The sequence below is a fragment of the Bactrocera oleae genome, chromosome 3 (genome assembly GCF_042242935.1).
Source record: "Bactrocera oleae isolate idBacOlea1 chromosome 3, idBacOlea1, whole genome shotgun sequence".
Taxonomy (NCBI): domain Eukaryota; kingdom Metazoa; phylum Arthropoda; class Insecta; order Diptera; family Tephritidae; genus Bactrocera; species Bactrocera oleae.
The window spans coordinates 56,641,983-56,930,340 of record NC_091537.1 but is presented as its reverse complement, the minus strand read 5'-3'; the positions used below and the strand labels follow the sequence as shown (position 1 = coordinate 56,930,340).

The 288,358-nt window shown below is 36.3% G+C and overlaps 2 protein-coding genes, 5 long non-coding RNA genes and 1 pseudogene across 7 annotated transcripts; 2 read left to right on the top strand and 6 right to left on the bottom strand.

Annotated features, from left to right (window-relative positions):
• Nucleotides 1–14,124: 14,124 nt before the first annotated feature.
• On the bottom strand, nt 14,125–15,670 carry Bug22 (cilia- and flagella-associated protein 20). Its single transcript, XM_014243553.3, has 2 exons — nt 14,860–15,670; nt 14,125–14,804 (listed from the first exon to the last, which is right to left on the bottom strand). Exons 1-2 carry the CDS (start codon nt 15,133–15,135, stop codon nt 14,481–14,483), a joined length of 600 nt encoding a protein of 199 aa, XP_014099028.1. The 5' UTR covers nt 15,136–15,670; the 3' UTR covers nt 14,125–14,480.
• Nucleotides 15,671–91,873: 76,203 nt separating this feature from the next.
• LOC138856235 (uncharacterized) lies at nt 91,874–95,278 on the bottom strand. Its single transcript, XR_011395357.1, has 2 exons — nt 95,176–95,278; nt 91,874–92,798 (listed from the first exon to the last, which is right to left on the bottom strand). It is a non-coding gene; the product is annotated as an uncharacterized lncRNA (long non-coding RNA).
• On the top strand, nt 94,133–217,497 carry Acadvl (Acyl-CoA dehydrogenase very long chain). The gene is made up of 5 exons (XM_070106664.1): nt 94,133–94,423; nt 176,207–176,414; nt 206,047–206,538; nt 215,975–216,964; nt 217,294–217,497. The coding sequence occupies exons 1-5, from the start codon at nt 94,368–94,370 to the stop codon at nt 217,429–217,431; spliced, it is 1,884 nt and encodes a 627-aa protein (XP_069962765.1). The 5' UTR covers nt 94,133–94,367; the 3' UTR covers nt 217,432–217,497.
• An 867-nt stretch (nt 217,498–218,364) lies between these two features.
• On the top strand, nt 218,365–224,693 carry LOC138856234 (uncharacterized). Its single transcript, XR_011395356.1, has 2 exons — nt 218,365–224,277; nt 224,389–224,693. It is a non-coding gene; the product is annotated as an uncharacterized lncRNA (long non-coding RNA).
• Nucleotides 224,694–242,184: 17,491 nt separating this feature from the next.
• Nucleotides 242,185–246,302, bottom strand: LOC138856233 (uncharacterized). The gene is made up of 3 exons (XR_011395355.1): nt 245,957–246,302; nt 245,717–245,847; nt 242,185–245,653 (listed from the first exon to the last, which is right to left on the bottom strand). It is a non-coding gene; the product is annotated as an uncharacterized lncRNA (long non-coding RNA).
• A 31,557-nt stretch (nt 246,303–277,859) lies between these two features.
• On the bottom strand, nt 277,860–278,204 carry LOC138855937 (uncharacterized). Its single transcript, XR_011395068.1, has 2 exons — nt 278,014–278,204; nt 277,860–277,951 (listed from the first exon to the last, which is right to left on the bottom strand). It is a non-coding gene; the product is annotated as an uncharacterized lncRNA (long non-coding RNA).
• A 1,063-nt stretch (nt 278,205–279,267) lies between these two features.
• Nucleotides 279,268–281,136, bottom strand: LOC138856093 (insulin receptor substrate 1-like; annotated as a pseudogene).
• A 2,404-nt stretch (nt 281,137–283,540) lies between these two features.
• LOC138855936 (uncharacterized) lies at nt 283,541–284,465 on the bottom strand. The gene is made up of 2 exons (XR_011395067.1): nt 284,178–284,465; nt 283,541–284,112 (listed from the first exon to the last, which is right to left on the bottom strand). It is a non-coding gene; the product is annotated as an uncharacterized lncRNA (long non-coding RNA).
• Nucleotides 284,466–288,358: the final 3,893 nt, after the last annotated feature.

The window sequence follows — 288,358 nt, the reverse complement described above, 5'->3', positions numbered from 1 at the left end:
GAATTATTTATTTATTTGTTGCTATGATTTAACCGCACCGTTTAATTAGTTTTAAAATACTCGATGTTTAAATAATGAAATGAAATAAAAATATGTATTTGTACCCACTGTATATGGGGTATGTGAGCATAGGCAGATCGTATGCCGTATGTACAAGTGTGTATGTGTGTGACTCTGCACGCGTGATATTTTTCGGCGTGAGGGAAGAGTGTGGAGAAAAATAAAAATTGTAATACGCAGGTATTTTACCGACTGCGCATATGTTAATATATTCTGATATAATATATATGTAAAAATATAAAAGAATGTTTAGTTATAAGATTTATTGGTAAATGCAATTTGTATATTGTTTCCCGATTGAATGTATATACAAGTATATGTATGTTTGTATTTTGTCTTTTTGCTGTAGATTCTAGCTGTAATTGTTATTGTGCCTTTAGCCTACTTATCGTTACGCAGTTCTGCTTATTGCTTTATTAAGCCTAAGGGGTACTACTGGAAATTCTTTGCAAATAAATACTAAAATTTTTTTTTTTTTGTTTTTTATTTTGTGGTTGTTTTATACATATACATATATACAAATGTAAGCACATAAGTTTATGCAATCAATAATTTGTTAATATAATATATATATATACAAATATGTGTAAATATAAGTATATATGTATATACGTATATTCACCCGTTTTTTTTGCCTTTTTTTCACGTTATTTTAATATTTTTTATTTAATGTTTTATAACCCATAGTGCCGTCCACTAGGGCTAGAAGGACCATAATTAAATTAAGTAGTAAATTAATTTTAATTTCTCTCACCGTTCGTGCAAGTAAAACGAAGTGAAGAGGCGGGTGCTCGAAATAAAGAGATGTGGTCATAACCGAATCGAAATGCTACAAAGCTAGCGGGATCCTTCTTTTAGTCCCTTATATATTGATGTCTTCATGGTGGTGTGATCGTGGTGATGTTGTGTTTGAGTGCGTGTTGGTGCAGTGATGTGGAATGTATGGTAAGTAGGTGTGGTGATGCTGATGTGAATTGGTGTGGTGTGACAGTGTCTTATGGTGAGGGGGGATTGCGTGGTCATTTAGCCAGTAATGTTTGAAAGTAAATAGTTGTGAGGCTCGCAGAATTTGGCAATTTCTCGTAAAGTTCTCATTGCCAGAGGTCGGCAAAAATCCCCCACTGAACCCTCCCCGAGGGTGCCGACTGGTAATAGATACCACAGATTCACGACACAAGCGGGGACGAGCTGGCAACAGTCCGCCTTTGCCGTAGACGTAAGGAATCTAGCTAAGGTCAGACTTCTTATCCGTGTGTTCGATGTTCCTCAATAGCACAGCATACAGATAAGGAGCCTTACCATGGTCGGGGGTAAAGGGCTGGATCAAGGTGTCATGCGACCCGTGCCGAGGATCAACCTGGCTGGGGGCCCTTAAATTGCCCAGTCTCGAACGGAGCTTACGGATACCTGGCGCCCTCCGAAATAAGATAGCCTTACTTGCGCAACGGGGGCTATGCGCAAGTGGACATACTTTCCGCCACACTCGTGGGACCAACAATGAACCAAAACGCAAATAAACAAAAACAACAAATAACGAAACCAAAAAATCGGAGAGAGCCCGGATCTCCAGGAAAAAAGCCGGAGGGAGCGAGTTGCTCCCATAAAAGAGCAGCATTTGGAGCGAGCTCAACAAACACGAAGAGGACAGGAGCGAAGCTTGGTCCTGATGACAAGGCAAGCACTAGTAAAGGGGCAGAAGCTAAAGCTGGCCCACAGAAAGTGGTAGCGCCGGAGGCAGCCAGACCCAAACCCTGCGGCCAAAACACGGCTGAGAAGCAGGGGGAGGGAGGAGATGCCAAAGGGGCTGTTGCTGGAAGTGCATCTGCCAGGGAGTGGCCTGCATTTAGCATGCAGGACCCGACAAAGGCAAAGTATGCGGAGAGACGACGCGCCGCATACTTACTAAGGTTGGTAGAGCTAAAGCCGCCAACGAAAGAGGAGCTAACGAAGGAGCTCCAAGCATCAATTGACTGCGCGAGAGCAGTCATACCCAACTTCAAGTTGGAGCCGCCGGTAAAGGCAGCCAAGCGACAGAGGTCAGCTGAAGAGGCAAAGCCGTCAGCAAAGAGACCGAAGACCAAGGGTGTAACGCCCGCAAAATTATTTGCAGAAGTGGCCCGGAACCGAATTGTCATTGGCGTTCTGGATGAGGAAGATCCCGAAAATGATTGCTTGCGATGACGAGAGATCGGTCGCTCTATACAAAGCTGCTATAGCCAAGGTGGGAGAGGTATACCCCGGGGCAAAATTGGTAGCAGTGGACAAGAAGGACACACCATCCAGACCAAGGGCAAGGGTATGGGTTCCAGCTACACCATCACAGCCGGACCAAATTATGCATAAGAGCCTGCAACCCGAGCCTACCCACGGAAGGGTGGAAGTATGTCAAGACATTTGATGACAGCGTAGCAGAATCTGGCGTGGAGACCAAAAGGGCCACGATGCAGATTCTGCTGTTATTAACGAAAGAATCCATCGAACCGCTGGCGAAAAGTGGCGGGGAGATAAATTACGGGTTCACGAAAGTAAGGACAACGCCTTACAAGTCGGACGCCGATGCTGCAGACCATCTGGCATCGGGGAAAGAGTTATGCGAAGTAGAGGAAGATCCGATGGAGTCCTCGAGCGACGCGGAAAGTATGGAGCAAGGTGAGTGTTCTTCTTCAGGGTCTGAGCTTGCGGCCAGACTCTCAAGCTTGTATACTGAGAAAGAGCTTTTAAGCGACTCTCAGGAAGACGCAGATATAACAATAGTTAATGCGTCTTCTACAAATTAATCTCCATCATAGCAAACTAGCTTCAGCAGCCCTAATTAACCGCGTGGCAATGGAACAGCCTGAATTTGTCCTCATTCAGGAGCCATGGGCTAATGGAGGGCGTATTTGTGGACTAGAAGTGGCTTGTCCAATAACACGAAGCAGGGGTAGAATAAGGCCCCCCTGGTGGTCTCTAGAACTTAAAAAGCTACAAAAAGAATGCAGAAAGCAGTTCAATTTAGCTAAGCAATCCCAAGGCGAGTCAGACTGGGATTATTATTACAACCTCCTTAGGTCATTCAAAAAGGAAGTTAGGAGAGCAAAAAGAAATTCATGGAAATCGTTTTGCAACGACATCGAGAACACGGCGGAAGCGTCTCGACTTAGGAAAATAATGGCACAATCGGTGCATAGTATCGGATATCTTCAGAAGCCAGACCGAAGTTGGACGGTATCCAGTGAAGAGTCCTTGGGGCTACTAATGGATACCTACTTCCCAGGCAGCTCTGAAAGCCATACTGCAGAAAATAGACAAAGGACTTCAGGCCAATTATCCTCTCCTCTTTCCTTTTAAAAATCCTGGAAAGACTAATAGAATTACATATAAGAAATAAACTGAAACCAGAAAAGTTGGCTGGTTCGCAGCATGCGTATTCTAAAGGAAAATCCACAGAAACAGCACTAAGAACTGTGGTGGCGGAGATTGAAAAATCTCTGGAAGTCAGAGAATACACTCTATTTGCCTTCTTAGACATAGAAGGAGCCTTCAATAATATCCAGCCTAGGGCCATACTGAGCGCGCTTAAGGATCTGGACATCTCTGAACCTCTCAGGAAATTAATTGAACAGATGCTCACGAGCAGGTCAATAATTTCAACGATAGGAGCGTCAACGATGTGCAGATCTGTCCAAAGAGGTACACCTCAAGGAGGCGTGTTATCCCCACTTCTCTGGGTCCTGACAATGAATAAGTTGCTGATGGATCTAGAAAAGAAGGGGGTACATGTTGTGGCCTACGCTGACGATGTGGCAGTATCGGTCAGAGGCAAATTTCCGAATACTCTCGCAGACCTTATGCAAACGATATTGGACGATATAAATCGCTGGGCAGTATCGTGCGGATTAAATTTAAATGCTGGTAAGACAGAGCTCGTATTGTTGACCAGAAAACATAATGCTCCAGAAGTTACGGCGCCAATAATAAATGGTTGCAGACTAACAATTGGAGATAAGGCAAGCTACGTGGGACTAATTTTTGGAAACAAAACTTGGATGCTAGGATGAAGAAGGCAGCCACAGCACTCTACACCTGTAAAAGGATGGTGGGCCCCAAATGGGGACTTACACCTCGGGTAACTTATTGGCTCTATGCAGCAGTTGTCAGACCAATCATGACATACGGTATATTGGTATGGGGGCCAATAATGGAAAGAAATACGCGGTAAAGCGTATGGAAAGCATACAGAGAGCAGCCAGTATATGCATTAGTGGAGCTCTTAGAACAACGCCAAGCCAGGCTCTTAACGTCATTCTACATTTACTGCCAACAGACCTGTTCTGTAAACAAGTGGCGGCAAAGTCAGCTCTTAGACTGAGGGAATCCTCCCAACTAGTCGCATGCAACAAGGGGCATTCAAGGATACTCAGTATATTCCCGTTCCTACCCAAAACCACGGATTTCCACAATCCAATAGAACGGATGCTAAATTCGGTCCACAATATTGCCTTCCCCACAAGAGATGAGTGGAAAAGGGGCGAGGGGGACAGGAATACAGGAATTAGCATCTACACGGATGGATCCAAATTGGATCATCGAGTGGGAGGTGGTGTCTTTTGCGCAACATTAAACACCAATATCGCCTTCCGTTTGCCAGATCACTGCAGTGTCTTCCAGACGGGGATCACAGCAATTAAGGAAAGCCTAGTGGTATTGACAAAAAGTGTGCTCACAACAAGGAGCATATATATATACACGGATAGCCAAGCGGCCTTGAAATCACTCAAGTCTCCAATGGGCTCATCCAAGCTAGTGAAAGATTGTTGATCTATTAGAGGATCTGACATCCTACTTCACAATAAACCTGCAATGGGTTCCAGGACATAGCGATATTCCTGGTAACTGCGAAGCAGATGAACTAGCCAGAATAGGCACCACTTTGCAACTAACCCCTGAAAAAGAGGGTATCTTTATGCCTCTGGCAACTTGCAAACACTTAATCAGCGAACATGCTATAAATATAGCTGAGTCTCGGTGGAGACAATCAATAACCTGCACAACCAGCAGACTAACGTGGCAGGAATGGAGCGTGAGTCGCACAAACCGACTAATAAAATTTAAAAGGAATGATATAAGAACTCTGATAGGAGTACTAACAGGTCACTGCCTAATTGGAAGACATGCAAGTAGGCTAGGTGTACCATACAACGACTATTGTAGAAGCTGTCAAGAAGTAGAGGAAGAGGAGACTGTAAAGCATCTTCTATGCGAATGTAAAGCTCTATATAGGAAAAGAATCGCAACTATCGGTCGTGGATTCCTTGACGACGTATCAGAAGTTGCTAATATAAAATTATTTGTACTGATGAACTTCATCAGGAGCACTGGTTGGTTCAGAGAGGAGACGATAGAGTGAGGGAACATTAGTCCCGGTGGTATCACAATGGGCCTCCTATAGGCCTAGGTGCGTCATTGGACAGCCACTCAACCTACCTACCTACCTCTCATTACCAGGAAAGGAGCTAATGCTGTCCCATACGTAACTGTTTGTAGTTTGTATTGTTCTATCGGCTCTCCTTTTGTTTCCCTCCACAATATACGTTGATAATCTTGATCACTATCTGTTACTTTAATTTGTCGAAACATCTTTTCAATATCACTAGTTAATACATATTGCCAAAGTCTCCATTTGATTATAATGTCAAATATATCTTTTTGAAGTCTCGGTCCTATGAAGAGGATATCATTTAACCTACTTCCATTTGTAGATGCATCCTGTTTTTGCAGATGCATCGAAAACTACTCGTAGTTTAGTTGTTAAACTGTCTTCTCGAATGACTGCTTGATGTGGAAAGTAGTATTTTTCGCATTTATTTTCACTTGCTTTTTCCATGTGACCCATTTCTATTCTCTCATAAATTGCACATATTGTTTTCTTAGCTCTCAATTTTTTTTTTCTTTTTTAAAAGGTAAATTGACGACAAATTATTATTTTCATCTCTTTTTGTAGTTTTTTCAAAAATTGTTAGGCAGTCGTCTTCATTTGCTGTATTTGCTGGAGTTGTGGTGTCTTCTATTTCCCAAAACTTTTCCAATGTTGTCGTAACCGCTGCTAATATTGTATTGTTTTTGCTCGGTTGTTGTAAAATTCCCGACAGTATCCAGCCCAATTTCGTAGCTTGTCCTAGTATTCGATCCTTTTTAAATATGCCCTCTTCTAGTATGTCAGCATATATGTATGTCACTTCCAATGACGACATCGATTCGATCTGATTTATTGAAATTGGGATCAGCTAAAGTGTAGTTTTTTCATTGTTCTACAATGTTTTGTCTGGTTGAGCACTCGCTAATTTCGCCAAAATTAGTGCTTCGACATTGTATGCTTCGTTGCTTAGGAATCTCGGCTTGATTTCAATGTTGATTTTAAATTTGGACACTCCCACTGCGGTATTTCCTCAACCTTGTAGTTCAGTTACTTCTCTCCTTTTTGGTAAATGAAGTACTTGAGCTGCTTCTTCGTAAATAGTAGTCTTTTAAGATTCTTGATCGATTAGAGCTTGCAATGTCACGTACTCTCCATTTGCTCCCTTTACTCTTATCTGTGCTGTTGCTAGAAGTATCGCTGTTTCTGAGTGTTTCGTCATCATTGTAGACGATATTTTTTTTTGCGATATTTTCTTCACTACCTTCTTTTCCTTTTAGGAATTCATTGTAATGTAATAAATTGTGATGATTTCTTCCACATTTATTGCACCTTTTCTTATTATTACAATTGCCTTCATATACATGATCAAAGCAGTTGTAGCATAGCTTGTTGCTTATAATGAATTTCCTACGATTCATCGTAGCCAATGCCTGGAACTTTCTGCATTCAAAAATTTGATTCCCAGGAACTTTGAAGTATACACAATATTTTTGTGCAACTGTATAAAATATAGGTGTTCGCTGTGGCTGTTTTTGATTGTTCCATTTAACTGTTTTTCTGTCTCGTAGTGCTTCTAGAGCTTGATATTGCTGCTCCAGAAAACAGAAAACATCATTTAGGGTTTGTATTTCCCTACTTTTTTACACGTTCTGCTCATATAAACTCAGACTCTCTTTGTCCAGTTTTCGAACCACTATTCGAGCTATGATGGCTTGTTTATCGTTTAAATCTAAATTTAATCATTTTAAAGCATAAATGCATTCTTTGATGGTATCCAACAGTTGCTTCATGCTTGTTGCACTTTCTCCATACGCTGTCGGTTGATCAAGTAGTCTGTCTACTTTTGTCGTAAATTGTAGCCTTCTATTCTCATATATTTCTTGGAGAACATACCTAGCGGCTTCATAGTTTGTTTCTGTTACTGGTAGATGTTGAATTAATCTACCAGCTTCTCCGCCTAATGATGTCTTCAATCTTCAAGGTGCTTTGAATTATGCACCAAATTTTTAAAAAGATCGCGGAATGACGACCATTCTTTCATTTCTCCATAAAACATCGGGCTTTTGATTTCCTGCAGTTTTATATTTGGAGACATTGGTTGTGTTGTATTTTTCCATTTTAGTTTTTCTGTTACTTTTTTTAAGGGTAATTGTATATTTTACCCGAAATTTCTTCATTTGTTCATCGATAGATTCTTCCGTTATTTCCTTTAATTGGATACTACGAGTTTCAAAATAAGCTGCTTCTACATATTCATATTGTACTTTAAGTTTGATTTTGAAGTCACTAATTTGTTCGAGAGAATCCAACTCATTTTTTTAGCTTTTTTGCTCTACGTTGATATCGTTCGTTTTTCAACGTCAGAACTGCTTCAGATGGCTTGAACTGATTAGCTGGTTGCATAGATCCTTGACATTCGCTGCTTTCTGCTGAAAGATTTTCAGCAGCACTTTGAATTTTTAAATTCTTAATGGAGTTTTCCATTATTTTAATTACATGCTCGTAGGAATTTTTTGTAATGTACTCCTTTGCTTCTTGAGGTTTCTTAGCCAGAATTTTGTTATGATTTGCTGTAAATTCTGTCATAACAGTCTGAATATGTTCAATATATTCTAGACATGAAGCTTTTCTGATTCTTCCGCTAAGAATTTTCTGCTCCTCCGACTCAGCCAGATCGCCTTTTTTGTCTTTTAAGCAAATTCTCAATGTTTGTTTCTTTTTTGGTTGATTTTTGTATGATGATTTTTAATAATATAAATTTTTTTTATTTTTAACACTGTACTTGTTGTTATAGCAACAAGGACGGCTTTAACAAAAACTTAAAAAAAAAAATTTTTCTACGGAATCGGTTTTTGCTTATGAGAATTATTTATATAAATGCGGATAATCTTTGTTATTCCGGCTGACTTTTATATTTATTTTCGTCACCTCTTTTTTAGGCTTCGAAGGACCAAAATGTACAGAAAAACTCTAATTTATTTCTGTACGCTGAGAGTTCACTTTTGACTCTGCTCAATTTATTAAAATTTCTTTCTTAAATACACTTTTTAATTCTAATCTTTTAACTAGGTGTATTTGTATATGTGTGTATGCTTAGAAGTACATATGTGTAAATATGTATTTTATTTTTATTGCATACTTCAGATACCAATGCATTAATATTTTAGAACTGTTTAGATTCACTGTGTGACTTAGTGCATCTAACGCACTCATATACATACGTCATGTGTGTATACTCTCTTATCGGTTGCTGCTTGTATGCATTAGTATTTGGAGTACGTATATTTTGTGTATTTATATTAGTTTTATGTATAAACTAACTTATGTGTTTTGTTCGATAAGCAATGATTTTCACATTTTTATAGGCAAGTTTCAAATTACAATCTTGTTGCTTACTATTGTACTTGACATTTAGTGGATTATTCTACTACTAAAACGTCCAAATGACAGAAATCTGCTATAGTGTGTTGCCGTGTTATGTTTTAAAATTTATAACTTTAAGCTTTAACTTATTTTTATATTTATTTTTGTTTTTGCTAAAATTAATACAAGTAGATTGTTTTCACTTATATTTGTTCATGAATTGTACCTGATTTTTATATATTTATTTCCGTTTTTGTTCAAATCAAGCTGAATATTTCAACTTATATATGTTAATGTAATTAATATTCATGAACCTGATTCATGTACCTGATTTTATGTATTCATCTTTTCGAGTTATAATTGTTATGAAAAGTAGATTGTCTTAGAACTGTATATATTATATGGGTGAATAAAGGCCTCTTGGGGAACCGAACACCCAAAAAAGATCGATAACGCGCCTATATTGCAACCCCAGAAGTGGTGAGGAAAAGCAATATATATATAAAAATCTTTTGTTTCGAAAATATTCTTGAAAGTGTTCATTATTATTTCCATTAAAAATACATGTTCATAAACAAATTGTTAAACTACATCCTTTTATTTAAAACTCTGTGTCAAAAAAAGGCATATTCGATCAGACGATCACGGCTGTTTCACACACATAGGAAAACAGCTGATTCTTTGTCTACTTGTAGATTTATACAATGATATGGGCAACAAAGTTGACAATCTGATAGTTGTCGGAATCAGAATTGAAACCGATAACAAAATGTAGTAGGAGTCATGATTTCAAATACTCAGAGGCTTGGATAAAATGATCCGAAACTTCCCTCTTTGCTTTTTGAGAAAGCTCATGAGCTCGTGGTTTCTTTGGCAGCACTGAAAGTTCATGAGCTACTGATCAGATGACAAGCAAAAAAATTAACTGCCATATAAAATCCCGTTAAAAATAACTGACAAAATCAGTTCATTATTTTTAGAAGAAATTTTTATGCTGAAGCAGCAATATTGTTTTTATTAAATTACATGATATATAAATGTTTTTATATAAAATAAAATTGGTAAGGATGTTATTAAAGCCGTAGCAAATATATGTACTAAGATATACTATGTTTTCCTAACGTGTGTGACTGGGTGCGTAGGAGCGCGACGTTTTTTCAATTTCTCTAACAAGCAGAAGGATGGATCCAGGTTCGTAAATTATTTTAATGAAAATTAAGAAAAATATAATTATTTTGTTCAAATTAGAAGTGATTTTTTTTTAAGTGTTTAAGGTGTTAATAATAATTTACATTCAATTTATTGCATAATAATAAATATAGCATAATTGCTATTTGTAATATAACATAGAAAATATAATTTCAATATTTAATAAATTCATTTAAATATATTGTTTTGAGTAGCGTAGATAAATATAGAACTTTAATTATAAAATATAAGTGTAAATAAATGTTATGTGAGTAGAAAGTATCGTTAATACTTATAAATGTTGCAATATTAGTTTTGTTGGTAGCCTATAGTAGATTTTTATTTTAAAATATAGTATTGTAACGGATTTCTCGATAAATCGTCTACCTGTAACTCACTCTTGAGTTCGATCACTGGATTGTTAAATAAAAGTCCCAATTTAATGGCTACACACTTATCTTTATTTCTTATTCCAACAACCTAAAACTTATTGCTCGTTATTCGAGCTTCCAACTTCTTGCTTATAACTTAACTGCTCTTATCACGACAACACTTTAACTAGAACTGTGTTTGCTGCACAATCCGGCAGCCCTTATATAGTAAATCTGTAAGAAAACATTGGTTCTAGAACATTCTGGCAACTAACGCTAACTAGTTGCTTCTGGCAGTTTATCGTTCATTCGATTTTGTTCTATCATCTATGTTCGTCACAGTATTATAAGTTAAGGTTAGAGTACATTTGTTTGTATTTAAGTACACTCTTTGGATGCAACGACTGGGGGTAGGAGATAACCATCAAAAATATTTGTATGCCTGTGACCGTCACTTCTCTGATGATGTGAAATATATGAAGAAACTGTCACCAACTGCACCCAGTTTTCAGGTAGAATTCGTGGAGCCTAATTCGACTATTAAATTAGACATATTAGATTTTGCAACCAAAATAGTCGAGAACCCCTTAGGTTCGGGAGACATATTAGATTTTGCAACCAAAATAGTCGAGAACTCCCTAGGTTCGGAAGACCTATTATTACTAGCGCCTGTAGCCGAAGACGCACAAACACAGGATATAAGAGTTCCTAAATTCGGTAAAATTATAGGAGAACGGCGATAAAAAACGCCCGTCGCGAATAGGTAATAGCGCAATGACTCTTATGGTTCAAGGTATTGGTGGAATGCCTTGGTCACACCCACTTTCCTATTTCATTGTCCATGGATTCTGTAAAAAGGATGTTGCCAAAACAGCTCATACCTTGTCATTTTTTTTCAGACCAGGGATGTAACTTTGTGTATTTATCTAGGATTTTAGAAGTTACAGAAGAGCGCCCATATTTTCAGGTCAATGGCAAGGATATATATATATTGTTTTTTTTTTTTTGATAGCCCCCACCTTTTAAAAAGCACTCTGAATTGTTTAGAAAATTCCAAAATTAAAGCCAGTCTTGAATCGCGTTCGGTAAGTTGGGATGAGATTATTTATTTTTATAATAAAGTTTCCCAAAATAACGTGCGTTGTGTCTTAAGCTGTCTGAAGCACATATGTTTCCGAATAGCTTTCAGAAAATAAATGTGAAGCTATCGTCCCAGGTTATGAGCGATACGTCAGCTTCTGATGATCGCTTCATATAGTTCAGGGCTTTTGTCGTGCCCTAATGCTCGATTTTTAAGTACCGCGGACTTGTTATATTATTAAATAATTGTTTGATATTGTCAATAGTAATTTTGAAGCATTTTTGACAACAAAAAAATATTTTGGCGGTCAGACGACCAGTTAAAATTTTTAGATGAGACAGAAAGAATTTTAAGATAGATAGATTAAATAGAGGTATACACCGCGACCTATGGTCTATAGTGCCCTCCCCTAAGTCACAACGACTCACCTAGCCCCAGCACATTGATGAACTTCAATATACTGCTAGGTGCTAGTGAGGCAATGTGATCCCTATTAGGAAACATGGATCAAAGGGTCTTAATTCAGCCTCTGCAGACTGCTACGCAGTCAGGTGCTCTGGGGTTTCCGGCTCCATGTCGCAGAACTGGTAGTTTGCACAAGAGGTCAAACCCATGTTGTAAAGATGCTTCTTGAGCCTGCAATGGTCAGTCTTGAATGCAGCAAGTAGCCGGAACTTGTTTCTTAGGAGATTGATTACATTTTTAAATCTTCTAAGGACGTAAACCCCCATAAGCAACCTGGCATGGTGCATGCCTTGAAGTTGTTGCCAATGTCTCTCCCTGCCTGCTCTTTTCTCACTTCGTACTAGCTCCTTAATGGTGGGCGGACCAACCACGACAAAAGATTGCAGAGTAGGTCAGCTCGTCAGCCAGTTATGCTTGGAAAACTTCCCATGGGAATGGAGTGTTTGGTGCGTGGTCCACAAGACAATTAGAGTAGAAGAAGAAAATGGATCTGACATAACAAATTCTTTCAATTATATTAAGGGTTGAATTTCGAATTAGTATTTTAATATGTTTGTGCCGGTTTTTGTCACAGTCAGGCTTCTCTAACCTACAAACGAGAAGACTTTGCCGGGACAATTTAGAACACTACTCCGGACACATTAAAAGAGGAGGTTGAAGAAGTGTAAGGACTACACCTTACATTTTTTGTAACCTCTTCAAAAAATCTTAGGGATTAAGATATGCCAATATCGTAGTGAAGGGAAACTTCGAACCCGTTCAACAAAACGAAAATTTTTCAGTTGCAGTCTCACCGGATAATAGTAAGTCTGTGCAATAACAATGTGGTACGGGATCTTTCTTGGCAAGAATTTCAAGGTCTATAACGACCAGGCCATATTTTTAATTGGATAGCAGTAAGAGAAAATTCAGTTAGATTTAGAAGTAGACTTTTTAAAAGAAATCGCATGTGCATATTTCTACAGTTATCTTTATTTAAAAATTTATAAGACACACCTTGCTCCCAACCCTTTTCATATATAGAAGAAAAAGATATTTCAACCGAATTTCATTTCATTTAACGCCGCAGAGTACTTAAAAGACTTAGATGGTAAAAGATCTTCAAATCCCTACGGAAGCATATGTGTAAACTTTGTTTTTTGAATTTTTTTTCCATATATGTAAAAATATAAACCTTAGCTATTCCGTTCTTATAGTTTTAACTAAATAATTAATTATTACTGAAAACTGGGTATAAGGTATTTTATGGATAGGACCGGAACCATTCATAGCGGTTGGTCCACATACCATCAAAGAGCTCCTCCGTAGGGAGGAAAGAGCAGGCAGGGCAACAACTCCAGGGCATGCCCCATGCCAGACTGCTAATGGGGGGTTACGACCTCAAGCGGTTCAAAGCCATAATTAATCTCCCAAGGAGCAAATTTCGGCTACTGGTAGCATTCTACATCGGCCACTGCAGGACAAGAAGCACCTCTTCAACATGGGTATAGCCTCTTCGGCAAACTGCCGGTTCTGCGACATAGAGAAACCCCTGAACATCTGCTGATGAACAGCATAGCAGTCTGCAGTCGCAGAATCAAGGCCCTGGGATCCATGTTTCCACACAGGGATTGTATCGCCTCACTAGCACCCAGCAGAATTTTGGAATTTATCAACATGCTGGGCCTAGATGATACGATATGACTTAGGGGAGGGAACAATAGACCATAGGTGGCGGTGCATACCTCAAAATTAATCTAATCTACGGTATTTTCTATATATATAAATATTAGGCATTAATTATATTTATTTATTTATTACAAATATTTGCTGCCTAACAGCTTATATTATATAAATTGTGATATTTTGTTTATAAAATTTTAATTTTTTTTTATATGATGTAATTTCTATATTTTTACATTGTTATTTTTGAATTTTGGAAATTATTGAGATTTTATTTTGTACCTATATGGGTGATATAGGTTTAGGGGGAACCGAGTGGAAATTACTAACTCCGATAATGAGATTAAAATCAGTAAAATAAGCATTTATAAAAACATAGAAGTAAATGTAAGCCAAATTTCACATGTGATTCTCCTGGTGCATTATACAAACATTTACATTATATAAAATTTTATCAACTTGAAAAACTGAAGCATATAAGCCACAGTAATCTAGTAATTTCACGACGTACGTAATCTACATTCTAAACATAACCATTTCAAATTTCGAAGAACATCATTACTTTCTTTATTTCAGTGAACGATTTTGAACAAGTTGGAGCAATACTGTCAAATGCTGCTATGATAGAAGCTATAATTTAGTCGCCTCACATTAGGAATTATAAAGTTTCTGTCTCATTTGTTAGCAATAGCTCAGACAATATTAAAATTAAAATTATATGGAGGTTTGGATTATACTCCAAAATAATAAAAATTAGTGAATATGAATTATGCCAATGTCAATCTCGCTTGATTTATGCTTTTATGTTCGCCCTAATAGCTTCGCCTATATTTTAATATAGTAAAAAGGTTTCCAATATAAAATACCGTTGCTTTAAATAAATAATAATTTATCAACTACACGCCGTGTGGTTAGCTTTTTGTGGTTTTTGAATGGGTAGAAATAGTTTAAATTCCGGTGGAAGCTCTTCTTCGGAATAAAGTCTATCAGAGAAATACACTCGTCTTATTCTACAGTTCGCATGTATTTGTACCCGTAAAGTTTCCACATAATTCGTTCCATACGCCCTCCTAGTAAAGTCAGACAAGTTAAATTGTATTTGATTCCAACCTTCATCAAGACGCATTGGCATGGTGCAAATAAAAGGTTTGACGCGGGTTGTTGATTGATAATTGCTAGCTCGAAATCTGCGACGTACATTTTTATCATCCAGAACCTAGCAATAGAACGAATTTACAATTATAGTATGTTTAATTAATTAACTTACTTACTTGAACTTCAAAGGTAAAATATTTTTTCAAATTTTTAATTATCATAACCAAATATGGCAGTTTTATGCCTAAAGTTTTTTTCGGATCAGCTGGACACGTTACATATGTGGTGCTTACATTTGTACCGACAATTTCTAACACTAAGCTTTGAATATCATTGTCAGTAATACGTTTAATATGTCCATTTCGCACTTTTTTGTCCCATATTTGCAAAGGTTTACTTCCGATGCTATACAAAATCGAAAGAAACCCTGATTGAAAGGTGTTCTTAAACATACCCTACCACTTTCTAAGGAATACACAAAAATTTACACTTCCAATTAACTAATCATTAAGTAAAGGTGGTTAGACAAAACAATCAAGATGAGCTATAAAATTCGTTAAAATCGATACAATCGATCACTTTCGAGCCCGTTCACGCACAGAAATATTAGTTGCTCGGCTATCGGCTATTTCTCTTTCAGTTTTGCCCATCCCGTAGAACTAGCCATTTGCGACAGATTTGTGCTTTCGATCGATATGAAATCTTTTCACTAAACAAACAGATACATTTGGCGTTCGTCTATGTATAATTCTCGTGTAAATTTATTATACTAATATTTTTACGTATCTGACTGTACAACTGTAGACAATGACTCATCCAAACATCCATATGTTTCTAATAAATTTTACTTTAATTTGCAACACTTTGTTTTGCAAAAGAGTGCACAGGCCATACACGAGTAAGTTTGATTTGTGCACATAGGCGGCTTTAACACACAGACTCTTTTGACCCTCGTTTTCGGCAAATTCTCTTTTGGTGTCGCTCTGTGTATTCACACGGGCAAAAAAAGTCCAGGAACTCGAGTCTAGTTTTTCTGCATTCCTTTTCACAAAATTTTCGTAAATATTTGTGGGGTTAGACTGCGCAACACTGAGAGTGTGTTGCATATTTCATTTGTTTGTTGAGATGATGATCACACATTTGGCTTGCAATGAATTACCATAAATATGGTAGAACAATATGCATAATACCTACCCGCTTAATAGTTTCAAAAAAGTACTTAAGACGGGAATTCCCTAATCCACCAGAATGTATTGAATATCCGCTACTAATATTTTCAAGGCCAAATTTATAACAGGAATTTCCTAATCTTAAAGTTTTAAAAATTCATAATTTCTTCACTCCATAATCTATATCTTAATTTTCTCTTTATTTACAATATTTCAAAATATTTCTATTATTCTATGCATACATATTTGCATATTACATACAAAAAAGTAGATAACGGAATTCAAATTTGTGAACGAATTCATTTGAAACCAAGCGCTCTTGCAACCGTTCAAAGAATTTGAAAGTGAAAAGGAATGCTCATAAGGGTAGCAGCGAGCTGTTACGAACAAGAACACAAAGCGGGCCACCCGAACACGAGTAGTACGGTCCCTTCGTCTTTCCTCGTGGTCCCCTCGCCCACAATACCCCGGTTTGGGTTGCAAGAGAGTCTGTGTGTAAAAGCCGTCATACCGATCACATGTACGTCGTGCCCGGCATGTTTCACATTCTCTCTCAGATCATTTTCTTATTTCAGGAGAATACCGTCCCAAGATTTCGGGGATATAATGGGTATGATCGGATAGAGGATGTTTTCCACATCCGCGGAAAACTTGAAGCTTTTGAGAAATTTCGCTGCGTTTAAAAAAATTACCCGGTTCGGTCCAACACCGGGGTGTCCCTAGTTTTATTCACGGACAACTCTTTTGTGCTTTGACTGCTTTCGGCCGCGTTTCAAATAAACCCTGGTCGGCCCAACATCGGTGTTTAGGATTATTTACATTAGTTTAAGTTTATTTTCTAATAATGTCAAGTTTTGATCTGGCAATACTGTGTTATGTAAGTTTTATATATGTGATCTCTCCATTATCATTTATTCCCTTTATAATTACCTTTGTTTATGCATATTTAAAGTTATGGTATTTTAAATTCCGTTGAACTCCTATAAATGTCAGGGGACATGTGTGTACGATGCTCTTCTCTGATTGTAACTCGGTGCTGATTGTACTCATCTCTGGTTTGATGTCGTACAAATCAAAATAAAGCATTGAGAACGCTACTCGCTGGGAAATTAATTATTTAACATTTTGGTGTACATCAGTAGTGAAAGCAATAAAGCGCATACATGCACATGTCTCGGAAAGTGCCATGGAGGGTTTCTCTTTCAACAAGAACTCAAGGCGCTTGAATCGTATTTTCAGCGCCTCATGGGGAACCATAATCATCTGGTTGGAGGAGCTACGTTCTCCGAGATTGGGCCACATAATGCACTTTTTGAATCAGTATCCTACATTATTGGCTCTTAGTATAGAGCAACGGTTTGAAGCCCTAAAGATACTGAAAATGTGTTACAACTGATTACGTACGGGTCATTCTTATCGACAGTGTGCATCTGGTAGCTGTCGAAATTGTGGTCGTAAACAAAACACAATCCTATGTTGAGACAAGTTCAACAACACGTCAACGCTTTCATCTACAACGACGCCGACCGTATGCAATGCAGCATCCGTGACCCTTCCTGTAAAGGAATTATTGCTCACACTCATCACTTCGCTAGACAGGGAGGACCACCGGTTGGAGGAACTGATGTCCAACTTTTGGCAAATGGAGTGGTTGACGATCTGCCAGAGAATGAATGTCGGCAGATCTTCGAGACCACTCACAGCCGTACCTTAGACGGCAGTTATATTGTACACTTACCCTTGCGACGAGAGGCAGCGGAATTAGGTGACTCTTACGCACTGGCGTTACGGCAATTCCATAGACTAGAGCGTCGCGTGGTTGCGGATGCAGTCCTTAAGGAAAACTACATTTCATTTATGAGGGAGTATGTAGCATCCGGACATATGGAACTAGTACAAACACCTTACGATCATACTAATTGCTACTACATTCCTCGTCACGTGGTCACAACGAAGATCCGCGTAATGTTCAACGCTTCGGCACCTACCATCACTGGAATCTCACTGAACGATGTTCAACTGGTAGGTCCAACACTTCAGGATTCACTGAGTAGTATACTTTTACGTTTTCGTCGCTATCGGGTGGCGATAACTGCGGACATAGAGAAGATGTTCAGGCAAGTGTTGGTAGTCATCGCGACTATCAACGAATAATATGGCGAGAGTCTCCTGAAGATGAGATCCGGGTGTATCGCCTGAAGACCATCACATATGCCAAGGCATGCAGTCCGTACAATGCAGTACGAACCCTACAACAATGTGCTTGTGATAATTCCGGTGTGGTTCCCGACATACAACAAGCGACTCGTGCTCGAACTGCGATATTAACCTCGTTTTATGTTGACAACTTCTTAACAAGTTGTGAAAGCGTTGCTGAAGCCGTGGAGCTGGCTAAGAACGTGGACGCCATCTTATCTGCGGGACAGTTCACCTTAAGGAAATGGAACCCGAACCATAGTTAGGTGATGATGCTTTTATCTAATGAGCCGTCACTTTCTAGTTATATTTTCCATTCTGGTGAAGTTTCCGTTAAGAGGGGACGCACTGAAAGATCAGTTACTCTTTCGCGTCGATCTATGCCAAAGAGTAGAAATTCCAACGAAGTGCCGGGTACTCAGCGAGGTGGCATGACTCTTCGATCCTACTGGATTATTATCGCCTGTTATCCTAACTGGGAAAATATTCATTCAGCGACTGTGGTCTGCGGGTCTATCCTGGGACTCCCCATTGCCTGAAGATCTTCGAACGTCGAACACAAACGGTTCGGCGCGTTTCACCCTTCTGACGGCACGCACCAAACTGGCATAACTCAAAACTGCTACCATTCCACGCTTAGAGCTTGCGGCAGCGCTCCTTCTTCCAGAACGTGCGATATTCTTTGCGATTAGTTGACGTTCCCTACTATCTGTGGTCGGACTCAGCGATCGTATTCTGTTGGTTGAGGAAGGATCCAGTAACACTTAAACCTTTCATATCAAATCAGATTCGTAGAACACAGGAGCTGGCATCCCCCGCCCGATGCCATCACATTCGTTCGGCTCAGAACCCAGCCGATTGTGACAATAGAGGCATCACACTCGCCGAGCTATTAGTACATCCCCTTTGGTGGCATGGACCTAAGGAAGCAGAGATGGGGTTTTTCTTACTCGTCGAAAACCGAAAAACAACCAAATTTATATACTCGTCGTCTAAATGGACATACTATTCCGTTTAATGAACGGTTCAATAGTGTCACTCGATTGTTGGGTACATTGGCCATTATCCTGCGCTGGTTAAGAAGGCGGCGACACTTTCGTGAACAGGTGATCGTTGCTCAGGAATTGGAGGACGCATTATTAACTATATTCTGTTTAGAGCAAGAGGAGCATTTTGCAGATGAAATTTGAAAATTGAAGTCCAGTTCGGGTTTGTCATCTTCCAGTCGGATAATATTTTTAAATTCATTTACAGACAAAAACCAAATCCTCGGTGTCGGGGGACGCATCCACCAGGCCGAACTAGGGCATGATCAACGATTCCCGATTATTCTGCCTAAATCAACGCCACTGGTCAAGCTTTTACTAACTCAGACGCATGAGGTTACACTGCATGGAGGCACGCAACTCATGCTGCATACTCTTCGTCAAGGCTTCTGGAGTCGTAGAGGGGAAGTCCTGAAGCAACAGATGGTTTCCTTACCCGGGCAGAGGATCAGAGCAGCAAGGCCGTTCATATCATCTAGTGTCGATCACTGTGGGCGTTTTACACTACGTATCGGAACGAAACGCTCTCGAACGCTCATCAAGACGTATCTCGCAATATTCGTATGCATGATCACCAAAGCCGTACACATCGAGGTGGTTGAGGACCTATCGGCACAGGCCTTTTTAGATGCTTTCACTCGTTTCGTCAGCCGACGCGGTGCCTGTTGTTATTTATATAGTGATAATGGTACAGCCCTTGTTGGTGCTAACCGACTCTTGAAGGAAGATCTCGCAGTATGGCAGGGTAAAAATAATCAGCGATCGTTAGTAGTTTCGGGCACACATTGGAGGTCTCTAGGAAGCTGCTGTGAAGTCCGCTAAGCATCATTTGAGACGATCCTGAAGAGAAACTTGCATTAACGCCAGGTGATTTCCTGATTGGGTCGCCACTTCTAGCGGTCTCTGAGCCAAATATTAAACATATTCCTAGCAACCGGCTGAAACAAAGGCAATGGATACGTCAAATTCAACAAGGATTATGGGAACGATGGAGTTAGGAGTATCTAACTAGTCTGCAGAGACGGAACAAATGGTTTCAACGCACGAGGAATATAAGGGTGAACGATATCGTTCTAGTCAAACAAGAGAACCTGCCTCCCACTCACTGGTGCCTGGGTCGAGTGATAACACTTCACCGGAGCTGATGGTGTGGTCCGCAATGTCACGTAGAGAACCGCTACAGGATATATGAAATGATGATGATATTGATAGAGAAGAAGGATTTCGAGTCAACCGACTCGACCGGGCAGGATTATTTACATTAGCTTAAGTCTATTTTCTAATAATGTCAAGTTTTGATCTGGCAAAACTGTGTTATCTAAGTTGTATATTTGTCATTTCTACTTTATCATTCATTCCCTTTATAACTAACTTTGTTTATTCATATTTAAAGTTATCGTATTTTGGTTTGGAGTCAAGCAAACCGTTCACAATCGTACAAATCCCAATAAAGCCTTGAAAACTCTACCCGCTGGTAAATTAATTATTTAACAACCGGGTTGTTTTCAGTTCCTTCGTGTAGAACTCCTTTATGCTGAGGGCGGCCTTCGGGAAAACTTTAGAATACTGTCAGATCAAGAATATATATAGATATATGGGTGATATAGGCCTAGGGGAGAACCGAGCTCCCAAAACTAACTTCGGTAACGCGCCTTTGTATACCTCAGCGGTATTGTGGAATTTACAAACTCCCAAAAAATTTACTAAAAACCCCTAACATATTTCTTCCACAGTAGCAACATTGACAACCGACATGAAAAATGTGGCAGCGCTCTCTCGAATCATAGAGTTTCGTATGATGTCTCAATTGCTAAGAGGTGTTGTAGAATTTGATCATTGTCGGAATCAAAGTTGAGACCGAAAAAAAAATATTGCAGGTGTCATGAATTCAGATATTATTGGTTTGACGTTCGAAACAGAAATTGTATCGGATTTGCTGTCAGAAACAAACCAAGAGAATAGTCGTTGTCAGATTTGAAATGTAAGTTAAGAAAAAATTTATATTATTGTTACGATTTAATTTATCGTAATATCTATAGGGGAAAACATAAGACTAAAACAAAAATTCAGATATTTTAAGGCGATTTACAAAACTTGAACACTCAAATGCGATAATGGGATATAAATCTGTAAAATAAGGATTTATACAAACATAGCAGTAAACGCAAGCCAAATTTCACTAGTGATTCCCTTGGTGCATTATATAAACGTGCATTATACTCCATACTCCAAATATATAACCATTAGTGAATATGAATTATGCCAATGTCAATCTCGCTTGATTTTTGCTTTTATGTTCGCCCTAAAAATAGCTTCGCCTGTATTTTAATATATTTAATATAGTAAAAAGGTTTCCAATATAAAATACCGTTGCTTTAAATAAATAATAATTTATCAACTACACGCCGTGTAGCTATTTGTGGTTTTTAAATGGGAAGAAATAGTTTAAATTCCAGTGGACCCTCTTTTTCGGAATAAAGTCTATCAGAGAAATACACTCGTCTTATTCTACAGTTCGCATGTATTTGTACCCGTAAAGTTTCCACATAATTCGTTCAATACACCCTCCTAGTAAAGTCAGACAAGTTAAATTGTATTTTATTTCAACCTACATCAAGACGCATTGGCATGGTGCAAATAAAAGATTTGACGCGGGTTTACATTTACAACCCTTTTGTTATTGTCAAATGAACAAAAGCTTGTTTTGCATAAAGTGCAAATATGTAAAATAAATGTGTACAAACGAATTAGTGAAATATTAGTGGATATAAAAGTGAAAAATATAAATGTATAATTCATTTTAATATTTTTTAAATCGAAAAGATACGTTTAATAGTTTAAATTTTCAACATTATACGTTAATATCTCGAAAACTATATTATATATTCTTGATCTGGAGGACCTCTTCTATCCGTCCATACCCATTTAATCCCCGAAATCCTGGGGCAGTATTCTAAAGCCTTCAGCTGCGCTTTCAAAAAATAATGGTTTTTCCAACAAAGGGAAGGAAATACTGAAAGATTTTTCATTGCCCATGTACAATTATTGTTCCTGTGTTTGGGGTAAAATCTTTCTTTTTATTCTATTTTTGTTCTTCTGAAAAATATATGAATATATCTTTTTTTATTGTTTAAATAAGTGGAATTCATAAAATACTTTAATTATGAATTAATATCTGCACTATTTAATGTTAAATAATGTGTAGAAACAATTGAGTGAAGTGTTAATGGAGAAGTGACAAGTGAAATATATAAGTTTAAAATTCTTTATGAATAGAAAAGATGAGTAGTTCAAATAGTTTGATTTTTTAACATTAAATGCAAATATCTCAAAAACGGTCAATTTCTAAAGCCCACCCCAAATTCTTGTTTACCTCATTTAAGCGGAATATCAAAATATTTTCCATTAACGAATTTTTATCCTTAATAACTCTTATATTTTATATTTATAATATACTTTTTCCTTTACGCGAATACTATACCGCGATGATCATCTTTTTATTGGTGGTGTTACCAGAAAACCATAATTTTGTCTGTTTTAAACTTTTGCTGCATTTTTGTTTTTGAAATTTTTCGACAAACAATCAAAAATTCCAAAATATGTTTTTTTTTCAATTTTAAAATGTTCAAATTTATTTTACACACATATATGATCTGCCAAGGTAATTTTTTTCACAATTCGTAAAAAATATACTTTGTTTTTAATAATAAATATTTTATGTTACATTAATGTAAGTAAACAAGTGGTTTTGTACACATAGGTATATTGTTATTCGCACTTATTTTTAATATATTTGTTTTAGGAACCTTGCTCACGGAGAACCTTTTGAGGGCCTCGATGAGCACAATATATGCAAATTGCTGCTGATTTAAAACTGTGTCCGGGAGTATATAGCTAATTTTCACCAACGGAACTCAGGTTCTTTGTTTTATAACTGTACAAAGTTTTATAGTATATTTTTAGAAGCAACCTGTGATGCTAAGTATTCATTTATGTTTGCAAGCATTGGTTGATATGGCATCACTAACACTTTATGATCTATAAATTTACTATTTACTTTTTTTAATTTAATTTCAAGGTGTTTTCGATCCGTCTATCTTTGGTAAAGCACTCTTGGGAAACAGATTGCCACTTCCACCAAGAACTCCATTACTTCGAAACAAACCAATTTTTAATTACCGGTTGTCGCAACCCCGGCAAATAAGAGAAAATATCTTTGACACGCGCAGGTGTGTTATTTGAAAGAGCATAGACTTTTGCACAGAGAATAGCGAAACCATTGTGTTAACGTGCTTTGTTCTTTACAATTTTGTGATTCTAAATGATCCTAAATGTTGGAAATGTTTAGATAAATTTATAGGCACAGGGAGAATGATATAATGATTTTGAGAGTGTTGGCAATACATTACATTCCCTAAGTACATCCCGATGCAATTGATCTAATAGCGTATTCCGTTTAGGGGGTTTTTGGCAGAGTATTTTTTTAATCGAAGGACCGGTTTTATTTCAAGAAAGTCATGTAAATGCTAATTAGTTATTTTTTTAAATATTCAACCTACGAAGATATTGAAAAGCCTTCACAATGTATAAATGTGTTTTGTTACAAAAATTATTCAACGTTAATAAGCTCTTAATTTCCAATTTAAACCGTGCATTGACTAAAACATTTTACTTGTATATTACATGGAATTTCTTAATCTTTTGTATAAAATTTTTTTATCTACAAAACAAATAAACCTAAGACTTCAAAAAGAAAATATTCTTATACAAAAACTAAAACTTCAAGGGGCGTATGCAAAAAAAAAAAACCAGATCCACTTGGAAAATAACGGACACCGTACAAGGCTTATATCAAAAATGAAGTTCGTTGTTGTTCACAGTTCACAAAAAAAGAAACTTATGTCTCTTATAAGTCGATGAAGCGACTTGAGGCCTATACAAATCTGTTTAGCCGTTTTATTTCAAAGGTCTTTTAAGGTCCTAAGCTTTTACCCTGGTCAGAAGGTATACCGCAAGAGTTTAGTTTAGCGACTTTAGTGACATGATGTTACCTGCCTTTAGAGTGAATGTAACTTTATACAGACGAATATAATCTAGTCTGATGCAGTTGATGGGTGTCAGATAGTTGCATGACACTTGACAGCATGTTACAGGTGCGCTGGTATGACGCTATCCAATGTCGGGAACTTGAAAATTTTGACGAGCAGATCTCCAATTCATATGTTTTTCATCCAGAAGGAGTTCTAAGGCTGTGAATCGTCTTCGCTGCTCAAGGCCCACCTTATAATTGTATTTTTAAGATAACCTGTGGAAATGGGCTTCCATGCAAGGATACGCCTGAACTTAGAGGATTAATAATAACCCTCAACATATTCGCAGAAGACTTTCCATAAAATATTCTTGGCTGTCCTTAGCTTGAACTTGTATATTCCCAGTCCCGCTTTATATAATGTCTAATCGTTGGTTATCTCCTTCAGTAGACCTTGTTGCATAACTGTTATTAGGTGCCCCGATTTCGGAGAGTTCTATGGTTCACCACCGCTGAACCCTCCACGAGGGTGCCGACTGGGAATAGATACCACAGTTTCAAGACGTAGGCAAGGACGAGGTGGCAGCAGGTCGCCTGTTGCAGTAGTGGGGTATCTAGCTAAAGTCAGGCTTCCTATCTGGGTGTTCGGTACTCTTCAATAGTGCAGCATTCATATAGGTGGTCTTACTATGGTAGGAGGTGTTTAAAGGTGTCATGCGACCCGTGCCAAAGATCAACCTGGCTGGGGGCCCTTAAATAACCCAGTCTCGCACGGAGCTTACGGATACCTGGCACTCTCCGTAATAAGATAGCCTTACTTGCGTAGCGGGGGTATGCGCAAGCGGACATACTTTCCCCTACACTCGTGGGTCCAAATACACCAAAAACTTAAACATATAGGAGTCCGGAAGTCCTTTAAAAAGGTCGGAGGGAGCGAGTAGTCCCCAGAGGAGAGCAGCGTTTGGCAAGAGCTCGACAACAGCCAAGGTGAGGACAGGAGCGAAGCTTAGTCCTGGAGCAAAGGCAAACACTAAAGGTGCAGAAGCCAAGACTGGCGCCAGGAAAGCAACAGCAACGGAGGCAGCCTATACCAACCCCGGTAGCCAAGGCTTGGCTGCTAATCAGGGAAGGCGGGAGATGCCAAAAGTGATGCTGCCGGTAGTGGGTTCGCCAGAGAATGGCCTACCTTTAAGATCGACGGCCCATTGAAGGCAAGGTATGCAGAGAAGCGACGCGGCCAGCTAAATAAGGCCGCAATAGCTAGCGGTAGACAAAAAAGATATCCCATCCCGACCGTAGACAAGGGTATGGATCCCGGCTACACCATCGCAGCCGTACCAGATAATGCAGCGCATTAAAGCCTGTAACTCGAATTTGCCAACTGGGGGAGGAAGATTCGTCAGGGCCTTCGATGACTCCGTAGCGGAATCTGGTGTGGAGACGAAACGAGCCACAATGCAGATTCTGCTGATGCTAACAAAGGAATCCGCAGAACCCCTAGCAAAAAGTGGCGAGGAGATCAACTACGGATTCACAAAAGTGAAGGTTATGACCTACAAGTCCGACGCCGATGCAGGAGAAAACTTGGCATCGGAATCGGAATGCGAAGTCGAGGAAGATCCAATGGAGTCCTAAAGTGATGTGGAGAACACTGAACAAGGTGAGTGTACTTCGGGGTCTGAGCTTTTGGACAGACTCTCCAAACTTTACTCTGAGAGTAAGCTTTTAAGCGACTCTCAAGAAGACGCAGAGAAAACACTAACTAATGCGTCTTCTCCAAATTAATTTACAACACAGCAAATTAGCGTCTTTAGCCCATTTTAACCGCATGGCAGAAGAACGGCCTGACTTCGTCCTCATTCAGGAGCCATGGGTTAATAGAGGGCGGATTTACGGTCTGAGGACACCGGGGTATAATTTATACGTGACTGGCTGCGTAGGTAAGGCTAGGAAATGTATATTGGCTACTAAAAAGCTTGATGTCGACACTACAGTAGTAAGCTGGGAGACAGTGGAAAGAAATACCGACTGGCATCATGCTACATGCCGTATGACGAGGTAGCAATACCATCGAAGCTGATCAAAGAGCTGATACGAGACACCGAAGCATCCAAGGGCTTGATTATACTTGGGTGCGACTCCAACGCACACCACGCACTATGAGGAGCATCAATGAAAGGGGTGAGTTGCTTTTTAATTATTTAATAGGAAGTAAGCTTTTGTTATGCAACATTTATAACCAGAAACCGACAGGAAGGATTAGATATAACACTTGTATCGGAAGAACTGGTGAATAAAATAAGACATTGGAGGGTACTGGAGAAACTTTCCTTCTCAGATCACCGCAACATTGAGTGTATAATTGAAGATAATGTAGTTAGGGAAGAGGAATTTAGGAATCATAGGAAAACGAACTGGCAGCTGCACATGCAGGAGCTAAAAAAGCGTATTCCTATGATTCCACCATTTCAACCCAAGAACAAAGAGGACCTAGACATCCTTGTTAAACAGTTCACAGATTCTTGTCGTCAAGCAATAGAAGTGGCTTGTCCATTAACCAACAGTAGGGGAAGAATTAGGCCCCCTTGGTCGTCTCCCATACTTAAGAAGATCCAGAAAGATTGCAGGAAGCAATTAAATTTTCCCAAATTATCCCACAGTGACCAAAGAGACTCTAGGCCTACTAATGGATACTCACTTCCCAGACAGTTCCGAGAACCATATAAGGGAGCATATACTGGGGAGTAAAGTGGGCCAAGAGTCCCCTCCGCTAGACATAGTGTCAGATAGTAATGTTTACTTGCCGATAGGCTGCTTCAAGCCTTATAAACCGCCGAGACCAGATGGATTATTCCCTGCTCAGTTACAGCAGTCCATGAGCTATACAATAAGCTGGTTAACAACCATGCTTAAAGGGGCACTGCAATTATACTATATTCTTGTATATACCAAAGGCTGGCAAAAGCTCACACATTAATCCAAAGGATTTTAGACAATCAGTTTTTCATCATTTCTTTTAAAAACGCTGGAGAGACTAATAGAAATACATATAAGGGGAAAACTAAACCCAGGAAAAATGCCAGTTTCGCAGCATGCGTATTCTAAGGGTAGATCCAAAGAAACGGCATTAAGCTCAGTGGTAGCAGAGATTGAAAAGTCTCTGGAGATAAAAGAATACACCCTCGTAGCTTCTTAGACATAGAAGGTACTTTCAATAACATCCAGCCGAAGACCATATTGAGCGCGCTTCAAGATCTGGACATCTCTGAGCCTCTCCGGAAATTAATTGAACAGATGCTCTTGGGCAGATCAATTATTTCAACGCTGGGAACTTCACCGATGCGTAGATCTGTCCGAAGGGGTACACCCCAAGGAGTTGTGTTATCCCCACTTCTCTGGATCCTGACAATGAATAAATTGCTTATGGATCTAGAAAAGATGGGGGACATGTTGTGGCCTACGCTGATGATGTGGCAGTTTCGGTTAGAGGCAAGTTCCCGAATACCCTCGCTAGCCTTATGCAGACAATATTAAACGATATTAATCGATGGGCCGCATCATGCGGACTAAATTTAAATGCTAGCAGGACAGAACTAGTAGTTCACTAAGTAGTTCACTAAGAAACACAATACTCCAGAAATCACGCCACCATCTTTAAATGGCACCAGGCTAACGATAGGATATTAAGCAAGCTACTTGGGACTAATTTTGGACAGGAAGCTTTCTTGGAAACAAAACTTGGAAGCGAGGGTAAATAACGTAGGTACAGCGCTTTACACGTGTAAAAGAATGGTGGTACATAGTAATTGCAAGACCGATCATGACTGACGGTATATTAGTATGGTGGGCAATTACAGGAAAGAAATATGCGATTAGAAGCATAGAAAGTATACAAAGAGCAGTTAGTATTTGCATCAGTGGAGCTCTCAGAACTACACCAAGCCAGGCACTCAACCTACTTTTACACTTACCGCCAACAGATCTAGAGACTAAGGGAATCCTCCTTACTAGTCGCTAGTAACAAGGGACATTTCTTGATACTTAGGAAGTTCCCGTTTCTTCCCATAACCACGGATTTTCGCAATCCTACACAGCTGAATCTAAATCCGGACCCCAAGATTGCCTCCCCCTCCAGAGAGGAGTGGGAAAGGGGCGTAGTGAACAAGGAAGCTGGGATAAGCTTCTATACGGATGGTTCCAAACTGGATAACCGAGTAGGAGGCGGTGTTTTCTCAGCTTAATTAGATACCAAAATCGCCTTCCGGTTACCAGACCACTGCAGTGTCTTCTAAGCGGAGGTCACCGCAATTAAAGAAAGCCTTCTTGTACTGACAAGGAGTGTGCTCTCAACAAGGAATATATTTATATATACAGACAGCCCGGCGGCTTTGAAATCTCTGATGTCTCATAGGATTTCGTCGAAGAGAGTGAAAGAATGCCATGATCTTCTAGCGGATCTGACATCCTATTTCACGGTAACCCTGCAATGGGTCCCTGGATACAGTGACATCCCCGGGAACTGTGTAGCAGATGAACTAGCCAGAAAGCCCCACCCTACAACTAGATCCTGGTAAGGAAGACATATATATCTCTGGATACTTGTAATTACTTAATCGACAAACATGTCATTAACATAGCCGAGCGTCCGTGGAATCAGTCCCTGACTTGCTCAACTAGCAGGCAAACGTGGCATGAATGAAATATGAGCCACAGATGCCGACTGTTAAAATTCAATCGGAATGACATAAGAACTCTAGTAGGAGAACTAACCGGCCACTGTCTAATGGGCAGACAAGCAAGTAGACTTGGTACGCCATATAACGACATTGTAGAAGCTGTCAGGAAATAGAAGAGGAGGAGACCATTAAACATCTTCTATGCGACTGCGCAGCACTAAATAGGTTTAACGGATAAAACTTGTCTCACTGATGAAGTTCATCAGAAGTACGGGGTGGTTCAGAGAAGAGCCAATAGAGTGAGGGACCACAGTCCCGGTGGTATCGCAATAGGCCTCCTAAAGGCCTAGGTGGGTCGAAAGACAGCCACTTTACCTACCTACCTAGTAACATCAAGTCAGCTGTTTGTTTTGTGTCGTTGCCTAAAAAGTTCATTTGAGTCATTACGCAAAAATACATGTTGTGTTCGCTACAAAATTCCATTTAGACTAATTTTTCAAAGGTAAGTATTTAATAAAATTTAATCAGCTGCTTTGGAACAAAATATACCACACTACTGAGACAGAGCAAAAAGTATCTTCACAACATAGATAAAATGATCCGAAACTCCTCTCTTTGCCTTCTGAGAGAGCTCATGAACTTTCAGTGCTGCCAAGAAAAACCACGAGTTCATGAGCTAGTGAACAGATGACAAGCAAAACAATGAACTACCACTAAGAATCCCGCAGAAATAAATTGCGAAATCAGTGGGTAATTTGTGAGATCAGATTTTTTGTTAACCTTTACGTATATTTGTAATCTTTTTTTAAAGAGATTTAATATAGTTTTGTTTTTAAGAAAGAGCGGTTATTTTGTCGCAGAGTATTGTTTTGTTAAGCAGTACCAATTGTCAACGTATATACATATTTTGGTTAGAATTCCGAGCAAATGTTATGTAAACTTTAACTATCGAATAAATTATCAAAAGATATTTATTTATAGAGTGTATTAAAAAAGAAATAAGGTTCATTTTAAGGTTATTTAAAACTTTTAGCTGTTTTGAAATATTAAAATATTTTGTGAAATTTAGTTTTAAACATTAATTTTGAAAATCTTTTGTGATTAAAAAATACATGTACTTATATTTAGAAGTCATATAGGATATCTAGCTTGTTAAACTAATTTTAATTATGTATATTTTTCTGTAAATTGGAAACCGAAAAATACCCAAGAAATACATTAAAAAAGGTTATGACCTACAAGTCCGACGCCGATGCAGGAGAAAACTTGGCATCGGAATCGGAATGCGAAGTCGAGGAAGATCCAATGGAGTCCTAAAGTGATGTGGAGAACACTGAACAAGGTGAGTGTACTTCGGGGTCTGAGCTTTTGGACAGACTCTCCAAACTTTACTCTGAGAGTAAGCTTTTAAGCGACTCTCAAGAAGACGCAGAGAAAACACTAACTAATGCGTCTTCTCCAAATTAATTTACAACACAGCAAATTAGCGTCTTTAGCCCATTTTAACCGCATGGCAGAAGAACGGCCTGACTTCGTCCTCATTCAGGAGCCATGGGTTAATAGAGGGCGGATTTACGGTCTGAGGACACCGGGGTATAATTTATACGTGACTGGCTGCGTAGGTAAGGCTAGGAAATGTATATTGGCTACTAAAAAGCTTGATGTCGACACTACAGTAGTAAGCTGGGAGACAGTGGAAAGAAATACCGACTGGCATCATGCTACATGCCGTATGACGAGGTAGCAATACCATCGAAGCTGATCAAAGAGCTGATACGAGACACCGAAGCATCCAAGGGCTTGATTATACTTGGGTGCGACTCCAACGCACACCACGCACTATGAGGAGCATCAATGAAAGGGGTGAGTTGCTTTTTAATTATTTAATAGGAAGTAAGCTTTTGTTATGCAACATTTATAACCAGAAACCGACAGGAAGGCAGCTGCACATGCAGGAGCTAAAAAAGCGTATTCCTATGATTCCACCATTTCAACCCAAGAACAAAGAGGACCTAGACATCCTTGTTAAACAGTTCACAGATTCTTGTCGTCAAGCAATAGAAGTGGCTTGTCCATTAACCAACAGTAGGGGAAGAATTAGGCCCCCTTGGTCGTCTCCCATACTTAAGAAGATCCAGAAAGATTGCAGGAAGCAATTAAATTTTCCCAAATTATCCCACAGTGACCAAAGAGACTCTAGGCCTACTAATGGATACTCACTTCCCAGACAGTTCCGAGAACCATATAAGGGAGCATATACTGGGGAGTAAAGTGGGCCAAGAGTCCCCTCCGCTAGACATAGTGTCAGATAGTAATGTTTACTTGCCGATAGGCTGCTTCAAGCCTTATAAACCGCCGAGACCAGATGGATTATTCCCTGCTCAGTTACAGCAGTCCATGAGCTATACAATAAGCTGGTTAACAACCATGCTTAAAGGGGCACTGCAATTATACTATATTCTTGTATATACCAAAGGCTGGCAAAAGCTCACACATTAATCCAAAGGATTTTAGACAATCAGTTTTTCATCATTTCTTTTAAAAACGCTGGAGAGACTAATAGAAATACATATAAGGGGAAAACTAAACCCAGGAAAAATGCCAGTTTCGCAGCATGCGTATTCTAAGGGTAGATCCAAAGAAACGGCATTAAGCTCAGTGGTAGCAGAGATTGAAAAGTCTCTGGAGATAAAAGAATACACCCTCGTAGCTTCTTAGACATAGAAGGTACTTTCAATAACATCCAGCCGAAGACCATATTGAGCGCGCTTCAAGATCTGGACATCTCTGAGCCTCTCCGGAAATTAATTGAACAGATGCTCTTGGGCAGATCAATTATTTCAACGCTGGGAACTTCACCGATGCGTAGATCTGTCCGAAGGGGTACACCCCAAGGAGTTGTGTTATCCCCACTTCTCTGGATCCTGACAATGAATAAATTGCTTATGGATCTAGAAAAGATGGGGGACATGTTGTGGCCTACGCTGATGATGTGGCAGTTTCGGTTAGAGGCAAGTTCCCGAATACCCTCGCTAGCCTTATTCAGACAATATTAAACGATATTAATCGATGGGCCGTATCATGCGGACTAAATTTAAATGCTAGCAGGACAGAACTAGTAGTTCACTAAGTAGTTCACTAAGAAACACAATACTCCAGAAATCACGCCACCATCTTTAAATGGCACCAGGCTAACGATAGGATATTAAGCAAGCTACTTGGGACTAATTTTGGACAGGAAGCTTTCTTGGAAACAAAACTTGGAAGCGAGGGTAAATAACGTAGGTACAGCGCTTTACACGTGTAAAAGAATGGTGGTACATAGTAATTGCAAGACCGATCATGACTGACGGTATATTAGTATGGTGGGCAATTACAGGAAAGAAATATGCGATTAGAAGCATAGAAAGTATACAAAGAGCAGTTAGTATTTGCATCAGTGGAGCTCTCAGAACTACACCAAGCCAGGCACTCAACCTACTTTTACACTTACCGCCAACAGATCTAGAGACTAAGGGAATCCTCCTTACTAGTCGCTAGTAACAAGGGACATTTCTTGATACTTAGGAAGTTCCCGTTTCTTCCCATAACCACGGATTTTCGCAATCCTACACAGCTGAATCTAAATCCGGACCCCAAGATTGCCTCCCCCTCCAGAGAGGAGTGGGAAAGGGGCGTAGTGAACAAGGAAGCTGGGATAAGCTTCTATACGGATGGTTCCAAACTGGATAACCGAGTAGGAGGCGGTGTTTTCTCAGCTTAATTAGATACCAAAATAGCCTTCCGGTTACCAGACCACTGCAGTGTCTTCTAAGCGGAGGTCACCGCAATTAAAGAAAGCCTTCTTGTACTGACAAGGAGTGTGCTCTCAACAAGGAATATATTTATATATACAGACAGCCCGGCGGCTTTGAAATCTCTGATGTCTCATAGGATTTCGTCGAAGAGAGTGAAAGAATGCCATGATCTTCTAGCGGATCTGACATCCTATTTCACGGTAACCCTGCAATGGGTCCCTGGATACAGTGACATCCCCGGGAACTGTGTATCAGATGAACTAGCCAGAAAGCCCCACCCTACAACTAGATCCTGGTAAGGAAGACATATATATGCCTCTGGATACTTGTAGTTACTTAATCGACAAACATGTCATTAACATAGCCGAGCGTCCGTGGAATCAGTCCCTGACTTGCTCAACTAGCAGACAAACGTGGCATGAATGAAATATGAGCCACAGATGCCGACTGTTAAAATTCAATCGGAATGATATAAGAACTCTAGTAGGAGAACTAACCGGCCACTGTCTAATGGGCAGACAAGCAAGTAGACTTGGTACGCCATATAACGACATTGTAGAAGCTGTCAGGAAATAGAAGAGGAGGAGACCATTAAACATCTTCTATGCGACTGCGCAGCACTAAATAGGTTTAACGGATAAAACTTGTCTCACTGATGAAGTTCATCAGAAGTACGGGGTGGTTCAGAGAAGAGCCAATAGAGTGAGGGACCACAGTCCCGGTGGTATCGCAATAGGCCTCCTAAAGGCCTAGGTGGGTCGAAAGACAGCCACTTTACCTACCTACCTAGTAACATCAAGTCAGCTGTTTGTTTTGTGTCGTTGCCTAAAAAGTTCATTTGAGTCATTACGCAAAAATACATGTTGTGTTCGCTACAAAATTCCATTTAGACTAATTTTTCAAAGGTAAGTATTTAATAAAATTTAATCAGCTGCTTTGGAACAAAATATACCACACTACTGAGACAGAGCAAAAAGTATCTTCACAGCATAGATAAAATGATCCGAAACTCCTCTCTTTGCCTTCTGAGAGAGCTCATGAACTTTCTGTGCTGCCAAGAAAAACCACGAGTTCATGAGCTAGTGAACAGATGACAAGCAAAACAATGAACTACCACTAAGAATCCCGCAGAAATAAATTGCGAAATCAGTGGGTAATTTGTGAGATCAGATTTTTTGTTAACCTTTACGTATATTTGTAATCTTTTTTTAAAGAGATTTAATTTTTTTGTTTTTAAGAAAGAGCGGTTATTTTGTCGCAGAGTATTGTTTTGTTAAGCAGTACCAATTGTCAACGTATATACATATTTTGGTTAGAATTCCGAGCAAATGTTATGTAAACTTTAACTATCGAATAAATTATCAAAAGATATTTATTTATAGAGTGTATTAAAAAAGAAATAAGGTTCATTTTAAGGTTATTTAAAACTTTTAGCTGTTTTGAAATATTAAAATATTTTGTGAAATTTAGTTTTAAACATTAATTTTGAAAATCTTTTGTGATTAAAAAATACATGTACTTATATTTAGAAGTCATATAGGATATCTAGCTTGTTAAACTAATTTTAATTATGTATATTTTTCTGTAAATTGGAAACCGAAAAATACCCAAGAAATACATTAAAAAATCTCAAAACTTATTTCTTTCCTTAGTAGCACCACTGTCAAATGTTATAAAAAATGTGGACTTTGACAGCGCTCTCTCGAATCAAAGAGTTTCGGATCATTTTATCCATGCTTCACAGTTAAGTGCTTTGACAAAGTATCAACTAACGAATTATCAGATTAACGTGTTCGGTCTGATTACCACTGCAGAAGCAACTAGTTAGCGAATTCGTAGTTGCCAGAATGTTCTAGAAGCAATGTTTTGTTACAGATTTACTATATAAGGACTGCCGGATTGGGCAGCAAACACAGTTCTAGTTAGAGTGTTGTCGTGATAAGAACAATTGAGACATAAGCAAGAAGTGGTAAGCTCGAATAACGAGCAATAAGTGTTAAGTTGTTGGAATTAGAAATAAAGATAAGTGTGTAGCCATTAAATTGGGACTTTTATTTAACAATCCAGTGATCGAACTCAAGGGTGAGTTACAGGTAGACGATTTATCGAGAAATCCGTTACAATGGTGGTCTTATCGAGCCAAAACAGTTTACTCGTTAGTCCTACCCACATTTTATTTATTATAAAAATTTAAAGTGCAAATCAACATTAAAAAATTTTCAAATTGGTTCCTTAAGCACATTAAGTGAACCTATTCGCCTGTGGTAATTGACAAATTAGGCTTTCCACCACTTAATTACATGCGTACAAATATATATACGTACTCAAGACAAGAAGTGTAATAATAAAACATAATTGTTTTGCCGTCGGCTATTGCACTCTTTTTGTCAAAAAATAATAAATGTAATTAAATATATGCATCCGCACTCGCAAACATATATACGAATAATGAGCCAGTTGATATATTATTTGCTGTTAGCAAACACTAATAGCGGATAGATCATTCTAAAGCAAATATCCAGCAAAAAATTAAAAAATTGCGATTGTTCTACAAAATTTTTGTGTACCGATTTTATTTGTTTATTTCGGGCATACATTACAAAACTATTATTTTTTTCAATAATATTCAACCTGAACTAAGAGGAAAATATACAAAAAAAAAAGTTTCTGTTAACTTTAATTTATCGTTAACCTTACGTGAATTTTATCAACTTTTTCAGCCCTTCTATAAATTCTTACCCAAATCATTTAAATAGAGGAAATTAACAGAGTTGAACTTAATTCGCCTTACGATAGCAAAACAAGGATTCGATGGTTGTCATGGGCTGCCGACCCCGCGTTGATGCCTCCTGTCGCCTTGGTCTGGAGGAAGGTGGAGCTGCCTGTCTTCGGAGGCGATCCGGATGGCTGCTCTGCTGCGATCTGCGGCTTGGGGCGAGTTGTCACCCGACGGCCCGCTTTGGGGTGCGGTGTAGCATGGTGTGGTGCTGCCTACTGCACAGTTGACAAAGCGTAACCGACGTACACGCCGGAGTCGTGTGGACCGTAGCCAAACAGTTGAGGCAGTGCCCGTGAGCTTGGGCAACCTGCTGACGTTGGAGGGGCTGCATACTTCGAAAAATGCTGCAGTGTTGCATCCGGTGTGTGCGTCGACACAGTGTGCATCGGCTGCGTTGAGATATCGTTGCTGGTGCTGATGAAGGTGGTAGTGGTCGCGGGCCATTACGGGGAGCGGTTGCAGGAACGATTGCCGCTGCGGTTCATGGTGTTGGAGTTGCCCCAGGGCGCGGCACATTGATTGCGGACCTCACAGATAGCGTTGGTGTTGCTGTCATATCTACTTCAAAATTGATGTGTATGAAGAAGTTGGAATGATTATACATTTGTGGCATGTAAATTTATGGCGAATGTGCCACGGTATGTGGCAGGAACGGATCGTCAATTTGATCGATCATTCCGGTTAGAATGGTTGGTTTATAACGGTTTTGTCATTTGCGGGTTTATTGGTTAGTTATACGACTAATTCATTTGCGTCGCGGTAATATCGGCGGATGGTTTGTTATTTGCGGTTTTGTCATTAGATACGGTTGGAAGAAAACAAAATTCCACGAGCGGTCTTGTCAGTAATATAGTTTTTCTATGCGGCCAAGCCGCCATTCTGTGGGGAGTAGACAATCATCGTGTATAATGACACAGTCTCCAAGCTTTGGTGCTTTTTCTGGAGTTTTCCATCGGTACCTTATATGAAGGTCCTTGATGTACTCTTCCTTTAATCGGCGGCTGAAATCATGATGGAGAATTTTGATTCTTTTCCATCGACTTAATAGGGATAGCGACCCCACGCCTTGCTCAGGTATGGCCAGAATGGGTGCTCCTTTGAGAAAATGCCCTGGAGTTAGGGCTGTGAAGTCGGAGGGATCTTGCGAAAGTGTTGTGAGTGGCCGTGAATTGAGAACGGCTTCAATTCGGATTAATAAGGTAGTGAATTCTTCATAATTGAATTTATAATTTCCAGCTACTTTTTTGAAGTGGGATTTGAAGCTCTTTACAGCTGATTCCCATAATCCACCCATATGAGGGGCGCTTCGTGGGCGACCTTAGCATGGACGACTTTAATTGAAAAGGCCCAGCAAAATCGACACCTGTGACTGTGAAAGGCAGAGCGAAGTTACAGCGTTCCGGTGGAAGTGCTGCCATAATCTGCGTTGGCAACTTCTGCTTATGCAGAATGCAGATCTTGCACATGAAAATGCATTTTTTTATTTGGGGCTTTAGTCGGGGAATGTAGAACTCTTGCCGGACTATATGTTGCATTAGGCGATGTTCTGCGTGGAGCATAAGTAAGTGGATATAATTGAGGAGTAAAGTGGCAAGTCGAGATTTCTCTGGTATGATTAGAGGGTTTTTTTTTTTTTTTTATGGATACGCCAAAGGTTGGTGTAAATCTTCGAAAGATATTGATGGCCCGTACCATCAATTATGGCCGATTCACTGTACAATATAAAGTGTACAGCGCATACGTGCTAAATCACCACCTTGCTCTCAGACCTGTGTTTACCTGCGGAACTACCGTTAGGCTTTCCTTCGCAGGGCAGATATTATACACAGTAATGCTTCTTTATTTCTATTCCCTTATGGGGTCGTCTTAGTTTTGTAATGCAGTATCTCGGGACTGCACCCTCGGTCTTTCAGCTACTTCGTCTTCGCGGGCCTTTTGCATGATATACGATATTATACCGCTTACTTTATCCCAGCCATTTTGGGAGGATAGCATATGACGCACAACATCAGTGGAACGTATTGGTAGAGATTTCCCTAGTTTCTCAGATAGTATTCGTCTTTCATTTCGGAAACGGACACATTTTACCACGAGGTGATCTGCCGTTTCAGTGTAGTTTTCGCAGTATGTACAGTATGGTGTTTCAACGTGCTTGTATTTATATAGATATGCTCTGAAGCAGCCGTGGCCAGATTAAAACTGTGTGAGGTAATAGTTCACCTCGCCGTGTTCGCGCATAGTCCACTCTTGGATATTGGGTATCAAGGAGTGGGTCCACCTTCCCTTACTTGACGTATTCCACCTTTTCTGCCATTGAGTGAGGCACTTCTCGTCGATTTTTCTAAGTTCTTGAGCATACTGGTTGGATGTTTTAACGTGTCGAATATCACGCACTAATGAGCAACGCAAAGCTGCAATGTCTATGGGTAGTCTACCTGATATAACACTTATTGCATCATCTGATACCGTTCTAAACGCACAGCACGTTCTTAGTGATGCTAGTCTGTGTGTTGAGACCAATCCTCTCATATAGGAACTATATTTGGTTGCTGGTAGCCAAAATGGTGCCGCATACAGAATTATTGAGTTACTGACACATGTCAGTAGCTTTCTCACCTGCTGTCTAGAGCCCCGCGTATTGGGCATTATCCTAGCGATTGCCGATACAGACCGCGCCGCTTTGTTATGGGTGGCGATTAGGTGCTGTTTGAATGAGATCTGTGGTCCAGGATCACTCCCAAATATTTGAGGTAAGGGCTCGATTTTATGGTGTTCCCATCAATGCTGATCTCAATGGTTTCAACTTTCTTTCGACTACTCATTAGCACCACCTCAGTTTTGTGTGTTGCTAGTTCTAGACCGGTGTTCTCTAGCCAGTTTTTAACATGGCTTATGGCTTCACTACAATTATTCTTCGCCTCATTTAGAGTTTTCGCTACGACTACGACCGCAATATCGTCCGCGTATCCTACTATTTTTACTGTGTCCGGCACCGCTACTCTTAGAACTCCGTCATTTATTATATTCCACAGGACAGGACCAAGAACTGATCCCTGTGGGACACCGCCAGTAACTTTGTATGCTTCGGGACCGTGTTCGGCATCGTAAACCAGAACTCTATTTTTGAAATAGCTCGTAACAATTCGACAAAGGTAATCCGGTACCTTTAGCTCTTTCAGGGCCCTTATAATTAGCGTCCATTTGGCCGAGTTGAAGGCGTTCTTTATGTCGAGGGTAATGACAACGCAGTATTGCTTATCACCCCACCGCCATCTACTCCCTTCCAGTGCTTTTTTTTGCTAGTTTTGTGACAGTGTCTATGGCATCCACGGTGCTTCGTCCTTTCCGGAAGCCAAACTGCATTGGGTTCAATTCACAGTCTCCTTCGGTGTATTTTTCAAGCCGTTTACGTATTATGGTTTCCAGAACCTTTCCTGCCGTATTGAGCATGCAGAGAGGGCGATATGATTAGGGTTCTCCCGGAGGTTTGTCACCCTTTCGGAGAAGAACTAGCCGTTGCCGCTTCGTTTTGTCATATTTTTGGGCATCGTACTACTGGGGCTTTGCCTATGTCGTGGATTTATATCGTACTAGGTCGAGATTTGCGAATGATGATAGTAGAGATGTACCCCTCGCATTTGTAAAGGTACTTCCCCATTCGACCGCCCACGCATTAAAATCGCCGGCTACCACTAGCGGTACCTTACCCCTTGCGTGCGTTGTGAGCTTGAAGAGCATGTCCTGAAATTGCGTAAGTGATAGGCTGGGAGCAGCGTAGTAGCTATAAAAATGTATGCCTTTTATCCTTCCATATACAAAGCCATTATCTTGACTTTTGGGTGCTTCTTCAAACGGTATATTGCTTAAAACCCATATCGCGGATTTTGAGCTTTTATCTTCGGTCCAATTACTGTCACTACCTGGGGTTTTGTACTGTTCGCTGAGTAGTAGTACGTCTGTGTTGAGATCTGATGCAGTTTTTGTCAGTAGTGCTTGAGCTGCTGAGCAGTGATTCAGGTTCAGTTGGAGGCACCTAATCATTTGCCTGAGGTTTTCCAACAGCCTTTTTGTATGCTAGGCAGATGTAACAACCAGTCGGGTGCTTATTTCCACCTTGTGGGCATAGCACACACAAAGGGTCTTTAATACAACCTTTTGCGGTGTGACCTTTCTCTCCGCATCGGAAACACGAGCCAGTAAGATCTCTAGTGCTTTTACAGTTGCGTAGTGTATGTCCAAACTCGAGACATTTGAAGCAGCGGACTGGTCTGGCGACTTCTCGGATTCTACAATTGACCCAGCCTATCCTTATTTTGTTTGCGCTAAGGAGTTTATTCGAGACTGTTACAGGAAGACTAATAAGTGCTACTTGTGTTTCGCCTTTGAGACGACGCATGGATTTAATGGCACTGCTTTCTATTTTGTCATCATCGGGCAATTTCTCATTTATTGCATTGCAGACTTCCTCGACTGATGTTGCCTCGTCCAAATCTCTGATCTCTAGTGTAACCGCGTGCCCTAGGACTCTGACTACTGCTATATCTTTTAGGACCTCTAAAGTGCGCTCTCTAAGTTTACTGGATGACTCCTTCCGATTAGCTTTAAGTTTAAGCAACAGTTCACCCTTCACTGTTCTTCGCTGTCGCCGAGGTCTTGTAATCTGGGGTCCGACTTCATTTTTTTTAACATATCTGCATAAGATGCGTCGCTTGTCTTTACAATCACTAAAGCTTCAGAGCGCTTGGCCTTCCGTTTTGGGGCCTTTGGTTCGGTATTCTTAGGTTCAGCCTTACTTTTTTTGGTCTTACTTTTGTTACTGACCAGTACCCACTCAGGCTCTGGAACTTGTGGCGGGGCGATATCTTTACTTTCGCAGGTTGTTCGATTGTTAGGCGTTTGTGCTATTGGCTATTGGTCGTCTCTTGCTGTTCGAGGTTTCCTTATCATTCTCGAGTTTTCTCTTGGCCTGCATCGCAATCATGAACCATGGTGAGGTTTGTGACATGTTTTCCCTCAGTTCACATTCTTTAGGTTTGGCTCGTTCATAGGCAGCTACTTCATATAATGCGGTTATCCGTCCGATGGTGTCTCTCATGGCTTGGTGGATAGATCGTCTTTTCCCATCCTCAAGCATGGCTACGAGGTTTCCGATTTGTTCGCCAAGTTGGTAGAAAGCTGATATATTTCCTCCAATATCCTCTCTTCTTACTACAGGTGTCGTATTTACCAATGTATCCTGCTCGACACTTACAGGTATACTGTTTTCGCCTCTAGTATGTGGTGAAGGCGTCCTCATTATAGTTGACCTTCTCCTAAAAGCCGTGTGTTCGTTTCCGTTTTTAAGTTCGTTTTGTAGTTCCGTTGTGGTATTGATGGGTTTTGGTTCTATTAAGCTGTTCATATTTGTGTGATTGGGTCCCCCCTCAGGGCCGCTATCTCCGCTCGCTTTGTGCAATCGCTGTGTTGATCCCGTGATTATCTTTGCATTGCAGGGAGGTCACGCAAGGGTTGACGTAGGTCCTTATGGGTGCCTACGTTCAGTGCCAGATCGGCGTTAATTGGGAGCATGTTCAACCGAAAATTGCAGCACCAACTCAATGGCGGCAAGCATTGAACGTACTCTGAGGCCTTGCCAGGGTTTCAGTGGGGACGGGAGGCATCCGTAGCATTAACCGACAAGCCATTTCAGCAAGATGTCACTCCGCTTACTGAGGTTGCCGAATACCACGTCTGTCAGCGCCAAATCATGCATTTCCAAATAAATATTTCCAGTAGGGTCTCACCAGGGTCTTACTGGGCTCAGACTCTGGGGTCCGTTTAAACAGGCATTTGCCATTTGTGTCGCGGTTTAGGACTTGATCCTAGCGCGTCGCGTTGCGTGATGTTAACAGCCGCACCTAACATGGTGAACAGACGCAGACCAGGAAGCCGCTCATTGTGAGTCCGTCGCGCCTGGATTTTGGTATTACTCACCATGCCTATGCATGCCTATGCATGGTGAGGGGGACACCTATTTTATAGAGGCGGTGTCGGCTCGCCTCTGTCTGTCTGATTAGAGGGTGACGTTCATTATACGTAAGGCTTGAATTGGCAAGCCCACCATTCGCACGAAGCAGACCTTTCGTGTCTAGGAATGGGTTAAGAACTAAGAGTGAACTCCTTTTATCAATGGGTTTTGGTTCTCTTAATATTGTTATATCGCGGCTGAAGCAGCGCATTTGAGTTGATGCGATTAGAGCGACCTTTGCCTTTTGCAATTCTAGGTGCATCAATGTATGGCATTTGGGATATTCTGAGGGAACTTCCTTAACTTTAATTTTAAGTCGCTCTATGAACTTTAACATATAGGCGATTACTCTGAGGGCTTGGGAGAACGATGAAAATCGCTCAAGCAAGTCAGTATCCTCCACTGCTGTGTGAAAGGAGTAAATTTTTCGACTTTCTGGGGCTATTATATTGCGCATGGGCGATTGTGGCCAAGAATCAAGAGATTCTGTTAACCAGCGAGGTCGCCAAGTGGCTGATCCCACTAGGTCAAGTATTTGAGATGTTCGATTAGCCATGTACGTCTTCCATGCATGCGGTGGTTTTTCCAACCAGGCTAGAGCGATTTCAGAATCGGACCAGAGATACAATCTATGTTTCTTCATGTTTAAATGGGTCTGCACCATGGAAGCTAATTTTGCGAGTAGTAGCGCGCCACAGAGCTCAAGTCGAGGTAGACTTAGCGTTTTTAAAGGAGCCACCTTTGCTTTTGCTACTAATAAGTGGTTTGTGATCGCAGTATCGCTTTGTGTGCGCACATAGATAGTGGCACAGTTTGCCTTCTCCGAGGCATCATAGAAGCTGTGTATTTCGACTTTGTGTTCGGGGAAATAGTTTACCCATCGTGGGATTTGTATCAGGGAAATGTCTTCCAGATTGTTTGCGAACTGGGACCATTTTTCTAAGCGAAGAGGTTTCACTTGTTCGTCCCAGTCGGTTCCGTCTAGCCATAATTCTGGTATCAAGATTTTCGCTTGTATCATAGTTGGCAAAAGCCATCCTGCCGGGTCGAAAAGTTTTGCCACAGAGGATAAAATTTGGCGTTTTGTTATGGCGGATAATGCTGATATTGACTCTGTAGTGTATGAAAACTGGTCAGATATCGCATTCAGATGGATCCCCAGAGTTTTTGTTGTACTTTCCTTTTCGAATTTAAGGAAATTAGTGTCCAACAGATTTTCTTTAGGTATATCCTTTAAGATATTAGGGTGGTTCGCCGTCAACTTTTTTAACGGAAACCCTGCGGTTTTCAGGGCTTTTACCACCTTTGATAGTGATTCGTATGCTTGTGAAAGATTGTGACTTCCAGACAGGATATCGTCTACATACGTTTGTGTTTTTAACACCTGGGTTGCCAGAGGAAATTCTGACTTGGTGTTTTCTGCCAATTCGTGCAGTGTTCGAACGGCTAAATGAAGAGCACAGTTAACGCCAAAGGTAACTGTTTTCAGTCGCGGAGTGAAAATCTTGATCGTCTTTATGTACGACTATTTGTCTATACACTTTTTCGACGTCTCCGTTAAAAACGTATTTAAATATACGCCAATTTAAAACGAGTAGCATTAAATCTGGTTGGAGCGTGGGTCCCGTAAATAGGATATTATTTAGGGAATTCCCCGAGCTAGTGGATCTTGATGCATTAAAGACAACTCCTACTTTAGTTGTTTTTTTGTCTGGCTTTACTACTGCGTGATGAGGCAAGTAAAATGAGTAATATTTGCCATGTATGATTTTTTCGCATGGGCTTACTTCCTCCACGTGGTCTAAATGGAGGTATTCTTCTAACACGCCATCGTATTCTGGCTTAAGCTCACCTTTTTTAAGTAAGTTTTTTTCCATACTTAAAAACTGCTGTATTGCAGAGGTGCGAGAGTGACCTAAGGAGAGTGTGTTAGGAAATTGTTGTTTTAGTGGTAGTCGTACGAAATGCCGAACTTTGCTTTGTAAAAATCTTCACAATACTGATCTTCAGGGGTTGTGATTGATATGGGGGGGAGCTCTTCTAACTCCCAAAATTTCTTTAATTGTGAATTGAGGTATTCGTTTGAGATTTCCTCAACTTCAGTGGTCATGGTTGTAACTGGTTCGGAAACTAGTCCACTTAGGTTCCAACCAAAAATAGTATTTTGTGCCAATAGTGTATTTGAAATTTTCTCAATACCTTCGAGTATTATCTGTGGTTTTGAGGTGTGAAACTTTTGCCAGTGCTTGCTATTTATGTGATAGCTTGGAAGCATATTTGTAAGTAGCGGTAAGACTATAGCTTCTGCTTGTATGTGCTTATCCGCTTGGGGGGAAATTAAGGTAATGGGGCAGATTTTATTTGAGTTTTGGACTGCTCTTCCGCCCATTCCCTTGATTTCAAAATTGGCTAGTTTTATTGGCAGTTGTAGCCTATTTTGAGCTCTAGACGATGAAAGATCGTTGTGGTCCTTGGTCTATTAAGGCCCTAAGTTTAAAAAATTCTCCTCGGTGTTCGAAGGAAACGACTGCTGTTGGTAGTAGTACTCTACTGTGATTTTGGCTGTGTAACGTTTGGGTTTTTATTGCCTTTGAGCAGCATGATGCTTCTTGGCAATTTTCGGGATTTCGCACTTCGGGATTTGCTGTTGCAACTAAACCCGTGGCTCTTTTCATATTTGCGCTGTTTGGGGGTGAACTGGAAAAATTATTTATATGAAATAAAATGATGTCGTTTATGACAATAAACGCAATTAAACTTGCTTTCACACTCTTTCAGAGTATGCGAACGTGACAAGTAGTTTGTGCAAAGTTTTTTTGTTCTCACAAAATTGTTCCTATCGACAATATTCAATTTTTTGAATTTACCGCAAGATTTAAGTTTATGCCCTCCTGTACACAGTTCGCATGACGTTTGTTTATACTGTTCGGATGTGAACGATTGATTTTTAAAAAAACTTCTATTTAAATTGTTATTGCTACTGGCTTGGGGTCTGTGGAAGCTTCTATTTAGGTCATGTTGAACGGGTTTTGTTCTGACCATTTTTTTATCTACCCTTTCTGCGATTTCATATTGGGTAGTTAGGAAATCTTTCATTTGTTGCCACGTGGGGCATTTTCTTCGTGATGAGAACGATTGCTCCCACAAAAGTAACGATTTTTCTGGTAATGCCGCGGTCCATATATTAAATAGAATAGGATCCCAGCTGTCTGTGGCAATATTTTGTGTCGATAAAACGGACAAACAATTTCAAACAGTGGATTGTAGTCTAATAAATTCATCACTTGTATCTTTCTAAATTAGTATCGTTACTTGCTTATCGATCAATATTCTTTCATTTTCGTATCTTGCTTTTAGAGCTTCCCAAGCCAGATTGAAATTATCGTTATTTAGTGCGAACTGTTTGACGCCTGTTTGACCTTTTGTTTTGTATCGGAGGTGATACAATTTTTGTGCATTTGTTAATTTTGGGTGGTTTATGTAAACGGCTGTAAACATGTCCCGGAAAGACGGCCATTGTTCATAACCACCATTAAAGATTTCTGTATCACATGTGGGCACCTTGAGATAGATGCCTGAATTTGACTCTTGACATTGAATTTGTGGCAGCTCTACTCTCGGATGTGGAGTAGGTGCAATTGCTTTAATTAATTTTAATTGAACCGAAATCATTGCTTTTGTTCCTTCACACTGGTCTAAGCAGTTTTTGTACTTGGCGTAAGCCGAGGACTTAAAATTTTCTGGTAGATCTGAGTCGTCAGATTCTACTATGGCGTCATATGAAGCTTGGAGACGAATCCAAAAATTGTCGAGATTTTCCTTTTTGATTTCTAATGCCGATTCAGAATTATCTTGAATCGGAGAAGAAGAAAATCGAGTGCAGTATCTTTTCTAAACTGTCACTCTCAGCAATGAATTTACTGTATGTAATGTCTTTCCCCCTTTTTTTTGCTTTGTAGCACCTTGCTTTGAGCATGCAGTTACTGCAGGTGTATATGGACTTCTTTCGTCAGAAATCCTTTTTGGAACTTTTAGCAACTGAGTTGTTTTAGAATCTTTCGAGTCTGAGCTCATTGAGGAGATGTGCCGAAATAAAATAAAATATTTTCAATGTAAGAAATATATGTATATTTGAAACCACTTTTAAGAAAATAAAATTAATATTATTTAATTGATTAATATTAAACGCAAATGCTTTTATACTCTCGCAACCTGTTGCTACAGAGTATAATAGTTTTGTTCACCTAACGGTTGTTTGTATCACCTAAAACTAATCGAGTTAGATATAGGGTGATACATATATAAATGATCAAGATGAAGAGACGAGTTGAAATCCGGGTGACTGTCTGTCCGTCCGTCCGTCCGTCCGTGCAAGCTCTAACTTGAGTAAAAATTGAGGTATCTTTATGAAACTTGGTAGACATGTTTCTTAGTACCGTGAGACGATTGGTATTGCAGATGGGCGTAATCGGACCACTGCCACGCCCACAAAACGCCATTAATCAAAAACAAATAAATTGCCATAACTAAGCTCCGCAGTAAGATACAAGACTGTTATTTGGTACACAGGATCACATTAGGGAGGGGCATCTGCAGTTAAATTTTTTTTTTAAGTGGGCATGCTCCCGCCTCTAATAGGTTTAATGTGCATATCTCCTAAACCGCTAATGCTATAATAACAAAATTCACTGGAAGCAAATGTTTTTAGCACTTCTATTGACGGTGTGATAATAGTTGAAATCGGGTTGCAACTCCGCCCACTCCCCATATAACGGTACTGTTAAAAACTACAAAAAGCGCGATAAATCAAGCACTAAACACGCCAGAGACAATTTTATCTCTGGAATGGTATGAGATGACTTTAAAGGAACCGCGTTCAAAATTAGACAGTTTGCGTGGCACAGCCCATCTTTAGGTGAAAACCCATATCTTGAGATCTGCTAAACCGATTTCAACCAAATTAGGTGCATAACGTTCTTTTCGAGTCTCTATATCATAGTGCGAAAATGGGCGAAATCGGACTACAACCACGCCTACTTCCTATATAACAGCATTTTAAATTTTATCTGATTCTTTCACTTTCCACTACGCAAATCAGGTAACAATGATTATATCGGGGTAAAACTTTGCGTGAATAATGCAATTAAAGTATGCCACCTTGTGGACAAAAATTGTCTTAATCGAACCAAAACTGTTTAAGCCCCTAAGTACTAAATATGTGGACCCCAGTGCCTATAGTTGACCTTCTACCGAAAATATCAGTCAATCCACAAAGAAATCTCAAACGAGTATATTATTTGACTTAGCGAGAGTTTAAAATGTTCGGTTACATCCGAACTTAGCCCTTCCTTACTTGTTTATTAATTCTTTTATTTGTATGTATTATGTGTCCGTAATTCCTATAGGGTATACCTATAAGCGGATCAGCTGATACATATGTACTTGACGTTATGCGCAATTGAGAGCTCGTCTTAGAGATCAATGCACTTTGTACATATGTAAATATGTATCTATGTAATATACTATGTTTAAATATTTTTGCGCAATCCTGCTTGTTTTTGTTGGTCAAAGAACAAGGGGTATTGCGAGTATATGCCAATGTGGACTTTGAAACTACTGATGTATGTTTGTATACCTGAGCGCGTATATATGTGCGCAGTGCGAAAAGACCGCAAAAAGGAAAAAATATACCGCAGGTATTCTTGTAAACTGTGTGTATATATGTATGCATATCACGTAATATATTTGTCGGAATGTATGTACGCAGTGCGAAAAGACCGCGAAAAGTAGAAGAATTTACTGCAGGTATTCGAGTAAAATTTATGTATATATGTATGTATATCAATTTTTTGTAATATTAATGCTTTAAACGGAGGTTTTCTCCTAATATAGTATGTATATATTTAAATATGTTAAATATAATATGTATATGTATGTATCATAAATTGTATTGGCCTTTATGTATGTATGTTTAAATTTATTTTCTAAGTTTTCGCTTTTGTTTTATTTTCTTTTGATTTGCCTTTGCTTATTTTACGCAATCCGGCTTATACTTGATAAAGTATAAGGGGTAATGCTGGAAATAGGTGCAAGTAAATACTTGAATTATTTAGTTGTAGAGATATTTTTGTGTATTTGAACACAACGGTAAGCATTTAGGCAATCTAGAGTTCGATGGATATATATTTTTTACCAAACTGTTTTATCTGTTAGCGGTATTCCGGTTTTTACCGGAAAATAAACCGAAATATAGAAACAGTTTGGTAACCGCTCTTTTTTGTTATTGCCTTTATTAAGACGGATTTATGTAATAAATAAACCGCAAAGGCATAAATTTTAACATACATATAATAATATGATATATTATATACAGATACTAAATGGAATCGATACGACTCACTTTGGGGTTTCCGCCAAGGGGTTTTGGGGACAATGTTATAATGCTTAGCTGCGGTGGGTGACTTTGGTGAGCTGGTGTGGTTGTTGTTGTTTGCTGTTAAGGTTTTTGATTTAAATTCGCGCCCGTTCTGTATTTTTATGTTATGTTGTTTTTTGTTCAAATTCGCGCCCGTATGTAGTTTCTCAATATTTCCCGCACGTTGTTGGTTTTTCTTCTTTTTTTTTTTTGTTATGTATATATGTCTGTGTCACTTCACTTCACACACTTCTATCGTTTGTATATATATATATATGTTTATATATAAATATATTTTTTTTTGTATATGCATATGCACTATATGTGTTTGTTTTTCTTTCACTGACCTTTTTTTCACTTGTTTGCACTTTTCCGTCACCAAAAAACCAAACGGACACTGTCGGTACGGCTTATATAAAAAGAATACGGGCGGAAAAGTTTGACGTCTCGATCGCTCGAATTGCTAACGAAAAAGAGAAGCCATCTGGTCCTCTGTTAGTCCCTTTTGATTGTTGGGTTGTGTAGAGTTGTGTTGTGATGTGATGTGTATGTGTGGGTGGTCTGAGTGGTGTGATGTCTGTGTGGTGTGATGTCTTGTTGTGGATCGTGTTTATGTGGTGTGTTGGCGCGCAGTGGCGTGTATGGAGGGGGGAGGCGTAACTCATCTAGCCAAAAAGATATATATCACAAGTAAGGAAGGGCTAAGTTCGGATGTAACCGAACATTTTATACTCTCGCAAAGTCAAATGGTATACTCGTTTTAGATTTCCTTGTGGATCTTGCCGCCTTGTTCTATGTTGACAAATATTTTCGGTAAAAAGTCAGCTATAGGCACTGGGGTCCACATATTCAGTACCTAGGGGCTTGAACAGTTTTGATTCGATTTAGACAATTTTTGGTTACAAAATGGCATACTTTAAACATATTATTCACGCAAAGTTTTACGCCGATATAATCATTGTTGCTTGATTTGCATAGTGGAAAGTGAAAACATCAGGTGAAATTTAAAATGCTGTTATATGGGAAATAGGCGTGGTTGTAATCCGATTTCGCCCATTTTCGTACTATGATATAGAAATATGAGAAGAATATTATGTGTCGAATTTGGTTGAAATCGGTTAAGCAGATCCCAAGATATGGGTTTTCACCTAAAAGTGGGCGGTGCCACGCCCACTGTCAAATTTTGAACGTGGTTTCTATAAATTTTTCTCATACCATCCCAGAGATAAAAATTTAATATCTCTGGCTTGTTTAGTGCTTGATTTATCGCGCTTTTAGTAGTTTTTAACAGTAGTGGTATATGGGGAGTGGGCGGTGTTGTCACCCGATTTCACCCATTTTTACACCGTCGATAGAGATGCTAAAAACATTTGTTCCCAGAGGATTTTTTTATTATGGCTTCAGTGGTATAGGAGATATGCACGCCCACTTTAAAAAAAAAATTTTAACTGCAGATGCCCCTCCCTAATGTGATCCTGTATACCAAATAGGAGACTTGTATCTTTTTGTGGAGCTTAGTTATGGCAATTTATTTGTTTTTGAATAATGGCGTTTTGTGGACGTGGCAGTGGTCCGATTACGCCCATCTGCAATACCAACCGTCTCACGGTACCAAGAAACATGTCTACCAAGCTTCATAAAGATATCTCAATTTTCACTTAAGTTACAGCTTGCACAGACGGATAGACGGACGGACAGACAGTCACCCGGATTTCAACTAGTCTCTTCATCCTGATTATTTATATATATATAACCCTATATCTAACTCAATTGGTTTTAGGTGATACAAAGAACCGTTAGGTGAACAAAACTATTATACTCCGTCGCAACATGTTGCGAGTGTATACAAATATACATTGAATTTATTAGGAGGTGGGGCTACGACCCATCACAATACAATCTTTTTTATCAAATTACAGATGTATATATTTTTTAAATTTAATGCTTAGTTATGGCGGTTTATAAGTTTTCGATTAATGGGGGTTTTTGGGCGTGGTAGTGGTCCGATTACGCCCATTTACAATACCAAACGTCTTATGGAGCCAAGGAACATGTGTACCAAGCTTCAGCAAGATATCTTAACTTTTCCTCAAGTTACAGCTTTCACAGACGGACGGGACAGACAGACATCAATTTCAACTCGTCTCGTTATCATCATTTATACGAGTATATATATTTAATGGTTTGCCACATGTATAACCCTATATCTAACTCGATTAGTTTTAGGTGATACAAACAACCGTTAGATGAACAAAACTATTATACTCTGTAGCAACAGGTTGCGAGAGTATAAAAAGTAAGGAAGGGCTGAGTTCGTATGCAACCGAACATTTTATACTCTCGCATAGTCAAATGGTATACTCGTTTGAAATTTCTTTATATATTTTAATAATTAGAGCAATCGTGTGTTTTGTTGTATACGCTTATAATTTATTTTATGTAGAATGAATTACAACTGTATTGAGTATGAAAATAAATCGTTTTTTGCCAATGAATAACATTTTTTATTTATTTTATCGATATTATTATGCATGTTTAGCTTAAAAATAATAAATATTAACAACTTTAAAAATTATATTATTATATTAATTTGTATATAATATTTACAATATTAAACATAAATTTTTATATAGATTCTTATACATATATCCAAATTATATTTTTTTTCTCCGTATACTATTTAGTTTCTATCATATATTTATACAATAATGTCTAATATAATAACATATTATACATATAATTTAAATTTTCTTAATTAGATTGTTTACATATTTTTCTTAAAATTGTCTTAAAAACTACTGTCAAAATTTCTATACCATTTCTTAATATATATTTGAAAAAAAATGAAGGACTATTGCAATAAGTCTGAAAACTTTAGTTGGAAATAGAGACACAAATACTGTCATGATAGCTGTGTACTGTCTCAAAAGTAATTGCATTTGGGATGTAGAGCAGGTTCGCCTCCACGCGGTGCATCCTGGGTAACGCTAAATGACCTGCGGCCTTTACGGCCTTTTCTAGAACTCCTACGGATTTGACCTTAGATGGATCGGTTTGAACCCTGGGCTGGTAATACCCTGCAGAAATGGCTGATGGGCTAATGCCAAGGCCGCCTCCGTCCCGTTAAAACCATGGCAGGCCTCAGAGTACGTTCCCCTCCTGTCATCATTAAGTTGGTGTGGTAGGTGTTTGTTGACATGACTTATTCTTTGCGCTGGTCGGCTCTGAACGCACTGCCTCATAAGGGCGTGCGTTAACCCTCGCCGTGGCCTCGTAACCGAGACAACCTTGGGATCATTTATAGGCGAGCTCTCCGTCAGTCTTAGCTTTAGGCGACCGGATCAATGTAGTGTTTTTCAGACGGAAGTGGCTGCTATCAAGGTGGCGGTAGAAGTACTGCTGCATAGTGCAGCCTCGTTTGTAAAAGCGGCAATACTAACTTCGCGCGAACCGTGCAATCAAAGCTAATCAAGAAGTGGTTGTCCTCTCTAGAGATAGCGTCTGGCTATTACAACATCAGGCTCGTTTGGGTGCCTGGTCATAGCGGAATCGCTGGAAACTGCGAAGCCGATGAGCTAGCCAGGGGGGCACCTTTGCCCCGCTCACATCGGAATGGGATCCGGTAGGATCTCCGTTAGCGTCTTGCGCTCTAGCTTTGGATGGACCTCGCGTGCACTCAGCAGACGCTGGTCGACGACCAAGTCCTGTGCGACCGTGAGATCCTTCTGGCCAAGAGTGGATCGCAGGAGGTCGGGGGGACTTCTCGCCCTGAGCAAAGTGCATCTCGCCGCTATGGTAGGAGTTCTCACTGCACACTGTCCAATGGGCACTCATGCGGTACGGCTTGGAGTACTACCCGATGATAGTTGCCAAAGTTGCATGGAGGTGGGCGGGGTGGAATCATTCCGGCACTTTCTCCTCCAATGTCCAGCTTTCGCTAGGCTACGATTGAAATATCTCGGCAATCACACTTTTGGCGGACCTGAATACTTAGCCGAAATGGATCTTGGCCGTCTTAACAAGTTTGTAGTAAGCACAAAGTGTTTCGTCGACTTGTAAAGGTCTTTTGATCCAGATTATAGGAGTTTTGTAGGTATCAATCAATGGAATAGTTATTCCCTCAGCCGGAACAACTGGAAACTGATTTCTTTCAATTGAAATTTGTTCGTTTCTTTTATATTGAAAAGATTTTTAAACTTTTTCAATTGGTGTCTAAGAACTTTCTAGAGGATGAGGCTTTTTTGATTGCTATCAAACCAACAAAAGGTTTCAAAAATTTAATCCACAGAATTGTTGGAAAGGAACATTGGAAATCAATCTGTATAAGTTGTCCAGCTGCCCCATTAACCAATTCACGTGCTTATATTCACTGTAATCATATATTTGGCGAAGGTTTTTAGTGTCAATTCATAGGGCAGTCCCTGCGTTTCAGAAGTTTTGAAAAGTTTAACTCTTTCCAAAATATTCTCATTTTCACTTATACCAATTCCTTTAACTGAGTCTGTTGCAGTTGAAATGAGAGCTTCAGTTGGGATTCGACTGAGCTTAAGGGCATTTAAATTATTTGTCTTTTCATTGGACCAAAATAAATGTATGACCTCATCGGGAACTTTTTCGAAATTAACTACTCGAGTTTCATTGAGTGATATGTTCTCATTTGTCATAGTACCAGATGCCATATGATTTAATGCAATTGCAGAGGGCTGATCCTCCCGTTGTCTCATTATTTCTGTTAATTCCAAGTATTTAAATAACTCCCACAAAGGGGAACCAACTAAAGTGCTGTATGCATCATTGGGATTAGGAGAGAATATCCACCTATCTCCAACAGGTGAGAGTTGCTTCAAATCACCAAACACTTTGATCGGAATACCACCGAAGGGGCTGTCTGTTTTGAAAATTTGTTTTAATCTCGCATCAACAGAGCTAAATATACGAGCACCTAATATCGATATTTTATCAATTATGATTAATTTTAAATCGATAAGTCTGGAATACAATGAATTAACTGTGTCATTGCTAACTGGCCTCAACTCTCTATTCAACTGATTAACAGGTAAAGAGAATATTGAATGAAGGGTCATTCCACCGATTCCGAATGCTACTTTACCCGTAGGTGCGCAAAGAAGAACTTTTAAGGAACTTGTGAATTCAACTAAAGAAAATAATTCCTCAACTGGAATAAAGGGAGTAGTTTAATAAGTCTAATATTGCAATCAGATTCAGTGCCATTATCTGTTAAATTTTCACCATGCAAGTCTAGCAAAATAATATTTGGGTTTATTTCTGGAAGTGCCAACACTCTGAACTCATTTTCCACTATAGGTAGTTCATTTTGAGCACCTTCCTCTAAGTCGATTTCATTATAAAGACTTTCTAGAACGTTTTCAAGTTCTCTTTGCTTTAAAACATCGTATTTTCTTTGATTTCCCTCAATTAGAATACGATGTGTTATGCAAGTCTGCTCATTATCGTTTTCAATGGGATCTTGCTGTTCATTCCGCCAAGGAAAGTAAATCATTACCATTTCGCGAAAATACACAACTCTGGCCAAATCTGGGTTAAACCTTCTATACCGAATTATACAAGGTTTGGTACGTTTTTTAACAAAACAAAAAGATGGAACCCAATGCAGCAATATACTGCTTCTTGTGCAGATATTTCTGTGCCTGATATAAATTTGTGACCTATATGTTTAAGTTTTTGTTTAACAGTATACTTTTCAGCATTTACCTCTGATATAGCTTCATTTAAGAGCGAACCTCCCCTGTTAGACTTGTTAATATAATTAATTCTATAAAAACAGCAAGCATATGCATCCAGTATATATTGGATATCCATATTTGCGCTATGGAGTTGCAAAATCAGAGGATTATAAGCGTTGAGCAATATAATTGTCAATAAAACTAATGACATCAGGAAATGTCTGAGGATCTTGAAGGTTGATCCGCGGAGAATTATTAAGCCAATACATGCCGTGTACATGCGGCGAACCTTTCTGTTGAAACTCCACTCTCCAGTAGAAATTTTTGACAAAATCCTCTCCAAAAATGCCGGAGTTATCTTTAAAAAAGTAAAAAAATATCTAGCACAAGTAACCGCTTCTGACCGAATTAAGCGATATCAATCTTGGGTTGTTAAACTGTTGGCGTCCGCTTCCAAAATATATCTTTGGAATCAGCAGTTTTAGAGAGGGTGACCAAAAGCTCAACCCATTGAGATTCTGCAGCCGATAAGGTGATAAAGAAGGTTGGAAGCCCAAATTGGCAAATCATGGCGATTTCTCAGCTTCCCAATGCGCAGGAGAGGATAAAATGCCTTTCAAAACCTGGTTACATGGTGTTGAATCAAGTTTTGAACAAAGTTTTGGTTTAATAGATTTTGGGCCGTAACTTGGTTGCGGCCTGAAAACTTTCTAAAGCAAATGGATGTACTATTCTTAATTTGTAGCAGTTCTAATTTTTTGTAATCATATAACAACTTTGCAATGGTCCACGCTCTGCTGCAAAACGGCGAATTTCAGAACGTATTATTTTGCTATATGTTTCAGAGCATGTACATTTCTGCCCAGCGTATATTGTTCCAAATGACAACTCTTCTGAATTTTTGTCTTGAATTACGTCAATTGGTCTTTGTCCTTCACCTGGCGCTATGACTAAACGGTTATAATCCAAGTTTTCTACAGGAATATTGTCCAAAAGAGTTTCTTGACCGAATGGGTTTAGCTCGGAAGGCAAAAGACACATGGGAATATTAATACCTGAGGGATTGTCATGAGAAGTTTGTGCTGCACGAAAAGATTGAACCAATCGGGCAGATGCAACAAACGGAAGTTCTTCTTAGTTATTAAATTCTGAAGTTCTAATTAATATGTATATTGTGCTCACGATAGAGAAGGGTATTCACTAAGAATTGCAAAGCTTCCATAATATTTGCGGGGCGTATGGTATCGATCATGTAATCATGATTGTACTCCAAACGCCTTCTTAAGTGAATTTGTATCACATGAGCCTCATCAAAGTGCCTTGGTAGCAATGTCACAATATTGTTAACAGAAATTGGTATATTAACAACAGCACCTTTGAGAGAACTCTGACCTTGATACCCTAACGGAGGGATTGTCATAAAAGGCAATCTAGGCAATATGAGACGTTCTTCAATTGGGGTTAAATCTTTCAAACAATCCGGTATTTCAGGAAAGTCTAGACCGTTAGCTAAACATTTTTTGGAACGTTCTTTTTAACAATCGTGTTTTTGCAAGTAGCAAATAATTGTAATTTCCATCTTCCGAAGGAAATTTTTGCATTAAATAGAAGGCGGATGCAGCATTCGGGTGACCTTGCGCAATAGTTTCGAAATTTAATTTGCGAACTTGGTGTGAAAACCATAAGCCGCCGCAGTAAATACATATTTCAGTAGGGCCCTTATTTATATTTTGGAAATAAATATTTTTGAAATCTGTTAAATTGCCACTATTATCAGTTTCTATAACATTATTTTCTCTCGTTAATCGGATTCGTTGGGACTTCCTTTGGTTTTCAATTTGTCTATTGAGTGGGTTATCTCTACGAAGGCGAACTTGACCTTGTCTAAGACGTCTCTGATTCAAAATTTCTTTCCTTTAACCCCTCCTACTAAGCTGTCGACGTTGTGTTCCTATATCACGCTCCTCTCTCTTTATTTCAGGATTTCTTCTTGCATGTTCCCTTTGCATTTGATCACGAATGCGCTCTAAATTCCTATACTCAGGATTTCTTGCGCGAAGTTCTCTATGATCCCTTGTGTTCCTACTTTGTTCATCATAACGTACCTCAGGATTTTCTCGACGAGACCTATGACCTCGAGTATCTCTTATTTGCTCTTCAAAGCGAATTTGGGGATCTTGCCGCCTTGTTCTATGGTGAACCGTATTTGCAACTTGCTCAACAGATCGAACCTCGGGGTCTTCACGCCGAGACCTATGACCTCGAGTATTTCTTATTTGTTCTTTAGAGCGAATTTGGGGATTTTGCCGCCTTGTTCTATGTTGAACAGTATTTGCAACTTGCTTAACAGATCGAACCTCGGGGTCTTCACGCCGAGACCTATGACCTCGACTATTTCTTATTTGTTCTTCAGAGCGAATTTGTGGATCTTGCCGCCTTGTTCTATGTTGAACAGTATTTGAATTTTGTTCAAAATACCGTACCTCGAGATTTTCCCGCCTGGTTCTATGTTGATTTGTATTGATAATTTGTTCGGACAGACGTACATCGGAATCTAATCTACGATTAGCGTGACTTACAGTATTTTGTGACTGCTCACTATCTCTATATAAAGAGTTTGCACGAAGAACAATCATACGTCTTCTATTCTGAATCATACGTCTTCTATTCTGAAGACGACTTAGTAATATAGATTTTCTACTTAATCTAGCCATAATTAATTAATAATAAATGGATTAATATATAAAATACTTATAGATAATACTTATATAATTCAGTCCGTCCGGGTGTTAAAAGTTGGATCCTAGGTGCTGCTCTCTTTCACTGTAATTCCTTGCTATGACTCCTTTCCTGTTCCGTGTATAGGTACTTTGGTATACTGGTGCACATATGTATATGTGTTTGCTCGCCACTGTATATAATACGGTTTTGCTCGTCACTGTATATAATAATACTTTAAACACTATATAACTAATACACTAAAATTAGTTTGAATAAAGCACTTTGCTGGTCAAGAAATCTAGTGTAACTGAAACTACAAACACAGTGTACTGATATTTATTATACTCTTGCAACATGTTGGTGCAGCTTACGTACTTTTGTATACCTATATATTACTTAGCTATTCACTAACATAATAATACATAATATTTAGTTATATTTATATTTTAGAAATTAGTAGTTTATTTCATTGTATTGAAATTAAGTTCTCGGAAAACCCCTCCGTAAATTACTTTTGTTAAACGCTTTCTAAAACAGGGGGATCTATGGTACCAATTTTGAAGGGTCTACCCATGAAGGCTAAATTAACAATAACTTACATATAATTAAGTATGGTATACACATATGTAGAGCAGGTATGTAGATTTTCTTCTTTCTGTCTTAATATCTAAACCTTTCATAAGCTGCCAACGGCGCTAGGTAAAAATGTAATTTTCTTAAGTTTACAGTTCACCTCATGACCTTCATATTAAAATGTGTCGCAAAACTGAAATAATAGACAGTAGCATGTGAACAGACGGGGTCGCCGTTTATATATAACCACATAAAAAGAGTCTTTAGCCCTTTTGATACTACATTACTAATATTTATTTCATGCAATTTTTTCTAGAAAGATTTTTTTGCTCTATACAAAGTCCAGAACTCTAAGAAACTTTTTTACATTGTTGTCTGGTATATTTTGTTATAAGTTCAACATGATGGCTGCGAAAATATACTTATCCACTGATTATCACCAAATATTAGAAGAAATATTTGTATATAAAAATCTATATATATCTCGACCGTTTGGTGAACAAAACTATACTTTGTTGCACCATGTTGCGAAAGTATAAAAATGTTGCGAAAGAATTCAACATTTATCACTCGATTATTATTTGGTATCTTATTAACTTATGTTATTGATCATAGATTTATTTTGTGTCAATACTATTTTTTTTCTCCGAAATGTTAACTTTTATAAAAAAAAGCTATTTATATTTAACTCAAACATGGTATATCTGATATATAATCACATCAGAAATACGGAAATCAGTATATTAGGGTTATAAGGTTTAAACAAAGTCTAGACCAATTTCATTCATATGCAGCGATATACATTATTTTTAAGAAAAACTGTCCATTTAATTTCATTAAATTATCAAATTGACGAAAAAAATTATACCATAAGTAGTACATGTGAGCTGGGATAATCAAAGACCAGAAAATTCCTCCAAACCGTATATTAAAAAATGTTGAATTAAACATCCATTATTAAATGATATCGTAATTAAATTACAATCAAATTTGGTATCTTCTTGACTTATATTAAAGGCCATAAACTTAGTCTCAGTTTTATTGCTTGAAGTGAGATATACATAAGTATGAATGTGATATTAACTCCACCAAAGTGGCAAAATTTTATATTATAAGCTTAGGTGGCAAACGTCAACCAGAGAATCGGAAATCATTATATGAAGGTGTGAGGTTTAGACTTAGTATGTACTAATTTCATTCTAATTCAGCGTCAAACCACATAATTTTTAAGAAATCTTTTCCACTTAATTTCGTTAAAATATCACGTTGATCAACCGGAACGGTGTAAAGTCAGGTGGAAAGACGGAAATCATATATATATTGGGGATAGAGAAATATATTAATTTTGACATTGCTCTGCTATACTCGAGAACATATAATATTTTGAAGCAATTTTATATATAAAAAAATATTAATACTCACTGACCGACATGTGCGGCTTAAAACTGGTTAGAATAACGAAAAGCATTATAAGTAGTATATGGAATTTAAGGGTAGTATTAACCCGATTTTATTAATTTTTTCCAGTACCACATACTTTTAACATGCCACAGACTAATAAAATGCTCCCATTGTTTCATTAAGGTACCTCACATACCATCACCAATCAAATGGAGTAAAGTCAGAATGTTCGAAAATCCTGATATTAGTTACATGGGGGCCAGGTAACATTTTCACTCGCTAACATCCATTTTAGGCACAAAGATACCTTGTTATGAGTAAAACACGCTCTCTCATTTTCATTGAGATAACTCACATATTGGCCGATATATGCGGGATAGTGTCACCCGGAAGTTCAAAAATCTTTATATTAGGTATATGAGGGTTATAGGAAGTATTTATTCGATTGAACCCATTTTTTGACACAAACATACTATTATCGAGAGTTTTATTTATTTATTTTATTATATGAATTTCAATTAAATATCTTACACATTGACCGATATTTTCGGTAAAAAGGCAACTGGGCACTGGGGTCAACAAATTCAGTACCTAGGGACTTGAATAGTTTTGGTTCGATTTAGACAATTTTCGGTTACACGGTGGCATCCTTCAAACGCATTATTCACGCAAAGTTTTACCCCGATACAGTCATTGTTGTTTGATTTGCATAGTGAAAAGTGACAAAATCAGATGGAATTTAAAATGGTGTTATATGGGAAATAGGCGTGGTTGTAATCCGATTTCTCTCATTTTCGCACTATAGCATAGAAATATTAAAAGAATATTATGTACCGAAATTGGTTGAAATCGGTTAAGCAGATCCTAAGATATGGGTTTTCACCTAAATGTGGTCGGTGCCACGCCCATTGCCTAATTTCGAACGTGGCTCCTATAAAGTCAGCTCATACGATCCCTGTATTAAAATTCAATGACTCTGGTGTGTTTAGTGCTTGATTTATCGCGCTTTTAGTAGTTTTTAACAGTATCGTTATATGGGGAGTGGGCGAGGTTGTCGCTCGATTTCACCCACAGACGGACAGACAGTCACCCGGATTTCAACTCATCTCTTCATCCTGATAATTTATATATATATAACCTTATATCTAACTCGATTAGTTTTAGGTGATGCAAGCAACCGTTTGGTGAACAAACTATACTATACTATGTTGCACTATGCTGCGAAAGTATAAAAATGTTGCGAAAGAATTCAACATTTATTATTCGATTATTATTTGGTATGTTATTAACTTATGTTATTGATCATAGATTAACTATTTTAGATAGATACTATTTTTTCTCCCAAATGTTAACTTTAACAAAAAGAAGCTATTTAACTCAAACATGGTATATGTGATATAAACTGAACCAAAGGGGTTAGATTTAATATGTGGGGTATATGAGGTTGTTGTTGTACGAAAGGAGCGGAAATCAGTATATTAGACTTATAAGGTTTAAACAAAGGTCTAGACCAATTTCATTCGAATGCAACGATAAACCACATTATTTTTAAGAAAAACTGTCCATTTAATTTCATTAAATTATCAAATTGACGAAAAAAATTATACCATAAGTAGTACATGTGAGCTGGGATAATCAAAGACCAGAAAATTCCTCCAAACCGTATATTAAAAAATGTTGAATTAAACATCCATTATTAAATGATATCGTAATTAAATTACAATCAAATTTGGTATCTTCTTGACTTATATTAAAGGCTATAAACTTAGTCTCAGTTTTATTGCTTGAAGTGAGATATACATAAGTATGAATGTGATATTAACTCCACCAAAGTGGCAAAATTTTATATTATAAGCTTAGATGGCAAACGTCAACCAGAGAATCGGAAATCATTATATGAAGGTGTGAGGTTTAGACTTAGTATGTACTAATTTCATTCTAATTCAGCGTCAAACCACATAATTTTTAAGAAATCTTTTCCACTTAATTTCGTTAAAATATCACGTTGATCAACCGGAACGGTGTAAAGTCAGGTGGAAAGACGGAAATCATATATATATTGGGGATAGAGAAATATATTAATTTTGACATTGCTCTGCTATACTCGAGAACATATAATATTTTGAAGCAATTTTATATATAAAAAAATATTAATACTCACTGACCGACATGTGCGGCTTAAAACTGGTTAGAATAACGAAAAGCATTATAAGTAGTATATGGAATTTGAGGGTAGTATTAACCCGATTTTATTAATTTTTTCCAGTACCACATACTTTTAACATGCCACAGACTAATAAAATGCTCCCATTGTTTCATTAAGGTACCTCACATACCATCACCAATCAAATGGAGTAAAGTCAGACGAATTTTCAAAAATCCTGATATTAGTTACATGGGGGCGAAGGAAAATTTTCACCCGATTTGATCCATTTTAGGCACCTACCTTGTTATGAGTAAAACACGCTCTCTCATTTTCATTGAGATAACTCACATATTGGCCGATATATGCGGGATAGTGTCACCCGGAAGTTCAAAAATCTTTATATTAGGTATATGAGGGTTATAGGAAGTATTTATTCGATTGAACCCATTTTTTGACACAAACATACTATTATCGAGAGTTTTATTTATTTATTTTATTATATGAATTTCAATTAAATATCTTACACATTGACCGATATTTTCGGTAAAAAGGCAACTGGGCACTGGGGTCAACAAATTCAGTACCTAGGGACTTGAATAGTTTTGGTTCGATTTAGACAATTTTCGGTTACACGGTGGCATCCTTCAAACGCATTATTCACGCAAAGTTTTACCCCGATACAGTCATTGTTGTTTGATTTGCATAGTGAAAAGTGACAAAATCAGATGGAATTTAAAATGGTGTTATATGGGAAATAGGCGTGGTTGTAATCCGATTTCTCTCATTTTCGCACTATAGCATAGAAATATTAAAAGAATATTATGTACCGAAATTGGTTGAAATCGGTTAAGCAGATCCTAAGATATGGGTTTTCACCTAAATGTGGTCGGTGCCACGCCCATTGCCTAATTTCGAACGTGGCTCCTATAAAGTCAGCTCATACGATCCCTGTATTAAAATTCAATGACTCTGGTGTGTTTAGTGCTTGATTTATCGCGCTTTTAGTAGTTTTTAACAGTATCGTTATATGGGGAGTGGGCGAGGTTGTCGCTCGATTTCACCCACAGACGGACAGACAGTCACCCGGATTTCAACTCATCTCTTCATCCTGATAATTTATATATATATAACCTTATATCTAACTCGATTAGTTTTAGGTGATGCAAGCAACCGTTTGGTGAACAAACTATACTATACTATGTTGCACTATGCTGCGAAAGTATAAAAATGTTGCGAAAGAATTCAACATTTATTATTCGATTATTATTTGGTATGTTATTAACTTATGTTATTGATCATAGATTAACTATTTTAGATAGATACTATTTTTTCTCCCAAATGTTAACTTTAACAAAAAGAAGCTATTTAACTCAAACATGGTATATGTGATATAAACTGAACCAGAGGGGTTAGATTTAATATGTGGGGTATATGAGGTTGTTGTTGTACGAAAGGAGCGGAAATCAGTATATTAGACTTATAAGGTTTAAACAAAGGTCTAGACCAATTTCATTCGAATGCAACGATAAACCACATTATTTTTAAGAAATACTGTCCATTTGATTTCATTAAATTATAAAATTAACGAAATAAATTATACCATAAGATTATACCATAAGTAGTACATGTATGCTGGGGAAATTCGTGGATCGAATTCACACATTTTCGGCATTAAACTGTTGTATATCTAATATTTTACGTTTATATAAAGCAAACGGAAGTTTGAATTTTTTACATAAAGTATGTTGGATCTAGGGTCAATATATACCCGATAATGGGTACTAGGGCGGAACCAAGAATTTTATACTCTTATAATTCGGAAGAATCAAAAGCCAGGAAATTCCTTCAGGTGTGGCAAAGTTGAGAAAGAATTAAACATCGTGATTAAATTACAATCAAATTTGGTATCTTCTTGACTTATATTAAAGGCCATAAACTTAGTCTCAGTTTTATTGCTTGAAGTGAGATATACATAAGTATGAATGTGATATTAACTCCACCAAAGTGGCAAAATTTTATATTATAAGCTTAGGTGGCAAACGTCAACCAGAGAATCGGAAATCATTATATGAAGGTGTGAGGTTTAGACTTAGTATGTACTAATTTCATTCTAATTCAGCGTCAAACCACATAATTTTTAAGAAATCTTTTCCACTTAATTTCGTTAAAATATCACGTTGATCAACCGGAACGGTGTAAAGTCAGGTGGAAAGACGGAAATCATATATATATTGGGGATAGAGAAATATATTAATTTTGACATTGCTCTGCTATACTCGAGAACATATAATATTTTGAAGCAATTTTATATATAAAAAAATATTAATACTCACTGACCGACATGTGCGGCTTAAAACTGGTTAGAATAACGAAAAGCATTATAAGTAGTATATGGAATTTGAGGGTAGTATTAACCCGATTTTATTAATTTTTTCCAGTACCACATACTTTTAACATGCCACAGACTAATAAAATGCTCCCATTGTTTCATTAAGGTACCTCACATACCATCACCAATCAAATGGAGTAAAGTCAGACGAATTTTCAAAAATCCTGATATTAGTTACATGGGGGCGAAGGAAAATTTTCACCCGATTTGATCCATTTTAGGCACCTACCTTGTTATGAGTAAAACACGCTCTCTCATTTTCATTGAGATAACTCACATATGCGGTATAAAGTCACGCGGAAGTTCAAAAATATTTATATTAGATATATGAGGGCTATTAGAACTATTGATTCGATTGAACCCATTTTTTGACACAAACATACTATTATCGAGAGTTTTATTTATTTATTTTATTATATGAATTTCAATTAAATATCTTACACATTGACCGATATTTTCGGTAAAAAGGCAACTATAGGCACTGGGGTCAACAAATTCAGTACCTAGGGACTTGAATAGTTTTGGTTCGATTTAGACAATTTTCGGTTACACGGTGGCATCCTTCAAACGCATTATTCACGCAAAGTTTTACCCCGATACAGTCATTGTTGTTTGATTTGCATAGTGAAAAGTGACAAAATCAGATGGAATTTAAAATGGTGTTATATGGGAAATAGGCGTGGTTGTAATCCGATTTCTCTCATTTTCGCACTATAGCATAGAAATATTAAAAGAATATTATGTACCGAAATTGGTTGAAATCGGTTAAGCAGATCCTAAGATATGGGTTTTCACCTAAATGTGGTCGGTGCCACGCCCATTGCCTAATTTCGAACGTGGCTCCTATAAAGTCAGCTCATACGATCCCTGTATTAAAATTCAATGACTCTGGTGTGTTTAGTGCTTGATTTATCGCGCTTTTAGTAGTTTTTAACAGTATCGTTATATGGGGAGTGGGCGAGGTTGTCGCTCGATTTCACCCACAGACGGACAGACAGTCACCCGGATTTCAACTCATCTCTTCATCCTGATAATTTATATATATATAACCTTATATCTAACTCGATTAGTTTTAGGTGATGCAAGCAACCGTTTGGTGAACAAACTATACTATACTATGTTGCACTATGCTGCGAAAGTATAAAAATGTTGCGAAAGAATTCAACATTTATTATTCGATTATTATTTGGTATGTTATTAACTTATGTTATTGATCATAGATTAACTATTTTAGATAGATACTATTTTTTCTCCCAAATGTTAACTTTAACAAAAAGAAGCTATTTAACTCAAACATGGTATATGTGATATAAACTGAACCAAAGGGGTTAGATTTAATATGTGGGGTATATGAGGTTGTTGTTGTACGAAAGGCGCGGAAATCAGTATATTAGACTTATAAGGTTTAAACAAAGGTCTAGACCAATTTCATTCAAATGCAACGATAAACCACATTATTTTTAAGAAATACTGTCCATTTGATTTCATTAAATTATAAAATTAACGAAATAAATTATACCATAAGATTATACCATAAGTAGTACATGTATGCTGGGGAAATTCGTGGATCGAATTCACACATTTTCGGCATTAAACTGTTGTATATCTAATATTTTACGTTTATATAAAGCAAACGGTAGTTTGAATTTTTACATAAAGTATGTTGGAGCTAGGGTCAATATATTCCCGATAATGGGTACTAGGGCGAATTTTATACTCTTTTAATTCGCAAGAATCAAAAGCAAGGAAATTCCTTCAGGTGTGGTTGAGAAAGTTAAGAAAGAATTAAACATCCATTATTAAATGAAATCGTGATTAAATTACTATCAAATTTGGTATCTTCTTGACTTATATTAAAGGCCATAAACTTAGTCTCAGTTTTATTGCTATATTTTAGTTTGCGTCAGCGAAAATTATATTAAACAAGGAAGGAAGGGCTAAGTTCGGATGTAACCGAACATTTTATACTCTCGCAAAGTTAAATGGTATATTCGTTTAAAACATCTGTATATATTTTAATAATTAGAAGTAGGAACTGTTGCCTTAGTTATTTACTTTTCACTCACAGTGAAAAAAATTAGAGCAATTTGTGAACTAAATTTACTCAAATTATGAGAAATCGTTCTTGTGCTTTTTGTATACGCTTATAACTGCTTTTATATAGAATGCATTACAACTGTATTGAGAAGTATGAAAAGAAATCGTTTTTGGACAATGAATAACATTTTTTATTTATTATATCGATATTATTATACATGTTTAGCTTAAAATTAATAAATATTAACAACTTTAAAAATTATATTAATTTATTAATTTGTATATAATACTTACAATATTAAACATAAATTTTTGTAGACATTCTTATACATATATCCAAATTATATTTCTTTTTTCCTTATACTATTTAATTTCTATCATATATTTATACAATAATGTCATATATAATAACAAATTATATATATAATTTAAATTTTCTTAATTAGATTATTTACATATTTTTCTTAAAATTGTCTTAAAAACTACTGTCAAAATTCCTATACCCCTTTAATTCGATTATATTTGAAAAAAAATGAAGAACTATTGCACTAAGTCTGAAAACTTTAGTTCGAAATAGAGACACAAATACTGTCATGATAGCTGTGTACTGTCTCAAAAGTAATTGTATTTACACGGGAAGGATCCATGTTTGAAAATGCCCAATCAATTTGTGTATCGGCAGGTGTAGTTGAATATTCTGCACCAAGCAGGGAATTAAAGTTTTTGTCTTGGAGCAGATTTCTTATTGCAGTCCCTGTAGACATTAAACAAATGTTGAAATCTCCAACATTTTGATTGCCTAACTCAGAAGTAAGGACTTCCTGCAGTTCTACAATTATTTGTCTGACAGAGAAAGCTGAATTTCTATATAGAACCAGAATATTAATATTGAAACATTTAAACAAAACCGCTTCTAAAACTTTGCGGCCTGAATAAATTTTGTTTACAGCCTTTGATTCTATAGAGCAAGCAATACTATGCTTTGCATATATTATAATGCCCCGTTTATTTCTGTTGGTTGTTTCCGTGCTATCTATCCTCAGCTCGTTAATTGGAGTAAATCCTGGTATATCAAAACTTTCGCAAGGATAACTCCAAGTTTCTACAAAACATAATTATCTGAAGATAGCATCAAACAGTCGCTTTTTATATCATTAATGTGAGCGTGAAGACTCTGAACATTATAGAATAAAATTTGATGTCCCGATGTTCGGGAAATCATAAAATTGAATCTTGTTGTCAAAGCTTTATTTGTGTTCAATTCCCTCAGTTCCCTAAATACGGGATCCGATTCAGAAAATTTGTTAGGTGGAATAAAATTTCCTATGATGAATAGACCTTCTGCAGAAATAGCTCGACTACAAGCGACATATATTGAAGCTCTAGGCATTCTGGGTCGAGTATGAACTACAACTTTATTATATGTGGCACCCAGACTTTTATGAATAGTTAGTCCCTCAGCCGGAACAACTGGAAACTGATTTTTTTCCATTGAAATTTGTTCATTTCTTTTATATTGAAAAGATTTTAGTACTTTTTCAATTGGTGTCCAAGAACTTTCTAGAGGATGAGGCTTTTTTGATCGTGCTATCAAACCAACAGAAGGTTTCAAAAATTTAATCCACAGAATTGTTGGAAAAGAACAATGGAAATCAATTTGCCCAGCTGCCCCATTAACCAAGCCATCACACGTGTTTATGTTCACTGTAATCATATATTTGGCGAAGGTTTTTAGTGTCAATTCATAGGGCAGTCCCTGCGTTTCAGAAGTTTTGAAAAGTTTAACTCTTTCCAAAATATTATCATTTTCATTTATACCAATTCCTTTAACTGAGTCTGTTGCAGTTGAAAGGAAAGCTTCTGTTGGGATTCGACTGAGCTTAAGGGCATTGAAATTATTTGGATCTTCATTGGACCAAAATTAATGTATGGCATCATCGGAAACTTTTTCGAAATTAACTACTCGAGTTTCATTGAGTGATATGTTCTCATTTGTCATAGTACCAGATGCCATATGATTTAATGCAATTGCAAAGGGCTGATCCTCCCGTTTTCTCATTATTTCTGTTAATTCCAAGTATTTAAATAACTCCCACAAAGGGGAACCAACTAAAGTGCTGTATGCATCATTGGGATTAGGAGAGAATATCCACCTATCTTCAACAGGTGAGAGTTGCTTCAAATCATCAAACACTATGATCGGTATACCACCGAAGGGGCTGTCTGTTTTGAAAATTTGTTTTAATCTCGCATCAACAGAGCTAAACATACGAGCACCTACCATCGATATTTCATCAATTATGATTAATTTTAAATCGATAAGTCTGGAATACAATGAATTAACTGTGTCACTGCTGACTGGCCTCAACTCTATATTCAACTGATTAACAGGTAAAGAGAATATTGAATGAAGGGTCATTTCAAATGCTACTTTTAAGGAACTTGGATTGGATCCAGGTGTAGAATTGTAACGATGGTTAAGAGCTTGATATATTGCAGATATCAAATGACTCTTTCCTACACCTGCACCGCAGCCAATGAACTCATAAAATGGGAGATTTGTTTTTAGGTGGTGCATCAAATGTGTCAAATAGGTTTTTTGCTTAGTATTTAGACTTTGAACTGAAGAAAATAATTCCTCAACTAGAATTAAAGGGGGTAGTTTAATAAGTCCATATTTGGGTTTATTTCTGGAAGTGCCAACACTCTGAACTCATTTTCCACGATAGGTAATTCATTTTGAGCACCTTCGTCCAAGTCTATTTCATTATAAAGACTTTCTAGAACATTTTCAACTTCTCTTTGCTCAAAAACATCATATTTTCTTTGATTTTCCTCAATTATAATACGATGTGTTATGCAAGTCTGCTCATTATCGTTTTCAATGGGATCTCTCTGTTCATTCCACCAAGGATAGTAAAGCATAAACTTTCTATACCGAGTAATACAAGGTTTGGTACGTTTTTTCACAAAATCGCTACCGTCTTTAAGAGGCATGACAACCCCGCTTTCTGGTAAATTATCGTCTTCCCTCTCTTCTTCTTCATGATCAATATCTTGTGCTCTTCTACTAGATTTAAAATATTTATACCTAGATGCAAAATCAGCTAAACAAAGAGTTTCTAACTGATCGGATCTTTGAGCATAACGGTCTAAAATTCCGGCTACGAATATTTCAGTCGAACCTGAAGGAAGGTTCTGAAGTTCCGCTCTAGGTTATATCATTCGAATACGTTCCTCAGGTCGAGAGGTATTTATAAATATTTCTGCATTACTTGCTTTCGAAAGATGGAGCCCAATGCAGCAATATACTACTTCTTGTGCAGATATTTCTGTGCCTGATATAAATTTGTGACCTATATGTTTAAGTTTTTGCATAATAGTATAATTTCCAGCATTTACCCCTGATATAGCTTCATTTAAGAGCCTAGAAATTCCCCTGTTAGACTTGTTAATATAATTAATTATATATGAACAGCAATCATATGCATCCAGTATATATTGGATATCCATATTTGCTCTATGGAGTTCCAAAATCAGAGGATTATAAGCGTTTATAAAACGATCCTGTAATTTTCTTTTTAGAAAAATTTTAGGTTTTGTTAAACTTGACCTAAGGGCTAACAAATAGTCATCAAAAGACATATTTATTCTACTATCAGACAGGAAGTGTTCAAAATCGTTTAAATTAGAAATGTCTTCTTTAGTCATATTTGAATTTAAAAAGTTTTGAATTTTGAAATAGTTTTCCTTGTGTCTTTCTAAATTTTGACTTGTTTCTGTAAGAGGTAACAGTATTTGCGTTGAAGGCATTGGTGGATATGGTATACCAAAACGACAAAACTGTTGTCCTCTTATTTCCCTAGTACAAGATCGACTGTGGTTATGCTTTTGATAACCCAAATAATTTTCTAAGTGGCTGATCGAACCATCGGTAGAAATATAATTGTCAATAAAACTAATGACATCAGGGAATGTCTGAGTATCTTGAAGGTTGATCCTGGGAGCATTATTAAGCCAATACATGCCGTGTACATGCGGGGAACCTCTCTGTTGAAACTCTACTCTCCAGTTGAAATTTGTGACAAAATGCTCTCCAATAATGCTGGCGTTATCTTTAAAAAGCTTCAGAATTTGTCGATAGCGGTAGTCAAAATATCTAGCACAAGTAACCGCATCTGACCGAATTAAGCGATATCTATGGTTGTTAAACTGTTGGCTTCCTCTTCCGAAATATCTTTAGAATCAACAGTTTTAGAGAGGATGACCAAAAGCTCAACCCACTGAGATTCTGCAGCCGATAAAGTGATAAAGAAGGTTGGAAGCCCAAATTGGCGAATCATAGCGATTGCCTTTTTCTTCTCAGCTTCCCAGTGCGCAGGTGAGGATCTAACGCCTTTCAAAACCTTGTAACCATCATCGTGTTGAATCAAGTTTTGAACAAGGCTTTCGTTTAATAGATTTTGGGCCGTAACTTGGTTGCGACCTGAAAACTTTCTAAGGCAGATGGATGTGCTGTTCTTAATTTGTAGCAGTTCTAATTTTTTGTAATGAGAGAATAACTTGGGAATGGTACACGCTCTTCTGTTAAAACGGCGATTTCAGAACGTATTATCTTGCTATACGTTTCAGAGCATGTACGCTTTTGCCCAACGTATATTGTTCCAAATGACAACTCTTCTGAATTATTATCTTGAATTATGTCAATTGGTCTTTGTCCTTCACCTGGCGCTATAACTAAACGGTTATATTCTAAGTTTTCTACAGGAATATTGTCCAAAAGAGTTTCTTGACCGCCTGGATTTAGCTCTGAAGGTAAAAGACCCGTGGGAATATTATTACCTGAGGGATTGTCATGAGAAGTTTGTGCCGCATGAAAAGATTGAACCAATCGGGAATCCTCTGCAGATGCAACAAACGGAACTTCTTCTTGGTTATTAAATTCTGAAATCCAGTTTTCATTATTATGTATATTGTGCTCACGATACAGAGGGGTATTCACTAATCTTTGCGGGGCTTATGGTATCGATCATGTAATCATGATTGTATTCCAAACGCCTTCTAGCTAAACATGTTTTTGGAATGTTCTCTTTAATAATCTTTGCAGGGCTTATGGTATCGATCATGTAATCATGATTGTATTCCAAACGCCTTCTAGCTAAACATGTTTTTGGAACGTTCTCTTTAGCATTTTTGCAAGTAGCACAAAAATTGTAATTTCCATCTTCTGAAGGAAATTTTTGCATTTAAAAAAGGCGGATGCAGCATTTGGGTGACCTTGCGCAATAGTTTCGAAATTTAATTTGCGAACTTGGTGTGAAAACCATAAGCCGCCGCAGTAAATATATATTTCAGTAGGGCCCTTATTTATATTTTGGAAATAAATATTTTTTAAATCTGTTAAATTGCCACTATTATCAGTTTCTATAACATTATTTTCTCTCGTTAATCGGATTCGTTGGGACTTGCTTTGGTTTTCAATTTGTCTATTGAGTGGGTTATCTCTACGAAGGCGAACTTGACCTTGTCTAAGACGTCTCTGATTCAAAATTTCTTTCCTCTTACCCCTCCTACTAAGCTGTCTCTCTCTTTATTTCAGGATTTCTTCTTGCATGTTCCCTTTGCATTTGATCACGAATGCGCTCTAAATTTCTTTACTCAGGATTTCTTGCGCGAAGTTCTCTATGATCCCTTGTGTTCCTACTTTGTTCATCATAACGTACCTCAGGATTTTCTCGACGAGACCTATGACCTCGAGTATCTCTTATTTGCTTTTCAAAGCGAATTTGGGGATCTTGCCGCCTTGTTCTATGGTGAACCGTATTTGCAACTTGCTCAACAGATCGAACCTCGGGGTCTTCACGCTGAGACCTATGACCTCGAGTATTTCTTATTTACTCTTCAGAGCAAATTTGCGGATCTTGCCGCCTTGTTCTATGTTGAACAGTATTTGCAACTTGCTCAACAGATCGAACCTCGGGGTCTTCACGCCGAGACCTATGACCTCGAGTATTTCTTATTTGTTCTTTAGAGCGAATTTGTGGATTTTGCCCCCTTGTTCTATGTTGAACAGTATTTGCAACTTGCTTAACAGATCGAACCTCGGGGTCTTCACGCCGAGACCTATGACCTCGAGTATCTCTTATTTGCTCTTCAGAGCGAATTTGTGGATCTTGCCGCCTTGTTCTATGTTGAACAGTATTTGAATTTTGTTCAAAATACCGTACCTCGAGATTTTCCCGCCTGGTTCTATGTTGATTTGTATTGATAATTTGTTCGGACAGACGTACATCGGAATCTAATCTACGATTAGCGTGACTTACAGTATTTTGTGACTACTCACTATCTCTATATAAAGAGTTTGCACGAAGAACAATCATACGTCTATTCTGAAGACGACTTAGTAATATAGATTTTCTACTTAATCTAGCCATAATTAATTAATAATAAATGGATTAATATATAAAATACTTATAGATAATACTTATATAATTCAGTCCGTCCGGGTGTTAAAAGTTGGATCCTAGGTGCTGCTCTCTTTCACTGTAATTCCTTGTAAGTCCTTGCTATGACTCCTTTCCTGTTCCGTGTATAGGTACTTTGGTATACTGGTGCACATATGTATATGTGTTTGCTCGCCACTATATATAATACGGTTTTGCTCGTCACTGTATATAATAATACTTTAAACACTATATAACTAATACACTAAAATTAGTTTGAATAAAGCACTTTGCTGGTCAAGAAATCTAGTGTAACTGAAACTACAAACACAGTGTACTGATATTTATTATACTCTTGCAACATGTTGGTACAGCTTACGTACTTTTGTATACCTATATATTGCTTAGCTATTCACTAACATAATAATACATAATATCTAGTTATATTTATATTTCAGAAATTAGTAGTTTATTTCATTGTATTGAAATTAAGTTCTCGGAAAACCCCTCCGTAAATTACTTTTGTTAAACGCTTTCTAAAACAGGGGGATCTATGGTACCAATTTTGAAGGGTCTACCCATGAAGGCTAAATTAACAATAACTTACATATAATTAAGTATGGTATACACATATGTAGAGCAGGTATGTAGATTTTCTTCTTTCTGTCTTAATATCTAAACCTTTCATAAGCTGCCAACGGCGCTAGGTAAAAATGTAATTTTCTTAAGTTTACAGTTCACCTCATGACCTTCATATTAAAATGTGTCGCAAAACTGAAATAATAGACAGTAGCATGTGAACCGATGAGGTCGCAGTTTATATATAGCCACATAAAAAGGGTCTTTAGCCCTTTTGATACTACATTACTAATATTTATTTCATGCAATTTTTTCTAGAAAGATTTTTTTGCTCTATACAAAGTCCAGAACTCTAAGAAACTCTTTTACATTGTTGTCTGGTATATTTTGTTATAAGTTCAACATGATGGCTGCGAAAATATACTTATCCACTGATTATCACCAAATATTAGAAGAAATATTTGTATATAGAAATCTATATATATCTCGATTAGTTTTAGGTGATGCAAACAACCGTTTGGTGAACAAAACTATACTTTGTTGCACCATGTTGCGAAAGTATAAAAATGTTGCGAAAGAATTCAACATTTATCACTCGATTATTATTTGGTATCTTATTAACTTATGTTATTGATCATAGATTTATTTTGTGTCAAAACTATTTTTTTTCTCCGAAATGTTAACTTTTATAAAAAAAAGCTATTTATATTTAACTCAAACATGGTATATCTGATATATAATCACATCAGAAATACGGAAATCAGTATATTAGGGTTATAAGGTTTAAACAAAGTCTAGACCAATTTCATTCATATGCAGCGATATACATTATTTTTAAGAAAAACTGTCCATTTAATTTCATTAAATTATCAAATTGACGAAAAAAATTATACCATAAGTAGTACATGTGAGCTGGGATAATCAAAGACCAGAAAATTCCTCCAAACCGTATATTAAAAAATGTTGAATTAAACATCCATTATTAAATGATATCGTAATTAAATTACAATCAAATTTGGTATCTTCTTGACTTATATTAAAGGCTATAAACTTAGTCTCAGTTTTATTGCTTGAAGTGAGATATACATAAGTATGAATGTGATATTAACTCCACCAAAGTGGCAAAATTTTATATTATAAGCTTAGATGGCAAACGTCAACCAGAGAATCGGAAATCATTATATGAAGGTGTGAGGTTTAGACTTAGTATGTACTAATTTCATTCTAATTCAGCGTCAAACCACATAATTTTTAAGAAATCTTTTCCACTTAATTTCGTTAAAATATCACGTTGATCAACCGGAACGGTGTAAAGTCAGGTGGAAAGACGGAAATCATATATATATTGGGGATAGAGAAATATATTAATTTTGACATTGCTCTGCTATACTCGAGAACATATAATATTTTGAAGCAATTTTATATATAAAAAAATATTAATACTCACTGACCGACATGTGCGGCATAAAACTGGTTAGAATAACGAAAAGCATTATAAGTTGTATATGGAATTTGAGGGTAGTATTAACCCGATTTTATTAATTTTTTCCAGTACCACATACTTTTAACATGCCACAGACTAATAAAATGCTCCCATTGTTTCATTAAGGTACCTCACATACCATCACCAATCAAATGGAGTAAAGTCAGACGAATTTTCAAAAATCCTGATATTAGTTACATGGGGGCGAAGGAAAATTTTCACCCGATTTGATCCATTTTAGGCACCTACCTTGTTATGAGTAAAACACGCTCTCTCATTTTCATTGAGATAACTCACATATGCGGTATAAAGTCACGCGGAAGTTCAAAAATATTTATATTAGATATATGAGGGCTATTAGAACTATTGATTCGATTGAACCCATTTTTTGACACAAACATACTATTATCGAGAGTTTTATTTATTTATTTTATTATATGAATTTCAATTAAATATCTTACACATTGACCGATATTTTCGGTAAAAAGGCAACTATAGGCACTGGGGTCAACAAATTCAGTACCTAGGGACTTGAATAGTTTTGGTTCGATTTAGACAATTTTCGGTTACACGGTGGCATCCTTCAAACGCATTATTCACGCAAAGTTTTACCCCGATACAGTCATTGTTGTTTGATTTGCATAGTGAAAAGTGACAAAATCAGATGGAATTTAAAATGGTGTTATATGGGAAATAGGCGTGGTTGTAATCCGATTTCTCTCATTTTCGCACTATAGCATAGAAATATTAAAAGAATATTATGTACCGAAATTGGTTGAAATCGGTTAAGCAGATCCTAAGATATGGGTTTTCACCTAAATGTGGTCGGTGCCACGCCCATTGCCTAATTTCGAACGTGGCTCCTATAAAGTCAGCTCATACGATCCCTGTATTAAAATTCAATGACTCTGGTGTGTTTAGTGCTTGATTTATCGCGCTTTTAGTAGTTTTTAACAGTATCGTTATATGGGGAGTGGGCGAGGTTGTCGCTCGATTTCACCCACAGACGGACAGACAGTCACCCGGATTTCAACTCATCTCTTCATCCTGATAATTTATATATATATAACCTTATATCTAACTCGATTAGTTTTAGGTGATGCAAGCAACCGTTTGGTGAACAAACTATACTATACTATGTTGCACTATGCTGCGAAAGTATAAAAATGTTGCGAAAGAATTCAACATTTATTATTCGATTATTATTTGGTATGTTATTAACTTATGTTATTGATCATAGATTTACTATTTTAGATAGATACTATTTTTTCTCCCAAATGTTAACTTTAACAAAAAGAAGCTATTTAACTCAAACATGGTATATGTGATATAAACTGAACCAAAGGGGTTAGATTTAATATGTGGGGTATATGAGGTTGTTGTTGTACGAAAGGAGCGGAAATCAGTATATTAGACTTATAAGGTTTAAACAAAGGTCTAGACCAATTTCATTCAAATGCAACGATAAACCACATTATTTTTAAGAAATACTGCCCATTTGATTTCATTAAATTATAAAATTAACGAAATAAATTATACCATAAGATTATACCATAAGTAGTACATGTATGCTGGGGAAATTCGTGGATCGAATTCACACATTTTCGGCATTAAACTGTTGTATATCTAATATTTTACGTTTATATAAAGCAAACGGAAGTTTGAATTTTTTACATAAAGTTTGTTGGAGCTAGGGTCAATATATTCCCGATAATGGGTACTAGGGCGAATTTTATACTCTTGTAATTCGCAAGAATCAAAAGCAAGGAAATTCCTTCAGGTGTGGTTGAGAAAGTTAAGAAAGAATTAAACATCCATTATTAAATGAAATCGTGATTAAATTACTATCAAATTTGGTATCTTCTTGACTTATATTAAAGGCCATAAACTTAGTCTCAGTTTTATTGCTATATTTTAGTTTGCGTCAGCGAAAATTATATTAAACAAGGAAGGAAGGGCTAAGTTCGGATGTAACCGAACATTTTATACTCTCGCAAAGTTAAATGGTATATTCATTTAAAACATCTTTATATATTTTAATAATTAGAAGTAGGAACTGTTGCCTTAGTTATTTACTTTTCACTCACAGTGAAAAAAATTAGAGCAATTTGTGAACTAAATTTACTCAAATTATGAGAAATCGTTCTTGTGCTTATTGTATACGCTTATAACTGCTTTTATATAGAATGCATTACAACTGTATTGAGAAGTATGAAAAGAAATCGTTTTTGGACAATGAATAACATTTTTTATTTATTATATCGATATTATTATACATGTTTAGCTTAAAATTAATAAATATTAACAACTTTAAAAATTATATTATTATATTAATTTGTATATAATACTTACAATATTAAACATAAATTTTTGTAGACATTCTTATACATGTATCCAAATTATATTTCTTTTTTCCTTATACTATTTAATTTCTATCATATATTTATACAATAATGTCATATATAATAACAAATTATATATATAATTTAAATTTTCTTAATTAGATTATTTACATATTTTTCTTAAAATTGTCTTAAAAACTACTGTCAAAATTCCTATACCCTTCTAATTCGATTATATTTGAAAAAAAAATGAAGAACTATTGCACTAAGTCTGAAAACTTTAGTTCGAAATAGAGACACAAATACTGTCATGATAGCTGTGTACTGTCTCAAAAGTAATTGTATTTACACGGGAAGGATCCATATTTGAAAATGCCCAATCAATTTGTGTATCGGCAGGTGTAGTTGAATATTCTGCACCAAGCAGGGAATTAAAGTTTTTTTCTTGGAGCAGATTTCTTATTGCAGTCCCTGTAGACATTAAACAAATGTTAAAATCTCCAACATTTTGATTGCCTAACTCAGAAGTAAGGACTTTCTGAAGTTCTACAATTATTTGTCTGACAGAGAAAGCTGGATTTCTATATAGAACCAGAATATTAATATTGAAACATTTAAACAAAACCGCTTCTAAAACTTTGCGGCCTGAATAAATTTTGTTTACAGCCTTTGATTCTATAGAGCAAGCAATACTATGCTTTGCACATATTATAATGCCCCGTTTATTTCTGTTGGTTGTTTCCGTGCTATCTATCCTCAGCTCGTTAATTGGAGTAAATCCTGGTATATCAAAACTTTCGCAAGGATAACTCTAAGTTTCTACAAAACATAATTATCTGAAGATAGCATCAAACAGTCGCTTTTTATATCATTAATGTGAGCGTGAAGACTCTGAACATTATAGAATAAAATTTGATGTCCTGATGTTCGGGAAATCATAAAATTGAAACTTGTTGTCAAAGCTTTATTTGTGTTCAATTCCCTCAGTTCCCTAAATACGGGATCCGATTCAGAAAATTTGTTAGGTGGAATAAAATTTCCTATGATGAATAGACCTTCTGCAGAAATAGCTCGACTACAAGCGACATATATTGAAGCTCTAGGCATTCTGGGTCGAGTATGAACTACAACTTTATTATATGTGGCACCCAGACTTTTATGAATAGTTAGTCCCTCAGCCGGAACAACTGGAAACTGATTTCTTTCAATTGGAATTTGTTCGTTTCTTTTATATTGAAAAGATTTTAGAACTTTTTCAATTGGTGTCCAAGAACTTTCTAGAGGATGAGGCTTTTTTGATCGTGCTATCAAGCCAACAGAAGGTTCCAAAAATTTAGTCCACAGAATTGTTGGAAAAGAACAATGGAAATCAATTTGCCCAGCTGCCCCATTAACCAAGCCATCACACGTGTTTATGTTCACTGTAATCATATATTTGGCGAAGGTTTTTAGTGTCAATTCATAGGGCAGTCCCTGCGTTTCAGAAGTTTTGAAAAGTTTAACTCTTTCCAAAATATTATCATTTTCATTTATACCAATTCCTTTAACTGAGTCTGTTGCAGTTGAAAGGAAAGCTTCTGTTGGGATTCGACTGAGCTTAAGGGCATTGAAATTATTTGGATCTTCATTGGACCAAAATTAATGTATGGCATCATCGGGAACTTTTTCGAAATTAACTACTCGAGTTTCATTGAGTGATATGTTCTCATTTGTCATAGTACCAGATGCCATATGGTTTAATGCAATTGCAAAGGCCTGATCCTCCCGTTGTCACATTATTTCTGTTAATTCCCCAACTAAAGTGCTGTATGCATCATTGGGATTAGGAGAGAATATCCACCTATCTCCAACAGATGAGAGTTGCTTCAAAGCAGCAACACTATGATCGGTATACCACCGAAGGGGCTGTCTGTTTTGAAAATTTGTTTTAATCTCGCATCAACAGAGCTGAACATACGAGCACCTACCATCGATATTTCATCAATTATGATTAATTTTAAATCGATAAGTCTGGAATACAATGAATTAACTGTGTCATCGCTAACTGGCCTCAACTCTCTATTCAACTGATTAACAGGTAAAGAGAATATTGAATGAAGGGTCATTTCAAATGCTACTTTTAAGGAACTTGGATTGGATCCAGGTGTAGAATTGTAACGATGGTTAAGAGCTTGATATATTGCAGATATCAAACGACTCTTTCCTACACCTGCACCGCAGCCAATGAACTCATAAAATGGGAGATTTGTTTTTAGGTGGTGCATCAAATGTGTCAAATAGGTTTTTTGCTTAGTATTTAGACTTTGAACTGAAGAAAATAATTCCTCAACTAGAATTAAAGGGGGTAGTTTAATAAGTCTATATTTGGGTTTATTTCTGGAAGTGCCAACACTCTGAACTCATTTTCCACGATAGGTAGTTCATTTTGAGCACCTTCGTCCAAGTCTATTTCATTATAAAGACTTTCTACAACATTTTCAACTTCTCTTTGCTCAAAAACATCATATTTTCTTTGATTTTCCTCAATTATAATACGATGTGTTATGCAAGTCTGCTCATTATCGTTTTCAATGGAATCTCTCTGTTCATTCCACCAAGGATAGTAAAGCATTAACATTTCGCGGAAATACTCAACTCTGCCCAAATCTGGGTTAAACTTTCTATACCGAGTAATACAAAGTTTGGTACGTTTTTTCACAAAACCGCTACCGTCTTTAAGAGGCATGACAACCCCGCTTTCTGGTAAATTATCGTCTTCCCTCTCTTCTTCTTCATGATCACTATCTTGTGCTCTTCTACTAGATTTAAAATATTTATACCTAGATGCAAAATCAGCTAAACAAAGAGTTTCTAACTGATCGGATCTTTGAGCATAACGGTCTAAAATTCCGGCTACGAATATTTCAGTCGAACCTGAAGGAAGGTTCTGAAGTTCTGCACTAGGTTATATCATTCGAATACGTTCCTCAGGTCGAGAGGTATTTATAAATATTTCTGCATTACTTGCTTTCGAAAGATGGAGCCCAATGCAGCCATATACTACTTCTTGTGCAGATATTTCTGTGCCTGATATAAATTTGTGACCTATATGTTTAAGTTTTTGCTTAATAGTATAATTTCCAGCATTTACCCTTGATATAGCTTCATTTAAGAGCCTAGAAATTCCCCTGTTAGACTTGTTAATATAATTAATTATATATGAACAGCAAGCATATGCATCCAGTATATATTGGATATCCATATTTGCTCTATGGAGTTCCAAAATCAGAGGATTATAAGCGTTTATAAAACGATCCTGTAATTTTCTTTTTAGAAAAATTTTGGGTTTTGTTAAACTTGACCTAAGGGCTAACAAATAGTCATCAAAAGACATATTTATTCTACTATCAGACAGGAAGTGTTCAAAATCGTTTAAATTAGAAATGTCTTCTGTAGTCATATTTGAATTTAAAAAGTTTTGAATTTTGAAATAGTTTTCCTTGTGTCTTTCTGAATTTTGACTTGTTTCTGTAAGAGGTAACAGTATTTGCGTTGAAGGCATTGGTGGATATGGTATACCAAAACGACAAAACTGTTGTCCTCTTATTTCCCTAGTACAAGATCGACTGTGGTTATGCTTTTGATACCCCAAATAATTTTCTAAGTGGCTGATCGAATCATCGGTAGAAATATAATTGTCAATAAAACTAATGACATCAGGGAATGTCTGAGTATCTTGAAGGTTGATCCTGGGAGCATTATTAAGCCAATACATGCCGTGTACATGCGGGGAACCTCTCTGTTGAAACTCCACTCTCCAGTAGAAATTTGTGACAAAATGCTCTCCAATAATGCTGGCGTTATCTTTAAAAAGCTTCAGAATTTGTCGATAACGGTAGTCAAAATATCTAGCACAAGTAACCGCATCTGACCGAATTAAGCGATATCTATCTTGGGTTGTTAAACTGTTGGCTTCCTCTTCCGAAATATCTTTAGAATCAACAGTTTTAGAGAGGATGACCAAAAGCTCAACCCACTGAGATTCTGCAGCCGATAAAGTGATAAAGAAGGTTGGAAGCCCAAATTGGCGAATCATAGCGATTGCCTTTTTCTTCTCAGCTTCCCAGTGCGCAGGTGAGGATATAACGCCTTTCAAAACCTTGTAACCATCATCGTGTTGAATCAAGTTTTGAACAATGCTTTCGTTTAATAGATTTTGGGCCGTAACTTGGTTGCGACCTGAAAACTTTCTAAGGATGTGCTGTTCTTAATTTGTAGCAGTTCTAATTTTTTGTAATGATAGAACAACTTGGGAATGGTACACGCTCTTCTGTCAAAACGGCGATTTCAGAACGTATTATCTTGCTATACGTTTCAGAGCATGTACGCTTCTGCCCAACGTATATTGTTCCAAATAACAACTCTTCTGAATTATTATCTTGAATTATGTCAATTGGTCTTTGTCCTTCACCTTGCGCTATAACTAAACGGTTATATTCTAAGTTTTCTACAGGAATATTGTTCAAAAGAGTTTCTTGACCGCCTGGATTTAGCTCTGAAGGAAAAAGACCCGTGGGAATATTATTACCTATACCATGAAAAGATTGAACCAATCGGGAATCCTCTGCAGATGCAACAAACGGAACTTCTTCTTGGTTATTAAATTCTGAAATCCAGTTTTCATTATTATGTATATTGTGCTCACGATACAGAGGGGTATTCACTAAGAACTGCAAAGCTTCCATAATCTTTGCAGGGCTTATGGTATCGATCATGTAATCATGATTGTATTCCAAACGCCTTCTAGCTAAACATGTTTTTGGAAAGTTCTCTTTAACAATAGCATTTTTGCAAGTAGCACAAAAATTGTAATTTCCATCATCTGAAGGAAATTTTTGCATTAAAAAGAAGGCGGATGCAGCATTCGAGTGACCTTGCGCAATAGTTTCGAAATTTAATTTGCGAACTTGGTGTGAAAACCATAAGCCGCCGCAGTAAATACATATTTCAGTAGGGCCCATATTTATATTTTGGAAATAAATATTTTTGAAATCTGTTAAATTGCCACTATTATCAGTTTCTATAACATTATTTTCTCTCGTTAATCGGATTCGTTGGGACTTCCTTTGGTTTTCAATTTGTCTATTGAGTGGGTTATCTCTACGAAGGCGAACTTGACCTTGTCTAAGACGTCTCTGATTCAAAATTTCTTTCCTCTAACCCCTCCTATTAAGCTGTCGACGTTGTGTTCCTATATCACGCTCCTCTCTCTTTATTTCAGGATTTCATCTTGCATGTTCCCTTTGCATTTGATCACGAATGCGCTCTAAATTCCTATACTCAGGATTTCTTGCGCGAAGTTCTCTATGATCCCTTGTGTTCCTACTTTGTTCATCATAACGTACCTCAGGATTTTCTCAACGAGACCTATGACCTCGAGTATCTCTTATTTGCTCTTCAAAGCGAATTTGGGGATCTTGTCGCCTTGTTCTATGGTGAACCGTATTTGCAACTTGCTCAACAGATCGAACCTCGGGGTCTTCACGCCGAGACCTATGACCTGGAGTATTTCTTATTTGTTCTTTAGAGCGAATTTGGGGATTTTGCCGCCTTGTTCTATGTTGAACAGTATTTGCAACTTGCTTAACAGATCGAACCTCGGGGTCTTCACGCCGAGACCTATGACCTCGATTATTTCTTATTTGTTCTCCAGAGCGAATTTGTGGATCTTGCCGCCTTGTTCTATGTTGAACAGTATTTGAATTTTGTTCAAAATACCGTACCTCGAGATTTTCCCGCCTGGTTCTATGTTGATTTGTATTGATAATTTGTTCGGACAGACGTACATCGGAATATAATCTACGATTAGCGTGACTTACAGTATTTTGTGACTGCTCACTATCTCTATATAAAGAGTTTGCACGAAGAACAATCATACGTCTTCTATTCTGAAGACGACTTAGTAATATAGATTTTCTACTTAATCTAGCCATAATTAATTAATAATAAATGGATTAATATATAAAATACTTATAGATAATACTTATATAATTCAGTCCGTCCGGGTGTTAAAAGTTGGATCCTAGGTGCTGCTCTCTTTCACTGTAATTCCTTGTAAGTCCTTGCTATGACTCCTTTCCTGTTCCGTGTATAGGTACTTTGGTATACTGGTGCACATATGTATATGTGTTTGCTCGCCACTATATATAATACGGTTTTGCTCGTCACTGTATATAATAATACTTTAAACACTATATAACTAATACACTAAAATTAGTTTGAATAAAGCACTTTGCTGGTCAAGAAATCTAGTGTAACTGAAACTACAAACACAGTGTACTGATATTTATTATACTCTTGCAACATGTTGGTACAGCTTACGTACTTTTGTATACCTATATATTACTTAGCTATTCACTAACATAATAATACATAATATCTAGTTATATTTATATTTCAGAAATTAGTAGTTTATTTCATTGTATTGAAATTAAGTTCTCGGAAAACCCCTCCGTAAATTACTTTTGTTAAACGCTTTCTAAAACAGGGGGATCTATGGTACCAATTTTGAAGGGTCTACCCATGAAGGCTAAATTAACAATAACTTACATATAATTAAGTATGGTATACACATATGTAGAGCAGGTATGTAGATTTTCTTCTTTCTGTCTTAATATCTAAACCTTTCATAAGCTGCCAACGGCGCTAGGTAAAAATGTAATTTTCTTAAGTTTACAGTTCACCTCATGACCTTCATATTAAAATGTGTCGCAAAACTGAAATAATAGACAGTAGCATGTGAACCGATGAGGTCGCAGTTTATATATAGCCACATAAAAAGGGTCTTTAGCCCTTTTGATACTACATTACTAATATTTATTTCATGCAATTTTTTCTAGAAAGATTTTTTTGCTCTATACAAAGTCCAGAACTCTAAGAAACTCTTTTACATTGTTGTCTGGTATATTTTGTTATAAGTTCAACATGATGGCTGCGAAAATATACTTATCCACTGATTATCACCAAATATTAGAAGAAATATTTGTATATAGAAATCTATATATATCTCGATTAGTTTTAGGTGATGCAAACAACCGTTTGGTGAACAAAACTATACTTTGTTGCACCATGTTGCGAAAGTATAAAAATGTTGCGAAAGAATTCAACATTTATCACTCGATTATTATTTGGTATCTTATTAACTTATGTTATTGTTCAGATTTATTTTGTGTCAATACTATTTTTTTTTCTCCGAAATGTTAACTTTTATAAAAAAAGCTATTTATATTTAACTCAAACATGGTATATCTGATATATAATATAATCACATCAGAAATACGGAAATCAGTATATTAGGGTTATAAGGTTTAAACAAAGTCTAGACCAATTTCATTCATATGCAGCGATATACATTATTTTTAAGAAAAACTGTCCATTTAATTTCATTAAATTATCAAATTGACGAAAAAAATTATACCATAAGTAGTACATGTGAGCTGGGAAAATCAAAGACCAGAAAATTCCTCCAAACCGTATATTAAAAAATGTTGAATTAAACATCCATTATTAAATGATTTCGTAATTAAATTACAATCAAATTTGGTATCTTCTTGACTTATATTAAAGGCCATAAACTTAGTCTCAGTTTTATTGCTTGAAGTCAGATATACATAAGTATGAATGTGATATTAACTCCACCAAAGTGGCTAAATTTTATATTATAAGCTTAGGTGGCAAACGTCAACCAGAGAATCGGAATTCATTATATGAAGGTCTGAGGTTTAGACATAGTATGTACTAATTTCGTTCTAATTCAGCGTCAAACCACATAATTTTTAAAAAATCTTTTCCACTTAATTTCGTTAAAATATCACGTTGATCAACCGGAACGGTGTAAAGTTAGGTGGAAAGACGGAAATCATATATATATTGGGGATAGAGAAATATATTAATTTTGACATTGCTCTGCTATACTCGAGAACATATAATATTTTGAAGCAATTTTATATATAAAAAAATATTAATACTCACTGACCGACATGTGCGGCATAAAATTGGTTAGAATAACGAAAAGCATTATAAGTAGTATATGGAATTTGAGGGTAGTATTAACCCGATTTTATTAATGTGTTGCAGTACCACATACTTTTAACATGCCACAGACTAATAAAATGCTCCCATTGTTTCATTAAGGTACCTCACATACCATCACCAATCAAATGGAGTAAAGTCAGAATGTTCGAAAATCCTGATATTAGTTACATGGGGGCCAGGTAACATTTTCACTCGCTTCCATCCATTTTAGGCACAAAGATACCTTGTTATGAGTAAAACACGCTCTCTCATTTTCATTGAGATAACTCACATATTGGCCGATATATGCGGGATAGTGTCACCCGGAAGTTCAAAAATCTTTATATTAGGTATATGAGGGTTATAGGAAGTATTTATTCGATTGAACGCATATTTTGACACAAACATACTATTATCGAGAGTTTTATTTATTTATTTTATTATATGAATTTCAATTAAATATCTTACACATTGACCGATATTTTCGATAAAAGGCAACTATAGGCACTGGGGTCAACAAATTCAGTACCTAGGGACTTGAATAGTTTTGGTTCGATTTAGACAATTTTCGGTTACACGGTGGCATCCTTCAAACGCATTATTCACGCAAAGTTTTACCCCGATACAGTCATTGTTGTTTGATTTGCATAGTGGAAAGTGATAAAATCAGATGGAATTTAAAATGGTGTTACATGGGAAATAGGCGTGGTTGTAATCCGATTTCTCTCATTTTCGCACTATAGCATAGAAATATTAAAAGAATATTATGTACCGAAATTGGTTGAAATCGGTTAAGCAGATCCTAAGATATGGGTTTTCACCTAAATGTGGTCGGTGCCACGCCCATTGCCTAATTTCGAACGTGGCTCCTATGAAGTCAGCTCATACGATCCCTGTATTAAAATTCAATGACTCTGGTGTGTTTAGTGCTTGATTTATAGCGCTTTTAGTAGTTTTTAACAGTATCATTATATGGGGAGTGGGCGAAGTTGTCGCCCGATTTCACCCACAGACGGACAGACAGTCACCCGAATTTCAACTCATCTCTTCATCCTGATCATTTATATATATATAACCTTATATCTAACTCGAATAGTTTTAGCTGATACAAACAACCGTTAGGTGAACAAAACTATTATACTTTGTAGCAACAGGTTGCGAGAGTATAAAAGGTAAGGAAGGGCTAAGCTCGGATGCAACCGAACATTTTACACTCTCGCATAGTCAAATGATATACTCGTTTGAGATTTCTTTATATATTTTAATAATTAGAGCAATCGTTCTTGTGTTTCGTTGTGGACAAAGTTTTGGACAAGTATCAAAAAGATTGGGATAGCTATATATCCTTATTCCTGATGGCTTATCGGTCTGCTGTACATGAAACAACGGGGCAGACTCCAGCAAGGGTAATTTTTGGTAATGACCTTCGACTACCGATTGATTTAAAATTTGGAATTAACGCCAACGGAGGAAGGAATACTAAGGAATTCAATAGCATCCTAGAAGACGGGATGAGGGATATACATGCTATGTTAAGACAGCGCACCAAAATTATGAGCGATAAGATGAAAGCAAAATACGACAAGGCAATAAACTCTGAGGGTTTTATTGAAGGCGATTGGGTATTGTTATATAACCCACAACGAAAGAAAGGGCTGTATCCCAAATTACAGTGTAATTGGAAAGGACCATACCAGGTTATTCAACGACTCAATGATGTAGTGTATTGCAAGACCAAGGAATAAAATGAAGGTGGTTCATCTGGAACGGCTTGCAGCGTTTGGTACCGCAAATATGTCTAAGCGGGACGATCAGACTTAGGTAGAGGGCAGTGTGGCGAACACAAATACCAGAACAAATCAGAATCGACGATAAACTGCTAAAAGCAACTAGACAGCGAATTCGTAGTTGCCAGAATGTTCTAGTAGCGAACTTTTGTTAAAAATTTACTATATAAGGGCTGCCGGATTGTGCAGCAGACACAGTTCTAATTAGAGTGTTGCCGTGTAAAGAGCAATTAAGCTATAAGCTATATTGGGACTTTAATTTAACAATCCAGTGATCCAGAGTAGGTTATAGTTAGACGATTTATCGAGAAATCCGTTACACTATATTTCATCGATTTATTTAAAAAATTGAGTTTGGATTTTTCTATCGACCATTCCAATTGAAGCTTCTCATTAAAGTGTCCGCAACAATTAGGCGAAGAATTGAGTAAAAGAACATATTAATGAAATAAGTTTACAGTTAAGTGGAGATTTTTATAATAAAAATAATATACAATAACATACCACTGTCTCATAATATCGCTTCATATATAATTTTAAAATTGTAGTATAATAATTGTACATTCAAGAAAGTAAATAGATTTTAGACCCATTTTTTACCTTTCGTGTTGTTAGCAGTTTGAAAATTTTATGTTCCAAAATAACTTAAAGTTTTACACGAAAACAATTTTCTTATATCTTTCACTCATTACGTGTTTTTATAGAGAGATAAAGAGATGTACAAACTGATGTTATAACATAACGCTTAAACGAAAACAATTTTCTTATTTCTTTCACTTATCTAGTGTTTATAACGAAGAAAGATCAAGGACCGAGATAAAGAGATGTACTTATCTCATGTCATTGGAAGTGAGCATCCCTTTATACTTGCCAAGGATATACCATATGTTTGACTACAATTCATCATTGCATATGAATGTATCTATTCGTTTTCATAAAAATTCTAAGAGTGTTTTGGTGTTTCTGTAGTCGTGAATTTTTGAAGATGGGTATAGAACCTTTTCGCCATTCACCTTGATGATCAGGGATCTCCGATGATGACTAACTTGTTCCAATCTGACAGCGACTCAAAATGAGAGCTTTTTATAACATTTTTCATTGTTGGATTGAGGAGGTTTTGACGTCCAAAAATTATTATTTTGACTGATCTTGCTCGACTAAAAATTGCCAATATTAAACAGAATGCGAAATACGTAGTTGCCACCAAACAAAAAGGAGCTATAGCAACGTGGTGAGAAAACAAATGGAGTAAAGTCCGATTTACAGTCACGATAACGAGAGGCCATGGAAGCCGAAAATATTTATGTTAACGAATATGTGTTTCAATTGGAATTAGAGGAAGAAGGCTACGAAGATAGAAGAGGCGCAATGCTCGTCAAAGGTTATGCACATGAACATGATTTTTGCTGCAATATTGACGCAGATATCATCATAAATTATGGCGCAGTTGGATGCACGATTGTCAGCAATGTTCGAAGCGCATGGGAAGCGTTTGTAGCACGGTTTCCAACGATTAGGGCGTGTATGTTAGCACAGTTAGTGGCGCACGAGGCGCATATACCAACACAGGAAGAACCGTCGGGTGAGCAGGAAGCTTATATACCAGCCTAGACATCCTCACAGTCAAAAGAGAAAGAAGATTGTATACCAGAACAAGTGTTCTCACAGTTGGAAGAACAGGAAGCGTGTATACCAGTACAAGAGTTCTCACATTCGAAAGATCATAATAAAACTAAGGCCGAAGTGCATGAAGATCCAGATTTGAAAAGTGGTCTGCATTAAGTAGAGCTGCACAACGATTCAAGTGGAGGACACTTAAGAATCACGACGACCTTGGGGAAGTTAAAGAAGCATCGTCGATTCGATTTTGCTCTATCCGGATTAGATATATTTGCGGTATCATACACATAGCATTTATGTCTCTAATATCGTCTTAGCCTTACTTTCTGTACTTCCGTTTTCCAAATACCCAGTTTGTGGTACATATCTTGACCTAGAACTGACTCAAGATTCCCTTCTTGATCAGAACGTAGTTTCATTGGAATACCGAGTCTCGTTAATCACTTGTTGATGAATACGTCCGCTACTAGTTCAGCCTCTTGATTAGTAATTGTATATATTTCTGGCCATTCGGTGAAATAGTCCTTGACGACTAAAACACATTTGTTTCCAAACTTAATTGTGGCAAAAGGATCATCCATATTCATGACAATTCGCTCAAATAGTGCACCCGGATATATACTGTTTTATCTGGTCGATCCTTTAGGAGCAGTACACTCATCATAATTGACCGAAACTGATTGACAACAACCAACCCAATAAAATCTTTGCTTCTCCAAGTGTCCTCCATGATTCTCAACTGTCCTCTGATTGGATCGTTATTCAGCTCGTTGAGAGCTTAAGGAACTCTACTCTTCGGAACCACCATGAATACTCGGAAACTTTGCCCATCGTCGCTTTTCCATACTCGATGCACGCAGCCACACACCACCTTAAACCGATCTGCCCAATATGCATTTGCGTGCTGGTATACACGCATCCTGCTTTCCCGACTGTGAGGACAAGCTTCTTGCTCTTCTGGCTGTAAGAAGCCTTCTACTAGTACACACGCTTCCTGCTCTTCCTACGGTGATAATACCTGCGCTGACATACGCATGTCTACCTATTTCGCTGCTGACAACGGTGCTGGCAAACGCTCCCAGAACGCTTCCATCGCAGCATAAATAACCTCTACTGAACATTGAATCACTTCTGGTCTGTTACTCTAAATCCAATTGAAAGATATATTCCTCAACATTAATGTTTTTGTTTAAATGGCTCTTCGTAACTGTGACTGTAATTTAAACTTTACTGCATTTGTTGCCAAACCACAGTGCTAAACGATCCGAAGATTCCACAAATTAGCACCTTTTTAAGTTGTGGAATCTTCGGATCGTTTAACTTTGCTATTTTAAAATAATTTACTCTTTTGAAGTTTATTTGACAATCCCACTTTTGAGACCAATTGCAACGGATCCCTTGATAAATCGTCTACCGTGAAAGTCAATTTGAGTTCAATCATTGGATTGTTAAATAAAGGTCCCAATTTTATAGCTATACACTTATATTTGTTTCTAATTTCAACTACTTAAGGCTTGATTACTTACGAGTTTACAATTCTTACTTACATCTCAATTGCGCTTTACGCGACAACACTCTTACTAGAACTGTGGCGTCTGCACAATCCGGTAGCCCTTGTGTAGCAGATCTTTAACAAAACTTCGCCACTAGAACATTCTGGCAACTACGGCTAGTTGATTCTGGCAATTTATCGTCGATTTCATTTACATATGATTTTGTTCTATCATCCGTTCATGACGAACCTTAGAAAGAAGGGTGTTAGATGGGTGGTTTTTGTTGGGCATACAAAGAGGTGGTTAGTGTCATATATATTTGGCACGTCGAGGTCGACTCTGGAAAAATAGGAATTTAAACTGCTACAGTACACAGAACGAAGTTGCGCAAGGGTTACTCTAGATTCTCGTGGCAACTCGAGCTCTTTGTTTGACTTCATGTACGCCATTCACTGAGTTGTTTGATAAGGCTTAAATTGGTTACCACTTGGGAGAACAATGGTCCTAATGTCCTCTCAGGCGCCTCCCCTTTCAACCAACCATATATATATTACATATAAAAAAGGTGTAATAACATATAAATATTGGAACATAAGAAAAAATATTCCTTTGAAACCTAGCATAGCAGCGAGCTGTTCGTCTTTCTTCATTGTCTCCTCGCATACGAACATACACATACAAAACTTATGACGTTTACACAGTTTTTGTATATTCACAATGCAAGTTTTGTGAACTGTTTTCCCCACGCATTCACATAATTAAACTATCTGTAGATAAGCTCACCGCTGGTGAAAATGATTGTGTCAGTTAAACCTATCATCCTGTTAAGCAACCAGAGGTTAAAGATATTATAAACTGGGTAATGAGAAAACGGCCTTTTGAGTTTTTACAAATCACCCTTTCATAAGACGAGCACCATAGTCATTCAATATCTTGGTCAACCACCAGAGTTGCCCGAAGACACTCAATTATTCCTTTTCTGTACTCAAAAACCTGTTGATTTGCTAACACCGGTTATTTCTACAATTTCTTTGCTTGTTCTTTTTAGATTCTGATAATAGTTTTTCAAATTCTGTGAAATTTGCTTAATGTTTTAAAAATTCTGTAATGATTGATTTTGGCATTTTTTGTTATTTTTTTATTTTGTTTTATATTAATGTGACAATGTACGAACTACACGATACTTAAAAAACTAAACTAAACTAAAAGCTCGTTGTCTTTTTCCAAAGACTAACAGTAAATCAAATATGGAAATGTTGTGATGTTGGCGTGCCTTATAAGTTTTGTTTCGTTTGGTTTTCTAATTAAATTATTGGTTTATGTTGTCTTTTCCAATATAATAAAAAAAACATTTAAAACTAAAAATTTCAAACAAATTAAACTATTATTGACTTTTTTATTGTATCTTATGTTGAATTTTGACATGCATCCGACCGGTATTTCTCACCACGAAATATTCCCACAACAGCCATCCCGTTTGGATAGGATGAATTTAAGTTTAAGATTTTCTTCACTGGAGCAATTCCTAAAAGTATGTTTGCCCCGCATCGTCTTGACTCCAGATGGCATTGTGTTGTTTGTTTCAAGAGGCTCCATCCAAACTCCGCCTCGGTTAGATGCAATACATGCAATGATGAGCCATCTTAAGACCCACAGGGAGTATACCACGAGTTATGTGGCCAATGGTACTAAAGCACTATTGCGACACCAGCCTCAACGGCCGTGCAAATTGCCAGTGTCGAGTGGGCAACACAGGACCTCTACAGTCGTTAGGAGCTTAAGCTGGCAGCATGACTCCCAATCTGACTAGTCCCCCAGCAACCTTCATCACGCTTCAAATCTCGTGCCAAAACCACTCAGCAACTCCTGGTTCCTTACACAGTCTGTCCCGTATGCCAGACCGCCATACGTCGAAACGTCACATCAGTTAAGGGTTATTCTTGGACTCCAGAGTAAGATCGAGGAAATAGTTGCATTTATGAGCCCGTAACGCATATCGATAGCTGCGGTCCAAGAAACCTAGTTCAACAGCCGCTCAGATCTTCTGAGTTGTGCAGGTTTCAACGTTTTATACGAACGGATCGCTAGCGATATATTGGTGGAGGCCTAGCCTTTATCCTGTACAACACTGTGCAATATCGTCTTATCGACGGCGATATCGACCGAAGGGACATTACCCTTGAAATTCTGAGAATAACCATAGAGTCAGGCGATGTCGAGCTCATATATATACATCCCACCAGTTACATGTTGCCCAATAGGATATCACCCGAACATAGTGCGATGCTTCGTGGTGAGAACCGATTGGTATTTGATTTGGCACATTGTAAACCAGCTTAAGCGGACAAAATGGGTAGATCATTTGAAGTCTTCTTACCTCTCCTCCGGTCTGAGTGAGCTTTTACTATTGTCAAGGCTTTGTCAAAACCGAAGAGGCATGACGACCAGGTTGAAATCCAATTCACTGGACGTGCCATGCGGATTTGGAGGAGTGCGTGACCTATTTCGGCCGGCAATTCACATTGGACTCTTCAAAAGACAACACCAAACGATGTTGCCAAAAGGTTGCGCAAAATGCCAAAAGACTTACACTTACTTTCATCGATGAGGTGGTTCAGAGATCAACAAGGTTAAATCATGCAATCTATTTGCCCAGACGTAAAAAACATGCTGATGCTAAAACATCTAGGCTCATAGGGAGTAAGCTACCTAACCATGGTGTTCAACCAGTCGGTGACCACTCCTCAAATATCTGATGTGTTGAAAGTCGGAAGAGTGGTCCCACTACTGAAACCTGGGAAACCCTCAAAAAAAAAGGGAAGTCTTATCGTCCGATAACTCTCTTTTCCCCAGCAGTGAAGGCACTTAAGGCCTTGCTACTCCCGACATTCACTCACCACTGGCAGGGTTGAATTGATGGACTATTAACTATCTGAGCTGTCGACAATCATCCCTTCTGTTTCGTGGTCAAATCTCTAAAGTTAAATAGGGGTTCCCGCAGGGAGATCAGATTTTTGGTGACTTTTACGTTTATTTCTAATATTTATTTAAAGAGATTTAAAATAGTTTTGTTTTTAAGAAAGAGTGGGTATTTTGTCGCAGAGTATTGTTTTGCTTCGCAGTACCAATTGTCAACGTATATACATATTTTGGTTATAATACCCAGCAAATATTATGTAAACTTTGACTTCCGAATAAATTATCAAAAGATATTGTTTTATAGAGTGTATTGTAACGGATTTCTTGATAAATCGTCTAACTGTAACTAACTGTTGAGCTCGATCACTGGATTGTTAAAGTCCCAATTTAATGCTATACACTTATCTTTATTTCCAATTCCATCAATTAACACTTATTGCTTGCTATTCGAACTTATAATTTATTGCTTATAGCTTAATTGCTGTTTACACGGCAACACTCTAATTAGAACTGTGTCTGCTGCACAGTCCGGCAGCCCTTATATAGTAAATTTTTAACAAAAGTTCATCCTGGCAACTACGAATTCGCTGTCTAGTTGCTTCTGGCAGTTTATCGTCAATTCTGATTTGTTCTGGGTCTCGTGTTCGCCACAGTATATAAGAAATAAGGTTCATTAGGTTATTTAAAACTTGTAAGTGTTTTGAAATATTATATTAAAATAATTTGTTAAATTTAGTTTTAAAAGTTAATTTAAACAATTTTTTTGATTAAAATATACATGTACATATATTTAGACGTCATATAAGATCTAGCTTGTTAAACTAATTTTAATTATGTATATTTTTCTGTTAAATGGAAACCGAAAAATACCTGAGAAATACATTAAAAAATCTCAAAACACATTTCTTTCCTCAGTGGCGCCACTGTCAAATGTTATAAAAAATGCGGACTTTGACAGCGCCCTCTCGAATCAAAGTGTTTCGGATCATTTTATCCATGGCATCCACCGAAAATCCTTCAATTCTTAAAATGGATCACATTTCTAATATCATATTGTAACGGATTTCTCGATAATCGTCTAGCCCTCCGTCAATCCGGTAGCCCTTGTGTAGCAGATCTTTAACAAAACTTCGCCACTAGAATATTCTGGCAACTACGGCTAGTTGCTTCTGGCAATTTATCGTCGATTTCATTTACATATGATTTTGTTGTATCATCAGTGTTCGTCACAATATTTTAATATTGAACGTGAGACAGGTGTTTAAGCATCATCTTACTATAAAAATAACATTTATTGCTTGCACAGGCAGGCTATAATAGCTTTCAAACAATTAAAAACGAATTTTTTGGTGGTGGAACTAATCCTAAGATTTTCACTAATACACACGCAAAAATATCCCACTTGGTACGGGTTGCCTCGAAAATTCTACTACTAAAATCACACTTGGTACGGGTTGCCAACCAATATTCTCCTACTAAAGTCACACTTTGTACGGGTTGCAAACCAATATTCTACTACTAAAACGTCCAAATGACATAAATCTGTTTTAGTGTGTTGCCGTGTTATGTTTTAAAACTTATAACTTTAAGAATGTTTTTATTCCATATTCAAACATTTTTGGGTTGTTTTAATTCCTAAAGATTAAATTTACATAGCATTATTTAAATTATCATTTATTGTATTGAAATATTATTAAATAGTTCCAATTTTATCAAATATATAATTGTGTAACGGTGATTTAGAATATTTTGTGAATATTATTTAGTACTTAGTAGATTGTTTTGATTATTATTATTGTTCCTGATTTGTACCTCATTTTTTATATTTATTTCTTTTTTGAAATAATTAATATTCATGAACCTGATTCATGTACCTGATTTTATGTATATATCTTTTCGAGTTACAATTGTTATGAAAAGTAGATTGTTTTAGAACTGTATATATTATATGGGTGAATATAGAGTTCCTGGGGAACCGAACACCCAAAAATGATCGGTAACGCACCTATATTGCAAGCTCAGAGGTTGTGAGGAAAAGCAATATATATATAATAATCTTTTGTTTCGAAAATATTCTTGAAAGTTTTCATTAATATTCTCCATTACAAATACATGTTCACAAACAAGCCTTTCATTTACATCTCTGTGTCAAAAAAAAGGCAGATTCGATCAGGTGATCACGGCTGTTTCACACACATAGGAAAACAGCTGATTCTTTGGCCACTTGTAGGCTTATACAATGATCTAGAATAAGACGTGCAATCTACGAGCCGCGACTGAAATTTCAATATATATCATTGTATAAGATTTCAAGAAACCAAAGAACCAGCCAGAACAATAATATATTTGATAAAATTGGAAACATTTAATAATATTTCAATACAATAAATAATAATTTAAATAATCTATGTAAATTGAATCTTTAGGAACTATTACAACCGAAAATTATTTGAATATGTAATAAAAACATTTATAAAGTTATAAACTTTAAAACTTAACACGGCAACACACTATAGCAGACTTGTGTCATTTGGACGTTTTAGTAGTAGAATATTGGTTGGCAGCCCGTACCAAGTGTGACTTTAGTAGTAGAATATAAGTAGTAGTAGAATTTTCGAGGCAGCCCGTACCAAGTGAGACATTTTTGCGTGTGCATTAGTGAAAATCTTAGGATTGGTTACTAGAAAATTTTAACAATGATAAATATCGATAGTGGTATATGGAACGCAATCCAACAACGTTTAATAAATATCACAATGCTGGGTCGCTTTCAATTTATATTGAACGTGTAGAACACCCCTATATGTGTTTTTTCATACCTATATGTTACTTGCTTTTGTTTAGATTTGTGAAATATATAATTAAATCAACATTTTTACAATGACGTTGTTTCGATTTACTTCTAAATTTTTACGTTTGCCTACAATTAGAGTGCAGTAAGTATTTTTATAATATAAAGTGTCGTTGGTAGGAAAAACATTTATTAATTGTTTGTAACAGAAAAGGTATGCCGTTATTGCCGCAAAGTATCCACAAAGCTTATGAAAACTTAAAAAAACAAACAAAAATAGCAATGTTTAAAAGATACTAGGAGTTCTCTATAGCTAAATTTGTGACAAGACAAAGTTCTATCACACATATATACTAAATATAAAGAGATTTTGCGGTTTTTTCTACTCTTTCAATCAGCATGATATGAACACGTAGTTTAAAGTCCAAATCAGTGATTAAATTATATAATACACGGAGTAAAATTGAGGGGGAAACTTTAGTATACCGTCCCCGGCTTTCGGGGATAAACTTGGTGTGGGCGGATAGAGGAGGCCCTTCAGATCAAGAATATATACAGCTAAAGACTCGGGAAACTTATAGTTTTCGGGATATTTACGTTTAAATTTGAAAATTTCAACTATTTAAAGTACGCATCTATTCGATTTCAAATATATTTTTCACTTTTGTATCCAATCATTTCACTAATTCGGGGAAAACTTTAGATTAGCATCCCACGATTTCAGAGTTAAGAGGGCTATGGTTGTATAGACGAGATTCTCCAGATCACGAATATATAGTTTTCGAGATATTTGCATTTTAAGTTGAAAATTAAACAAATTTTATTTTAAAATTTCTTGATTTATGGTTAACTTTTATGCACTTATTATACACTAACACTTCAATACAATGTTTCTACCTATTTATTTTATATAATTTATTTAAATATTTGCTTTAAATAAGCATTTTATTTTTACACAATTTTCGTTATTTGCACAATAACCAATGGGTTGCATGTTGACTGATAATAAGTATTGCCATATCCAAACGAATGAAAGCAATCAAGATAAAAAAAAAAACCCAATTATATGCACAATATTTACCAATTCAATTTGAATATGAATTAAGAGAAGAAAAATAAAATAAAACAAAAAGATGATACCACAAATACAGGAACCATAATCGTTGATGGACAAAATGGATTGTTAAATAAAAGTCCCAATTTAATGGCTACACACTTATCTTTATTTCTTATTCCAACAACTTAACACTTATTGCTCGTTATTCGAGCTTACAACTTCTTGCTTATAGCTTAATTGCTCTTATCACGACAACACTCTAACTAGAACTGTGTTTGCTGCACAATCCGGCAGCCCTTATATAGTAAATCTGTAACAAAACATTGCTTCTAGAACATTCTGGCAACTACGAATTCGCTATCTAGTCGCTTCTGGCAGTTTATCGTTCATTCGATTTTGTTCTATCATCTATGTTCGTCACAATATTTACAGTATCGGACAACACCTTTGCAACTGAAATATGATAATGAAAATACTGTCGATTACACAGGCCGTAATTGCCGGAGACTTACTATTGTAGTCTAAATATTAGATGTCTCAATAAATGCTTTGCATCGCCGTGGCATTGAAGATACTTATAACGTTATTTACTATAGTCTAGGGTGTAATTTTTCCTTGCCTCCAGGACCCTTTGGAAAAACTGTTTTCTATGGGGTTAAGGTCTGGAGATTTTCCTTTACATCCACTTTATTCCTCTGGAACCATGATTTTAAGACATTTGACGTATACTTCGGATCGTTGTCCTGAAGGTAGGTAGGTAGAGTGCTGTCTGACGAGGCATCTAGGCGGCCCATTGTGATACCACCGGGACTTATGTTTCCTCACTCTCACCTCTTTTCTTGTATAGAGCCTTTATTCGCATAGAAGATGTTTTACAGTCTCCTCTTCTTCTGCCTCCTGACAGCTTCTACAATAGTCATTGTATAGTGCACTTAGTCTGCTGGCATGTGTACCAATTAGACAGTGATCTGTTAGCCTTGCTTTTAGAATTTTTATGTCATTCCTTTTGAATTGAAATAGTCGGCAAGTGCGCCCATGCTCCATTCATGTCATGTTTGCCTGCTTGTTGAGCAAGTCAGGGATTGACTCCACCGAGACTCAGCTCCATTTACAACATGTTCGTCCATTAAATGTTTACTTCGCAGTTTCCAGGGGTATCACTACGCCTTAAAACCCATTGCAGATTTATCGTGAAATAGGATGTTAAAACCACTAAGAGATCAAGACATTCTTTCACTCTCCCTTGGAGACTTCAGTGATTTCAAAGCCGGTTGGTCATCCGTATATATAAATATACTCCTTGTTGTAAGCACACTTCTTGTCAGACCAATAAGGCTTTCTTTGATTGCTGTGATCTTCGCTTAGAAAACACTGCAGTGGTTCGGTAAACCGTAGGCGATTTGGTATTTAATTTTGCTGAAAATACGCCACCTCCCACTCGATTATCTAGTTTGGACCCATCCGTATAGATGCTTATCCCTGCACTGTCCTCTGGAAGGGAAGGCAAAATTGGGGACCGAATTTAGTTTCAATTCTATAGGATTTCGTGGTAGAGGGTAGAATCGTAAACTTACTAAGTATCTAAGAATGCTTCATATTACAATCGACTGATTGGGATGGTTTCCTTAGAGCTGACTTCGCAGCCAGTTGCTTACAAAACAAGTCTGTTGGCAGTAAATGTTAAATGACATTTAGTCGGTCCAACAACTACTTTGTAGAGCCAATGGGCTACCCGAGGCGTTAGTCCCCATTTCGAGCCCACCAAGGTAACTTGCCTTATCTCCAATTGTTAGTCTGGTACCATTTAATACTGGCGCTGTGTTTCCTAGTGACTTACTAGGTCTTACTAGTATTGAAGTTTAGACCTCTTTGGACAGATCTGCACATCGTTGAAATTATGGGCCTACTAACACTAACACTTACCGATCCAAACGGTTGGATCGCCGAAAATAACAGCTCTTGGACGGATAAAATTCGGGTCAATTCTGGTAACGTAGAACCGGCTGTTGTGGGAATTGATTGACCTACTCGTGAGCATCTGTTCAATTAATTTTCTAAAAGGTTTAGAGGTGTTCAGATCCTTAAGCGCGGTCAGTATGGCTGGATATTATTGAAAGCATCTTCTTTATCAAAGAAGGCAATTAAAGTGTATTCTTTAATTTCCAGAGATTTTTCAATCTCCGCCACCAGTAAGCTTAGTGCTCTTTCTGTGGATTTTCCTTTAGAATATGCCTTCTTGACGGGCTGCGAAACAGCCAGCTTTTCTGGTTTTAGTTAGTTTCTTATGTGTATTTATATTGGCCTTTCCAACGTTTTTAGGTGTCAGACTAGTTGGCCTGAAATCCTTTGAACTTGCATTTGAGCTTTTTCCCGCCTTAGGTATGTATATTACTTTGACTTTCTTTCATAATAAAGAAATATAGTTTAATTGTTGTGTCCCTTTAAGAATGGTTACTTGCCAACCTATTATGTAGTTCTGTGACTGCTGCAATTGAGCCGGGAATAAAACGTCTGGTCCCGGCGATTTGAAGGGATTGGAACTTTTTATCGCCCAATAAACATTGCTTTCTAACACTCTATCTATAGGAGTGGAATTTATCCCTACTCCACTGTCTTGTGTATACTCCACTGTATGGCTTTCAGAGCTACCTGGGAAGTTGGTAACCATTAGTAGGCCTAAAGACTTTTTACTGGATACCGTTTTCGTGATTCGCTGTCCCGTACCAACTCTCTTACCAGCTGAGATGGTACTTGCTCCTCATTGTACGGCATATAGCCTGACATCAGCCGGTAACTACTTGTACCTTTCCCAGCTTACTGCTGCTGTCATGGTTGCTATAACGGTGTAACATAAAAACATTAAGGGTTTCCTTTGCTACTATACATGCCCTGACCTTACCTTCGCAATAAGCCATATATAGCTTGTACTTCGATGTCCTTAATCCGCAAATACACCCTCCATTAACCCATGGCTCCTGAGGACAAACTCAGGCTGTTCTATTGCCACGTGGTTAATTACGGCTACTTAGGCTAGTTTGCTATGATGGCGATTAATTTGTAGAAGACTCATTAACTATTGCCTTATCTGCGTTTTCTTCAGAGTCGCTCAGAGCTTACTCTCTGTGTATAGTTTAGAGAGTCTGTCTGCAAGCTCAAACACCGAAGAACACTCACCTTGCTCTAAACTTTCTATATCACTCGAAGCTATGTGGTCCACGGCATCAGCGTCGGACCTGTATGTCGTGATTCTCACCTTTTTGAATCCGTAATTGATCTCCCCGCCACTTTTCGCCAGCGGTTCGATGAATTCCTTTGTTAGTAACTGCAGAATCTGCATCGTGGTCCTTTTGGGCTCTACGTCAGATTCTGCTACTGGGTACTCGAAGGCCTGAACGATTTTTTCCCCTCCGTAGGTAGAGTCGGATTGCAGGCTCTTTTGAGCTGCATTATCGGGTCCGGTGTAGCTGAGATCCAGGATAGTGATTAGTTTAAAATATTTTTTAGTGTGTTATAATAAACCATAGAGACAGCAAGTGCGTTTATATAAAAATGGGTCGTCGTACAACAATTGAGCAGCGTGAACTGGTTATAAACCATTTTAAAAATTGTAAATCGGTTCGAAAAATTTATGAAATTGTGAACCTTAGTGCCTCCACTGTACAGCACATCATTGAGCGATATTTACATGAAAATCGAGTTTAAAATAAAGGCAGAAGCGCCCCAAACAAAACTTTTAGTGCTTCCAACGAGCGCTATATTGTTCGATAAATCAAGGTAAACCCCAAACTATCGGCTCCAAAATTGGTTGGAGATGTTCAGCATGAATTAGGAAAACATACAGCGCTGAAACTATCCACCGCGTACTCCGCGAACATGATTTTAATGGCCGAGTTGCTGGTGAGAAACCATTTATTAGTAAAACACCAAATATGTCGATTAAAGTTCGCTCAGGACCGTGTTTGTAAGACCCATGATTCTTGGAACACGGTTATATATTCAGACGAGTCAAAATTCAATATTTTTGGGTCCGACGGCATGTCTGAGAGCTACAGTAAAACATGGCGGTGGAAGAGTGATGGTTTGGGTGATGTATGTCCTCAGCCGGTGTGGGAAATTTGGAGTTTATTGAAGGGAGAATGGACAAAAATATGTACCTTAATATCCTGAGAAATAATTTGCGGCAAAGTGTCGAGAATCTTTGTATAAAAAAAAATTCCGCTTTTATCAAGTCGTTCAATCCTGGCTCATATCGAACTGTCCCCATTTGATGACACTCCCGGCACAGTCACCTCATATGAATGTTATTGAAAACTTGTGGGCTTATTAGACAAAAACATTCGAAGCCACAAAATTTCGAATAAAGAGGGATTGAAAAAGGCGCTATTAGAGGCATGACAGAAAATTACCCCAGAAACCACACAAAAGTTGGTCCAATCAAGCTGTGACCTGAAATTTAGCAGTAATTTTAATTTTATGTACATATGTTTGAAAATAAAATCTTTTTTAAATAAATAAGGTACATCATATATATGAAATTCTTTACTCTATAATATAGCGTTTAAATTTTTTCAATATTCCTTTCAGTTTAGAAAATATTGGGTTTCGAAATTTATATCGGCTGCTGTATAAAATAAGCTGTGACTCACTGTAGTTCGAAATTATTCGTGGGTTTGAATATTTGTCAATTTTATAAAAATTTCGTTTTGAAAAGTTCCATCATTATAATCATCATTAACACGTGCTCGCAGCGCTGAACCGAATTTATTTGGAGCCATTACGTTTTTTGTCACAAATTTAACATTAAAACGTGTTTTCCCAAAAATTATGCTCAGTTATTGTTTCAATCAATACAAACTCAATTCAGTTAGAAAAAGAAATGAGGTTTGAGTACTTTTTACAGTAATATAGTTGAGAGAGCAGAGTGCAATTGTTTTATCGCGAAAAAGTCGCAATTAACATTTCCAAATATGTAAATATGTAAAATATGCTGTAAATTTAATATCAAGAAGCAATTCGAAAGAAAAATGGTATTGTAAGAGAAAGAAATTGAAGACTTCGCGCTAGTTGCAAATGTTTTGTCCGATAACGTAAATGTTTAAATTAGTGAATACATAAATTAAAAAATATGTTTTTGGCGAAAAAAATGTTTAAAAATACTGAAAAAAGGGATATCTGCTAACCTGATTACCTAATTTAAATTGTTAATTTTTCTGTGGATTTCGGAAAAAAAATTATTAAGAAATATAAAAAAAAGATGAGTTATTAATTGCTGTTTTATTTAAATTGCGTTAATAATAGCTAATAATTTTAAAATTGTAGCTTCTTTAGTTTTGATAAAAATTAACCGAAATTGTTTAAACCCTTGATATGCTAACCTGCAAAAACTTAAAAATACCGGAATTCCTGGTTTAAATGGGAATGGGAGAAGTTCCATGTTAAATATACATATGTATATATATATAACACATATATATCTCTCTATTATATATAAAAGTTTTCTGCTGCTGTCGAGAATCAACTAACATAAGAGCGAGCTAGCTCGCGCTCGGCGGGCGGCGGACGTAGGCGAGCGAGCGAAGCGAGTGTCCCGGAGCAAAAAATTTTTTTTTGCTTAGCCTGAGGATAAAATTTGTAGATTATAAAAAAAGATTTATTTTTTAACATCTAGAGGCGTCTCACTTTTAAACTAAATTTCGAGTTAACATTTTTTTTTGGACAAACATTTTTTTTGTTTAAACTTTTCACATTTATGTAAAAGTTGCCGTATTTGACGGTTTCTGACTCAAAATTTTAACGCTTAAGGGAAGCATATTGTCGTTTCAGACTTAAAAAAATATTTTTTCGTTCCACCCTAATATATATATAAATATATATATATATACAGTGATGTGCGATGAAATAGAGCCAGCACTATAGATATCTTTTAAATCAATCTATTGTGTAATATTTCAAGAAATTTGGATTTTTTCAGGTTTTTTTGTTATTGGTAGAAAAAAAACGACGCATGGAGTATATATTGTATTAAGATACCAGTTAAAAGTCTAAAATTAAAATAAAAAACTTATTAGCATATCGCGTTTTGGCTGTGCACATAACAGCTGGAAGTTTATGCCATGCGGCCTTCACTAGCCTCCAAAGATCCTCTTTATGTAATGGATCTTGGCCTCTCAGAAGCACTTTAACCTCTCGCCCTAAATTTCTCGCAACCTGTTGCTACAAAGTATAATAGTTTTGTTCACCTAACGGTTGTTTGTATCACCTAAAACTAATCGAGTTAGATATAGGGTTATGTATATATAAATGATCAGGATGCAGAGACGAGTTGAAATCCGGGTGACTGTCTGTCCGTCCGTCCGTCCGACCGTCCGTGCAAGCTCTAACTTAAGTAAAAATTGAGATATCTTTATGAAACTTGGTAGACATGTTTCTTGGTACCGTAAGACGGTTAATTTTGCAGATGGGCGTAATCGGACCACTGCCACGCCCACAAAACGCCATTAATCAAAAACAAATAAATTGCATTAACTAAGCTCCGCAATAAGATACAGGACTGTTATTTGGTACACAGGATCACATTAGGGAGGGGCATCTGCACCGCTAATGCTATAATAACAAAATTCACTGGAAGCAAATGTTTTTAATACTTCTACCTACAGTGTGAAAATAGTTGAAATTGGGTGGCAGCTCCGCCCACTCCCCATATAACAGTACTGTTAAAAACTACTAAAAGCGCGATAAATCAAGCACTAAACACGCCAGAGACATTAAATTTTATCTAAAGGATGGTATGAGATTACTTTATAGAAACCGCGTTCGAAATTAGACAGTGGGCGTGGCACCCCCCACTTTTAGGTGAAAACCCATATCTTGGGATCTGCTTAACCGATTTCAACCAAATTCGGTGCATAACGCTCTTATCATTTCTATGCTATAGTGCGAAAATGAGAAAAATCGGATTACAACCATGCCTATTTCCCATATAACACCATTTTAAATGCCATCTGATTTTGTCACTTTCCACTATGCAAATCAAACAACAATGATTGTATCGGGATAAAACTTTGCGTGAATAATGCGTTTGAAGTATGCCACTTTGTGACCAAAAATTGTCTAAATCGAACCAAAACTGTTCAAGCCCCTAAGTACTAAATATGTGGACCCCAGTGCCTATAGTTGACCCTCTACCGAAAATATCAGTCAATCCACAAAGAAATCTCAAACGAGTATACCATTTGACTTTGCGAGAGTATAAAATGTTCGGTTACATCCCAACTTAGCCCTTCCTTACTTGTTTTATATTGACTTTGGTCAGAAACGGTACCTTCCGAGCAACTTAAGCTTTCAAATTGTTTTTGATTAATAACATTCGAATAGTTAAAGCATTCACATCCAAAGAATATTGCTTCTTAAGGGCTGAAGAGGTCACAAACGGATTTTCTCTCACCTGACTCAGAATTCACCTTTGCAAAACCGCAGTGATTTTGTACCTCTATATTTTGGTTTTACTTTATAATTTATTGCATTCTCAACTATTTCTTTCGCAGTAATTTATATGAAACAACAACAATTTACATTAAATGTATAAAATTAAAACCCTTTACTCACGTTTTGTTGAAAATTTTATCAAATAAAGTTTTTTCGCTTCGCAAAATGTTTAATTTTGTCGTTTGGCTATATTTTAACGCACGCGTCATTGCACAGTCAATAGCAAACTTTCACTGATTTGCAAAAAATGAACTCGCAATTGACTTCAGAAATACTTGTATAATATTCCAAGACGATATTATTATTGATCTACCGTTAGTTCATAGAATATTATATTCACAAAAAACTTTTAAATGATGTGACATCGTCAGCGATAGAATAGAATAAAAAATGTTATTTACAACTATGTGCAAAAAAATGTTACCACAGGTCTTAGGAGGAAACAATTATTTTTTATAGTTTATACTTTAAATTTAAATAAAAAGTTAAATTTATTTTAATCATTGCAAAAACAAAAATAACTTAATACCAATTTATGTATTATCAGCAGACAACTTTTAAAGGAACTGTCAGCAACTTTAATTGACAATAAAATAATTCCTGGAACCAAATCATGTAAATATTAGACTACTATATAATATAATATAATAGTATATAACTAAAAATGCATATTAGTTAACATATTGTTGCACAACCTTTATTTGCGAGTACGGCATTGCACATTTTCATCATAGACTCTCCTTGAGCTTTACAGACTGAATTCGGTATTTAGTACCACGCCTCTTAGACTATTCTCCATAGTTTCTCAGTATTTCGTGGTTTAATGAGTCCCACATTTTCCTTTTAAATCTTCCACAGGTTTTCTATAGGATTTAAATCTGGAGATTGCGCCGGTCAAGTCATAACATCGATTCCTTGATACTGTAGAGAAGTCTTAACCACACTCGAGGTATGCTTCTGGTCATTGTCAGGCTGGAACTGCCAAATTAAAGGCATGTTCCATTCCACATAAGGAAGCATTACATCTTCTAAAATTCTAAGGTAGTGGTCCATGTTTTCCCGAATCCAAAACAGCGATCAAAATCCGTACCACGAAAATCATCCCCATATCATGATATTACCACCTCCGTGTTTGAAAGTTTATGTCGTGTATCGGGGATTCATTTCGCATTCTTCGGACATCGAACCCAAAATTTTCCATCCCTACGTACCATATTTATTTTAGATTCATCAGACCAAAAGATCCACTCTTTCGCACCACTTTTCCATTTCACTACTCTTTCGCATTTTCTGGACCGGTTCAATTGTTATGCGCCGAAGGAAAATTAATCCGATTGTTCCGTTGTTTTGTTTGTCAACATTGAAACCTTCCGAGAGATTCCAAAGAGATTATTTTCGACAAGGCGACGCGCAACAGTTCTCGAAAAAATTTCTACACCCAATTCTCTTTGGATAGCTACAGAGGACGTCAAAGGATCGCTTTTTGAATAAATCTCAATGTAATTTTCTACTTGTGACGTCGTTTTTCGTGTCCGTCCTCTCAATTCACATTCTCTTAGAGGTTTCAAAACAGTATACCGAAACTTTTGGGTTAGTTTTATAATGCTTGCAATTTCCCTTTGATATCTTCACGATAGATTATTGACCAAGGGAACTCTATAGTCTCCGCAGAAATTGTTCAGATCGGGCCACCATATATGCCATTTGTCATACAAACTGACGAATCAAAATCAAGTTCTTGTATGGAATTTTTTGTAATTGTGAAGGGTGCAACCGTAGTGATATGAAAGAAAATCGAACTATGATTAAAAGCTATTTGTGCATTAATAAATGTGAAATAAATGCATAGAAACAAAGTAGGTAATTGTTAGTAGATGTAAAAGGGAACAATATAGGCATAACATTCATTGTTATTCGAAAAATTACACACTTTATATCGTTGAATTTTTTAAATTTAAATGCAAAGATCTTAAAAACCATAAGGGCCAAAAATATGTAACTATTGTATATATTATATAATGTATTCTTAATTTTCATAACCGCGCCTACGAAACTCTCTTGAACGTGTGAGTGTATTAATTAATATTTAAAATATACTTATATACAAAAAATTTGCCTACTATTTGCTGTAGTACTTTTCTTCAGAAACGCACATTAAATCCATATTTTGGATGTATTTCTATGTGTACTAGTGAAATAGCATGCAATAGTTTTACAATTTTTGGGCTTTAAATACAAAATTTCCAAAATTATAAGTATAAGGCGGGTATAAGTCCGATTTTTTTGAGCCCGCGATCCCATTGTATGGACGGATAGAGAAGGTTGTCCAAATTAAAAAATTTTTAATTTCTGATTATTTGTTCGCGTTCACAAAATGTGGCAACACTTGTATTTGTGATAAATGTAATCAAACAAATCTCTTGTACCTGTGAAGGCCCATTAATATTCAACTTTCTTCGCTTTGCGTGACACCTATACTGAAACAACGAAGCGAAGAAAACAGAGGTTATGCCATAGTAACTGCTTTGCATTCAGTGTTTCCCTCTAATAAAAATGACGGCTGTTGCTTGGCAAAGCGTAAAAAGATCAGAGTTACCCAACATTGCGAATTTTCATAATAAAGTTGAACGATTTTTAACCGTTGTTCAGGCGTAAGTCTTTCCATGATGAAATGCAAAAATGAAAAGTATTGAACAAAAATAACGACAGTTTGACACGACTCATGCGTGATCTGTCAAAAAAGGCTATTGGAAAAAGGACTTCTACTTGGATCACCCTTAATAATATAAGAAATGCCGTTAAGCGAAAACATATTACGGGCTATAACAAAGCTGCAAATTGATATACGCATGGATTTCCCGAATGAATATGTTTCAAAGCCTCCAGAATTTTGGAATAGCGTAAGTTTTACGGACGAGAGCAAGTTTTGCATCTTCGGGATAAAAGGGAAGAAACTTATACTAATACCCCAAACATACTGCGCAAAATGTTAAGCTCTGGCTTTTGTATGATTTATAAAAGCAGTTGCGAACGCCTTTTACGGATCTAAATCTCATTGAGCATTTATGGGACTTGCTCGAGCGTGGAATCCGAAAACACATCATAACATCAAGAAGTATGCTCAAGGATATAATAATGAAGGAATGGGTGAATATTTCGGCAGAGTATGCAGCAAAACTTGTGGAAGTACAGAAGAGAAACGGATATCCTAATCCACATATATAAGGTTGGCCGTTATTTCCCTTCCGCTTTTTTGCTCTTCATTCAATGCTTTATAAAAAGTGTTACAGTGATCGGATTTAGTTAAAATATGCGCCTTTTTGTTCGTTAACTTGTTGCCAACGAGATACATCTTCATTATACCCCTCTCGTAGAAGGCTGCGTCCCTATTGGCAAAAAACTCGGAGAGCCAATTTTCACAGGCCTCTCTTGCGGTCAACTTCTCACCATTAAGCGCGTTCGCCATGGACAGGAAAAGATGGTAATCACTTGGTGCCAGGTCCCGGCTATATGGTAGATGCGATAAAACCTCCCATCCGAGCTCCCGTAGCTTCTGACGAGTCATCAACGAAGTGTGTGGTCTGGCGTTGTCCTGGTGGAACACTACACCCTTCCTGTTGGCCAATTCTGAACGCTTCTGGTCGATCGCCTGCTTCAAGCGGTCCAGTTGTTCGCAGTAGATGGTAGAATTAAGCGTCTGGCCATATGGGAGCAGCTCATAGTGGATGATTCCCTTCCAATTCCACCAAACACACAGCAAAACCTCCCTATCCAAACCAAATAAATTGCCATAACTAAGCTCCGCAATAAGATACAGGACTGTTATTTGGTACACAGGATCACATTAGGGAGGGGCATCCGCAGTTAAAATTTTTTTTAAAGTGGGCGTGGACCCGCCCCTTATAGGTTTAATGTGCATATCTCCTAAACTGCTAATGCTATAATAACAAAATTCACTGGAAGCAAATGTTTTTAGTACCTATACCTACAGAGTGAAAATAGTTTAAATCGGGTGGCAACTCCGCCCACTCCCCATATAACAGTACTGTTAAAAACTACTAAAAGCGCGATAAATCAAGCACTAAACACGCCAGAGACATTAAATTTTATCTAAAGGATGGTATGAGATTACTTTATAGAAACCGCGTTCAAAATTAGACAGTGGGCGTGGCACCCCCCACTTTTAGGTGAAAACCCATATCTTGGGATCTGCTTAACCGATTTCAACCAAATTCGGTGCATAACGCTCTTATCATATTTCTATGCTATAGTGCGAAAATAAGAGAAATCGGATTACAACCACGCCTATTTCCCATATAACACCATTTTAAATTCCATCTGATTTTGTCACTTTCCACTATGCAAATCAAACAACAATGATTGTATCGGGATAAAACTTTGCGTGAATAATGCGTTTGAAGTATGCCACTTTGTGACCAAAAATTGTCTAAATCGAACCAAAACTGTTCAAGCCCCTAAGTACTAAATATGTGGTCCCCAGTGCCTATAGTTGACCCTCTACCGAAAATATCAGTCAATCCACAAAGAAATCTCAAACGAGTATACCATTTGACTTTGCGAGAGTATAAAATGTTCGGTTACATCCCAACTTAGCCCTTCCTTACTTGTTTTATATTGACTTTGGTCAGAAACGGTACCTTCCGAGCAACTTAAGCTTTCAAATTGTTTTTGATTAATAACATTCGAATAGTTAAAGCATTCACATCCAAAGAATATTGCTTCTTAAGGGCTGAAGAGGTCACAAACGGATTTTCTCTCACCTGACTCAGAATTCACCTTTGCAAAACCGCAGTGATTTTGTACCTCTATATTTTGGTTTTACTTTATAATTCATTGCATTCTCAACTATTTCTTTAGCAGTAATTTATATGAAACAACAACAATTTACATTAAATGTATAAAATTAAAACCCTTTACTCACGTTTTGTTGAAAATTTTATCAAATAAAGTTTTTTCGCTTCGCAAAATGTTTAATTTTGTCGTTTGGCTATATTTTACCGCACGCGTCATTGCACAGTCAATAGCACACTTTCACTGATTTGCAAAAAATGAACTCGCAATTGACTTCAGAAATACTTGTATAATATTCCAAGACGATATTATTATTGATCTACCGTTAGTTCATAGAATATTATATTCACAAAAAACTTTTAAATGATGTGACATCGTCAGCGATAGAATAGAATAAAAAATGTTATTTACAACTAAGTGCAAAAAAATGTTACCACAGGTCTTAGGAGGAAACAATTATTTTTTATAGTTTATACTTTAAATTTAAATAAAAAGTTAAATTTATTTTAATCATTGCAAAAACAAAAATAACTTAATACCAATTTATGTATTATCAGCAGACAACTTTTAAAGGAACTGTCAGCAACTTTAATTGACAATAAAATAATTCCTGGAACCAAATCATGTAAATATTAGACTACTATATAATATAATATAATAGTATATAACTAAAAATGCATATTAGTTAACATATTGTTGCACAACCTTTATTTGCGAGTACGGCATTGCACATTTTCATCATAGACTCTCCTTGAGCTTTACAGACTGAATTCGGTATTTAGTACCACGCCTCTTAGACTATTCTCCATAGTTTCTCAGTATTTCGTGGTTTAATGAGTCCCACATTTTCCTTTTAAATCTTCCACAGGTTTTCTATAGGATTTAAATCTGGAGATTGCGCCGGTCAAGTCATAACATCGATTCCTTGATACTGTAGAGAAGTCTTAACCACACTCGAGGTATGCTTCTGGTCATTGTCAGGCTGGAACTGCCAAATTAAAGGCATGTTCCATTCCACATAAGGAAGCATTACATCTTCTAAAATTCTAAGGTAGTGGTCCATGTTTTCCCGAATCCAAAACAGCGATCAAAATCCGTACCACGAAAATCATCCCCATATCATGATATTACCACCTCCGTGTTTGAAAGTTTATGTCGTGTATCGGGGATTCATTTCGCATTCTTCGGACATCGAACCCAAAATTTTCCATCCCTACGTACCATATTTATTTTAGATTCATCAGACCAAAAGATCCACTCTTTCGCACCACTTTTCCATTTCACTACTCTTTCGCATTTTCTGGACCGGTTCAATTGTTATGCGCCGAAGGAAAATTAATCCGATTGTTCCGTTGTTTTGTTTGTCAACATTGAAACCTTCCGAGAGATTCCAAAGAGATTATTTTCGACAAGGCGACGCGCAACAGTTCTCGAAAAAATTTCTACACCCAATTCTCTTTGGATAGCTACAGAGGACGTCAAAGGATCGCTTTTTGAATAAATCTCAATGTAATTTTCTACTTGTGACGTCGTTTTTCGTGTCCGTCCTCTCAATTCACATTCTCTTAGAGGTTTCAAAACAGTATACCGAAACTTTTGGTTTAGTTTTATAATGCTTGCAATTTCCCTTTGATATCTTCACGATAGATTATTGACCAAGGGAACTCTATAGTCTCCGCAGAAATTGTTCAGATCGGGCCACCATATATGCCATTTGTCATACAAACTGACGAATCAAAATCAAGTTCTTGTATGGAATTTTTTGTAATTGTGAAGGGTGCAACCGTAGTGATATGAAAGAAAATCGAACTATGATTAAAAGCTATTTGTGCATTAATAAATGTGAAATAAATGCATAGAAACAAAGTAGGTAATTGTTAGTAGTTGTAAAAGGGAACAATATAGGCATAACATTCATTGTTATTCGAAAAATTACACACTTTATATCGTTGAATTTTTTAAATTTAAATGCAAAGATCTTAAAAACCATAAGGGCCAAAAATATGTAACTATTGTATATATTATATAATGTATTCTTAATTTTCATAACCGCGCCTACGAAACTCTCTTGAACGTGTGAGTGTATTAATTAATATTTAAAATATACTTATATACAAAAAATTTGCCTACTATTTGCTGTAGTACTTTTCTTCAGAAACGCACATTAAATCCATATTTTGGATGTATTTCTATGTGTACTAGTGAAATAGCATGCAATAGTTTTACAATTTTTGGGCTTTAAATACAAAATTTCCAAAATTATAAGTATAAGGCGGGTATAAGTCCGATTTTTTTGAGCCCGCGATCCCATTGTATGGACGGATAGAGAAGGTTGTCCAAATTAAAAAATTTTGAATTTCTGATTATTTTTTCGCGTCACAAAATGTGGCAACACTTGTATTTGTGATAAATGTAATCAAACAAATCTCTTGTACCTGTGAAGGCCCATTAATATTCAACTTTTTTCGCTTTGCGTGACACCTATACTGAAACAACGAAGCGAAGAAAACAGAGGTTATGCCATAGTAACTGCTTTGCATTCAGTGTTTCCCTCTAATAAAAATGACGGCTGTTGCTTGGCAAAGCGTAAAAAGATCAGAGTTACCCAACATTGCGAATTTTCATAATAAAGTTGAACGATTTTTAACCGTTGTTCAGGCGTAAGTCTTTCCATGATGAAATGCAAAAATGAAAAGTATTGAACAAAAATAACGACAGTTTGACACGACTCATGCGTGATCTGTCAAAAAAGGCTATTGGAAAAAGGACTTCTACTTGGATCACCCTTAATAATATAAGAAATGCCGTTAAGCGAAAACATATTACGGGCTATAACAAAGCTGCAAATTGATATATACGCATGGATTTCCCGAATGAATATGTTTCAAAGCCTCCAGAATTTTGGAATAGCGTAAGTTTTACGGACGAGAGCAAGTTTTGCATCTTCGGGATAAAAGGGAAGAAACTTATACTAATACCCCACACATACTGCGCAAAATGTTAAGCTCTGGCTTTTGTATGATTTATAAAAGCAGTTGCGAACGCCTTTTACGGATCTAAATCTCATTGAGCATTTATGGGACTTGCTCGAGCGTGGAATCCGAAAACACATCATAACATCAAGAAGTATGCTCAAGGATATTATAATGGAGGAATGGGTGAATATTTCGGCAGAGGATGCAGCAAAACTTGTGGAAGTACCGAAGAGAAACGGATATCCTAATCCACATATATAAGGTTGGCCGTTATTTCCCTTCCGCTTTTTTGCTCTTCATTCAATGCTTTATAAAAAGTGTTACAGTGATCGGATTTAGTTAAAATATGCGCCGTTTTGTTCGTTAACTTGTTGCCAACGAGATACATCTTCATTATACCCGTCTCGTAGAAGGCTGCGTCCCTATTGGCAAAAAACTCGGAGAGCCAATTTTCACAGGCCTCTCTTGCGGTCAACTTCTCACCATTAAGCGCGTTCGCCATGGACAGGAAAAGATGGTTATCACTTGGTGCCAGGTCCCGGCTATATGGTAGATGCGATAAAACCTCCCATCCGAGCTCCCGTAGCTTCTGACGAGTCATCAACGAAGTGTGTGGTCTGGCGTTGTCCTGGTGGAACACTACACCCTTCCTGTTGGCCAATTCTGAACGCTTCTGGTCGATCGCCTGCTTCAAGCCGTCCAGTTGTTCCTCCCTCCCTTATAGGTTTAATGTGCATATCTCCTAAACTGCTAATGCTATAATAACAAAATTCACTGGAAGCAAATGTTTTTAGTACCTATACCTACAGTGTGAAAATAGTTTAAATCGGGTGGCAACTCCGCCCACTCCCCATATAACAGTACTGTTAAAAACTACTAAAAGCGCGATAAATCAAGCACTAAACACGCCAGAGACATTAAATTTTATCTAAAGGATGGTATGAGATTACTTTATAGAAACCGCGTTCAAAATTAGACAGTGGGCGTGGCACCCCCCACTTTTAGGTGAAAACCCATATCTTGGGATCTGCTTAACCGATTTCAACCAAATTCGCTGCATAACGCTCTTATCATATTTCTATGCTATAGTGCGAAAATAAGAGAAATCGGATTACAACCACGCCTATTTCCCATATAACACCATTTTAAATTCCATCTGATTTTGTCACTTTCCACTATGCAAATCAAACAACAATGATTGTATCGGGATAAAACTTTGCGTGAATAATGCGTTTGAAGTATGCCACTTTGTGACCAAAAATTGTCTAAATCGAACCAAAACTGTTCAAGCCCCTAAGTACTAAATATGTGGTCCCCAGTGCCTATAGTTGACCCTCTACCGAAAATATCAGTCAATCCACAAAGAAATCTCAAACGAGTATACCATTTGACTTTGCGAGAGTATAAAATGTTCAGTTACATCCCAACTTAGCCCTTCCTTACTTGTTTTATATTGACTTTGGTCAGAAACGGTACCTTCCGAGCAACTTAAGCTTTCAAATTGTTTTTGATTAATAACATTCGAATAGTTAAAGCATTCACATCCAAAGAATATTGCTTCTTAAGGGCTGAAGAGGTCACAAACGGATTTTCTCTCACCTGACTCAGAATTCACCTTTGCAAAACCGCAGTGATTTTGTACCTCTATATTTTGGTTTTACTTTATAATTTATTGCATTCTCAACTATTTCTTTAGCAGTAATTTATATGAAACAACAACAATTTACATTAAATGTATAAAATTAAAACCCTTTACTCACGTTTTGTTGAAAATTTTATCAAATAAAGTTTTTTCGCTTCGCAAAGTGTTTAATTTTGTCGTTTGGCTATATTTTAACGCACGCGTCATTGCACAGTCAATAGCAAACTTTCACTGATTTGCAAAAAATGAACTCGCAATTGACTTCAGAAATACTTGTATAATATTCCAAGACGATATTATTATTGATCTACCGTTAGTTCATAGAATATTATATTCACAAAAAACTTTTAAATGATGTGACATCGTCAGCGATAGAATAGAATAAAAAATGTTATTTACAACTATGTGCAAAAAAATGTTACCACAGGTCTTAGGAGGAAACAATTATTTTTTATAGTTTATACTTTAAATTTAAATAAAAAGTTAAATTTATTTTAATCATTGCAAAAACAAAAATAACTTAATACCAATTTATGTATTATCAGCAGACAACTTTTAAAGGAACTGTCAGCAACTTTAATTGACAATAAAATAATTCCTGGAACCAAATCATGTAAATATTAGACTACTATATAATATAATATAATAGTATATAACTAAAAATGCATATTAGTTAACATATTGTTGCACAACCTTTATTTGCGAGTACGGCATTGCACCTTTTCATCATAGACTCTCCTTGAGCTTTACAGACTGAATTCGGTATTTAGTACCACGCCTCTTAGACTTTTCTCCATAGTTTCTCAGTATTTCGTGGTTTAATGAGTCCCACATTTTCCTTTTAAATCTTCCACAGGTTTTCTATAGGATTTAAATCTGGAGATTGCGCCGGTCAAGTCATAACATCGATTCCTTGATACTGTAGGGAAGTCTTAACCACACTCGAGGTATGCTTCTGGTCATTGTCAGGCTGGAACTGCCAAATTAAAGGCATGTTCCATTCCACATAAGGAAGCATTACATCTTCTAAAATTCTAAGGTAGTGGTCCATGTTTTCCCGAATCCAAAACAGCGATCAAAATCCGTACCACGAAAATCATCCCCATATCATGATATTACCACCTCCGTGTTTGAAAGTTTATGTCGTGTATCGGGGATTCATTTCGCATTCTTCGGACATCGAACCCAAAATTTTCCATCCCTACGTACCATATTTATTTTAGATTCATCAGACCAAAAGATCCACTCTTTCGCACCACTTTTCCATTTCACTACTCTTTCGCATTTTCTGGACCGGTTCAATTGTTATGCGCCGAAGGAAAATTAATCCGATTGTTCCGTTGTTTTGTTTGTCAACATTGAAACCTTCCGAGAGATTCCAAAGAGATTATTTTCGACAAGGCGACGCGCAACAGTTCTCGAAAAAATTTCTACACCCAATTCTCTTTGGATAGCTACAGAGGACGTCAAAGGATCGCTTTTTGAATAAATCTCAATGTAATTTTCTACTTGTGACGTCGTTTTTCGTGTCCGTCCTCTCAATTCACATTCTCTTAGAGGTTTCAAAACAGTATACCGAAACTTTTGGGTTAGTTTTATAATGCTTGCAATTTCCCTTTGATATCTTCACGATATATTATTGACCAAGGGAACTCTATAGTCTCCGCAGAAATTGTTCAGATCGGGCCACCATATATGCCATTTGTCATACAAACTGACGAATCAAAATCAAGTTCTTGTATGGAATTTTTTGTAATTGTGAAGGGTGCAACCGTAGTGATATGAAAGAAAATCGAACTATGATTAAAAGCTATTTGTGCATTAATAAATGTGAAATAAATGCATAGAAACAAAGTAGGTAATTGTTAGTAGATGTAAAAGGGAACAATATAGGCATAACATTCATTGTTATTCTAAAAAGTACACACTTTATATCGTTGAATTTTTTAAATTTAAATGCAAAGATCTTAAAAACCATAAGGGCCAAAAATATGTAATTATTGTATATATTATATAATGTATTCTTAATTTTCATAACCGCGCCTACGAAACTCTCTTGAACGTGTGAGTCTATTAATTAATATTTAAAATATACTTATATACAAAAAATTTGCCTACTATTTGCTGTAGTACTTTTCTTCAGAAACGCACATTAAATCTATATTTTGGATGTATTTCTATGTGTACTAGTGAAATAGCATGCAATAGTTTTACAATTTTTGGGCTTTAAATACAAAATTTCCAAAATTATAAGTATAAGGCGGGTATAAGTCCGATTTTTTTGAGCCCGCGATCCCATTGTATGGACGGATAGAAAAGGTTGTCCAAATTAAAAAATTTTTAATTTCTGATTATTTTTTCGCGTCACAAAATGTGGCAACACTTGTATTTGTGATAAATGTAATCAAACAAATCTCTTGTACCTGTGAAGGCCCATTAATATTCAACTTTCTTCGCTTTGCGTGACACCTATACTGAAACAACGAAGCGAAGAAAACAGAGGTTATGCCATAGTAACTGCTTTGCATTCAGTGTTTCCCTCTAATAAAAATGACGGCTGTTGCTTGGCAAAGCGTAAAAAGATCAGAGTTACCCAACATTGCGAATTTTCATAATAAAGTTGAACGATTTTTAACCGTTGTTCAGGCGTAAGTCTTTCCATGATGAAATGCAAAAATGAAAAGTATTGAACAAAAATATCGACAGTTTGACACGACTCATGCGTGATCTGTCAAAAAAGGCTATTGGAAAAAGGACTTCTACTTGGATCACCCTTAATAATATAAGAAATGCCGTTAAGCGAAAACATATTACGGGCTATAACAAAGCTGCAAATTGATATACGCATGGATTTCCCGAATGAATATGTTTCAAAGCCTCCAGAATTTTGGAATAGCGTAAGTTTTACGGACGAGAGCAAGTTTTGCATCTTCGGGATAAAAGGGAAGAAACTTATACTAATACCCCAAACATACTGCGCAAAATGTTAAGCTCTGGCTTTTGTATGATTTATAAAAGCAGTTGCGAACGCCTTTTACGGATCTAAATCTCATTGAGCATTTATGGGACTTGCTCGAGCGTGGAATCCGAAAACACATCATAACATCAAGAAGTATGCTCAAGGATATAATAATGGAGGAATGGGTGAATATTTCGGCAGAGTATGCAGCAAAACTTGTGGAAGTACAGAAGAGAAACGGATATCCTAATCCACATATATAAGGTTGGCCGTTATTTCCCTTCCGCTTTTTTGCTCTTCATTCAATGCTTTATAAAAAGTGTTACAGTGATCGGATTTAGTTAAAATATGCGCCTTTTTGTTCGTTAACTTGTTGCCAACGAGATACATCTTCACTATACCCCTCTCGTAGAAGGCTGCGTCCCTATTGGCAAAAAACTCGGAGAGCCAATTTTCACAGGCCTCTCTTGCGGTCAACTTCTCACCATTAAGCGCGTTCGCCATGGACAGGAAAAGATGGTAATCACTTGGTGCCAGGTCCCGGCTATATGGTAGATGCGATAAAACCTCCCATCCGAGCTCCCGTAGCTTCTGACGAGTCATCAACGAAGTGTGTGGTCTGGCGTTGTCCTGGTGGAACACTACACCCTTCCTGTTGGCCAATTCTGAACGCTTCTGGTCGATCGCCTGCTTCAAGCGGTCCAGTTGTTCGCAGTAGATGGTAGAATTAAGCGTCTGGCCATATGGGAGCAGCTCATAGTGGATGATTCTCTTCCAATTCCACCAAACACACAGCAAAACCTCCCTATCCAAACCAAATAAATTGCCATAACTAAGCTCCGCAATAAGATACAGGACTGTTATTTGGTACACAGGATCACATTAGGGAGGGGCATCCGCAGTTAAAATTTTGTTTAAAGTGGGCGTGGACCCGCCCCTTATAGGTTTAATGTGCATATCTCCTAAACTGCTAATGCTATAATAACAAAATTCACTGGAAGCAAATGTTTTTAGTACCTATACCTACAGTGTGAAAATAGTTTAAATCGGGTGGCAACTCCGCCCACTCCCCATATAACAGTACTGTTAAAAACTACTAAAAGCGCGATAAATCAAGCACTAAACACGCCAGAGACATTAAATTTTATCTAAAGGATGGTATGAGATTACTTTATAGAAACCGCGTTCAAAATTAGACAGTGGGCGTGGCACCCCCCACTTTTAGGTGAAAACCCATATCTTGGGATCTGCTTAACCGATTTCAACCAAATTCGGTGCATAACGCTCTTATCATATTTCTATGCTATAGTGCGAAAATAAGAGAAATCGGATTACAACCACGCCTATTTCCCATATAACACCATTTTAAATTCCATCTGATTTTGTCACTTTCCACTATGCAAATCAAACAACAATGATTGTATCGGGATAAAACTTTGCGTGAATAATGCGTTTGAAGTATGCCACTTTGTGACCAAAAATTGTCTAAATCGAACCAAAACTGTTCAAGCCCCTAAGTACTAAATATGTGGTCCCCAGTGCCTATAGTTGACCCTCTACCGAAAATATCAGTCAATCCACAAAGAAATCTCAAACGAGTATACCATTTGACTTTGCGAGAGTATAAAATGTTCGGTTACATCCCAACTTAGCCCTTCCTTACTTGTTTTATATTGACTTTGGTCAGAAACGGTACCTTCCGAGCAACTTAAGCTTTCAAATTGTTTTTGATTAATAACATTCGAATAGTTAAAGCATTCACATCCAAAGAATATTGCTTCTTAAGGGCTGAAGAGGTCACAAACGGATTTTCTCTCACCTGACTCAGAATTCACCTTTGCAAAACCGCAGTGATTTTGTACCTCTATATTTTGGTTTTACTTTATAATTCATTGCATTCTCAACTATTTCTTTAGCAGTAATTTATATGAAACAACAACAATTTACATTAAATGTATAAAATTAAAACCCTTTACTCACGTTTTGTTGAAAATTTTATCAAATAAAGTTTTTTCGCTTCGCAAAATGTTTAATTTTGTCGTTTGGCTATATTTTACCGCACGCGTCATTGCACAGTCAATAGCACACTTTCACTGATTTGCAAAAAATGAACTCGCAATTGACTTCAGAAATACTTGTATAATATTCCAAGACGATATTATTATTGATCTACCGTTAGTTCATAGAATATTATATTCACAAAAAACTTTTAAATGATGTGACATCGTCAGCGATAGAATAGAATAAAAAATGTTATTTACAACTAAGTGCAAAAAAATGTTACCACAGGTCTTAGGAGGAAACAATTATATTTTATAGTTTATACTTTAAATTTAAATAAAAAGTTAAATTTATTTTAATCATTGCAAAAACAAAAATAACTTAATACCAATTTATGTATTATCAGCAGACAACTTTTAAAGGAACTGTCAGCAACTTTAATTGACAATAAAATAATTCCTGGAACCAAATCATGTAAATATTAGACTACTATATAATATAATATAATAGTATATAACTAAAAATGCATATTAGTTAACATATTGTTGCACAACCTTTATTTGCGAGTACGGCATTGCACCTTTTCATCATAGACTCTCCTTGAGCTTTACAGACTGAATTCGGTATTTAGTACCACGCCTCTTAGACTATTCTCCATAGTTTCTCAGTATTTCGTGGTTTAATGAGTCCCACATTTTCCTTTTAAATCTTCCACAGGTTTTCTATAGGATTTAAATCTGGAGATTGCGCCGGTCAAGTCATAACATCGATTCCTTGATACTGTAGGGAAGTCTTAACCACACTCGAGGTATGCTTCTGGTCATTGTCAGGCTGGAACTGCCAAATTAAAGGCATGTTCCATTCCACATAAGGAAGCATTACATCTTCTAAAATTCTAAGGTAATGGTCCATGTTTTCCCGAATCCAAAACAGCGATCAAAATCCGTACCACGAAAATCATCCCCATATCATGATATTACCACCTCCGTGTTTGAAAGTTTATGTCGTGTATCGGGGATTCATTTCGCATTCTTCGGACATCGAACCCAAAATTTTCCATCCCTACGTACCATATTTATTTTAGATTCATCAGACCAAAATATCCACTCTTTCGCACCACTTTTCCATTTCACTACTCTTTCGCATTTTCTGGACCGGTTCAATTGTTATGCCCCGAAGGAAAATTAATCCGATTGTTCCGTTGTTTTGTTTGTCAACATTGAAACCTTCCGAGAGATTCCAAAGAGATTATTTTCGACAAGGCGACGCGCAACAGTTCTCGAAAAAATTTCTACACAAATTCTCTTTGGATAGCTACAGAGGACGTCAAAGGATCGCTTTTTGAATAAATCTCAATGTAATTTTCTACTTGTGACGTCGTTTTTCGTGTCCGTCCTCTCAATTCACATTCTCTTAGAGGTTTCAAAACAGTATACCGAAACTTTTGGGTTAGTTTTATAATGCTTGCAATTTCCCTTTGATATCTTCACGATAGATTATTGACCAAGGGAACTCTATAGTCTCCGCAGAAATTGTTCAGATCGGGCCACCATATATGCCATTTGTCATACAAACTGACGAATCAAAATCAAGTTCTTGTATGGAATTTTTTGTAATTGTGAAGGGTGCAACCGTAGTGATATGAAAGAAAATCGAACTATGATTAAAAGCTATTTGTGCATTAATAAATGTGAAATAAATGCATAGAAACAAAGTAGGTAATTGTTAGTAGATGTAAAAGGGAACAATATAGGCATAACATTCATTGTTATTCGAAAAATTACACACTTTATATCGTTGAATTTTTTAAATTTAAATGCAAAGATCTTAAAAACCATAAGGGCCAAAAATATGTAACTATTGTATATATTATATAATGTATTCTTAATTTTCATAACCGCGCCTACGAAACTCTCTTGAACGTGTGAGTGTATTAATTAATATTTAAAATATACTTATATACAAAAAATTTGCCTACTATTTGCTGTAGTACTTTTCTTCAGAAACGCACATTAAATCCATATTTTGGATGTATTTCTATGTGTACTAGTGAAATAGCATGCAATAGTTTTACAATTTTTGGGCTTTAAATACAAAATTTCCAAAATTATAAGTATAAGGCGGGTATAAGTCCGATTTTTTTGAGCCCGCGATCCCATTGTATGGACGGATAGAGAAGGTTGTCCAAATTAAAAAATTTTGAATTTCTGATTATTTTTTCGCGTCACAAAATGTGGCAACACTTGTATTTGTGATAAATGTAATCAAACAAATCTCTTGTACCTGTGAAGGCCCATTAATATTCAACTTTCTTCGCTTTGCGTGACACCTATACTGAAACAACGAAGCGAAGAAAACAGAGGTTATGCCATAGTAACTGCTTTGCATTCAGTGTTTCCCTCTAATAAAAATGACGGCTGTTGCTTGGCAAAGCGTAAAAAGATCAGAGTTACCCAACATTGCGAATTTTCATAATAAAGTTGAACGATTTTTAACCGTTGTTCAGGCGTAAGTCTTTCCATGATGAAATGCAAAAATGAAAAGTATTGAACAAAAATAACGACAGTTTGACACGACTCATGCGTGATCTGTCAAAAAAGGCTATTGGAAAAAGGACTTCTACTTGGATCACCCTTAATAATATAAGAAATGCCGTTAAGCGAAAACATATTACGGGCTATAACAAAGCTGCAAATTGATATATACGCATGGATTTCCCGAATGAATATGTTTCAAAGCCTCCAGAATTTTGGAATAGCGTAAGTTTTACGGACGAGAGCAAGTTTTGCATCTTCGGGATAAAAGGGAAGAAACTTATACTAATACCCCACACATACTGCGCAAAATGTTAAGCTCTGGCTTTTGTATGATTTATAAAAGCAGTTGCGAACGCCTTTTACGGATCTAAATCTCATTGAGCATTTATGGGACTTGCTCGAGCGTGGAATCCGAAAACACATCATAACATCAAGAAGTATGCTCAAGGATATTATAATGGAGGAATGGGTGAATATTTCGGCAGAGGATGCAGCAAAACTTGTGGAAGTACCGAAGAGAAACGGATATCCTAATCCACATATATAAGGTTGGCCGTTATTTCCCTTCCGCTTTTTTGCTCTTCATTCAATGCTTTATAAAAAGTGTTACAGTGATCGGATTTAGTTAAAATATGCGCCGTTTTGTTCGTTAACTTGTTGCCAACGAGATACATCTTCATTATACCCGTCTCGTAGAAGGCTGCGTCCCTATTGGCAAAAAACTCGGAGAGCCAATTTTCACAGGCCTCTCTTGCGGTCAACTTCTCACCATTAAGCGCGTTCGCCATGGACAGGAAAAGATGGTTATCACTTGGTGCCAGGTCCCTATATGGTAGATGCGATAAAACCTCCCATCCGAGCTCCCGTAGCTTCTGACGAGTCATCAACGAAGTGTGTGGTCTGGCGTTGTCCTGGTGGAACACTACACCCTTCCTGTTGGCCAATTCTGAACGCTTCTGGTCGATCGCCTGCTTCAAGCCGTCCAGTTGTTCCTCCCTCCCTTATAGGTTTAATGTGCATATCTCCTAAACTGCTAATGCTATAATAACAAAATTCACTGGAAGCAAATGTTTTTAGTACCTATACCTACAGTGTGAAAATAGTTTAAATCGGGTGGCAACTCCGCCCACTCCCCATATAACAGTACTGTTAAAAACTACTAAAAGCGCGATAAATCAAGCACTAAACACGCCAGAGACATTAAATTTTATCTAAAGGATGGTATGAGATTACTTTATAGAAACCGCGTTCAAAATTAGACAGTGGGCGTGGCACCCCCCACTTTTAGGTGAAAACCCATATCTTGGGATCTGCTTAACCGATTTCAACCAAATTCGGTGCATAACGCTCTTATCATATTTCTATGCTATAGTGCGAATATAAGAGAAATCGGATTACAACCACGCCTATTTCCCATATAACACCATTTTAAATTCCATCTGATTTTGTCACTTTCCACTATGCAAATCAAACAACAATGATTGTATCGGGATAAAACTTTGCGTGAATAATGCGTTTGAAGTATGCCACTTTGTGACCAAAAATTGTCTAAATCGAACCAAAACTGTTCAAGCCCCTAAGTACTAAATATGTGGTCCCCAGTGCCTATAGTTGACCCTCTACCGAAAATATCAGTCAATCCACAAAGAAATCTCAAACGAGTATACCATTTGACTTTGCGAGAGTATAAAATGTTCAGTTACATCCCAACTTAGCCCTTCCTTACTTGTTTTATATTGACTTTGGTCAGAAACGGTACCTTCCGAGCAACTTAAGCTTTCAAATTGTTTTTGATTAATAACATTCGAATAGTTAAAGCATTCACATCCAAAGAATATTGCTTCTTAAGGGCTGAAGAGGTCACAAACGGATTTTCTCTCACCTGACTCAGAATTCACCTTTGCAAAACCGCAGTGATTTTGTACCTCTATATTTTGGTTTTACTTTATAATTTATTGCATTCTCAACTATTTCTTTAGCAGTAATTTATATGAAACAACAACAATTTACATTAAATGTATAAAATTAAAACCCTTTACTCACGTTTTGTTGAAAATTTTATCAAATAAAGTTTTTTCGCTTCGCAAAGTGTTTAATTTTGTCGTTTGGCTATATTTTAACGCACGCGTCATTGCACAGTCAATAGCAAACTTTCACTGATTTGCAAAAAATGAACTCGCAATTGACTTCAGAAATACTTGTATAATATTCCAAGACGATATTATTATTGATCTACCGTTAGTTCATAGAATATTATATTCACAAAAAACTTTTAAATGATGTGACATCGTCAGCGATAGAATAGAATAAAAAATGTTATTTACAACTATGTGCAAAAAAATGTTACCTCAGGTCTTAGGAGGAAACAATTATTTTTTATAGTTTATACTTTAAATTTAAATAAAAAGTTAAATTTATTTTAATCATTGCAAAAACAAAAATAACTTAATACCAATTTATGTATTATCAGCAGACAACTTTTAAAGGAACTGTCAGCAACTTTAATTGACAATAAAATAATTCCTGGAACCAAATCATGTAAATATTAGACTACTATATAATATAATATAATAGTATATAACTAAAAATGCATATTAGTTAACATATTGTTGCACAACCTTTATTTGCGAGTACGGCATTGCACCTTTTCATCATAGACTCTCCTTGAGCTTTACAGACTGAATTCGGTATTTAGTACCACGCCTCTTAGACTTTTCTCCATAGTTTCTCAGTATTTCGTGGTTTAATGAGTCCCACATTTTCCTTTTAAATCTTCCACAGGTTTTCTATAGGATTTAAATCTGGAGATTGCGCCGGTCAAGTCATAACATCGATTCCTTGATACTGTAGGGAAGTCTTAACCACACTCGAGGTATGCTTCTGGTCATTGTCAGGCTGGAACTGCCAAATTAAAGGCATGTTCCATTCCACATAAGGAAGCATTACATCTTCTAAAATTCTAAGGTAGTGGTCCATGTTTTCCCGAATCCAAAACAGCGATCAAAATCCGTACCACGAAAATCATCCCCATATCATGATATTACCACCTCCGTGTTTGAAAGTTTATGTCGTGTATCGGGGATTCATTTCGCATTCTTCGGACATCGAACCCAAAATTTTCCATCCCTACGTACCATATTTATTTTAGATTCATCAGACCAAAAGATCCACTCTTTCGCACCACTTTTCCATTTCACTACTCTTTCGCATTTTCTGGACCGGTTCAATTGTTATGCGCCGAAGGAAAATTAATCCGATTGTTCCGTTGTTTTGTTTGTCAACATTGAAACCTTCCGAGAGATTCCAAAGAGATTATTTTCGACAAGGCGACGCGCAACAGTTCTCGAAAAAATTTCTACACCCAATTCTCTTTGGATAGCTACAGAGGACGTCAAAGGATCGCTTTTTGAATAAATCTCAATGTAATTTTCTACTTGTGACGTCGTTTTTCGTGTCCGTCCTCTCAATTCACATTCTCTTAGAGGTTTCAAAACAGTATACCGAAACTTTTGGGTTAGTTTTATAATGCTTGCAATTTCCCTTTGATATCTTCACGATATATTATTGACCAAGGGAACTCTATAGTCTCCGCAGAAATTGTTCAGATCGGGCCACCATATATGCCATTTGTCATACAAACTGACGAATCAAAATCAAGTTCTTGTATGGAATTTTTTGTAATTGTGAAGGGTGCAACCGTAGTGATATGAAAGAAAATCGAACTATGATTAAAAGCTATTTGTGCATTAATAAATGTGAAATAAATGCATAGAAACAAAGTAGGTAATTGTTAGTAGATGTAAAAGGGAACAATATAGGCATAACATTCATTGTTATTCTAAAAAGTACACACTTTATATCGTTGAATTTTTTAAATTTAAATGCAAAGATCTTAAAAACCATAAGGGCCAAAAATATGTAACTATTGTATATATTATATAATGTATTCTTAATTTTCATAACCGCGCCTACGAAACTCTCTTGAACGTGTGAGTCTATTAATTAATATTTAAAATATACTTATATACAAAAAATTTGCCTACTATTTGCTGTAGTACTTTTCTTCAGAAACGCACATTAAATCTATATTTTGGATGTATTTCTATGTGTACTAGTGAAATAGCATGCAATAGTTTTACAATTTTTGGGCTTTAAATACAAAATTTCCAAAATTATAAGTATAAGGCGGGTATAAGTCCGATTTTTTTGAGCCCGCGATCCCATTGTATGGACGGATAGAAAAGGTTGTCCAAATTAAAAAATTTTTAATTTCTGATTATTTTTTCGCGTCACAAAATGTGGCAACACTTGTATTTGTGATAAATGTAATCAAACAAATCTCTTGTACCTGTGAAGGCCCATTAATATTCAACTTTCTTCGCTTTGCGTGACACCTATACTGAAACAACGAAGCGAAGAAAACAGAGGTTATGCCATAGTAACTGCTTTGCATTCAGTGTTTCCCTCTAATAAAAATGACGGCTGTTGCTTGGCAAAGCGTAAAAAGATCAGAGTTACCCAACATTGCGAATTTTCATAATAAAGTTGAACGATTTTTAACCGTTGTTCAGGCGTAAGTCTTTCCATGATGAAATGCAAAAATGAAAAGTATTGAACAAAAATATCGACAGTTTGACACGACTCATGCGTGATCTGTCAAAAAAGGCTATTGGAAAAAGGACTTCTACTTGGATCACCCTTAATAATATAAGAAATGCCGTTAAGCGAAAACATATTACGGGCTATAACAAAGCTGCAAATTGATATACGCATGGATTTCCCGAATGAATATGTTTCAAAGCCTCCAGAATTTTGGAATAGCGTAAGTTTTACGGACGAGAGCAAGTTTTGCATCTTCGGGATAAAAGGGAAGAAACTTATACTAATACCCCAAACATACTGCGCAAAATGTTAAGCTCTGGCTTTTGTATGATTTATAAAAGCAGTTGCGAACGCCTTTTACGGATCTAAATCTCATTGAGCATTTATGGGACTTGCTCGAGCGTGGAATCCGAAAACACATCATAACATCAAGAAGTATGCTCAAGGATATAATAATGGAGGAATGGGTGAATATTTCGGCAGAGTATGCAGCAAAACTTGTGGAAGTACAGAAGAGAAACGGATATCCTAATCCACATATATAAGGTTGGCCGTTATTTCCCTTCCGCTTTTTTGCTCTTCATTCAATGCTTTATAAAAAGTGTTACAGTGATCGGATTTAGTTAAAATATGCGCCTTTTTGTTCGTTAACTTGTTGCCAACGAGATACATCTTCATTATACCCCTCTCGTAGAAGGCTGCGTCCCTATTGGCAAAAAACTCGGAGAGCCAATTTTCACAGGCCTCTCTTGCGGTCAACTTCTCACCATTAAGCGCGTTCGCCATGGACAGGAAAAGATGGTAATCACTTGGTGCCAGGTCCCGGCTATATGGTAGATGCGATAAAACCTCCCATCCGAGCTCCCGTAGCTTCTGACGAGTCATCAACGAAGTGTGTGGTCTGGCGTTGTCCTGGTGGAACACTACACCCTTCCTGTTGGCCAATTCTGAACGCTTCTGGTCGATCGCCTGCTTCAAGCGGTCCAGTTGTTCGCAGTAGATGGTAGAATTAAGCGTCTGGCCATATGGGAGCAGCTCATAGTGGATGATTCTCTTCCAATTCCACCAAACACACAGCAAAACCTTCCTATCCAAACCAAATAAATTGCCATAACTAAGCTCCGCAATAAGATACAGGACTGTTATTTGGTACACAGGATCACATTAGGGAGGGGCATCCGCAGTTAAAATTTTGTTTAAAGTGGGCGTGGACCCGCCCCTTATAGGTTTAATGTGCATATCTCCTAAACTGCTAATGCTATAATAACAAAATTCACTGGAAGCAAATGTTTTTAGTACCTATACCTACAGTGTGAAAATAGTTTAAATCGGGTGGCAACTCCGCCCACTCCCCATATAACAGTACTGTTAAAAACTACTAAAAGCGCGATAAATCAAGCACTAAACACGCCAGAGACATTAAATTTTATCTAAAGGATGGTATGAGATTACTTTATAGAAACCGCGTTCAAAATTAGACAGTGGGCGTGGCACCCCCCACTTTTAGGTGAAAACCCATATCTTGGGATCTGCTTAACCGATTTCAACCAAATTCGGTGCATAACGCTCTTATCATATTTCTATGCTATAGTGCGAAAATAAGAGAAATCGGATTACAACCACGCCTATTTCCCATATAACACCATTTTAAATTCCATCTGATTTTGTCACTTTCCACTATGCAAATCAAACAACAATGATTGTATCGGGATAAAACTTTGCGTGAATAATGCGTTTGAAGTATGCCACTTTGTGACCAAAAATTGTCTAAATCGAACCAAAACTGTTCAAGCCCCTAAGTACTAAATATGTGGTCCCCAGTGCCTATAGTTGACCCTCTACCGAAAATATCAGTCAATCCACAAAGAAATCTCAAACGAGTATACCATTTGACTTTGCGAGAGTATAAAATGTTCGGTTACATCCCAACTTAGCCCTTCCTTACTTGTTTTATATTGACTTTGGTCAGAAACGGTACCTTCCGAGCAACTTAAGCTTTCAAATTGTTTTTGATTAATAACATTCGAATAGTTAAAGCATTCACATCCAAAGAATATTGCTTCTTAAGGGCTGAAGAGGTCACAAACGGATTTTCTCTCACCTGACTCAGAATTCACCTTTGCAAAACCGCAGTGATTTTGTACCTCTATATTTTGGTTTTACTTTATAATTCATTGCATTCTCAACTATTTCTTTAGCAGTAATTTATATGAAACAACAACAATTTACATTAAATGTATAAAATTAAAACCCTTTACTCACGTTTTGTTGAAAATTTTATCAAATAAAGTTTTTTCGCTTCGCAAAATGTTTAATTTTGTCGTTTGGCTATATTTTACCGCACGCGTCATTGCACAGTCAATAGCACACTTTCACTGATTTGCAAAAAATGAACTCGCAATTGACTTCAGAAATACTTGTATAATATTCCAAGACGATATTATTATTGATCTACCGTTAGTTCATAGAATATTATATTCACAAAAAACTTTTAAATGATGTGACATCGTCAGCGATAGAATAGAATAAAAAATGTTATTTACAACTAAGTGCAAAAAAATGTTACCACAGGTCTTAGGAGGAAACAATTATTTTTTATAGTTTATACTTTAAATTTAAATAAAAAGTTAAATTTATTTTAATCATTGCAAAAACAAAAATAACTTAATACCAATTTATGTATTATCAGCAGACAACTTTTAAAGGAACTGTCAGCAACTTTAATTGACAATAAAATAATTCCTGGAACCAAATCATGTAAATATTAGACTACTATATAATATAATATAATAGTATATAACTAAAAATGCATATTAGTTAACATATTGTTGCACAACCTTTATTTGCGAGTACGGCATTGCACCTTTTCATCATAGACTCTCCTTGAGCTTTACAGACTGAATTCGGTATTTAGTACCACGCCTCTTAGACTATTCTCCATAGTTTCTCAGTATTTCGTGGTTTAATGAGTCCCACATTTTCCTTTTAAATCTTCCACAGGTTTTCTATAGGATTTAAATCTGGAGATTGCGCCGGTCAAGTCATAACATCGATTCCTTGATACTGTAGGGAAGTCTTAACCACACTCGAGGTATGCTTCTGGTCATTGTCAGGCTGGAACTGCCAAATTAAAGGCATGTTCCATTCCACATAAGGAAGCATTACATCTTCTAAAATTCTAAGGTAGTGGTCCATGTTTTCCCGAATCCAAAACAGCGATCAAAATCCGTACCACGAAAATCATCCCCATATCATGATATTACCACCTCCGTGTTTGAAAGTTTATGTCGTGTATCGGGGATTCATTTCGCATTCTTCGGACATCGAACCCAAAATTTTCCATCCCTACGTACCATATTTATTTTAGATTCATCAGACCAAAAGATCCACTCTTTCGCACCACTTTTCCATTTCACTACTCTTTCGCATTTTCTGGACCGGTTCAATTGTTATGCGCCGAAGGAAAATTAATCCGATTGTTCCGTTGTTTTGTTTGTCAACATTGAAACCTTCCGAGAGATTCCAAAGAGATTATTTTCGACAAGGCGACGCGCAACAGTTCTCGAAAAAATTTCTACACCCAATTCTCTTTGGATAGCTACAGAGGACGTCAAAGGATCGCTTTTTGAATAAATCTCAATGTAATTTTCTACTTGTGACGTCGTTTTTCGTGTCCGTCCTCTCAATTCACATTCTCTTAGAGGTTTCAAAACAGTATACCGAAACTTTTGGGTTAGTTTTATAATGCTTGCAATTTCCCTTTGATATCTTCACGATAGATTATTGACCAAGGGAACTCTATAGTCTCCGCAGAAATTGTTCAGATCGGGCCACCATATATGCCATTTGTCATACAAACTGACGAATCAAAATCAAGTTCTTGTATGGAATTTTTTGTAATTGTGAAGGGTGCAACCGTAGTGATATGAAAGAAAATCGAACTATGATTAAAAGCTATTTGTGCATTAATAAATGTGAAATAAATGCATAGAAACAAAGTAGGTAATTGTTAGTAGATGTAAAAGGGAACAATATAGGCATAACATTCATTGTTATTCGAAAAATTACACACTTTATATCGTTGAATTTTTTAAATTTAAATGCAAAGATCTTAAAAACCATAAGGGCCAAAAATATGTAACTATTGTATATATTATATAATGTATTCTTAATTTTCATAACCGCGCCTACGAAACTCTCTTGAACGTGTGAGTGTATTAATTAATATTTAAAATATACTTATATACAAAAAATTTGCCTACTATTTGCTGTAGTACTTTTCTTCAGAAACGCACATTAAATCCATATTTTGGATGTATTTCTATGTGTACTAGTGATAGCATGCAATAGTTTTACAATTTTTGGGCTTTAAATACAAAATTTCCAAAATTATAAGTATAAGGCGGGTATAAGTCCGATTTTTTTGAGCCCGCGATCCCATTGTATGGACGGATAGAGAAGGTTGTCCAAATTAAAAAATTTTGAATTTCTGATTATTTTTTCGCGTCACAAAATGTGGCAACACTTGTATTTGTGATAAATGTAATCAAACAAATCTCTTGTACCTGTGAAGGCCCATTAATATTCAACTTTCTTCGCTTTGCGTGACACCTATACTGAAACAACGAAGCGAAGAAAACAGAGGTTATGCCATAGTAACTGCTTTGCATTCAGTGTTTCCCTCTAATAAAAATGACGGCTGTTGCTTGGCAAAGCGTAAAAAGATCAGAGTTACCCAACATTGCGAATTTTCATAATAAAGTTGAAAGATTTTTAACCGTTGTTCAGGCGTAAGTCTTTCCATGATGAAATGCAAAAATGAAAAGTATTGAACAAAAATAACGACAGTTTGACACGACTCATGCGTGATCTGTCAAAAAAGGCTATTGGAAAAAGGACTTCTACTTGGATCACCCTTAATAATATAAGAAATGCCGTTAAGCGAAAACATATTACGGGCTATAACAAAGCTGCAAATTGATATATACGCATGGATTTCCCGAATGAATATGTTTCAAAGCCTCCAGAATTTTGGAATAGCGTAAGTTTTACGGACGAGAGCAAGTTTTGCATCTTCGGGATAAAAGGGAAGAAACTTATACTAATACCCCACACATACTGCGCAAAATGTTAAGCTCTGGCTTTTGTATGATTTATAAAAGCAGTTGCGAACGCCTTTTACGGATCTAAATCTCATTGAGCATTTATGGGACTTGCTCGAGCGTGGAATCCGAAAACACATCATAACATCAAGAAGTATGCTCAAGGATATTATAATGGAGGAATGGGTGAATATTTCGGCAGAGGATGCAGCAAAACTTGTGGAAGTACCGAAGAGAAACGGATATCCTAATCCACATATATAAGGTTGGCCGTTATTTCCCTTCCGCTTTTTTGCTCTTCATTCAATTCAATGCTTTATAAAAAGTGTTACAGTGATCGGATTTAGTTAAAATATGCGCCGTTTTGTTCGTTAACTTGTTGCCAACGAGATACATCTTCATTATACCCGTCTCGTAGAAGGCTGCGTCCCTATTGGCAAAAAACTCGGAGAGCCAATTTTCACAGGCCTCTCTTGCGGTCAACTTCTCACCATTAAGCGCGTTCGCCATGGACAGGAAAAGATGGTAATCACTTGGTGCCAGGTCCCGGCTATATGGTAGATGCGATAAAACCTCCCATCCGAGCTCCCGTAGCTTCTGACGAGTCATCAACGAAGTGTGTGGTCTGGCGTTGTCCTGGTGGAACACTACACCCTTCCTGTTGGCCAATTCTGAACGCTTCTGGTCGATCGCCTGCTTCAAGTCGTCCAGTTGTTCCTCCCTCCCTTATAGGTTTAATGTGCATATCTCCTAAACTGCTAATGCTATAATAACAAAATTCACTGGAAGCAAATGTTTTTAGTACCTATACCTACAGTGTGAAAATAGTTTAAATCGGGTGGCAACTCCGCCCACTCCCCATATAACAGTACTGTTAAAAACTACTAAAAGCGCGATAAATCAAGCACTAAACACGCCAGAGACATTAAATTTTATCTAAAGGATGGTATGAGATTACTTTATAGAAACCGCGTTCAAAATTAGACAGTGGGCGTGGCACCCCCCACTTTTAGGTGAAAACCCATATCTTGGGATCTGCTTAACCGATTTCAACCAAATTCGGTGCATAACGCTCTTATCATATTTCTATGCTATAGTGCGAAAATAAGAGAAATCGGATTACAACCACGCCTATTTCCCATATAACACCATTTTAAATTCCATCTGATTTTGTCACTTTCCACTATGCAAATCAAACAACAATGATTGTATCGGGATAAAACTTTGCGTGAATAATGCGTTTGAAGTATGCCACTTTGTGACCAAAAATTGTCTAAATCGAACCAAAACTGTTCAAGCCCCTAAGTACTAAATATGTGGTCCCCAGTGCCTATAGTTGACCCTCTACCGAAAATATCAGTCAATCCACAAAGAAATCTCAAACGAGTATACCATTTGACTTTGCGAGAGTATAAAATGTTCAGTTACATCCCAACTTAGCCCTTCCTTACTTGTTTTATATTGACTTTGGTCAGAAACGGTACCTTCCGAGCAACTTAAGCTTTCAAATTGTTTTTGATTAATAACATTCGAATAGTTAAAGCATTCACATCCAAAGAATATTGCTTCTTAAGGGCTGAAGAGGTCACAAACGGATTTTCTCTCACCTGACTCAGAATTCACCTTTGCAAAACCGCAGTGATTTTGTACCTCTATATTTTGGTTTTACTTTATAATTTATTGCATTCTCAACTATTTCTTTAGCAGTAATTTATATGAAACAACAACAATTTACATTAAATGTATAAAATTAAAACCCTTTACTCACGTTTTGTTGAAAATTTTATCAAATAAAGTTTTTTCGCTTCGCAAAGTAAAGTGTTTAATTTTGTCGTTTGGCTATATTTTAACGCACGCGTCATTGCACAGTCAATAGCAAACTTTCACTGATTTGCAAAAAATGAACTCGCAATTGACTTCAGAAATACTTGTATAATATTCCAAGACGATATTATTATTGATCTACCGTTAGTTCATAGAATATTATATTCACAAAAAACTTTTAAATGATGTGACATCGTCAGCGATAGAATAGAATAAAAAATGTTATTTACAACTATGTGCAAAAAAATGTTACCACAGGTCTTAGGAGGAAACAATTATTTTTTATAGTTTATACTTTAAATTTAAATAAAAAGTTAAATTTATTTTAATCATTGCAAAAACAAAAATAACTTAATAACAATTTATGTATTATCAGCAGACAACTTTTAAAGGAACTGTCAGCAACTTTAATTGACAATAAAATAATTCCTGGAACCAAATCATGTAAATATTAGACTACTATATAATATAATATAATAGTATATAACTAAAAATGCATATTAGTTAACATATTGTTGCACAACCTTTATTTGCGAGTACGGCATTGCACCTTTTCATCATAGACTCTCCTTGAGCTTTACAGACTGAATTCGGTATTTAGTACCACGCCTCTTAGACTTTTCTCCATAGTTTCTCAGTATTTCGTGGTTTAATGAGTCCCACATTTTCCTTTTAAATCTTCCACAGGTTTTCTATAGGATTTAAATCTGGAGATTGCGCCGGTCAAGTCATAACATCGATTCCTTGATACTGTAGGGAAGTCTTAACCACACTCGAGGTATGCTTCTGGTCATTGTCAGGCTGGAACTGCCAAATTAAAGGCATGTTCCATTCCACATAAGGAAGCATTACATCTTCTAAAATTCTAAGGTAGTGGTCCATGTTTTCCCGAATCCAAAACAGCGATCAAAATCCGTACCACGAAAATCATCCCCATATCATGATATTACCACCTCCGTGTTTGAAAGTTTATGTCGTGTATCGGGGATTCATTTCGCATTCTTCGGACATCGAACCCAAAATTTTCCATCCCTACGTACCATATTTATTTTAGATTCATCAGACCAAAAGATCCACTCTTTCGCACCACTTTTCCATTTCACTACTCTTTCGCATTTTCTGGACCGGTTCAATTGTTATGTGCCGAAGGAAAATTAATCCGATTGTTCCGTTGTTTTGTTTGTCAACATTGAAACCTTCCGAGAGATTCCAAAGAGATTATTTTCGACAAGGCGACGCGCAACAGTTCTCGAAAAAATTTCTACACCCAATTCTCTTTGGATAGCTACAGAGGACGTCAAAGGATCGCTTTTTGAATAAATCTCAATGTAATTTTCTACTTGTGACGTCGTTTTTCGTGTCCGTCCTCTCAATTCACATTCTCTTAGAGGTTTCAAAACAGTATACCGAAACTTTTGGGTTAGTTTTATAATGCTTGCAATTTCCCTTTGATATCTTCACGATATATTATTGACCAAGGGAACTCTATAGTCTCCGCAGAAATTGTTCAGATCGGGCCACCATATATGCCATTTGTCATACAAACTGACGAATCAAAATCAAGTTCTTGTATGGAATTTTTTGTAATTGTGAAGGGTGCAACCGTAGTGATATGAAAGAAAATCGAACTATGATTAAAAGCTATTTGTGCATTAATAAATGTGAAATAAATGCATAGAAACAAAGTAGGTAATTGTTAGTAGATGTAAAAGGGAACAATATAGGCATAACATTCATTGTTATTCTAAAAAGTACACACTTTATATCGTTGAATTTTTTAAATTTAAATGCAAAGATCTTAAAAACCATAAGGGCCAAAAATATGTAACTATTGTATATATTATATAATGTATTCTTAATTTTCATAACCGCGCCTACGAAACTCTCTTGAACGTGTGAGTCTATTAATTAATATTTAAAATATACTTATATACAAAAAATTTGCCTACTATTTGCTGTAGTACTTTTCTTCAGAAACGCACATTAAATCTATATTTTGGATGTATTTCTATGTGTACTAGTGAAATAGCATGCAATAGTTTTACAATTTTTGGGCTTTAAATACAAAATTTCCAAAATTATAAGTATACGGCGGGTATAAGTCCGATTTTTTTGAGCCCGCGATCCCATTGTATGGACGGATAGAAAAGGTTGTCCAAATTAAAAAATTTTTAATTTCTGATTATTTTTTCGCGTCACAAAATGTGGCAACACTTGTATTTGTGATAAATGTAATCAAACAAATCTCTTGTACCTGTGAAGGCCCATTAATATTCAACTTTCTTCGCTTTGCGTGACACCTATACTGAAACAACGAAGCGAAGAAAACAGAGGTTATGCCATAGTAACTGCTTTGCATTCAGTGTTTCCCTCTAATAAAAATGACGGCTGTTGCTTGGCAAAGCGTAAAAAGATCAGAGTTACCCAACATTGCGAATTTTCATAATAAAGTTGAACGATTTTTAACCGTTGTTCAGGCGTAAGTCTTTCCATGATGAAATGCAAAAATGAAAAGTATTGAACAAAAATATCGACAGTTTGACACGACTCATGCGTGATCTGTCAAAAAAGGCTATTGGAAAAAGGACTTCTACTTGGATCACCCTTAATAATATAAGAAATGCCGTTAAGCGAAAACATATTACGGGCTATAACAAAGCTGCAAATTGATATACGTATGGATTTCCCGAATGAATATGTTTCAAAGCCTCCAGAATTTTGGAATAGCGTAAGTTTTACGGACGAGAGCAAGTTTTGCATCTTCGGGATAAAAGGGAAGAAACTTATACTAATACCCCAAACATACTGCGCAAAATGTTAAGCTCTGGCTTTTGTATGATTTATAAAAGCAGTTGCGAACGCCTTTTACGGATCTAAATCTCATTGAGCATTTATGGGACTTGCTCGAGCGTGGAATCCGAAAACACATCATAACATCAAGAAGTATGCTCAAGGATATAATAATGGAGGAATGGGTGAATATTTCGGCAGAGTATGCAGCAAAACTTGTGGAAGTACAGAAGAGAAACGGATATCCTAATCCACATATATAAGGTTGGCCGTTATTTCCCTTCCGCTTTTTTGCTCTTCATTCAATGCTTTATAAAAGGTGTTACAGTGATCGGATTTAGTTAAAATATGCGCCTTTCTGTTCGTTAACTTGTTGCCAACGAGATACATCTTCATTATACCCCTCTCGTAGAAGGCTGCGTCCCTATTGGCAAAAAACTCGGAGAGCCAATTTTCACAGGCCTCTCTTGCGGTCAACTTCTCACCATTAAGCGCGTTCGCCATGGACAGGAAAAGATGGTAATCACTTGGTGCCAGGTCCCGGCTATATTGTAGATGCGATAAAACCTCCCATCCGAGCTCCCGTAGCTTCTGACGAGTCATCAACGAAGTGTGTGGTCTGGCGTTGTCCTGGTGGAACACTACACCCTTCCTGTTGGCCAATTCTGAACGCTTCTGGTCGATCGCCTGCTTCAAGCGGTCCAGTTGTTCGCAGTAGATGGTAGAATTAAGCGTCTGGCCATATGGGAGCAGCTCATAGTGGATGATTCTCTTCCAATTCCACCAAACACACAGCAAAACCTCCCTATCCAAACCAAATAAATTGCCATAACTAAGCTCCGCAATAAGATACAGGACTGTTATTTGGTACACAGGATCACATTAGGGAGGGGCATCCGCAGTTAAAATTTTGTTTAAAGTGGGCGTGGACCCGCCCCTTATAGGTTTAATGTGCATATCTCCTAAACTGCTAATGCTATAATAACAAAATTCACTGGAAGCAAATGTTTTTAGTACCTATACCTACAGTGTGAAAATAGTTTAAATCGGGTGGCAACTCCGCCCACTCCCCATATAACAGTACTGTTAAAAACTACTAAAAGCGCGATAAATCAAGCACTAAACACGCCAGAGACATTAAATTTTATCTAAAGGATGGTATGAGATTACTTTATAGAAACCGCGTTCAAAATTAGACAGTGGGCGTGGCACCCCCCACTTTTAGGTGAAAACCCATATCTTGGGATCTGCTTAACCGATTTCAACCAAATTCGGTGCATACCGCTCTTATCATATTTCTATGCTATAGTGCGAAAATAAGAGAAATCGGATTACAACCACGCCTATTTCCCATATAACACCATTTTAAATTCCATCTGATTTTGTCACTTTCCACTATGCAAATCAAACAACAATGATTGTATCGGGATAAAACTTTGCGTGAATAATGCGTTTGAAGTATGCCACTTTGTGACCAAAAATTGTCTAAATCGAACCAAAACTGTTCAAGCCCCTAAGTACTAAATATGTGGTCCCCAGTGCCTATAGTTGACCCTCTACCGAAAATATCAGTCAATCCACAAAGAAATCTCAAACGAGTATACCATTTGACTTTGCGAGAGTATAAAATGTTCGGTTACATCCCAACTTAGCCCTTCCTTACTTGTTTTATATTGACTTTGGTCAGAAACGGTACCTTCCGAGCAACTTAAGCTTTCAAATTGTTTTTGATTAATAACATTCGAATAGTTAAAGCATTCACATCCAAAGAATATTGCTTCTTAAGGGCTGAAGAGGTCACAAACGGATTTTCTCTCACCTGACTCAGAATTCACCTTTGCAAAACTGCAGTGATTTTGTACCTCTATATTTTGGTTTTACTTTATAATTTATTGCATTCTCAACTATTTCTTTAGCAGTAATTTATATGAAACAACAACAATTTACATTAAATGTATAAAATTAAAACCCTTTACTCACGTTTTGTTGAAAATTTTATCAAATAAAGTTTTTTCGCTTCGCAAAATGTTTAATTTTGTCGTTTGGCTATATTTTACCGCACGCGTCATTGCACAGTCAATAGCACACTTTCACTGATTTGCAAAAAATGAACTCGCAATTGACTTCAGAAATACTTGTATAATATTCCAAGACGATATTATTATTGATCTACCGTTAGTTCATAGAATATTATATTCACAAAAAACTTTTAAATGATGTGACATCGTCAGCGATAGAATAGAATAAAAAATGTTATTTACAACTATGTGCAAAAAAATGTTACCACAGGTCTTAGGAGGAAACAATTATTTTTTATAGTTTATACTTTAAATTTAAATAAAAAGTTAAATTTATTTTAATCATTGCAAAAACAAAAATAACTTAATACCAATTTATGTATTATCAGCAGACAACTTTTAAAGGAACTGTCAGCAACTTCAATTGACAATAAAATAATTCCTGGAACCAAATCATGTAAATATTTGACTACTAATAACTATAATATAATATAATAGTATATAACTAAAAATGCATATTAGTTAACATATTGTTGCACAACCTTTATTTGCGAGTACGGCATTGCACCTTTTCATCATAGACTCTCCTTGAGCTTTACAGACTGAATTCGGTATTTAGTACCACGCCTCTTAGACTATTCTCCATAGTTCCTCAGTATTTCGTGGTTTAATGGGTCCCACATTTTCCTTTTAAATCTTCCACAGATTTTCTATAGGATTTACATCTGGAGATTGCGCCGGTCAAGTCATAACATCGATTCCTTGATACTGTAGGGAAGTCTTAACCACACTCGAGGTATGCTTCTGGTCATTGTCAGGCTGGAACTGCCAAATTAAAGGCATGTTCCATTCCACATAAGGAAGCATTACATCTTCTAAAATTCTAAGGTAGTGGTCCATGTTTTCCCGAATCCAAAACAGCGATCAAAATCCGTACCACGAAAATCATCTCCATATCATGATATTACCACCTCCGTGTTTAAAAGTTTATGTCGTGTATCGGGGATTCATTTCGCATTCTTCGGACATCGAAAAGGGAAGAAACTTATACTAATACCCCAAACATACTGCGCAAAATGTTAAGCTCTGGCTTTTGTATGATTTATAAAAGCAGTTGCGAACGCCTTTTACGGATCTAAACCTCATTGAGCATTTATGGGACTTGCTCGAGCGTGGAATCCGAAAACACATCATAACATCAAGAAGTATGCTCAAGGATATTATAATGGAGGAATGGGTGAATATTTCGGCAGAGGATGCAGCGAAACTTGTGGATTCAATGCCCAAACGTCTTATAGAAGTACCGAAGAGAAACGGATATCCTAATCCTATAAATGAAGAAAAGTATTTAGTTAATTCCAACCTTTTGGAATTATTGACCCACCACTCACTCTTCAATAACGTGTCGCAACCATGAAATAAAAAATGAAATTATAGTATATTTTGCACCCACTTAACCGAACAAAAGGTGTATAAAAAACATGTATATATACAAATGTATAATAATAAAATGTGTATAAAAAATAGGCGGGAATCTTCACGTTGACGAGGTGTCTGCTTCGAATTTGATACGCGGCGGGAATCTTCCCGATGACGAGGTGTCTGCTTCGAACTTGATACGCAAAAAGAGGTCAGCCGCTTCCAGTGTTTTGGTTTTGTTGATGGTTGGTGGGGTGATCGGCCGATGTGTTGGATATCCTGGGTGGTAGTGTCGTTGGGTGAGGTGGTGAATGTTTCGAGAGGTGTTGTGGTGAATGTAGCTGATGTGTGATGTGGGAGGTGTGTTGGTGTGTACGTTTTCGGGACAACGTAGGCTCATTTAGCCATCCCGGCCCCCCTAGGCGAATATTAGCCTAGCAGACGCTGAAGTTGTTGTAGCGTGTATACGACGCTGCTCAGCCCAGTGGCACGGCGGGGCTGTGACCGAAGCTGGCTAAGGCGCGTAATTGCTTCGTTGCGTAGGCGCCAGGAACGCGGCTCCGGAGAGGGTGCCGATCGGCGAGGTCGTACTGATGCGTGTCTTGGTAGTCGCCTGACTACGCCGCGGCGGTGGGAGGCAGTTAGTCGACCACTGTCGCGCCTCGCGGTACGGTGAAGGAGTGTGTGATGTTGCTCACCGCACATCTGACAAAGGCCCCTTGACTCACATGCGGTTGTTGCATGGGTGTGCGCCAGACAATTCAGGCAGTGTCCATGTGCCTGGGCGATCTGCTGTCGTTGGACTGGTGGCATACCTTTAAATATGCCGCAATGTTGCAACCGGTGTGGGCGATGACATAGCGGACAGCGATGTTGACGAGGTTAGTGGCCGCGTGCCACTACGAGGAGCGATTGGAGGGGCTGTGGTAGCCGTAGTTCGGGGTGCAGGATTTGCGTTGGTGTTGGTGCATTTCCGTCCATAATGATCTATATGGGAAAAAGTTATTTAGATTATAAGTTTGTCGCATGATTGAGTTGGAAATTTGGGCCACGTTAAGATAATTATTTACGTTTGTTCGGTATTATCGGCTGTGGGTAAAAAGCATAGCTTTACGAGCGATCTAGTTAGTGTTCCGGTTTGCGTACGGAGATTGACTACTCGGATGTGACCGTCGGAACCATGTTGAAGGTTTTCTATGCGGCCAAACCGCCATTCAGTAGGGGGGAGACAATCATCGTGTACTAGCACGCAATCTCCAAGCTTCGGCGCCTTTTCTGGAGCTTTCCAGCGGTACCTCTTGTGGAGGTCCTTTAGATAATCTTCTTTCCATCGGCGGCTAAAATTGTGATGGAGAATTTTGATTCTTTCCCATCGGTTTAATAAGGATAGCAACTCCACGTCTGGCTCAGGTATGGCCACAATGGGTGCTCCTTTGAGAAAATGCCCAGGAGTTAGGGCGGTGAAATCGGAGGGATCTTGCGAGAGGATTGTGATTGGCCGTGAATTGAGTACGGCTTCAATTCGAATTAATAAGGTCGAGAATTCTTCATAATTAAACTTGTAGTTTCCAGCTACTTTTTTGAAGTGGGATTTGAAGCTTTTTACAGCTGATTCCCATAAACCACCCATATGAGGAGCGCTTGGGGGGATAAACTGCCAATTAATGCCTTGGGGTGCGTACTTCTGTACAATCTCAGGTGAGACTTGTTTGATAAAGTCCACAAACTGTTTCTCAGTGGCTCTTTTGGCTCCAATAAACGTTTTGCCGTTGTCACTCATTATTTTTGAGGGAAAACCACGCCGTCCGATGAAGCGAGCGAATGCCGCGAGAAAAGCCTCTGTCGTCAGATTTGTACATAGCTCAAGGTGAACAGCTTTTGTCGTAAAACAAACCAAAACTGCCACATAGCCTTTCATTAAAGTGGGAGGCCTTAACATTGAAGCCTTTATCTGGAAAGGCCCAGCAAAATCGACACCTGTTGTTGTGAAGGGCAGAGCAAAGTTGCAGCGTTCAGGTGGAAGTGCTGCCATTATCTGCGTTCGTATTTTTTGCTTGTACGTTGTGCAAACTTTGCACTGGTAAATGCACTTCTTTATTTGAGGCTTAAGACCTGGAATATAAAACTCTTGGCGGACTATTTGTTGCATGAGGCGGTGCTCGGCGTGTAGCATCAGTATGTGGACATAATGCAGATATAATGTGGCAAGCCGTGCTTTTTCTGGTATGATTATGGAATGTCGTTCGTTGTATGTCAGGCTGGAGTTGACAAGCCGACCATTCGCACGAAGCAAACCCTTTGTGTCCAGAAATGGATTTAGTACTAAAAGTGAGCTCTTTTTATCGATTGGCTTCGAATCTTTTAGCAATGATATTTCTCGGCTGAAGTAGCGCGTTTGAGTAGAGGCGATAAGAGCGCCTTTTGCTTTTTGTAAGTGTAGGTGCGTTAATGTATCGCATTGGGGGTATATTGGAAGTGTTCCGTTAACTTTAGTTTTGAGCTGCTCTATAAATTTGATCATGTAGGCAACTACTCTGAGGGCTCTGGGGAACGATGAGAATCGCTCAAGGATGTCAGTATCATCCGATGTTGCATGAAAAGAGTCGATTTTTCGACTTTCTGGGGAAATTATATTGCGCATAGGCGCTTGTGGCCAAGAATCGGGAGATTCTGTTAACCAGCGGGGGCCATTCCACCAGAGGGTGGTGGTGGCAAGATGCAGGGGTTTGCACCCTCTTGTACCTAGATCAGCAGGATTATCAGCACTGGCCACATGTCGCCAAGTGGCTGATCCTAATAGGTCAAGAATTTGAGACGTTCGGTTGGAAATATACGTTTTCCATGCATGTGGTGGTTTTTCTAATCGAATCGGACCATAGATATAATTTATATTGTGCCATGTTTAAATGCGTTTGTACGATGGACACGAGTTTGGCTAGTAGTAGCGCCCCACATAATTCAAGTCGTGGTAGACTTATTGTTTTTAAAGGAGCCACTTTTGCTTTTGCTGCTAGTAAGTGGCATGTGGTCGCAGTGTCGTTTTGTGTGCGAACATATATAGTTGCGCAATATGCCTTTTCAGAAGCGTCACAGAAGCCGTGTAGTTCGACTTTGTGCTCTGGGGCATAATTTACCCATCGTGGGATTTGTATCTGTGAGATATCGTTTAGATTGTTCGCAAACTGGGACCACTTTTCTAAACGAAGTGGTTTTACTTGTTCGTCCCAGTCGGTTCCATCTAGCCATAATTCTTGTATTAGGATTTAACTGGCGAAAGCCATCCTGCGGGGTCGAAAAGTTATGGCGGATAATGCAGATATTGACTCTGTAGTGTATGAAAACTGGTCAGATATTGCATTCCATTGTATCTCCAGATTTTTTGTTGTACTTTCCTTTTCGAAATTAGGGAAATTAGTATCTAACAAATTTTCTTGTGGTATATTTTTTAAAATATTAGGGTGGTTCGCCGTTATCTTTTTCAACGGAAACCCTGCGGTTTTGAGGGCTTTTACCACCTGTGATAGTGACTCGTATGCTTGTGGAAGACTGTGACTTCCAGACAGGATATCGTCTACATACGTTTGTGTTTTTAACACCTGGGTTGCCAGAGGAAATTCTGACTTGGTGTTTTCTGCCAATTCGTGCAGTGTTCGAATGGCTAAATATGGAGCACAGTTGACGCCAAAGGTAACTGTTTTCAATTTATAGTCGCGGAGTGGACTACTGGGAGATTTTCGGTAAAATGAGTGATATTTGCCATTTATGATTTTTTCGCATGGGCTTACTTCCTCCATGTGGTCTAAATGGAGGTATTCTTCTAACATGCCATCGTATTCTGGCTTAAGCTCACCTTTTTTAAGTTAGTTTTTTTCCATACTTAAAAACTGCTGTATTGCAGAGGTGCGAGAGTGACCTAAGGCGATTGTGTTGGGAAATTGTTGTTTTAGTGGTAGTCGTACGACATACCGACCATTATCTGATCTAGTAGTTGTGGCTTTGTAAAAGTCTTCACAATACTGATCTTCAGGGGTTGTGATTGATATGTGGGGAGCTCTTCTAACTCCCAAAATTTCTTTAATTGTGAATTGAGGTATTCGTTTGAGATTTCCTCAACTTCAGTGGTCATGGTGGTAACTGGTTCCGAAACCAGTCCACTTAGGATCCAACCGAAAATAGTATTTTGTGCCAATAGTGCATTTTAAATTTTCTCAATACCTTAGAGTATTATCTGTGGTATAAGATCGCTGCCTAATAGAAGGTCTATTTGAGCGGGAGTGTTGCAGTTGGGATCTGCTAGCTTTAGGTGTGAAACCTTTTGCCAATGCTTGCTATTTATGTGATAGCTTGGAAGCATATTTGTAAGTTGCGGTAAGACTATAGCTTCTGCTTGTATATGCTTATCCGCTTGGGGGGAAATTAGGGTAATGGGGCAGATTTTATTTGAGTTTTGTACTACTCTTCCGCCCATTCCCGTGATTTCAAAATTGGCTAGTTTTGTTGGCAGTTGTAGCCTATTTTGATCCCTAGACGCTATGAAAGATTGTTGTGATCCTTGGTCTATTAAGGCCCTAAGTTTAAACAGTTCTCCTCGGTGTTCGATGGAGACAACTGCTGTGAGTAGTAGTACTCTACTTTGGTTTTCGCTGTGTAGCGTTTGGGTTTTTAATGCCTTTGAGCAGCATGATGCTTCTTGGCAATTTTCTGGATTTCGCACTTCGGGATTTGCTATTGCAACTAAACCCGTGGCTCTTTTCATATTTGCGCTGTTTGGAGATGAGCTGGAAAATGTGCTGTAATGCAGCATTGAATGATGTCGTTTATGACAATAAACGCAATTAAATTTGCTTTCGCACTCTTTAAGTGTATGTGCATGTGATAGGCAATTTGTACAAAGTCTTTTTGTTTTTACAAAATTGTTTCGGTCGATAATATTCAATGTTTTGAATCTCTCGCAAGATTTGAGCTTATGCCCTCCTGTACATAGTGGGTCATTTTCTTCGTGATGAGAGCGATTGCTCCCATAGAAGTAATGATTTTTCTGGTAATGCGGCAGTGCATATGTTTACCAGTATTGGATCCCAGCTGTCTGTGGGAATATTTTGTGTCGATAAAACCGACAAACAATTTGAAACAGTTGATTGAAGTTTGATAAATTCTTCACTTGTTTCCTTTTGAATTTTAGGCAAGTTCATTAATATCGATATTTGTTTATCGACCAATATTCTTTCGTTTTCGAATCTTGATTTAAGAGCTTTAGAAGCCAAATTGAAATTATCGTCATTTAGTGCGAACTGTTTTACTATAACGCCTACTTGACCTTTTGTTTTGTATCGGAGGTGATACAATTTTTCTGCGTTTGATAATTTTGGGTGGTTCATGTAAACGGCTGTAAACATGTCCGGGAAGGACGGCCATTGTTCATAACCACCATTAAATATTTCTGTGCCACATGTGGGCACCTTGAGACGGATGCCTGAACTTGCCTCTTGACTTTGTACTTGTGACAGCTCTATTCGCTGATGTGGAGTAGGTGCAATTGCTTTTATTAGCTTAAGTTGATCGGAAATCATTGCTTTAGTTTCTTCGAACTGGTCTAAGCAGTTTTCGTATTTGGCGTAAGCCGAAGATTTGAAATTTTCTGGTAGATCTGAGTCGTCAGATTCAGCTTGGAGACGTGACCAAAAACTGTCAATATTGTCTTTTTTGATTTCTAATACCGATTCAGAATTGTCCTGAATCGGCGAAGATGAGAATCTAGTGCAGTATCTTATTAAACTGTCACTTTCCGAAATGAATTTTGTGTAAGAAATGTCTTTACCACTTTTTTGTTTTGTCGCACCTTGTTTGGAGCGTGTAGCTTCTGCTGGTGTGCATGGACTTTTTTCGTCCGAAATCATTTTTGGTACTTTTAGAGACTGTGTTGTTTTTAAATCTTTTGAGTCTGAGCTCATTTAGAAATTGTATGAAATAAATAAAAAATTCCTCAGTGTCGACTTATGGATAATTCAGAAATTATATCTTCGTATATATAAATGTGTGAACGAAAGCTATTGTTAGTGAATAGAGTTTTTCGTTTCGAACCAAATTAATATTAATTTCCGTATATACTTGTATGTATAAGCGCAAAAATTTTTTTTTTGTTGATTAGCGTTCTAAATTTCAAATAAATAACTGAAATACCCGGATTTAGCTGTTATAGATAGCGGTTCGTATTTATTTTTAATTTAATTTTATTTAACAATTTATTGAAATTTTTTTATTTATTTTATATATATATATTTTTTTGATGTCCTTATTTAGGGGTATGTAGGTACACCCTAATGCGTGGACTTGTAGGTATGTATATATGTACTTGTACAATTGAGAGCTCGTTGAAGAGATCAATGCACTTTGTACCTATGTACGAGTAGGCACGAATTATTTGTGCTAAAAAGTTTTGTACGCAATCCTGCTTGCTTGCTGCAAGGGGTATTGCGGGATATATGCCAAAGTGGACTTTGAATATAAATATAAATTTAGTTTGAACCAATATGTATGTATATTGTTCAAAATTTTGTATTATTTATATAATATAGTATGATTTTTATTAAATAATCCGCGTTTTATTTACCGAACCGTATTTACCCTATGTACATAGGTATATCGGGTATATAAGTATAAGCGTAGTGTATATACTATAATCGTAAAAGAGCGCGAGAGAGAAATTGGCAATAGCAGGCAATGGCGCAATTTTCCGTAAGCACTGTATGTACGTATGTAAGGTTTTAATTGTATGTATAAATGATGTATAAGATATATATGTACATATGTATGTAAAATACGATATGTTATATACGATATTAATGTTTGTTATTTATATATGTACATATGTATGTAAAATACGATATCTTATATACGATATTAATGTTTAATATTTAATATTTAGAATGCATATGTATGTATACGTAATTATGCACTGTATACAATTTTATATATGCAATTGTTATATATACGTTAGAAGTAAATGTAAGTACTCCTTTTTGTACGTATATATATATATTTTTTTTGTTTTCTTATTTTTTTTTTTCGTTTAACTTCGTTTATTGTATATATGTATGTATATTTATTTTGCCTGTTATGCTTTAAGTTTGACTTTTCCTTTGCTCACATATATTTCGCAATCCTGCGATCAAAATTTGTAAGTATTGAAATACTTTAATTTGGGTTTTTTTTTGTATATTGTGTTTAAATACACGAAGGTAAGCAGGTAGTCAATTATTATATATTATATACATATATATATCTGTCGTATATATGTATGTGTATGAATGTACATATATATTACAATAAACGGTTTTCGTTATTTGAACCCGCAATTTAAACCGGTAAGTTAGACCAAATTGGCACCCGTTACCAAGATATTGAACGGTTTTTTGATGTTTTATTACAGTTTTTTTGTACAAAATATAATCTGTAATTCGCAATGAATATACATATGTATGTGCATAAATATTATAAGAAAAGGAATCGAATGGACTCACTTTGATTTCCTCCAAGGGCTTTTGGGGAATATATGTATTTGCGAGTGTATAATTAGTTACTTGTATGTACGTCTATGTGTTCTTCTGGGTTTCTTTCCGATTCCTTTGTCCTCTGTTGTTTCTGATTTTGTGTGCTAGGTATTGCCTTTGTGTATTTCTTTTTGTGAATTCGGGCCCGTATGTGTTGTTTGTATAAACTTGTAAGATTAAATTTGGTTTTAGGATCGCGCCCGCTATGACTTTGGGATTATTTTCGCGCCCGCTTTGTGTTTATTGTTGTTATTTGTATGTAAATTAATATGTATTTCAAACTTTTATCTCTCTGTTTTTTTTTTGGTTTTGTCACACCACTTTTTAGCCACTCTTTATTTTATGTTGTTAATATGCACATAAGGGAGTTTTTTTTTGTTTTGATTTATATGTATAATATAATATACGTTAATTATTATATATATATATTTATTTTTAATTTTTTTTAAATTTTTTTTTTTCGAAAACACTGTGCATATATGTATAAATAACTTGTTATATATGTGGTTAATACACTTCACCGCAGTTTTTATTTTTTTTTTACTTTATGTACATACAATATATATATATATATTTTTTTTTTTTTAAACACCCATAGTGCCGTCCACTAGGGCTCGAAGGACCATAGTTAATTCCAACCTTTTGGAATTATTGGCTCACCACTCACTCTTCAATAACGTGTCGCAACAATAAAAAATGAAATTATAGTATATTTTGCACCCACTTAACCGAACAATCAAAAGGTGTATAAAAAACATGTATATATACAAGTGTAGATTAATAAAATGTGTATAAAAAATAGGCGGGAATCTTCACGTTGACGAGGTGTCTGCTTCGAATCTGATACGCAAAAAGAGGTCAGCCGCTTCCAGTGTTTTGGTTTTGTTGATGGTTGGTGGGGTGATCGGCCGGTGTGTTGGATATCCTGGGTGGTAGTGTCGTTGGGTGAGGTGTATGGTGCGTGAGGTGAGGTGGTGAATGTTTCGAGAGGTGATGTGGTGAATGTAGCTGATGTGTGATGTAGATTGTGTTAGTTGATGTGGGAGGTGTGTTGGTGTGTACGTTTTCGGGACAACGTAGGCTCATTTAGCCAGTATTAAAAAAATAATATACGATTAATTAATATCTGCAGGATACAGCGAAACTTGCGGATTTAATGCACATACGTCTTAGGAGGATTGGGATATCTTTTTTGTCGATTCCTGTAAATATAATATGATTTTTTTAATACTTTTCTTTATTTATAGCTTACTGTACGCAAACTTATGCGGTTGCTATTTTATATTGTTTTGAATGTTAACTAATGTATGTATATATATCATAAAATTTACAATATTATTTACTAACTCAAATTTATCAATAATGAATTGATATCAAGCTTGGTTGAATACATATAAAATTGTCTAAGAAATTTGCATTTAAAGTTAGTTTTACGAATTTTTAGTGCTGTACGCAGTCTTATGCGGGCAAGTGTATATGGCAAAACAACGTTGAATTATTTCGTAAAATTTTTAAATATACAGTTTTGTCAACACTTGAAAGTAGTTGCCCGGCTTTGATCTTTGCAAATCGCGGGAGCATAAAATGTTACTTACACCCATTCACTTAGACCTTAAAATAAAAATGTATATCTGGAAAAGCATCTTATATCTTGTTACCTTACTAAGGAATTCAGGTTCCGATTCGGAAAGGGCACCCTGCCGACTTCTTTAGTGTCGCGGTCTGAGTATATGAGCGGATAGAGGAGGTTACGCGATCTTTTGCCATGTCAATGATGTTGCTAACTCACCCAATACAATGTTTCCTAATGTTTTTCTGCAGTTACTTTGTCAAAATTTTAAAATGAGTCACATGCAAGCATATTGTAAAAGTTTGGCTGATATTGACAGCGTATCTCTACTAACGGGTGATCCAAATAAAGGTACTCTTTTTTATAGTCTTTGTTTTGACAGATCACGCGTGAGTCGTCTTAAACTATCATGTTATTTTTGCTCAGTATTGTTTGGCATTTCGTCATGAAAAGACTTGCGCCTGAACAACGTTTATAAATTGTTCAACTTTATTACGAAAATTTGCACTTCGCTCTACTTATAGTCAATATAATCGACCTACTAAGCGTACTATTCGCAACACCATCACCCATATTGAGACCCAACATTCATTACTGGGTCATATTCGACCGGATAGACCACTTTTAGCACGCAGTGGTAAAAATATTGCGGCCGTAGTTAAGAGTGTACAAGAAGACCATGGAGAGTCCGTTCGAAGTAACTCGGACTGACATATGGAACGACTTGGCGCATTTAACGTCGACATCTTGTAATGAATACAACAGCGTACAACATACAGCTTGTGATAGAACTGAAGCCGCTCGACCTCCCCAAACCACATCGCTTCGCTCTATGGGCTCTTGAAAAGTTCCAAGAAGATTAGACGTTTTCGAGCCAAACTTTGTTCAGCGATGAGGCCCATTTCTGGCTCAATGGGTGTGTAAACAAGCAAAGTTGACGCACTTGAGACGGAGAGCAACCTGAAGAGAAAAACAACGGTTTGGTGTGGTGGGCCGGTGGAATCATCGGTCCATATTTCTGCAGAAATGATGCCGGTGAGAACGTAACCGTCAATGGCGACCGTTATTGCACCCGTTCTCACGACAGTTGGGTCTACGTAACCGGAACGGACCCGGATTTATTCCGGCCAAGGACTGTCAACTCGGCAGAATTCTGCCGGTACAACAATAACAACAACAACCGTTATTGCATCATGATAACCGACTTTTGAAGCTCGTTATTTCGACGACATTTGTGATCAGTAAGCACTCGTACGATTACGGCAAGATGAACCTTACTGAGAGCGAGTAGTTATATGGATCTTCTGCGTTCCGCACTAGCACCAAAAGGATATTGAGGTCGCACAGGATCAAGGAGATCCTGAACTCGTTCTCAATCCGATGTAACAATGGACAAGGAGATGAGGACACCAGCTTTGTAGTTACCACCGATTCCGCTATGACCGGGCACCTAAACGAGACTGATGATGAAATAGTTTGATGCTATTTGTAGTGAGAACAGGCAGTCCGCTAATTTTGAGTGCACAGTAAGCGAGCTCAACGCTAGTATTGCCGCTCTGTTGGCGAAGTGAATGCTCACCTCCCAGAAAGTGTGGGCATTTCGTAGGAGTTCGTGTAGCAGCCACTGCTACCTGAAAAACACTACAGTGGTCCGGTAGTCTAAAGCTAAGCTTGACGGAAAGCTCTTTACAGAAAAGTTCCCTTCCAAGCTTCGGCCCATCCGTGAAAAATCTCACTACGCCTTTTCTAAGGCTGCTGGGTCCCATCTACATATCCCTTGTCGGAATATCAGCAGAGATAAAGCTATCAGGAGTTGGCTATGCGACACAGTGATGTTAGTTTTCTGGGATGCAGTAAAATTACGAAAGAGAATGTCAGAATGTCCCCGTATAGACTCTTTCCTGTACCCAGCTTACCTCAATCTTACAGCAAGCTTCACAGTAATGCACCCACCGGCTATATCGACGTGTGCTATGTGAAGAATGAGTTTGAGTGCCGCTTTTTAGACACCATCAGCTTCTTAGCGAGCCCCACTTTTCCGAGCGTCTTCCACCAAACAAATACACTATATAATATTATTGGGTTCTACGGTTTTGTAGAACCAAAATCCCATCCTTGGAGGTATCCTTTCTGTCAAAGATAAGGACCAGGTACTTCCCATTGTCAGCAGGATGAAGTCGCGAGCCTCTGAGTGAGGGGAGAGGAAGTGGTAAATAAAACCATTTAAGTTTTACTTGGATTGACAGTTAAGGTTAAGAGAGGTAACCTTGGGTTAGCTCGTAAACGGTAGTTTGAAAATTTTTTTTTACCATAAGAGCAACGTTGATAGCGTAGGTTATCGCCCGAAAGCCGCGTTCTTCGAGATCTTTCAATAGGCCATTTACCACTAAAAACCAGAGCAGCGGGGTGTCCCTGTTGACCTTTCTTAATGCTTGTGCACTACCCCACTCCGCAATGATTGTTTTGTCGCAAAGAAGTCAAAATGAGGTGGGTGAGGTGCTTAAGGTTCGCTTCCACTTCAAACTTTTCAAGAGCTTTCCCACATATAGAGCTGAAAAATTCGACGTACTCGTCAACCCCGCCCTTAGATATGGACGAGTCTTTGCCATGTGCACGAAGAGCAGATCGAAGCTTCCTGCAATAGAGAGTTTTTTTCTAAAATTTTTATAAGGCTTACTAGCAGGGCGAGAACTCATGGGGTGCCACGTTATACGAAATCGTGCGACAGGGGTTGTTCGAGATTCAATTTTGTCCTGATTTTTTGGGGAACGTGACATGAATTTGATAATGTTGATTATGTTTTCTGGGTACGCTGATATCTGCACAAAAGTGTTGGTCTAATTTCAAAGGTACTATTACGATTTTTGAAGGTTTTATGATAAATAACTATGAGGACAATGGATGTAACAAAAAACGTGCTTGGCACTATTTGAAAGATTTCGTCAAAACCGCTTGGCACCCAATGTTTTGATACATCTATGATCGGAGAAGGATTGATCATCGGAATTCAAAAGTACCCTTTCCATTGAAACTAGCGCGAAGTCCAGAGCAGACGCGCGGAGGAAGATCCGCTTTGGCTACCGGCTAACAGCACACCTAAACAGGAGGTAGTGCCAGATTTCCCCTGACCATTTTCAGAAAAACCGGGGCCGCCATTATCCGCTTCGACTCTTTCCGGAGGTGGTTCAATCTTCTCTTGGCAGCCTTGGCATTAGCACTGCAACCATTTTGCAGAGTGTCGTCCCTGCATACTAAGGTTACAGAATGCGTCCCAATTACTTAGTTACAGCAAGTTATATACTTTTTGATGCACTGCATTTTTTGGCTTGGCAATGGTCCAATTGTAGCCAACAACAATACCACCTTCGTCAGTTCCAAGAAATACGTGTACTTAAATATAAATTTATAAAAAATATAAATTTATTGGGACGTACCTTGTATGTACTGTTTATGTCACGTTTAATTAATCAGAAAGAAAGACAGCTATGTAATGCAATTATTACTAAGCATAATAACCTTGGCATGATATCTACTGGTAAGTGGAAATATTGGAATAGTGAACGTAACAAAAACCCAGGTTCAATAGATTTTGTTACAATCAAAAATATAGATAGATCAGTTATAACTGCTGATACATGTACTAATTTATCTACTGATTATTGAAGCTATGTAAACTACACTTGCGCTTGTATTACCAAAACTGGGTCTAATATTAAGTCACCATATTTTTTGCGATAAAAGCCGGGACGGTTTTTTTTAATCATCGATTTTTTCCATATTATAATTTACTGAAAATCGCGACATATAATAGGTGAGAGAGCAACAATATTTCATTCAAAAAGAATGGAAATGATAAAAGAGAAAGCAAAGTAATATTAAAAATTATTAAAAGATTTTATCACTGTCTGGTTCGATAGTTTGTATATTAGTTGATGAAGTGGACGGTGTTTCCGGAATTGTTGAAGACGTCTTCGGTCTGACGTATTTCTCTTGTTGACTGATTTTTCGAAGAAAATCGGGGGGGAGGGGCGATTTTAAGTGGGTGAAAAATTCCAAACAAAAAAACTGTTAAATTCTTCATAATAAAATTGATTTTACTGATTTGATGTTCCTGGTAGTGTCAGAGCATATTCAACGAATTCTGAAAGCTCAACAAATGAAATATTTTGCTTCAACAGATAAGTAAAATATTGAAACCAACGTTTGTCTGCTCTTTGCTGGATTCATCAATTCGTTTGTCACCTATATACTGAGAAATATAACTGAATTGTTCGAACAGCTTAAGTGCAGTAGTGTATGCATCTCTTTCAAGATATTATTTTCTGTGAGGAAAATAAACGTTTTCTCAATTTTTTCCCAGTCGAGTTTATTATTGAGTAGCACCCAACCAAATAATTTTACATGAGCAAACTGTTCCATGCCTCAAGATATTCGTAGCAATCACCTGATTGACATATTGAAGACAATTAAAAATGAGAAAACGAAAATTGAGGTGTAAAATGAAATATTTACTTCAAAATTTTTTCGCCTCTACTTCAAGTCAAAGTTTTCTTTCTTCAGGTTCTCCATTTCCATTTTTACAGGCAACGGAAAGTAATTGTGTTGGTTGGATGTTTGCAAATTTTTCATTAAATCTTGCAAGTGTTTGTAAATTGCAACTTTAATTTCTTCAATTTTGCAAAAACAACTTTTCCGCTCAACGCGACCGAAATTAATTGCCGCATTGTCACCACAGTAAACGATCAATTTATCAGTCAAATCAAAATTTACCACAACTCTTTTAATCAATGAAAAAATAATATCCGACGTTTTACCTTTTTCTTATGAAGTTTAATCATTTTAACATTCTGTCCATATAATGGAAGAAAATAACGAATGACGACAGGAAACATCTTGATTGCTTTGCAATTGAAAGCGTCAGTCGACAAACAAATGAATTGGGCTTTCTGCAAATCAGATTGGAGGCATTCCAATGCATAGGTGCAAAAACATTGGTTATTATCGCTTCACTTTTTGTTCTTGAACACGAAAATATTTTCAGGTTCGAAATATATTGGTTGCGAAGCCGTTTGATCTACAATAAACAGTTTAAAAAAATTTTAATCGGACGATAACTGCTGTTTTTAAATGATTTTTCTAATAACAAACCTGAAACTGTGATACTCATCAATTGTGTGGTACGCCCATACGCCTTCCATCGTCGCCTTCCACATTTAACGTCGACATCTTGTAATGAATACAACAGCGTACAACATACAGCTTGTGATAGAACTGAAGCCGCTCGACCTCCCCAAACCACATCGCTTCGCTCTATGGGCTCTTGAAAAGTTCCAAGAAGATTAGACGTTTTCGAGCCAAACTTTGTTCAGCGATGAGGCCCATTTCTGGCTCAATGGGTGTGTAAACAAGCAAAGTTGACGCACTTGAGACGGAGAGCAACCTGAAGAGAAAAACAACGGTTTGGTGTGGTGGGCCGGTGGAATCATCGGTCCATATTTCTGCAGAAATGATGCCGGTGAGAACGTAACCGTCAATGGCGACCGTTATTGCACCCGTTCTCACGACAGTTGGGTCTACGTAACCGGAACGGACCCGGATTTATTCCGGCCAAGGACTGTCAACTCGGCAGAATTCTGCCGGTACAACAATAACAACAACAACCGTTATTGCATCATGATAACCGACTTTTGAAGCTCGTTATTTCGACGACATTTGTGATCAGTAAGCACTCGTACGATTACGGCAAGATGAACCTTACTGAGAGCGAGTAGTTATATGGATCTTCTGCGTTCCGCACTAGCACCAAAAGGATATTGAGGTCGCACAGGATCAAGGAGATCCTGAACTCGTTCTCAATCCGATGTAACAATGGACAAGGAGATGAGGACACCAGCTTTGTAGTTACCACCGATTCCGCTATGACCGGGCACCTAAACGAGACTGATGATGAAATAGTTTGATGCTATTTGTAGTGAGAACAGGCAGTCCGCTAATTTTGAGTGCACAGTAAGCGAGCTCAACGCTAGTATTGCCGCTCTGTTGGCGAAGTGAATGCTCACCTCCCAGAAAGTGTGGGCATTTCGTAGGAGTTCGTGTAGCAGCCACTGCTACCTGAAAAACACTACAGTGGTCCGGTAGTCTAAAGCTAAGCTTGACGGAAAGCTCTTTACAGAAAAGTTCCCTTCCAAGCTTCGGCCCATCCGTGAAAAATCTCACTACGCCTTTTCTAAGGCTGCTGGGTCCCATCTACATATCCCTTGTCGGAATATCAGCAGAGATAAAGCTATCAGGAGTTGGCTATGCGACACAGTGATGTTAGTTTTCTGGGATGCAGTAAAATTACGAAAGAGAATGTCAGAATGTCCCCGTATAGACTCTTTCCTGTACCCAGCTTACCTCAATCTTACAGCAAGCTTCACAGTAATGCACCCACCGGCTATATCGACGTGTGCTATGTGAAGAATGAGTTTGAGTGCCGCTTTTTAGACACCATCAGCTTCTTAGCGAGCCCCACTTTTCCGAGCGTCTTCCACCAAACAAATACACTATATAATATTATTGGGTTCTACGGTTTTGTAGAACCAAAATCCCATCCTTGGAGGTATCCTTTCTGTCAAAGATAAGGACCAGGTACTTCCCATTGTCAGCAGGATGAAGTCGCGAGCCTCTGAGTGAGGGGAGAGGAAGTGGTAAATAAAACCATTTAAGTTTTACTTGGATTGACAGTTAAGGTTAAGAGAGGTAACCTTGGGTTAGCTCGTAAACGGTAGTTTGAAAATTTTTTTTTACCATAAGAGCAACGTTGATAGCGTAGGTTATCGCCCGAAAGCCGCGTTCTTCGAGATCTTTCAATAGGCCATTTACCACTAAAAACCAGAGCAGCGGGGTGTCCCTGTTGACCTTTCTTAATGCTTGTGCACTACCCCACTCCGCAATGATTGTTTTGTCGCAAAGAAGTCAAAATGAGGTGGGTGAGGTGCTTAAGGTTCGCTTCCACTTCAAACTTTTCAAGAGCTTTCCCACATATAGAGCTGAAAAATTCGACGTACTCGTCAACCCCGCCCTTAGATATGGACGAGTCTTTGCCATGTGCACGAAGAGCAGATCGAAGCTTCCTGCAATAGAGAGTTTTTTTCTAAAATTTTTATAAGGCTTACTAGCAGGGCGAGAACTCATGGGGTGCCACGTTATACGAAATCGTGCGACAGGGGTTGTTCGAGATTCAACTTTGTCCTGATTTTTTGGGGAACGTGACATGAATTTGATAATGTTGATTATGTTTTCTGGGTACGCTGATATCTGCACAAAAGTGTTGGTCTAATTTCAAAGGTACTATTACGATTTTTGAAGGTTTTATGATAAATAACTATGAGGACAATGGATGTAACAAAAAACGTGCTTGGCACTATTTGAAAGATTTCGTCAAAACCGCTTGGCACCCAATGTTTTGATACATCTATGATCGGAGAAGGAATGATCATCGGAATTCAAAAGTACCCTTTCCATTGAAACTAGCGCGAAGTCCAGAGCAGACGCGCGGAGGAAGATCCGCTTTGGCTACCGGCTAACAGCACACCTAAACAGGAGGTAGTGCCAGATTTCCCCTGACCATTTTCAGAAAAACCGGGGCCGCCATTATCCGCTTCGACTCTTTCCGGAGGTGGTTCAATCTTCTCTTGGCAGCCTTGGCATTAGCACTGCAACCATTTTGCAGAGTGTCGTCCCTGCATACTAAGGTTACAGAATGCGTCCCAATTACTTAGTTACAGCAAGTTATATACTTTTTGATGCACTGCATTTTTTGGCTTGGCAATGGTCCAATTGTAGCCAACAACAATACCACCTTCGTCAGTTCCAAGAAATACGTGTACTTAAATATAAATTTATAAAAAATATAAATTTATTGGGACGTACCTTGTATGTACTGTTTATGTCACGTTTAATTAATCAGAAAGAAAGACAGCTATGTAATGCAATTATTACTAAGCATAATAACCTTGGCATGATATCTACTGGTAAGTGGAAATATTGGAATAGTGAACGTAACAAAAACCCAGGTTCAATAGATTTTGTTACAATCAAAAATATAGATAGATCAGTTATAACTGCTGATACATGTACTAATTTATCTACTGATTATTGAAGCTATGTAAACTACACTTGCGCTTGTATTACCAAAACTGGGTCTAATATTAAGTCACCATATTTTTTGCGATAAAAGCCGGGACGGTTTTTTTTAATCATCGATTTTTTCCATATTATAATTTACTGAAAATCGCGACATATAATAGGTGAGAGAGCAACAATATTTCATTCAAAAAGAATGGAAATGATAAAAGAGAAAGCAAAGTAATATTAAAAATTATTAAAAGATTTTATCACTGTCTGGTTCGATAGTTTGTATATTAGTTGATGAAGTGGACGGTGTTTCCGGAATTGTTGAAGACGTCTTCGGTCTGACGTATTTCTCTTGTTGACTGATTTTTCGAAGAAAATCGGGGGGGAGGGGCGATTTTAAGTGGGTGAAAAATTCCAAACAAAAAAACTGTTAAATTCTTCATAATAAAATTGATTTTACTGATTTGATGTTCCTGGTAGTGTCAGAGCATATTCAACGAATTCTGAAAGCTCAACAAATGAAATATTTTGCTTCAACAGATAAGTAAAATATTGAAACCAACGTTTGTCTGCTCTTTGCTGGATTCATCAATTCGTTTGTCACCTATATACTGAGAAATATAACTGAATTGTTCGAACAGCTTAAGTGCAGTAGTGTATGCATCTCTTTCAAGATATTATTTTCTGTGAGGAAAATAAACGTTTTCTCAATTTTTTCCCAGTCGAGTTTATTATTGAGTAGCACCCAACCAAATAATTTTACATGAGCAAACTGTTCCATGCCTCAAGATATTCGTAGCAATCACCTGATTGACATATTGAAGACAATTAAAAATGAGAAAACGAAAATTGAGGTGTAAAATGAAATATTTACTTCAAAATTTTTTCGCCTCTACTTCAAGTCAAAGTTTTCTTTCTTCAGGTTCTCCATTTCCATTTTTACAGGCAACGGAAAGTAATTGTGTTGGTTGGATGTTTGCAAATTTTTCATTAAATCTTGCAAGTGTTTGTAAATTGCAACTTTAATTTCTTCAATTTTGCAAAAACAACTTTTCCGCTCAACGCGACCGAAATTAATTGCCGCATTGTCACCACAGTAAACGATCAATTTATCAGTCAAATCAAAATTTACCACAACTCTTTTAATCAATGAAAAAATAATATCCGACGTTTTACCTTTTTCTTATGAAGTTTAATCATTTTAACATTCTGTCCATATAATGGAAGAAAATAACGAATGACGACAGGAAACATCTTGATTGCTTTGCAATTGAAAGCGTCAGTCGACAAACAAATGAATTGGGCTTTCTGCAAATCAGATTGGAGGCATTCCAATGCATAGGTGCAAAAACATTGGTTATTATCGCTTCACTTTTTGTTCTTGAACACGAAAATATTTTCAGGTTCGAAATATATTGGTTGCGAAGCCGTTTGATCTACAATAAACAGTTTAAAAAAATTTTAATCGGACGATAACTGCTGTTTTTAAATGATTTTTCTAATAACAAACCTGAAACTGTGATACTCATCAATTGTGTGGTACGCCCATACGCCTTCCATCGTCGCCTTCCACATTTAACGTCGACATCTTGTAATGAATACAACAGCGTACAACATACAGCTTGTGATAGAACTGAAGCCGCTCGACCTCCCCAAACAACATCGCTTCGCTCTATGGGCTCTTGAAAAGTTCCAAGAAGTTTAGACGTTTTCGAGCCAAACTTTGTTCAGCGATGAGGCCCATTTCTGGCTCAATGGGTGTGTAAACAAGCAAAGTTGACGCACTTGAGACGGAGAGCAACCTGAAGAGAAAAACAACGGTTTGGTGTGGTGGGCCGGTGGAATCATCGGTCCATATTTCTGCAGAAATGATGCCGGTGAGAACGTAACCGTCAATGGCGACCGTTATTGCACCCGTTCTCACGACAGTTGGGTCTACGTAACCGGAACGGACCCGGATTTATTCCGGCCAAGGACTGTCAACTCGGCAGAATTCTGCCGGTACAACAATAACAACAACAACCGTTATTGCATCATGATAACCGACTTTTGAAGCTCGTTATTTCGACGACATTTGTGATCAGTAAGCACTCGTACGATTACGGCAAGATGAACCTTACTGAGAGCGAGTAGTTATATGGATCTTCTGCGTTCCGCACTAGCACCAAAAGGATATTGAGGTCGCACAGGATCAAGGAGATCCTGAACTCGTTCTCAATCCGATGTAACAATGGACAAGGAGATGAGGACACCAGCTTTGTAGTTACCACCGATTCCGCTATGACCGGGCACCTAAACGAGACTGATGATGAAATAGTTTGATGCTATTTGTAGTGAGAACAGGCAGTCCGCTAATTTTGAGTGCACAGTAAGCGAGCTCAACGCTAGTATTGCCGCTCTGTTGGCGAAGTGAATGCTCACCTCCCAGAAAGTGTGGGCATTTCGTAGGAGTTCGTGTAGCAGCCACTGCTACCTGAAAAACACTACAGTGGTCCGGTAGTCTAAAGCTAAGCTTGACGGAAAGCTCTTTACAGAAAAGTTCCCTTCCAAGCTTCGGCCCATCCGTGAAAAATCTCACTACGCCTTTTCTAAGGCTGCTGGGTCCCATCTACATATCCCTTGTCGGAATATCAGCAGAGATAAAGCTATCAGGAGTTGGCTATGCGACACAGTGATGTTAGTTTTCTGGGATGCAGTAAAATTACGAAAGAGAATGTCAGAATGTCCCCGTATAGACTCTTTCCTGTACCCAGCTTACCTCAATCTTACAGCAAGCTTCACAGTAATGCACCCACCGGCTATATCGACGTGTGCTATGTGAAGAATGAGTTTGAGTGCCGCTTTTTAGACACCATCAAGCTTCTTAGCGAGCCCCACTTTTCCGAGCGTCTTCCACCAAACAAATACACTATATAATATTATTGGGTTCTACGGTTTTGTAGAACCAAAATCCCATCCTTGGAGGTATCCTTTCTGTCAAAGATAAGGACCAGGTACTTCCCATTGTCAGCAGGATGAAGTCGCGAGCCTCTGAGTGAGGGGAGAGGAAGTGGTAAATAAAACCATTTAAGTTTTACTTGGATTGACAGTTAAGGTTAAGAGAGGTAACCTTGGGTTAGCTCGTAAACGGTAGTTTGAAAATTTTTTTTTACCATAAGAGCAACGTTGATAGCGTAGGTTATCGCCCGAAAGCCGCGTTCTTCGAGATCTTTCAATAGGCCATTTACCACTAAAAACCAGAGCAGCGGGGTGTCCCTGTTGACCTTTCTTAATGCTTGTGCACTACCCCACTCCGCAATGATTGTTTTGTCGCAAAGAAGTCAAAATGAGGTGGGTGAGGTGCTTAAGGTTCGCTTCCACTTCAAACTTTTCAAGAGCTTTCCCACATATAGAGCTGAAAAATTCGACGTACTCGTCAACCCCGCCCTTAGATATGGACGAGTCTTTGCCATGTGCACGAAGAGCAGATCGAAGCTTCCTGCAATAGAGAGTTTTTTTCTAAAATTTTTATAAGGCTTACTAGCAGGGCGAGAACTCATGGGGTGCCACGTTATACGAAATCGTGCGACAGGGGTTGTTCGAGATTCAACTTTGTCCTGATTTTTTGGGGAACGTGACATGAATTTGATAATGTTGATTATGTTTTCTGGGTACGCTGATATCTGCACAAAAGTGTTGGTCTAATTTCAAAGGTACTATTACGATTTTTGAAGGTTTTATGATAAATAACTATGAGGACAATGGATGTAACAAAAAACGTGCTTGGCACTATTTGAAAGATTTCGTCAAAACCGCTTGGCACCCAATGTTTTGATACATCTATGATCGGAGAAGGAATGATCATCGGAATTCAAAAGTACCCTTTCCATTGAAACTAGCGCGAAGTCCAGAGCAGACGCGCGGAGGAAGATCCGCTTTGGCTACCGGCTAACAGCACACCTAAACAGGAGGTAGTGCCAGATTTCCCCTGACCATTTTCAGAAAAACCGGGGCCGCCATTATCCGCTTCGACTCTTTCCGGAGGTGGTTCAATCTTCTCTTGGCAGCCTTGGCATTAGCACTGCAACCATTTTGCAGAGTGTCGTCCCTGCATACTAAGGTTACAGAATGCGTCCCAATTACTTAGTTACAGCAAGTTATATACTTTTTGATGCACTGCATTTTTTGGCTTGGCAATGGTCCAATTGTAGCCAACAACAATACCACCTTCGTCAGTTCCAAGAAATACGTGTACTTAAATATAAATTTATAAAAAATATAAATTTATTGGGACGTACCTTGTATGTACTGTTTATGTCACGTTTAATTAATCAGAAAGAAAGACAGCTATGTAATGCAATTATTACTAAGCATAATAACCTTGGCATGATATCTACTGGTAAGTGGAAATATTGGAATAGTGAACGTAACAAAAACCCAGGTTCAATAGATTTTGTTACAATCAAAAATATAGATAGATCAGTTATAACTGCTGATACATGTACTAATTTATCTACTGATTATTGAAGCTATGTAAACTACACTTGCGCTTGTATTACCAAAACTGGGTCTAATATTAAGTCACCATATTTTTTGCGATAAAAGCCGGGACGGTTTTTTTTAATCATCGATTTTTTCCATATTATAATTTACTGAAAATCGCGACATATAATAGGTGAGAGAGCAACAATATTTCATTCAAAAAGAATGGAAATGATAAAAGAGAAAGCAAAGTAATATTAAAAATTATTAAAAGATTTTATCACTGTCTGGTTCGATAGTTTGTATATTAGTTGATGAAGTGGACGGTGTTTCCGGAATTGTTGAAGACGTCTTCGGTCTGACGTATTTCTCTTGTTGACTGATTTTTCGAAGAAAATCGGGGGGGAGGGGCGATTTTAAGTGGGTGAAAAATTCCAAACAAAAAAACTGTTAAATTCTTCATAATAAAATTGATTTTACTGATTTGATGTTCCTGGTAGTGTCAGAGCATATTCAACGAATTCTGAAAGCTCAACAAATGAAATATTTTGCTTCAACAGATAAGTAAAATATTGAAACCAACGTTTGTCTGCTCTTTGCTGGATTCATCAATTCGTTTGTCACCTATATACTGAGAAATATAACTGAATTGTTCGAACAGCTTAAGTGCAGTAGTGTATGCATCTCTTTCAAGATATTATTTTCTGTGAGGAAAATAAACGTTTTCTCAATTTTTTCCCAGTCGAGTTTATTATTGAGTAGCACCCAACCAAATAATTTTACATGAGCAAACTGTTCCATGCCTCAAGATATTCGTAGCAATCACCTGATTGACATATTGAAGACAATTAAAAATGAGAAAACGAAAATTGAGGTGTAAAATGAAATATTTACTTCAAAATTTTTTCGCCTCTACTTCAAGTCAAAGTTTTCTTTCTTCAGGTTCTCCATTTCCATTTTTACAGGCAACGGAAAGTAATTGTGTTGGTTGGATGTTTGCAAATTTTTCATTAAATCTTGCAAGTGTTTGTAAATTGCAACTTTAATTTCTTCAATTTTGCAAAAACAACTTTTCCGCTCAACGCGACCGAAATTAATTGCCGCATTGTCACCACAGTAAACGATTAATTTATCAGTCAAATCAAAATTTACCACAACTCTTTTAATCAATGAAAAAATAATATCCGACGTTTTACCTTTTTCTTATGAAGTTTAATCATTTTAACATTCTGTCCATATAATGGAAGAAAATAACGAATGACGACAGGAAACATCTTGATTGCTTTGCAATTGAAAGCGTCAGTCGACAAACAAATGAATTGGGCTTTCTGCAAATCAGATTGGAGGCATTCCAATGCATAGGTGCAAAAACATTGGTTATTATCGCTTCACTTTTTGTTCTTGAACACGAAAATATTTTCAGGTTCGAAATATATTGGTTGCGAAGCCGTTTGATCTACAATAAACAGTTTAAAAAAATTTTAATCGGACGATAACTGCTGTTTTTAAATGATTTTTCTAATAACAAACCTGAAACTGTGATACTCATCAATTGTGTGGTACGCCCATACGCCTTCCATCGTCGATAATTTCAAATCTGGTTTCTCTCCGATGAAAAAATCTGATATGATTGAAGTTTAAAGAGAAGCATTTGCTGGCACTTTGTTCTTCTTTGCCGTTTTCAATATTATTGCCCCACCAGCAGCAACCGAAAAAGTTGCATTACGTTTGTCGCAATGAACGTTGGAATTGTCATAAGTGATACCCAAAAAAGAAGTTTTTTTTTTCAAATTATCATTGAAAACACAATTTCGTTTCGACATTTCACAAAGTAATATTTCATAATATTTTCATTTTCAAATATTCACAAAATTATCTTATGCTTCACTTTGAATGTTGAATAAAAGTAATGAGCTGTCAGTGAACAACGCTGACGTTCGCGCCAAAATCAATTACAGAATTCAATACATTCAAACCGAATGTAGAATGACAAAATAGGTGGGTCATCTACATTGTTGCATTTTTGTTCCGTTTATTGACCTTTTTTTTATAATTTCTAAGCGGCCTGGGACGCTTAACTCGGAGTCCGGGACTGTCCACCACATTAATATTGATTACAAAATAATCTCAGGAGATATTGATAAAAGCGTAAGCGAATTTAATAATATAATATAATAACTGATGCAGCTGTCGTAGCAATACCAAACAAAAACAATACCAAACAACAATAGTTGTAATAAAGGGCTTGCTGATATAGTGGAAGAACTTATTCCCGCAGTTGTAAATATTTCAAGTGAGCAAATAGTTAAGCAAGAAAATAACAGTAGAACTAAAATTCCCTTTACGCCAAGAAATAATTTCTTTGATGACTTTAGAGAATTTTTCGAGCATTTTGATCAATTTTTCGGTAGAGCTCCTAGCATTAATAGAGAAGTGACGTTACTTGGGTCTGGATTTATTATAGATAAAAGTGGAACCATAGTAACCAACTATCACGTTATTAAAAATGCCCAAGATATTACAGTTACGAATATAACGATAATACTTATTTCAAAGCAGAAGTTTTAGGCTATGATGCATAAAAAAGGCAAGTTTTAGGCTATGATCAGAAAAATTACAAATGATATTGTTACCGAGCAGGTATACAAAGTATACAACACTGAAAATTATAGAACCGTTAAAGTAGCTTATTTTCATATCTGATGAATGACCGATTTAGAGCTGGTGTACCTCGGTAGTGTGCTAGGCCCAATCGCAAGGGCACAATAGACCCTGGGTCGCAGTGCAAACCTCATATTCATTCTATTCTAGGCCCAATCGCACCGAACATACCTCTTTGTAATGTCAATTAACCTGGCACTGGTTAAACATGGCAAACATATTTTTTTAATCGTACTGCACAGACCGCTTGATCAATCACCCGCACTGATCAGACATAGCATAACAGTCGGGTCTTCGTAACTGGAACGGACCCGAATTTTTTCGGGCCAAGGATTGTCAACTCGACAGAACTCTGCCGCTACAACAACAACAAAATCAATCATAGCAAAATTTTTTACATAACATTTTGTCAACTTGAAGGAAAGTAAGTTTTGTTTTTTTATCTATTTGGAATTTACCTTCTGTCTCTAATGACAATAATTTATTCGATAAGAATAAGAAATGCTATACAAACTTTTGCTTCTTTTGGAAAATTCGAAATACATTAACTTTAGTACGATCAAATTGACTTTATATAATATATTAATTATATTTCTAAGTAACTTGGACCATTTTTGTTCGTTCAAAACAGAAATTTCCGATATATGTACGTTGGTATTAATCGATTATTCAATTATATAATGTTGTGTCGATAGCCCAAAATCAACAATTTGTTAAAAATAATTAAATAATAATGTCGAAATCAGCCGTTTTGCTTTATATTGTTTTTATTTTATGATTCAAAAATAAATTTTTCAAAGATTTCAACCAATGAAAATGTATTTTTTGAGTGAAAATAGGTAAAATGGGGTTATAATCCCGCCCACTCCCCAGTGTCAATACCGAAGATGTGAAGCCCAGTGAGTGTAAGATATATCAGGTTTTCCAATAGGGATGTTTCGTGTTCGGCAATTTTTAATATATTTTTAATAATATATAATGATCTGTGATTTTCAATGTATTCAGTAATGTTTACAATTTCATCGTGGAAAGATACACGCAAGAACAACGTTTACAAATTATTCAATTTTATTATCAAAATAATCGTTTTCCAATTGCAACTTTTCGTGCGCTTTTGCCATTTTATGGTCGTTATAATCGTCCGCTTGTGCTCGCTATTCGTCGAATTGTTAAAAATTTTGAGCGTACTTTTTCTTTACATAACGTTCAAGTGCCAATAAGACAAAGAACCGCTCGAAGTAATAAAAATAATGCTGCAAATTGTCGATTCTAAGACGTTCTCAAGAATTGGGACTGTCTCAAACACAACCTGGCGGATGTTGAGAAAGGATTTGGGCTTGCATCTATATAAAATTGTTCTCACTTATGAACTAAAGACATTGGATCAGCGTAAATGACGTGAATTTGCTGATTTTGTCTTTCAACAACTTCAAAATGACAATGAGTTTTTTAAGAAAATTATCTTCTCCGATCAGGCTCACTTTCATCGGAGTGGTGCGGTAAATAAACAAAACTGTCGATTCTGGTGCGAAAGAAAACTAAAAATTATTCATGAACAACCATTACTTTCACCTAAATTGACAGTTTGGTGTGGTTTTTGATCTGACGGAATCATCGATCCGTACTTCTTTCGAAATGAAGCTGGTGACACCGTTACTTTCAATGGAGAGCGGTATATATCGATGATATCCAACATTTTGTGGCCGCAATCGGAAGAAGTTGGTCTTGACAACATCTGGTTTCAACAAGGGGGGCTACGTTCCACGCAGCTCGTGCAACAACCGAATTATTGCGAGAAAAGTTTGGAGCTTCTATAATTTCAAGAAATTGTGACGTTGAATGGCTTCCAAAAAGTTGTGATTTAACACCATTGGACTATTTTTTTAAAAAATTATTTGAATTTACATGTCTTTAGCAATAAACCTCTTCAAGCTTAAGAAGTCAATATTGAACGAGCTATTAATGACATACGACATGATTTAGAGGAAAAAGTACTTGAAAATTGAGTTTATCGAATTCGTTACTGCAAAAGAAGGCTATTTAAATGATGTTATATATTTAGAACTTAATTGTATCGATTGTGCTACACATTAAATAAAAATCATTTGAATTTTCTTAACAAGTAGTGTGGTTTTTTTTTGAGAAAAAAATAATAATATCACTCTTATTTCAAAACCATTTACATATATTAAAATGCGGGGAGAACATTTTTCTGATATAAGCGTACCTTTTTGGCCAAAATGGAAAAAATCAGGTCAATAGTCTAGTCCCCGTATACATACATTATATAATAATTTAAATTCATAGACCTTTGTTTTTCTGGTAATAATAAATTGAAATGTCAAAAATGGTAAAATCGGGACAATATTACCCTTAGCCCCATGTAACCAATATAAGTTTTTCAAATTTCCGATTGCCTTTATTCCATATACATCGGCCAATATATCTAGCTACTTCGGTCAGTTTGTGTGCTATCTTCATAAAATTGTATGAAAATATATTCCAAAATATATTTGAGTAATGCCACAATTTGATGATCGACCTTCTCCTAGCGCAAATACACCCGACATTATGGTTTCTGTTTCAGCTATCAATGTTTCGATAAACATAATGTGGTTTAGCGCTGAATATGAGTGAAAGTGCTTTTTCTCTTTCTGCTTTCGTTTGTTTTGTTAGTGTATACTCCCAAAGCATGTATTCAAAGGCATTACAATAAATAAAGTTTTTGTAAATTAAAAAAAATGTACTTGTTATAAAATAGTTTGAATTTAAACTTTTCCACCTTTATTTACATAAAGTTTAAGGATTTATTTAACATAATCTCAACATAATCATACTTGCATTTGCTGGTCAAATTGTGATAAATGCACATGTAATGATGGTAGATACATTGAAAACGTATTAATAAAAATGTTCATCAAAACGATGATCAATGTAGTTTCTTTAAAATCTTACTACTGCACAGTGGTTTCACTTGTATAGAAGCCGCGGCAATAAATAATATAATAAAAAAAAAAAATTTTTTTTTTTAAATACACATCGGACGACTATATCCTATAGCTCTCATAGTAACAGTCAGTATTTCTCCCAGAGGGGTCAAAATGGCTTGTTTCCTAAATTATTGAGAGACATATAAGAAAAGAACAATTTTTACGTTTATATATATTTTGTAATTTTATGAACAAAACTTGAATATAATCTGTATAATAATTGCAATATAATAGCAGTAATTTTTTAAATAATTATGCATTAAAGTCAAAAACATTTTTTGCAAGTTACAGATATTTTAGCAGAACATTTACTACAGACTCGTTTATGGCATATACCAGAAATGATGTTCTTTTATTATTAGTACACAGTGCTATTTGACACCGCTTACGTTTCATCGAAATATGTGTCTGGTTTTGTGACGATATAGATGATGATATTCCTTCTACTTGATCTGTAGATTGACCAGTTAGTTCTTTGTAGTCAATTGCAAGTTCTTCGGATAACTGGAATAAAAAGTATTTTCTTGAAATATTTTCTTCTGTTGTTTCTTTATATAATACCCTGGCATTTATTCCGGCAAAATCTAAAATATTGTAAAACACTTGTAATGGCCATCTTCGGGATCCAGCTTTCACAGTATATTTTCGAGCCATTTGATCCGTAACATCTTCGCCAAATTTGGTATTGTTATAAAATGTAATCGTTTCATGTAAACATTTGTCATCTTTTTCAATTTTCACTGACTTATGTTTTGAACTGAGCACTAATACTTTTTTATTGGGTTTACTCTTATATATGATCAGAGTACATTTTTCTGTTTTATAAAGTACTGTCGAAAAACGATAAATGTTATCCTTTTTTGATTTTGCAAGTTTAGGTAGTTCTCTCTTATTTTGTCTAATAGTGCCAACTAAAGAAGTTCTTTTAGTTATTATTTTGTTGCTAATGGTAAACTTGTGAAGACATTTTTTGTTGTAACTGTTCTTTCGCAACCAATATATGGATCTATAAGTTTTAGGACGACAAATTCACATAAAGGTGCGGATATCTCGTTTCGTCTTTTCCTAAGTAGAGAGATGCATTTACAACATGTTTACTTTTTACATCCGACGCCAACCAGAATCTTATACCAATCTTATTCGGCTTGTTCAGCATATACTGCGTAAATCTACATCTGGTTTTGGTTGGGAATAACTGCTTAATTGTAATGGCAGCACCTGGTTTATAACACCAGTTGTGTGTCAAAATGACTCATCTCGGTATATGTAGGTATACTGCATACAATTTTACAACAAAATAAAAAGAAAACCGTTTTACAGAATTAATTATTGGTATGTTTTAGAAAAAGTCATACAAAATTTTCAGAAACAAATTGTACCTGAAATGAGTTATAATTATAAGAAATGTCAAACAAGTCATTTTGACCCCGCTGGTAGTTCTAGTGTTAAAAGCAATCTGTTCAATAAATTTGTACTTAAAGCGATGCATGAAAATTTCCATGTATGTTGTAATCGGAACCTATAATATAATATTAAAAATTCTTTGGTCTGTGTTGCCATCATTCGATGTTCTGTGACTTCATCCAGTTTTAGCAAAAAAAATAATTAAAACAAGTAAGGAAGGGCTAAGTTCGGATGTAACCGAACATTTTATACTCTCGCAAAGTCAAATGGTATACTCGTTTGAGATTTCTTTGTGGATTGACTGATATTTTCGGTAGAAGGTCAACTATAGGCACTGGGGTCCACATATTTAGTACTTAGGGGTTTGAACAGTTTTGGTTCGATTTAGACAATTTTTGGCCGCAAGGTGGCATACTTTAATTGCATTATTCACGCAAAGTTTTACGCCGATATAATCATGGTTACCTGATTTGCATAGTGGAAAGTGAAAGAATCAGATGGAATTGAAAATGGTGTTACATGGGAAGTAAGCGTGGTTGTAGTCCGATTTCGCCCATTTTGACACACTATGACATAGAAACGTGAAAAGAACGTTATGCACCGAATTTGGTTGAAATCGGTTGAGCAGATCTCAAAATATGGGTTTTCACCTAAAAGTGGGCTGTGCCACGCCCACTGACTAATTTTGAACGCGGTTCCTATAAAGCCAATTTATACCATCTCAGAGATAAAATTTAATGTCTCTGGCGTGCTTAGTGCTTGATTTATCGCGCTTTTAGTAGTTTTTAACAGTACCGTTATATGGGGAGTCTGCGGAGTTGCCACCCGATTTCAACTATTTTCACACCGTCAATAGAAGTGCTAAAAACATTTGCTTCTAGTGAATTTTGTTATTATAGCATTAGTGGTTTAGGAGATATGCACATTAAACCTATTAGAGGCGGGACCACGCCCACTTTTTAAAAAAAGTTTTAACTGCAGATGCCCCTCCCTAATGTGATCCTGTGTACCAAATAATAGTCTTGTATCTTATTGCGGAGCTTAGTTATGGCAAGTTATTTGTTTTTGATTAATGGCGTTTTGTGGGCGTGGCAGTGGTCCGATTACGCCCATCTGCAATACCAACCGTCTCACGGTACTTAGAAACATGTCTACCAAGTTTCATAAAGATATCTCAATTTTTCCTCAAGTTAGAGCTTGCACGGACGGACGGACGGACAGACAGTCACCCGGATTTCAACTCGTCTCTTCATCCTGATCATTTATATATATATAACCCTATATCTAACTCGATTAGTTTTAGGTGATACAAACAACCGTTAGGTGAACAAAGCAACAGGTTGCGAGAGTATAAAAAAAGATGACATTAGTATATTGCAGATTATACGCATATAAGCAAATTTGGTCAGCTACATCTGACTTTTTTATTACATTAAGACACACACACAAACACTGAAAAAGAAATAAATGACTGAATCGCGCATTATGTGCGAACATTTTAAAAAAACAATTTGAAACAAAGTGCAGAGAATCTTGGATTATCTTCGCCGTTTTGGTTCCAACAAGATAAAGCTCCGAAGCATACTGTGGAAATAGTTAGACTTTGGCCGTCCAGATCGCGGTTTTGACGTTAAAATTCCGGTTTTTTTTTAAATTGTTTACAACGCGCTGGACAGATTAATACGTTCTTCCAATAGTTTGCCCAATTTTTCTGAAACTTTCGCCATCTTTTCACAACTTATTGATAATTTTTCTTTCTGACAGACTAATTTCTTTTCCTTTGGTTTCCATATTTTTAAATATTATTAAAATGCGTCACGAGCTCTTTAAACGACTTATTATATTAAAACACAATAGAATCTACGCAAAAAGAAGGAACAAATTCATGAGAAGTAACGGTATTTACAATTCAAGCTAACTGAACGCAGACTTTTTGGTGCCTATATTTACTTGTTATTACACTAAATCCCGTTATCTCAAAAATTAAAATAGGAATATACATTTTTGTTTTTGCATTTTGAACTTAAGAATATAAAGAAGAAATACATGCCAAAAATTTAAACTGATTTACCTATTTACATTGTGTTTTTACTTCACTTAAAAAAATGTGTCGGGTGAACGCAGACATTATTGGTTATGTGTATGTGTTTTAGTTAAGACCATAAACTCGTGCTTAAACGAAGGAAAAAAAGTTTAAATTGGAATTTTGGCAGACAACAAAAATTTCGCCAAAAAAAAAACAAAATTCGGTAAAATTTGCTTGACATTTTTTTTTAAATAGTTGTAATTGAAAAAAATCCTTCGTCCAAGCACGAGTAAATTGTATCTCGATCAATCGGTTGAGTAGTTTTCGAGAACTTTTGACAACCGACTTTGAAAACACAGTTCCGAGAAAAACGCGTTTAACGTTTTAAGTGACCATATAGCTGACTTTTAGTGCGAAACTTCAAAGCTGTATCTCTAAAACTATTACTGGTATCAACTTGAGAATTTAGGACAATATTCTAGAGGGGTTATAGAATTAAATAAGACAATAAAAAAAACCCATGTAACCCCTTACATCGTAAAGGGGGAGTAAAGAAACTAAAATCAGCTGATCAGATGTAAAAAAAAGCTACAGCTGAGAAGTATCAATGGAGTAACGTCAAGTCCGATTGTGGGTTGAGTTTCTATTGACAGTGCATATTGCTATTTTCTTTTAATATATAAAAAAGTGGTCAAAGAAATATAGGTCATATGTAAAACGTTTGTTTATTTTCAAAATGAAAGTAGTTTATTTTAATACAGTATATATACTTAAAAGAATGACTATTATTGACAAATACCAGAATAATTAAGACATATATTTATGCCTATTTTTACCTGTGGTAAATTAATAAATAGTCACCACAGAAAAATTAAAGATGCAATTAAGAAACCATGTCAAATAACGAGATCCACAAAATGCTTATTCAACGAACCTTTAAACAAGTTTTGTAAATTTATAAAAACGATAGTTATATTACAACTAAATCCCAAAAACAACTCACCTTTGTAAAAATAAGTCCGTCCATCTCAAAAATATTCAAATGTGTTGCCAGTACTGGTATTGAGCATTACATAGCAGTGTTAAACTACTTTTTAGGAAAGAAAAATATCTACCGTATTTTATACTTTAAAGATATTGGAACTTCTACAAATAGTTTATTTAAGAAGTCTATATATTCAAAAACTAAACGTAGAACTATATAATAGTATTTTAATTGTTTATGTAAAGAGTTAAAATAAAATATTGTACATATTTTCATCGGTACATGCTACACCTGGTATGCCTACTGTATTTTATACTATAAAGATATTACAACTTCAACAAATAATTGATATTAGAAGTCTATATATTTAAAAACCAAACTAATAATAATAATAATAATATGGTAATATTTTATGTAAAGAGTTGTAATAAAATATGGTACATATTTTTATCGCCAGATTCTGATATATAAAACTAAAATAAAATTTGTGATTAAATAAATCTATATTTAAATAAGAGAAAACATCGGCTTAGTAACTATTTATTGATATATCTACAATGATAAGTTTTGCTTTATTGATTATATGAATTATTATGACTTATAATATCAAATCCCGTCCACTCATAGTTAAATACAATTTTCAGTTTGTCCATTAATAAGTTAATTAAAATGCTCATATTTACCTATCTCAACATGGTATAATATCATTTTTGTTAACAGCAATAAACATCATTCTATAACCAAAATTGAAAATATTATAATTATAAATGATAAATGAAAATGATTAAAAGCATTTAATAATTGAGAGCTAGCAAGCTTAAATCACTTTATTAAGTATTTAAAATTCAAAGTTGTTTTAATGTACCATAAGTTCATAAAAAATATATTTAAATAGTTTCTCCACATATTAAACTTTCAATATATAATAATTTTTAATCGAAAACAATGTTGGGTGTTTTAATTTAAATCCCCAAAAATTATTATTTTGTCCGATCTGGTACAATTGAAAATGTTATAATACTAATTGCTGATTTTGAGGCGCTCTCACAATGGAATAAGTTGGGCATCCCTTTATTCCTACTACACACGTACGCTTACGCTCTATCTTTAAGTTCAGGGATGCAATGTATTATTCTATATGCGGTCTAAATTAATGTACATGTATATTTTAATCACAAATGATTTTTAAAATTAACTCTTAAAGCTCAATTTAACAAAATATTTTAATATTTCACACTTCACACTTACAAGTTTTAAATAACCTAAATATGAATCTTACATATTTTTTATATACTCAATAAACAAATATCTTTTGATAATTTATTCGGAAGTCAAAGTTTACATAACATTTGCGGAGAATTTTTTAATAAAATATGTAAAGGGTGTTTTTTTTCGAGGTATAGAACTTTAAATTGCAATAAAACAACGATGGATTATTCGATTGATATGAATTTTATTTATTCGAAAGATAATCTTGTTGCATTACATTTTAAATATGATTCCTAGCATATGACCGCCACGGCTGGCTCGGATGTAGTCCAATCTGGACGTCCAATTTTCGATAACTTGTTCCAACATTTGTGGCCGTATATCGGCAATAACACGACAAATGTTGTCTTTCAAATGGTTAAGCGTTTGTGGCTTATGCGCATAGACCAATGACTTTCCATAACCCCACAGAAAGTAGTCTAGCGGTGTTAAATCACAAGATTTTTTAGGCCAATTCACAGGTCCAAAACGTGAAATAAGGCGGTCACCAAACGTTTCTTTCAATAAATCGATTGTGGCACGAGCTGTGTGACATGTTGCGCCGTCTTGTTGGAAACACAGCTCCTGGATATCATGGTTGTTCAATTCAGGAATGAAAAAGTTAATAATCATGGCCTTATACCGATTACCATTGACTGTAACGTTGTAGCCATCATCGTTTTCGAAGAAGTACCGACCAATGATTCCACCAGACCATAAAGCGCACCAAACAGTCAGTTTTTCTGGATGTAACGGTGTTTCGACATACACTTGAGGATTAGCTTAACTCCAAATGCGGCAGTTTTATTTGTTGACGTAGCCATTCAACCAGAAGTGCGCTTCATCATAAAATGAACGTAGTGCGCGATATGCATTCCGCACAGAACCATTATTTTCGAAATAAAATTGCACAATTTGCAAGCGTTGTTCAGGCGTAAGTCTATTCTTGATGAATTGCCAAACCAAACTGAGAATAATCGGTCGCCATCTTGAACAGTAATGCCAACTTAAAGTTCTATACTTAAAAAAAAAACACCCGTTATATACGTTGACAATTGGTACTTCTAAGCAAAACAATACTCTGCGAAAAAATATCCGCTCTTAAAAACCAAACGATATTTAATCTTTTTCAATAAATATTAGAAACACACGTAAAAGTCACTAAAGAATCTGATCTCACAAATAACCCACTGATTTTGCAATTTATTTCTGTGGGATTCTTAGTGGTAGTTCGTTGTTTTGCTTGTTATCTGTTCAGTAGTTCATGAAATTGCGGTGCTGCTAAAGAAAAGAGAAAAGAGACAATGAAGATTTTTTTGATTATAATATATTTATTTTACTCGTACAATATACAAAGTAAATCAGGAAGCATGAAAGTACTTGTCTAAACAAAGAATAAAAAAGGTTCGATAAATTTAGGGTAACAGGGTTTTCACTGGGTGTCTTTAATTTTGTGCTAACCTACGCAGTCGCCGTTCCTCTCATGCCAGACACTGGTTTGTATATATATTGTCACGTGCGTGTGTTATGTGATATGAATTTATTTTTGTGTGTCCAATAAACGCCCATTCACATGCAACTTTCTTCGCTTTACCTGACAGTTCATACTGAAGCAATGATGCTCAGAGAACAAAGGTTATGCCACAATGAACGCTTTGCTTCTTATAGAAAGGGCGACGGTTGCTTAGAAAAGCGTGAAAATATGAGAGTTGCCCAACATTTTGCTTGGCTTCGCGTTGAAAACTTTTAATGTGAACGTACTCATACATAAGCGTACACCAATTTCCCAAAATGTGGGCCTGCAGGGGAGTAAAATTACAAGTTAATTGCTCATTAGCTACTTTATCTATCTTTTCGGAATTACCCAAATTCTTTTGCTTGTTTAAAATCTCAGCTTCAATATTTTTAACTTTAGCTGCATAGGTAGTGTTCTATTTAAATGTTTTTTGTTTCTCCAAAATACGAGGCGATTCTTGTTCTTGTGATTAATTTTTTTCTTTACATAAATTCAGTTATTGTACTTCTCGTTGCTCGGTTTTAATTTACGTATCTTCTAAAGCTTTCTGGGATATCATCGACAAATCGGCTGATTGTTTTGTTTCGTTTGAACCTTGGTGCCCATTTCACACGTGTTTGTGTACGATCACCTTCTGACACTGTATCGGACGTCTCGATAATTTCCTCACTTAGTGTTACAAATCGATAAATTCGCGCACTATAAGCAATTCGTGAGCTGTTTTCTAGATTTTTTGTCTTTTTATTGTTTTTTTTTTTTTAATTTTGGAAGTTCTTGGCTATATTGTACGCATTCCTCTGGTATATTTCATCAATATTTTTTGAAACACTTTGACATTGCTATTGTATACAGATTGCCAAAGAATAGCCATTTCACTTAGATTGCCCATTTCTTTTATGAACCTTTCGATTCTTCCTTTGAAAATGGAGACTTTACGATCCCATAGATTTATACAGTTGATCGTACCCATCTTTTTAAATATTGCTCGACAGACTTTTTAGGACTTTTTTTATATATTGCTCGACAGACTTTTTAGGACTTTTTTTATATTGCCTGTATATTTATTAGAGGTCTTATTATATTACCTGAGCTTTAAATAGGCTCGTTTTATTTATTTATTCAACAGGTCTGTAAAGGACTTTTTTATATTGCCTATGTTTATAAATACAGGAATTTTCAATGCCTTTTTTTTGTATAGTTTGGCTGGTCTTTTTCTTTAAGCTCGAAAGACGAAAACTTACAGGTCTTTTTATACTCTCGCAACCTGTTGCTACAGAGTATAATAGTTTTGTTCACCTTACGGTTGTTTGTATCACCTAAAACTAATCGAGTTAGATATAGGGTTATGTATATATAAATGATCAGGATGAAGAGACGAGTTGAAATCCGGCTGACTGTCTGTCCGTCCGTCCGTCCGTGCAAGCTCTAACTTGAGTAAAAATTGAGATATCTTTATGAAACTTGGTAGACATGTTTCTTGGTACCGTGAGACGGTTGGTATTGCAGATGGGCGTAATCGGACCACTTCCAAGCCCACAAAACGCCATTAATCGAAACCAAATAAATTGCCATAGCTAAGCTCCGCAATATGATACAAGACTGTTATTTGGTACACAGGATCACATTAGGGAGGGGCATCTGCAGTTAAATTTTTTTCTTAAAGTGGGCGTGGTCCCGCCCATAATAGGTTTAATGTGCATATCTCTTAAACCGCTAATGCAATAATAACAAAATTCACTGGAAGCAAATGTTTTTAGAACCTCTACCTACAGTGTGAAAATAGTTGAAATCGGATGGCAACTCCGCCCACACCCCATATAACGGTAATGTTAAAAACTAGTGTTAAAAACCCACTAGGTGGAAACCCATATCTTGGGATCTGCTTAACCGATTTCAACTAAATTCGGTGCATAACGCTCTTTTCATATTTCTATGTCATAGTGCGAAAATGGGCGAAATCGAACTACAACCACGCCTATTTCCCACATAACACCGATTTCAATTCCATCTGATTCTTTCGCTTTCCACTATGCATATCAAGCAACAATGATTATATCGGGGTAAAACTTTGCGTGAATAATACGTTTAAAGTACGCACCTTGTGACCAAAAACTGTCTAAATCGAACCAAAACTGTTCAAGCCCCTAAGTACTAAATATGTGGACCCCAGTGCCTATACTTGACCTTCTACCGAAAATATCAGTCAATCCACAAAGAAGTTTCAAACGAGTATACCATTTGACTTTGCGGGAGTATAAAATGTTCGGTTATATCCGAACTTAGCCCTTCCTTACTTGTTTTATATTGAATTTATTTTATTAATAAAGGACTTTTTACTGTCTGTATTTTTAGTTATTCATAGCTGCTTAGTATATTGTCTGAATATATAACTGGATTTTTTATATTGCCTCTATTTAATTCTTTTTTTTTTAAGCTAAGTTTGTATATGTGTGTATGTTTTGTATTGCCTCGGCATTGTCTAAGATAAGTATGTTCAAAGATATGTGAACAGCAGTCTAATATTGGTTACAGTTTATTCAAAAAAAGTTAAAATTTACAAATTAATTTATGTGTGAAAAACGTCTATCGGGTCCCCTACTATAACATCTAATCAAATTGCAATAACCCTTCTATCATGAAGGATACACGCTAACGCCGCATTTTCTTTAGCTTTTTTGTGTTGCTTATTATGGCGGTGTGCGTATATTAAAAATATCCCCATTTCCAATCTATCTACGAACATATTCTAACGTCGAATCTGGGAAATATTGTAAAAGCATTGATGATAAGCGCACACAGTAGTAGGAACAAGCAAACATGTGTTCCTGACATCTCTGACAGCAACAGATCCAACAGCAATGAAGGATCAAAAACGAATACGAACGTTTTTAGGGTCTAGCTATGAGGTTGTCACCAATAATTCTCAGTGCTTTTACAATGTTTTACTAAAAAAAGTCAACGCGATTAGGGTAAATAATCACAAGTTTTAGAGACCTGTTGGTTTTTTTCTCACTTTAACTCTTAATTGTCCTACACACAATTTATGAAGGAAATTATTATTTGTGAATAAGAGACTTTCCGATCCTAAATCTCGAAATACAATGTGCTATTAACAAATTTGTTACATCAAAGGCATATAACAACACCTAGAACTAAATAAGTATTTAGAACCGCTATGTGTAATATTAAAGAAATTCCTTACAAAACGAGAATAAGAGACCTTTCGATCCTAAATCTTGAAATACAATGTGCTATTAACAAACTTGTTACATCAAAGGCGAATAACAACACCTGAACCTAAATAAGTATTTAGAACCGCTATGTATAATACTAAAGAGATCCCTTACTAATAGAGAAAGTTATTGTCTGCTGTGGGATGCATACCGAAGGGTTGGTTCATACTTTTCCGAAATTGAATATAAGTCAACGTTTGCATCAATGAAGAGTGGTACGGGGACATGGTGCTCAAAATTTTAGTTGTACCTGTTAAATGAGTTTACTTCTCTTAGACCTTATTGCATACTGTGTATATATTAGGGTGGAGCGAAAAAAAATCTTTTATCTTACTTCTCTTAGTCCTTAGTAGCATACTGTGTATATATTAGGGTGGAGCGAAAAAAAAACCTTTATTTTTTGCTTAGCCTAAGGGTGAAATTTGTAGATTATAAAAAAAAAAAATATAAAAAAAATCTGTTTTTAACACCTGGGGTCGGTCCACTCACTTTAAAAGTAAATTTCGAGTTAAAATTTTGTATAGTGTTCTAGAAGCTGTGGAGAGTCCTATTTTTCGTCAATTAAAAGTTATTAACTTAAAAAATTTTATGTAGTCATTGGAGTTTTAAAAAAAAGTTTAACATACTTTATTTAAGCGTTCAAATAAAATTTGAGTCAAACCCGTCAAATTCGGTAATTTTTATATAAATGTGAAGAGTTTAAACCGAAAAAAAATTTTATTGTCCAAAAAATATTTAACTCGAAATTTACTTTAAAAGTGAAAGGACCACTTCTAGATGTAAAAAAAAAAATTTTTTGTCCAAAAATTTTCTTTTTTTTTAATCTAAAAATTAGTATATATATCTTATTTCATAAGCAATTTATTTAAAAAATAATAATAATTGAGATTTTATAAATATAATATACCAAACATAACAGAAACTTTTGAAATTATACCTGCAGATATTTTTCGGCTCAAACTAATGTGGATTCGAAGGATATTAAAAGTGATACGAAAATTTCACAGTTAAAAAATAGTTCGTCATTTATGATGAATATTTTTCGTGGAAAAATGGTTTCAGCGGAAGTTTTCCCATACCCTGACGTATTGGTGGCAGATGAAAAAGAACTAATTTTGAGTTTAGTTGATCCATTTGAAAAATTTTTTTCAGTAAGTACAAGTATTAATCTTAGCTGCATGATAAGATATTTTCGTTAATGTAAATATGAATTTATTACTTTAAAGGATATATAGGGTAAATTTGGATGGTATAGATTGATTTCATTACTTAAGCATACTCGAGAACATGATTCAATGCAATTTCGGTTTATAACTCACACATTCGCCCATATATGAGTATTCGTTAAAAAGCCTGCTAGAATACGGAAAATCATTATATACATATATGTAATTTATGGGAAATGGGGTAATTTGTCAACAGATTTCACACATTTTCGGTATTAAACTATAGTATTTTTAATATTATACGTTCTCTTAATTTTCCTAATTGACCGATATATATACCTATATAAGGTATAAAGCCAACAAAAAGTGTGTAATGTTTATATTAGTTATTAGACTCGATTTTACTCATTTGTGACAAAAGGGCATATATCACTAATATACCTTATCTATTTTATCTGTACAAAGTCAGCCGTAGGTACCGTACGGTGAAGTTTACGTATTCGACATTTGGGGTTTGAAAATATGTGGCCCGATTTCCTTCGTTTTTGGAAAAGAGATGGCATATTTTGAAGGCCATATATTTTTTTTATATACTCTACGGTGAAATAATCAGATGGATTTTAAAATTTTATGGGAAGTAGGCTTTATAGTAGACCGATTTCGCCCGTTACCACAATGTAACATAAGAATTTCAGGGTAGAAGGCACCTGTGTACCAAGTTTTATCACGATATCAAAGCTATGGGTGGTGGTTTGACTCCTGGTACGCCATTCACTGAGAGTCGATGAAGGTGTTAATGGCTTCACTGTGAATGGCTTGTCTATAGTTCGTTGCGTCCGAAGTCCGTTCGGCGTACTATCTAAGGTCGTCGACGTAATTACCTCTTGATGTTTCTAGGAGGCGGTTCCGCTTAAAGCAGACTACTGCAGAAACTGCTTCGAGAGGAGCTCGTTATGTTCCTCAACTGGAAGGAAAAGGGCCTCACTGTGCAGATGTTCGATTGGGGACATCAAGAGGCATCCCGTGATAGTCCGGAGTGCTGTGTTCTGACAGGTTTGGAGCTTCTTCGTCTGCGTAGCAATACATCCAGGCGACCATATTGGGTCTGCATAATTTAGGACCGGCCGCCCGATTGCCTTGTATGTTGCCAACAACGTTTCTTTGTCTTTTCCCCAAGAGTTGCCGGCAAGCGTTCTGAGGATTTTGTTGCGGCTCTGTACTTTGGCAGTTATCGCGGTCGTATGAGGAGTGAAGGAGCACAGACGTAAGAATGTAACGCCTAAAATATTAGTATTATTGACTTCGGAATTTTTGTGCAGTCGACTGGAATATTCAGATCTAGTCTGTACTCCTTCCTCCAGTTTGTGAAAATGGTCTCTGTGGATTTAGTGGGGGAGAGTGTCAGACTCCATGCAGAGAAGAAGCGAGAAAGTTTGGAGAGGTAGCTGTTTACTTTTGAGCACATGCCATCGATTCCATTGCCCGACGTCACGGAAATTCCTTCTGGTGGTTGGGGGAGTTGATTGATTGATTGATTAATTTTGAGGTATGCACCGCGACCTACGGTCTATTGTGCCCTCCCCTAAGTCATATCGTGTCATCTAGGCCCAGCATATTGATAAATTCCAAAATTCTGCTGGGTGCTAGTGAGGCGATACAATCCCTGTGTGGAAACATGGATCCCAGGGCCTTGATTCTGCGTCTGCAGACTGCTGTGCAGTTCATCAGCAGATGTTCGGGGGTTTCCGGCTCTATGTCGCAGAACCGGCAGTTTGCAGAAGAGGCTATGCCCATGTTAAAGAGATGCTTCTTGAGCCTGCAGTGGCCGGTGTAGAACGCTACCAGTAGCCGGAATTTGTTTCTTGGGAGATTAATTATGGCATTGAACCGCTTGAGGTCGTAACCCCCCATTAGCAGTCTGGCATGGTGCATGCCCTGGAGTTGTTGCCAGTGTATCTCCCTGTCTGATCTTTCCTCCCTGCGGAGGAACTCTTTGATGGTATGTGGACCAACCGCTAAGTATGGTTCCGGCCCTACCATTCTTGTAGAGGCTGCAGAGCGAGCTAACTCGTCGGCTAGTTCGTTCCCAGCTATACCCCTATGGCCAGGCACCCAAATAAGGTGCACTCGGTTGTGCTCAGATAGGCTGTTCAGCCGTTCTATGCACTCCATCACTAGGAGAGATCTGACCTCATAGGCATTGATCGCTCTTAGTGCCGACTGACTATCGCTGAGTATAGCGATACTTTTATTGCGATAGTTGCGCTGGAGATTTATTCCTACACACCGACTTATAGCATAGACCTCGGCTTGGAATATGCTAGGGAAACTTCCCATGGGAATGGAGAGTTTGGTGCTTGGCCCAGCGACCCCTGCACCAATCCCCTCCTCCGTTTTCGACCCGTCGGTGTACCACTTGATGGTGCAACCCTTTAGCAGCAGGTCTAGTGCAGAGTCCTTCCACTCAGATTTGCTGCCAAGGGTTACTTGGAACTTCCTGCTGAAGTTTACTACTTTGGTAATGCTATCCCTTGGGAGAAGGGCTAGTGGTATTTCCTCACTTAGCTCTTTCATCTGCTGGGATGAGATTACCTTCCCTTTGCCAGCTCCCTCTGCTGTCATTTGGAGCAGAGTTCATTTGGCTGTCTGTTTGATTACCAGGTGTAGCGGTGAAAGTTCTAGCATGACATCTAGTGCTGCGGTCGGACACGTTCGCATTGCTCCCGACGCGCAGATGCAGGCAAGTCTTTGCAGCTTCGACAGTTTAAGTCCTACCGAAGTCTGCGATGCTTTCGAACCCCACGATACCGCTCCATACGTGATAATCGGTCTCACAATCATGGTGTACATCCACCTGATAGTCCTTGGGGAGCACCCCCAGGATTTTCCAGCAAGTCGGTTGCACACCATGAGTGCTTTTGTAGCTTTGGTTAGGGTCTGGTCCACGTGCTGATTCCATCGCAGTGTGGAATCCAGCGTGAGTCCCAGATACTTGACCGTGCTGGACATCTCAACCACTCTGCCGTCCAGGGATATATTCCTGAGGCCCGGCAGTGACCTCCGTCTGGTGAAGGGAATGATTGTAGTTTTAGCGGGGTTGATATTTAAGCCAACCCCCCTCACCACCCCTTTGCCAGTCCCAATCCCCTCTGAACGATATCGCAGAGTGTGTCTTCAAATTTTCCCCTAGCTAAGATAACAATGTCATCCGCATATCCCTGACAGCGGATTCCATTGCTAGTCAGCCGCTCAAGGAGGTCGTCTACAACTAGGCTCCAAAGTAGGGGGGATAGCACTCCGCCCTGTGGGCAACCTCTTGTTGTACCCAGACGAATTTTAGTTTCGCCTACTGCGGCTTCCGCCACCCTAGTGCGCAGTACGGCTTCAATCCATCTGCGCACTGGTGCTGCCACACTCCTTTTTTCCAGTGCTCTTGACACGCTCTCGTGAGACGTGTTGTCGAAAGCACCTTCTACGTCGAGGAAGGCGCATAGCGTCACCTCGCCCCCATCTAACGAATTCTGGATCTCTGAGGTTAGCTGGTACAGAGCAGTGTTAGTTGATCTACCTGCTCTGTAAGCATGTTGCTTCTCATGAAGCGGTGAAGCTTTCAGCACCTTCGATCGTAATTCGTGGTCTATGATCTTTTCCATACTTTTGAGTAGGAAGGAAGTAATACTTATTGGCCTGAACGATTTCGCCAATGAGTAGTCTTTCCTCCCTACTTTGGGTATGAAGATCACCTTTGCGGTGCGCCATGGTTCTGGGATAGATGCCAGCGCTAGGCTATCCCTCATCAGCCGAACAAGGTGGGGCAGTAGCACCTGCCCCCCCTGTTGCAGAAAAGCTGGAAGGATTCCATCCGCACCCGGTGACATGTATTTTTCAAAAGAGGCCAGAGCCCACTTGATGGAGTCTGCAGTGAAGAGCTGTTTTGCGACTGTCCAGTCCAAGCGTGACGGCCTTCGTTCGACCATAGGTCGAATCTGGTCTTCATGAATCGTCTCCGGGAAAGGCGCTAGTAGAAGCGCCGTAGCTCTTTCTTCTGCGCTGGACGTATAGGTCCCATCAGATCGTTTGATCGCTAGTACTGTGTCCGTCTTGCCTCTAGCCAGAGCCTTATGCAGTCTAGCTGCCTCTGGGGTAGAGGAGACGCTCTCACAGAACTTCCTAAAGCTCTTCTGTTTCGCCGTCCTAATCTCCTTATTGTAGGTAGTTAGGCTGCATCTGTATTCCTCCCAGTTTCCGGTGCGCTTAGCCTTATTGAATTGGGGGAGTTTCAAAATGTAGAAATTAAAAAGTAGTTGGAAGAGGACACTGTCCTGCGGAACCCCCTGTTTATTTCTTCTAAGTTTGGAGTTTTGACCTCGAAACAGTACGGATGAATGTCGACCGCTCAGGTAGTTCATAGTCCACCGCTTCAGGCCTGGAGGGAGCGTTGATTGTTATAGGTCCTCAAGTAGCGTTGTGTGATTGACTGTGTCAAAAGCTTTTAACGTGTCCAACACTACGAGGATCGTCCTTTCGCAGGGTGGCTTCTGGCTTAGGCCATGAACTATCTGGGCGTTTATGACGTTAAGTGCAGTGGTGGGGCTGTGCACTTTTCGGAAGCCATGCTGATGTTCTGCTAGACACAGGTGGTGAGTGAATGTCGGGAGTAGCAAGGCCTCAAGTGTCTTCACTACTGGGGAAAGGAGAGTTATCGGGCGATAGGACTTCCCTTTGTTGGCGAGTTTCCCAGGTTTCAGTAGCGGGACCACTTTTCCAACTTTGTACACATCGGGTATTTGAAGCTTACTCCCGTCGATCCTAGATGTTTTAGCATCAGCATGCTTATTCCGTCTGGGGCAATGGACTTAGACAATTTGGCCTTTTTGATGACACTCTGAACCTCCCCATCGGTGACACATCGTTTGGCCTAGTAGGTTGTTGTTGTTGTAGCGGCAGAATTTAGTCGAGTTGACAGTCCTTGGCCGGAAAAAATCCGGGTTCGTTCCGCTTACGTAGATCCGACTATTATGGGAACGGTGGTCTTGTCGGTCGAAGGGTGCAGTGTAAACTGCAAGCTAAAATAGCTCGCGCACTTCTTCGGGTCCGAGGAGGCATGGCCATCGAATTGAATTTCAACCCGGTCGTCATGTTTTCTCGGATTAGCCAAGGCCTTAACAGTAGTCCAAAGCTTACTTACACCGGTGGAGAGATTGCAGGACTTCAGGTGCTCTATCCATTTTGTCCGCTCATGTTGATTTACCATTTACCGAATCCCCAAATTGAGAACCCTTATTCGGGGAACACATAACGTCCGTAGGAGTGGGTTGTGCGTTGAAGTGCTCTTGGTAAATTTTGTGAAGCCGACCCAGTTAGCTTTGTTAAAGTTGTAAAAGTAAAGTCGGGAGGTTTCTCGATCGAGATAATTATGGACAGATGGTCTGATGCGAAAGTTAGCATAGGTCGCCAGGTTATGCTATTTATCAGACCACCGCTAGCGATGGTAATATCAGGCGAGCTATTACAGGTGTCCATAATTCTGGTGGGGGCTTCGTCATTCCTTGTGCAGAATATCGAATCGTCAATCTGTGCCGCCAGCTCCATCCCCCTACGATCGTTTGACAGGCAGGAGTGCCAAAGATCGTGGTGCGCGTTAAAGTCACCTAGCACCAAATGGTTTTCACCATGAAGTAGCGCACCTATGTTCGGGTGATATCCTGTTGGGCAACATGTAACTGGGGTGGATGTATATATTGAATATTTCCAGCTCGACATCTGGGGGGTTGGTCCGACTGGGAGTCATGTTGCCTAGAGCTCCTTAGGGCCGTAGAGGTCCTTTCTTGGCCACTCGACTGGAGTGGCGGCACAGTGCGCGAACATGGTGCAGATTGCACAGCCGTTAAGGCTGGTGTCTCAGTATTGCATTGGCAGCATGGTTCCAACTGGAATTCGTGTCATCGCTCTGTCTTTATAGATTAGTTTTAGTTGTTACAAACAATTTTTAGATTAACAAAACTATTATTCTATGTAGCTACATGTTGCGAGAGTATAAACACATTTGGTTTTCTTCGTTTCTACTGCGTATATCGGAGATTACAATATGTTTTGTGTTTTATATATGTAGTTCGAATTAAAGAAGTATTGTTTAGAAATAATAATAAGCAAAAAAAATTTAATAGAAAAAGATAAATAAATATGATTAAAAAAAATAAAAGTTATTAAAGTACTGCTGGAATGGCAAAAAATATGTTGGTATGTATTTTCGTTTAACACTAACCTGAAAATGTCTTAACAAATTTGTATTAAAAAAGTAGCTGCTCTTGAAACAATACAACAAAAAAAGTATGCAGACAGGTTCTGTAATTCACTTCCGAATGAATTTCAAGCAAATCAACTTTCAATCCGACATATCGTGTTCTATATTTCACTTTCATTATTTAATTTCCACATTTTTTTTCAAAATAACTTTCGAGTGGAAATGAGTGATCTGAAAAACGTATTCACAAGAAAATATTCGGTTGTTATTTACTTAAAATCAATTGTGAAAATTTGGTGAGCGCAAACATGTAAGTAAATTTAAGTGGTAAAAATATTTAAAATAGTAAATTGATGAGAACGCAGATCACAGTCTGAAATCAATATTCGATTCATGGAAGTTCATAAGGACAAAGCCCGAAACTTTGTGAAGGGTGACAAAAATAAAGTCGATGCGCTTTGGAAGGAATCGGTTACATAGCTTAATAGAAAGGTTGTTTTTTTGAGACATGTGTATGTGATGGTCGTTCGGCTTCAATTCTTCCACGAGTTAGATTTTGTAAGCCAATATCCTTCTACAAAAACTTCCCTAAAGTGGATGGGCACAGCTCCAATTGTTGCGCGCGATGGCGGATGAATTCATTCGAGTCTTCTTCTGCTCCACAGTAGCAATAGCGTCTTTGGTATACACTGTACGGCGTCTCGTATTCTTAACTAGAGGAAACGTGGTGCGAAATCGATCCATGGTTGCTCGAATCTCGAAATTATTACTTTCAATTCTGTAAAAAGTATTGCCTAATTGAAAACCACATATCTAAAAAAACATCTGTTACATTTTCCATTAGAAATATCTATTTCTGGCGGGAAAAAGATTTTGCAATTCTAAAGAAGTTTTCTTAAGATAATCAGGTTTGGACGGATTGGAAGTTTTTCATTAGGACAAAAGTTGTTTACAACATTCCTCAAGCTACAGAGACTGGAAGCAAAGACGAGAACGAAAATAAAAAAATTTCTCGTTTTTCAGAACACCAAAACCAAATTCACTCGTTATACTTTCGCAACTTGTTGCTACAGAGTATAATAGTTTTGTTCACCTAACGGTTGTTTGTATCACCTAAAACTAATCGAGTAAGATATAGGGTTATATATGCATATATAAATGATCAGGATGAAGAGACGAGTTGAAATCCGGGTGACTGTCTGTCCGTTTGTCCGTCCATCCGTCCGTCCGTCCGTGCAAGCTCTAACTTGAGTAAAAATTGAGATATCTTTATGAAACTTGGTAGACATGTTTCTTGGTACCGTGAGACGGTTGGTATTGCAGATGGGCGTAATCGGACCACTGCCACGCCCACAAAACGCCATTGAGGCTCCGCAATAAGATACAAGACTGTTATTTGGTACACAGGATCACATTAGGGAGGGGCATCTGCAGTTAAATTTTTTTTAAGTGGGCGTGGTCCCGCCTTTAATAGGTTTAATGTGCATATCTCCTAAACCGCTAATGCTATAATAACAAAATTCACTGGAAGTTTTTAGAACCTCTACCTACAGTGTGAAAATAGTTGAAATCGGGTGGCAACTCCGCCCACTCCCCATATAACGGTACTGTTAAAAACTACTAAAAGCGCGATAAATCAAGCACTAAACATGCCAGAGACATTAAATTTTATCTCTGGGATGGTATGAGATGACTTTATAGGAACCGCGTTCAAAATTAGACAGTGGGCGTGGCACAGCCCACTTTTAGGTGATTACCCATATCTTGAGATCTGCTTAACCGATTTCAACCAACTTCGGTGCATAAAGTTCTTTTCATGTGTCTATATCATAGTGCGAAAATGGGCGAAATCGGACTACAACCACGCCTACTTCCCATATAACACCATTTTAAATTCCATCTGATTCTTTCACTTTCCACTATACAAATCAGGCAACAATGACTGTATTGGGATAAAACTTTGCGTGAATAATGCGATTAAAGTATGCCAACTTGTGGCCAAAAATTGTCTAAATCGAACCAAAACTGTTTAAGCCCCTAAGTACTAAATATGTGGACCCCAGTGCCTATAGTTGACCTTCTACCGAAAATATCAGTCAATCCACAAAGAAAACTCAAACGAGTATACTATTTGACTTTGCAAGAGTATAAAATGTTCGGTTACATCCGAACTTAGCCCTTTCTTACTTGTTTTAGTATTCATTTTAATTTCCCCTTTCACTCGGATTCCATAACCTACCTGATGATCAATAAAGCGAAAACGCAATGCTCAGCGATAACTTGTCTTTAACTTGAGACAAATTATCAATTTGTTAATAGAACTAGCCATATCTTTACATCAAAGAATAAAATAATTTCACGTTTTTGAAGAAGGACAACATAAAAATATCCTGAAAAATTTGAACGATAATCAACAAGGATAGGTATTGAAAAAAAGATAATACATCGAATAAAAGAAATCGCTTAACGCTGGAATCTTGAAAGCGAAGACTAGCGAAGTTTTAAAGCACAATTTGCTTCTGTAATCAAAACTCTAACGAAAACCTCGAGAGAAATGTGTTATTGAATGTCACAATGACAGATAAACACTAGGGCCGTACAAAGAACATCACGAGTGAATCGCAAATAAACCTGTTTTTTTTAGTCGATACCAGACTTTAACGCACAACAGAAGGTACAACGTGTGAATTTTTTGTGGTCTTGTTATTAAATTAATTAAAGCAGGGGTGATTACGCCATAGTTCACTTGACAATATTTTTTACAACAAGTTGCATGTTTAAGAACAGCACTAACAAAACCACAGTTATAAGGGGCACCGACTTTGAAAACGTCAGTTGTGTGGAAAACCTTTTCAGGTTAGGTTAGATCAGGTGTAGAAATATTCGTAACTTGGGGCATATCATGCATTCAATAAAAAAAGGGAAAAATATTAAATAATAAATTGAAAAACCTTACTCAACATAGACCCCTTTACCCAGTGAACCAGTGTACGCACAATAGTGCATTTGTCCACCCTTTCAATTCTAGTCGGCACTACGCACAATCGACCCGTAGTAAAAAGCAATTAATAACGAATAAGGAGCTATATATACATATCCAGAGGTAAAAGAATTTTAATAAACTTGAATTGAATGAATATTTATTTGCAAATGTTTTACGTATCGCATACGATTTGCTGTCACTGCCTCATTCTTCGGCTTGTGTTGAGCGGATACTTAAATTTAAATATAAATTTAATCAAAACAAAATGTAGAAATAAGTTAGCTATCAAGGCGGCACATGTCCTTGATTCAGACTTAAGACTTTATTCGATGTTTGTGCTAATGAATTGTTTAAAATAAAATTTATTTTTTTAAAGAAAGTTTATTCGAACTTGATTATTTTCGGCATTCAACTACATTTTCAGCACTCAACTACATTTTCAGCACTAAATTCGGCACAATTGAAAATTATCAAATACCATCCCTGCTACGTACCATAATAAAATATAGGGTCTACCAACAAGAACGACGTGATGTTAAAATGAAATGAAGCACTCAAATTTGGTCAAAATGGGTTCTGTTTTTCTTGTTATGCAGATAATTTTATGCCATTTATGATTTGATTAAATGTCGGCCAAATGGTCACCACGGCTTCTTTCCGGCTAAAATGCTCTGGTGTTTTTCGGCTCCTCGAGCGTTGCTGGTTGATTACTGAAAAACTTTGTATTAACTACTCCCAGCGAAAATAATCTAGAAGCGTTAAATCGCATTTTTTTGGCGGCTATTTGACTGGGTCATTTTTCGAAATTAACGAGTCGCTAAACTTTGAAGCAATGTGTTCATGTTTCGACGTGAAACCTGAGGTGACGCACCGTCTTTTTAGAATTAGAGATCGGACGTATCGATTTTATCAAATTCCGAGAAAAAAGTCCGTCAAAATCATGTCATAACGCTTGCTATTGATGGTAACGGCAAGAAATAAGGCCCGTTGAGGCTGCAATTCCACAATCCGCACCAAAAGATCAGTTTTTGGGGATGCAATTGCTTTTTCTGAACACGAGGGTTTGGCTCACCCCAATAGTGACAATTTTGTTTGTTGACGAAGCCATTAAGCCCGAAATGGCCCTCTTCTGAGAAGACGATTTTTCGATAAACGTGAATTTGTGAATTTTTCGGAGAAAGTGAATTGGTGTAATAATCTTGAACAATTTCCAAGCGTCATTCCAAAGTGAAACGTGACATGATGAAACGGCAAACCTTACTGTACACACTGACAACATTTGACACAAATCCGTAAGCATGGCCGCGACGAGCTGTCAAAATCAAGTCATCCATATTGGTAGATGCTATAGATATACATGTATAAAATATACGTATTAGTATTAGTAAAGTGCAAAATGATTCTTTTTATTTCATAAAATAGAAAAACGAAATTTTAAAGAAATAAATACCAAAATTATAAAACGGATAAAATTATAGTTTAAAAGTATATTAATGAATGAATATAAACAAATTTAAACATATACATATGTATACACAAAATTACAAAACTAATTTTTATTAATGCTACGTCTAATTTGCATACATCAATTCAGTTCACAGTCAAGTCACATGGTGATGGAGTAATGTTATATCCAAATTGACCTGTGTGTATAAAACGACTTTGGTTTTAAAAACATATTTTGTAAGCATTTTGATGTGCATGTAATTGCTTTAAGGTAAGCAACTTTATTTTGCGGGTGTTGAGGTTGTATTTGCTGTTCGTACTTATTGTATTTGAGGTTGTTTCTTTAATAATTTTATTATTTGTATTGTTTGCTTAACATTTTTTTACCATCGACTTATTACGGTTAACGACTCCACGCCATGCTCAGGTATAGCTATAATGGGTGCTCCTTTGAAACCTTTGAAGAGGGATCTTGCGTGAGTGAGATTTGTGGTTTTCGCTCACATTTTTTAAGTGAAATTTGCAACTTTTACAAGTGTTTGCCATAAACTACCCATATTATGAGCGCTTAGATAGATGCGATAAGTGCGGCCTTTGCTTTTTGTAAGGCTGGGTGCGTCACTGTATCACATTGGAAGTATGGTGATCCCTTAACTTTAATTTTGAATTATGAGGTGTCGATTTTTCGAATTTCTAGGACAATTATGTTGCGGACGATATTATGTATGGACGTAGACGATTGTGACCAAGAATAGGGAGATTCGACTATGGTTTAGATTGTTTGACCATTTTTCTTGGCGAAAGCGGGGTCGAAATTATTATTGCGGATAATGCGGATATTGACACAGTAGGATATGAAAACTGGTCAGGTATCGCATTCCATTGGATCCTCTGTGTTTTTATGTTGTACTGCCCTTTTCTAATTTAAAGAAATTAGTGTACAACAAATTTTCTTTGGAATATTTAGTTATATATTTGGATGATTTGGTTGAATTATATATATTTGTGTTTTTAACACGGGTTGTCAGAAGAAGCTTTGACTTGGTTTTTTGTGACAATTTGTGAAGTGTTGGAAAATTGTGGCTTTGGTGATAGTCGTACGACGTACCGGCCATTATTTGATCGAGTAGTTGTGGCTTTGTAGAAGTCTTCATAATACTGATCTTCTGGGGTTGTACTTGATATGAGGGGGCTTCTCGCAAGATTGTAGTTTATGCCCTCTTGTGCATAGTTCGCATGAGGATGTCAACGATTTCGTTTTGTAAAAGCTTATGTTTAATTTGTTTTTGCTACTAGCTTGGGGTCTATTGAACCTTATTTTATGTCGTGTTGAACAATTTTTGTTTTAATTAGTTTTTTTTTGTCTACCCTTTCAGCGATTTCGTACTGGGTAGTTAGAAAGTCTTTCATTTGTGGCCACGTGGGGCATTTCTTTCGTGATGAGAGGGATTGCTCCCATGTCGATAGAACCGACAAACAATTTGAAACAGTGGATAGTAGTTTAACAAATTCTTCACTGGTTTCTTTTTGAACTTTCGTTTTGATTTTGATTTAAGAGCTTCCCAAGCCAAATTAAAATTATCGTCATTTAGTGCGAACTGTTTTACTGTTACGCCTAATTATACTCTCGCAACCTGTTGCTACAGAGTATAATAGTTTTGTTCACCTAACGGTTGTTTGTATCACCTAAATTTAATCGAGTTAGATATAGGGTTATGTATATATAAATGATCAGGATGAAGAGACGAGTTGAAATCCGGCCGTCCGTCCGTGCAAGCTTTAACTTAAAAATTGAGATATCTTTATGAAACTTGGTAAACACGTTTCTTGATACCGTGAGACGGTTGGTATTGCAGATGGGTGTAATCGGACCACTGCCACGCCCACAAAACGCCATTATTCAAAAACAAGTAAATTGTCATAACTCAGCTCCACAACAAGATACAAGACTCTTATTTGGTATACAGGATCACAATAGGGAGGGGCATCTGCAGTTAAATTTTTTTCTCAAAGTAGGCGTGGTCCCGCCCCTAATAGGTTTAATGTGCATATCTCCTAAACCGCTAATGCAATAATAACAAAATTCACTGGAAGCAAATGTTTTTAGAACCTCTACCTACAATGTGAAAATGGGTGAAATCGGGTGGCAACTCCGCCCACTCCCCATATAACGGTACTGTTAAAAACTACTAAAAGCGAGATAAATCAAGCACTAAGCACGCCAGACACATTAAATTTTATCTCTGGGATGGTATGAGATGACTTTATAGGAACCGAATGTATTGCTTTATTTAATTTAATTATTAAAAACCGCTCTTTTTCTTTAATTATAATTTTTATGTCCTTATGTTGGGGTATATAGGTACACCCTAATATAATATATGGACTTGTTTATACGCAGTTATGTTCTTTTGCAATTGAGAACTCGTTGAACAGATCAATGTGCTTTGTACATAAGTATGCACGAATTGTTTGTGCGTATGTATGTTTGTGCTTATTTTGAGAGCTCGTTAAAGAGATCAATGCCTTTTTTCATACTCTCGCAACTTGTTGCTACAGAGTATAATAGTTTTGTTCATGTAACGGTTGTTTGTATCACCTAAAACTAATCGAGTTAGCTATAGAGTTATGTATATATAAATGATCAGGATGAAGATACGAGTTGAAATCCGGGTGACTGTCTGTCCGTTCGTCCGTCCGTGCCAGCTGTAGGTAGGTAGGTAGGTAGGTAAAGTGGCTGTCATTCGACACACTTAGGCCTTTAGGAGGCCCATTGTGATACCACTGGGACTGTGATCCCCTCACTCTATTGGCTCCTCTCTGAACCACCCCGTACTTCTGATGAACTTCATCAGTGAGACAAGTTTTATCTGTGCAACCTCCGAGACGTCGTCAAGAAACCCACGACCGGTGGTTGCGATTCTTTTCCTATATAGTGCTGCGCAATCGCATAGAAGATGTTTAATGGTCTCCTCCCCTTCTACTTCCTGACAGCTTCTACAATAGTCGTTATATGGCGCGCCAAGTCTACTTGCATGTCTGCCTATTAGACAGTGGCCTGTTAGTACTCCTACGAGAGTTCTTATATCATTCCTCATTCTTGCCACGTTTGCCTGCTGGTTGAGCAGGTCAGGAATTGATTCCACTGACACTCGGCTATATTAATGACATGTTTGTCGACTAGGTACCTACACGTAGGCAGAGGCATATTTATGTCCACCTTACCAGGATCTAGTTGTAGGGTGGTGCTGGTTAGTTCATCTGCTACGCAGTTCCCAGGGATGTCACTGTGTCCTGGAACCCATTGCAGATTTACCGTGAAATAGGATGACAGATCCGCTAGAAGATCATGGCAATCCTTCACTGTCTTCGACGAAATCCTATGAGACATCAGAGATTTCAAAGCCGCCTGGCTGTCTGTATATATAAATACACTTCTTGTTGTGATTACGCTTTTTGTTAGTACAAGAAGGCTTTCTTTAATTGCAGTGACTTCTGCTTGGAATCTGGTCCCGGCGTTTTATAAGGCTTGAAGCTACCTATTGCTCAATAAACATTGTCATCTGACACTATGTCTAGCGGAGGGGACTCTGAGCCTACTTCACTCTCCATTATATGCTCCCCTATGAGGTTCTCGGAACTGTCTGGGAAGTGAGTATCCATTAGTAGGCCCAGAGTCTCTTTACTGGATTCCGTCCAGCTGTGATCTGGCTTCTGAAGGTATCCGATGCTATGCTTCGACTGTGTCATTATCTTTCTCAGTCGGGACACTTCTGCCGTATTTTCGATGTCATTACAAAAAGATTTCCACGAATTTCTTTTTGCTTTTCTTACCTTCTTTTTGTATGCCCGAAGGTGGTTATGATAGTTATCCCACTCTATATCTTCTTGGGATAGTTTGGCAAAATTGAATTGCTTCCTGCAATTTTTCTGCATGTTCTTAAGTATTGGGGACCACCAAAGAGGTCTAATTCTTCCCCTACTGTACGTTAACGGACAAGCTACCTCTAGTGCTTGACGACAAGAATCTGTGAATCGTTTAACGAGGATGTCTAGGTCCTCTTTCTTTTCCGGTTGGAATGGTGGAATCATAGGAATACGCTTTTTTAGCTCCTGCATGTGCATCTGCCAGTTCGTTTTGCTATGATTCCTAAATTTCTCTTCCCTAACTACATTTTCTTCAATTATACACTCAATGTAGCGGTGGTCTTAGAAGGAGTGTTCTTCCAATAACCTCCAATGTGTTATTTTATCCACCAGTTCTTCCGATACCAGTGTTATATCTAATACTTCCTGTCGGTTTCTGGTTATAAATGTTGGCGTACTACCTGTGTTACATAACAAAAGCTTACTTCCTATTAAATAATTAAAGAGCAACTCACCCCTTTCATTAATATGCTTGCTTCCCCATAGAGTATGGTGCGCATTGGAGTCGCACCCAAGTATAATCGAACACTTGGATGCTTCGGCTTCTCGTACCAGCTCTTTGAACAGCTGCGATGGTACTGCTACCTCGTCGTACGGCATATAGCATGATGCCAGCCGGTATTTATTCTTGCCCGTCTCCCAGCTTACCACCGTAGTGTCGTTACTACTGTAACTGTGTAATAAAAGCTTTTTAAGCTTTTTGCTAGCCAACATACATGTCCTAGGCTTACCTACACAACCATTCGCGTATAGATTATATCCTGGTGTCCTCAGACCGCAAATACGCCCTCCGTTAACCCATGGCTCCTGAATGAGGACAAAGTCAGGCCGTTCTTCTGCCATGAGGTTAACTAGGGCTAGAGACGCTAGTTTGCTGTGGTGTAGATTAATTTGGAGAAGACGCATTAGTTATTGTCTTCTCTGCATCATTATGAGAGTCGCTTAAAAGCTCACTCTCAGTGTAAAGTTTAGAGGGTCTGTCCGCAAGCTCAGACCCCGAAGTACACTCACCTTGATCTGTGATCTCTGCGTCGCTCGAGGACTCCACTGGATCTTCCTCGACTTCGCACTCCGATTCCGATGCCAAGTTTTCTCCTGCATCGGCGTCTGATTTGTAGGTCATAACCTTTACTTTTGTGAATCCTTAGTTGATCTCTCCGCCACTTTTCGCTAGCGGTTCCACGGATTCTTTTGTTAGAAGCAGCAGAATCTGCATTGTGGCTCGTTTCGTCTCCACACCAGATTCCGCTGCGGGGTCGTCAAAGGCCTTGACGAATCTCCATCCCCCAGTTGGCAGATTTGGGTTGCAGGCTCTTATGAGCTGCATTATTTGGTCCGGCTGCGATGGTGTAGCCGGGATCCATACCCTTGCCCTCGGTCGGGATGGGATATCTTTCCTGTCTCCCGCCACTAATTTGGCTCCGGGGTAGACCTCCCCTACCTTAGATATTGCTGCTTTATATAGCTGGACCGATCTCTCGTCGTCACACGCTATCATCTTTATCTGCCCTTGATACCATCCGGCATCCGCACATGACGGGGGTGGACCTGGATTGCTTAGTAGCACTTCCAAAGCCACATTCGTCAGTGCGGCTTGCACCCATTTCCATTGGGCTCTGGGAATTTTTCCTTCGGGGTCACCCTCATCCAGTACCCCAATGACAATGCGGTTCCGGGCCACATCAGCAAAAGATCTTAAGGGCGTCACGCCCTTAGTTTTCGGTCTCTTAGCTGACGGCTTAGCCTCTTCAGCGGACCTTTGTCTTTTTGTTGCCACTACTGGCGCTTCTAGCTTGAAGTTAGGTAGAACAGCTCTCGCGCAATCAATGGATTTCTGGAGCTCCTTTGTGAGTTCCTCATTGGTTGGCGCCACCTTTTTCAACAGGTATGCAGCGCGTCACCTCTCTGCATACTTTGCCTTTGCTGGGTCATCAATCCTAAAGGAAGGCCACTCTCTGGCTGACCCACTGCTGGCAGTATCGCTTTTGGCATCTCCCTCCTTCTCCTGCTTAGCTGCCAAGCCGTGGCTACAGGGGTTGGTATGGGCTGCCACCAGCGTTGCTGTTTTCGTGGCGCCAGACTTGGCTACTGCAACCTTAGCATTTGCCTTTGCTCCAGGACCAAGCTTCGCTCCTGTCCTCGCTTTGGCTGTTGTCGAGCTCGTGCCAAACGCTGCTCTGGAAACAACTCGCTCCCTCCGGTCTTTTTAAAGGAGGTCCGGACTCCATTTTGTTTTTGTTACTATTGTTGTTATTATTTTGGCTCATATTATGGCTCATATTTTGGACTTACGAATGTAGGGGAAAGTATGTCCGCTTGCGCATAGCCCCCGCTACGCAAGTAAGGCTATCTTATTACGGAGGGCGCCAGGTATCCGTAAGCTCCGTGCGAGACTGGGCTATTTAAGGACCCTCAGCCAGGTTGATCTTCGACACGGGTCACATGACACCTTGATCCAGCCCTTTATATACCTCCTACCATGGTAAGACCTCCTATCTGGATGCTGCACTATTGAAGAGTACCGAAAACCCAGATAGGAAGCCTGACCTTAGCTAGATACCTCACTACTAACGTCGTGAACCTGTGGTATCTATTTCCAGTCGGCACCCTCGTGGAGGGTTCAGCGGAGGATTTTTGCCAACCCTCCCAGCTGTAACTTGAGTAAAAATTGAGATGTCTTTATGAAACTTGGTACACATGTTTCTTGGTACCGTGGGACGGTTGGTATTGCAGATGGGCGTAATCGGACCACTGCCACGCCCACAAAACGCCATTAATCAAAAACAAATAAATTGCCATAACTAAGCTCCGCAATAAAATACAAGACTGTGATTTGGTACACAGGATCACATTAAGGAGGGGCATCTGTAGTTAAAATTTTTTTTTAAGTGGGCGTGGTCCCGCCCCTATTAGGTTTAATGTGCATCTTAACTGCTAAAGCTATAATAACAAAATTCACTGGAAGCAAATGTTTTTAGCACCTCTACCTACAGTGTGAAAATGGGTGAAATCGGGAGAAGTATGTAACTATATTGAATATATTTTGTTGTGTAGATTATATTTATTTTGTATCGCTTTATTACCGTTTAATTATTTGTGAATTTTATGATGGTGGTGTTCCAGGTGTGGTGTGTATTAGTAGGGTGCGCTAGTTTTTGCCGAGTAGAGTGGTGTGTGTGGTTACTGAGGCTTAGCTCATTTAAACACTAACAAAACATCCTAAAGGTCCCAAAGGTACTATTAAAAAACTGCAAAATATTTAAATACAAGTTCTATATTTGTGAAGAGGTCGTCTGACTATTATGGAAAAACTGAAAACGTAGATAACAAGATAAGAAGCGGGAGGAATCACGTGACATCTAAAAGTGAGGACAAAGCTATTGTTATCTTTATGAGAAGAAACCACTGCTCAGTAGGAGAAGCTATAAAAATTTTGTTTAAAAAGGGATAAGAGATTTATCTAAATGCAATACAAAACAGACTTCACAGATCTGGCATCAAACGCCATACTGGAATCAAATTCCTACTTTTAAAAACACACATTTTAAAATGGTTGCAATGCAGGAAAATAACAACCGTGATTAGAGCTATGTAATAATTACTAGATGAGCCTATTTTAATATTATTCAACCCCTTGAGACGTGTTTTGTTAAGAAAAGGACAAATATTTTTTCAAAGGAGTGTTAAGCACCCCCAAATAGTGCATATTTATGGATGTTTCTGTGCTCGTGGATTAGGCGTTTTTGGGTGCTTCACGGAAAATCTGAACACTGTTAGAAGAATAAAGATTGGAGCAAGTATTGAATAAACGTCAACTAAAACTAAAAAGTGAAAAATAATTCTTGATATAAACTGATAGTAATATTGCCCGAAAAATACTTGGGAGAAAAGTATGGTATGCTCGATTTACGAAAATGCACAAACTATCTCATATATGTATATATAATATATACAATTTTACATATATTCAAAGTCCTCATAGGCAATTATCCGGCAATACCCCTTGTTCTTTGGCAAACAAAAACAAGCAGGATTGTATACAAAAAAAAGCGCATTGATCTTTCAATTGAATAAAAAAAAACAAGCTGTACAAAGCGCATTAATCTCTTTAACGAACTCTCAATTACAAAAGAACCTAACTGCGTACAAACAAGTCCATATTAGGGTGTACCTACATTCTTCAACATAAGGACATAAAAAGTATTAATAATTAAAAGTGCGGTTTCATGAAAAAAAAAATATATATATATCTAATAATAACAAAATCATATCGCAAGTAAATTCAGTTTACTTGGAAAAAACAATTAAAAGGTTATATATTAATAATTCATTGAAACATTATATAAATAACATAACAAAAATGGTTAATGGCTACAAAAGTCAAACTACACCTGTAGGAGCTACACGCTCAAAACAGGTTGCCAAATTCATTTCTGAGAGTGACAGATTAACACGATACAAGGTACGAAGGTGGTAATCACTTGGCGCTACGTCCGGGCTATATGGTGGATGGATACCTTCCAACCTTATATATAAGGTTGTCAAATATCTCCCGCTTTTTTGCTCTTCATTCAATGCTTTATAAAAAGTGTTACAGTGATCGGATTTAGTTAAAATATGCGCCGTTTTGTTCGATGATCTGTTTCCATCTAGACGGCAACTTCATAATACCTTCCTCGTAGAAGCCCCCCTCCTCATTTGCGAAGAATTCGGACAGCCACTTTTCACAAGCCTCTTTTGAGTTCAACTTCACACCACCAAGGGCATTCGCCATGGACAGGAACAGGTGGTAATCACTTGGCGGTACGTCCGGGCTATATGGTGGATGGATACCTTCCAACCTTATATATAATATAATATAATATTTATATTTATTTTTCACTTTTTAGTTTCATGTGCTTTAAAAGCATGTTTTTATGGGTTTTTAAACTGTATTTATTATTTAGCCACACGTAGTGTTTTCATTTTCTTTAAGGAGTAAATTGTTATTCAGATGACAGTATGGAAGTTGATGCAGTTGCATAGTTCCATGTACAGTTTTTTGCAGGATGGATAGTTGAAGATTTTATCTGTACAAGTCTATACTTGTTTTTAGGCAAATTTTTTTTTGTTGATTCTTTTGTCAGTACCATTCAGTTTCAGTGCGAAATACATACAGGTGAAGCTAATAAAAGCTACAATATATAAACATAAAGCATAATATTATATAAGCTGACAATGAAATAAATTATTCGTTACGAACAAAACCGAGTGATTCCAAAACTATAAAGGACACATGTAAAACATGTGAAAACCTGAAAATAAACAAACCGAATTCACACTTAGTAAAGAAAAGAGGAATTGCAACCAGAAACACAGGGTTCTATGATGGCTATTCAGGATCAGGTGATAGCGACGAGAAACTTTTGTAAACACATTATAAAAACCCAACCATCGTATTAGACAAATGCCGTTGAATAATGTACTCGTTTGCACTCACCGTTTATATGCGTTTATTGAAAGAAAAAAAAATGAAAATAGATTTTCCGGTGGTATCCGCGTTGTTTATTAGGAAAAAAAGTATATAAAAGTTAAAAATTCCACTTAAGGCACTCGGGCGAAAAGTTACTGCGATCGGCTCGAATGCGTACGAAAAAGAAGGGGCTCTGGTCCTGTGTTCGTCCCGTTTGAGTGTTGGGTTGTGTAGAGTTGTAATGTGATGTGATGTGTATGTGTGGGTGGTCTGCGTGGTATGATGTCTGCAGGGGAGGTGTGTGTTAGTGAGTAGAGTCTTCTTGTGGATTGTCTTGATGTGGTGTGTTGGCGCTCAGTAGCGTGTATGGAGGGGAGGGACGTAACTCATCTAGCCAGCCGTAAATGCAACATACACATGGAAACTTTACACCAAATAGTATCATAATTTCCAATACTTGCGGGAACACAATAGGCACAAAGATACGATATTATATTAATATATTAATTAATATATGGTCAACATAATCGGCCTACTGAGCGTACTATTCGCAACGCCATCACTCATCTTAAGACTCAGCATTCATTATTGGATAATATTCGACCGAATACACCACGTCCAACAAACAGTGAAGAAAATATAGCGGTCGTAGCTCAGAGTGTACAAGAAGACCGTGGACCGTTGCATCAACTCGGACTAGAACAACTTGGCGCATTTTACGTCGACATCTTATAATGAAAGCGTACAAAAAACAGCTTGTGCAAGAACTGAAGCCGCTCGACCTTCCCAAGCGTAATCGCTTCGCTCGATGAGCTCCAAGAAGATCCGACGTTTTCGAGTCAAATTTTGTTTAGTTTTCTGGCTCAATCGGTATGTAAACAACCTGAAGAGATTCAAGAGCTGCAATTTCATTCAGAAAAAGCAACGGTTTATTGTGGTTGATGCCGGTGAGAACGTAATCGTCAATGGGGACCGTTATTGCACCATGATAACCGACTATTTGATGCCCATTCGGGTCGGGTCTACGTAACCGGAACGGACCCGGAGTTTTTGGCCAAGGACTGTCAACTTGACAAATTTCTGCCGCTACAACAACAACAGCAATTTGATGCCTTGAATTAAAGCTCGTGGTATCGGCGTCATTTGGTTTCAACAAGACGGCGCCACTTCCCACACATCGTTAGACTTTTCCCTGTGAGTATATTAAGTAATATTATTAAAGTCTTAAGTCAATGCGGACAATCCTGCTTCCATTCAGGCCTTGGAGCAAAACATCACGCGTGTCATTCGCCAGTTACCAGTGGAAATGCTCGTACGAGTCATCGAAAATTGGACTCAACGGATGGACCATCTGAGACGTAGACGCGACTAGCATTAAAAAGAGATCATCTTCAAAAATAAATGCCAAAGAATGCTCTGTCGAATGATAATAAACAGTGACCATTAATTTTGAATTTTCTGTGTTTTTTTCTTAAAAAAGTAGGGAACCTAGGGGAAGAGTGATCCTCTTTAGTATCTGCAACAGAAATTACATAAAACGTTTGTTGAATACTTTAAAATAATTGAAATAGAAGGAAAACCACATACACAAATACAAAATGCGGTTATACTAAAAACATGTCACATGGTTACATCCGTTTTGAACAACTAAAAGATTTCAACAACTAGCTATAAAATCATTGCTGGATATATTTGTGTGTATTTGTCACAATTCATGACACTGTCAATAATTTTATAAGATTTGCTTTCGTTATTTCTATTAAATTTTTATTTTCATTTTACTTTACAAAAATCAGAAAACATTAAACAATTTATAATATCAGTTTTGTTTTGAAAAATAAGGATACATCGTAGCCTTTTATGAGCTTTTGCTTTATAATTTTCCAGTGCACAATATCTTTTTAAGGATAAGCAATAATCTGTCATAATGGTGTTATCCCATCAACCTTGTTACCTTTTTCATCTTTGATATATCCTAGTTGAACCGCTCTTTCTGTTTCTTACTATAATTTTCTAAATTTTCCGAAAATTCAATTGATTGCGGATATTGCCTAACTTGATACTCATATTTAATTCTAGGATCTTAAAGTTTATCAACATATTTTGTACAAGTTCTTCATAATTTGGTGTTTTATGATTACTTAGGAAAATTTCGACTATCAGCACTATAATTTTTTGGAAAAGTTGTAACTTTAATAAAATCTATATCTTTCATGCATAGTATTTGAGGACCAACAAATGCCTATGGCTGACTTTTGACCGATAATAGCGGTCAATGTCTAAGGTATAACAATGAAACTTAGAAACAGCCAAAAATATTTAAAATAGGGTCATTGGTTACCTTAGTTCCCGTATACTTAACATAAAGATTTTCAAAATTCTGTTTCACTTAATACCATACATATTGGTCGGCTTTTAATGAAACTCAGGGAGCATCTTTCCCTGGTAACAATTTTTGGAAATTTTAGAGAAGAATAATTAAAACTTCTGGGAAATTATCTTAATGTGTAAAAAAAAGCATGGTATAGCTGAAAATTTAAGAAATGTAAAATGTAAAATATTCGTATTCAACTCACACCCGTTGATTGGACGAATTGTGATAAATGCACATGCAATTTAAAAATAAAAAATTGTCATCAAATCAGTCTAAACTTGCTGAAATATATGTATGTACAAATTAAAGCCGTACGTACAGGCAACGCCTACTAGTATACCATTTGATCAAATTTAGCCCGGACTGACAGAAAATACTTTTTCACGCATTTTAATACAAATCTTTATTATACAAATGCAACTGAATCAATACAAGCATACCAACGCTTAATCCAATTCGACATGTACTGTTATCTCTTTGACGCCAACACTTCGATTTTCAAGCACTGTCTCTTTAACTTTTTCGATGTTATCATCATTAACAGAGGTGGATGGGCGGCTCGTCAGTTTTCGATGACTTCAATCTTCATTGATTGCTTTGTGCCATTCAAATACTTGTGTTCGTAATAAAGTAGCCTCCCCAAGTAGCCTCTGCAACATTTTCAACCATTCCGTAGCCGTGATACCACTGTAAACACAAAATTTCAAGCGAACTCCTTGTTTAACTTGTAATGTTAAAAGTCCGAGATAAAGAAATGTACATATCATATTCCCATATCATTGGAAGTGGGAGCGTAAATCAGCTCCTCCACTTTGACAGTTGACAGACAAAAATATACGAGTATGTGAAGGAGTGATTTGTTGCCGCCGTTCAAGATCACTAATAAAAAATGTAAAACAATAAAAATTAAAGAAAACGCGAAATTTAAATGTTCTCGATAATCTGTTTTGTGATGTGATGCATCACAGTAATATTTTCAAGTGAAAATGACTTAAAACAATTATTAATTGAGTCTTAACAAGTTTAAATCATTTTATTAAGCATTGAAAGGTCAAAAATCAGTTGTTTCAATATACCATAAAATCATAAAAAAAGAAATCTTTAAATAGTTTCTCCATATATTAAATGGCCAAACTATAATAATTTTTAAATGTAATTAATGTTAGGAGTTTTAATTTAAATACCCAAAAACAAATCTGGCAACAATGCAAAATGTTATAAAAACGCTAATTTTGAAGCGCTTTCACCTTCATAGCTGGTAAAAATCGCCAAATCGTGGACCAAACTCCGTTGTATTTATAATTGTAAAAACATAAAAATAAAATTGTTTTCAATTATTTGCTATTTTTAGAATTTATGATCCTGCGACAACCAAAAATAGTAATTCTTGGTCAAATAAAAACCTTAAAGCGGAAACAAATTTTTATATACATAGCATCTTAAAAATAATTAATTTCGAAATTCATTAAAATCCGCCATTCCACATTGTTGCAAACTATTAAAAACCTTCTCCTTTAAAATTTATTTTAAGCGCGTGCACATTCAATGATAATTTATTTTCAATTCACATTTAAAACTATTTCTTAGTTTCATGGTAAATTAAGGACATTTTTCTTCCACTCCATTGTAATGTAAATTTTTAGGTAAAGCGTGTTGCTTATGAGATATTTTCTAATATATTGATATCTACTACTATATGGGGACAGTGCCATCTCGGGCTGATTTAAATTCACAATTTTTTTTAGTAATTTGTATTAAAATGGTTCTTCAGTATACACCCCCAAATCATGGCCTTGACAATATTCACGCACATGCTTCGGTTCCAACTCCGACAAAAGGCTTACTAATGGATTCAAACTTATTAAATTTGCGTTCATCGAGGGGCGCTACTAACCTTGTGCACACTGACCGTGCCTCCAAGCTGGTTAAGAAATACCTAACTGCGTTATCCATGTACTCTCCTCGTTCGTTCTACTGGATAGCCTAAGGTCGATCGCAAGATATCAGTAAGGCTAGCTTCTCCCTAGTTGTGAGGTTTATCATGGGCCATATTGGATGCTAGCTGCAGAAGCTGTATGGAAGAAGACGAGGTAGAAATACCTCAACACTTCCTTTTTGATTGACTCGCGTTTGCGAGATTAAGGCTTAAACACTTTTGACCTCACACTTTCAGATATCCCACTGAGCTGGTGGGAACAGAAATTAAATGCTTATAGGCCACAAGGCACTGTGTCGGCTTATAAGATCGGATACAGGAGTTCTATTTTTATGGCTTCATAAAGGATATTATATAGTAGTCCAAGTGCGATCGTCATCTTGAGTCAGCCATCGAACCTAATCTAACCTACAAGATCAGCTTGACGTAAAATGCTCCTTAATGTCTCAGGATTGTCAACTTTTTCAACTTCGTTTTTTCCTTATTATAAACTTTCTATGAAAAGTGCTTCTTAATAGACTCATCTACGCGACCGATCACCATCGATATGTAAAATACATTTAAAAATATTCTAGTTTAAGTACAAATTTAATTGTTAATATTGTACTTAAGAAGAAATATTTTGGAATGTTTTTGTTTGTTTTTAGAATTGGAAACTACTGTTCTTGAGCTTGTTTTAACATTTTTATAAAATAAAAATATATAAATATAAATATAATATAGAATTACTTTTTAATAAATGTGTACCTGAAATAAGTTGTGAACCCCTTCGCAAGGTGTTACAAAAGAGTTTAGTTCACTTAACGGATATTTAGTGCATCTAAACCTTTTTGAAATAAATATAGGGTTAGGTTTGGTAAATAAGCTGATTACTCGTAAGGTCACGAATAATCCTACTTGGCTAGTAGAGACGCTTGTCTGTTGTAATGCCCAGAATTCCTAGGTATGGGTCAAAAAAACTGTCGCATACAAATTTATTGAGGCGGATAATATCAATTCCAGCCAATTCGCCGAGTTCGTAAAAAGTTTGGCAACCGAGATGCTTCATCTTTAGTTTGGAGAAAGCTGGTCAGTGGAGAAGAAAGTATCTAGATGTTTTCATCTCATCTTCCTCATTGCGAGAGTGACACGTATGCGATGTGAGCTTTGCTAAGAGTTAGTAGTTCAGTGGACTTTTATGTTCCACTCTGGAGCAGAAGGCTTTCGCATCTCCACAAGCGCTGTTTGCTGAGTTTACGCGAAGCCCATAGATCCAGAGTGTAAATGCACGAAGACGAGAGAACCCCCGTTCGTTCCCAACCTGACATAATTGGGGGGCCTTTTCTTGCAAGGTCATATGCTTTACTATTTCCGACGATTCCGTTGACAAGTTTAATATAGAAGTTGATGGTTGATGCTACTACTAGTGAGGTCGTGCACACCTTAATTAGATTTGAGTGAACTGTCAGCGAACTGAAGGCCTGTATAGCAGCTCTGCTATCAGAGTGGATGCATACTTCCCTAAAATAAGCTGCACTTCGGAGAAGTACATCTTCTGCTACCTTGATGGCTGTCACTTCTGCTTGAAAGACACTACAGAGGTCTGGCACTCTGAAAAAAATATTTGATTGAGAGCTTCCGAGATAAGAGTACCATTGAGCTTCGATTCATCCGTTAAAAAGCTCTCGCAGATATGTGCCCGGAGAAGATGAGCTAGGAGTAGGTTCCGCCGATGCAGTCAAAGTTAGAGAGTATTTCAGAATGTGCCTCTTTGGAACCCTTAATGTGTCCAGTTTCCCGGAGTCGGAAAGCAACCTTCGGAGTAATGCATCTGCCGGCTATTCCACGGGTGCTATACCTTCTGCTCAAATATAAACGAGACTGGCTCAAACAACAAAAACGGTTAATTATTCTTCAATATTTATTTTATCCTCTTCAAAATAGTCACCATTAGAGGCGATACACATATGCCACCTTTTTTTCCAATCTTCCTAACACTTCTGGTAGGCCGCTTTAGGTATGGCTTTCAGTTCCTTCTTCGAATTCTCTTTTATGACTTCAATCGACTGAAAATGCTTTCCACGAAGCGGCAATTTGAGTTTAGGGAAAAGAAAAAAGTCACACGGTGCCATGTCGGGTGAATACGGTGCTTGCGGAACAATATTTACGTTGTTTTTGGTCAAATAATCGCGTACAAGACGAGACGTATGAGCTGGATTTTGGAACAAGTCGAGCAGACACACGTCTCATGCCCAAAACATCGTGAATAATGCTATGAGCGGATCCATTTGATATGTTGAGCTCACTAGCTATCTCTCTTTCAGTCACACGACGATTTTCCAACACAATTTTCTTTACTTTTTCGACGTTTTCTTCGTTTATTGACGTTGCTGGACGACGATCATAGGGCAAGTTCTCCAGCGATGTACGGCCGTCCTTGAACGACTTATACCAATCAAAAATACGTGCACGTGATAGGCAAGACTCCCCATATGCCTTCTGCAACATTTTCATTGCGTCCGTCGCACTTATTCCATTGGAATAACAAAATTTCAAACAAACTTTTTGCTCAACGTTAATTTCCATAGTAAAATTCGAAAAACACACTCGAGGTTGACTTGTTTATAGTGCCTTAAAAGAAAAACTATGTGACAGATCGCGCTCAAATTTGACATGTAAACATATAACAGTCCTGCCAACCTAAGCAAAAAAAAGTATGGCCATATGTCATGTTCTTTTCGAGTTATGGATAAAGTCTCGTTTTGCGTTGAGCAGAAGGTATGTATAATGGCATTAATTCCCATCGTTGGTATTGTACGCAGTGCAACACTGATCCCAATGAGAGCAACAACCACCACCTACACGTACCTCCCTCACCCCCAGGATCACCACCGGACACCCGAAATAAACGCGACTTTAAAATATAATTGCAATGGACTCCAGAGTAAGATCGAGGAGATAGTTGCACTTATGAGCCGGGAACGCATACTGATAGTTGCAGTTCAAAAAACCAAGTTAAACGGTCGCTCAGAACTTCTGAGCTTTGCAGGTTTCATCGTTTTACGTAAGGATCGCGAGCGAGATAATGGTAGAGGCCTAGCCTTCATACTGCACAACACCGTTCAATATCGTCTAATCAATGTTGACATCGACCACAGGGACACTACTCTTGAATGTCAGGGTACAGCTGTCCGGTCAGGCGATGTCGAGCTCGAAATATTTAATATATACATCCACCCAGTATCATGTTGCCCAACAGGATATCACCCGAACAAAGGTGCGCTACTTCGTGGTGAAAACCGTTTAGTGCTAGGCGACTTTAACGCGCACCACGAACTTTGGCACTACTGCCTGTCAAACGATCGTAGGGGGATGGAGCTGGCGAAACAGATTGACGATTCGACATTCTGCACATTGAATGACAAAGCCCCCACCAGAATTTGGACACCTGTAATTGTTCGTCTGATATTACCATCGCTAGCGGTGGTCTAATAAATAGTATAACCTGGCGACCTATGCTAACTCTCGCATCAGACCATCTGACAAGTTCTGGTTCACCTGTATTGTTGCCCGCTAGCAGCCTATGGCTTTGTCTTGAACCCAGAGATGTCTTTGTTACACAGCCACCTCTCCTGAATAAAGACAGCGTGGGCTCCGTCTCTTCCCAAATGAAGCAAGATATTGCCAGAACCCACTCTTGGGTGATGGAGATTAATTTGCAGGATCTTCATCCTCCATTGCTTTATACAGAAGAGCGCGTTCCGTACCACCATCAATACCTCCGCCAACCACCTCGAACAGCTGTCGGTCGACGATCTGCATTCAGCACTTACCACTTCCGAAAAAATGGGGTCGATTTCAAAGTCCATTTGGACATCTCATCCTTTCTCCCTCGTCATTTGTGGAACATGTAGGTCATCCGCTCTGGCGTCTTTTGAGAGAATCCGCAGAACCTCTCTCTAAAAGCCATAGCTTATGACTCTTGGTGTTGCTAAGGAGACTGTGGGACTCCTAATTTGGGTGAGTCTGCTCAATTTCCTCATGGGTGGAGGGTTCAGCTGGGAGCCAGAGCTGAGCTCGGGGGCGTACTAGTAGATCCTGTTTAGCCACCGTCTCTAGTCTGGGTCCTTTCCGTATTTCCCCCACTCTTGAGACAGCTTCCTTATAAAGGGATGCCTACCGTTCCTCAGCACACTATATCGGCTTGTAGAAGCCATGGTGTTATTCGGCACTTTCGCATCTTGGAAAACCTGCAAGTTTAGCGATTTCCCTAAACGTTGCATCTAATAGGTTATGGGCCCAGGCGAAGAGACAAGTGAAATAAATAAAATAAAATAATAATAATAAGTCGAATTGACTCAAAGTGAAATTTCTTGTAGAAAGTAAATGTGATTATTCTGGACTTTCTTGGGCAAGTAATTTGCATTACTTTGTTTTTTTAAGTAAAATACATTCCGTTATGCATTCTATTGAAAAGCTGGATGACCACAATTACGTACTCATACATGCAGAGTTATGGGGCGTGGTTTGTGGTCGTGTTGTTAAGAACGAAGAAGACACTGCAGAGGTAAAAGCTGCGTTTGATGCAAAAAACGAAAAAGCATTAGCCAGCATTATGCTATGCATTAAGTCTTCACATATAAATAATGTGAAAAATTTACAAACGTCAGCTAGTACGTGGGAAAGACTAAAAGCAATTCATATGGCTAAGGGACCGGCACGTCGCGTTACATTGTTAAAACAGTTATTGCGTATATCGTCAGAATCGGAAAGTATAGCTAAGCATTTGGGAAAGTTCACATACCTGATAGAAAAATTGTGCAAAATTGGTTTCACACTGCCCGAAGATTGTTTGTGCATATTGTTGTTGTCAAGCTTGACAGACGCTTTTGACAGAGCGTCGTGGTCTGATGTAGTACTGAAGCGGAGTACGTAGCTTTGTCAACGGCTGCTAAAGAAGTAGCGTATATCCGTAAACTCATGAGCGAATTGGGTTTGAGCGATGGTCATGCAACAGAGGTGTTTAGCGATATATATATAGGACCAAGTTATATCAAAATTAAGCTACAAAACTAGAATTTTGTGCTTGGAATCATAGTAAGGGGACATAAGGTTAAAAAAAAATACATGTTATATAAACACTCGTATATATATATAGATATGCCCAAACTATTATACATTGCGAAAATAGGTGAAAAAGAATTATAACCATCAAACTCTGCTTTAAATCATATATTTAAAACTACTAAATGTTATTTTATTTAAATTACTATCAGGAGACAAACAGCGCAACACGAAATGACGAAAACTCATCGATAGATGGTACAGTACTAGATCAATTGTGGGAGCTTGGAGCTTTTGGCATTCAGGTTCCAGAGAAATATGGCGGTTTGGGACTTGGCAATACACAATATGGTCGTTTGTGTGAAATTTTGGGTGCTAACGACCTTAGTGTTGGAATTACTCTGGGTGCACACCAAAGTATTGGTTTCAAAGGGATCTTGTTATTTGGTACACAACAACATAAAGAAAAATATTTATCAAAGTTAACGACAGAGAAAGTATACGCAGCATTCGCTCTTACCGAACCAAGTTCTGGATCTGATGCTGGTTCGATACGAACGCGGGCTGTTAAAAGTGACGATGGAAAATATTTTATTTTAAACGGTTCTAAAATCTGGATATCCAATGGTGGCATTGCAGACGTAATGACAGTGTTTGCACAAACAGATCATGTCGACCTGGAAACTGGCGAAAAAAAAGATAAGGTATTTGATATTCACATATAATAATGTATTATGTGTTCACAATTCACAAAGATATTTTGCGATCATTAATATGTGTATTCAATATTTTAGATACTAAATAAAATACATGAGCTCTTTTTTTGCTCTTTTTGTGTTAGAGGTAATTCGTATGTGATGATTTATACAAGCACAGTTTCTGTCATGTCCATTATTCAGCAAATCCTTACCGGTGTTGGTAAAAAAAGTTTCAAATTCAGTAGCATTCGATTCTATCTGATTTTATACAGTTTTTTATTACTAAATAAAAATATTTTAAATAATTTATTTACCCCAGTTCCATTTTCTATTATTCTATAATCCCGAAATAGACTGTGGTTCAATGTATTGTAGTTTATTGATATTGTCTGCCTCTATCACAAACCGGCTAACACCTCCGCCAACCGATATTATTAAATTTGTCGAATTAGACAACGAACTGCTCTTTGATATTTCAGTAAAATAGCCACTGGGAGAAATTGTTTTATATATTTCAGGTCTCTTTTTTAGTGTATAATGATACCCGCCACTTATTGTACCTATTCTTTAATTTTTTATAAAACCTAAAACTAATGGAGATAGGTATAGAGTTATAGGTGTACATCAAAATGTGCAGAACGTCGAGAGCAATTCATCCAATCATCATAAATCATTTAAGTTTTTAAGTGTGAGAGACCTCAGTAAATATTATAGCAAATTTGATATACCTATATGTAACATTTCCTTGGCTTCCGTATGTTTTTTGAAATGAACTAAACTACAGTTTGAAATGACACATGACACATTCCATCAGATAATTTAGCACTTTTCTATAGGTCATCAAACATCAATCAAGATATCGAAATAGATTATGGAATAGTACTTTCACTATGTGCTCATATAAAAATAATAGAAATGGTTTTCAAGCCTTCAGTTACTGAAACATGAATAAAATATTATATACATACACTAGGTAGAAAAAGTCTCCGCTCACCAATTCGGGGAATGTGTTTCAATAAAATTATTAATAAAATGTATGGGTTTTTGAAGTTCTTTCCAGAATATCAGATGAGCATGCTAATAGCATTACAGTACTAATACAAAATAAGCAGAAAAAGTATCCGCTCACTGCTTGTTACATTAGTTTATTGTAGTTTCAACGCGTTTAAGACCTGCTAATTTTTTGTACGTCAATAATATAGATTAAGATAATCAAAGGAAAATCTGCAATTTGTGTGTACATTTTTCGAATTATTCAGCGTTAATCGAAATGAGTGCAAAAGGCAAAGAAATAAGTGTTGATGAGCGGAAAATAATTTTAAAATTAAGGGAGGACGGTAAAAGCTTTTGTGAAATTGGACGAGTAGTTAACGGAACGGAGTCATCAGTGTGATACGTCATCCAGACTTTCCAAAAAACGGGAATTATTACTTCAAAGCCTCCGATCTGGACGTCCGAGAATATTGACTGACCGGGAAACACGCAAAGTATCTCTTGTATAGGTTAATCCGCGTTTGACCGCTTCCCAAATAGCAGAAGATGTAAAACAACAATTTAAAAAATCAGTATGCAGCGACACAGCAAGAAAAATATTAAAAAGCGCTGGTTGTCATGGGCGAGTGGCACGCAAAAAGCCATTAATTTCCTTAAAAAATCGTATGAAGCACATTGTATTCGTAAACGAACATATAACCAAGCCTATATCTTTCTGGCAATGGGTTTTAATGTAGGATGAGACCAAATATTGTATATTTGGAATAAAAGGAAGACAGATGGTGTGGCGAAAAACTGGTACGGCCTTTGAAGCACGAAATCTTACTTCAACCGTAAAGCATGGTGGGGATGGAGTTCTATTGTGGGTGTGTATGGCAGCAAGTGGGGTTGGTGGCATTGAGTTTATCGAAAATATAATGAATAATTTTGATTATTTAAATATTTTTAAACGACAAATGAAGCAAAGTGGTGACAAATTAGGATTGCCAAACGTGTTTTGTTTCCAACAGGACAATGACCCTAAGCATACAGCGGAACTTGTTCGCCTTTGGTTTCTTTACAATGCTCTAAAACAGCTACATTCACCTCCACAATCACCTGACCTCAATCCAATTGAGCAATTATGGGCTCTATTGGAACACAGAATTCGTACACATACGATTACCAGCAAAGAAATGCTCAAGACCGTTATATTGGATGAATGGATTAAAATGTCGACTGAAGATATACTATGTTCGCACCGACACAAAATTCGTGTTTTCATAGATAAAAGAGGTTTTCACGCGAAAACTTGTGTTTTCATCCATACAAAATCTGTCAAACGAAAACACAGTTTTCGCTGAAAACCCCTTGAAAACTTACATTCCACTCATTATGATCGGTGCCTGCTCTAGCTTAATCGATATTATTAGAATACATATTTTGCCAGCCCTAAATGTCAGTGGACAATTTGTTTACATTCCATAATTGGCATAAAAGTACCCTACAAGAAACTGCTGATGGGTTCACCAATACACTCGCATTTGACATGTCAGTACTGTTAATTTACATTTGCATTTTTAAATTCAGAACTATTCACTGATTGGAGAAAGACGTACGCAGAGCTATTGAGAGGAGATGGCATCAAGTGAAAATTTATTTTTATATTTTCATATTTTATTATATTTTTTGTTGCATTCCTTTTTATATTTAAGTATATTATATTATAACTAATTTTGATTAAAAGTTTGAAATTTATTAAAGAAATAAAAATTATATTATCTACTGCGCAAAAGAATTTTTCACTTCTGATAGCGTTTCAGTCAGAACTGACAATTTTCAGCTATGACGGATTTATGGTCAGCTTTGACTGTTATATTACCCATCAGATGACCGTCACTGTTCTTGTAGGGTACATAACAAATGTAAACAACTAGATGTGTGAACTGTCAATGAAAACTCATCGAAAACACACAATGTCGGTCAGAACGACTTTGGTTCCACAATCCACAAATTATGTTTTCAAGAGGATTTCAATTCGGTGCGAACATAGTAATACGAGGAAATTAGTATATTCCATGCCTAAAAGTCTAGCAGAAGTTCTAAAATTTCGAGGCTACCCCACGAGCTATTAAACTTTTTTTATTTACTTGATATTATTGTGTTTTGTTTGATGAGCGGATACTTTTCCCGTTTAAGTTAATTGTTTTTAAAATTACAATGAACTCTGTGGCTTTTGTTTCTTGAATTGTTTGAAAAAAATTTTTTTTTTTAAACGAAAATATATGATTTAATAACAAAAAAAAAATATTTTTTTAATCTCTTAATTAGTCAAACTTTTATTTTGGTTCAAAAGATTTTGTACCCAGTGAGGGGAGACTTTTTCTACCTAGCGTATATTAAATATAGTTCGATTTGCCCTTCTTAAACACAAATCTTCAGATAGTTCCAAAGCTTATATTTATATCATTTTATCTAGATATTTTAATTTTTATTAAAGGTGTCGGTCAGACAAACATTCTGAAATCAATTCGTCCCATCATCCTGACTGCTTATTTAGCTCTCTCTTTATCGTTCGTAGAGGGCACGGTATTGTCTCCACCTCAGATTCGCCTAGAGAGGCTCCTGACTTGGCCAACTCATCTCCGTTACCCTTTGGACAAGTTCAGTGTTGCCAGCAGTGATTGTACTTGATCCTATATTTGTTATGTTTTACATATTTACGTAAACGTGAACGTATATTTATTTTGTTTGAAAAATATATTTAATTTTTTTTCTCACACTTCACACGGAACAACATCCGCCACACCATTTTCCAGTTCAGTTTGGTATAAATCTCGACCCCTAGACCGCTCGCCTATGCCGCCATGTTGTAGAGACTCAATGTTCATGCTTAGTTCTATATTGTTTGAAGTTCCCTCTACATCAAGAAAGGCAGTGATTGTATACGGTTTGAGATGTAATGACTTTTCTGTTACATTTATCACCTCATGTAGGGCAGTTTCTGTTGAACGACCCTTTATGTATGCATGATGTGCAGTCAATAAGTTGTCCGCTACTATGGATCTATTATGTATGTCCATTAGCCTTTCTAGGCTTATAGGTCTAAAATCTTTAGCATTTCCGTGTGTTCTTCTGCCTGGTTTTGGTAGGAACACCAACTTGACTCTTTTCCAGCTTCTTGGGATATAAAATAACCTGATACTTGTCTTATAGATTCTTTCAAGCCTTGGAACCATTGGTTTCTTTAGTTTCTGCAGTATTAAGGGTATGATCCCATTGAGACCCGCCGCTTTATATAGTAAGAAGTTGTTAATGGCGTATGTGAGTTTTCCTTTGCTTACTATGTGACTGGATTGGTCTGCTGTACTTGCGACATGTTCTGGTTGAACACCCATTTCCATGTATTCTTGACCTCCTGGGAAATGGGTGTTCATAAGAACCTCAAACGACTTTAGCAGAGGAGGTCCATGTACCTCCCTCCGCCTTAAATATGCAAAATTGGTGTGTTCTTTTGACAGTATTTTGCTCTTGCAGATTCATTGCAGCTTTCTATTGATGTTCAGAAGGTCTGCCATGAGTCTGCCTTAGCTTTCCTGACGGCTTTTTTGTGTTGCTTCATGGTATCTTTATAGGGTTGCCAAATTTTGGTCCTATAACTTTTATTGAAGGTTTTCCGCAGTAACGTTCTTATCTTCTTTAGATCACTGTTCCACCTCAGTAAAGTTCTCAGAACAGTTAAAGGTGTATATTGGTCGAAAGAGGCATTTAAAATTTCTCGACCTTCTCCACCTCTGTATCTTATTCTTGAGTATTCCTTATTATATTAATGATCCTTCTTGTTTCTAAGCCTGTTGTAGCTATCACAGTAAATTTATCCCATGCTGTTCTTCTAGACTTTCGGTATTAGAGAGGAGTACTGAATTTCTCGAGAATGCTGAAAAGTGGTCCGACATAGGTGGTTCCTCGGAGACGCTCCAGTCATCTACGACAAAACTTTCTGTCTCTGTAGATAGTGGGAGATCCAACACTTCCTTCTACCTCATAAAAATTTCCAAACTTGGGAATATGAAGGCTATCTTATCGCCTCTATTACATATGCTTAAATTGCTATTTAGAATGTAATGTAAGAGTGCCTCACCTCTGATATTTGTGTGGGAGCTGCCCCATAGAGGGTGTCTGACGTTCATGTCACACCCTTATGACTGCGGTATCTGCTGTGCTGTAATTTGAACAAAGAAATGCATTTGTGCCTTTATTGATGATAGAGCATGCCCTTGATCTACCTTCATTCCGTTTGTAAAAAATATTGCAGTTGGTGTCCTTCAGCTCTTTGACTGCGTCATCTCTGACCCAGGGCTCCTGTATTAGGCAAATGCCGCTGCCTCTCTTATTTATGAGGATAGTCAGACTGTCTGTAACATTCCACTCATCTTAATTTCATTGCTGTCTTACTTGATGACAACAATCGAAGCAGATCTTGTCAGCTTTCGATAGAGCCTCTATGGATTACTGGCAAATTGTCAAGAACCGAGCTTAACACTAGCCTTGACAATTTAACGTCGTTATCCACCCATTTCTCCTGAATGGTGTTAGGTGTGGTAGAGTCCGTCTATTATAAACACATGCAGGCAGTCCCTGGCCACGCACAAAAGTTTCTAGCTGTTGTTGTGCTGCTTGTATCGCCTCCCCCGTGCTCAAGTTTTTTCAGTTTCCAACGATTCGTTGTTGGAGCAATTTCTTTTTTGGGTCTTTGCATTTTTGGTGATCTCCGTGGGAGGTTCCGATTGCTTCCTTTTGTCGGAACTCTCATACTCCTTTACCGCCTGTGTCTGGCGCTTTATCTCGTCTTCATCAAATGAGGCGCAAGCAGCCTGATCTTTGGCTATCTTTCCGTGCTCGGAAACTGCCCTTTGGTACCGGCTCTTCTTCAGTTGATTTTGAGATTGTGTACTCTGGTTGGTACTCTTAGCTGCCTGAGAGCTTGACGGTTCTTTAGATGGTACGCCCGGTAGTGCTTTTTATCGTCCCCTGACTGGAGGGGAGCAAAGATAAACTACGCTATATTTTACAGTTTTTCTTCGATAAGGGCGAAAACGCAAGCCAGGCAGCTGAAAATGTGAATAGCGTTTATGGTCTTGATACTGTAACACTTAATAACGCGCAATTTTGGTTTCGTCGATTCTGTTCCGGTAATTTCGATGTCAAAGATGCACCACGCACTGGAAGGCCATTGTCGAAAATGTCGATAAAATTATGGACATTGTCGAGTCCGACCGTCATATAAACCGTTTGGAACCATTTGAATAAGGCTGGATACGAAAAGAAGTTCGATATTTGGGTGCCACACGAGATAACGTAAAGAAACCTCATGGACGGACATGCGGTTGGTGACTGGCGATGAAAAGTGGATCACTTACGACAACGTCAAGCGAAAATGGTCGTAGTCGAAACGCGGTGAGCCGGCGGAAACGGTGGCCAAGCCAAAATTGATGGCAAGGAACTGTTTGCTGTGTGTTTGGTGGGATTGACAGGGAATTATCTACCATGTGCTGCGCCCATACGGCAAACTCTTAACTCGGAACTGTACTGTCAACAATTGGACCGTCTGAAGGAAACAATCGCCCAAAAGTGGTCAGCTTTGGTCAATAGGAGAAGAATTGTGTTCCATCAGGACAACGCCAGGCCACACACAAAGTCAATTGTCACAATGGGGCTATAACTATTCAATTCCCCAGATACCGGAAATATGAACCCCAGAGTCTGTGGCTGCTTTTATCCGAAATTATCGGTCAATCCTTTTCTGATAATATTATGCATGTATGTCAAAAATGGGTTGACTCGGGTCAATATACTTAACAGAAAGATTTTCGAACTTCCGGCGGACTTTATACTCCATATATCGGCAAATATGTGAGTTATCTTAATTGAATTGAGTGAGCGTATTTTTCTCCGAACGGTGCATCTCTGTGACTTAAATGGATAAATCCGGTGTAACTTGCCCTAGCCTTATATAACTAATATAAGGTTTGACAAACATGCGGTTGAATTAGTTACTTATGCATGGGTGGCGCACGAAACGTGCTACAAAAACCAACCGTAATAACTTTATTTAATCAATGCATTACATATATATATTTTTTTTGTTTTATTGCACAGTATAGCAAATTTTATTTTATTTTATATAATTAATTATTTTTAAAACTTATGGACTGTAAATGACCTCCATGCCACGCATATGCGATACCTAAATAAAATATTATTCATTGCGGCCTGAAAGGTTGAAGTCGGGATTGTCTCAATTATCGATTTAATGGACTGCTTCAATTCAGTCAGATTACTGGTTAAAAAAATAAAACATTCAACATTTTTAAATAACGGTGCCTATTGACAGTTACTGTTACACCGTTTTCTTTAAAGAAGTATGGCTCGACAATACACCTTGATGAAACTGCGCACCACACAGTGACTCGTTCTGAGTGAAGTTCCCTCTCGTGGATTATTTCTGGATTTGATTCACTCCATATGCGGCAGTTTTGCTTGTTTACATTTTTGTTTAGATCAAATTTTCCTCATCAGACATAAACAGGCAATTTATCAAGGTATTGTCTTCTTCTGTCATTTCAATAATTTTTTGGTGAACTTCCAGGCGAATAGGCAAATCTAGAGTGTTTAACCGGCTTGTTATTTGAACTTTGTAGGGAAACAGGTTTAGGTCATCACGAATTATCTATTGTACTGTCTGCTAATTCCAAGTTGCGCCGATAAGTTGTGAGTCGAAACCCTTTGGATTTGACTGAATTGACGATAATGGTCCATGTATTTGGGGGAGACCCGCGAAAATCTCGTCTGAATTTCCTTTGGACTAAAATGAGGGACTGCAAAGCATTGTACTGCTGCACTATCTAAACAATCTTTTCGGTAACCCAAGCATTCATTTTTTAAAAATTTAAATAATAACCTGCCTAATAAAAAAAAGTAAGTCGATTACTTACACAGAATAAAAGTTATTACGGTTTGGTTTTGTAGCACGATTCGTGCGCCACCCTGTACATATATTGTTGGCGGTATGTGAGGTACCTTAATGAAACTCAGAGAGCATCTGTTTCTGGTAATGATATATCGTTATAGATAAAATCGGGTCAATACTACACTTCTACCCTATAAAAGGTTTTCACACTTTTAGTTGGCCTTATACCGTATATATCGGTCAATATATAAGATATTTTAGCAAAATTAATGTTGGATATACTTTAGTTTAATGCCGTTTAATATGTGAAATTATATTATACTACATATATTAATTTCCGTTGTTCTAACAAACCTTATTATATTAATGGTTTACCGCGGAACATGAATGGAGTTGGTCTAGACCTTGGTCTTAATCTTATATCCCTAATATCATCTATTCCTATCATCTGGTTGACGTTTTGCACATCAACTCAATATATTAAATATAGTCCCTTTGGTTAAGTTTATCTCATTTGAGGATTATTTTAATATCTTCGATGATGGAAAGTAAAAAATAGTTATAAAACTAATTGAATCTATGACATATATTATAACTTAATAAATTACAAAATTTGATTGTAATTCATTTACGATTTTGTCGAATAACATAATGAATGTTGAATTTTTTCGCAACTTTTTTTAAAATGAAGTTTTGCCAACACCTGAAGGTATTTCCCCGGCTTTGATCCTTGCAAGTTGCAAAAGTATTAAATGTTCGGTTATACCTCTCGCGGATGTAAAATTTTATGCTTCTGACACATTTATTTATTGATTAATCGCGCTTTTAGTAATTTTTAACAGAACCGTTATGTGAGGAGTGGGCGATATAATCATCAGATTTCATTAATTCTTACAGCAGGGTTGCTTAAGGAATTTGTCCTGAGCGAATTTGGTTATAATAGCTTAAATGGCTTAGGAGATATGTACATTAAACCTTTTAGATTCTCCTTGCTACTGTCATACCCTGTGTCAAATTACAGTTTTATATCTTTGTTTAGTGCTTAGTTATGGCACTTAGAACACGTGCACCAAGTTTAATTCTGATATCTCAATTTTTACTCAAGTTACAGCTTGGACAGGCAGTCACATGGATTATAACTCGTCTCTTCAGTCTGATCATTTATATATATATAAACGTACATATATCCATCTCGATTAGTTTTAGGTGATACAAGCAAAAATTAGGTGAACAAAACTATTATACTCTGTAGTAACATGTTGCAAGGGTATGATAATCTCATAACATACATATAACTTATTTCTATTCCAACATATCTTTAAATATATTCATATCTTTATTTCCGACCATTTTCGATCATCATGTTTTGTAGATAAAACAGAATACATTTATATTATAAAATTATAATTGTTTTATTATTAGCCCCAATGTTTTGAAGAGATGCATGTATGCACGTACATTATGAAAATTTACAATGATAATCTAAATTTTTTTTAACAGGTAACAGCCTTCATCGTAGAGAGGTCTTTTGGAGGTGTAACAAATGGCCCTCCAGAGAAGAAAATGGGGATTAAAGCGTCAAATACAACTGAGGTATATTTTGATAACGTTAAAGTCCCAATCGATAATGTTTTAGGAGGGGAAGGTAATGGGTTTAAAGTTGCCATGGCTATATTGAATAATGGCCGATTTGGAATGGGAGCAACGTTAGCCGGCACAATGAAATTTTGTATACAAAAAGCTGTAGAACATGCAAATAATAGGATGCAATTTGGAAAAAAAATCAAGGAATATGGTTGTATACAAGAAAAAATATCTCAAATGAATATACTTCAATATGCAACTGAGTCAATGGCTTATACCATATCGCAAAATATGGACAAAGGAAGTAAAGAATATCACTTAGAAGCTGCGATATCAAAAATTTTTGCATCTAAATCTGCGTGGTACGTTTGCGATGAAGCTATTCAAATACTTGGAGGAATGGGTTATATGAAAGAAGCTGAACTAGAACGTGTCCTGAGAGATCTCAGAATATTCCGCATTTTCGAAGGCACTAATGATATTTTGCGACTTTTTGTCGCACTAACAGGCATTCAGTATGCTGCCTCAAACCTAAAATTTTTACAGAAAGCTTTTAAAAACCCTGCCGCTAACTTTGGAGTAGTCTCAACTGAGATATCAAGAAGAGTTTCAACGTCCATTGGATTGGGAACAATAGATTTTAATCCACACATAGCACCAGAACTTAAAAATTACGCTCAAAAAACGGCTGACTGTATTGAATTATTTGGGAAAAGTGTGGAACGCCTTCTGGTTAAGTATGGGAAAAACATTATCAATGAGCAATATATATTGAAACGTTTATCAAATGCTGCAATCGATATATACGCAATGGTAGTTACATTGTCTCGTGCATCGCGCGCTATTAAATTAAACTTACCTACTGCACAACACGAGTTGAATATGACTAAAATTTTGTGCATTCAGGTACTTTACAATGTTTTTTCAAGTAATTTTAATTAGGAAATTTTTGCTTAGAAATTTAATTTAAGTATGACGTAAGATTATTACTATTAGTTAAAACACTTTTGGTACACCAATTGAGGGGCAACTACGCTTGAACTCAGTTCAAGGTATTTAATGAATTATGCACTATAAAGTAATTAATTACTTTAAATTTTAATTATTTTCAAGTATTTTGAACATGGTTCTAATGTAGTTAAGCCTTAAAATCAATTGTACTACAACCAAAATTTTAATGAAATATAAATGTTACACATTTACATTTTTAAAACTGGAATAAACTCACTTTTCAGGCATCAAACCGGTGTAAGGATATTCTTCAAAATACAACTGCAGAATCTGAACTGGAACTGATTAACGTAATCCAAGAAATAGCTAAGGAAGTCTGTAATAAAGGAGGAGTTAACACGACTCATGTCATTACTAAATAACGATTTTTTGCAACTTTTATTTTCTAAAATTTTTTTTCATTAAAAATATATTTTCATTAAAAGTTATTTTTTCGCGAAAGCTGTGTATTTCATTAGAAGCAGGGAAATCTATTTGTTTATGAGCTTATTAATGAATACGTTAATGGACATTAGCGTTTTGGGTGAAGTTCATTGAGTGGCATGACAGTAAGAGCCAAGGGCCGTTCAACACGAAACAGGTATGGTTTAAACGCTTCGGATCACCTTGTAGATACCAAGGTTTGTTGTAGTTTTTGTAGGAGACGGTGGTAACACATATCACAAATCAATCATACTTTTCCAGCTGACTGTATATTCATTGTCATTTTTAATTGAATAAGGAATCCTAAAGTTAAAAGGAATAATGTAGTCAAGCCTTTAAAAAAATTATACCCTTATTACGGTTTTCAACTCCACTCGGTTGAATTGAAGTTGACGCTCGGAAGAAATCAAATATGATAGTTTGAGTAATCCTGATGGATAACTGATCTCTTTATTTCAATTTACTCTTATTTATACAGTTTTCTTATTTGCTTAATCCTTACAATAAGTGTTAGTTACAATATTCGATTATTCAGTAATTGGGTTTATTGTTTACATTTTGTGGGTGGGCTTAATGAAAAAGAATATTGGTTACATAAATAAGCAAATATGCTTATTAAGATTTATAATTAGCGTAAAGTTACTGTGTGGTGGCTGCCGTTAACTCCCCCCTCTCTAAGATGAATCGTCCCCGTTCAATAATAATATAATATTTTTTGCCATACTAAATTTCTATTTATTTTAGAAGTTTTATAAGATTTTTTAAATTTTACAATCCTATAGATTATGTACATTATTAACAAAATTACAAGTATGTACCATAAAAATGAATGATGTTTAAAAACTTTCATTCGTTCAGCTAAAATATTTATGTTTTCAAGTTTCATTTCTTTATTTTTTGTTTCCATATATTCTATAATTTCAAAATTATTAATATGATTGTTCTTTAAATATTTCCAAATTTTACAATCGACATTTTCATATATAACATTGTTAATATTTGTATAATTCTCAAAAGTAACAATATAGCCATCAACTGTGTTATTTCCAGAGACTAATATTGCTCCATCTTTAATTACATCTATTTCTTTATTTTTTTCTTTGATTTTTTTACCTTTACTTTTTTTTCTGGACAAAGTATCTGATAGGCAAGTATTTGTATTACTAATGTTACAATAGGTGTTTATCAATTTTATTTTACAATTTATTTTATTAATATATTCTTTTTTGCATTTAGCAATTTCTTTGCTAATTACTAATTTACCGTCTTCTTGTGTGATTGCTCTTACTTCATAGTATTTGCAATCATTTATAATTTTTGGATACTTAATATTATATATATAAAAATTTCATCTATATTTTGTAATATCTTAAAGTTAGAAATGTCCATTAAATCAGTTATAGTCAATCGTACGTGTTCATTTTGAATTATATATATTCAAGATTTAATATTATCTTTATGTACTATTCTATTTCTGTAGTTAATTGTAGCCTTATTCCCTAAATCTTCTTTTATTACTTGTTTCTTGTATCTAGGCTTTAGCTTATTTCTCTCCCCTATTACTTTTTCACATATAACATCTCCACATAAATACGTTTTGTTAAATCTATTTTTATTTTGCGTACCTAGTATCCTAGTTTGTGCTAATAAAAGTTTGTCTGGTGAATTATCATGAGAGACCTTATTATAAAGGGCTTCGAATGGTTTCTTATCAGTTACCGAATGTATAGCTTTATTGTATTGGTGAGCGGCTCTATATATTGATTCAAATTAATATTTCAATTATTGTTGAATGTACCCTCTCTATCTGACCATTTGTGGTGCTATGATTTGGGTTGCAGAAATAAATTTCAATCTGAAGTCTCTAACACTTTATCTTCTAATTTAATCTTATCTTCAATTTGTTTAATAACACTTGGAATATCTATCGATACATGTAATGAATTTTAATGATTGTACATAAAATATATCTATGTGTATTTGTATTCCCTTCTCTTTAGGTATAGGGACCTCTCCAATAGGTATTTTTATGGGATGTCTATCATATTTATTTTTATTACAAATTTCACAATTTCTTATGTATTCTTTAAATTGTTTATGCGTTTCTGGCCAATAGTAAAAAGTTGAGATTCGTTTAATATTTTCGTCAAAGCCCCTGTGCGCTCTGTTATGCGTTTACTCTATTATTGTTCCATGGTCTTCTTTGTTTGGTATGTCCATGGGAAAATTTTTTGTGAATAAAAACTTGTTGGTAAATGTTTCTTTTAATTTTACCTTAATTTCATATGTCTTCAGTGTACAATATATTGCAGTTACAAGATTTGGTTGTAAAAATTATTTGTTGCTTAAATTGATTCAATGGTTTTTAGTTTCTTGAATTTGTGTATTTTCAGAGCTCTCTGCTGAATGCTGTGTGTCCATTTCTGATGAATCATCAGTTATATTATTTAAGTTTTGTCGGGATAAGGCATGATCGACCATATTAATTTTTCCCGGTTTATAAAAAATTTTCGAAGCATATTCCTCAATAATGGTATGCCATCTTTTCATTTTTACATTAGGATTTCTCGAAGAAGAGAGTCAAAGGTTGGTGATCTGTATGTATTTCTAAATCTGATACTCCATAAGGTAGTTTCTTAGAGTTTTTAATGCCCAAACTATGGCATAAAGTTCTTTCTCATTCGTTGCACAATTCTTTTCTGTGGAATTCAATGCTTGAGAGATAAATATAATAGGTTTTCCATATTGGCTTAATACACCATCTAATGCATCATTTGAGGCATCGGTTGCTAATTTAAATTTTTCTTCAAAGTCTGGTTGAGTTAATTCTAGTTGATTGGTTAGTAATTGTGTTAATTTTTCAAATGCTAAAATTGCGTCCTGTTCTAATTGAACTTCAATTTTCTTTGACATATGCTGAGATACATGTCCATTTTCTCCTGATAAATGTTTGTTTAATGATTTAGCTCTTGCTGCGAAATCCTTGATAAATTTCCTATAGTATCCAATCATTCCAATAAAACTTCGAAGTTGTCGTACTGTTTTTGGTAATGGAAAATTACAAATTACATTAAAAAGATTACATCTTTTGCAACTATATATCCCAAAAATTCAACTTCATTTTCAAAAAATTTTGACTTTTCTAATGATAATTTCATATTCGATTTTTTAAGTAAAATAAAAAAATACTTGGTGCATTCTTTAAACCGAATGGCATTCTTAAAAAGTCGTATTTTCCATTATTTACTGAAAATGCAGTTTTCTCGATGTCCTCAGGCTTCATTTAATTTTGGTGAAATCCTGATTCTAAATCGATTGTGGAGAAATACTCTGATCCTCCTAGATTTGAAAGTATAACATTTGTATCTGGTATCGGATATGTATCCGAAATAGTAATTTCATTTATTTTTGAAATCCACTACCTTTCTTAATTTTGCCCAGATTGGAGAATTATAAGGACTTCTACTGGGTCGTAGAACTTCGTTTTTTAAAAGATTATCCATTTCTTTACGATTTCGAAACGGTAAATTCATGTTTATTGAAAAATGCATATCATTTATTTTATTTTTCTTATTTTTTTCCTCAAATATTCAATTCTTTCTTTATTTATGCCGGTATTTTCTTCGGCTGGTGCTTCAGAGAATTCTTCCTCCAAAGTAATTTTGTTTAGATAATTTTCTTTACTGTCGATAAGTACATCGACTGGCGTTGTAGAACTTTTTTGTTCAACAGTAAATTTTATTCTTTTGTTGCCGGTATTACCATCGCTGGCGCTGTAGAACTTTTTTGTTCCACAGTATATTTTATATTTTTGGTTGCCGGTATTACCATCGGCTGGAGTTGTAGAACTTTTTTGTTCCACATTATATTTTTTATAATTGAATTTTTCATTTTTGTTGCCGGTATTACCATCGGCTGGCGTTGTAGAACTTTTTTGTTCCACATTATATTTTTTATTTTTAATATATTCATTGTGCTGGTATATATTTTAAGGTGGCACTTTAGGAGTGTCTGCTCCCAAAGTAATTATATTTCCTTTCATGTTTTCATATTTTAAATTTCCTTTAGTCTCATTTTGCTTAGGTTCATCTGCTAAGCTAAATATGTCTTCTTCCTTTTCATTATTTATTATCAACTTTATTTCTTTCAAGATGATCACTGTACTAATTTCTTTCAGAAATTTGAATCCAATTAAAAAGTCTGCTTCTAAATTTTCGATTTCGTAAAATATTTGTCTTTTATCAAATAGAGTAATAAAATTATAATAACGTATTATCGAAAATCCATTAAGTGTTTTTACTCTTTTATATATATTTAATTCGTTTTTATTCTCATAAATTCCTGATTTTATATAACAACTTGTTGCTCCCGTATCTACTAGTATTTTAAAGATTTGGCCATTAACCCTGTCATTTAAGAAAATATATGGCAATTTTACAAAATATCTACGGCTGCCCGTTACATCCAAACTCATTGCGTTATTGGCTGATTCCCTTCAGCTAACGTATTTAGTTTGTTTTCCATTAAATTCTGGTAGTGACTTGACTACCTCAAGTGACTCATTACAATTGATATGTGGATCGATCACTTCTATTTTATAATCAACGACTGTGTTAAATCCTGTAGTTGCCTTCGCAACTCCTCTACCTCCAATATAAGAGAAGCATTTGTTGCAGTTATTAGTCTAGCAACAAGATTCTCGTTCTCACTACTTTGAGCCATTTTTTTATTATTTTAGTTTTTGTATGTTTTAAATATGGGAAAGTTTCAGTTCTATCGTTGCCCTTGCAATGATTACAATAGTACAGTCTTTCGTATTTTAGTGTACTTGAATTATTTCCCATTAAAAAAAAATATTTTCTTCCAGCAAAGGGTGATTTTTATTTTTAATCCTGTTTTAACGTCTTTCTTTCTTTTTCGCATACCCTTATCATAGCTATTGTTTCAGATACTATTGCATCCCTACTGTAATAGTCCTCAACTGTTGATATTTTGTTTTTTTCTATCTATTCAAAAACTGCCCTCATACATTTTATTTTATATTTTTTAGATGGGTCATCCTTTAGTAAATAATTTGTCGGAGGATTTTCGGTTTTCCATAAGTTTCGAACTATTTAATAATGCCCCTGACATATTTCTAATAAGTATATAATAACTAAGGCGTGTGTCATTAGTGAAAGTTTTGGACATACAGTTTTTTAATATATAAATATTTTTAGTTTTTTTTTATATTAAGTTTTTGATCCTTTCTAGGAAAGGAAACTCTTTTATTCTGGAGGGTCTGTAGTTCAGAATCGCAGAATTGAGTTTATGTTACAAACCAGAGAGTCCTTCTTGCGGTGAAGAATCGCTGTTTTAAAATATTTGGTATATGGCTGGTCGAGCCTTCAATTTTAACATGCTTTTTTTTTATAAATTTGAGTCATTGTAAGTTTCATTTTTGTTTGCTCACAGTACTTAGGCTTAAAATATTTTATATTACTGGGATTATTTCCAAAATTTTTATACAATATTATTGTTTTAAATTAATTATATTATAAATATATTAAAGTATTAACTTACTACTTTTCGTCCTTTTCTAAAGGGGTTTGTTGATTGCTGTTTTTATTCCTTTGCCAGTGTTGATTGCTGTTTAGCTTCCCTGGTCGTTTTGTTTTTAATTAACTGTGTCCCTCGTTGGCAACGCTTCGGCTTAGCGTGCAATACCTTAGTTCTTCTTTTTTTGTGTTATTCTGTTTGTTCTAGTTTTTTTGTTATTGTAAATCATTAATTCACTTGTGGAATTCAGTAATTTTAATATTGTTGTAAAACATTTATTCACTTGTGAAATTTAGTAATTTTAATGTCGTAGAAAAATATTTATTCACTTGTGGAATTTAGTAATTTTAATGTTGTTGTAAAACATTTTTTCACTTGTGGAATTTAGTAATTTTTACGTTTTTGTAAAACATTTATTCACTTGTGGAATTTAGTAACTTTAAAGTTTTATAAAACATTTATTCACTTGTCGAATTTAGTAATTTTAATGTTTTTAGAGAATTCGTCCTTGTTTGTTTTGTTTTTACTTTTCTCCTCCCGAGAGGATACTTGATTGTTAGATTTGCGGTTCCGACACGCGTCACTGTGATTGTCCTTTCGGCTTGGGATACTTGTTATTTTCTCCCTCTTTTTTTTACCTTGGATATCACTTAACAGATGTAACACATGCCCCACGTTGTTGGGCGCCAGTTAACTACTTTCGGTTAGGAAATATGAAAAAAATATATAAGTTCCGCGGACGCGGAAGAAATCAAATATGATAGTTTTAGTGATCCTGATGGATAACTGATCTCTTTATTTCAATTTACTCTTATTTATAGAATTTTATTGTATGCATAATTCTTACAATAAGTGTCAGTTACAATATTCCCTTATTCAGTAATTGGTTTTATTATTTACATTTTGCGGGTGGTCTTAGCTTAACGGAAAAGAATATTGGTTACTTAAATAAGCAAATATGCTTATTAAGAAGCTGCATTGTTGCTAAGTGCAAAGATACAGTTTTGTTTATAAGTAGCCGTTAACTTGCGTGCACATTTAATTTTGTTATTATCCGTTATTATTAATTAAAAATATTTTTATAACGAAAAATGCAATAGATAGATAGTTTTTGGCTTGTGTAGTTATTCTTATAGTTTTATTATGTTCATTTTATTTTGCTCTCGAGATGTTTGGTGCTGTTGTAACAACAAATACTACATACATATGCTGCTAAAGTCCACATCGAGGCATCAAATCGATGAAAGGTACAGATAACTTATTAAAGTTATAAAGATAAATTTTGTTCATATTTATATATATCTGTCACTGTCTATTTACATTTCAACCTCACTTTGTCCTCACTTTTTTTATTTCAGGCGTCCCCGCAATGGTTTTTTGGGTTTGCTGAACAACCAGAAGTCGAACGGAGCGAATGTGGTGGTTGCGGCAAGATACGAGTAGAGTTTTTGCCAAAAAAAAGCTGAGAACAACTAATGAAGTATGCTGCATTATCGTACTGAAGGAACCAAATCTTATTGTGCATACAGATTTATAATTATTATATAAGTAATTGTTTTTAAAATTATATTGTTAATATTTTTATAATAAACATAATTAATTTTAATAATTAGATTAAGTAAATACGTTTTTTAAATCAAATAAAGCGAAATAATACAAACAAGTATGGAAGAATCCAATGCTTTCAGGTGCTGGCAGAACTTTATATTAAAAAAAATTTTGCGAAAGAATTAACATTAATTATTCGAAGAAATCGTGAATAAACTATATATAAATTTGGTATCTTCTTGACTTATATTAAAGATCATTAACTTAGACTTAAATTTATTGCTATACTCGAATTCAACGAAAAAATTAAGAAATCACCGTAATCCCCTTGATGCAACAGGAGAATCGCATGTGAAATTTAGCTTGCAGTTACTTGTATGCTTGTATATGTACATGCTTACTTTATAGATTTATATCACAGTATCGACTGAATAAAGACGCAGTTGTGTGTTAAATTACGTTTTGAAAATCCTTTTAAAATATCTGAATTTTTTCCATAAACTCAATATTTATGACATTTTGTGTTTTATTCTTATGTTTTCCCCTTATGAAAATAAAGAAATTAAATCGTAACAATAATATAAATTAATTTCTTAACTAACATTTCAAACCTGCCAGCGACTATTCTCTTGCTTTGTTTGTGATAACAAAACCAATAATATCTGAATTCACGAGACCTACTACATTTTTTTTTATCGGTTTCAATTCTGATTCCGACAACTATCAGATTCTACAACATCCCTAAATATTATCATGGGAAGGATTTCCTCCAAATTTCAATGATATATCTCACACATTGACGATATTTTCGGTAAAAAGTCAACTATATGTACTGGGTTGTTGTTGTTGTAACGGTTATCTAGTCCTCGCTTGGATGATGATAGTTTGGTTGTCGGGTGGAGGCCCAAGAAACAGGCTGTTTCGACGGGGTCGGACCATAGGGAAAAGGGTGTTAGATGAGTTGGGTTTATTGGCCATGCAAAGAGGTGGTTAGTATCATGCGGAGCCTCATTGCACATAGGACATATGTTACCTGTTATATGTTTAACCTGCTACCTAACGCTACGAGGATCGTCCTCTCGCAGGGTGGCTTCTGGTTTAGGCTATGAATTATCTGGTCGTTTATGACGCCAAGTGCTGTTCACATTTCGGAAGCCATGCTGATGGTCTGCTAGACTCAGGTGGTGAGTAAACGTCGGGAGTAGCAGGGTCTCAAGTGTCTTCACTACTGGGGAAAGGAGAGTTATTGGGCTATAGGACTCCCCTTTGTTGGCGGGTTTCCCAGGTTTCAGTAGTGGGACCACTCCTCCGACTTTCCACACATCGGGTATTTGAAGAGTGGACATCGACAAGTTGAGGACCTTGGTGAGGTAGCTTACTTCCGTCGAGCCTAGATGTTTTAGCATCAGCATGCTTATTCCGTCAGGGCCAATTTGGCATTTTTGATGACACTCTGAACCTCCCCATCGGTGAAAGTAAGTTGTGCGCAGTCGCTTGGCAGTTTGCGCAGCCGTCGGGTAACACATCGTTTGGCTTTGTCGGTCGAAGGGTGAAGTGTAAACTGCCAGCTAAAATAGCTCAGGCACTTCTTCGGGTCCGAGGAGTCATGGCAAATGTAATTGAATTTCAACTCGGTCATCATGTCTCCTCGGATTAGACAAGGCCTTGACAGTCTGATGCGAGAGTTAACATAGGTCGCCAGGTTATGCTATTTATCAGACCACCGCTAGCGATGGTAACATCGGGCGGGCTATTACAGGTGCCCATAATTCTGGTGGGGGCTTTGTCATTCATTGTGCAGAATGTCGAATCGTCAATCTGTTCCGCCAGTTCCATCCCCCTACTATCGTTTGACAGGCAGGAGTGCCAAAGATCGTGGTGCGCGTTAAAGTCACCCAACACCAAACGGTTTTCACCACGAAGCAGCGCACCTATGTTAGGGTAATATCCTGTTGGGCAAGATGTAACTGGGGGGATGTATATATTAAATATCTCGAGCTCGACATCGCCTGATCGGACAGCTATACCCTGACATTCCCTGCGGTCGATGTCTCATCGATTAAACGATATTGCACGGTGTTGTGCAGTATGAAGGTTAGGCATCCACCATTATCTCGCTCGCGATCCTTACGCAAAACGTTGAAACCTGCAGAACTCAGAAGATCTGAGCGGCTGTTTATCTTGGTTTTTTAGACCGCAGCTATCGATACGCGTTCCCGGCTCATATATACAACTATCTCCTCGATCTTACTCTGCAGTCCGTTGCAGTTGAATTGTAGAATTCGCGTTTATCGCGGATGTCCCGTTGAGGGAGGTACGCAGGAGGCAGGAATTGCACTTGACTGATGTGACGTTTCGGCGTTGTTGTTGTTGTAGCGGCAGAATTCTGCCGAGTTGACAGTCCTTGGCCGGAATAAACCCGGGTCCGTTCCGATTACGTAGACCCGACTGTCGTGGGAATGGGCGTATTACGGACTGACACACGGAACAGATTGTGCGAGGAACCAGGAGCTGCTGAGTGGTTCTCACACGGGGATTGGAGCGGGGTGAAGGTAGAGTGGGCGTTGGTCAGACTGGAAGTAATGCTGCCTAGAGCTTCTTAGGGCCGTAGAGGTCCTTTATTGGCCACTCGACTTGCATTGCATGTATTGCACCTAACCGAGGTGGAGTTTGGATGGAGCCTTTTAGCGCATATGCAGCAAAAGAATTTCTCGGGGTCCGGTTGGACACGATGCCAGCACGAGTCAAGAGGACACGGAACAACCCTGCTGCTAGGTGTTGCTTTAATGACGACAAACTTAAACTAACACTTATCGATCCAAACAGGGTAAGATCGCCGTAATAACAGCCCTTGGCCGGATAAAATCCGGGTCAATTCCGGTAACGAAGAAATGACTAGTGTGGGAATTGGTAGGTACTGGGGTCCACATATTTGGTATCTAGGGGCTTTAACAGGGTTGGTTCGAATTGAATAATTTTTGGTCATAAGGTGGCTCGTACAATGTTGTATGCCGTTATATTAATTGCTTCTTGATTTGTATACAGGAAAGAGAAATTTGGTTGAAATCGGTCGAGCAGGTCCCGAGATATGTGATTTCACCTAAAGTAGGCAGTTCCAAGCCCATTGCCCAATTTTGACACCAGCTTCTACGTATAAAGCTCTCTTGTGCCACCCTGGATGTAAAATTTAATGTCTCTGACCCATTTAGTTATTGATTTATCACACTTTTAGTAGTTTTTAACAACACCGTTATATGGGGAGTAGGCGGGTTTATCATCCGATTTCACCTATTTTTTCACGGACGTAAGAAGAGTTGAAAAATTTATAAATATGAAGTATATAAGTATATAAATTATCAGCGTGACGAGCTGAATCGATTTGGCCATGTCCTTCACTTCGTCTGTTTGTTTAGACTCGACCTCGAGCGAAGTACTGCATATATCTGCCATAAAAACTGACCGATCAAAATCAAGTTCTTGTATGGAAAACTTTTTTATTTGATAATATATCTTCACGAAATTCAGCACGGAATATTGTCTAAAGCACTTCAATTCCAAATGCTTCAATTTCCAAAGATATTATTCAGAATTTTTTTTTGTAGAAATGTTGATGCACAAGCATTTATATATTTATACTCTCGCAACCTGTTGCTACAGAGTATAATAGTTTTGTTCACCTAACGGTTGTTTGTATCACCTAAAACTAATTGAGTTAGACATATATATAAATGATCACGATGAAGAGACGAGTTGAAATTCGGGTGACTGTCTGTCCGTCCGTCCGTCTGTGCAAGCTGTAACTTGAGTAAAAATTAAGATATCTTTATGAAACTTGGTACACACACAACAAATAAATTGTCATAACTAAGCTCCACAATAAGATACAAGGCTGGTATTTGGCACACAGGATCGCATTAGGGAGGGGCATCTGTGGTTTTTTTAAAGTGGGCGTGGTTCCACCCCTAATAGGTTTAATGTGTATATCTCCTAAACTGCTAAAGCTATAATAACAAAATTCACTGAGAACAAATGTTTTTAGCACCTCTATCTACGGTGTGAAAATGGGTGACAACCCCGCCCACTCCCGATATAACATTACTGTTAAAAATTACTAAAAGCGCGATAAATCAAGCACTAAACACGCCAGAGTCATTAAATTTTAACACAAGGATCGTATGAGCAGACTTTATAGGAGCCGCGTTCGAAATTAGACAATGGGCGTGGCACCGCCCACATTTAGGTGAAAACCCATATCTTAGGATCTGCTTAACCGAGTTCCACCAAATTCGGTACATAATATTCTTCTCATATATCTATGCTATAGTGCGAAAATGAGCGAAATCGTATTACAACCACGCCTATTTCCCATATAACACCATTTTAAATTCCAGCTGATTTTTTCACTTTCTACTATGCAAATCAAACAACAATGATTGTATCGGGGTAAAACTTTGCGTGAATAATGCGTTTGAAGTATGCCACCTTATGACCAAAAGTTGTCTAAATCTAACCAAAACTATTCGAGTCCCTAGGTACTGAATTTGTTGACCCCACTGCCTATAGTTGCCTTTTTACCGAAAATATCGGTCAATGTGTAAGACATTAAATTGAAATTCTTATAATAAAATAAATAAATAAAACTCTCGGAAATAGTATGTTTGTATCAAAAAATGGGTTCAACCGAATCAATACTTCCTGTAGCCCTCATATACCTAATATAAAGATTTTTGAACTCCGGGTGACTTTATACCACATATATCGGCCAATATGTGAGTTATCTCAATGAAAATGAGAGAGCGTGTTTTACTCATAACAAGGTATTTTTGTGCCTAAAATGGATGAAAACGAGTGAAAATTTTACCTGGCCCTCATGTAACTAATATCAGGATATTCGAACATTCGTCTGACTTTACTCCATATGATTGGTGATGCATTTTATTAGTTTGTAGCATGTTAGTAGTATGTAGTAGGGCAAAAATTGATAAAATCGGGTTAATGCTACCCTCTACTTCCATATACTACTTATAATACTTCTCGTATGTCGGTCAGTGAGTATTAACAATTTTTTTTTATATAAAATTGCTTCAAAATATGTTCTCTATGCTCGAGTATAGCTGGGCAATTAAAAAATTAATATCTTTCTCTATCCCCAATATATATATGATTTCCGTCTTTCCTCTTGACTTTAAACCGTTCCGGTTGATCAAAATATGATATTTTAATGTAATTAAGAGAATAAGTTTTCTTAAAAATTATGTGGTTTGACGCTGAATTAGAATAAAAATAGTATATACCTTGATCTAAACCTCACACGTTCATATAATGAATTCCGATTCACTGGTTGACGTTTTCCACACAAGCTTATAATATTGTAACGGATTTCTCGATAAATCGTCTACCTGTAACTCACTCCTGAGTTCGATCACTGGATTGTTAAATAAAAGTCCCAATTTAATGGCTACACACTTATCTTAATTTCTAATTCCAACAACTTAACACTTATTGCTCGTTATTCGAGCTTACAACTTCTTGCTTATAGCTTAATTGCTCTTATCATGACAATACTCTAACTAGAACTGTGTTTGCTGCACAATCCGGCAGCCCTTATATAGTAAATCTGTAACAAAACATTGCTTCTAGAACATTCTGGCAACTACGAATTCGCTAACTAGTTGCTTCTGGCAGTTTATCGTTCATTCGATTTTGTTCTATCATCTAGGTTCGTCACAATATAAAATTTTGCCACTTTGGTCGAGTTAATATCACATTCATACTTATGTATATCTCACTTCAAGATGTTTTTTTTTTGTATTATATAATTTTCGCTGACGCAAACTAAAATATAGCAATACAACTGAGACTAAGTTTATGGCTTTTAATATAAGTCAAGAAGATACCAAATTTGATTGTAATTTAATCACGATTTCTTTTAATAATGGATGTTTAATTCTTTCTCAACTTTGCCACACCTGAAGGAATTTCCTGGCCTTTGATTCTTGCGAATTTCAAGAGTATAAAATTCTTGGTTCCGCCCTAGTACCCATTATCGGGTATATATTGACCCTAGCTCCAACATACTTTTTGTAAAAAAATCAAACTTCCGTTTGGCTTTATAATACGTAAAATATTAGATATACAACAGTTTAATGCTGAAAATGTGTGAAATCGATCCACGAATTTCCCCAGCATACATGTACCAGAGAACGTAAAATACAGAGAAGGTCCAACTACGGACCAGCGTGTGAATTGTCAAAACCTAACAAAATGCGATGAGCGTGTTTCACCACAGTCGGCTCGGAAGGAGAAATTTTAACAGTGGCGAGTGAACAGAGCTGAGCATTGTATGAAAATTATGCTCAGAAGTTTGCATTGATATTACAGCCGCATGTTAGCTTATATTTTTATACGTTTATATGCAATCATATTCATAGATATGAAATTCCTTTTCTGAGTATCTATGATATCATGAAAAATGTATTACATTTTAGTTAAAATATATTACTTCAAAGGAATATTTGCAGTTGCTTTTTAAATATAGCTTATGTTCGATAATATGAAATGCTTTCATATAAGTACATATGTATGCATATGTATATATCTGCTATGTTGTACTATATACAAACATACATAAGTATATAACACACTAACATAATATCTTAAAAATCTTAATATATTTAAATAGTAATATATGCCAATCACACCTTTCATGATTTAAAGCTTACATACATACATATGTATGTACTTATGTAAGTACAATTCAAATTCAAATCAAGTTATTATCATTTATCAATAATAACATTTGCGCGCACTGCTCTATATGTACATACATACATATGTGCTTATGACATTGCTACACAAATAATGGATACACAAACCTACATTCATATATTCGTAAATATGTCACTCGCAAAAACTACAAACTTGTTCTACAAAAACAACAATCGTCACAAGTCAATATGTCAACCAAATATGCGAAGCCCAAATTTATAGTAAATCACACAACAACAACATTTTCATTCATGAACGCAGGCGTACTTTTAACAAGCAACCTCGCTTCATTCATAAAAACAGACAACCTCTCATCTCCGCGAGCATGCGTTTGCCAACAAGCTTCTTTTCGCGACGATGGCAAAAGCTAAAAATCATAAATTGAACAAATTTCTGATATTCCCTCTGAAAGGAAAAACTTGCAACCACGCAAGCCCACAAAACACAGAAAAAAATGACAAAACTGGCAACAAAGCTTTTGTCGATTTAAAATATTTTACAATTTAAATTTACAATTTTAAAATACTTTTCCGTGTCTCACAAAAATCTGCGTCAATATGTATGCATGCTCATATATAAACATACATATTTACGATGATTTGTGGGCAAAGCTGTTAGAGCGGCAAGGGAAGCGGTGACAATCGGCGGCCGTTCGTTAATATTTTTTCGGCACAGCTCGGATTTTCTACCAACAACACAATGTTGTGACGCTTTGTCGTCGCGTCAGTCCTTCGACACAGTGACTCTTTGACAAGAAAACAAAAAACGTGAGCTTCGGCCATTGGTTGTCCAGGGCAACGGAGATTTCGTATTCATATATAAAGTATAAGAATATTTGCGACGGCTTGGTATTTTCTTATGGGGTTATGTCAAGCAAGAGGTGTACAAAATCAAACCCAGAAATCTGACTGAACTGAAGCGGTCCATTAAATAGATAATTGAGGCAATCCCGAATTAGGTGTCGCATATGCGTGGTTGAGTATGGAAAAATAATTAATTGTTTAAATAAAATAAAATTTTCTATACAATAACAAAATTGAATGTAATGCATTGACTAAAAAGAAATTTATTGCGGTTTAATTTTGTAGCACGATTCGCTAGCCACCCTGTATAGGCAGAATATCTTCAAATTATATGAAAAGTCGTTTGCGCATTGTAAATATACGAATCTGTAAGCGTACATTTCTTAACATTGAAATTAGCATTATTTTTCTCAATTAACATTGAAAATGCTCAATTCTGCTATTTTTCAGTCCCCTGATGTTAATTGTAGCCATTTGGTGAAACACGCTCATCGTTTTCAGTACCCCTTCCAAATGTGGTGAAACACGCTCATCTTTTTCAGTTCCCCTGCGAAACGTGAAATATTTTGATAATGGCCGCACCGTGAACCTTCTCTATGATATACGTTCTCTGGTAGTACATGCACTGTGAACCTTCTCTATGATATACGTTCTCTGGTAGTACATGCAGAGAACGTATATCATAGAGAAGGTCCACAGTGCGGCCATTAGCAAAATATTTCATGCTTCGCAGGGGAACTGAAAAAGATGAGCGTGTTTCACCACATTTGGAAGGGGTACTAAAAACGATGAGCGTGTTTCACCAAATGTCCACAATTAACATCAGGGGACTGAAAAATAGCAGAATTGAGCATTTTCAATATTAATTGAGAAAAATAATGCTAATTTCAATGTTAAGAAATTTACGCTTACAGATTCGTATATTTACAATGCGCAAACGATTGAAGATATTCTGCCTATACAGGGTGGCTAACGAATCGTGCTACAAAATTAAACCGCCATAGATTTTTTTTTTTGTCAATGCATTACATATATTTTTTTTTATTGTATAGAAAATTTTATTTTATTTAAACAATTAATTATTCTTCCATACTCAACCACGCATATGCGACACCTAATTCGGGATTGCCTCAATTATCTATTTAAGGGACTGCTTCAGTTCAGTCAGATTTCTGGGTTTGATTTCGTACACCTCTTGCTTGACATAACCCGATAAGAAAAGACGAAGCGGTCCCAAATATTCTTATTCACATATATATGTATAATTATGTTTGCATGTAAACAAATATGAAAGTACCCATTATAATTGTTAATTTGTTTATATGCAACGTATGTGTGTAAATATGTACATTCATTGTTTCATGGGAAATCTCCGTTGCCACGGACAACCAATGGCCGAAGCTCACGTTTTTTGTTTTCTTGTCAAAGAGTCACTGTGTCGAAGGACTGACGCGACGACAAAGCGTCACAACATTGTGTTGTTGGTAGAAAATCCGAGCTGTGCCGAAAAAATATTAACGAACGGCCGCCGATTGTCACCGCTTCCCTTGCCGCCCTAACAGCTTTGCCCACAAATCATCGTAAATATGTATGTTTATATATGAGCATGCATATATATTGACGCAGATTTTTGTGAGACACGGAAAAATATTTTAAAATTGTAAATTTAAATTGTAAAATATTTTAAATCGACAAAAGCTTTGTTGCCAGTTTTGTCAATTTTTTCTGTGTTTTGTGGGCTTGCGTGGTTGCAACTTTTTCCTGCTAGAGGGAATATCAGAAATTTGTTCAATTTATGATTTTTAGCTTTTGCCATCGTCACGAAAAGATGCTTGTTGGCAAACGCATGCTCGGCGGTGTGATTTACTATATTTGGCTGACATATTGACTTGTGACGATTGTTGTTTTTGTAGAACAATGTTTGTAGTTTTTGCGAGTGACATATTTACGAATATATGAATGTAGGTTTGTGTATCCATTATTTGTGTAGCAATGTCATAAGCACATATGTATGTATGTACATATAGAGCAGTGCGCGAGTTATTATCGTTTTTTACGATATGAGAAAAAAGAAATATGTTTTCACTACGCCGAAGTGCGTGTTCTTTATTCATAATCTTTAGACTAACTAGTTTACATAAATCTTAGTGCTACTTATACTATTGAGCTGTATCGATAGTTATCTGTTTACTAACAGATAGAACTATTCGTTTCTATTGTTATATTTGGGTTGTTATTGATATTGCATTTCTATTGTTATATGTTCTTATCTCTGATATTTATATTTTACAATGTGTGTTGTACATTTCAAGTGTGTTAACTGATAAATATGTTTACATATGCTTATTTTGGTTGTATATGTGTATGTTTGTATGTATGTACATATGCATGTGGTGTGCGGCTATGTCGTTAACTCTCCCCGTGTTAAAATGAAATGTCCTCATTTCGAGACATCTATGACTGAAGTCGGCGTAATTCTGTTTCGAATATTTCTTCGAAATTTCTTTTACGTTGGTTATTTGTTTGTACTTGTCGATAAATATATATTTTTACACATGAATACACGAGTAAAACTAATATTATACTAATTAAAATAAGGTATAAAATAAATTTAAAGGGGTGTTCTTCTATAGGTATTAAGAACTTGTACATTTTATGTATATTACTAAATTTATAATTACTTTGAGAAGATAATATATTCAATATTTCTATTTTTTCATTTTCATGAGCATGGATTATATCTTTTATTTCTTGTTCATGGTTTATATATGTTTTATTATCAATGGTGGTGCTATGGTCATATTGGATTAAATGTGGACCATTTATTTTCTGCCCATTCCATATATAAACATTATCAACTATAATATTACCATGATCTAATATTTGTAAAGAATTATTATTTTCTTGTATCACATTACATTGAGCTTTTTGGTTCAATAATAATGGGATTGTACATTTATCTTTTAATTCTATTTTGCAGATATTAGTTCCTATATAATTTTTACAATTTGATAGATTTGTGAAATTATTATTACATTTAGCAATTTTATTTTTTAGCTCATATTTTCCGTGTTTAAATGCTAATGGAATTAAATTATACATTTTACATTTATTGGTTATTATTGGATATTTATAAATTGTCACAATGGCACTATTAAAAATACACACCTGGATATTGGAGTATTCTAAGATATTTATTATTGGAATGTCATATGATTCTGTTTTAATGATTTCTTTAATATCTTTGAGGTTAAGAGTGCCTGAATAAAAAATACCTGTTTTCGCAAAATTAATTGTGTTTGTTATTGATTCTAATTCTTTATATACTTCCCTAATTATCAATGTTTCTGTTATAGATTCTGGATCTAAAGTTTCTAGGATTTTCTCAAACTGTGAATTAATTTGTCTTTGTAGGTTATTATTTTCTATTAACTGGTTAAGACCTGATTTTATTTCTATTAGGTCGTCGTGGTCTGGCGTACCTGTTATAGATTTCAAAATTGAGCCTAAAAAATTAAGGGCACGTGAGTACGATGCTCGGATGGTTGTGTTTTCAGTGTTTCTATTTTATTAATGAGAATACTTTCTTCCTGGGATTGTATGTTACTGTATCTTGTTCTCATTATATTTTCATAAGGCGCTAATATTGTCGAAAGGTTGGCTATATGATACAGGTAGGCTGAACTATTATATGTATAAACGTCGTCCGTTTCGGTTAAAATATATCTTCTACCTGAAAGGTTTGTTATCTTTTCAGCAAATGCAAATGAAGCCAATAAAATAAATAGGCAAAAGTTTATGACTCTTATTCTTTGCATTGTGTACTTTGCTTCCTAATGTTATCTTTATGTATAACCTTTCCCCTCACTGTTAAAATCGTGTCTCCGCGATCTTCTTTCACTTTCTGTTTATTATATTTTGTTGCAAGCTTATTACGTCGATCTGTCTTGCTATATATAATATCACCTGTTTTATATGTTATATTTTTTCTGCTTTTGTTATGATATTTTAGTAGTTTATCCTGTTTTTGCTCCAAGATATCCTTGATATTGGTATATTTTTCCCTATTGAAAAATATGTCTTCAGGTTTGTGTCCTGTGGAAGAGTGAATAGTCCTATTGTATTCTCGAACAGCGTTGAAAATTCCTTCACCAGGCGCGGTTTTGTTTTCAGCTGCTAAACTTTGACAAAGTTCTATAATTGTGCTATGTAACCGTTCTACTTGAGCGTTGGAAGTTGAATGGTGTACTGGAGTAACTGAATGTATAAATCTAATTATTTGTATAAAGATTTTACTATAGCGGCCTATACACGGTCATTCATGTTTGCAAGCATGTGCGGCGTGATGAGAAGAATGAGCGTGTAAACATAATAAATTCGTGTTATCATACATGTGCGATGGTTTTTAAAAATTTTTCAAAACATGATGTTGTTATGAACATGTTTTATGGTGTAAACGCTTGCATCATGCACGCAGTATATTTTTTCAGTCGTAAGAGCCGTTTCACATTGGGACGCAAAAGAATCTCAAACCAGTTTATTGTGGGCGAGGGGACGACGAGGAAAGACGAAGGGACCGTGCCACTCGTATTCGGGTGGCACGCTTTGTGTTCTTGTTCGTAACAGCTCGCTGATACGCAACTCAGCATTCCTTTTCACTTTCAAATTCTTTGAATGGTTGCAAGAGCGCTCGGTTTCAAATGAATTCGATCGCAAATTTGAGTTCTGTTATCTATTTTTGTATGTAATATGCAAATACGTATGCATAGAATAATACAAATATTATGACAAATTGTAAATAAGGAGAAAATTAAGATATAGATTATGGAGTAAAGAAATTATGAATTTTTAATACGGAGTAAAGAAAATATGAGTTTTTAATACTTAAAGATTAGGAAATTCCTATTATAAATTTGGCCTTGAAAATATTAGTAGCGGATATTCAATACATTCTTGTGGATTAGGGAATTCCCGTCTTTAGTATTTTTTGAAACTATTTAGCGGGTAGGTACTTGTATTATGCATATTGTTCTACCATATTCATGGTAATTCATTGCAAGCAAAATGTGTGACCATCATCTCAACATACAAATGAAATACGCAGCACGCAGTGTTGCGCGGTGTTGCGCAGTCGAACCGCACAAATATTTACGAACATTTTGTGAAAAGGAATGCAGGAAAACTAGACTCGAGTTGCTGGACTCTTTTTGACCGTGTGAATGCCCAGAGCGACACCAAAAGAAAATTTGAAAAAGATCAGACTCTTTTGCATCCCTGTCTGAAACGGCACTAAGCAAACATTGAAGCGTAATGACGTCACGGATAAACGAAGAACTGTGGAAGGACTTCTTTGAAATTTATCTAAGCGTTCTGGATGGCTGGATTATAAATTTTTAAAAAAATCATATAATATAAAATAAAAAAAAAATTATAACAAAGAAACAATACAAGTCATAATAAAATATCATGGTTTTATGATGAACGTTTTAAATTAAATTAGCAAATAAAATTTAGTTGCACGTTGATCATAAATATTTGTGTCGTTCCCTGAAATTTCGTTTCGCACTGCTTTTGTTAGCTATTTTTAGCGGGTTTATTTCTGGCATCCCGCCTTTTTTGACATCAGCTGTTCGAAATTCCCTGATTTTTATAATCAGCACTGATTTTAATAATCAGGGAAAGAGAATAACAGAAAAATCAGCGAAAATGAGAGAGTCTCGCTTCATGTCATCCTTGTCATTTCATTATTGATGTTGCTTCGTTCACAAATAACAGAGAAATAAAGTATGATTGCATGTTCGACCGTTTAAACGAAAACCAGTTTTTTTTGCATCATACCATGTTTGCATACAAAAATGACCGTGTAAAGGCCGCTTATGTTTCCATTAAATATACTTTTGTTATCAGTCATGAGATATTTAGCATTTGGGTAATCTTGTGTGAGTATTTCTTCTATTGATTCATGGCAATCTATCTTTGTATTTAGTTTTCGTAAATAACAATATTTGGAGTACCTATCTATTGAGCTAAGATACAGCATATTGTTTATATGAAATATGTCCATTTGTATATATTCTCCTACTCGAGTTGGTATTGGAGTTTTTCCTATAGGTTGTTTATTTGGTTTTCTTTCGTATTTGTGCTGTAGACATATTTCACAGCCTACGACTAGTTTACGACACATTTCTTTAATATTGGGCCAGTAATGGGACAACAATATTTCTTGCTTATTATTTTTGTAGTTCCTGTAAGCACGTTGATGTGTTTGTGTGAAGATTTCTCTTTGTTCGTTTATGGAAGTTACGACATTTAACTTATTTTGGGCTAGCACCAGGTTACAGTTTGGGAAGGCGGAGATAATTTCTTCTTTTAAGTGAAATAGTATTTCCTCATCTATCTTCATCGCATTAGTAACTTTTGGATTAACTACATCTTTAAGTTTAGATAGTAAATCCGGGGTATCTTTAAAAAATATTGTGTGTCTAAATTGCCCGGGAAATATTGTTTGATTGAGGACTTCATTCCTTTCATTATCTTGTAAAATAATGATTTGATTTTTGAAAGAGTTAAGTGGTTGTTTAACTTTTTTCATAGTTTCGACATTGGAACTATGTAGTGAGTGATCGGAACAATTTGTTGTATTGTTGATTTGCTGACGCGAAAGCGCATCTGCAACGACATTCTGGTGTCCAGGTTTATAGACTAACTTAGCATCATATTCTTCGATTAAATTTTTCCACCTTTTCAATTTTGTATTTGGGTTTTTCTCGGAAATAGAAAATATTAAGGATTGATGATCAGTGTAGATTGTTATATCTGCCACGCCATATAAATAATTCCTAAGTTTTTGTAAAGACCATACAATTGCTAATGATTCCTTCTCATTAATGTGCGTGAAATAAATGCAATTTGTTGACGATTTTGTGCTAAAACTGCACCAATGGCAACATTGCTTGCATCTGTTGTTAAACTAAAAGGTTTAGAGAAATCTGGTTGGAAAAGTTCAACCTGTTCTTGTAATGCATTTTTTATTTTTTCTAAAGCTTCTACAGTTGCTGTGTCTAAATTCACAAGTATCTTATTACTTTGGTTCTTTTTTATCATACCTAATTCTCCTCTTAAATGAATAGTTAATGGTTTAGTGATTTTTGCAAAGTCTTTAATAAATTTTCTGTAATAACTAGCAAGTCCTAGAAAAGATCTCAATTCTTTTAAATTTGTTGGTTGTGGGTAATTTTTTATTGTTTAAATTTTTTTTGGATCAACTGTTATCCTATTATGTTTTATAATATGTCCAAGGTATTCGACTGTATCTTGGAAAAAATGTGACTTTTCGTCAGAAATTTTCATATTTGCATTATGTAAAGCGTTGATTATAATCCGAAGGTATTCCATATGTTCTTCTGCAGTAGATGAATAAATTAACACATCATCAATATAAACATATGCGAACTTTCCAATGTATTCTCTTAGTATGTCGTCAATGCATCGTTGAAAGATTGAGGGTGCATTTTTTAATCCGAATGGCATTCTTATAAATTCATACTTCGCGCCGTTGACAGAGAATGCTGTTTTTTCTCGAAAATCTTTGCTTTTCCAAGGTTTTGTATTGTCATATTAATATCTGGAATTGGATATCTGTCAGTAATCGTATGGGAATTTATTTTTTGGAAATCAACAACAATTCTTCGCTTGGGTTTCCCTTAGTCATCGGTACCCTTTTTTGGAACAGTCCATATAGGTGAATTATATGGGCTTTTGCTTGGTTGTATTATACCGTCATTTAAAAGTTTCTCAATTTCTTTCTTGACAAAGTCGTGATCGGACATGGGATATGGATATTTTTTTGTCCATATGGGGTCTTCTGATTCAGTCTTGATAGTTGCTTGTATTGTGGTTGTAAAGGGCAACTTTCCATTAGTATTATTATTTCTTTTCATTAGTTCTTCTACTTGATCTTTAAGTTTTTCATTATTTATTGTGTAATTAATTTTTGGTTCTACCTCTAAAGTCTTCTTTTTTTTATACTTCAACCTATAGTCAAATAAATTAATTTCTGCCTTCATTTGGCGTAATCCCTGTTCTCCGAGTATAATGTCAAAGTCGTTTAATTCCCTAATTTCGTAAAATGTTAAATGATGTCCGTACATCGTTATTATTTTTTTAGAATTTATGATTGAGTAAACATGTAAGGTTTTGGTTTTAAATGGTTTCAATTTAATAGATATTCCTATATTACAATTTATATTTATGTAATTGTTAGTGGAACCTGTGTCGATTAATAAGGTAACGGGTGTGCCAGTTAGGCCGCATTTTGTTTGTAAGCAGGGCAACCCGTTTACTCGCCTAAAAAAGTACTGCCTGTATCGTATTGTTCTTCGTAATTTGATACAACTACTGACTCTAGATCTTCTCTGTTTAATTTATTTATCCTTTGGAATTTCCTATCTTGCGGAGAAGTCGTATTAGTGTAGTTAGGTGTCCTATCTCTCTTATATGTATTACTATAATTATTATTATAATTGGCACTTACAGCATTATTATTCCTGGTTGTCTGTATGTATTGCCTGGAGTCGTCCACGTCCATAAGTATTGGTGCAGGTTGTGGTTGTAGCTGTTTTACTTGGTGATGTTGATTTCTCTGCATGCTGAAGTTCGGTCTATACTGATTTTGGTACCTCTCTTCTAGATGTGGGTGATTATTTTGGCTATATCGTGCATTGTATCCCTGATGGTTGTTGTTGGATCTCGATGAAGTTGGTTGGTAATTATTCCTCTGTATCCTTACGTTTGATTTGTCCTCCTTTCTTCTCTATGTGGTGGTTGATTCTGGTTTGAATGATGTTGACGTTGGTTTAGAGGTCTGAACTGTGTCTCAAGTTCCTCTCTCACGTTGTCGTGAAAAATGGTGCAGGCTGTCGCGTATGCTGATTCTAGATTTCCTGGGTTATGGCTATACAATGTACCGCTGGTATATTTAGAGTTTAACCCAAGAATGAAAGTTCTTACTGCTTCCTGGTTAGTGTATGTTTTCATTCCCTCGTTATTTTCATCATTGGACATCTCAATTTTTGTTAAGGCTAAGTTAAGGGCCTTAGAAACCTCACTGTGAAACTCTGCAAGAGTTTTTCTACCCTGGGTGATTCTCTTCATTTCGTCGAGAAGCACATATAATGGGCGTTGGTCCGCATACGTATAGTCTAGTCTGTTAATTATTGAATAAAAATTCAATTTGGTGTTGTGGTTCGTCAGAATATTAGCAGCTGGTCCTGTGATTTTTGTTCGTAATATTCCCAGGGCGCTATAATATTTTGGATGATTCTGGAAGATTTTTATAGCTTCCATTTAGGTCCAAACCTGTGATCTCCATGATCTGTACTGCTCTTTAATCCCGTCAAATTTGGGTAGAGATTTGAATAACTCAAGGTCGATATCCTTGGGGTCACTGATATTTAGTTTTACTTCGTCGCATAAAACTAATTCGAGCGGAGCGTTTTGTTGTTCTAGCGAAGCTATTCTCTCCGTGAAGTCAGCTGTTTGTTGCTGCATCTGGTTCATCAACATGGTCATTTGGGCGCTTAGTTGGGCTAGTTGTTGCTCCATTGTAGAGTTATTTATTTTTCTGTGGTCGTCGTAGGATTTCTGCCTTTTTTTATTCTTAAGTCTTCGTAATGTATCCAGTTTTAATTTTTTCCACTTTTTTCTTAATTTTTGGGAGATTTTGGTTTTGTTCAAACGGTTTATGCTGTCTGTTATTTTAAGGTTTGCTTTTACACGTTTATTAATTTGTTATATCTCGCTTTTTCAGAGATTGGTTTTGTTCAAAATGGTTTATGCTGCCTGTTATTTCAAGGTCTGCTTTTACGCGTTATGAATTTGTTATATCTCACTTTTTCAGAGATTTATGCTTTTCTTCAAAGCCGTGGAATTTTTTATTATCCTTTAGTTTGAGGATATTTGGCTGCAGTCAAGAGTTAGACCGGCTTGAGCCCCCAGTTATTATCGTTTTTTACGATATGAGAAAAAAGAAATATGTTTTCACTACGCCGAAGTGCGTGTTCTTTATTCATAATCTTTAGACTAACTAGTTTACATAAATCTTAGTGCTACTTATACTATTGACAGAGAACGTATATCATAGAGAAGGTTCATGGTGTGCCGATTGTCAAAATGTTCCTCTTGACGGAGGGTTACTCGCCAACATTAGTGCATTTCACCACAAACAAATTATAAGCTGATTTCACCAGAATTTTACCCCTGCGGAGCGCAAAATAGCAGAATTGAGCATTTTGAATGTTAAATGAGAAAAATAATGCTAAATTCAATGTTAAGAAATGTACGCTTACAAATTCGTATATTTACAATGCGCAAACGACTTTGCATATAATTTTAAGATATTCTGCATATACAGGGCGGCTCACGAATCGTGCTACAAAAATTAACCGTATTAAGTTTCTTTTTTATCAATTTTTGTTGTATTGTATAGAAAATTTTAATTTTATTTTATACAATTAATTATTCCTCCATGCTTGGCCACGCATATGCGACACCTAATTAGCAAATTAATGCGGGCTGGAGGGTTCAAGTCGGGATTGCCTCAAATATCTTTTTAATGGACTGCTTCAGTTCAATTAGATTTCTGGGTTTGATTTTGTACTCCTCTTGCTTGACATAACCCCATAAGAAAAGACCAAGTGCCGTTTCAGACAGGGATGCAAAAGAGTCTGATGTTTTTCAAATTTTCTTTTGGTGTCGCTCTGGGCATTCACACGGTCAAAAAGAGTCCAGCAACTCGAGTCTAGTTTTTCTGCATTCCTTTTCACAAAATGTTCGTAAATATTTGTGCGGTTCGACTGCGCAACACCGCGCAACACTGCGTGCTGCGTATTTCATTTGTATGTTGAGATGATGGTCACACATTTTGCTTGCAATGAATTACCATGAATATGGTAGAACAATATGCATAATACAAGTACCTACCCGCTAAATAGTTTCAAAAAAATACTAAAGACGGGAATTCCCTAATCCACAAGAATGTATTGAATATCCGCTACTAATATTTTCAAGGCCAAATTTATAATAGGAATTTCCTAATCTTTAAGTATTAAAAACTCATAATTTCTTTACTCCGTATTAAAAATTCATAATTTCTTTACTCCATAATCTATATCTTAATTTTCTCCTTATTTACAATTTGTCATAATATTTCTATTATTCTATGCATACGTATTTGCATATTACATACAAAAATAGATAACAGAACTCAAATTTGCGATCGAATTCATTTGGAACCGAGCGCTCTTGAAACCATTCAAAGGATTTGAAAGTGAAAAGGAATGCTGAAAAGGGTAGCAGCGAGCTGTTACGAACAAGAACACAAAGCGTGCCACCCGAACACGAGTGGCACGGTCCCTTCGTCTTTCCTCGTCGTCCCCTCACCCACAATAAACTGGTATGAGACTCTTTTGCGTCCCAATGTGAAACGGCACCAAGCGGTCGCAAATATTCTTATACATATATATGTAAGTATATGTATAATTATGTGTGCATGTAAACAAATATGAAAGTACCCATTATAATTGTTAATTTGTTTATATGCAACGTATGTGTGTAAATATGTACATTCATTGTTTCATGGGAAATCTCCGTTGCCACGGACAACCAATGGCCGAAGCTCACGTTTTTTGTTTTCTTGTCAAAGAGTCACTGTGTCGAAGGACTGACGCGACGACAAAGCGTCACAACATTGTGTTGTTGGTAGAAAATCCGAGCTGTGCCGAAAAAATATTAACGAACGGCCGCCGATTGTCACCGCTTCCCTTGCCGCTCTAACAGCTTTGCCCACAAATCATCGTAAATATGTATGTTTATATATGAGCATGCATACATATTGACGCAGATTTTTATGAGACACGGAAAAATATTTTAAAATTGTAAAATATTTTAAATCGACAAAAGCTTTGTTGCCAGTTTTGTCAATTTTTTCTGTGTTTTGTGGGCGTGCGTGGTTGCAACTTTTCCCTTCCAGAGGGAATATCAGAAATTTGTTCAATTTATGATTTTTAGCTTTTGCCATCGTCGTGAAAGGACGCTTGTTGACAAAAGCATGCTCGGGGAGATGTGAGGGTATCTGTTTTTATGAATGAAGCGAGGTTGCTTGTTAAAAGTACGCTTGCGTTCATGAATGAAAATGTTGTTGTTGAATATTTTACTATAAACTTGTGACCATTGTTGTTTTTGTAGAACAATGTTTGTAGTTTTTGCGGGTGACATATTAACATGTGTACGCATATACATATGTATGTATGTTGGTTTGTGTATGCATTATTTGTTCGGCAATTTTATGTATAAATACATATATGCGTGTACATATAAATCAATGCGCGCACATATAGTGTATTGATAAGTGATAAAATTATGATTTGAATTTCTGAATCCGCACATTCAAATGTGCTTGTGCAGATATACATATGATTATATATAAGATTAATATGATAAAAGATGTACATATGTACATATACATATATTGTAATAAATTTAATCTCTATTAAGAAAATACATATATTATGTAAAAACTAAATAAAATCATTAAATTCCCAAATTGACTATATACATATAGTATTTTTAAAATTACATAATTTAATTAGAATGTTATCAGTTTTGCATGTTTTCATAAAAATTCGCAAAATGATATTCATATCAATAAATAAGATAGCATATAAGCATATAAAAATATAAACCAAAAGAGTAACATGCGGCTGTAAAATCAACGCAAGTCCTGAGCATAATTTTTATTCAATGCTCAGCTCTGTTCACTCGCCAGTGTTAAAATTTCTCCTTCCGAGCCGACTGTGGTGAAACACTCTCATCGCATTTTGTTAGGTTTTGACAATTCACACGCTGGTCCGTAGTTGGACCTTCTCTATATTTTACGTTCTCTGGTACTACTTATGGTATAATTTTTTCGTTAATTTTATAATTTAATGAAATTAAATGGACAGTTTTTCTTAAAAATAATGTGGTTTATCGCTGCATATGAATGAATTTGGTCTTGACCTTTGTTTAAACCTTATAACCTTAATATACTGATTTCCGCTCCTTTCGTACAACAGCAACCTCATATACCCCACATATAAAATCTAACCCCTTTGGTTCAGTTTATATCACATATACCATGTTTGAGTTAAATAGCTTCTTTTTGTTAAAGTTAACATTTCGGAGAAAAAATATTATCTATCTAAAATAGTAAATCTATGATCAATAACATAAGTTAATAAGATAAAAAATAATAATCGAATAATAAATGTTGAATTCTTTCGCATCATTTTTATACTTTCGCAACATGTTGCAACAGAGCATCACCTAAAACTAATCGAGATATATATAGATTTCAGTATATTTTCTCAGCCATTCTTTCATGTTGAACTTATAACAAAATATACCAGACAACAATGTAAAAATGTGTCTTAGAGCGCTGGACTTTGTATAGAGCAAAAATTCCTTTCTAGAAAAAATCGCGTGAGATAAATATTAGTAGTGTAGTATCAAAAGGGCTAAAAATCCTTACTTGAATGTATACTTTGAATGTATGTATACTTTGAATGTGGTAATAGATAAACTGCGACCCCATCGGTTAAAATGCTATTATCTATTATTTCAGTTTTGCGACACAATTTAATATGAAGATCATCAGGTGAACTGTAAACTCAAGAAAATTACATTTAAGTACTTTTTACGATTTACCCAGCGCCGTTGGTAGCTTATGAAAGTTTTAGATATTAAGACAGAAAGAAGAAAATATACATACCTGCTCTACATATGTGTGTACCATACTTAATTATATGTAAGTTATTGTTAATTTAGCCTTCATAAGCAGACCTTTAAAAAAAGGTGCCATACCCGTTTTAAAAAGCGTTAGACAAAAGCAATTTACGGAGGTGTTTTCCGAGCACTTAGTAGTTTCTAAAATATTGTAACGGATTTCTCGATAAATCGTCTACCTGTAACTCACTCTTGAGTTCGATCACTGGATTGTTAAATAAAAGTTCCAATTTAATGGCTACACACTTATCTTTATTTCTTATTCTAACAACTTAACACTTATTGCTCGTTATTCGAGCTTACAACTTCTTGCTTATAGCTTAATTGCTCTTATCACGACAATACTCTAACTAGAACTGTGTTTGCTGCACAGTCCGGCAGCTCTTATATAGTAAATCTGTAACAAAACATTGCTTCTAGAACATTCTGGCAACTACGAATTCGCTAACTAGTTGCTTCTGGCAGTTTATCGTTGATTCGATTTTGTTCTATCATCCGTGTTCGTCACAATATAAATATAACTAAATAATCTGTTTTATTATGTTAGTGAATATCTATGTAGTATATAGGTATATAAAAGTACGTAAGCTGTATGTACAAAAATATACCATAATAGAATTATTATATTCTGTAGCAACATGTTGCAAGAGTATAATAAATATCAGTACATTGTGTTTGTAGTTTCAGTTACACTAGATTTCTTGACCAGCAAAGTGCTGTATTCAAACTAATTTCAGTATATTAGTTATATAGTGTTTAAACTATTGTTATATATAGTGGCAAGCAAAACCGTATTATATACAGTGGCGAGCTAACACATATACATATGTGCACCAGTATACCATAGTACCTATACACCGAACAGGAAAGGTGTGCGAGGAGCAAGGATTCAATTACAGTGAAAGAGAGGATCCAACTTTTTAGACCCGGACGGACGGAATTATATAAGTATTATATATAAGTATTTTATATATTAAGCCATTTATTATTTATTAATTATGCCTAGATTAAGTAGTAAGTCGTCTTCAGAATAGAAGACGTATGAGAGTTCTTCGTGCAAACTCTTTATATAGAGATAGTGAGCAGTCACAAGATACTGCAAGTCACGTTAATCGTAGATTAGATTCCGATGTACGTTTGTCCGAACAAATTATCAATACAAATCAACATACAACCAGGCGAGGTACAGCCTTTTGAACAAAATTTAAATACTGTTCAACATAGGGCAAGACGTCTAAATCCGCAAATCCTCTCTGAAGAGCAAATAAGAAATACTCGAGATCATAGATCTCGGCGCGAAGACCTTGAGGTTCGATCTGTTGAGCAAGTTGTAAATACTGTTCAACATCGAACAAGGCGGCAAGATCCACAAATTCGCTCTGAAGAGCAAATAAGAAATACTCGAGGCCATAGAGCTCGGCGCGAAGACCCCGAGGTTCGATCTGTTGAGCAATTGAGAAATACTGTTCAACAATGAGAAATACTGTTCAAGATCCACAAATTCGCTCTGAAGAGCAAATAAGAAATACTCGAGGTCGTAGGTCTCGTCGAGAAAGAAGAAGAGAGGGAAAACAATAATTTACCAGAAAGTGGGGTTATCATGCCTCTTAAAGACAATAGCGGTTTTATTTAGAAACGTTCCAAACCTTGTATTATTCGGTATAGAAGGTTTAACATAGATTTGGCCAGAGTTGAGTATTTCCGCGAAATGGTGATGCTTTACTATCCATGACGGAATGAACAGCAAGATCTCATTGTAAACGATAATGAGCAGACTTGCATAACACATCGTATTCTAATTGAGGAAAATCAAAGAAAATATGATGCTTTTCAGCAAAGAGAACTTGAAAATGTTCTAGAAAGTCTTTATATTGAAATAGACTTAGAGGAAGATAAAAATGAGAATATTTTGGAAAGCGTTAAACTTTTAAAAACTTCTGAAACGCAGGGACTGCCCTATGAATTGACAATAAAAACATCCGCCAAATATATGATTACAGTGAATATAAACACGCATGATGGCTTGGTTAATGGGGCAGCTGGACAACTTATACATATTTATTTCCAATGTTCCTTTCTGAATAAATCTGTTCACAATTTGCGTAGGAGCACACACCAGCGATCCAACACTAACACTCGATTCAATATAAAATAAACGCAAATGGCTCGGTAAATCAATAATTTTAGTTTATTCCGCATTTACTAACAATATATTTTACATAAACGAAATTAAATATATAATATAATAATTGATGGAATCCAACGCAATGAGGGTCGTCTTGAATTGATGCGCGCAGGAACTGGTGTCCGAACGAATTATTTTAGCGAAGGTATGTGTGGCGCTCAGGCCTGTTGACGATAAGCGAAAGATGATGTGGGGGCGATGATCCCGTCCCTTTTGTTAGATGTACAGGTGCCGTGTTATGGTGTGTTTTCATCGAGTGGTGAGAACCTGTGATTCTTCTCTGGTGTGGTGTGTTGCATTATGGCGCGCCAGTTGTTACCGGAGAGAGTGGTGGTACTAAGGCTTAGCTCATTTAAACACTTTCCAACAATTCTGTGGATTAAATTTTTGGAACCTTTTGTTAGTTTGATAGCACGATCAAAAAAACCTCATCCTCTAGAAAGTTCTTGGACACCAATTAAAAAAGTTTTAAAATCTTTTCAATATAAAAGAAATGAACAAATTTCAATTGAAAGAAAACAGTTTCCAGTTGTCCCGGCTGAGGGAATAACTATTCATAAAAATCAGGGTGTCACATATAATAAAGTTGTAGTTCATACTCGATCCAAAATATCTAGAGCTTCAATATATGTCGCTTGCAGTCGAGCTACTACTGTAGAAGGTCTATTCATCATAGGAAATTTTTTTCCTCCTAACAAATTTTCTGAATATAATTCTGTATTTAAGGAACTGAGGGAATTGAACGCAAATAAAGCTCTGACAACAAGTTTCAGTTTTATGAATCCCCGAACATCAGGACATCAAATTTTATTCCTTAATGTTCAGAGTCTTCATGCTCACATTAATGATATAAAAAGCGACTGTTTGATGCTATCTTCAGATATTTTATGTTTTGTAGAAACTTGGAGTTATCCGTGCGAAAATTTTGATATACCAGTATTTACTCCAATTAATGCGCTGAGGATAGATAGCATGAAAACAAGCAACAGAAATAAACGGGGCATTATAATATATGCAAAGCATAGTATGCTAGCTCTATAGAACCAAAGGCTGTAAAAAAAATTTATTCAGGCGTTTTTTAAATGTTTCAGTATTAATATTCTCTGTCAGATATTTAATTGTAGAACTTCAGGAAGTCCTTACTTCTGAGTTATGCAATCAAAATGTGCTAATTGTTGGAGATTTTAACATTTGTTTAATGTCTACAGGGACTGCAATAAGAAATCTGCTCCAAGAAAAAAACTTTAATTCCCTGCTTGGTGCAGAATATTCAACTACACCTGCCGATACACAAATTGATTGGGCATTTTCAAACATGGATCCTTCCCGTGTAAATACAATTACTTTTGAGACAGTACACAGCTATCATGACAGTATTTGTGTCTCTATTTCCAACTAAAGTTTTCAGACTTATTGCAATAGTTCTTCATTTTTTTTTTCAAACATATATTAAGAAATGGTATAGCAATTTTGACAGTAGTTTTTAAGACAATTTTAAGAAAAAGATGTAAATAATCTAATTAAAAAAATTTAAATTATATGTATAATTTGTTATTATATAAGACATTATTGTATAAATATATGATAGAAATTAAATAGTATGAGGAGAAAAGAATTATAATTTGGATATATGTACAAGAATCTATATAACAATTTATGTTTAATATATAATGATATAAAATTAATATAATAATATAATTTTTAAATTTGTTAATATTTATTATTTTTAAGCTAAACATGTATAATAATATCGATAAAATAAATAAAAAATGTTATTCATTGTCAAAAAACGATTTATTCTATATAAAATAAATTATAAGCGTATACAACAAAACACAAGAACGATTGCTCTAATTATTAAAATATATAAAGAAATCTCAAACGAGTATACCATTTGACTATGCGAGAGTATAAAATGTTCGGGTGCATCCGAACTTAGCCTTTCCTTACTTTTTATACTCTCGAAACCTGTTGGTATAGAGTATAATAGTTTTGTTCACCTAACGGTTGTTTGTATCACCTAAAACTAATCGGGTTAGATATAGGATTATACCTATATAATATATATAAATGATCAGGATGAAGAGAAGAGTTGAAATCCGGGTGACTGTCTGTCCGTCTGTCCGTCAGTGCAAGCTGTAACTTGAGTAAAAATTGAGAGATTTTTATGAAACTTGGTACACATGTTTCTTGATACCGTAAGACGGTTGGTGTTGCAGATGGGCGTAATCGGACCACTGCCACGCTCATATAACGCAAAAACAAAACCAAATAAATTGTTATAACTAAGCTCCACAACAAGATACAAGACTCTTATTTGGTATACAGTATCACATTAAGGAAGGGCATCTGCAGTTAAAAATATTTTAAAAGGGGGCGTGGTCCCGCCTCTAACAGGTTTAATGTGCATATCTCCTATACCACTGAAGCCATAATAACAAAATTCACTGGAAGCAAATGTTTTTAGCATCTCTATCGACGGTGCGAAAATGGGTGAAATCGGGTGACAAAACCGCCCACTCACTATATAACGGTACTATTAAAAACTACTAAAATCGCGATAAATCAAGCACTAAACAAGCCAGAGACATTAAATTTTTATCTCTGGGATGGTATGAGATGAATTAAAAATTAGTCAGTGGGTGTGGCACCGCCCACTTTTAGGTGAAAACACATATCTTGGGATCTGCTTAACCGATTTCAACCAAATTCGGTACATAATATTCTTCTCATATTTCTATATTATAGTACGAAAATGGGCGAAGTCGGTTTTCTTTTGCACTCGAATCGACAGTTTTGTTTATTTACCGCACCACTCAGATAAAAATGAGCTTCATCGGAGAAGATGATTTTCCTAAAAAAATCGTTATCGTTTTCAAGTTGTTTAAAGACAAAATCAGAAAATTTACGAAGATTGCGGTGGTCGAATGGATTCAGTTCTTGAATGAGAACTATTTTATATAAGTGCGAGCCTAAATCCTTTCTCAAAATTCGCTAGGTTGTGGTTTGTGACAGTCCTAATTCTTGAGGACGCCTTGGAATCGAAAAATTGCGGTCTTCAGCACACCTTGCCTTGTTGAAATACCAAAATTATCCACAAAATTGCGCTAATGCCGGCTTCCTGGTTACCGATAAGTTATTAGTAATGAGTGGATAAGTTATCGGATAGATTACTTTTGTTCTAGCCTCGGGAAAAAAGTAGCTATTTCTCCTCTTTCACTGCACGTCGGTGTGATCATCTTACTCGCCCTCTCTCATTGCTTTTGCGCAAATGCTTTATATATTTTACTGCTCTACTTTGCCAATTAATTTGGAAAACTATCTGTTACTCTTTGGTGAACAGTGTTCTTTTCATTAGCTATTTGTTTAGTTAGCCATCTGTTACTGAAAATAGTTGGTTTGGTTATTGCTATGGTTAGAACTGGTTCATAGATTATTTGTTTGGTTATCCATTGGTTACAGAAACCTCGTTGATCGGTTACCTCGACCGCTTCAAAGGGTTATTGGTTTGGTTATTCATTGGTTACCACTGCCTAACGTATCGGTAAAACAATTGAAATTCTCATAAATTTTTTTTTTTATAATTTATATGTTTATACATTATGGTTCTATTTTAACAAACCTTTAGTAATTTAATGGTATATATTAAAGTTAACAATAAAAGTTACATTACATGTATGCTAATTAAACAATAATAATTAATTAATTTAATTCTTAATACTAATAGGTAACCTAAATTTTATAATTTAAAAACTAAAATGGTGATTTTGAAGTCCAGCTTGAGAATCTTCCATCGAAATTTGCAAATATGTATCTAAAATGAATAAAAAATATTTAAAATTATTTTCTTTTGTATTTTTTTAAGTAAAGTATCTACATTAGATTTTAAAAATAAATGCATGCGAGTTTGTGTACAAACAAACTCATATAAAAAGGGCTACAATATTTAATATGTTACATAACATAGATATGTTATCTACGCTGGTTACCTTGTCTGCACGTTAAGAAATATCAAAAATAGTACTGAAATTTTAACATTGTTTACTTTCCGTAACATTTTGTTTGGTTACCTTAACATTGTTTTGGTAAGAAAACAAACGATTAACATGGGCTACTTATGTTTAACAAAAAAAATGTTAAATTTTCAGCTGATGACATTTTCTAACCAAACAAAAGTTTTTAGGGTAATATGAAGAATTCTCTCACTTTCAATTTTATGCTAAAGTGAACCAGAAGAAACAATTTTAAATAAAAATTCCAATAATTAAAGTATATTCAACATAGAAATATACAATATTGGCCTCTTATGATTAAATTATTCATACTTATATAGTACTATAATGCCGATATATGACCTCTATTATATATAACATCTAAAATAGTTATATAGTTTAATTACTCGTATTCAGTAAGCTGTCTTTACCTCACAGGCCAAAGGACGATAGTTTATGTACAAGCCGTAGAACTTCGGCACATCATTCATTTCTTTCTCAACCGATTTAGGCACAGCCTCTGAGAACAACTTTTTAGAAAAAAACCGTGTGTGCCTTACGCTTTTTTAGTACATGCTAAGGTTTTGCCCATCTCTGGTTATTATATATGTTAAAAGTTCCATATTTCTCATCACGTTTCGAGCAAAATACTGCAATATTGCCAACAGCGTCTCAGCTGAGCATCATCAACATAGTATCAACACTGTAGAAAGAGTGGAAAACCTTTTTGTGGTAGCTTTCTGGGGGGTAGCAACGCAGTGCTATATGTTGAGGTAGTAAATACTTGGCAAATTTTATTTATTAAATAACAAAAAACTATAACTTCTATTGCTTATTACCATGGGAACTTATTTTTTAATGCTATATTTTATTAATTGATGATTTTAACGTCATAGTGTGTCATATTTTGTCCATAAAAATTGATTTACTGATAATCAGATATATTCTGTAAGTAGTGAGTTCTTGTGAATAAAATGCAGCCCTTATGCTAGGTTTCTCGGTGGTCAATTGTCTAATGGCTCTTTTTGTTTAAATCTGAATGACAGAAAACATAAAAGGTTTTGATTTCGTTTATCAATCTTTTTTTTATACTCTCGCAACCTGTTGCTACAGGGTATAATAGTTTTGTTCACCTAACGGTTGTTTGTATCACCTAAAACTAATCGAGGTAGATATAGGGTTATATATATATAAATGATCAGGATGAAGAGACGAGTTGAAATCCGGGTGACTGTCTGTCCGTCCGTCCGTCCGTCCGTGCAAGCTCTAACTTGAGTAAAAATTGAGATATCTTTATGAAACTTGGTAGACATGTTCCTTGGTACCGTAAGATGGTTGGTATTGCAGATGGGCGTAATCGGACCACTGCCACGCCCACAAAACGCCATTAATCAAAAACAAATAACTTGCCATAACTAAGCTCCGCAATAAGATACAAGACTGTTATTTGGTATACAGGATCACATTAGGGAGGGGCATCTGCAGTTAAAACTTTTTTTAAAAAGTGGGCGTGGTCCCGCCTCTAATAGGTTTAATGTGCATATCTCCTAAACCGCTTATGCTATAATAACAAAATTCACTAGAAGCAAATGTTTTTAGCACTTCTATTGACGGTGTGAAAATAGTTGAAATCGAGTGGCAACTCCGCCCACTCCCCATATAACGGTACTGTTAAAAACTACTAAAAGCGCGATAAATCAAGCACTAAACACGCCAGAGACATTAAATTTTATCTCTGAGATGGTATAAGATGACTTTATAACCGCGTTCAAAATTAGACAGTGGGCGTGGCACAGCCCACTTTTAGGTGAAAACCCATATCTTGAGATCTGCTCAACCGATTTCAACCAAATTCGGTGCATAACGTTCTTCTCATGTTTCTATGTCATAGTGCGAAAATGGGCGAAATCGGACTACAACCACGTCTATTTCCCATATAACACCATTTTCAATTCCATCTGATTCTTTCACTTTCCAATATGCATATCAAGCAACAATGATTATATCGGGGTAAAACCTTTCGTGAATAATACGTTTAAAGTATGCCACCTTGTGACCAAAAATTGTCTAAATCGAACCAAGACTGTTCAAGCCCCTAAGTACTATATATGTGGACCCCAGTGCCTATAGTTGACCTTCTACCGAAAATATCAGTCAATCCACAAAGAAATCTCAAACGAGTATACCATTTGACTTTGCGAGAGTATAAAATGTTCGGTTACATCCGAACTTAGCCCTTCCTTACTTGTTTTTAAGTATAATTTTGGTTATATTATTTAAAGTTATTATATTTATATGCAACATCAAATAAATTTCCTCTCTAACTGCTAACCAACTTCTCAATTCTAATCTGTCAAACGAACGCTCAACTCCCAGGAAAGTGTGCAAATACATTAAATAACAAATAATAACCCAAGAGCATTGAACAAGCTAAGAAATTCAAAACAATCTCTTTAATAACATAATAATTTGCATTACAAAGTATTTACTGAAGTGTTGCTCAAAAAAGCTTTACAATTTTTACGTGGCTTAAATGCTAACACGACACCCTTTGTACCACACAAGTAGCAAAAAAAGTGTTACACAACACCCTCAGATTTTTTGGACTTCGGTATATAAAAGTAAATAAACTTAAGGCTTATTACTGTTTCTACCGAGGTATCAAATTAGTAACTGGGTTGCTGTATTGCGCTAATTATTAACAGGGATAATGGGATGCCCAACTCTTTCCAGTGGGTGAGCGCCACAAAATTAGCGTTTTTTTACAACGTTTTCCATTGTAGCCAGAATTTAAATTAAAATACCCTACATTATTTAGATTAAATGTTATTATACATGTACCCGTTAAACATATGCAGAAACTATTTAAACCCTTTTTGTGAAAAAACGTATAGTTTTCGAAATGTTTACGTTTAAAGTTTAAAATTTCAACTATTTAAAGTAGGTATTTTTTCGATTTGAAATGAATTATGCACTTAAATTTTTTACTTTTATATCCACCAACACTTCACTAATTCGTTTGTACACATGTACTTTACATTATACAGTGCAAAAATAGTTTAATTCAATAAATTCTATTAATTCTGACAATAACAAAAGGGTTGCAAAATGTCAAATAACCAGTGATACCTTATCTACCTCAAACAAAACCTAAAAATATAAACTATTAGAGAGCATTGATGTTAAAGATTATGTTATACCCTCTATGATAATGTTACTTTTTCTTGTAGAAGTTCTTTTTGCGTTGGCGGTCAATTATCAAGTGAAGGAAACTAAAAGATTTATTAGTGTCCATCAACAATTATGGTTCCTGTATTTAGGGTATAATCTCTCTTTTTATTTTATTTTCTTCGTTTGCAAAATATATTAGTATGGCAACACTGGTTATTTGACATTTACAACCCTTTTGTTATTGTCAAAATTAATAAAATTGAAGAATGATTTAAATATAGAAATAAAGCAATTTTCGCATCATATAATATAAAAAAATGTCAAAAAACGAATTAGTAAAGTGTTAGTGAATGTAAAAGTGAAAAATATAAGTGTAAAATTAATTTTAAATCGAAAAAATACGTATTTCAACTAGTTGAAACTTTAAACTTTAAACGTAAATATCTTGAAAACTATAAGTTTCTCGCGGCTATATCTATATATATTCTTGATCTGGAGGATCTCCTCTATTCGGCCAATCCCCTTTTTATCCCCGAAAGCCTGGGACGGTAGACTAAAGCCGACCCCTATTAATTTTTGAACTTTCAATAATTAATCAAAAGAATAAATGTATTTGAGCTCAATTAATAAAGGTTTTTTTAAATTTTCAATTGAAAATTAACCCTACTAAGCATTGCATCGCAAAAGATTACATCACATACGTTTCAATTTCGCGTTCTCTTTCATTTTCATTGTGGGATTTCAATCTGGCCGTCCCTCTTTTTTCAATTGCTAAACGTCAGACCTATTGAACTTTGACAGTTGCCTAAGATCAGGAGGTTTTGACGTTTAGCCTTACCTGGTACCTTGTCACGTAAGTATTTGTATTTTTTCTGTTTGCTTTGGCCGTATAATTCCGTTAACTTTTTTACTGGTCGCCCCCGGTTCTGTAAGTGATTCTCTGTGAAGGTAATTCAATTAAATTGTTAAGCCATTTTACATTTCTTTGCCAAAATAATTTTTCGGTATTTTTGGTGCCACCAATTAAATTTAAATTCGCTTTGAAAAACGCAATGAATTTCGCATGACCTAAGTTTTCTCTTTTGGACAAAAAGCTCTTTGCGCAAATTGTTTTTCCAGCAAATAATTTTTTTCCACACCTTTAAATGTATTCACAATATCATGTAATCTCGCCTGGTCATTGACACGATTATTTGTTGGAAGCCCCGTTAAAAAGCAAAGTAAAAAAATAATACAACTGAGAATTTCTTAAAATTTTAAGCTTATTCTTTTGGAATTGGAGACAGTTTTATTGTAGTTTACATTTGACAAGAAGGTTCCAAATATTATGGTGACATTAACCATTTCACAAGGGCTGACATTTATTTAACACTAAGTTTACGGGTCCCGTCAATTTGACGGAATTGAAACTTAGCAATGAAATATCTCCAAAGTTTTTTGATCGATTTCAATCATTTTGCATCATAAATTAATTTATACACACTGATTTGTTACCAAAGCCTTCTACTTTTTGTGGTTCGTATTTGGTATACATACATATCTCTAAGGAGTTCATCAAATTGACGGGTATTCTTATTTCGAAAATAATCCTTATACTTTTTCTTAGTTTGTTACATTGTCTCAAGTAACAAAGTCACTAAATACAATTAGTCACAATTAAGTCAAAAATTAACTAATTGCATTTAGGGACGGACCATTTTCGTATACAGCCAGAGACAGTCACAAAAGTATTTACTAAATAATGTGGTGAAATGAATAGTAAACAATCTGCGATTACTGTAACATATGCTGGTTAGACATGTGTATGTGAACTATATTAGAATGTATATTTAAAGAAATGTATATTAGCTTCGTGCAGGCTCACCCACAGACTCAGCTCCACAAAACCGACCCGACACGTCCGAAGCGAATGGAGGGTTATGGTTTAAGTTGACAGAACAATTAAACATCCAAACTCCCACAAAATGGAGGTCTTTTTAGTGATTATTTACTTTTCTTGTGTGTTTATACGAAATTGTTAATTTAAGCCTTTAGATACTTTATAGTATATTTTCCGATTCATGTAATCGTGAGTTACTAATCCCGTAGAAGTCGACGCTGGTGCAATCATGGTCACGTGTTTGCAATCAATGGCACATGTAAAACCTTATATTCCAAATTTGGTATGAAAACACCTAATTTGCACACATTTTCCCACTTTGACCCACATTTTCCTACTTTGGTAAGGTATCTTAACAAAACCAAGTGAAAGTTTAATCTTTCATATACTATAGTTTGGAGGCGAAAATCGGAATATCGGCTTATTAAATTACCCCAGGTAGGTAATTATAATGATTATCTCTGTTCTAGTGTGCTCTATACCTAATTATATATAACGCAATTTATATACTATCGAGCATACTTGAGTTCACTGCAAAAAATAAATGCCATTAGCTGAGAGAACTTACCCTAGCCCTAATATAGCCGATATAATAATTTCCAGTTGACTTTAACTGTTGATATCCACGTCTCCAGCTGACTTTATTCTTGAGATATGTTTATGTCGCGCATATCTCAATACAGTACATTAGTCAAAATATTTCAATTATAATTATGTAATAGTGTCCGACGGATTATAATAAAAACATTTCCCTGAGTATTTAATGCAGTTAAGGCCTAACACTCATAACTATAGGGGTTCCATTATTGTCTTCGAAGTCAACAGTACTGATATTCCATTGGAACTTATTCGCGACATCTTTTTTCTTCGTCCCATTTTCACAAAGACTGATAATTTTTTTAGTTTATCTCTTATGGACAGAGCTGAATCTTTTATACTTGCCGGTGTTTAATCTATCGCTGACGAGTAAGATAGCAAAAATGATCGACTTCTATTTGCAAGGAACAAAAAGAGAATGAATGGTGTAAAAAAAGAAATGTAATAATTGCGAATAGCTATAAAGCCTTTACGCATCAGATATATTAATGCTTTTTCTAACTCTAAATTTAGGCAAAGGCTTTTTTGAACTGGTTGCCTCATGCATACTGCGCAGATTGTATTACCGAAAACTGTAATACGACTAAAAATAATGAACTAAATGTGGCTGTAAATTTCCAAAACTATCAAAATATTCTTTATAATTTTTGGTTTATAGTATGCTACCCAATAAGTACCAGGACCATCAGCATCATCTAAATTTAGAATTCCACATTCTTGAGATTTCGGTTTATTCGGTAAAAAATTTCGCATAAAAATTCCCCTAAAATGTTTAAGATGTTCACAATATTTCATTATATCTACATCGCTTAACGGTCTCTTGGTTAGCTTTTTTATTGGTTTTTTGGATAGCGTCGTCAATATAAAACATGTCCCTTTTTATATGGCTTTATTAATAAACCCCTCCCCATAGCGATTGATTCCATATATCTATTATGGCGGCTAGCCTCATTCAATTGTTCATTTTGATTCTTGATATCATTCAAAACTTTTGCTATAGCAGATCCACCAGATGCTATACCACCAAATGCACCTAACGCCGTTAAAATAAGTAGAAGTGGTAAAATTCCACCAATCTTTGGGACTGAAATTATTCTCGGTATGTTAATTTTTTTATTTTTAAAGCTAGACTTTATAGCATCCTGAGAAATTTTATAAGCCTCATTAAATGACTGCGGCTTCTTTCTGTTAAGCATGTTGATACCTTTTTTAACTGCTTTCAAAAAAAATGTGTTAGATGTCACTTTTCCTTTTTTCATCTTTTTACGTTTTTTACATTTAGATGTCTTTCTTTTCTTACTTTTAATACCCATTCCAATTTGAGTTTTGCTTTCATGGCATTTGTAACGAACCAAGCGTTTGCTCGTTCTTTGAAATCACTGTCCTTAGATGTAACATGCTGCCAGGCTTTCTCAGATAAAACTTTATCAGCTTAGTGTCTGATATTTATATCTTTTGCTTGGGATTATGCGATATCATGTTTCTTCAGGCTGCATCTAAAGGATGTATACCCTTATCTGCTCTTTCTAACCGTTGTCGAAGTTTTGTTCCAGGACCACAAAATTGATATACGGGTAAATGAATGAATGAATGAATATATTGTAAGCAAAAAGAATTTTTGAAATTTTTTATGTTGCTAACCGAAGTTTGTTTAAAAATCAGGGCTATTAAACGGAGAGCGAAATTAGAGGTAAACTAACTATTTTTATTCAATTCGAAGCAGTATTTTTAGCGGTAGCGGTTGAAATTGTGAATAGTGGTTATGATCCTGATACTGTTACAGCCGAGAATTAAAAATTGTTACAATGTTTTCAATTTAAAAATTAGGGTACTAAAAATAGTTATATAAATAATAGGAAATAATTTAATATTCAAAATCATCGTTGAATCGAGCGACTGATGAAAGCTTGTTGGCGTTGGACAATGGAGCTAATGGCAAGGAAGGCACGTTTGATGAAACAGAATATTTCTCATTTATTCCTGCTAATGGCAATTTTCGCTCTCTGTAAGTACAGGATTCTGCTTCTTTAGAGCTGTAATTTTTACCTTGTATGTTGTCTAGCAATGAACATTTCGTACTATATTCCTCACGAAATATGTTTTTTGTAGTTTTAATAATTTTCTCAGTACCAACCATAGAAATACTTTTTTTAGTTTCGGTTTCATTAATTGTTTTTGAAGTTGATTGAACTGAAAGTTGGAAATATATGCACGAAAGATAAGTAATTTCCTCAGAGTTCGAAGTACTATCAAGTTTTACTTCTTCCAAATGGTGATTTCGATTTTCTTCATGTAATACAAAATCAAGTTCTTTAGTAGGCATACACAACTGATTTTGTTTACTGTTTGTGAGTTTTTCCTCAAATAGATAGTTTCCGTGGGAATATATTTGTACTTCCTTTCTTTTTACGCGTGATGTAGATGTAATGTCACTTGCTTTTGTTGCGTGGGAAAAGCTTTCGTTTGAATGTGACAGGGAAGTCTTATGCATGGAACATATTTCTTGATTCAAAGGTTTCATTTCCAAGTATCCACTTTCTTCATGATTTATTTTTTTGAGCGAAAATGTTTGTAACATTTCACTAACAGGTTTTGATGTCTGATAACCCTTTACTTCGTTTAACGATACATCAGAACACTTTCCACTGCCAGGTATAGCTTTTCCATTTGTTTTATGGATAGAACTTTTCGAAAAATCAATTTCCATTAGATCACTCATACAATCCCAATTTATAACCGGTATCGTCAGCCCCAAAATTTATTTTTGTGTGTACACATTTAGTTTACAATTCTATGTGCATCGTAAGAACATATTTATGTATGTATTTTTGTAAACACTGTAAATTATGTGTTTCGTTCGCACTGAGGTTTTCATATTCAGTATCAGTAGGTTATGGTGCGATTTTTACCATTATTAGCATGGAGGTGCTATACCATGGAGGCACTACCTGTGTGAGTCTTATTCCGATATCTTCATTCAAGTTAAAAAATAAAAGTAAAATTGTGTTATAATATAGGAAATATATAATTTTCTACTGTAAAATAAAGTGTTTAAAGTAATGATATGTACCAAGTTTGATTATAATTTGTCGTGTTGTTGATGAGATATAATTTCGTCGAAAAATAGGCGGTGGCACACCTAAATTGCCAATCCCGAAAGAACGAAAAAATCCGAAAAAAATTCAAGTAAAACAAGTAAGGAAGGGCTAAGTAGGGAAGTAACCGAACATTTTATACTCTTGCAATGTCAAATGGTATACTCGTTTTAGATTTCTTTGTGGATCTTGCCGCCTTGTTTTCGGTAAAAAGTCAACTATAGGCACTGGGGTCCACATATGCAGTACCTAGGGGCGTGAACAGTTTTGGTTCAATTTAAATAATTTTTGGTCACAAGGTGGCATACTTTAAACGTATTATTCACGCAAAGTTTTACGCCGATATTATCATTGTTGCTTGATTTGCATACTGGAAAGGGAAAAAATCAGATGGAATTTAAAATTATGTTATATGGGAAGTAGGCGTGGTTGTAATCCGATTTCGCCCATTTTCGTACTATAACATAGAAATATGAGAAGAATATTACGTATCGAATTTGGTTGAAATCGGTTAAGCAGATCCCAAGATATGGATTTTCACCTAAAAGTGGGCGGAGCCACGTCCACTATCTAATTTTGAACGTGGTCCCTATAAAATCATCTTATGCCATCCCAGAGATCAAATTTAATGTTGTTTAGTGCTTAATTTATCGCGCATTTAGTAGTTTTTAACAGTACCATTATATGAGGAGTGGGCGGGGTTGTCACCCAATTGTCACACCGTCGATAGAGATGCTAAAAACATTTGCTCCCAGTGAATTTTGTTATTATAGCTTCAGTGGTATAGGAGATACCAAGTTTCATAAAGATATCTCAATTTTTACTCAAGTTACAGCTTGCACCGACGGACGGAGGGACAGACAGTCACTCAAAATCAACTCGTCTCTTTATCATGATCATTTATATACACATAACCCTATATCTAACTCGATTAGTTTTAGGTGATACACACAACCGTTAGATGAACAAAACTATTATACTCTGTAGCAACAAGTGGCGAGAGTATAAAAATAGGGGTTCGTTCCGCGTGGCCGCAGGTGAATCTGAACAAAGTCAAGTGAACATATGTTTTAGATAAACTGTAGTTTTTTGAAGAAATTGGGTAAAATCCGTCCATGAATTACCTCAGCTGCGTATATCTATGGTTTAAAAATTTTCGTTATTCTAATTGACTTAATGCCGAATGTATTTGTTAATGTGCGAGATACCTGAAAAAATTGGGTTCATGCAAGTTATATCGGTAAAGATTTTATATTTTAGTGAAATTAAATGGACTTGTTTTCATAACAACAATGTGGTTTACTCTCTGGCAGACTTTTCTATTATATACCCTATACTATTAAATTTCGTCCGCTTTGGTTGGGTTTATATCAGTTTAAATGCAAGACATCTCAATAAATTAAGTGGTAATATTTCGATTAGTATTATGTTTTTCGTTAGTAAAGATTTATGATGTTGCTGTGCACTTTCCCCCGTTACTAATATGAGGTTATGTTGTATTCAATACTATAGGTAAATATTCGCGATATCATATAAAGTGTTGTAAAGAAGCCTGAGACCTATGTTATATTGCTTATAAACAATTACATATTTTAATGCTTAGTTAACATATTTAATATTTTGTATTTTTAGATCACGTTTGGCAAGTTGTTGTACAAAAGAAAAGCTTGGCAGAAGAAAGAAAAATTATAGGAAGCTATCATGTATGTCTGTCGCCACTTTTATAAAAATTGGTCCGGAAAAATCGTCATCAGGATGTATTAGAGCCACGGATATACATATTCCCTTAAGCACCATCAGAAGGAATATACTTATAATTACGTTTATTACAATTTTATTGAGGTCGGCTTTAGTATACCATCCCACGATTTCAGGGTTAAAAGGGGTATGGTTGGATAGATGAGATTCTCCAAATAAAGAATATTATATATACATACTTATAGTTTTTGAGATATTTGCATTTAAAGTTGAAAAATTTACAAATTTTATCTTACAATTTCTCGATTTATAGCTAATTTTTCTTTTATATTATGCACTTATTATATACTAACAGTTCATTACAATGTTTCTATATATTTATTTTAGATTAATTATTTTAATAGTTGCTTTAAATAAGCATTTTATTTTTACACCGTTTTCGTTATATGCACAATAACAAATGGGTTCCATGTTGACAGATAATAAGTGTTGCCATATCTATTTTATATATAATTATATTTTGCAAAAGAATTAAAATGAATAATAGAGGATTATATCCCAAATACATGAACCAAATTTTTGTTCTTTCCCTTCTCTTAATAAACCATGGACGGACAGCGTGTTTACTTTACAGAACAGACTGTACTACAAGTACTGTACAAGCTTTAACGGCCCCAAAAACAACTGTTACTGAATTTTTCAACCTTTGTTGCAGACAAGGTGTTATTGGTCAATTCGCAAGGACATTAATGTATACTGATGTTCCTAAATTTTTTACGTGGAATAAACAATCAAAAAAATGGGAACCACGGAAACGAGGCATTCCAGTCCCAGGATTCACCGACATATTTATGACAAATACTTTAGGTCGATTATATACAGTTCATCCTAAGCAACGCGAATGTTTATTTTTTGCGTTTGTTATTGGCTAACGTTCCTGGACCAACATCTTTCCGATATTTGCGAAAAGTCAATGGTACTTTATACGACACTTTATTCGATGCGTGTTGTGAGTAACATTTATTGGAGGATGATAACCATTGGGATCTCACACTTGCAAATGCAGCACTGAGCTCATCTTCACAACAAATTCATCAATTATTTTCAATAATATTGACAACGCATTTTCCGTCTGAAGCATCTGCTCTGTGGGACAAATATTATATAAAGACTCAATGAGTGAGGACATTTTACATCGGATTAGAATTACTAATCAAAATCAAAATATTGAATTCTCCGCAGAAATATATAATGAGAGTCATTAATAATGATTGAGGATATTTGTATTCTTATTTCGAATATGCCGCTCATCTATTTTGGCGTCTATACCATTCAAACGTTTAGAGTTTCCAATCCGCTTGGCATATGCTATGACTATAAATAAGTCACAAGGGCAAACAATGAAAATTTGTGGCAATTTGTGTACAGGACAACGTCTGTCGGGTCTGCTAGTATTAAAATAAATATGTATAAACATTGTAGTGAAGTGTTAGTGTACAATAAGTGCATAATATAAAAGAAAAATTAACTATAAATCGAGAAATTGTAAGACAAAATTTGTGAAATTTTTAACTTAAAATGCAAATATCTCGAAAACTATAAGTTTCTGGCGGCTATAATAACCATACCCCTCTTAACCATGAAATCATGGCATGGTCTACTAAAGTTTCCCCTTTTATTATACTAAAATCGATCAAAATAATATACCGCTTATGTACATTAAAAATTATGAAATACATATGTATGTAATGTCCTTCCAAGTCTGTAGGTCCATTTACTAGTAACATAATTTGACTGAGTACGTACATATATAGAAATAAATAGTAGTGCACTATATTTCATCAGTTAAAATTTTTACTTTTCCAAGAGCAAAATATAAAAATAGCATCTTCACAAGACTTGCTGGTATTACAGGTTTTCTATAAAGCGGCATCGGTAGTAGTCTTATATACATAAAGATATACTAGCCCTAGAATTTAATTGAACAATTTATCAAATTGATCTCCGAAAATACGCTGCTCATTAAACACTTTACGACTTTCTTAAATAATATTTACTTTCATACTTTTTTTGTTTGAAATATTTTTAAGGATTTACATTGTCTATTTATGCGATAGTATGACTAAAATTTAGACTAATGTCTCTATTACGGTTTGCAACTCTAATAAGTTGAATTTAAAAACCCTTGAATGTTAAACCCTTTTTTGGTGTTACGAGCTACAAATAATTTTAATTACAATTTTATTGTTGTTGTCAGTTTAAAAAAGTGAAGATTTCACGAATACATCTACAGAACACATATTGAATCACGGCAATACTTTGAGGTATTAGGCGAAATTATTTTTCCATTTCTGCCAAACTTTTCAAAGAACCGTCAGCTGATAGGATAAATAAAATATACTCTTATACAGCCAAAGACTCTGTTGCTAGCACTGTTATATTTTTTATGCAGTATGGTTATTGGTAAACAAGCAAATAATATAAAAAAATTAAATATATACCACATATTTATATAGAAGTCAACAGCAATGACTTACTCAAAGTATTTGATTTTTAAGACACTTCTTCAAGAAAGTTCGTTCCTATACAATAACATATCGTGACATTGTATCGTGATATCGTAAAATTAAAAATTCCGTAATAGCATTTATAATAAAATAACTACTCATATTGAAACAAAATTTGAATTTTTGGTATTACCTCAACTTTGTTCAAAATTGTTAATCAATGTGGCTCTATATTTACGCTAAATTATAAATTAAATGGGCATAGTACTTACATATTTCTAATAGTCTCTTTGTACAATTCTTAGTTTTTAAACTACTTTAACAATTTATATTGCTTTTCAACTATGTTACGGATAAATTTGATGTAGTATTTGACTATAATTTATTACATTTCTATCATTATATTAACCTTTCAAACAATATAGCAAAACTGTACAAGTTCACGGTTATTTACAACTCTGAATTTTGAATATCATTTAATTTCAGATGTGGAGATTCACATTGCCTTTTTTATATGGAAGTTGGACGGCAATGTATTATAGGACCTGGAGAACTGTGGATGGATACAGAAGATCCTTTAGTCGCGAGAGTATGCTTAAAATGATATCAAGGTATTGCTTAACTTTGAATTCCAAAGACTTGACAACAATTGTTAATTGAGCATATTCGATATTAGGTTATTAATATACCAAATTAAGCATTTTTTTTTAGTTTTAACAAGTAGATATAGTTTATGAAAGGTTAACGTAATATGTATTTATTAACGGGACACTTCTTACTTACTATAAAACAAATTGATTGTTACGGTTTGCAACTCCACTCAGTTGAATTGAAGTTAGAGCAACTCCATTTCAGATCAATCAAACTCTTTTTTTTTGGGTATAAGGAACTATTGTACAAGGTGCGTTCCAAAGTAAACAGTAAAAAAGTAACAAAGTAAACTCTAGTGGCGCCATCTATATGTGGACTAGTGCGTTAGAATCTGCTATCCTTTATCGACATCCAGTAAAAACATTTCATCTATTGGAAGTGAAGTTATTGCGTTTTAAGTGTCAGCATGTTTTTGTCATCGGTGCGAAAATGAGCTTCAAAGAGCCAACATTAAATTTTGTTTTCAAATTGGTAAAACTTTTACCGAAACGTTTGAATTGATGAAACAAGTTTATGGCGATGATTGCCTATCCCGTAGCAGAGTGCACGAGTGGTTTCAACGTTTTCAAAGTGGTCGTGAGGACATAAATGAGAAAGGAGATGATTTGTTTTTATGATTCGAAGGGTATTGTCCACAATAAATTTGTTCCACCCGGCCAAAACGTTAATGCGGTATTCTACCTTGGAGTTATTAAGCGTTTGGTGGGCCGTAATCGACGTGTTCGGCACGAATATCGCGAAGATCGAAGTTGGCGTATTTGACCAAAAATCACATTTTAACAATCAACCACTCCCCGTATTCACCTGATATGGCACCGAGCGACTGCTATCCTTTCGGAAAAATGCATTTGCCGATGAAGGGAAAACGTTATGCAGACGTGGAAGCCATTCAAAAGGCTTGCACCGGAATACTGGCGGCCAAACCGGGTAACGAGCTAAAACACTCGTGCAAAACGCTGTAAAGCAGAAAGAGACTATTTTAAATAAAATTAATTGATTTTGTCGATAAAGCCATTTGTTCTGTCTTTTTTTTTAAAGTCCTGTTTACTTTGGTCGCTCCTTGTATATATTATATATAACTCTATATCTAACTCGATTAGTTTTAGGTGATACAAACAACCGTTAGGTGAACAAAACTATTATACTTTGTAGCAACAAGTTGCGAGAGTATAACAAAGAGTGTTAAAAATTGTTGAAAATTTATTAAAAATAAAAATCTTCTTACAAAGATAACCAAAAGCAAAACACGAACCACGCAAGCGCAAAATATTTTAAAATTCAAAATCACATTTTTTTTTAATTTTTAGTCATAAACATAGGATTTGTTTTATTTTTCAATCCGTTATTTAAAATTAGAGATTTGTAAATTATTTGTAATTAAGATTTTGGGAATTACAAAATAAAATAAAATTTAATTGAAATGTTAATTCAATTACTTTTTATGTTAATTCAATTGTATTTTTAATGAATTAATTGTAAGCCTGTTTTCAGGGCAGTGGATATTGGTGATCATGGTTCTCACCAATTTTAAGCATCAATAAACAATATGCATTTATATATTATCCATCTGCTTAATACATTTCCATCGTTACTTACACATCTTTTATTATCGTAATAAAAGATACACAATGAATAATTGGGAGTAATTTATTTACATTCAAATATTAAGCAAAAAATATAATTTTCGTTGGTTCAGTAATTTAAAGTTTTAGAAGAAGTTGATGAATCCGAAGAATGATCAAAATCTATTTTAGCATATGAATCATTTTCTGCACTTATTGCACTTATTGTTGGAAAACTAATATTTTTGAATTTCGCATTATCTTTGATACTGCATTGCGGCAGATCTAGCTTTGCGTAATATAATTCATAACTGGAGAAAGAAGTTGAAGATGTAAGCGTGGTAATGTGCGGTGTTTTATTTTCGTTTATACAGTTCGGAAGCACATGATCGCTTTCTCTAATATCTATAATGGTAAAAATGTTGGAGCATTGTTGAATCGAGCGACTGATGAAAGTTTGTTGGCGTTGGTCAATAGTGCTAATGGCTAGGAAGGCACGTTTGATGAAACAGAATATTTCTCATTTATTCCTGCTAACGGCAATTTTCGCTCTCTGTTAGAAGAGGATTCTGCTTCTTTAGAGCTGTAATTTTTACCATGTATGTTGTCTAGCAAAGAACATTTCGTACTATATTCCTCATGGAATATGTTTTTTGTAGTTTTAATAATTTTCTCAGTATCAACCATAGAAATACTTTTTTTAGTTTCAGTTTCTTTAATTGTTTTTGAAGTTGGTTGAACTGAAAGTTAGGAATATATGCACAAAAGATAAGTAATTTCCTCAGAGTTCGAAGTACTATCAAGTTTTACTTCTTCCAAATGGTGATTTCGATTTTCTTCATGTATGAATGTTGATGTCTGATAATCCTTTACTTCGTTTAACGATACATCAGAACACTTTCCACTGCCAGGTACAGCTTTTTCATTTGTTTTATTGATAGAACGTTTCGAAAAATTAATTTCCATTAGATCGCTCAAACAATCCACAGATACTTGACTATTTTGGACCAATATAGGAGCACTCGTTGACTTTTTATCACAATTCGTATTTAATCCCAATTTATAACCAGTATCGTCAGCCCCAAAATTTAAACTATTGTTACTAATACAACTCTGATTAAAGCGGGATCTGGGAAATAAAACAGCACGCTGTAAGTCACATTTAGGAATTTTCGCCCGAGATCCAACTGAAAACGCTCGGACTCGGATAGCGTTTTTGTCATGTAAAATCTCGTTCAAATTTCCCGATCGTTTGATTTTGTTTCTGTCTATCTTACTTCCAATTGAATACGATCGTTTAGGACGTTCCTCACTGTAAAATCAACAAATTTATTATATCAATATTTTGAAAATATTACAAAAATCGTATACTGTATTATTCCAAAAAAAATAAGCGAAAGTTGCAATTTAATATCCCTATTGTGGAGAGGTATCGTGTATACATATTTTTCTGGCGATTATAACAGAAATTTTCTTTGCGTTATTATACTCGAAACCGCTGATATTAAAAGTTATGTTCACATTTTCGAGAATTACTGTTTCGAGTATTTGGCAGCATTGATCAAATTTGTAAAATTAAACATAAAAAAAAATAGAAAACAATAAAGTTCTTTAAAATTTATTTAGTAGATTTGATTAATTTGTACGTTTCTACAAAATCTTTTGCGTTAAATGCCCAAGTTGTCGAATTGATTAATATTGCATTTTCAGAGGGTATGCATATTATGAAACTAGAAATTTTACAAACTATCAACTTATGAGAAGAGTTTGTGCTGATTCACACACGAATCTTTTGATGCCGCAACTCGTAGTTTGTTAGCGAGGGCGCGAAGAGAAAAGGCGAGGGCACCGAGTTATGATATTGTTTGTAACAGTTTGCTGTTACGTAGTTCGGTATTCCGTTTAATTTTGAAATTCTTTCCATCGTTGCAATTTCGTTCGGTTTCAAATAAATATTTAAAATGTGTTACCGATATTCCGCTAGATCACCAATTGATTCCTCTACTTGTTTATTTGAAAGACTTCAACGACGTTTGAATTGATCCACTTACTATGTATCTCGCCAAGTAAGTGGACTAAACAACACGGTGTTAACGAAGAATATTTTTGGAATATAGCTTTGTTCACCCTTCGGAAGAAATTACAAGATATTAACACAAGCATTTATTCCAAATAGCCCTGAGGTAATTTACTCTCATACCCAATAGAATCAAAGCTGTGCCCTCAGACTCTTTGATTCATTCTAGCAGATAGAGCTGAAAAACAATCGATAGTTTTATTTTCGTCTCACTATCGATAGTTTATTTTGACTATCGATGTTTTGTGTAGTTAAGGGCAGATTTACCAACAATTTTCATAATATTACAAAATCTCACTTAATAGAGCTACTTAATGATATAGTCTGGTAATACCAAATGAAAATTCTAATTTTGGATAACATCCCAGCAAGTCACGGCTACGGGAACTCAGTACATTAAAGGAATTATCGAGGAAACTAACACATAAGTCCAATGCATAAGAAAGATATGAATGATTACACGTACATAAGAGTTTCAATGAGAAATGTCAATTGGGCCTTAAGAAACTCATAGAAACTTTAACAGGAATCTCTTATGGAGCTGTTGGGTAATTAGTCGGTGATTTAACAGACTGGTGGCTTGCAGGGCTGGTAGCCTCGAGTTGCGCGAGTTGCCATCTCAACTTCCTTTGAGATGCTATCACAGAAGTCACCACGAATCGGTGCACTGGGATATTCGAATCAGTCTACGGCCACAAATATTGTGTGACGAATGAACATAATTAGGAACTACCGTTAAAACAATAGAATGACAAAAACTACATTTAGAACGGCGAAGCGGCGGACCGTATGAGTCAGTCGTGTATTAGTATTGATAACTTGCGCATTTGGTTTCAAATTCGTCACTACAGAAATTCGCTAAAATCATATACAAATTACATGCCAACAATTAAAGTTCAAAAGGAATGACATAAGTATGAGTACTAATGCCAAAGACAGTCAGGGCTGCAAACCATTCTAGTTACTCACTTTGCTTTTATTCTTTCCGAAATAAAATTTCACTTATATTTATATAATATAATTAAGTTAGTTTCTCTCTTTGCTTTTATTTCATTTTTTCGAAATACAATTTCACTTATATACAAAAATATTTGAATGTTTTTTTTAATGTTAAATACACTTTATCCACTATAACACTTTAAATTGTTCAACGTTAAAGAAAAATCTTGAGTTTGGGGCACTTCCGGACGGGTGTCGAGAAACAAAAAGGAGACCATTCTGGTCTGTACAATCCCTTTTGTTTCTTTGGGTGGTGAAAAAGATGTTGCTTGAAGTGTCAGTGTATAGTGTGGTTGGTTAGTTGTACATGCATATGGTTGTGTTGGTGGGTGATATGGTGTGTTGTAGGTGGTGTATGATGTTGCATTGTATTATGTTGTGTTGTATGATGTTGTGCGCTGGTTGTGAGCTTAGTTGTAAAAATGTCGCGGGATTAGAAGTCGCATGAACATCCCGGCCCCCCTAGGCGAATTAATTGCCTAGAAGTCTTTGCAACTATTGCAGAGTGCTCACTACGGCGTTCAATCCGGTTGCCCTTTGCCGCTGGTTGCGATGATCATAGGGTGGTGGAGGTGGCCGTGAGCGTGCCCCTCAGGATGGCTTCGGGCGATGTACTCTTTGGCGCTGGACGGGATTCCCTTGTTGTCTGTGCCGGTGACTGGTCTGTGTTGTGGACGGATTTTCTCGTCGAGGGAATCGATGGAACAAAGTATGATGCGGTCGTTGGCAATATTGACACGATCCGTCGGTCATACAGTCAAAGGTGGAGTGACTATCTGCCAAGCCAGTCATACAGTGTCCGTGGGCTCTGGCGATCTGTTGGCGTTGAGCGGGCTTCATGCTCTTGAAGATAGTGCACTTCTTCAGGACGTGAGGTCGACGGCATAGACTGCATCGTGGAGGCAGATGCTCATCAAACTGCTCCTCGTTTGCATCTCTGACTGCTGCTGCAGATGATTGGCTGTGCGGAGCCGTGGCGCTTTGCATCCTTGGTGCTGCGGTGGGTGGACCAGATGCTCTAGGCGCAGCAATTACGGACCTCAAATAATTTTGAATTATTGGCACATAATTTTGAATTATGATATTGGTTGCTTGGTTTGAAAAATAGATATATATATATATATATATATATATATGTATATGTAACTATATATGTTGCGGTTAATTTTTAATCGCGTTTGTTAGTGTTAGATTTACATGTACGGATTATAAAACGGTAGTATTTCGAGTTAAACGAATTAATTGTCGGTTTTGATTTTATTTATGCGCTTGTCTTGGCGGGGTTTGTGTAATCGGTTCTTGGGTGTTCGGAAGAAAACACAATTTTACTAATGGTCGAGTTAGTATACCAGTTTGTGTTCGTACGTCTACTATTCTTATGTGACCATCACGTCCCCGATGGACCTTTTCAATGCGGCCTAGTCGCCATTCTGTTGGAGGAAGGCATTCATCATGTATGATGACGCATTCGCCCGTATTTGGTTCCTCGTTTGGATCATTTTCCACCGATGTCTCTTATGGAGATCTTTAAGGTAATCTTCCTTCCATCTATGGCTGAATTCATGATGAAGTATCTTAATTTTTTCCCATCGGTCTATTAAATTGAGTGAGTCTCCTTCTGCCTCAGGTATGGCGAGAAGTGGAGCTCCTCTGAGAAAATGTCCAGGTGTAAGAGCTGTGAAATCGAAGGGATCTTGCGAGAGTGGTGAGATGGGTCTTGAATTTAGTACGGCTTCTATACGAGCGAGTAGTGTGGTAAATTCCTCATATAATTTATGATTACCTGCCGTTTTCTTTAAATGGGACTCAAAGCTTTTTACAGCTGATTCCCAGAGTCCGCCCATGTGGGGAGAACAAGGGGGTATAAACTGCCAATCGATTCCTTGTGGTTCATATTTTTTAAAAATTTCTGGGGAGACTAAATTTTACAAACTCTTTCTCTGTGGCTCTTTGAGCTCCGATAAAGTTTTTCCCATTGTCGCTCATAATTTTTGATGGAAATCCGCGTCGTCCGACAAAGCGTGCAAATGCTGCGAGAAAAGCCGCAGTAGACAGATCCGAACATAGCTCGAGGTGTACTGCCTTTGTCGTGAAACATACAAAGACAGCCACATACCCTTTTCTGAATGAGGAAGACCTTAACATAGAGGCCTTTATCTGGAAAGGTCCAGCAAAATCGACCCCAGTAATGGTAAAGGGAAGAGCAAAATTGCAGTGTTCAGGTGGTAAAGCTGCCATGATCTGCGTGCGTATTTTGTGCTTGTACAATGTGCATTGTTCACACATAAAAATCGTTCTTTTAATTTGTGGCTTTAGGCGCGGTATATAAAATTCTAGTCGGACCATTTGTTGCATCGAGCGATGCTCACCATGTAATGTAAGTTGGTGAAGATATATTAAAAATAAATAAATAAAATCGGGAATTATAATGGGATGTCGTGCGTTATAACTAAGGCTGGAATTCACTAGTCTTCCATGTGCCCGGATTAATCCTTTAGTGTCCAAAAAAGGATTTAAAACGAGAAGTGAGCTTCCCTTATCGAGGGGTCGTCTTTCGACTAACTTTGATTTTTACCGAATGAAATAGCGAGTTTGTGTATATGTAATAAGGAGGACCTTGGCATGTTGCATGTCGGAATGCGTTAGTTGTACGGAAGGATCATTTGTTATTCCTTTAACCTTTTGTTTGAGTCTTTGGATAAATTTAAACATGTAAGCGACTACTCTTAGTGCTTTTGGGAATGATGAAAATCGATGTAATATATCATCTTCATCAGGAGTGATATGAAAGTTTTCAATTCTCCGAATTTCAGGAGCTATTATATTGCGAGCGGGAGACTTTGGCCAGACTTCTTGTGATTCTGTTAACCACGTAGGACCGTTCCAACAGAGTGTAGTGCTGGTGAGATGAAGTGGTTTGCAGCCTCTTGTCCCAAGATCCGCTGGATTATCTGCACTTGCAACATGTTGCCATTGTGCTGGGCCAACTAAGTCTAATATTTGAGATATACGGTTAGATACATAAGTCTTCCAGGTATATGGTGGTTTTTCTAACCATGCTAAAACTATTTCTGAATCTGACCAAAGGTATATTTTGTGATTGGTTAATTTCAGATGGGTTTGGACAATTGAGACTAGTTTTGCTAACAGAAGTGCCCCATTCAGTTCAAGCCGTGGAAGGCTTAGTGTCTTCAGCGGAGCAACTTTGGCTTTGGCTACTAAAAGACGTGAAGATATTTTGTTATCATATTCAGTGCGTACGTAAACTGTTGCACAATAGGCCTTTTCAGAGGCATCACAGAAGCCATGTAATTCGACATTATAGTCAGGTGCGAAATTTACCCATCGAGGAATTCGAATTTCCGAGATGGTATGTAGATTGTTTGCAAATTGAACCCACTTTGTTAAACGTATGGGTTTTACTTGCTCATCCCATTCAGTGCCGTCTTGCCACAGTTCTTGAATGAGGATTTTTGCTTGAATCATTATTGGCGAAAGCCATCCTGCGGGGTCGAAAAGTTTTGCCACCGAGGAAAGTATTTGACGTTTGGTTATGGCGGATATTGCAGATATTGACTCAATTGTATATGAGAATTGATCTGTTATCGCATTCCATTGAATCCCGAGAGTTTTTGTAGTACTGGCCTTTTCAAATTTAAGGAAGTTAGTATCTAATAAGTCTTCCCCTTTTATGTTTTTTATTATCTCAGGATGATTGGATGTAATTTTCTTTAGGGGGAACCCGGCTGAATTTAGTGCTTTGATCACTTGAGATAGTGATTCGCAAGCTAATGAGAGGCTGTGGCTACCTTATAGAATATCATCAACGTATGTTTGTTTTTGTAGCACAGAAGTTGCTAAAGGCAAATTTGTTTGACAGGTTTTTGCCACTTCATGTAATGTCCTAATCGCTAAATAGGGTGCACAATTGATGCCAAAGGTAACTGTTTTAAGTTTGTAGTCGCTGATTGGACTATTACTTGATTTTCGGAAGACTATCCGCTGGAAATCTTGGTCATCTTTATGTACTAAAATTTGTCTATACATTTTCTCTACATCTCCATTGAAAACATATTTAAACATGCGCCAATTTAGTATTAGCAGCATGAGATCAGGTTGTAATGTTGGCCCTGTGTATAGTACATCATTGAGTGATTTGCCTGAGCTCGTACACTTTGAGGCATTAAAAACAACTCGTACTTTTGTTGTGATTTTATCTGGTCTTATTACCCCGTGATGAGGAAGATAAAAAAATAGATATCTACCTTTAGATATTTTTTCATATGGTACAGCTTCTTCCATATGATTGAGGTCAAGATATTCATCCATCACGTCATCATATGCTGATTTAAGCTCGCTTTTCTTTATCAAGCTTTTTTCCAAGCTTAGGAATTGCTGGACTGCTGATATTCTCGAGTGGCCTAGAGCTATCGTTTCTGGAAAGGTGGGCTTGAATGGGAGTCGCACAACATAACGACCATGTTCGTTTCTTGTTGTTGTGGACTGGTAATAGGCTTCGCATGCCAGGTCTTCTTCTGAAGGTTTTGTGATTTGGGGTAGTTCTTCTACTTCCCAGAATTTTTTGAGTTGATTATTTAAATATTCGTTTGAAATATTTTCAACTTGAGTTGTGAAGGAGTTAATTTTTTCTGTGACTTGGCCACTTAATATCCATCCAAAGATTGTGTTTTGGGCTGCTCTAACAATTTATTAGAGATTTTCTCTATACCTTCAAGAATTATTTGAGGTATTAAGTCGCTGCCCAATAATATGTCGATTTGTGATGGGGTATGACAGTTGGGATCTGCTAATTTGAGATATGAGCATTTTTCCCACTGATTTTTATTTACTTCATAGCTTGGAAACAAATTAGTGAGCTGCGGTAGAGAGAGACTATGGTGATTGGGCAAACTTTATTTGAATATTCACGAAATTTGAAAACTAGAATTTTTGACTGGCAATTTTAGCCGATTCTGAGCTTTTGATGATATAAAGGATCTTTGAGAGCCTTGATCTATTAATGCTCTTAATTTGAATAAATCTCCTTTATGTTCTATAGCAATGACCGCTGTGGGTAAAAGAATTTTGCTTTCATTCTCTGAATGAAGCGCTTGAACTTTTGCTGCTTTTGAGCAACATGCGTGTTCCTCTTTATTTTCGGGATTCGGTATTCGGGATTCGGGATTTCGAGATTACCTGATTTGGTTGTCGCGACTAGGCCCGTGGTTTTATGTATATGATTTTGGTTCATATTTGTAAAATTGGCTATGTGAAGCAATGAGTGATGTCGTCGTTGACAGTACACACAACTGAATTTGCTTTCAAAGTCTTTTGTCCCGTGAGAATTGGACAGACAGTTGATGCAAAGTTTATGATGTCGGACAAGATTGTTTCTATCTGAAACGGACATTTTTTTAAATTTCTCGAAAGATCTTATATTATGTCTTCCTTTACAGATTTCTCATAATGATTGCCAATGGTTTGTTTGATCTGACACGAATGTTTGGTTTCTATTAACGTGTCTATTATATTGTGTGTTATTACTGACTTGGGGTTTAAAAAAGTTTTTATTTGAGTCATTTCGATGACCTTTTGGCTTAACTACCTTTTTATCTACTCGCTCAGCTATTTCGTACTGAGTTGTTAAAAATTCTTTCATTTAATGCCATTTTGGCGATTTCTTTCTTGAAACTAGTGATTGCTCCCATCGTAGCAAAGCAGCATCAGGTAGTGTCGCTGCGCAAATATTTACTAGGATAGGGCCCACGATTCTGTGGATTAACACAGATAAGCAATTTGTCACTGTCGAGTATAGTTTTTGAAATTCTTGGCTGGTTTCTTGTTGAATTTTTGGTAAATTCATTGAAATATACACGGCAGTGAACATGTCCCGGAAGGACGGCCATTGATCATAACCTCCATGGAAAACTTCAGTATCACAAGCTGGTACCTTTAAAAATATACATGTCAGTATCTAATATTGTATCGTACGCTGTCAGAACGCGTGCCCATATATTATCTATGCTTTTAATTTTTAAATTTAGGACTGATTCTGTATTGTAGTTAATAGGCGAAGCCGAAAACCGTGTGCAGTATCTAATAAAACTGTCACTTTCAGTTATGAACCTTGACAGTGAATTGTCTTTGGTTCTTTTTTGTTTTGCACCCTGCTTTGAGCGTGTAGCTTCTGCGGGTGTGCCTTGTGCTTTATCATCATCAGCCATTTTTGGAATTTCTGTTCGTGTTCGTGGTTTAACCTCTTTTGATTTATCAGATTACATTTATAACTCTTTAAATTAAATTGAAAGCTATTAGCTAGCTATTAAAATAGTTTTGTATTAAATATTTGCTATAATACAGCTGTAGTAAAAAATTTTAGTTTTTACTAACTGATGTAAAAAAAATGTTTGTGCATATATGTATGTGTGTACGAAAAAAGGCTTTAAAGTTGAGATCAAATTCATGTATTCTTTTCATATTCAAATTCATGAATTCATTTACCACTATTAGTTTGAAAGATACAATAAGTTGTTATAATATATATATACATATTTATCATATCAGTATTGACATTTACTATTATATAATTACACATACTTTTATTGGATGGAATTTATACTTAAAGAAGTGACATATCTGAGGTCAATACAGCAAACGGCTACAAGCATATTACTTCGATTTACATTTTTAATAAGATATTTTATAAATCGCAAGAATAACTAATCGTACGAGTTCTTGATTACTCAGTATATAAGTTTATTAAAAAAATGTCTTCTAAGAAGTCTTTGTCTATACTTGCTCTTAAATCTGATCAAATAAATTGTATAGTTGAAAATGCTCTTTCGACCGACACTTGTGTTGCAGGAGCACCTAACGCGATCTCGGCTAAACTCTTTAACTTTTTCTCTGTATAGTTTTGCCGAAATTGCAAAATTTCTGCAAGTGGTGAAAGATGTTAAATATTGTTAAAACAATTAATTATGTTCACAATCGTTTTTCTAGTTGGTAAAGTTTCCTTTTTGTTTAATTGTTCAAGTATGAATTCCAGTTCCTAAATATTATATTTTAGATTTGAGATCAAAAATTTTAATCAAATATTTTTTTGCAAAATCTTTTTTCTGAGTCTGATAATAAAATCTGATACCTGGGGTCTAAATAAACGACAGCTAAAGCACTAGAATTAGTTAATTAATATTCCCCTCGTTCTGTTAATGCAGTCAGAAACTTGCGACTTAACCACCCAACGTTTTTTTCATGTTGTATCGATCGAGTAACGCATTCAATAGCTGGCTTATTTAAGTTTTCTAGTCGTAACAGATTCAACAAGGTATGTATGTTTAAGCTTTTTTTCTACGGATTTCACTTTGCTGCGGATTTCATCTATTTCCTTTAGGAAATCTGACACTGCTCAATTTGGGGTATGTGCAGCACACCTAATGACACTTATGGAGTTATGATATAAAAAGTTGCCTCAAATTCTTCAAACGTGGAATTTGGAATGGTTGCGCCGGAAATTTCTCCACTGTTTCCATCGTCGTCATCTCCGTCATCCATGTCAAAATCTAAATCTACAAATAATTTTTAGCTAATAAATATATTAATAAAATCCAAGACATATATTTTTAGTTACCTTGGGAATGCGTGACTTCATTTCCTTCTTCTTCAGTATACCAGCCGTTGATTTTGATGGAAGTTTTGAACATTTTTATTAAGAAAGTTTTAGACACATATCATATTCGCCGCATTGTCGACAGTTATGGAGTAATTTCTGTTTATATTTATTTCATATGATTTTAAAACTTCTATTATTATATTCGACAAGTTCAAGCCGGTGTGCTTTCTTTCCCAAATATTTCTTTTATTGACAGAATGTGTATTAGCAAATCGCCATTTTCAATGTATTGTGCATTGATTCCTATTATGAACCTAATTGACTAACACAGTCCATTTTTATGGAAAGTAGACTGCAGTAAGAAAAGACAATAGAACATACATATATTGATTCGGAGTAAGATTTAAAGTTGTTGGTACAGGACATACTATAAAGCTACACTTTACGCGTCAAAAGGCAAGTGTGGCGGAGGGCACACCTGGTGCGTACCCTCCAACGTGTCTAATTGTAGCTTTATATGTACATATATTAAAATCAAACTACTGGTTCTGCGTGGAAACTGTAACTTACCGATAATCAAGTGTAGATGTCATTGAAGAGCGCAGCTTAGCTGCCCTTTTTACGAAACCCGCTGTCTTTCATAAGTTTAAGTGGAGGACCATTTTTTGTGACTAATAGCTGTGTAACCGTAGCTGATGATGGCTTGTTCACAATGTATTGTACTTCGCAATATTATTCTGGTTGGAATTTCTTGCGTTTTTTTTCAGTAATTTCGCCAATAATTTTCTCGAAAATGTCAGTGTTTTTTTATGTGTCTCATAAAAGTTTCAGAGTGCTTTCCCCTCATTTTTAATTTATAATATTTACACTGACTTGTGTTAGACTTCTTGTCATAAACAAAGCTTTCATGTAATATTTATCAGGGCTATTAAACGGAGAAGAGTTGTTTAGGGAAATTATAGCTAAACTAACTATTTTCATACAAAATTCATTTTGGAAGCAGTATTTTGTAGAACTAAAAATTTTTAAAATGTTTTCAATTTAAAATATAGAGTACCAAAAATAGTTATTTTTTACATCAAAAGCGGTAACCAATATAGATAAAAAAAAGGAAATTTATGAATATTTCTAACCGAAACACTATTAATAAATTAAACAAAGAGTGTTAAAAGCTGATGAAAATTTATTAAAAATAAAAATCTTCTTACAAAGATAACCAAAAGTAAAACACGAACCACGCAAGCGCAAAATATTTTAAAATTCAAAATCACATTTTTTTAAATTTTTAGTCATAAACATAGGATTTGTTTTATTTTTCAATCCGGTATTTAAAATTAGAGATTTGTAAATTATTTGTAATTAAGATTTTGGGAATTACAAAATAAAATAAAATTTAATTTAAATGTTAATTCAATTACTTTTTATGTTAATTCAATTGTATTTTTAATGAATTAATTGTAAGCCTGTTTTCAGGGCAGTGGATATTGGTGAACATGGTTCTCTCTCCAATTTTAAGCATCAATAAACAATATGCATTTATACCTATATTATCCATCTGCTTAATACATTTCCATCGTTACTTACACATCTTTTATTATCGTAATCAAAGATACACAATGAATAGTTGGGAGTAATTTATTTACATTCAAATATTAAGCAAAATATATAATTTTCGTTGGTTCAGTAATTTAAAGTTTTAGAAGAAGATGATGAATCCGAAGAATGATCAAAATCTATTTTAGCATATGAATCATTTTCTGCACTTATTGCACTTATTGTTGGAGAAACAACATTTTCTATTTTTTGGAATTTCGCATTATCTTTGGTACTGCATTGCGGCAGGTCTAGCTTTGCGTAATATAATTCATAACTGGAGCAAGCAGTTGAAGATGTAGGCGTGGTAATATGCGGTGTTTTATTTTCGTTTATACAGTTCGGAAGCCCATTATCGCTTTCTCTATTATCTATGATGGTCAAAAATGTGGGAGAATCGTTGAATCGAGCGACTGATGAAAGTTTGTTGGCGTTGGTCAATGGTGCTAATGGCAAGGAAGGTACGTTTGATGAAACAGAATATTTCTCATTTATTCCTGCTAATGGCAATTTTCGCTCTCTGTTAGAAGAGGATTCTGTTTCTTTACAGCTGTAATTTTTACCACGTATGTTGTCTAGCAATGAACATATCGTACTATATTCCAAATGGAATATGGTTTTTGTAGTTTTAATAATTTTCTCAGTATCAATCATAGAAATACTTTTTTTAGTTTCGATTTCATTAATTGTTTTTGAAGTTGGTTGAACTGAAAGTTGGGAATATATACACGAAAGATAAGTAATTTCCTCTGAGTTCGAAGTACTATCAAGTTTTTCTTCTTCCAAATGGTGATTTCGATTTTCTTCATGTAATACAAAATCAAGTTCTTTAGTAGGCATACACAACTGATTTTGTTTACTGTTTGTGAGTTTTTCCTTAAATAGATAGTTTCCGTGGGAATACATTTGTACTTTCTTTCTTTTTACGCATGATGTAGATGTAATGTCACTTGCTTTTGTTGTGTCGGAAAAGCTTTCGTTTGAATGTGACAGGGAAATCTTGTGCATGGAATATATTTCTTGATTCAAAGGCTTCATTTCCAAGTATCCACTTTCTTCATGATTTATTTTTTTAAGCGAAAATGTTTGTAACATTTCACTAATAGGTTTTGATGTCTGATAACCCTTTACTTCGTTTAACGATACATCAGAACAATTTCCACTGCCAGGTACAGCTTTTCCATTTGTTTTATGGATAGAACTTTCGAAAAATCAATTTCCATTAGATCACTCATACAATCCACAGATACTTGACTATTTTGAACCAATTAGAAGCACTCGTTGACTTTTTATTACAATTCGTATTTAATCCCAATTTATAACCAGTATCGTCAGCCCCAAAATTTAAACTATTGTTACTAATACAACTCTGATGAAAGCGGGATCTGGGAATAAAACAGCACGCCGAGATCCAACTGAAAACGCTCGGACTCGGATAGCGTTTTTGTCATGTAAAATCTCGTTCGAATTTCCCGATCGTTTGATTTTGTTTCTGTCTATCTTACTTCCAATTGAATACGATCGTTTAGGACGTTCCTGACTGTAAAATCAACAAATTTATTACATCAATATTTTGGAAATATTACAAAAATTATATACTGTTATATTCCAAAGAAATAAGCAAAAGTTGTAATTTATATCCCTATTGTGGAAAGGTATCGTGTATACATATTTTTCTGGCGATTATAACAGAAATTTTCTTTGCGTGATTATACTCGAAACCCCTGATATTAAAAGTTATGTTCACATTTTCGAGAACTACTGTTTAGAGTATTTGGCAGCATTGATCAAATTTGTAAAATTAAACATAAAAAAAAATATAAAACAATAAAGTTCATTAAAATTTATTTAGTAGATTTGATTAATTTATACGTTTCTACAAAATCTTTTGCGTTAAATGCCCAAGTTTTCGAATTGATTAATATTGGCATCTTTAGAGGGTATGAATTTTATGAAACTAGAACTTTTTACAAACTATCAACTTATGAGAAGAGTTTGTGCTGATTCACACACGAATCTTTTGATGCCGCAACTCGTAGTTTGTTAGCGAGGGCGCGAAGAGGAAAGGCGAGGGCACCGAGTTATGATATTGTTTGTAACAGTTTGCTGTTACGTAGTTCGGTATTCCGTTTAATTTTGAAATTCTTTTCATCGTTGCAATTTCGTGCGGTTTCAAATAAATATTTAAAATGTGTTACCGATATTCCGCTAGATCACCAATTGATTCCTCTACTTGTTTATTTGAACGACTTCAACGACGTTTGGATTGATCCACTTACTATGTATCTCGCCAAGTAAGTGTACTAAACAACACGGCTTTAACGAAGAATATGTTTGGAGAATAGCTTTGTTCACCCTTCGGAAGAAATTAAAAGATACACAAGCATTTATTCCGAATAGCCCTCAGGTAATTTACACTCATACGCAATAGAATCAAAGCTGTGCCCTCAGACTCTTTGATTCATTCTAGCAGATAGAGCTGCAAAACAATCGATGGGACTATCGATAGTTTTATTTTCGTCTCACTATCGATAGTTTATTTTGACTATCCATGTTTTGTGTAGTTAAGGGCAGATTTACCAACAATTTTCAAAAAAATTACAAAATCTCACTTAATAAAGCTACTTAATGATATAGTCTGGTAATACCAAATGAAAATTCTAATTTTGGATAACATCCCAGCAAGTCACGGCTACGGAAACTCAATACATTAAAGGAATTATCGAGGAAACTAACACATAAGCCCAATAGATAAGAAAGAGATGAATGTCTAAGAGTTTCAACTAGAAATGTCTATTAGGCCGTAAGAAACTCATAGAAACTTTAACAGGAATCTCTTATGGAGCTGTTGGGTAATTAGTCGGTGATTTAACAGACTGGTGGCTTGCAGGGCTGGTAGCCTCGAGTTGCGCGAGTTGCCATCTCAACTTCCTTTGAGATGCTATCACAGAAGTCACCACGAATCGGTGCACTGGGATATTCGAATCAGTCTACTAACACAAATGTTGTGTGACGAATGAACATAATTAGGAACTACCGTTAAAACAAGAGAATGACAAAAATTACGTTTAGAACGGCGAAGCGGCGGACCGTATGAGTCAGTCGTGTATTAGTATTGATAACTTGCGCATTTGGTTTCAAATTCGTCACTACAGAAATTCGCTAAACTCATATACAAATTACATGCCAACAATTAAAGTTCAAAAGGAATGAAATAAGAACTCTAGTATGAGTACTAATGCCAAAGACAGACATATAGTCAGGGCTGCAACCCATTCCAAAACTCCATGCGGTTCGGTTCAGTGGTTCGAACCACTAAGAAAAAACTTTTACCGGTTCAAGAACCTGTTTATAAGTATCTCTGAACCGCGGTTCGGTTCAAATGGTTCAATATTTTATACTAACTGATGTAAAAAAAATGTTTGTGCATATATGTATGTATGTACGATAAAAGGCTTTAAATATTTTTCATGTATTCATTTCATATTCAAATTCATGAATTCATTTACATATTTCACATACATATTTATCATATCAGTATTGACATTTACTATTATATAATTACACATACTTTTATTGGAGGGAATTTATACTTAAAGAAGTGACATATCTGAGGTCAATACAGCAAACGGCTACAAGCATATTACTTCGATTTACATTTTTAATAAGATATTTTATAAATCGAAAGAATAACTAATCCTACGATTTCTTGATTACTCAGTATATAAGTTTATTAAAAGAATGTCTTCTAATAAGTCTTCGTCTATACTTGCTCTTAAATCTGATCAAATAAATTGTATAGTTGAAAATGCTCTTTCGACCGACACTTGTGTTGCAGGAGCACCTAACGCGATCTCGGCTAAACTCTTTAACTTTTTCTCTGTATAGTTTTGCCGAAATTGCAAAATGTCTGCAAGTGGTGAAAGATGTTAAATATTGTCAAAACAATTAATTATGTTCACAATCGTTTTTCTAGTTGGTAAAGTTTCCTTTTTATTCAATTGTTCAAGTATGGATTCCAGTTCCTAAATATTATATTTTAGAGTTGAGATCAAAAATTTTAATCAAATGTTTTTTGCAAAATCTTTTTTCTGAGTCTGATAATAAAATCTGATACCTGGGGTCTAAATAAACGACAGCTAAAGCACTAGAATTAGTTAATTAATATTCCCCTCGTTCTGTTAATGCAGTCAGAAACTTGCGACTTAACCACCCAACGTTTTTTTCATGTTGTATCGATCGAGTAACGCATTCAATATCTGGCTTATTTAAGTTTTCTAGTCGTAACAGATTCAACAAGGTATGTATGTTTAAGCTTTTTTTCTACGGATTTCATCTATTTCCTTTAGGAAATCTGACACTGCTCAATTTGGGGTATGTGCAGCACACCTAATTACACTTATGGAGTTATGATATAAAAAGTTGCCTCAAATTCTTCAAACGTGCAATTTGGAATGGTTGCGCCGGAAATTTCTCCACTGTTACCATCGTCGTCATCTCCGTCATCAATGTCAAAATCTAAATCTACAAATAATTTTTAGCTAATTATAAATATATTAATAAGATCCAAGACATATATTTTTAGTTACCTTGTGAATGCGTGACTTCATTTCCTTCTTCTTCAGTATACCAGCCGTTGATTTTGATGGAAGTTTTGAACATTTTTATTAAGAAAGTTTTAGACACATATCATATTCGCCGCATTGTCGACAGTTATGGAGTAACTTCTGTCTATATTTATTTCATATGATTTTAAAACTTCTATTATTATATTCGACAAGTTCAAGCCGGTGTGCTTTCTTTCCCAAATATTTCATTTATTGACAGAGTGTGTATTAGCAAATCGCCATTTTCAATGTATTGTGCATTTATTCCTATTATGAACCTAATCGACTAACACAGTCCACTTTTATGGAAAGTAGACTGCAGTAAGAAAAGACAATAGAACATACATATATTGATTCGGGGTAAGCTTTAAAGTTGTTGGTACACGACATACTATAAAGCCACACTTTACGTGTGAAAAGGCAAGTGTGGCGGAGGGCACACCTGGTGCGTACCCTCCAACGTGTCTAATTGTAGCTTTATATGTACATACATATGTTAAAATCAAACTATTGGTTCTGCGTGGAAACTGTAACTTATCGATAATCAAGTGTAGATGTCATTGAAGAGCGCAGCTTAGCTGCCCTTTTTACGAAACCCGCTGTCTTTTATAAGTTTAAGTGGAGGACCATTTTTTGTGACTAGTAGCTGTGTAACTGTAGCTGACGATGGTTTGTTCACAATGTATTGTACCTCGCAATATTCTTCTGGTTGGAATTACTTGCGTTTTTTTTCAGTAATTTCGCCAATAGTTTGCTCGAAAATGTCAGCGTTTTTTTTATGTGTCTCATAAAAGTTTCAGAGTGCTTTCCCCTCATTATACCCTGAACAGGGTATATTAATTTTGCCACGAAGTTTGTAACACCCAGAAGGAAACGTCGGAGACCATATAAAGTATATATATTATATAAATGATCACCGTGACGAGCTGAGTTGATTTAGCCATGTCCGTCTGTCTGTCCGTCCGTCTGTCCGTCCGTCCGTCTGTATATACGCGATCTAGTTCCTCAGTTTTTGAGATATCGATCTGAAATTTTCCACCTGTCCTTTTCTCACAAAGAAGCTGCTCATTTGTCGGAACCGCCGATATCGGATCACTATAGCATATAGCATATATGGAAAACTTTTTCATTTGACGAGGTATGTTCACGAAATTCGGCATGGGTTATTGCTAGAAGAAGTAATGCAATCTCCGAAGAAATTGTTCAGATTGGATCACTATAGCATATATCTGCAATACAAACTGAACGATCGGAATCAAGTAATTGCATGGAAAACTCTTTCATTTGACGAGGTATGTTCACAATATTTGGCATGAGTTTTTGCTAGAAGAAGTAATGCAATCTCCGAAGAAATTGTTCAGATCGGATCACTATAGCATATATCTGCCATACAAACTGAACGATCGGAATCAAGTACTTGCATGGAAAACTTTTTCATTCGACGAGATATGTTCACAATATTTGGCATAAGTTTTTGCTAGAAGAAGTAATGCAATCTCCAAAGAAATTTTTCACATCGGATTACTATAGCATATAGCTGCCATATAAACGTAACGATCGGAATCAAGTTCTTGCATGGAAAAATTGTTCATTAGATAAAATATCTTCACGAAACCCGGCATTGATTTCTCTCAATGGAATATAGCTGCCATACAAACTGACAATCTAAATAAAGTTCTTATATGAAAAAAATTGTTTATGACAAGTTATCTTCACGAAATATGGCATGGATGATGATTGGCCAAGATATTGCTACAATTTTCGAACGAATTGTTCATATCAGACCACTATATTAAACAGCTATCATAGAAACTGACTGATCAAAATAAATTTTTGGATGGAAGTTTTTAGTATGGATTATTGCTTAAGATGTGACTTCAATCTTCGAACGAATTCTTAAGATCGGACCAATATAGCATACAGCTGTCAGATTTAACCACTTTACAAATAATATATTATAAACAAATCAGATTAATTAATTATTTATACTGTCCAATTTGAGCTTTCAATAAAAATTATCTTATATCTGCCAAAAACTGTTTTGCTTGTGCCAAAAGTAAGGTGGTACATGTAGCTAATTGGGACAATAAGTTGAAAAATGTGTTAAGAATAGATACATAAGAGTAAGGAGCAAAAATATTATTTAATTAACCATAAAATAAACAAATGCCTAATTATTCAAGATATATTATTATTTATTAATAATAATAGAGAACTATCTAAAGATAATTATTCAGTTTTAAAACCCTAATTAACTGATGGGTAGGTACAAAACAAAACCTAGGTAGAAGAGTAGGTAGGAAGTAAACATAGTTTGCAAGTTAGGTAGAAAGTATAACCTAGGTAAAAAAGAACCTCTACAATGCACTTTCTGTAATTAACACATTAGTATTCCTACGAAAGTTGCTTGATGATACCAAGAAGGGCAAAAGAGTTTACAGATGTGAAGTCGGGCTCTAAAACATTCAATAAATAGGACCCAACGCATCGGATCACTTCAGTTTACGCGAGCAGCATAAACTTTCAACAACGCAAATAACTTTCAAAATCAACGAAAAAATCCTTTTTTTAAATAATACGAATTCTTTTAATTATATTATTATTACTTAATTTATTAATATTTTAGTATATTTTTTATTTGTATAATATTTTTTAATAATTTTTGAAAATGCTAAGAGTATCTAGGCAATCGCAGGAACAAAGACGTCGCAATGCTCTGAATCGAAGCCGACGACAATATAGTCAAAATTTGGAAAATAATAGACAAAGGAACGCTGACTATATTGCAGAATTACGCAGCTCAAATTTGGAGTACCGCAATGAGGAGAGAACTCGTGATAGTTCTGCACGTTCCACTAGACGACAGAACCTACTTCACAGAGCTGAAGAGCAGCAGCGTAATACAGTAGGTCATTCAAATAGACGTTTGAATCCAGAATATAGAGCAGCGGAGCAGGAGCGCAACACAATGGGTCATTCAAACAGGCGCTTGGATCCGGAATATAGAGCAGCGGAGCAGGAGCGCGACACAATAGGACATTCGGTCAGGCGCTTGGATCCGGAATATAGAACTGAAGAGCAGGAACGCAACACCGCGGAACATTTAAATAGGAGAACCAATCCGGAATATAGAGCAGCGGAGCAGGAGCGCAACACAATGGGTCATTCAAACAGGCGCTTGGATCCGGAATATAGATCAGCGGAGCAGGAGCGCAGCACAATGGGTCATTCAAACAGGCGCTTGGATCCGGAATATAGAGCAGCGGAGCATGAGCGCGACACAATGGAACGTTCTGTACGGCGCCAGAATGCAATAATAAGAGAAGAAGAGAGGCAACGAGATGCAGCATTGAGGAGAAGTCGTCGAGAAGATCCAATAAGAAGACGTCGTGAGCAAATTTTAAATTCTTCTCAAAGAAGAGTGACCCGCCAGCAAACCAGGCAACAACTAGCAAACGAGCAGGAATCAACGTTGGAAAGAGTACAATTGCATAGATCGAATCCCGCAAATCGTCAGTTAGAAAGCGAGAGGCAAACCAGGGGGAATATAAGAAGACGTCGTGAACTTTCTCCTGATGCACAGCTAGAAGAATAAGAACGTCAGCGTCAACGTCGAGCTGCCAATATCTTTGATATGTACGCATTGTTGATAAAGAAAGGACCCACTGAAATATGCGTCTGTTACGGTGGCACTTGGTTCACTCATCAAGCGAAAAAACTAGAAAAATGTCAGACTTCAACAAAATTTGCGAGCTCAGAAGATGCTAGAAAAGTGTTTTATCTGTCATCAAAACTTCCGTCTTCGAACCAAAAATACAACTTTTGCAACACATGCTATCGTATTGTTAGGAAAGGCAAGATACCAAATATCTGTATATCGGAAGGATTGGAGTTTCCTGATATTCCGGAATGCCTTCAGGATTTAACGTGTCTAGAAGAAAGACTGATATCACCGAGGATCCCATTTATGCGCATCATCTCCTTAGGATATGAACGACAATGTGCTATTCGTGGAGCAGTGGTGAATATCCCCATTTCAGTTATAGAGACAGTCACCATGCTTCCACGAAGATTTGATAACAGCCATATTATTCAAGTGTACTTGAAACGTCGATTGGAATATGAACAAAATTTTATGACGGAGACAATGCGACCAGCAAAAA

Coding starts and splice junctions, on each gene's coding strand:
- Bug22 (XM_014243553.3), bottom strand. CDS start 15,135: ATGTTTAAGAACACCTTTCAATCAGGGTTTCTTTCGATTTTGTATAGC. Junction 14,805..14,859: donor ATTTTACCTTTGAAGTTCAA/GTAAGTAAGTTA, acceptor TTCTATTGCTAG/GTTCTGGATGATAAAAATGT.
- Acadvl (XM_070106664.1), top strand. CDS start 94,368: ATGACGTTGTTTCGATTTACTTCTAAATTTTTACGTTTGCCTACAATT. Junction 94,424..176,206: donor TTGCCTACAATTAGAGTGCA/GTAAGTATTTTT, acceptor TTATACCTGCAG/ATATTTTTCGGCTCAAACTA. Junction 206,539..215,974: donor CTGGCGAAAAAAAAGATAAG/GTATTTGATATT, acceptor TTTTTTTAACAG/GTAACAGCCTTCATCGTAGA.